The sequence below is a fragment of the Ovis aries genome, chromosome 1 (genome assembly GCF_016772045.2).
Source record: "Ovis aries strain OAR_USU_Benz2616 breed Rambouillet chromosome 1, ARS-UI_Ramb_v3.0, whole genome shotgun sequence".
Lineage (NCBI taxonomy): Eukaryota > Metazoa > Chordata > Mammalia > Artiodactyla > Bovidae > Ovis > Ovis aries.
The window spans coordinates 68196932-68463945 of NC_056054.1; the positions used below are offsets into that span (position 1 = coordinate 68196932).

Sequence of the window (267014 nt, forward strand, 5' to 3'; positions counted from 1 at the left end):
ATGTCTTCTGCTCTGGGGTGGATGGCAGTGTTCCTGGCAAAGTCTTATGGGTTAGAAAGGACTCCTGGGTACACAAGCATGGAGTGGGAAATAGCCCAACTGTAGTAGTGACAGCCCTGTCCTCCTGGACAAGAGAAGGAGCAAATATCACATTTATTTCTTCCACAGAAAATCAGTTGGTGAGGTTTATTACTTCATTTTATGAAAACCTAGAAATTCAATGCAAAATGAGTTTCAAACTCCCAAAAATCAGGAAGTACAATTTTCTAAATTGAGTGTAAAATATGCCTCATATACTGCTTGTGCCAGGATTTCCTTGTGACAAGCAAATTCACTGAGGATCTGCAAGTGTATCACATGCAATGTGGAAATCACGCATGTAACTTCCCTTTTAATCTTAATTGCAATACTATAGTAAATCTGATTTCAGAGCAGGCAAAGTATGATCAATTTGTAGATCTTTTATATAGCCTATGACTGTCTATATGCAACCCAACCTAAAAGAGTCTGTTTCTAAAATTAAGGAGAAATTTGAGAAGAAAACCTTTTGACAGTGGATTTTCCATTTTCCTTTGGCCATAGGTTTGGGGTAAGCTGTTTTTCTACTGTCCTGTCATTTGTTTCCAAACCTCACCAGGATGAGGAAATTAACACGAGTTGGATTTAAGATGCTAAGAGACTTTCTCCTTGGGATCAGCCTGAAAACAACATTTCCCACTTTGAAACTAATACCCACACACTACTGCTGCAGTGAGAGAAGTAGGCATTTCAGAGAGCAAAAATTTCTATGGAACATGAGATAAGGGGTAAGATATACAGAAGAGACAGAGCTTTTCTCCCATTATCCCCAGGGGGAAAAGGTCAGTAACAATACATAGCTGTGAAGAGTAAAGAACCAGTTTAAGATTAATGTGCTAACTGGTCCTGGTCTCAATGTATAGAGAGAACATCCCCTCCACATCAACTTCTCATTCTCAATACTGGACTTGTAGAAAACAGGTCTCTATTGAGACCTGCTCTACACCTATTTTCTAGAGAGCTCAAAGACTGAAGACATAGACATCATTTAGATTCAGGTATCCTACAACTAACATCAGTCTTTCGCAAAACAGGAGGTTCTCTCTGAATTCTGGAAACAATAATTAGATTCCTGAGCAGGCAGTTGCAACTTCAGGACAGAGAGCTGGAGGAAATGCTTCCAAATTTTGCCAAAGACTAGGAGTATCTGCATCTGGAAAAATAATAATAATAATAATAATAAAGAAAAGTTGGGGGTGGGGCAGTACTCTTGGGCTCTGAGTGGAGAATACCTGTATGAATGTATGTATGTGAGTAGGCAAGATAGTGGTTAGGGCCTGATTGTACCTTCAGACTGTAACCTATACAGGTGGGATTGATTACCAAGAACACTTGGGTGGGCAGGGGGAGGCAGGGGAGGAAGGGGAGGAGCATTTCTGGTGGTTTTGGCAATCTTGTGGTGTCTTCTTCATGGCTTTGGAATTTCAAAGGCCAGCAATCTGCCCACCTTCCGAGGTCACCCTTTTCTATGGGAGAAGAGAATCTCCCAAGGAGGAAGTCAACTGTTCAAGTACACGAACAATCCTCATCCCCTGTAGGCCTGAAGAGAAATTCAGCAGGGTGGCACTTTCCTGCTTTCTGAACACATCACCCACCAACTTACCCAGGGTGCTTGCTTCAGTGAGGGCAGGCAAATAGCAGGTAAGGGAAAGGAGATACAACCTTAAAACAGAAATAAACAAGTAAGTATTAGTCTAGCCTCTCCTCCTTACCCTGATCCTTCCCTCCCTGCCTCTGAGAATAAGCCACCAGAGTCCTCTAGAAGACTCTGAGTTTCTGCTCTTAAACGGCTCCTTTTCCAAGGAGGAACAAGGTCTGTTTTCTGTTGTGGGGCCCCAGATGCTCTTTTATTGCAACTTAACTTTGTCATTGCTTCTTTTCAAAGATTATTTGGAATGAATTGTTTCTTTTGTTTACTATCCAACAAACGACCTCTGCTAATCTTATATTTTATCTCTCTAACATATGGAAAAGCTATTTATTCTAGCCAATCACAATAAAGTGAAGAAAACCCCATTTTATGGAAAAGTATATATCACTAGTCTGTTGATCATTAAAGATATGATTACCAGTGAAAACCCTCTGAAGGTGGCACATTTATGCTTCCAGGAACAGATGGGGACACGCATTTTCCTTGCAAATACTTTTGAAATTGCTCTACTGGTAGCAGTATAAAAATGATATACAGATGCCAGGGCCGGTATGGCCAGGATGAGTGCGCCAGATTTACACAGTAAAGCCTTCACACGCGGGCTGTCAGTTTTGATTGATCTCTACTATACCTCAGGAACTTGTTGACTAGGTAGGGAAACAGTGCAAATAATTCACTGCAGCAAGTCAGATAATTCACACAACCAATCGGTCTGCTTCACTTTCTGGCTGTGACATATGAGCCTTCTCTACGAAGATGCATCATTTTCCAGCTTGAGCAATATTCAATGTCAGGGAAGAAAAGGTATTAAAGCCACACAAAAGGTGGAAGACTATAGCAGGACCAGAAGTTGTTTTAGTAATGGAGGCCAGATCCTGGTCTACTCTAAGTCCTACCAGAGCATTCAGGCCCAATTGTCATTATCATATTGATTAAAAAAAAAAAAAGTTCATCATAGTGCAATTTTAGGTTTAACGCCAACGGATCGGGAAAGAGCAAAGAATTATCCCACAAAAGCACAACATTCTTACCGCAGGGACGTTTCCCTGTTCCAGTTCATTGATGGAGTTGATTAAGTTTAAATGAAGCAGACACTGGATAAAAGTAAGGGTATTGACCACTGGGCACTGCGATCCCTGCTTGAAAGGACCTGATACATGCAGAAAAGCAAGATTTGCTAAATGCTCTAATCTTCAATCAAATCTTACATCAATACAGACAAAGTTTGGTAATGAGAGATTCAATGAAGCATGTGGGAGAAAGAATTAATCCTCTTGGTCTAAACTGGCTTCAACTTTGAAGCTTGCTCCGAAGGAAAGATAGTTATCTAAATGCTAAATAAGAAACTTATTGTACTTTTCATGGCATGCTAATCTTTTGTCTATTTCATCTCTATTATGTGTATGCTCCTAGATTGCAGTTGTCATGGTGATTATATCAAGCTACGCTCAGGGGATGGTGGTGAGAAGCCAAGCACGGATGTGGAGAAGACCCCCACAAAATTCACATTTTGGAAAAACAGAGCGGGAAGAAGTAGGCAGGCACCTAATACCTCCCCGGCTCCTTCCCCCTTCCTGTCAGGCCCCGGCCAATCCATCAAAGGGCAAGGGGCCTGGGGCCTTCCTGCACCATTTCAGGCAAGGTCCCCTCAGCCAGGCGAGCAGCATTTGGTGACAATGGTGGTGGGGAGGGGGTCAGGCATCCTTCCTACCCCAAACTCCTTTCTCCGTAGAGGTTCTCAGCTTTTCGTCCAGAGGCTCCTCCCCCTCCTCACCACCTCCCCTTTGTCCGGTCACGTGGAGAGGCTGACTGCAGAGGGAACCGAGAGTGGTAAGGGCTGGGGACACTCGCTGGCCCTACCTGCAGGCTGTGCCTCCGGGCGAGAAGTTGAGTCAGACTCTAAGTGCAAGAGAGGAAAGAAAACCAGATCCAGAGAAGAGGCCCACGAAGCCCTGGCGGGGGTGAAAGCTAGAGGGTCACGCAGGGCTCTGGCAACCAAAGGTGACCCTGGGCCCTTTATGTGTTTTACAAAAGTTGCCAAATTAAGATGGGATTATAACTGCTCGAGTCCTTGTCAGGGCTGAAAGGTTGGGAGCCTCAAATATGCCCCAGCAGTGTTGATGAAAAGCTTAAAAAGTAATAAAAGGGAGAAAAGAGCGAGGAAAGTAACATGTATAACTCTTATTAAAGAGAAGAGCCACAGAGAGGTTGTGAACTTGAATCACTGTTTGAACTTTAATTTGTTCATTAACAGGATTTGCCCCTCACTGCGAATGTTATTACTTCCTTTGCCGCTCAGCAACAACTCCAGGCGTAATGAAAGAGTCTGGCAAAAAGTTAAATGCCTGGTAATTAATTCATTTAATTGAAAAAAGAGGGAAGAGGGAGAAAGAGAGGTCCCACTGCAGGAGCAGAAGACAGAGGGGTTGGAGGAGGGGGCAAGACTGAAATTTGCATGGAGGCCCTCTCCAAGGCCCAATGCCTGCCACTCATGAAGGAGGGGAGACTGGGTCTCTTGTGAGGCTCTTTTCAGCAAAATTAATGCCAGGAGCACCCTGAAGACCCCCTGCCCAAGGCCACCTGCCCCTGATCTGAAGCTCCTAGCCAGGGTTTCAGCCAGGAGCTTCTCTGGATGGTCTATTTAGGGTAAAATGGACACCAGAAATCCCAAATTAATATATACTCAAAAACTTTTTCATTAAAAAGTAGGAAGATGTCTTTTGCTTTCTCCCCTTTCTTCTCTTGGAACAGGTTTCTTATATAGCCTTCTCTTTCCAGGATAGAGTGCAAAGGAGTGTCAAGAGCTGGATATAATCTGCATGTTGGCATCTTAATAACCTTATAGCATCATGCTTTCTTTCTACCCCCTGCTATCACAGCAGATCTCAGTAAACTCAGGAGATGAGAAATGAAATACACTCCATGCCTCTACTGAGAACATCAGGACAGCTTGCTCTGCCTCTGACCTCACAAGGCCTGCCTTTCCCTACCAACCACTGCACTCAGTCCCCTCACATGTGCACCTTCCTTCCGGTGGAAGCAGTGCATAGTCATAGTTAACTGTTGTGACACCCCAGATGCCCCAGAGTTATAAGCAGCAGGTTGCCCTTACAGCCAAATGAGAGAACAGCAAAATTCCGGAAACCAGCAGAGGCCAGTCAGCCTTTCCTACATAAAATGTTTAAGGTCTACCACTGAACAGTTTCAATTTCCTCACATTTTAAAAAAGGGCTCCATATAATCAGTGTGACTTCCTTTAGAAATACAAATATCCACCATATATTCTCCCATTACAAAACTAGTAGGGACAGAAAAGAGTGGTGAGAGAGACAACAGAAGAGAATTCCCTAGTATCCAAAACCATTTCCTAGGTTTTTAATTAAATCACTTCTAAACCCCAGGGAGAAGACAGTATTTTCTCATCCAAGTCACACTGTCACCAAATAAATAAAGTCATCAAATTACCACTCTGCTGCAGCCTCCTCCCCATTCAACCCAATGCTACTTAGTACTCAACCCTAACCTCAGACTCTAGGCAATTATAAATGATCTACACCATGTTTTCCTGAAAACCAATGATAGGCACACACTTACGTGCATTAACAGGAAAGGAAAGTTTCTTTAAAAACGACTATTTCATAAGTTGAAGCAAGTTCTAACATTTATTTAGCACGAAAGTTACTTCCCACCTTCTACAGTCTCTGGATATTGATTGAGTTGTATTTTCCAAAGCTGTGGACCTATACTGATTTTATTCTGGAAAACTGCTGAACTCTAATCTCCTTTTACAAAAGAAACTTAAAAGAGACCACATCAACCTGGTCTAATAACTTTTGTTATTGTTAAGTCATGTCCGACTCTTTTGTGACCCTATGGACTGTAGCCTGTCAGGCTCCTCTGTCCATGGGATTTCCCAGGCAGGAATACTGGAGCGGGAAGCCATTCCTTCTCCAGGGGATCTTTCCCACCCAGAGATTGAACCTGAGTCTTCTACACTGGTAGGCGAATTCTTTACCACTGAGCCTTCAGGGAAGCCACTAATAACCTTACCACCATCCTAATCTAGACCCTTACTACTTTACACACGTGTGAGTTTCTTCCTTCCTCCAAAACAGCCTTCAGAGTGCCCTGAGACTAATTTCTCCTAAACCCCCACTGCACTCAAAAGCCTCAAGAGCAGTGGCAGTATATAACAACCCCACCCAGCTCCTTAAATCGGCCTTTAAGCCTCCTCTCCACTCTGCCCTTAGGCACTAACTGGCCTTTTCTGACTTGTTTTCCACTACTAGCCTACACCAGCAAGACAGCTCTTCAGGAAGACAGATCCCCTGCTGTCCCCTGAAAACACCACATGAATTATCTTCATTTTACTGAATACTTCAGAGGTGGCAAGCACATGTTAGGCCTTACAAACATTATCTCATTTCCCTTCAATTTAATGAAGTATGATTATGAAATTAAGGTACTTGTCCAACGAAGATCTCAGCAGAGACAGGATTCTTACGCTTCTCTGTCTGGCTTAAAAACTGGTTTACTTTCCATTTGACATACTCTCACTCCTCTGTGTTCTCCTCGCCATCTGGGACGCCTTCTCAACTCCAGTATACATATCTGAATCCCACCCAGCCTACAAATCCCAGAGAGAAATTTCCACCTCTATCTTGAAATCTTTCACTATCATCCTAGTCCTTGGCAGCCTGCTGAACCCTTCATTATCTGCAGCTTTTACTTGGCACTCCTATTCTCTGCCCTGTTCTGTCAGTTTCCATTTACGCAGTCCCTTCCAACCATACTGTAAGCTCCCTGAAGAGGGGAATTTACCTTATATCTCTTTATCTTCCTCACTCTCCAGAGCCTAATGATATAGCTTCCATTTGTTGAGCACCTTCATGTACAATAATCCTAAAAAGTAGACAGTTATTATTATCCTTTTGCACATAAACTGGTGCTCAGGGCTCAGAGAGATTAAGAATCTTGCCCAAGCCACTCAGCAAGAAGTAGCAGATCTGATATTCAAACTCAGCCATCTGAATCAAATATTCCTTTTCCTTAACATTAACAATGAACATCGTAGTGGCTCAAACACATTTTGTTTCACATAACGTGTATTAATGAAGTGTCGATGTGTGGAGGATACTCAATAAACCTCTAGAAAATACCCTCTAACTATGTCTTAAGGTAAGGGCACTGTTTTCCTCTTTAGTAGGGTAGACTCTGAAACTCAACCGAAGAATGAGTGTATCCACCCCTCCTATTCTCCCCTTCTCTCTAGGAACCATCACCCCCAACTCCCTGCTGCCAGTTGGTGGGAGCCAGGGACACCACTGTCTGTATCTGTATTGGTGTTTCGCTGAGATGTGTGTGCGCGCTCAGTCACGTCCAACTCTTTGCGATCCCATGAGGCAGACTACCCTGTCCCAAGCAAGCTTTCTACCTTTGAAAGACACAGGAGAAAATCAGAGAGAATCTAATGGCCTGCTGCTGTGGGAAGAGTAACAATTGCAAAAAATATTCAGAGCTGACCAATACATGGCACTCCATCTAGTTTCTTGCATGCTTTCTTCTGAGACATGTAGGTGGCAACAGGGATTCATAAACTCTCTAAGAAAAGAACTTCTGAGAGTACAAGAATCAAGGCCTGGACACTTGGCTACTTCTCCCAACATGGAGACTGCAGCTTCGCTGCCAGTGCTGAAGATGTGGACTTGATAGTATCAGGCAAGCTAACAGGTTTCTTTATTTCCAACAGGGCCAACAAAACAAACAAACAAAAACCTCTTACAGAGGCAACAGGGTACTTCCTATAAATTTGAGAAAAGGGGGAATAATGACTATGATTTCGGGACGACAGAGGATAAGTCGGCTGGATGGCATCACTGAGTCGATGGACGTGAGTGAGTGAACTCTGGGAGCTGGTGATGGACAGGGAGGCCTGGCGTGCTGCGATTCATGGGGTCGCAAAGAGTCGGACACGACTGAGTGACTGAACTGAACAGAACTGAGTATTCATGTGAAAACTAGTCTGTTCTCCTAAATTCCCAAAGACAGGTTTTAAGTATCTGGACAGCTCAACAGCTACAACCCTTACCTTGACCTACAAAACCCATGTTGTGGCACACAAAAGTTTGCACACGCACAGCATTTAATAACCCCAGACCTTCCATTTATTTCATCTCAGATAAGGCTCAAAACCACCCTTGAAATAAATGTACTATATACATTTTGCCTATGAGAAAATGAAAATTTGCCTCAAGTAACACAACTGGTACATGATAAACCTAGTCCATATTCCTAGTCCAGGATACTTTTTACAATATGGTATTTCCCAATTCTCAGGGCGATTTCCTGTTGTTTCTATATTCTTGATCCACGTGAATTCTACAACTCTAAAACCAGTAACCTCTGTATCTGAAAGAGATGGGCCTCAAGCTATACTAACCAGACTTTAAAAAAAAATAACTACCTGGCCATACAAAGAGTTCTCCACCCCAATCCTGAAACTATAAACACTATATACAAAATTTAACATTTAGAGTCAAATTAAGAAATATCTGAATGGTTCTTTAAATCTATAGAATATGCTGAGGATTTGCTGGGTACCTGACACTTCTTGGTACTTGTAACATAAAACATAGGAAGCTGTTTTGTCTACTAGTAGACAGTCTTTTCCCCAGAAAAAAATCCAGAACTGGATCTCTCCACCTTGTTTACTGACCTTTTAGTTGGGTATATCTCTGATATCCAGAGCCCAGCAGGTCCCCTTCCCTAATTTCTAAGCAATAACCAAACTCATCAAAGCAGACAAAACTCAAAGTTCCAGATCTTATAAATGGCTGAAATAAGGATATTCTTTTTGTCTCAGCTCAAGCTTGGTTAATCCCCATATCCAATCAACTCTGGGGTGAAAGAGAGGAACATATTTGACAATTTGGCACTGTTGCCCTATTTCTTTGTCTGCTGGTTGACCTTCTCTCTGTAAGTTGCATCAGCATTTGCAACATTCAGTTTAAGCAGGAGGACTCTTTCATCTTTGTCCTCTGGTCTTGATCTCTCCTGATCATTACAGTCTGGATCCCTGCTAATCACTAATGATCCTGTGGCCCTCTATATAATACTAAAGATATTAGGTCTGAATTCTTAGAAAAATTCCTACTCACCTAATTACATTCTCTCTGCTTTTCTTGGTTCTCCATACAGTCTCAGCTGGTGTTGAATTTGAATTATTTCCTCAGATTTTAAATTATTTGCCAGCGGTTTTTGGAAAGCACATCTCTTAAGTGAATTCAACTGATTATGATTCAAAAGTCCCATGACCCACTTTTTCCCATCTCCCCCTCTCTTTTCCTTGAGTGTCTTTCTACCCCATCTCCCATATTCTGGTCTTGGCTATCATAAGAATTTAAATTCAGAGTAAGGAGTGTCATGATTCTGTATTTTGCACAGCACATAGCATATTGTTAGCTTACAGCAGCACACAGGGGTTCCTCTATATATATATGTGTGTGTGTGTGTGTGTGTGTGTGTGTGTGTGTGTGTGTACATACTTTGGGTCTCTATTCACCACCATCCACTTAAAAATGACAAATATTTCAACCTACAATTTAGACTTCATCTACAGCTGAAGGGTCACTGAGGTTTGGTTTTGTTTTGGATTGTGGTAAATGCCTTGCTCACTAAATAGAATACAGGTTAAGTTTGATTCCTTAACTGAGTGTGATTCCTGTATTTCAAGGAATGTGGGGCGCCTAATCTAGAGAAGTATATGCATGTGTGTAATGCTAAGTTGCTTCAGTCATGTCTGACTTTGTGCAACTCTATGGACTGTAGCCTGCCAGGTTCCTCTATCCATGGGATCCTCCAGGCAAGAATACTGGAGTGGGTTGCCATTTCCTACTCCAGGGGATTTTCCCAACCCAGGGATCAAACCCATGTCTCTTATATCTGCACTGGCAGGCAGGTTCTTTACCACTAGCATCACCTGAGAAGCCCAGAGAAGTATATAGGGTAATTCTGATTTTAGCCCATCTTGGATTTTTCCTACCGAATCCCATATTCCAGAATTTAACAGCTTCTATAATCATAGCAACAAAACTGAACTCTTATAAAATCTAGATCAAATTCTTAACAATAAAGCTTTCTGAAATAAGGTGTCTCTATACTGCATTCCAATGGATTTCCCTGTAGTTCAGATAGTTAAGAATCTGCCTGCAATGCAGGAGAGCTGGGTTCGCTTCCTGGGTTGGGAAGATCCTCTGGAGAAGGGAATGGCAAACTACTCCAGTATTCTTGTCTGGAGGATCCCATGGACAGAGAAACCTGGTAGGCTACAGTCTGTGGGATTGCAAAGTAAGACATGACCGAGTGCCTAACGTTACTACCACTCATACTACATTCTCTATACTAGAGATGTATATGATTGTTAGATTAATAAGTCATTGATAATCAAAGAGATGCTATAGGCTCCAAATGGACAGTTTTCTCAGAGCTTTCCCTTGGCAGCTACTTTTATTCCAGTGGTGCTACCAATGTTCAAACTACGTTTATATTATGACTTTAGAACTAGTTAAAAAAACTACTCAAGAAAGACATCTAACAGTCTTTCCAATTGTTTTGACCTCCAATTATGTTCACTGACTTGATCACCCAACTCTTCAGGGCACAGAAAGGCTTTAAAGGACGACGACTTCCCACTTCCAAAACTTTTAACAAGATGTGCTGTGGGTTCTGAAGAGTGCCCAAATGAAGAGCTTCAGAATGAAGTGTCAACAGTGGCAACAATGGAAGCATCATTTCAGTAAGTGACAGACTTCCAAGATGGCTAGTTGGATAAGGACACTAAAATGTATGTGCAAGTTCTGATACAGTGGACTGAACTAGTTTACAGTCATATCTTTTACTCAGTTTCATCCCTACAGCACAATATTAGCATTAAGGATAAAATTATCCTTAACATTTTTCACTATTCCACTTAATAAAATTTTACAGTCTTTAGGTGCATCTTACAAATGTCACACAAAAATATCTTCGATATTCAAGGATCTCATATTGTTTGGGATGAAACTACAAATAATTGAGATAAACACATTGGATGTTTTTCCATTTTTATCAAACCAAAGAAAATGAACTTTAAACAGGTGTAAACACTTGGCCTGTGTTTCTTTGCTTGAAGTGAAGTGAAGAAGTGAAGTTGCTCAGCCATCTCCGACTCTGCAACCCCATAGCCTGTAGCCCACCAGGCTCCTCCATCCATGGGATTCTCCAGGCAAGAATACTGGAGTGGGTTGCCATTTCCTTCTCCAGGGGATCTTCTCGACCCAGGGATGGAACCCAGGTCTCCCACATTGCAGGCAGATGCTTTAACCTCTGTGCAGGTAATTCTTACTTCAGGTTATGCAGGGCAACAGGATATGCAGTTTTGATTTTAACTAAAAAGAGTGCTTCACTCACATAGCATGAGCCAGTTCAGCATATCATCACAAAAATTAAGCCTTTTTAAGGAAAGTTACATATTCTAAAATTATTAAAAGAACATCATAAACCCATTCAATCATGCAGGTCCTTTAAACTTTGTTTTGAAAATCAAAGGAGAAAAAAAATATGGCACTGTGATTAGGGCACAGACTGGAGAAAACTTTCTGATTTCTAATTTTTCTTCTTTTAATTTACTACTTGAGAGTAGTCAATACAATTTTTCATATGAATGAAAGGCCACAGGTTTTTAACTTTTATAGTAATATTCCTTGAGTCTGAAGAAGATATACATACTTTCCACATTTCAGTTACATTTCAACAATTATGCATTAAATGCCTATAGGGATCATGTTCAATGGCAAAGTGAAGCTGACAGGTTATAGGTATAATGAATAGTTACTGAATTAATGAATTGAAAAGAAAACTGTATCTTGGGTGAACACAGGCAGAGTTCATTATAAAACTAACTCCCATTGGATTTGGTCCATGTAAATAAAGTTGCTATTACATAATATCAAACCTAAAGCATCTGCTTAGATTTGGATCACTTTAGATTTCAGAATTCATTCATTAGGACCCAGTCATACTTTTGAAGTAATAATTAAGACTGGGTTTTACAGAAAATTTACCTGATTTCCATACCTGAGATAAATGGATCATTTCACACAGCACTTGTGCTAAAAGCATAAGGTTTCTCATTTAAGCTAGCAGACAATTATCTTTCACAACAGAGATATAAACATAACCAGTTTCTTCCCTTTTCCATTATTCTAGTTTTAGAAGATGCTTGGTCTCATAAATACAGCTCTGTCACTGGCTTATAAGGACCATTTATTGGGTAGGACACATAACATCTCTGTTCCTTGGTTTATGTGATAGAACAGGACCAAGACAAAACCCTCCTTCCTATGGGGGCTTTTGTGAGTACATTGATAAATACCTACAAAATGATAAATGCTACTTTCAGCATTTTGAAAGATGTCAACCAAACACAAAATATTTTTGGTGTGTGAATTAAAATGCCTCTTACTGATGGTCTCAGATGTTTCCTTGTAAGATAAGCGTGTCAAGAACTGACATATATTATCCGTCCTCCAAACTGACATCACACTTCATAATAGCTTGGTATGATGACTGCTGTCAAAATCGCCTGTATGGAACCATCCGCGCCCTAGATTGACAAAATTTATTAGCGTGACAGAAGACTAAGAAACGAAGAGACTTTGAGCGCACGAATTCGGGGGTAGGGGGTAGTGGGTGGAGTCTGCTACATGTGAGCAAAGGGCCACAGTCTTTCTTACGGACTAACTTAATTTAGGAAGAAAATGAAAGTTGCCCGGAGGTCTCGTGGGCGGGGGAGGGGAAGGTCAGACTGGCAAGTGCCTGCGACAGAAATAGGAAAATACTCTTTTTTCAAAGCCGAATCCTATGTAGGAATAGGAGTTCCCTTCTCCAAGACCACCACGCGACGGCACACACTTTGCGGGAAACGAAATGGAAACGAGGGCGCGGCGGCCTGCAGGGCGGACTGGAGAAGCTGATCCGACGGAGTGGGGTCCAGGGCCGGTCGGCTAGGAGTGGCCTCCGCGTCCGGGGCAGAGTTTCAAGCCGCGCTCTGGCCGCCTTCCACCGCGAGTGACCCGCCGCTCTCGCGACCTCGGCAGCACCTCCCGGCGCAGACCCGCCAGTCCCCTCCTCGCCCTCTTCTGCGGGTGCCGGTGGGCGAAGCTCCCTCCGCGGCCGAGACGCTCCGGACGCGCCCCTCCCCAACTGCGGCGTGAGAACCAGAGCTACAGAAGCCGTGGGCCCCGACTACACACAAAGCCCCCGACGGCGCCGCGGCGCCTCTCCGCCTCGCTACTCCCGTTCCGTGAGCCCAGAGAGCGGCGGTCCACGTTACCGCGTCCGCTCCCGCGGGGAACCCCGCCGACAGGAAGCCTCCAGCGGGAGGTGAGATGCCGCTCACGCGAGCACCCCGGCCCCTCTGCCCGACGGAGACTCTCACTTCAGAAGAACGGGCGCTGCCGCCTGCGGAAGGGGAGCGCGTGGGGAATACTCACACTGGGCCTGGCCGGGCCGTGCCGTGCCGTGTAGGGACCTCACCGGGAAAGACGCGCGGGCTCGCGCCGGGGTGCCGAGCGCCAGCAGGTAGCATCCGCGCCGCCGCCTCAGAAGGGAGGCCTCTACCGTCCGGCCGCGGACCTGCAGCCTCCGCGTGCGCGCCGCCGTCGGCCCCACCCATCTCCCCGCCCCGTCCCGCCGGGCCCGCCCATCGGGCCCTTAGGCCCCGCCCCATCCCGCTCGCCCCACCCCACCCCGCCACTCCTTTCCCGGGCCGGTTCCCTCCCCTCCTCTCTAGCAATCGGCTCTCTGACTAACGCGAGGCGACGTGGAAATCCTTCCACCAAAATGAGCTGTGATATCCTTTTGAAGGCTATAATTTATTCCAAATCGTCCCTGGACTGAAACGATCAATTAGCAGCCCGAAACGTACTGTGAAGTAAATTGTCACACTCTCTATTACAGGATGGTTATCGTATATTTATAAGGTGTGTTTTCTGCAATCAGAACCAACAAGGTGTTGAACGCGCTTCTTCAAAAAGAGCGGGAAAGAAGCCCCAACATTGAGGGATGGAGGGGGCCGTCCTTTTGACAATTACCTCTCCCATCATCCTACAAGGGTGATGTTTCCTCCTGGCATCTGGAAAGTGCAGTGAGGGCGAGAGCTCAGCGCCAGTTCTGGCTGCTCCTGTGACCGGGGAGGAGCGTCCCTGTGAGCAACAGGGAGACTCGAAGCCCCAGGAGGGGATGGTTTCTTATTGTGAAATGCAGTTCAAGCATGAGGATCGCACACTCCGTTTTCCCCGTTTTCAGTACCATCCTGGAAAATAATGTCTTACTCTTTCCTTCTAAATTTCTAGCAAAATGTCCTCATTCTATACTTGTCTCTTTTCCCCCTCAAATCTCAGGGTGTTGCCCTCCTCTCTCTGTTATTTGGGTGTTATATACTGTAGAGATTATGCCAGGGTGATACAAACATTACCCACGGAGAGAACTCTGCATTCTGAATCGGAATCTCGGCCAGAACGCTTCCATCATTCGTAAAATGAGATGGCACTAATTTCGGAGAAAGTCTTAAGAAATTCTCACTCGGTCTGGCAGGCTGTCTTGACTGGATCAAGCCATGGAGACATTGATATTTTCCTCCTGGTCATCCTCAGTGATGTATATGAATATATGAATACATTCAGAACTTCCAAGTTTCCCCTAACTTTCATCACAGTGTCATCCACCAACCACCTATCAATCATTTTTAAGAAGGATTCTGGTTTGTATCCAGTTAATTGTTCTCTTGCCTGAAAAACAGCTCTAGAGCCCAGCCTACTGATGGTTGTGAGCAAAATTTAGACGCTAGAAGAGCTAGAAGTGTTTCTAGTATGTCTCTGTGGGCAATAAGGTGACATGGAGAGTGAGTCACAGGCAGGGTAGGATGCAGAGTTTACTCTGCATTTTTTTTTTAAAGTTAACTGCCACCATGATTTCTGCATGGAGATACTTGTCTGCAATTCCAACCTCTGAAGAATGGAGAGAAAAGAAGTCTGGTTAGGTATTTGAGTTGTAGGTGCAACTGTTACCATTGGGTCTCCCAGAGCATATACATGGGGCACTGCATCCTTCTCTCAGAAAGCAAGGGGGCTGGGGACCTTTGCCTCATTTGAGTACCAGCACAGCAAAGAGCCAGACCCAGAACTTTCTTCTACAAACCACCTTATACCTTCCAAAGTCATTAATTTAAGAGCTAATATTTATTAAACACTTATTTTATGTCAGGCACTGTGCTTTAATATAATACCTCAAACATTTAAGATTTTTATTTAAGATTTCCCACCAAAAAGGTTGTGGTGGAGCTGATGATTAAATGAGAGTGGTGAATTCTGGGAGAAGAATGAAGTGGCAGCTCCGTGCAAAGGAAGGACACTATAGATACACTAGACCTAGGTAGGTACCCTTTCTCTGTTCTACACTCACTGCATTCCACGATTTTTCAGACTTACCACCTGCCATCTGGTGTCTAGCCAAAGAGACCTTACCCAAGGTCAGTGATGACTGCCAAGTTTGGGTGGAGGTGGAGGGGTAGGGTAGATGCAATAGACCCCAGGGAAAACAGAGCTCCCTGGAGAGAAGCCTTAAGTAGGAGCCATAGCTGGCCAGGGGCCCTTGTCCCAGACCTCAGGCTCTGAGACTGAAATGTTGCTTCCTAATAGACTTTAAATTACCAACATCGCTAAACTCTCCCTTAATAGACTTGTAAAGATCTGCTTGCTACCTTTTTCCCCCTTCATGTAGAATTTGTAATCAAGAGCCCAATTTTGTCATTTGGAAATACTAATTATCTAATCACGCCATGCTGTATAACGTACTTGTCTGCCCAATTAGCTAGGACAATTATTAAAATTCAGAGGCCTAATTATGTCTCAATTTAATGCTGGCAAACTTGCATACAGAGCAGTAATTAAAATCCTCTCTTTCCCTCTGCCTTTAGGGCAGGGGATGATTAGGCCCTGTCAGGGGGTGTAGTGAACTAAACCAGTGAAGCGTATTGTGCAACCTGACCCTGCATTGTTAAGTGTGTCAACATATTAACCTGAATTCCCTTCAGCCCCCACATAATCACATTTCGTGGAGGAATAAAGGAGCTAAAACATGAAGCATTTTATTAAAAAAACATAAATTCTTTTTAATTAATGCTATGAGAGTTCTGATGAATTTCATGCTTCCAAGTGCTGGAAGACATAAGACTGGTTCATCTAATTATGAGCAAATTTGCTCTTGTTAAAACTACTTTTTTTTAATTCATTTAAAGAAAATGATTTTTTTTGGTGGTGTAATAAAAAAAAAGGAAAGGAAAAAAACCCTAGCTGGTTGGCTTCCAGTAACACAGTTGATTATCAGTTTTGTTTGATGATGGAACACAAGTGAACGTTGATTTCCAAAAGAATCAAACCCAAGACCGGAGGCATTTTTTTTAAAAGGCTAGAATTGAATACTTGAAAGATATTAATAAAAGTGAAACATTAAAAATCATAATATTGAAACAAATTAAAAATATTTATCATTTGAGCTCATAAGTTTGATGTCTGAAACAAAACTAGGGTGAGATCCACAGCTTCATGTTGCTTTGGAAGCCTCTCGGCCTGCAGGAACCCAGACAGTGTGTGTCTATTCTGCTAACATCTCAACCCTCTTCTCCACCAACTAGAGAGTCACAAAATCCATTAAGACCTTCAGAGCTGTCCTCTGACTTCTGACTTTTTCTCATGATGGATTAGTCATGGGCTCTTCTAAAGAACCTAGGCTTCCCTGGTGGCTCGGACAGTAAAAAATTCACCTTCAATGCGGGAGACCCGGGTTTGCTTCCTAGGTTGGGAAGATCCCCTGGAGAAGGGAATGGCTACCCACTCCTTTGTCTCCCTTGTCTGGAGAATTCCATGGACAGAGGAACCTGGCAGGCTGCAATCCATAGGGTCTGGACAGTCCATGCAGTCACAAAGAGTCGGACACGACTGAGAGACTTTCATTTCTAAAGAAGGAAAGCATTCAATCTAGTCCAAAAATGAATTATTCTGGAAAAAGAAGGACTTCTTTCAGTTGCTTCTGAACACATGTGTGTGGATAGCTTACACACACACACACACACACACACACACACACACAGAGTCACTTACTTGGGCAGAGCTTACTCTCAACTGATCTTGTTTTGGATTCTCCTGACAACCTTGGGACATAGTAGGTAAGGCAAGCATGTCTCCATTTCATTAATGTGGGGCAGTTCATATACTTATCAGAGCTGACCATTTTGTCCCAACACTTCCTATTATGGGCAGGGCGACACTAGAACTCGGCTCCCCTTGCTGCCCACTGCATCAGAGTGGCTGTAGATGAGACACCAATGACAGAGACGCTTGGTTTAGTAAAATATCTCAAGATGAGATCAAAGTATAGATGATGTTACAAATAATGAGGCAACAAGGGAATAGCCTATATACCAACACCAGGGCATCTTCCATCCTTCAGTCAATATTCATTTGCAATACATTTAGTCATTAGTCATATTTGTTCATATTTGGTGCCTTTGGCCATTTACTTCCTCTTTAGGTTTTTATATTCCTTAGTATACACACACACACACACACACACACACACACACACACACACACACACACAGAGTTACATCTGAGTCAGTGGTAGTGAAAGTAGAGTTCCTTCCTTCCACTCTTGCTCTGGGTACAATATGGGGTAAAAGATGGTGTTTAGGGACAATCCTGGCTGGTCCATGCCCTCTGACTAACAAAGGCAGTGACTAGATAGTCTCTACAGGAGATATTGACTGGAGCAAGGACTGGCCCTTAGGCACTTGTACTATAAAACCAAGGCAGGGAGCCCCTCCCCTAGGCCTCCCATGGAGTGTGCCCTGCGTCTTGAAAATGGCCTTGCTCTGAGTCTCTTTGGATGGCAAACTGAAGTGCAAATCTGTGTTCTGACTTGTTCCCGTGGCTGTCAGCATGTTTTCCTCTTGTCAGCAGCAATTGACTGGTCAGACTCACCCCTGTACAGCAATTGTAACAGCTCATTGACAGACTAGTGACCCAGCTGGACCTGATAATGGAAAACTATTGATTTTTGTGGGCTCCACGAATCTAAAATGAACGACCGATGTAATGTCATCAATTGTCTCGGACTCTGATAACCCAGGGGAAAAAAGTTTCAGGGATTGGTTGTATTTCCTGACAATGGTGTTTCAAAATCACACTGAGTATATGTAAGAAGCAGCCCATTTCTAGGCTGTTTTCTTTAAATAACCCCAAATAGGCGATCAGTGCTTCAATAATATCTAGCCTTGCATGTTAAATAAACTGGGAGTTAGCACTGCCGATTAACCAATTGGGACCTGATATACCATTTAGGAAAGATACTTGAGGAGGACCACTTTGGAAAGAAAGTGTTTTAAATGTTGATGTATTATTACAAAACAAGTTCACAGAAAAGAAAAAAAAAACTTGGGATTAAATCAAAACAGACTGACTTTCAAAAAGTCCTGTCAAATTTTGACAGAACAAATAATATTCTATTGCTTCTGTTTACCTGTGTTGATCTGTTTTGTGAAAAGTGTTAGTCGCTCAGTCGTGTCTGACTCTTTGTGACCCCATGGTCTATAGCCCGCCAGACTCCCTGTCTTTGTCCATGGAATTCTCTAGGCAAGAATACTGGAGTGGGTAACCATTTCCTTCTCCAGGGGGTCTTCCCAAGCCAGTAGTCGAACCTGGGGCTACTGCATTATAGGCAGATTCTTTATCATCTGAGCCACCAGGGAAGCCCTGTTTTGTAGTAGAATGAAAAGCTTGAACATAATGTAGAGGTGCCTTTGGGTGTGTGTTAGACGAAATCACTATTTAGTTTTGTTTAAGTGCTCGTCCCCTTAGCCGATCCTTTCAAAACTCTCAAACATGGCTCAGCATTTGCTTTAGAAACAAGAGCGGTTTCTTCTGAAGCCAAATTAGCAAGGGGTTGAAGCTAATTTTGCCCACTAGACAAGTTCAGCAAATGCTGTATGAGGACTCTGTGTGGAGTTATGGATAAAATGTCTGCTAATGGCCTCTGCTAAAGGAAACTTGGCTTAAAAAAAAAAAGAAAAAGAAAAAAAAGAGGGAAGGCTATTGATCTCTGCAGCCAACTTGATACATTTAGTTCACAGTCCACTTGTAGTGAGAACATAATCATGTTATGGTCCTGATCAAATTCAGATGTCCTTAGAAGAGAGTTCTGAGGGTTAGATGAATCATAAAGCACAGAAATAACAGGAGTGCTTCCCCAGCCATTTAGCTCAAAGAGCGCTAAAGAGAGGTCTCTGTGAGGAGCTGGAAGAATGGACAGAAGATGAGAGTCCATGAGTGGCTGGGCTCCCATTCACAGGATGGTGCGGTCTTCACACTCTCCTGTAATGGTCCCTTTATAGCCTTTGATTAGCTTCACTGCTTACAACACTACATTTCTGGCTTCCTAGAGCTATCAAAACCCACACTGCTAACTGTTCGACTGCCTAGTAAAGACATACAAGTTGGAGACTTGAAAGAAATTAAGCTAGAACTAAAAAGAAAAGAAAGTCTACTGGCATTTAGACTTTAATAAATATAAAACAGTTGGTGCAGAGAACACACGGATCACCTGGTTCTGTGACACATCTTGCGGCCAAGGCATCAGCAGCTAAATGTCAGGGGCTAGGTCTTACACATTTTGAGGCTCTCCATGGTGACTGCCGTGAGATCTTGCATGTCATAGACACAGTAAATAGTCACTGAATGAAGAAGCACAAGAGCTAATTTTAAGTGTAGAAGGATGAAGTAAACATTTTCCAGTCTATAATAAATCTGGGAGAAAATAATTGAAATCAATGGTTTCTACATGTCTGCAGGCTCATGCCAATCCACAAAGAAGTTTTAGCTGGTCTGTGACAAATACATGAACAAAATTAAATTAATGTGATTTTACAAAGCAAAATGTAATCTTTTAGAAATCTAAGATTATATCCTTTTGGTGAGTTAAATGACATTTTTAAAAATAAATAATGATGACAGCAGGTGAAAGATGCTTTTAATTAATATCCTTACTTGACAGGACAACATGAAAAGTGAGCAAAATCATGCTTTGGCCCCAATATCTTAAGCATTTCTCTTCCATAAAAGTCAAAAAAAGTGAGTGAATCTAAACAGGCTTTTTATGAAACTTATTCAAATTAAAACAGTTACGGTCATATGACTGTCAATAAACATATATCTATGATTAAGACACAGCACTAGTTGTGATAAACATGACTGCGCTCTACTAAGATCTAGTCATTTGGAGCTTCTTTTAGGTTTTTCTTCTGAATCCTATCTTTATAAACAGTTATGGATCTTAAAAAATTATTTATTAATAAATGACTTCCTCATTTATTTTAAAATATTTTCTACCTTGTTGCACATGTCTATGAAGACACTGAAAGTGAAGTCACTCAGTTCTGTCAGACTCTTTGCGACCCCATGGACTGTAGCCTACTAGGCTCCTCCATGGGATTTTCAAGGCAAGAGTACTGGAGTGGGTTGCCATTTCCTACTCCAGGCAGTTATCGATTTTTAAACCCAAATCTTTGATTTGATTGAAATGCTGAAAGATGTGCTCTTAGTCACTGTGATTTTAACTTCAAGATAATCTTTTCTGACATGATTTTTACCCCCAGCTCTGTGCAATGGTGGTTCTGTTGCTGGCACCAGTTCCATAGTAATGGTCCCATTTGGAGGAAAAAAAGTAATTTTATTTCTTTGGCTTTTGATTTATAAGGTACAGGTTTAAATTCATACTGTGTGTTTTGCTATTTTGTAACTTGAAGTGTGGATTTAAATGTATTAAACATCTCTCCAATAACCTACCATAAAATTATACTATTTAATAGAAGGTTAATAACTCTGGGTCCCATTTCATTTCTATTTTAACCTCGTCCTCATATACTTCAGAATGTTTTAGGCTGCAAATACAATTTATTTTACAAAATAGAAGGGCAAAATCTAAAAGAAAAAAAAATTTCACGGTTCTCCCATTTGTGACAACACGGATAGTCCTTAAAGGCATCATGCTAAGTGAAATAAGCCAGAGAGAAAGACAAATGCAGTATGATAATCTCACTTCTATGTGGAACCTAAAATAACTGAACTCACAGAAACAGAGAACAGTCTGATGGTTGCCTAAGATGGTGGGAGGGGCTGGGAGAAGTAGGGGAAGGTGGTCAAAAGGTATACACTTCTAGTTATAAGAAAAAATAAGTTCTGGGGATACTGTGTATAGCATGGTGTTTGTAATTAACAATATTGTATTGTATATGTGAAAATTGCTAAGTTAGTAAAAATTAAAAGTTCTCATCACAAGGAAAATATGTTTGTAACTATATGAGGTGACCAGTGTTAATCTTATTGCAGTAATAATTTCATAAGATATACATATAACAAGGGCTTCCCAAGTGGCTCAGTGATAAAGAACCCACCTGCAATGCAGAAGACATGGGTTTGATCCTTGAGTTGGGAAGATTCCCTGAAAAAGGAAATGGCAACTGCAACCCACTCCGGTATTCTTGCCTGGGAAATCCCATGGACAGAGGAATCTGGCAGGCTACAGTCTATGGCGTCATGAAAGAGTAGATAGATATGACTTAGTGACTAAATAATAACACATATAACAAATCATTATGTTGTATGCTTTAAGTGGATACAATGTTATATGTCAATTGTATCTCAATAAAACTCGGGGGGGGGGTGAATATTGTGGTTCCAAGGTTGATTGATGTAGTACCTCAGTACTAAAGACCCAGATTTTTTTCTTTATTTATCTTAGGACATCACAAGATGTTTGGCCTGTCCTTTTATGTCCTTCCTTCATGGAGGAAAGATGAGTAGGCAATTCCAGGTTTCATATGCAAATAATAATATCCAGCATTAGAAAAAAGGGACATTCCTTTGTTGTGTCTCTTTTTGAGACCTGAGGAACACTTTAGAGGCCCATCTACTGATTTTACCTTAAACCTCATTCAGAATTGTGTCACAGGTCTATTTCTAAACTAGTCCCAGGCAAGAGGAACAGAGTTATCATGACTAGGTTATTAAACATCTATTTCCATCCTCTGGGAATAGAGATGGGCACAGCCTCCCCTAAAGGATACCAAGGCTGAAAATAAATTACCTGAACAAATATTGTTTCTGTTAACAAGGAAGAAAAAGGTACACATGAACTTAAAATAACCAGTTTGATGACATTACCTCTTAGAAGCCAGCTATCATGTAAAAAGCTGAAAGACCCTGAGGACACCAAACCATGATAAGCCTAAACTAGCCTTTTGGACAAAGACAAGTTTCAAGTGAGTGAAACTTCTTGGATCTTCCAGCTCAGTTCAAAGGGATGCGGCCAAGTGAAGAACTTGGAGCCAACACAAAAGAGCAGAACTGCACAGCCAAGTCCTGCCCAAACAATCCTGAGAAATAAAATGGTTAGTATGTAAGCATCTAAGATTTGTAGTAGTTTGCTACAAAGCAATAGATAAGTGGAACATACTGCAATATAGTATGTAGAACAGAGGTGTCATTCAAATAAAAGATACTGATTGGTTGAAATTATAAAATAGAAAAAATATACCAGGAAAATAGTAAGCACACGAAAACTGGAATTACTGCATTAATATTGCACAAAGACTTCAAGACAAGAAATATTGCCAGAGATGGTAAGTAACATTTCACCATGATAAAAGGATTAGTTCATCAGAAAGACATTACAATTAAGTGTACATATCTGAATAAGAGTTTCAAAATACATTAAACAAACACTGATAGAATAAAGAGAAAAGTAGATAATCCAGAATTATAAAGATTTTAATGCCCCTCAACAACTAGAACCCCCAAATCATTAAGAATATAGAAAATCTGAACAACACAACCAACCACTTTGACATACTTGGCATTTATGAGACATTATACCCAACAACCACAGGCCATACATTACTTTCAAGGGCACATAAAATGTTCATTTAGATAGACTATATGCTAGCCCATAAAATATGTTTCAGTAAAGTCTGAATTAACTAAATCATACAAAGTGCGTTTTCTGACCACAAAATAATGAAATTAGAAATCAACAATAATAAGATATTTTTAAAATCCCTCAAATATTTGGAAACTATTAACAAATAACACACTTCTAATAACCCATGGGTCAAAGAAGAAATCACAAGGAAAATTAGAAAATATTTTGAACTGATGAAAATAAGGTCTAAAATCAGTTACCTAAATTTCTTCATTAAGAAACTGGGAAAAGATATTAAATCTAGAACTGTTGTTGTGTAGTTGCTAAATTGTGTCTGACTCTTTTGCAACCCCATGGACTATAGCCTACCAGGCTCCTCGGTCCATGATATTTCTCAGGCAAAAGAACAATAGAATGGTTTGCCATTTCCTCCTCCAGGGGATCTTCTCCACCCAGGAACTGAACCCATGTCTTCCACACTGGCAGGTGGATTCTTTACCACTAAGCCACCAGAGAAGCCCCTAAATCTAGAGTAAGTATTTTTATTTAGAAAATAATAAAGAAATAATTAGATAAAAGCAGAGATCAACCACATAGAAAAATTAAATAAATTAACACAGCCAACATGTGGCTCTTTGAAAAGATCGATAAAACTGATAAACCTCTAGCTAGGCTGATCAAGAAAAAAGAAAACACAAATTTAAAATGTGAGGAATGAAAGAGATGATATCACCTCAAATGCTACAGACATCAAAGTGATAATAAGGAAATATTATGGACAACCTTTAAGTCTATTTTTGACAACATAGGCAAATTTCTTTTTTCAACTTTTTAAAAGTGGAAGTATACTTGATTTATAACATTGTGCTAGTTTCAGGTATATGGCAAAGTGATTCAGTCATTTATATATGTGTATATATATAATTATGTATTATATTATATAATTATTATATATATGTAATTTTCAGATTCTTTTCCCTTATTACAAAACACTGAGTACAATTCCCTGTGCTATACAGTAGGTCCTTCTTGGTTATTTTATACAGAGAGACAAATTCCTTTAAAAAAAATAAAACTTATCAAAACTGATGTGTAACATGAGAATACCTGAATAAGCCCATATATATCCAAGGAATTGAATTCATCATTAAAATAATTAAACTGTAGTCTCTGTTGGTATCATGAAGTTCCATCACATCTTAAAAGTAGCAATGATATCAATCATAAAATAGAAAGGAAACCATTTCAAACTCCTTTTATGAGACCAGCATAACTCTGATACCAAAACCTTAAAAGTCATTAGAAAAAAATAAAAGTGCAAGCTAGATATTCCTTAGACTGGGAAGCCTGGTGTACTGCATGCAGTTAATGGGGTTGCAAAGAGTCAGATGCAACTAAGTGACTGAACAACAACAGATGCACAGCTCAGTAACAAAGTAGTAACATTAAATTCAGTAATACGTACTAGGGATGCAAGCGGTCATAATCAAGTGAAGCTTACCCCAGGAATTCAAAGTTAGTCTGTCACCTGAAAATCACTGTAATTTAGCACATTAACAAAAATAAATGAGAAAAACCCTTTGAACATCTCAATAAACAGAAAAATCATTTGATAAAATTCAACACCCATCCATAATCAAAATTGCCAGCAAACTAAACTATGTTAGCTGATACTGTGCTATATTGAGAAGTATATATTTTGGGTTTTGTCTGTGGTTCCTGGCACAGAACACTTGTAATTTCCTAAGTGATAAGAGCTCTAAGACCATGTTTTGTTACAATACTTAGCTTTTGTTCTCAGTTTCTGAAATAGCTCCAGAGCATAAAGGTGAAATGAGTGTATTTTGTTATTCATACACGCTCCTTTCAACCACATCTGAGTTCATGTTAAGAAGGCGATTTTGCAAAGTCCTTAGTTCACCCTAAGATGGGGACTGATTGCCAGGGGAACCAACTATGTAATTAGAGGATTGGAACTTTCCTCTGTCTCCCACACCTCTCTAACCCCCTCAAGGAAGAAAAGGGGACTGGAGATTCAATTAATCACCAATGGCCAATAACTTAATCAATCATGCCTATTTAATGAAAATTCCAAAAAAAAAATGAAAATTCCATAAAAATTCTGAAGTACAGTGGTTAGCATGTGTGTGTCGGGAGGAGGAGTTGTTCAGAGAGCTTTATGGAGTTCACTGGGTTGGTAACACATGGAGATGCTAGAAGATGGGTGTTTTGCACCCCTCTCCAATATCTTTCCCTATGTGTCTCTTCCATCTGGCTATTCCTGAGCTATATCCTTTTACAATAAACCGGTAGTCTGGTAAGTCAGTATTTTCCTGAAGCTCTGATTTACAGCTGGTCGGTCAGATGCACACACGATAACCTGGACTTGCATCTGAAGTGGGGGCAGTCTTGAGGAACTGCGAGCCCTTTGCCAATGGGACCTGATTCTATCTCCAGGTAGACAGTGTGAGAATTGAGTTAAATTGCAGGACACCCAGGCTGAGTCTGGAGAATCAGAGAATGTTTAGTGTGAAGAAAAACCCATGTACATTTTGTGAAGTACACAGAAGTGTCAGAACTGAAGTATCAAAAAGACTATTCTGTGAGAAGACAGAATATGAAAGTTTCTTTTTTCTTTTTTTTTCTGTATAGCATCTATGGAAAAGAAACAGCTAATATCATACATGGGCTTCCCTTGTGGCTCAGCCGATAAAGAATCCACCTGAAGTGCAGGATCCCTGGGTTCGATCCCTGGGTTGGGAAGATCCCCTAGAGAAGGGAAAAGGCTACCCACTCGAGTATTCTGGCCTGGAGAATTCCATGGACAGTACAGTCCCGGGGGTTGCAGAGTCAGACTTGGCTGAGCGAATTTCACTTTCAGTATCACACATAGCGATAGTATATCCTGAGATTAGGAACAAGGCAACAATGTCCACTCTTCTTACTATGTGGCACTGGAGTTTCTAGCCAGGACAATAATGCAAGAAAAAAAAAAAAAGGCATAAGGTTTCAAAAGGAAGGGATATAAATATCTTTGTCATAGTTATTTGTAGATAAACCTAATTAGTAAGTTAATTTAACAAGTTGTTGTTCAGTCGATAAGTCATGTCTGACTTTTTGCAACCCCATGGACGGCAGCATGCCAGGCTCCTCTGTTACAGGAGACGCAGGAGATGTGGGTTCAATCCCTGGGTAGGAAATTTACCTAGAAACTGCAATTCACTCCAGTATTCTTGCCTCGGAAATTCCATGGACAGAGGAGCCTGGTGGGCTATAGTCCACGGGGTCGCAAAGAGTTGGACATAACTGAGTGATGGAGCACTCACAATACTCACTGCTGCTGCTGCTGCTGTCGCTTCAGTTGTGTCCGACTCTGTGCGACCCCACAGACGACAGCCTACCAGGCTCCCTGTCCCTGGGATTCTCCAGGCAAGAACACTGAAGTGGGTTGCCATTTCCTTCTCCAATGCATGAAAGTGAAAAGTGGTAGTGAAGTCAGTCGTATCCGACTCTTAGTGACCCCATGAACTGCAGTTTACCAGCCTCCTCCATTCATGGGATTTGCCAGGCAAGAGTACTGGAGTGGGGTGCCATTGCCTTCTCCGACAATACTCACTACATTTTGTTTATTCATTCATCTGTGGACATTTAAGTTGCATTCACCTCTTGGCTATTGTGAATAATGCTGCTGTGAACATGGGTGTACAAATATCTCTTCAAGACCTTGCTTTCAATTCTTTTGGCTTGATACCAAGAAGTGAAATTGTTGGATCATATGATAATTCTATTTTTAACTTTTTGCAAAACCACCATGCTGTTTTCCATAGCAGCTGTATCATTTTATATTCCCACCAATACTCCACAAGCATTCTAATTTTTCCACATCATCAACACTTGTTACTTTTTTCTTTCTTTCCTTTTTCTTCCCCTTACCTCTGTCTCTCTTTCTCTCTTTTTTTGACAATAGCCATCCTAATGGGTGTGATTGTAGTTTTGGCCCGCATTTCCTTAAGGCTAGTAGTGTTGAGCATTTTTAATGTGCTCCTTGGCTTTCCGTATGTCTTTTTTAGAGATATGTCTAGTCAAGTCTTGTGTCCATTTTTTAAATGATCATATGAACAATCTCCCATTTGTTATTCTCAACAGATATTACAAGTTTAGCTGATAATATTGCCAGTTTCAGATGTTTTTAAAAGCATATTCTGTATATTTTAAGATATAAAGTTATTAAAATATGAAAATTAAACGCAACTATTCTCTAATCCACACTTTATTCAAATTTTGCCAATTGTCCCAGTAATGATTTTATAGCAAAAGAACATCCAAGACTGAATGCATTGCGTCTGGTTGTCACATCACATTAGTCTCCTTAATCTCAAGTTATTGAATCTTGCTTTTCAAGACCTTGATATTTTTTAAGAGTATAGTGCAGTTATTTGTAGAATATCCCTCAATTTGGATTTGTGTGATGTTTTCTCATTTTCAGATTCATGTTATGGACTTTTGGCAGGAGCACCTCAGAGGTGATATGGTGATCTAAAAGTTCTCCTTAAAGGATCACATCAGGAGGTACATGCTGTTGATTAGTCTTGTGACTGGGATTAATTGGCTAAAGTGGTATCTGCCAGGATTCTCCACTGCAAAGTTAGTATTTTACCTTTTGTAATTAGCAAGTCTCTTATGAAGAGCTAAATTGAGACCGTGTAATTATTTTTGTTTTGATAACTGGATGGCATCGCAGATTCAATGGATATGAACTTAGGCAAACTCTGGGAGATGGTGAGGGTCAGGGAGGCCTGGCATGCTGCAGTCCATGGAGTTGCAAAGAGTCAGACACGACTTGGCAACTGAACAATAACAATTATTTTGTTACTCCTTACATTTTCACCCACTGATATTTATATTTATTAATAATTATTGCATGGATCAGATTATGACAAAAGCCAATAACACATTTTTTAAATTTTATTATTCTTTCCACATTTATTATTTGCTTAGATAAAACTGTGAGATTTCTCTTCCATTTCATTCACTATGTGTGTGTGTATATATACATATACAATCACATCTTCTTCATCCACTTATCTGTTGGACACTTAGGTTGCTTCTGTATCTTGGCTATTGTACAGAATGCTGCTATGCATACTGGGTGCATGTATCTTTTCAAATTAATGTTTCATTTTTTGAGATATATATATACCCAGGAGTAGAATTGCTGGATCATATGGTAGTTCTATTTTTAGTTTTTTGCAGAATTTCCATACTGTTTTCTATAATGGTTGTACCAACTCACATTGCTACCAATAGTGTACAAGAGTTACACTTTCTCCACATTCTTGCCAACATTTGTTATTTGTGTTCTTTTTGATGACAGCCATTTTGAAAGGTGTGAGGTGATATTGTGGTTTTGATTTGCACTTCCCTGATTATCAGCAATGTGGAGTGATCTAAGCATTTCCAATTCCCATCACTTCTTACCTCCAGGTCCAGCAGTGACAAGGTCCTGTGGTAACAAGGAAATAAACCAATTTTTATTTAATGTATGTATTTTTTATTCCTGGCATATATTAATGCTAACGAAGTCCTTTTCCCCTGATCCAGAATCCTTTTCCTTCTTTTTTTTTTTTTTTATAATTTTATTCATTTATTTGACTGTGCTGGGTCTTCTTTGCTGCACAGGCTTTTCTCTAGTTGCTGGTAACAGGGGCCAATCTCTAGTTGTTGTGCAAGGGCCTCTCATTGTGGCGGCTTCTCTTGTTGCAGAGCACAGACTCTAGGGTGTTTGGGCTTCAGTAGTTGCAGCACGTGGGCTCGGTAGTTATGGCTCCTGGGCTCTAGAACACAGGCTCTGGTAGTTGGGGCACATGGGCTTAGTTGCCCTGTGGCATGTGGGATCCACCCTACCTGGGGATCAAACCCATGCCTCCTGCACTGGCAGCTGGATTCTTTACCACTGAAGCCCCACCCCTTCTTCTACTCCTGCACCTTGGCTCCCCTTTTCAGGTCACTGTCCTGAAGAACCCTCCCCCCACCCCCGCCCCCGCCTGACTCCCATTTGCTAATCATTTAATTCCAAATCAAGTTTGAGAACTCCTGCCATGGTAATTCTGGACCTTTCTTTCTCCTAAGGAGGAGCTCTCATTTGAGAGTAATTTTTATCTTTGAGAACACTAGTCATTACATTATACAGTTTGGGGGGGGGTTATGAACACTTTAGAAATCATTTATATTAAATATGCACTTAACAACACGAATTTCTTTCTCAGTTGGCCTTAGGTATAAATTTATTCAGTCTCCATGGAAAGTCCAGTCTTCACAGTTTCTCTATTTGATGCCATAAACAACAAAGGATTTCTCTAATTTTTCCACTATACAGGCTTTTTTTTTTTTTTTTTCAGGTTTCCACAGTCCCTGAAGGGTGGTTCTGTTTTTTCTAAAGTATTGGTAACTACTGATCAACTCTTCGGGTTGGGGGTGGTGGGGAGGAGGGATAGGAAGGGGAGGAACTCTGTTGCCAACAACTCTCTGGTTAAGAATATGCTGGACATATTTCTGTCTTCAGAAAGCAGTCCTGGCCAACTTATGCTCTTTCTGTTTGGAATGACTAGCCCAAGTCTCAGCAATCTACGTGGCATGGGAGCTTTGGTCTCCTACTATTGGGCCATGCTGCTGAGAGCACTGGCAACTTCCAGTGCGATTCCCACTTCACTACTAAACAACTACTCTTACTCTTGAAGCTCTCCAAGGCTATGAAAAATGTTGAGGTTCATATGAGTTTTATCAGAGGCATCTCTGAATTTATAGGTAATTTCCAGGTGGCTTCAGTAGTAAAGAATCTGCCTGCAAATGCAGGAGATGCAGGTTTGATTCCTGGGTCGGAAAGATGCCCTGGAGAAGGAAATGACAACCCACTCCAGTATTCTTGCCTAGGAAATCCCATGGACAGAGGAGCCTGGTGGGCTACAGTCCATGGGGTCACAAAAGAGTCAGACACAACTTAGAAACTAAACAACAACAACAAATTGCATTAGTATGAATTTGAGCTCCTACACAGTTAGATGTTAAGCAGAGTCCTAACCTAACATTTTCTTCACAAAGGAAAAAAATAATCAAACAATTATTTTCATATTATTTACTATTTACTTCATAAGAAAAAAGTAAAGTAAGTTGCTTCAGATGTGTCCAACTCTTTGCGACCTTATGGACCTGTAGTCCTTCAAGCTCCTCTGTCCATGGGATTCTCCAGGAAAGAAGACTGGAGTGGGTTGCTATGCCCTTCTCCAGGGCATCTTCCTTACTCAGGGATTGAATGGTGGGCATTCTGCATGGCGGGCAGCCTCTTTACCATCTGAGCCACCAAAACATCTCCCCAAATTGACATATTTTCTTTAAAGCCAGGGAGAAGACCTTGGGATTTTAAATACTGCAGTCAAGGAAGGACTTGCAGGAAAGGCGACATTTGAATTAAGACTTGAAGGAACTGAGAAAAAGAGCCATGTAGAGACGCCAGGGAAAAGCAACCAAAGCCAAAGGAACAGCAGTACACAGGTTTGAGGAAGACTGTCTCTGGTGTGTTCAAAAAGCAATGAAGTAGCCAGAATGGCTGGAGTAAAAGAGGAGGCAGGCAGATGTTGGCGGTGAAGAATGGAGGCAGATTACACAAAGGGTTACTGTAAATTGGTTTACTTTGATATTTGCTTAAAGTAAATTTGGAAGCTACTGGAGTATTGCAATGGCTATGTGATGTTCAGTTCAGTTCAGTCGCTCAGTCGTGTCTGACTCTTTGCGACCCCATGAATCGCAGCACACCAGGCCTCCCCGACCATCACCAACTCCTGGAGTTCACACAAACTCACGTCCATCGAGTCAGTGATGCCATCCAGCCATCTCATCCTCTGTCATCCCCTTTTCCTCCTGCCACCAATCCCTCCCAGCATCAGAGTCTTTTCCAATGAGTCAACTCTTCGCATGAGGTGGCCAAAGTCCTGGAGTTTCAGCTTCAGCATCATTCCTTCCAAAGAAATCCCAGGGCTGATCTCCTTCAGAATGGACTGGTTGGATCTCCTTGCAGTCCAAGGGACTCTCAAGAGTCTTCTCCAACACCACAGTTCAAAAGCATCAGTTCTTCGGCGCTCAGCTTTCTTCACAGTCCAACTCTTACATCCATACATGACCACTGGAAAAACCACAGCCTTGACTAGACGGACCTTTGTTGGCAAAGTAATGTCTCTGCTTTTCCATATGCTATCTAGGTTGGTCATAACTTTTTTTCCAAGGAGTAAGCGTCTTTTAATTTCATGGCTGCAGTCACCATCTGCAATGATTTTGGAGCCCAAAAAGATAAAGTCTGACACTGTTTCCACTGTTTCCCCATCTATTTCCCATGAAGTGATGGGACCGGATGCCATGATCTTCGTTTTCTGAATGTTGAGCTTTAAGCCAACTTTTGTGATGTTACTTGGGTTTTAATAGAATCATCTGAATTCTGTGCAGATAATAGATTGGAAAAGGGCAAGAATAGGGAAAAGTTAGAAGTCTACTGCAATAAGCTAGGTGAAAAATGATGGTGACTTTAATCAAGATTGAAACAGTATAGATGATAAAAAGTATTTGGAGTCTAGATTTATCACTTTTCCTTAACTTTACTGAGATGTAATCTACATACAATAAAACATACTCACAAGTGTGCATTTCTATGTACTTTGACAAATTTGTGTAACCACTGCAATGATCAAGATATAAATATTTCATCACCCCCCAGACTCCTTTGTGTCCCTTTGCAGTCAAAACATCTCACCTCTACTCCATGCAACCACTGATGTGTCACTATACATTAATTTTTCTATAGTTTTGTACAAATAAGAATTATACCTTTTGTTCTTTGTGTCTGGCTTCTTTTGATCAGTTTCTTTTTGAACTTTACTTCTGCTTTTCATGTATCAGTTTGTTGTTGGTGTTTTTGTTTTTTTTTTAAAATTGCTGAGTAGTATTCTACCATTTGGAGAGACCAGTTTATATATTCAATATTGTCAACAGACAGCTGGGTCATTTTCCGCTTTGAATTGCAATGCATGAAGCTATTATCCATACTTGTATAAATTCAAGACTAGTATAACTCTTTGTGCGGATATATGTTTTTATTTTTCTTGAGGAAATGCCTAGGAATGTGATTGTCATGGTAAATATACCATGGGTCACAGTATGTGCGTACTAAGTCACTTCAGTTGTGTCTGACTCTTTGAGACCTATGGACTGTAGCCCGCCAGGCTCCTCTGTCCATGGGATTCTTCAGGCAAGAATACTGAAGTGGGTTCCCATGCCTGGAGGGTAAGCACGTTTAATTTTATAAGAAACTGATGTTTTCCAAAGTGGTTGTGTCATGTCATTTTATAATCTCATCAACAATGTGTGAGAGTTTTGGTTGCTCTGTATCTTCACCAAAATTTGTCAGTCTTTAAAAAAAAAATACTTATTTTTGGTTGTGCTGAGCATGGACTTTCTCTAGTTGCGGAGAGCTGGGGCTACGCTCTAATTGAGGTAGTGGGCTTCTCACTGCAGTGGCTTCTCTCGTTGCAGAGCACAGGCTCTAGGGTGCCCAGGTTTCAGTAGCTGCAACAGGTGGGCTCAGTAGCTGTGGCTCCCAGGCTCCAGAGCACAGGCTTAGTAATTGTGGCACACAGGCTCAGTTGCCCCACGGCATGTGGGATCTTCCCGGACCAGTGACTGAACCAGTGTCCCTTGCATTGCAAGGCTGATTCTTAACCACTACACCACCAGAAAAGCCTGCTGTCAGTTTTTTAAAATTGTAGCCATTCTGATGCATGTGTAGTATGTGTGAGTTGGAAACATTCGCCCAACAAATTATTTGACACTCCTTCCAACAAGAGGTGGAATCTTACTCTCCTTCCCTGGAATGTGTTTGATTTCCTTTTCATTTTCATAATTTGAAAAATTGAGACATAATACACATACATAGAATTCAACATCTTAAAGTGTACAGTTCAGGGGGTTTTATTTTATTCACAATTATGTACAATCATCAATCAAAACTCTTGATTTCATAACATTTTTTTTCACACCAAAAAGAAACCCATTACCTGTTAGTAGTCACTCCCCCTCTCCCCTATTCCATGCCCCTCTCCCAGCTCCCTGGCAACCATCAATCTACTTTCTGTTTCTGCGGATTTGCCTACTCTGGAAATTTCATACATGGACTCATGCAGTAATTTGGCTGTTTGTGTCTGGCTCCTTTCACTTAGCATGTTTTCAAGATGCACCCATGCTTTACCATGTGAGTACTTCATTCATTCTGACGGATGTTGTTTCATTGTACAAACACACCCGTTTAGTTTATCCATTCATCAACTGATGGATATTTGGGTTGTTTCCACTTTTTGGCTATTAGAAATAATATTAAGAAAATTTATGTGCAAATTATTTTGTAAATGTGTTTTCTTCTTTTTCAAGGAACTGCCAAATTGTTTTACAAAATGGCTGCACCATTTTACAATCGTACCAGCAATATACAAAGGTTCCAATTTCTCCACATCCTTGCCAACACATTTTATTGCCTTTTTTTTTTTTTTAATTAGAGTATCCTCAACCAGTCCATTCTAAAGGAGATCAGTCCTGGGTGTTCATTGGAAGGACTGATGCTGAAGCTGAAACTCCAATACTTTGGCCACCTCATGCGAACAGTTGACTCATTGGAAAAGACTCTGATGCTGGGAGGGATTGGGGGCAGGAGGAGAAGGGGACGACAGAGGATGAGATGGCTGGATGGTATCACCGACTTGATGGACATGAGTTTGGGTGAACTCCGCAAGTTGGTGAAGGACAGGGAGGCCTGGTGTGCTGCGATTCATGGGGTCACAAAGAGTTGGACACAACTGAGCGACTGAATTGACTGACTGACTGGGTATAAAGTGGCATCTCTTGGGTTTGGTTTGCATTTCCCTAACTTAATGCAAAAAAAAAAAAAAGGTGTTGAGCACCTTTCTGTGCGCTTATTGGCCATTTGTCAATCTTCTTTGGAGAAATGTCTATTTGATTTCCTTATTTTCAAATTGGGTTATTTGTTATTCAAGTGCAAGGGTTCTTCATATATTCTGTATATTAGATCCTTATCAGGTATATGATTTGCAAACACTTTTCTACTATTCTGCGGGTAGTCTTTCACTTTCTTGATAATGTTCTCTGATAACAAAAGCTTTTAATTTCAGTGAAGCCCAATTTGTTTTTTGTTGTTGTTTTTATGTTTTGACATATCAAAGAATCTGTTTCCTAATCCAAATTCACAAAGATTTACACATTTCCTTTCAAGAGTTTTTAAAGTTTTACAACATTTAGATTGTTGATCCATTTGAGTTAAATGGTATGTGGCAGTGGCCCAGTATGAAGACAGCTATTTGTATCATCACCATTTGTTGAGAAGACTATTCTTTCCCCACTGAATGGCCTTGGCACCCTGTCAAGAGTTTTAGGATATTCTATATATGTAAATTCATGTCACAAGAGATCATTTTACTTCATTTTTCCCAATCTGAGTGCCTTTTTCTTTACTAACTGATCTTTCTAAAATCTCCAGTACAAATAAAAGTGGTGAGACCAGACATACCTGTCTTGTTCCTGATTATTAGGGGCAAAGCTTTCACTCTTTTTCCAATAAGTATGATGTTATCTGTGTCTTTTTCATAGAGGCCCTTTATCAGATTGAGGAAGTTCCCTTATATTTCTTGTTTGTCGAGTGTTCAATCATGAAAGAATGTTATTTTTTCAGCTTTATTGAGGTACAGTCAGCACAAAGGAAATGTACATATTTGTACAATGATACCACAATCAAGCTAATTAATGTATCCATTACCTCATATGGTTGCCATTTGTGTGTGGGTATGGAAAATGAAAACACAAGATTTACCCTCTTGGCAAATTTCAAGTATACAACACAGTATTGCTAACTGTAATAACTGTAGTCACCATGCTGTACATTAGAACTCTAGAACTCAATTTATCTGACATAACTGAAATTTTCCACCCTTTGACCAATATTTCCTATTTCCCCCACCTCCACTACTGTTCTACCCTCTGGTAACCATGATTCTAATCTCTTCTATGAGTTTGAGTTTTAGATTCCACACGAGTGAGATCATGCTGCAATTCTTTCCCTGTCTGGCTTATTTCACATAGCATAATGCCCTGCACTTTCATCCATGCTGCTGCAAATGGAAGGATTTCCTCCTTTTTAAAGGCTGAATATTACTACTGTGCTCTGTGTGACATTTTCTTTATGCATTCATCTCAAAGACATTTATGTTTCCATATCTTAGATACAGTGAATAATGCTGCAATGAACATGAAGTACAGATGTCTCTTTTGTGATAGTGATTTCATTCTCATTGGCCATATACCCAGAAGAGGGATTGCTGGATCACACAGTAGTTCCATTTTTAAAAATTAAAATAAAACTATTTTCCATAATGGCTGTACCAACTTACATTTGTACCAACAGTACACAAGGGTTCCTTCCCTTCTCCTCACAGCCTTCTTAACATTTGTTATCTCTTGTCTTTTGGTAACAGCCATTCTAACAGGTATGCACTTTCTGATGATTAGTGATGATGAGTACATTTTCATGTACTTTTGGCCATCTGTATATTTGTATGTCTTCTTTTGAGAAATGTCTATTTGGGTCCTTTGCCTACTTAAGAAAAAATTGCTGTTCATTTGCCATTGAGATGTATAATCTCCTTATATATTTTGGATATTAACCCCTTGTCAGATACATGGGTTGCAAATATTTTCTATTCCATAGGTTGCTTTTTCACTCCGTTGTTTCCTTTGCTCCACAGCAGCTTTTTAGTTTGATGCAATCTCACTTTTCTATTTTTGTTTCTGTTGCCAGTACTTTTGGTATTTTGTAGCCAAGATCAATGTTAAGCATTTTTGCCTATGTTTTCTTCTAATAGTTTCATAATTTCGGGTCTTAAAGTATTTAACCCATTTGAATTGATTTTCGTATTTGATATGAGATGTCCAATTTCATTCTTCTGCATGTGGATATTCATTATTCTCCACACCACTTACTAAAGAGATTATCATTTCTGCATTGTGTATACTCGGCACATTTGTTGAAGATTAACTGACCATAAATGTGTGTACTTATTGCTGGGCTCTTTATCCTTTTCTGTTGGTTTACATGTCTGTTTTTATGCCAACACTGTTTTGATTACTGTAGTTTCATAATATATTTTTAAAGCAAGCAGTGTGATACCTCTGGCTTTTTTCTTCTTGCTTCTTCTGCATCTATTGAGATGATAGTGTGGTTTTCACCTTTTATTCTATTAATGTGTTTTATCACATTTATTGATTTTCATTAAGTGGAAACATCCTTATATTCCAGGGATAAATCCTATTTGATCATGGTATATAATCCTTCTAATGTGATGTTGAATTCTGTTTGCTAGTATTTTGTCAAGGATTTTGCATCTATATTCATCAGGGATATTGGTTTATAATTTTCTTTTCTTGTGACATTTTTGTCTGACTTTGGTATCATGATGCTGGCTTCATAAAATTAGTTTGGTAGTGTTTCCTCTTCTTTAATTTTTGGAAGAGTTTAGGAAGGACTGGTTATTAATTCTTTGAAAGTTGGCAAAATTCACCTATGAAACCATCTGTCCTGTGGTTTTTTTTGATGACTGATTCAATCTTTTTATTTGTTATTGGTCCAGTCTTGATAGGTTTACGTTTCTAGGAATTTATCCATTTCCCCTAGGTTACCCCATTTATTGACATATGATGGCTCATAACAATCTCTTTATTTTTGAGACATCCACTATGATGTCTCTCTTTCACTTCTGATTTTGAGTAGTCTTTTCTCTTAGTCTACCTAAGGGTTTGTCAGTTTTACCTTTTCAAAAAGTTAATTCTTAGTTTTGTTGATTTTTTCCTACTCTTTTAAAAAATTCCTGCTGTAATACTTATTTTCTTTCTCCTGCTAACAATGGGCTTAATTTGTTCAAGTTCGAGGCATAAACCTGGGTCGAGATTTTTTCCTTATTTAATGTAAGTGTTCATTGCTATAAACATCTTAGTGCTGCTTTTCTGCACTTTGTAAGTTTTGGTATGTTTTCATTTTTGTTTATCTCGGGTATTTTAAAGAATTCCCTTTTGACTGCATCTCACCATAGGTTCTTCAAGAATGTATTGTTTAGTTTTCATGTACTTCTGAATTTTCTTGTAGTTTTATTCCATTGTGCTTGGAAATGATACTTGGTATGATTTTAATCTTTTTAAGTTTGTTAAAACGTTTTTGTGATCTTTTTGGGCCATCTATCTAGGAGAATGTTCCATGTGTACTTAAGAAAAACATATATTCTTTTACCATTGTCAGAAAAGTTATGTATATACATCCTGTTAGGTTCATTTTTTCTGCAGTACTGTTCAGTTTCTGTTTTTTAATTGATTTTCTGTCTGGATGTTCTATCCATTATAGAAAGTGGGGTATTGAAGTCTCTTACAGCTATTGTATTGCTCTCAATTTCTCCATTTAGATCTGTCAATATTATATTTATTTGGGTGTCCCGATATATTTAAAATTGTTGTATCTTCCTTTGAATTGACCCTTTTATCATTATATAATGACAATCTTTGTCTCTAGAGATAGATTTTGACTTAAAAGTATTATTCTGTCTGATATAAGTACAGTCACTTATGCTTTCTTTTGGTTAGCACTTGCATGGGATGTCTTTTTCCATCTCTTCACTTTCACTTATTTGTGCCCTCGAATTCAAAGTAAATTTCTTGTAAACAACATATGGTTGGATCTAGTTTTTTAAGAAATCCATTCAGCCACTCTATTTCTTCTGATTGGGGAGTTTAATCCATTTACATTTTAAGTAATTATAGATAGGAAAGGACTTACTTTTTGACATCTGTTGTCTTATAATTATTTTATCATTTTTTTCTCTTGCTGTCTTCTATTTCATTTTGTGTGTTTTGCATTTCATAGGCTTTGGTTCCTTTTTCTTTTGAGTAACTTCTACAGGTTATTTTGTGGTTACCATGGGGTTTACATAAAATATACAGTCTATTTTAAGCTGATAACTTCAATTGCATGCCAAAACCCTACATTTTTGCCTTTCTCTCTGCACTGTATGCTCTCGATATCACATCTTACACCTAGTTACCTTATGTAGAAGAATTCTGCCAAATGCTCTTTCTGCATCCATTAAGATGAACATGTGTTTATCCTCCTTTATTCTATTAATATTGTGCAATACACAATTTTCACATTTTGATTCAACTTTCCATTCCTAGCAGAAATGCCACTTAGTCGTGATGTATAATTCTTTTATATGCTGCTGGGTGAGGTTAGGAAGTATTTTGTTGAGGATTTTCACATCTAGAAGAAACCTGTTCTTTAATTTTTTCTTATCATGTCTTTGGCCTTGCTATTAGGATACTTCTGGCCTCATAGAATGTGTTATGAAGTATTTCCTCTTTTTCTTTCTTTGGAAGAGTTTGAAAATAGATGCAAATTCTTCTGTAGACATGTGGAAGAATTCAACAGAGGCCATCTAGTCTTGGGCTTTTCTTTGTTGCATTTTTTTTATTACAGACTCTATCTCTTTACTTTTTACAGGTCTATTCAGGATTTCTATTTCTTCCAGAATCAGTTTTGGTTGCTAGGAACTTATCCATTTCATCTAGCTACCTAATTTGTTGGCATGCCTATAGTATTCCCCTATACCCTCTTTACTTCTGTAAGGTATGTAGTAATGCTTTCTTTTTCGTTTTGCCTTTAGTAATGTCTTGTTTTTCTCGACTTATCTGGAGTTTTATCAATTTTGTTGGTTTCCTTCAAAGAAACAACTTTTAGTTATGCTGATTTTACCTACAGTATTTCTATTACTTATTTCATTAATTCTCCCTCTAATTTCCATTATTTCCTTCTGTATGCCTACTTTGGGTTTTCTTTTTCTAGTTCCTTAAGACAGAGGTTAGGTTACTGATTTGATATCTTTCTTCATTTTTTAACACAGACATGTATAGTTACACTTTACTTTTTACTGCTTATGCTTTTGTTGCATTCCATCACATTTGTATTTTGTGGTTTCATTTCTGCATATCTCAAAGTATTTTATAATTTCCCTGTGATTTTTGTCTTTGACCCATTGGTTCTTTGTGTGTGTGCGCTCAGTTACTCAGTTGTGTCTGAGTCTTTGCAAACCCATGGACTGTAACCTACCAGGCTCTTCTGTCCATGGAATTTTTCAGACAAGAATACTAGAGTGGGTTGCCATTATTCCTACTCCAGAGGATCTTCCCAGCATAGGGATTGAACCCATGTCTCTTGTGTCTCCTGTATTGGGATATGAATTCTTTGCCACTGTGCCACCAGAGCAGCTTCAGTTCATTCAGTTCAGTCGCTCAGTCGTGTCTGACTCTTTGCAACCATGAATCACAGCACGCCAGGCCTCCCTGTCCATCACCAACTCTTGGAGTTCACTCAGACTCACGTCCATCGAGTCCGTGATGCCATCCAGCCATCTCATCCTCTGTCGTCCCCTTCTCCTCCTGCCCCCAATCCCTCCCAGCATCAGAGTCTTTTCCAATGAGTCAACTCTTCGCATGAGGTGGCCAAAGTCCTGGAGTTTCAGCTTCAGCATCATTCCTTCCAAAGAAATCCCAGGGCTGATCTCCTTCAGAATGGACTGGTTGGATCTCCTTGCAGTCCAAGGGATTCTCAAGTCTTCTCCAACACCACAGTTCAAAAGCATCAATTCTTCGGCGCTCAGCCTATTTCACAGTCCAACTCTTACATCCATACATGACCACTGGAAAAACCACAGCCTTGACTAGATGGACCTTAGTCAGCAAAGTAATGTCTCTGCTTTCGAATATGCTATCTAGGTTGGTCACAACTTTTCTTCCAAGGAGTAAGCGTCTTTTAATTTAATGGCTGCAGTCACCATCCACAGTGATTTTGGAGCCCCCCCCCAAATAAAGTGTGACACTGTTTCCACTGTTTCCCCATCTATTTCCCATGAAGTGATGGGACTGGATACCATGATCTTCATTTTCTGAATGTTGAGCTTTAAGCCAACTTTTTCACTCTCCACTTCCACTTTCATCAAGAGGCTTTTTAGTTCCTCTTCACTTTCTGCCATAAGGGGGGTATAATCTGCATATCTGAGGTTATTGATATTTCTCCTGGCAGTCTTAATTAGAAATGTTAATTTTCATATATTTGTAAACTTCTCAGTTTCTTCCTATTAATGATATCTACTGAATCCTATTCATTCTTCTAGCTGAATGTTGTTGAGCCATTCCACTAAAATTTTGTTATTGCACCCTTCAACTGCAGAATTAGTTTTTAATAATTTCTATTAATACCCTTCATTTTTGAGACATCATTTTCACACTTTTCTTTAGTTCTTTAAATGTAGTTTTTTGAACACATTTTTAAAAGCTGATTTGATGTTTCTGTTGAGAAAGTTCAATATCTGGGCTTCTTCTGGACACTTTCTATTGATTACTGTTCTTCCTGAGCAGTTAGTTATACTTTATTTCCTAACATGCCTCATCATTTGTTTTTTTGAAAACTGGCAGTGTTGTATATTATAATGTAGCAAGTCTGGTAATCAGATTCTATCTCTTTCATTAGGGTGTTATTTTTTGCTTAGTGACTTGTCTGAACTAATCTAGTAAAGCTGTATTTTCTGTTGTGTGATGCCACTGATACTGTTTGGTTGGTTTAGTGGTCAGATGATAACTGCACTCAGATTTCCTTAAATGCCTGCAACCACAAAGTATTGGTCTTTCCTGAGAGGCTCTGTGTGTTGAGGATAACTTCAGCACTCAATCAAGCAGTTTACAACTCTGCCTTAGCCTTCACTTTCTGCTTGTGCAGTTTCCAGATCAGCCAGAAGTGATAGCCTAGGGTCTTCTTAGGTGTTCCTGAGCATGCACACAGCCCTATGCATGTGTGACCTTCTAGATTTCCAGAAATATGTCAATAGCTTTCAAAAGCCCTTCTGGACATGGCATTCCCCAGCCTTTTCTTCCAAGCTTTTTCATTAATACATTGTTTGTCTCAACTGTTATCACCACTGTCTGAATCAACTAAAAGCTTTGCCTATACATATTTCATATGCAGTTCACTGCAATATTGATGTATCTTTATAATACCAACACAAGTCATGATTATTACTTGACAATGTTGAAATAAAGACAGTGGTAACCTAGAAACGTTGGAGAAGGCAATGGCACCCCACTCCAGTACTCTTGCCTGGAAAATCCCATGGATGGAGGAGCCTGGTGGGCTGCAGTCCATGGGGTTGCTAACAGTCAGACACGACTGAGCGACTTCACTTTCACTTTTCACTTTCATGCACTGGAGAAGGAAATGGCAACCAACTCCAGTGTTCTTGCCTGGAGAATCCCAGGGATGGGGGAGCCTGGTGGACTGCCATCTATGGGGTTGCACAGAGTAGGACACGATGGAAGTGACTTAGTGGCATACGTATTTCAACAAACATCATCAGTGTAGCAGATCTAGCACTGCTCAGGTTCTGAGTCAAGTTAGAAGCTTGTAACTGTTATTCCACTAAGTCACCAGACAGTTCAAATAATGACAGTTCTCTGTGAATGGAGTCTGCTTTTCTTCCTGAGTTACCTGGAATGTGGGCTATTGCTTTCAAGGCTGCTGCTGAGCTGAAGAATGGGGAGATACAGTGATGCAGTTTCCACCAGGCTCCTTCTTGAGACACAAATTCTTGGACTGAGTGATAAATGGTGATAGCCAACATTTTGGAGGAACATCCAGAATACATGGAAGCTACATGATGGTGTTCAAGGCAACCCCAGCCAAAGCCCAAGCTGCTAGCCAGTATTAACCATGAGACATGTGAGTAAATTGAGACTTCAGTAGATTTGCCAATGAGGAGCCCCAGCTAACACTAACTGGAGAAGGGGTGAGTGTTCCCTGACTGAGCCCTGCTCAAAGTAACATTTCAAGGCTAAAAACCATGCTTTATTATACATTTATTTAATAAAAATGATATATGTTTAAGGTGTACAACTTGGTGTTTTGAGATACATATACATAATGAAATGGTTACTACAGTCAAGCTAATTAACATGTCCATCTCTTCATATACTTTTTTTCCCCCTGTGGTCAGAGCACCTGAAATCAACTTCTGTGGCAAATTTACAGTATTCAATACAGTAATAACTATAGTCCTCATATGGTCCATTAGCTCTCCAGACTCATTCACCCTTCATCAATGCAACTCTGTAGTCTCTGGCCAACATCTCCCCATTTCCCCCATCTCTACCATTGTTCTTCACTCTGCTTCCATGAATTAAACTTTTTTAGGTTCTATACATAAGTGAGATCATGTGGCATTTTTCTTTCTGTGTCTGACTTATTTCGGTTAGTATAATGTTCTCCTTTCATCCATGCTGTTGCAAACGGCAACATTTTTGTATCACAGTAACATTTATATGTCACAACTTCATTATCCATTCACCCATCAAGGAACACTCATGTTTTGTTTCCATATCTTGGCTGTTGTGAATAATACTGTGATCAAGATGGAAGTGCAGATATCTCTTTATGACATTGATTTTATTTCCTTTTGATATACTGCCCAGAAGATGCACTGCTAAATCATATGGTAGTTCTACTGTTAATTTTTAAAGGAACCTCTATACTGTTTTCCAATGGCATCACCAACTCGATGGACATGAGTTTGAGCAAGCTCAGGAGTGGTGATAGACAGTGAAGCCTGGCATGATGCAGTCCATGGGATCACAAAGAGTCATACACGACTGAGCGACTGAACTGAAATTAACTGATACTGCTTTCTTTAATGGCTGTACCTATTTACATTCGAACCAACAGTGTACAAGGATCCCTTTTCTTTACATCCTTACCAACACTCATGTTGATAATAGTCATCCTATCAGGTGTGAGGTGACAGATATCTCATTGTGATTTTTATTTGCATTTTCCTGACAATAAGGATGGTAAGCACCTTTTCATGTACCTTTTGGCTATTTGTATGTCTTCTTTAGAGAAATATCTATTCATATTCTTTGCCCATTTTAATCAGGTTGTTTGTTGCCATTGAGATATATAATCAGTGTTCTTGTTTTAAACCATTAAATCTTTTAGTAGCTAATACAACTATAGATATTTGGGATCCACCCAGGGACCTAAAAGAGGTGTGCTGCTATAACCAAAAACCTAAATTTTGGTAGTGGCTTTGGGTGGAAATGTTAATAAAAGAAAAAATGGCTTCAAAGATAGTCCTAGGGGAAACCTGATGACCCTCAAGGATGCTGTAGTGAGGAACTAAAACAAAGGGAAAAATGTTATTGGAAAGTAAAGAAAAGGGGATATTTGCTGTATAGTGCTAAACGTTTACTCTCAGTAACACAGAAACTAGGAAACACAAATAATAAACTGGATGTCCTAGCTAAGAAGATTTCAAGGTAAAGTGTTCAAGTTGCTACTTGGGTTCTTGTGGCTGCTTCTAGTAAAATGCAAGAGGAGAGCAAAAAGCTAAAGAATGATTGTAACTATACAGTAACAAAGATGGGCTCACTAAAGGACAGAAATGGTATGGACCTGACAGAGGCAGAAGATATTAAGAAGAGGTGGCAAGAATACACAGAAGAACTGTACAAAAAAGAGCTTCATGACCCAGATAATCACGATGGTATGATCACTCATCTGGAGCCAGACATCCTGGAATGTGAAGTCAAGTGGGCCTTAGGAAGCATCACTATGAACAAAGCTAGTGGAGGTGATGGAACTCCAGTTGATATATTTCAAATCCTAAAAGATGATGCTGTGAAAGTGCTGCACTCAATATGCCAGCAAAAACTCAGCAGTGGCCACAGGTCTGGAAAAGGTCAGTTTTCATTCCAATCCCAAAGAAAGGAAATGCCAAAGAATGCTCAAACTACCGCACAACTGCACTCATCTCACACGCTAGTCAAGTAACGCTCAAAATTCTCCAAGCCAGGCTTCAGCAATAAGTGAACTATGAACTTCCAGATGTTCAAGCAGGTTTTAGAAAAGGCAGAGGAACCAGAGATCAAACTGCCAACATCCAGTGGATCACAGAAAAAGCAAGAGAGTTCAGGGAAAACATCTATTTCTGCTACACTGACTGTGCCAAAGCCTCTGACTGTGTGAATCACAATAAACTGTGGAAAATCCTGAAAGAGATGGGAATACCAGACCACCTGACCTGCCTCTTGAGAAACCTGTATGCAGATCAGGAAGCAACAGTTAGAACTGGACATGGAACAACAGACTGGTTCCAAACTGGGAAAGGCTATATATTGTCACCCTGCTTATTTAACTTATATGCAGAGCACATCATGAGAAATGCTGGGCTGGATGAAGCACAAGCTGGAATCAAGATTGCCGGGAGAAATATCAATAACCTCAGATATGCAGATGACACCACCCTTATGGCAGAAAGTAAAGAACTAAAGAGCCTCTTGATGAAAGTGAAAGAGGAGAGTGAAAAAGTTGGCTTAAAGCTCAACATTCAGAAAACGAAGATCATGGCATCTGGTTCCATCACTTCATGGGAAATATAAAGGGAAACAGCGTCAGACTTTATTTTTGGGGGGCTCCAAAATAACTGTGGATGGTGACTGCAGCCATGAAATAAAAAGATGCTTACTCCTTGGAAGGAACATTATGACCAACCCAGACAGCATATTAAAAACCAGAGACATTATTTTGCTAACAAAGGTCCGTCTAGTCAAGGCTATGGTTTTTCCAGTGGTCATGTATGGATGTGAGAGTTGGACTATAAAGCAAGCTGAGTGCTGAAGAATTGATGCTTTTGAACTGTGGCGTTGGAGAAGACTCTTGAGAGTCCCTTGGACTACAAGGAGATCCAACCAGTCCATCCTAAAGGAAATCAGTCCTGGGTATTCACTGGAAGGACTGAGGCTAAAGCTGAAACTCCAATACTTTGGCCACCTGATGCGAAGAGCTGACTCATTTGAAAAGACCCTGATGCTGGGAAAGATTGAGGGCAGGAGGAGAAGAGGACGGCAGAGGATGAAATGGTTGGATGGCATCACCGACTCAATGGACATGGGTTTGGGTAGGCCTCAGGAGTGTTGGTGATGGACAGGGAGCCCTGGTGTGCTGCAGTTCATGGGGTCACAAAGAGTTGGACATGACTGAGAGACTGTACTGAACTGAATACAGTAACAAGGGCTTGTTGCTAAAAAATAAATCTGCTTATAATTTTTAGATTTTCTAGATGCAAATATTGCTAAAATTAAGAAGTGACTTCTGGGCAGAATTTAAACCTGGGGTGCTGTCAGGAAAATATAATATAAAAATGCAGCTCAGCATATGACTATAAGACTTTTGATAAAACCACAGAAAGGCTTAAATGATGTTTCAAACAGACAACAAAAATCCTTCAAGTAAGAGTGTACCACAATCACAGACCCTCTCTGTTAAAAAATAGATCTTTAAAGGATCTTATAGTCATTGTTCTATGGGAGACTTTTAAGAAGTCCAAGGTAGAAAACAGCTTCTTGTGCCATGATTTTTGAGTGCTGCTTTTGTATAATGGATTGACTCATTACAATTTGAAAGAAAACGGGTGGACCCTTGAACTACTAAGAGCAGGAAGCAGGGCAGGTAATCTACCTAGCTGCATTATGAATCATTTCTTATGTGCAAGAAAGGATTACTCTTAAGTTCAGGAAGATACCCCCCCAAAAAAATGTTCAGTGGGAAAAGCCTAATAACTGTGTAGAATCATTCCCGTGTAGTATGACTAGGCTCTAATCAAGAAAGAACACATGCCCTGCTGGATTTCAGAATGGCTACCAAGCTAACCAAAATGATCACATGGATCACAGCCTTGTGTAACTCAATGAAGCTATGAGCCATGCTGTGCAGGGCCATCCAAGATGGACGCGTAATGGTGGATTCTGACAAAATGTGATACAATGGAGAAGAGAATGGCAAACCACTTCAGTATTCTTGCCTTGAGAACCCCATGAACAGTATGAAAAGGCAAAAGATATGACACCAGACGATGAGTCCCCCAGGTCAGTAGATGTCCAATATACTACTGGGGAAGAGTGGAGAAACAGCTCCAGAAAGAATGAAGAGTTGGGCCAGAGCAGAAACAATGCTCAGTTGTGGATGTGTCTAGTGGCAAAAGTAAAGTCTGATGCTGTAAAGACTAATATTGCATAGGAACCTGGAATGTTAGGTCCATGAATCAAGGTAAATTGGACGTGGTCAAGCAGGAGATGGCAAGAATGAACATCGACATTTTAGGAATCGGTGAACTAAAGTGGACAGGAATGGGCAAATTAAATTCAGATGTCCATTAATCTATTACTGTGGGCAAGAATCCCTTAGAAGAACTGGAGAAGCCCTCACAGTCAACAAAAGAATCCGAAATGCAGTACATGGGGGAAATCTCAATAATGGCAGAATGATCTCGGTTTGTTTCCAAGGCAAACCATTCAACATTACAGTAACCCAAGCCTATGCCCCAACCACTAATGCCAAAGAACCGGAATGGTTCTATGAAGACCTGCAAGACTTTCTAGAACTAACACCAAAAAAGGATGTCTTTTTCATCACAGGGGATTGGAATTCAAAAGTAGGAAGTCAAGAGATACCTGGAGTAACAGGCAATTTAGGCCTTGGAGTACAGAATGAAGCAAGGCAAAAGCTAAGAGTTTTGTCAAGAGAACAATCTTTGTCATAGCAAACATCCTTTTCCAACAACACTGGATGACTCTACACATGGGTATTACCAGATGGTCAACACCGAAATCAGACTGATTATAGTCTTATCAGCCAAAAACAGAGAAGTTCTATACAGTCAGCAAAAACAAGGCCTGATGCTGACTGTGGCTCAGATCATGAACTCCTTATTGCAAAATTCAGGCTTAAATTAAAGAAGTAGAAAAAATCACCAGACCATTCAGGTGTGACCCAAATCTAATCTCTTACGATTATATACTGGGGGTGATGAACAGATTCAAAGGACTAGATTTGGTAAATGCAGTGCCTGAAGAACCATGGAAGGAGGTTTCTAACACTGTACAGGATGCATGACCAAATCCCAAAGAAAAAGAAATGCAAGAAAATAAAATGGTTGTCTGAGGAGGCCTGGCAAATAGCTGAGAAAAAAGAGAGGTAAAAGGTAAAGGAGGAAGGGAAACATACACCCAACTGAATGCATAGTTCTAGAGAATAGCAAGGAGAGGTAAGAAAGCCTTCTTAAGTGAACAATGTAAAGAGATAGAAGAAAACAATAGAATGGGAAGGATCTCTTCAAGAAAATTGGAGATATCATGAGAACATTTCATGCAAAGATGAGCCCAATAAAGACGGTAAGGACCTAACAGAAGCAGAAGAGATTAAGAAGAGGTGGCAAGAATATACAGAAGAACTATACAAAAAAAGGTCTTACTGACTCAGATAACCACGATGGTGTTCTCACTCACCTAGAGCCAGACATCCTGGAGTGAAGTTAAGTGGATCTTGGGAAGTATTACTATGAACAAAGCTAGTGAAGGTGATGGAATTCCAGCGGAGTGATTTCAAATCCTAAAAGATGATGCTGTTAAAGTGCTGCACTCAATATGCCAGCAAATTTGAAAAACTCAGCAGTGGCCATAGGACTGGAAAAGGTCAATTTTCATTCTAATCCCGAAGAAAGGAAATGCCAAAGAATGTTCAAACTACCATACAATTGCGCTCATTTCACATGCTAGAAAGTAATTCTCAAAATCCTTCAAGCTAGGCTTCCACAGTACATAAACCGAAAAATTCCAGATGTACAAGCTGGATTTAGAACCAAAGATTAAACTGCCAACATCTGTTGGATCATAGAAAAAGCAAGGGAATTCCAGAAAAACATCTACTTCTGCGTCATTAACTATGCTAACGCCTTTGACTATGTGGATCACAACAAACTGTGGAAAATTCTTAAAAAGATAGGAATACCAGACCACCTTACTTGTCTCCTGAGAAACCTGTATGCAGGTCAAGAAGCAACAGTCAGAACCAGACATGGAACAATGGACCAGTTCCAAATTGGGAAAGGAGTTCATCAAAACTGTACATTGTTACCCTGTTTATTTTACTTATGTGCAGAGTATACCATGTGAAATGCTGGGCTGGATGTAACACAGGCTGGAATCAAGATTGCTGGAGAAATATCAACCACCTCAGATATGCAGATACCACCTCTCTAATGGCAGAAAGTGAAGAGGAACTAAAGAGCCTCTTGATGAGGGTTAAAGAGGAGAGGTTAAAAAGCTGGCCTAAAGTTCAACATTCAAAAACTAAGATCATGGCATCTGGTCTCATCACTTTGGGGCAAGTAGATGGGGAAAAAGATGGCAGATGGCATCTTTTATCTTCTTGGATGGCAGATTTTATCTTCTTGGGCTCAAAAATCACTAAGGACCATGACTGCAGCCATGAAATAAAAATGTTTGCTCCTTAGAAGAAAACCTATGACAAACCCAGACAACATATTAAAAAGCAAGAGACATCACTTTGCTGACAAAGGTGCATATAGTCAAAGCTATGATTTTTCCAGCAGTCATGTATGGATCTGAGAGTTGGACCATAAAGAAGGGTGAGTGCTGAAGAATTAAAGCTTTCAAACTGTGGTGCTGGAGAAGACTCCTGAAAGTCCATTGGACAAGCAGGGAGATCAAATCAGTCAATCCTAAAGGAAATCAACCTTGAATATTCATTGGAAGGACTGATGCTGAAACTCCAACACTTTGCCAACCTGATGTGAAGAGCCAACTCACTGGAAAAGACCCTCATGCTGGGAAAGATTGAGAGCGAGAAAAGGGGGCGACAGAGGATAAGATGATTGGATGGCATTACTGACTCAATGGACATGAGTTGAGTGAACTCTGGAAGACAGTGAAGGACAGGGAAGCCTGGAGTACTGCGGTTGATGGGGTCGCAAAGAATCGGACACAACTTAGCAACTGAACAACAACAGAACAATAATGTCTGTGTTCCTCCTGTTTTCTCTTTTTGAATGGGAGGGTCTATAGTTATCCTGCCCCATCACTGTAACGATGGGAATGGGAAAGATTACTTTTCAGCTCACAAGTTTTCAGAGCTGTACTTAGGGAACCCCATCCAAAGAGCCTTGTCTGCCTCTGGATCTGACTTAGGTGACAAAATTCTGAACCTGAACCTCATCGTGACATTGTAATAAGATGAAAGGCTTCAGGGAGTTCTAAGGAAAGATGAAGATATTTTACAAGCAGTAGGAATGAAGTAACTTGTGACACACTGTGTAACTCTTCTCCCCTTGAATATGGACCATCTTTAGTGACTCACTTCTAATGAACAGAGTAAGACAGAATGCTGATGTGTGGCTTCGACTTCTGAGGCTAGGTTAGAGAAAATGATACAGTATGTACCTGTTTCTCTTTTGGAATGCTTGCTCTTATAATGTAGCCATATTTTAAGAAACCACAGGTTATAGGGTGAGGCCTTATGCAAGTATTTGGTCAACAGGGTTAGCAATGGTTCCAGCTGATACCTAGTATCAACTGCCAGACAAGTGATTGATAACTTACAGGTATTTAATGGTTTCTACCATTAATGAAGACACTGTAGCAAAGGTATTAATAGAAAGTAAACTGGTGGTGACTGAGGTTAAGAGGAGACAAGAATATTGAACTGAACATATTAAATAGAACTCAATTTCTTTACCTGGAAATGAAGGGCTAACATTATATTTTCTTTTGTTAGTGTGACTGAAGAACTGACTTAAATTTTATTTAATTTTAGCTAATTTAAGCTTCAACTGTCATATGTGGCTGGTGGCCATTATTTTGGACACTGCAGCATTATACAATTATTTTTCTCTGGGTCCAAAAATATTAAATATTAAAAAGCAGAGACATCACTTTGCTGACAAAGGTGCATATAGTCAAAGCTATGATTTTTCCAGCAGTTTGATACTGTCATTATTAACAGGTTTGTGATGTTAGACTTCCTTCATTCACTTTATTAGTTTGGAAGCCCTACAAAGGAATAGTTGGCAGAAGTTTGTACTCCTATGAATGAAATGCCAAGAAAAGTAGTTACCATTTTTTGAGTACCTACAATGATTTAGGCAGTCTCCTACATATTCTTTTTAATCTTCACAATGACTTTCTAAAGGAGAAGTTATCATTAATTACTTTTCAGATGATGAAACTGAAGTAGTTAATCTGAAGATAAGAAATTAAGTTAACAAAAAGAAAACAATACTGAGGTGTGTCTCATTACCAAAGCACAGATTTTTTGCCTTCCATCACATACTAAACTTCAGCAAAACCTGGATTTGAAACTTGTTTGTTTGGCATACTGTTTATGACACTGGAGAAGTTATTAAAGCTCTACGAATATACCTCTATTTGTTACTCTATAAAATTAGGAGAATGACTCCATGTTATAGGAGCACTATAAGGAGGGTTATGTAAACTGTCAAGTAGTTTATAAACACCTATCTTTAACAGAGCTATTCTAAGGAATTAGTGTTTTCATAGTATTTTCTCATATTTTTGAAAAATATAGTTTTTTCCTTGTACCCCATAAAAATGCCATTAAAATACCATTTTGCCTCTCCCTTTATCATCGGATTATCCTTAAATTTTATAGAGAAAAATTATGTACTTCTACTCAATATTCCTTTCAAATGGTAAGCCTACTTTCCTATGTTTACAACCAAAAAGTACTCTTCATTATTTTCTGTGGTCTTTTATGATCTGTTAGCAAACACAAAAGCTAGTCTAAATGATCCAGAAATCATGGATGAAAAATGACAGGAGTCCACATGCCACTTGTGCCCAGGGACGGACCAGGGCAAGGCTGGCACAGCCAAGCCCAACCCTTGGTTGCTTACAGACACCCATGAAACTGTCAGGTGGCAGAGGACCTGTGGATGGCATCACAGGTCAAGGCTACATTGTGGGTGGCAAAGTCCACAGCTAAGGTTTTGCACCATCAGTGCAAAAAGACTAATACTCACCAGTACATGACCATTCTTGATCTATTCTATAGCTAGCTCCCTCCATGTTAAAAATGAAAAACACTGCTTGGTGTTGTATTTCTTTGGGGTTAATACTTGCTTAACTAGAATTGCTTTCTCTCTCTCTCTCAAAAAAAAAAAAAAAAAATCCTCGCAAACTTGCAGTTTTCTTAAATCATCCCTGGGCATAGCATTTTGGATTAGAATTTTCTTCAATTAAGGAATTGACTATAGTGTTTTTAAAAATTTTATTTTGGATTATTGTCTTTCTAGCACCCTACTACTAGTAAGTCATGGAATATTTTAGTGTGTTTTTTACATAGTTTACAAATTTACCCTATGTCCAATAGTTTTTTAAGTTGAACCACGTGCAATGATCATTTTTGCAGGTCACAGATCCTGAGTAGCATAATTTTTGTATGGCTCCACCTGATTACACCATGAATAAGAAGTGATCTTCTCTTCTTAGATAAATGGGTTACATTAGTATTTGGTAGAAACAATTTTCTTCCATATTTCTACCTTCTGATGCTTCCTCCTGGTTCACCCCACTTTAGTATTTAATTTTTATTAGGATCTCTCTGTCTCTTCCCCTTCCTTACCCCATGTAATTTAATTATAAATGGGTTTCTGGTAGTTTCAGAAATGTCATCAAACCACAACACTACAAGCTTACAAAGGTAATTTCCACCACTAAAAGTAAGCAATTATTTTTCCTTTTCCTTCTTGATCACTGGGCTGAGATGTTTAAGAAAGTTCTTAAGAAACCAGGAAGACTTAAACTAGCATCCATCCTGCAGAGGATATAAATGCCCTTTCATTCTCCACACACTGCCATCTGGTGGTTCTATACACAAACCATGCCATTTGCTCTGGCTTCCGTTTGTTAACACAGAAGAGAGAAATTCACAACAGGGGCTCCAGATTTGGTTCTCCCTAGAGACTGGGCTACCCTGGTGGCTAAACGCACTTGCATTTAGCCAGAGAGAGCCTGGTGCGCTACAGTCCATGGGGTCGTGATGGAGACAGATACGACTAAACACATGTTTGAAAATCATGTATCTATACCTACACATCCTAGCAGAGGCCCAAGCCTGACCATGCATCCCAGAAATCAGGGGAAAGGATTTTTCTTGGAAAAACTCTAGTGAGGATATTTTGGGCTGTGAAACCATGACACTGAGCAGATTTCTGGGTACATCTGATTCCTTTAAAGAGCTTTTCACTTCCTAACAACATCCTCTGAAGATCTGGAGAGTACAGATATCCCAGAGGAACACCTAGGTTGTCAGTACATCCCTTGTCCCCAGGGAGAGTCACTGCTTCATCATGTTTCAAAGTTCATTGGTAACACTGTCACTTGAGTCAGGGAGCCCATCATCAGCCCCAGTTAGAAGATTAAGGAGCACTATGGTTTCCTCAATAACTTTTCATTCATATGTGGAGCTTACAACCTGAGATGTCAAAGGTACCTTAGCTATTTTCTAGTACCACAGAGTGGACTGAGCAGGAGGTCAGACTGTAAGATTTACAGAAAGCTTTACTGTGAGGCTTCAAAATAATGTAATTCATGACTCACTTCTACCGTTTATTTTAATATCAGAGGAGAAAAAAATACCTAATGTTACAGCAAATGATTAGGAGGTGCTCTGTAATTTTTTCATTTGGCCCATTTTCCTTGGGCACAGACTGAAATATTGCATTAGAATGTCTTAATGTGTTGACTGAAGTTTGCTTTTCTTTTGCTTCCTCCCTCTCCTTTTCCTAATCCTTTTCTACAATGTCACACTGTCAGTGACATGTGATGTCAGCTATACCAGAATCAATGAATCCAACTCATTATTAACCCACAGCAATGGAGGGGAGCTGTGCTAACTCATAGCAATTAAGATGACTATGTCACACTGTCATTAACTGTTACTGTTGGGGAAAAATTCAGTGAAGAAATAAACCCTGAGTATGACCTTAGACATGTGGTATATCAAATTTGTTGACTTAGGGATGTGTTTATCAACTGGGACTGAGTTATTATATACACTAAAAAACAACCAGCCAAAAACGAAAAACCACCAACCAACCAAATCCAAGAAGAAAAGTCTTATTAGGACCATGGTAATGACTTATTTAAACTTAAATTCTCTCCCAGTGATAAATGAAAGGAGCTAAGAATTTCATAGTCTAAATATGTGTGAGCATTTCCAAATCTTGGCCACTGTGAGTCAAATAACAATAATAATAATAATCTTAATTCATCTTGACAGACTCCATAATGCCTCACCACAGAAAGCACCTATCACCTACTTACTGAATACATACATGTTAATCACTGGTAGGGGCCCTGAGACTGGAAAATGACATTTTATGTTACTAATGTTATTCAGCATTATGTACTGGGAGGTACATACATGCAAAAGTTCATTCATTGTAAGTGGCAATGTGTTATTATGAACATTACCACTAATTTATTAACCGTGTCATGATTGGAACTACTGTGTCCTAAAAATCCATCTGCTTTCTCCCCTAATATTCAGGGGAAGTTTTTGGCAATTTGCCAAATAGTTTCTGCTTTTTAAATACACAGTGCAGAATTTATAAGTAAGTGTGAATATATTTTATGGGTAGGAACCCAAGCCATTTGGACATTTTGGCACTGGGGAAGCTAGTGCCCTTTTGTTTTACAAGAAATCTTTTACAGAGAGATTGAAGATAAGAGATGCATATATCCTGGGGTTACAAAGATATGGACAGTCTGGGAATAAAGATAGGAGGTGGGCCATGAATGGATATTTTAATATAACTGATATTAATAAATATCAATATTAATATTTTAATATAGTTCTACTTTTTCAAAAATAAGCAAATGGAGACTGCTGTCAAATGTTTGTTGCCAGTCAGTTTTTCTATCAAATGGTAAGCAGTGTTTCTCGGTGTGTTATCAGCCTTTTTAACACTCAAAATATTAAAATCCAAAATAAAACATGCCTCAAAACTATTTTTCTGATCTGGAGGAGCACTTACTGCTCCTAAGCATTAGTTCTGTTGACTTGTAAACATTTCATTTTCTGACGATAAAAGCCAGAACATATAAGGAACTGGGTAATATTACTACAAAGAGCATTATGGGGAAATCTTCTGTTAAATATGAAAGTCTTTAGGACTCAAGTCACAGCTCTCATATGGAGGAGAAGCCATATGCTAGGTCTGCTTTTAGGCATTTGTCACAAGGTGGAAGGGGAAAGTTCTACTTGATAATGACAATGATGGCTGTCATTAAATGGCACAAACTGATGCTTCTCAACTTCTGTGCTCTACATGCATTTGACATAGGATCACAGGTCTGATGGAGCAATGAGCAATGATTCTGCACATCTCTTCCCAATTTTGCTGACACTGATGTCAATCTGGTAGCTGGCAATTGGCTATGGTGGGACATTTACATTATAGAAATTGGCAAATGCTACAAATCAGACACCTGTGTACTCCTGCCTTCCCTAGCAACACACACACTCCTTGTGAGGAAAACCGGATATTTTATCTAGCACACCACTGCACAGGGCTAAAACTTTTTGAACACGTTATTCTTATGTTGAATCTGTGATTCTATAGGCACAGGGGGTATATATGATTTTTAATGAGTTGTTTGTTACAAAATTCTGATCTAAAAAACCACAGATATCTTTCTGTATCTATTCCAGCAGAAACAGTTCAATCTCAGTCAGGGCAACCTAGTTCTCAGGATTTTATATGCCCAGGACCCAAGCCCTCAGTGTAATTCACTTGGCATCGGTCTATTGCCCTAGGATTCTGAGTCTTTAAGACAGACAATCTTCTGGAAGTTGAAGACTGTACTATGAATAACACTGACAGTTTGATTAAAAATATTCTGTTGATGCCAAATGTTTGTTTGAAAACTTTCTCTAGAAGGCTGTTCCACAAACTGTATATAGATCATAGTTGCTAATGAGACTCTGACTCAGTTCAAAATTGTGTTAAATGACAAACCTAAAAATGCAAACTCCTATGCTTTCCAAAAGCAGAATGTTTCCAGAGAGCTTAATTAGCTAAATGCTGTTATCATGTATATCTATGAAAATGTTAGTCGCTCAGTCGTGTCCGACTCTGCGACCTCATGGACTGTAGCCCGCCAGGTTTCTTTCCATGAAATTCTCCAGGCAAGAATACTGGAGTGGGTTGCCATTCTCTTTTCCAGGGGATCTTCCCAACCTGGAGATCAAAAACACATCTCTTGTATCCCCTGCATTCCCAAGTGGATTCTTTACCACTAGGGCTACCTGGGAAGTCTATATCTCATTTGTGTGGTTTTTTATTTTTATGCTTTCATCTTACGTTATTTGGTATTTGTGTTGAGAAAGTCTCCAGTTCGGAGACTTCCTACTTCTTGCATTAATTCATCACATCTCTTTCCACCAGGCTACTTACATCACAAACAGTAAGTATTTGGGGATAGACAGCAGATGGTAATAACTTTTTTTTTTTAAGCCAAGTAGTAACTTTTGAAGAGACTTACACAGAAAAAGATTCCTTCAGTACCCCACCTTCGATGATCAATATTCTTTCTTATTCTCTGCCCAAATCCTTCACGCTGAAGCTTATGCTCATCTCTTATTATTTAGAACTCAGGGGAGAAAAAGAGCAGCTAGCTCATCACCATCTTCCCTAGAGTGATCTTTAATATTCAGATGTGGTTTACATTCAAGACAGAAGCTTACAGTCCAGTATCAGACTGTCTGAACAGGTTTCATTCTTTAAAAATGTTAACACTGCTATTACCCAGCCTGGTGCTCTTTTAAATGAGTTTATGAATTAAGGATTATTTTCCCTAGCCTAAGTTCACTGTTTACCAGACTAGGAAGTCTAAGAGACTATAGACATTTGAAATGTAACATTATGAGGCTTTTCTGCCACCTTCAACACCTCACTGCCTTCAGGTCAATTCTTGAAACATGAAACATTATCAGTGCTGTAGCCCTGAAGAGGTCTAGCTTAAGGAGGCTTTCCCAGGATTTTACATTATTTCTTACCTTATTAGTCACATGCTCTATTTCCACAGTAGTTTATAATTAAGTTTACATGAACTTTGTATTAATATTTCTTCTTTCTTACATCATTTAAAATTTTTGCCCCTCATTTATAAAGATAGGCTTTTCTTCCTCCTTTGAATTTCTTGTGTCTAAATAATGCTATTTTATTTCCTGTTATATCTATTAATTACATCTCAGTTCCTAAGTAAAGTTTTCTCATATTATTCCAACAAAGGGTTGTACTGGGGTAGCCAAAAAGTTTATTTGGTTTTTCCTGTAAGATGTTACAGAAAAATCTAAGTGAACTTTTTGGCCAACTCTGTATAGTTTTATATAATTTTGTGAGGAAAAAATGGTTACTTTTAGTTATTTTTAGTTCCAATTTCCCCATAATGCTCTTGCTTTAGCATTTATCTTTGTCAGAGAGGATGCCACATACCATCAAAAAGTCTTCAGTATTAACTAGGGATCCATAGAATTGGGGTGCTTTTTAAATAACAAAAGAGGCTATAATATAGTCTCCTTCCCTCCCAAGAGTCAGTTAAAAAAAAAAAATTTAGCAGTCTGAGGAATGCCAAAGATGTACTTAAAGGAAAAATACTTTCTGTAGGCAAATCATATTGTTTCTCCTGAAATGTGAAATATTTCCAAAGTAATACAGACTAAAAGAAGCCCAGTAAACTCTCAGAGACTGAAAAAACTGGATCTGACTATCTTTATTCTGGAACATGCCTGAAACTGAAGTTGAAAATATAAACTAAAAAGTCAAAAATTTTGAGCAATTTTTCTTGAGTGGTGCTCATTTGGCACACTTCCCAGAAGCTTGTGACAAAGAACAGAAACTCTAAGTTTTGGAACTTTCTGCTCAAACTCTTGTATTGGAGGATCAGATTACCTAGTCACAAACTGATTCTTTTTCACTTGATAGTTTACCATATAGAGAATGAATTTGAAAGACACATCTAATTGGCTTCTCTATTTAAACTGGTTTGTACTTCGTGAAATTGTGGCTTTGACAAAGTAATCAAAATCAGTATATGTTTATAGGCCTACCCAGAAGACTTGGTTTAATAATTTCCACAACATTGTTTACAGAATGCAAAATTAGGGTCATGTCCAGCCTTTGTTATGAGAAGAGGATATGCTCATGTTTAAGTAAATTTGGTGCATCCCACCGGGCTATGTGTCATTCAGTGAAATGTGCTCACTGAGTCAGGGGCCAGATGGTGGATACAGAAGTCTTTTGCTAGACTACATCTCTATAGAAGATAATGTCACATTTGGACTTGGTGACCAGGCTGACACTGAATGCAACTCAGTCACGGTATTTAAATCACATTAAGATTCTCTTTTATTTATGGCTCTCCTTGTGATTTTTGTCTGGCTTTATGTCTAATTGCTAGCCTCCATGTGGCGATATGATATGTTATCAGTTCTGCCTTTTATCTTTGCCAAAATGAACTCTGCAAACCTTTCTGAGGTACAGAGGTTCCGGGGGGTGGGGGGGTGGGAATCATTACATAAACCTATTACAGTTCAGCATAAAGTTAATTAAAAGGACACTATACTCTATAAGCTATTTTTCATATTCTTGATACTGTTCAGGGTATTTAATTAGTGTTAGCATGGATACTTTCTGTTATAACTACAAAATTTTAGAGGTAGAAGGACAAGAGATCATATAGTCCAATCTAGCGACTAAAAACAATATGAATTCAAGGTTTTGTGTTTGCTAAAGCAGTGAACAACTCAGGTCTAAAAATCAAGTTACAATACTTGATTTGTACTTTTTCCACTACTCCCAACTTCCTTCTTCCAACCACTGACTTCAAATATGCCTTCAACATTGTCATCATTGTCATTTCACCATCATCCACTGGCCACAGTGAGAAATACCATCCATTTTCTTTTAGTTAGGCTATAGAGAAAGGCCCTCTGTCTTCACAGTACTGTTCTTTCTTCTGGTTAAGGGAAAACTGTATTTATTCAGTAAAAGTAAACATCAACTGAAGTTATATTTGTCATCTGAGTGTTTCTAATAGTGTTACAGAATCAGAGAATTATGTGAAAATTAGTGGAAATGTGGAGAAACAGAGCTACTCTTGAAACTTAAGTTCTCTTTCTTCTTGCATCAGTTTTAACAGTCTCCCTCCCACCCCCAGAATACCTCTCTTTCCCTCAGTCTGTAAGGAAGCAAAGTTTTGTGTTGTTTTTTTTTTTTTTCTTGTTGGCTCTTTAAGCATATTCACTGGATTGAGTTTGAAACTGCTCTAAACAAAGTCTCCTTCCTTACACTCCCTAATGCTAGTTTTATTCTCTGATCTTCACTTTCAGAAATTAGACTCTGACCTGTTCAGCCTCGTCAAACCTCTTATTATTTTTTTCTATGGATTTTACTCAATCCATAATTCATCTGGAGTATTTCTTAGTATAAATATGATTTTATCCTCATCCACAGTATTGGCATCAACATGAAAGACCTGTTATAAGGATTAGTATTTACATTTAACACACATAAAAGACCTTTCTTATATTAAGAAGTGGCAGCAGCCAACAGAGATACAACTGGAGTCTCATCACAGTTGTATCTATGATCAAGCTGTATCAAGTCAAAGCTTGGGCCAAAACACTTTATTTACTAAAAGTGATTAGGACAAAGCTCTAAGACAGATGTCTAGTATAAAAGATCAACTCACCCCAAAGCATACAGTATTTAACACTTCTAAGTCAAATCTCTATCAAGTTATACATTTTCTTTAGAAACAAAGAGGTAAATGTTTCAGATATTATCCCTAAAGATCAACAGGGTTTGTTCAGTAAGTTTAGGCCAGTGTGGCCAAATTATTCAGCTTTATGTTTTCTAAGAAATAAAACTTCCACAGTGAATAGACATCACTTGGAAAATGACTGCATTTTCTCCCTAGGGACTGTGGCTGACTCTGCAACCTGTATCACCCAGGAAAAAAGGGAAAAGTCAATCATAAGGATGGCTTCCCCTTGCCAGTAACTGTTTAGCAAAGGGCATGTGACTTTGGCCATTTCTGTCAAGGAGAATGACGTTAGTCAACCAGAGTGTTTCTGATGTTCCTTTGCTCTTAACTTAAAAACTTAACTGGTTTTGAGGCTTTAGTATTTAAAAATTTCTAAATCAGTAGTTATTTACAAAATACCCATACTAAATGTTTACCTAAATTCTTCCCTCTCAAAGATGACATAAGACGTAACAAATAAATAATGGATTACAAGGGATTATCTGAGCATGAAGTTCTGCAGAGAGGACAACTCAAACAAAGAAATCAGGATCAGAAAGTCTTTTCTACAGCTCCCTTTCTCTGAACCAACTCTGGTTCCTGTCTGGCATACTGTGAACTTCTACCAGAGAGAGGCAGCCTTGAGCCCTTTATCAACAAACTTGGGTGCAGTGTAAAAGAGAAATGCAAAGCAAAAAGAAATTTTAAAAAGGGTTAAAGCCTCAAAATCACAAGAGAGTGAGAGTCCTCAGCCTAAAAACAATTAACTTTAAACTTAAGGTTACATGAAAAACTCTACCTTAAAACACCACAGCCCAACACCACTCAAGAAGAATGAAGACTCAGGTGGGTTGTAGTCATTCTTGGAAACTGGAGTATGATGCTAACGTGTCTGACAACTGGGATTTAGAATATACTTTGGTTTGGCCTTAATAGTTAAAGAACACAGGCTCTGATGCCAGACTGCCTGGAACTCAATTCTAGCTTCACTACTTGCCAGCTGTTGGGAAAGGAAGCTCTTCATGCTTTCTTTTCATTGTAAAAGATGATATTCTCTACTTCATTTTCTACTTTACTATGACAATAAAATAAGATTAAAATATGTAAAATATTTGGAACACTGCCTGGCACATAGCAAGTGCATGATAAATGTTATCTATTATTATAAATGTTATCATGATTATTATATCTGGCTCTGACAAGGAGTTTTGCTTTGAAGGGAAAAGTAGAAATGGCTAGTAGCCAAAAGAGGGTTTTTTTAAAGATAGGGAGAAAAAAACATGAAGTGTGGAAAGTTGGTTTAATTAGGGTTGGGATTTTGCCAAGAGAATATACAAAATAAGAGAGGGACAAGGGATGAGTGATTGTAAGAGTGATCTTGATTGAGGAATAAAATTTGGGTAAGCAGTAAGGGGTAACAAGAGGGGTAGTAGATGGAGACTGAGAATCAAATAAAAAGGTGGTAACATCAGATTTTAGGCCCTGGTGGGGCTGAGGTATTACAGAGTCAGAGTTCATGAGAGAATAAAATTGGAAGGCAAGAAATGGTAATTCAGAGAGTAGGAATACTGATACCAATTGCAGGCAGTTGGTAAAGAATCCGCCTGCAATGCAGGAGACCCCAGTTCGATTCCTGGGTTGGGAAGATACACTGGAGAAGGGATAGGCTATCCACTCCAGTATTCTTGGGCTTCCCCTGTGGCTCAGGTGGTAAAGAATCAGCCTGCAATGTGGGAGACCTGGGTTCAATCCCTGGGTTGAGAAGATCCCCTGGAGAAGGGAAAGGCTACCCACTCTAGTATTCCGGCCTAGAGAATTCCATGGACTGTATAGTCCATGGGGTCACAAAGAGTCAGACACAACTGAAAGACTTTCACTTCACTTTCAGGAATACTGAAATAGGAAAAAAACAGGGCTGCTGTTACGGACATAGAAAAGTTTACGGCATGATCATGCAAATGTGAGACTGAAATAGCAAAGGATAACCCGTTACATAGATCTTATGATCTTACATGCCTAATTGTGGCACAGAAGGGTCCTACATGACCCCAAATCTCCATTATTTCTCTAACGTTATCTCCTACTTCCCACGTGCTTTTGTCCAAGTATAACTGGCCTTCCTGTGTTCCTGCAGCACACTGAACGTGCTCTCATTCAGTCTTTGCACCTGTTTCTCCCTCAGTCCATACACTTTCCCTACCTCCCTCATCTTCTTCAGCAATCTGCTCTAATGTCACCTTCTCATGGACAGTGAGAGTGTTGCAGAGACTGACCTGCAGCTAAAAGCCTTCAAGACTATGGCATACTGGGGGATTGGTAACTGCGACAGGGAGGAGGAGTGAGTAGTACAGTCTGATAGCGTGAGCTTCACAGCTAGGGATTTTTGAGAGAGAGAGAAAAGTCTAGAAGTAGCAATGAAGAACAAAGAGGATCAGACCTTTCCTTCCTCTGAAGAGTTGGATAAAATATGAAATTTATTGGAAGATCTTTTATAAGGTGAGCCCTGACTGAATCTATTCATTTCTTTAGTATATACTGCATTTTGTTTATGCTTTTTAATTCAGTAGACCATCCAGAAAATGGGTCATGAGGATAAAATAAAACTTACTGTTGTGCCAATATTACCATTTAGAGCCCTTTGATTTTACCAGGAACGACATGAGGCACTCATTTGTGTACTCTCTGTCACGTAGCAGACTGTGCACTCTACTAGAGCTCCTAACTACCAATTCACACAGCCATGTTGGCTTTAGGCCCATGGAGAAAGCATCGCCTGTTGTGTGAGAAGAGGAATACAACAGTACCTGATGTCTAATAGAGAAAATATATGTTCAGAATTACATATGCAAGAACATAAGTTTTTCCCATCTTCTCAGTAAATAGCCTTAATTCCTTTTTGTATTGGCCTTCTGGGTGTGAAGTGGTCTCATGATCTATGATCTTCCAAAGGTCTTGGAAATACTATGTAAAATAACAGCACAGGTCTTGAAAAACCATGTCCACAGAATATCTTTCACCTTTGGTAAATAATGCTCCAGTTCTGAAATGGCCCCAACAGGTATTTCAAATACCCCAACAGCTTGGTCACTTTGAGCAAAGAGAAATGAATAACAATAAATGTCACCCCCTTATAACAATCAAATAAAAAATTAAAAAGCAGAATATAAAATGTTAACCACACATAAAAAATTTACTCATTTTAATCATCTATGTCTTAAATTAACTTCTAAAAAATGTTTTCATTCCTTATCTATTTCCATTTATCTTCATGAAGTATATATATATATCTAGTGACTGCAGTGAATAGAAAGCACTGTTCCCCTTTTCTGGGAGAACTGACTTACTCATTATACACAGAAGAGAAAGATTTGAGGGAGCTAAAAAGAACAGTTTTCTGAAGGAGAAGTACCACGTCTTGTAACATGATTTCATTAGGGAAGTAACATTCCAGTCCAATTTACATGAACTCTTCCATCAATCAAAAAAAGATTTTCATGTAGAACTCTCTCTTCCAAACTGTATTATACTGAAAAGTTTACCAGTGATAAAAAATTACTGGAGAAGAGATCTAGGGGAATCAAGAAAGCTATATATGCAATAATTTATGGATTAACTTCTGAAGTTTGGATCAAATATATATCACAGTATCCTCTATTTCCTAAAAACTGACATAATGAAAAAATTTAAAGTACTGGAAAAGAAGAAAGTATATTTTGATTAATTGTAAATTATGTGTAATTCCTGGAAAAAATACCAGAAGGTAAATGGAATCTGACTGAAGGAGGAAATCTTAAGCCAGACTATGCATGGGAAGACAGTTACAAAAGGTGGCAAGGACTCCAGATGTTGGGATCCTTTTAAGGGAGAGGCAAGATATTGCTCTACAATACCAAAAAAGAAACAAAGTTTACACTTCTAGAAGACTTGATACTGGTCATAGTCTTTATCTATAGATCACTAGAAACAGGCTGAATTTATAGACATTTGCTGAAAGACTAACAAGAAACGTGAAATGTAAGTGAGCAAACAAGCAAAGAATTACTAAATATCTGAGGGAAACCAACACCACAAAAGGGCATCAAATTCAACAGACAGAACTAAACCCCTAAGAAAACAATCAATAGGGCAAAAAGTCTTAAAAACGTGTACAATTAATATCCTTAGAAGGCAAAGGGGAAATCACAACCATGAGACAAATAGGCCTTTAAGAATAAATAGAGATCTTAGAAAAAATAAGCATAAAAACAAACACACAAAGACACCAAACCTTAAAACAACTCAACAGATAGGCCAAGTAGCAGAATGAACATAGCTTTATAGCCAGTGTATTGGAAGAAGGAGCTAAGGAATTCTCCCAGGGCACAGTGTAAAAAAACAAGAGGATGAAAAATGTAAAAGAAAAAGTAAGAGACACGCAAGACAGATTTTGAAGTTGTAATATCTGCCCTAAAGTAGTTAAATCATGATAAAAATATATATGTAAAAAATTCTGTACCCCAAAGGCCAGGTATTATATACATTATTTTCAGACACAAGAGAAACTGGTTAAAAAGAAAATCAAAGTTTAAATGTACAATAATAAACAACAGGGATAACTTTATATACAGAGAAATACAGAGATAGGTAGATAGATAAAAAACCTTCGGCAAGTCTAATTAAAGAAAAACGATAAAGTAGAAGTAAACACTGGAAATTCCCTGGAGGTCCAGTGTTAGGACTTGGTGCTTTCACTGCTGTGGCCTTGTTTCATTTACTAGTCAGTGAACTAAGATCTCACAAGCTATACTACATAGCACAAAAGAAGAGCAAATGTTAGGAATATGAGTAAATGATGACAGATATGGGGACTAAATAAAATTACTTGTAAGAAATGTTGTTGTTGTTGTTTAGTTGCTAAGTTGTGTCCGACTCTTCATGACCCCATGAACTATAGCCCACCAGGCTCCTCTGTCTATGAGATCTTCTAGGCAACAATACTGGAGTGGATTGCTATTTCCTTCTGTAATGTATTTTCCTGATGCAAGGATCGAACTTGCTTTTCCTGCATTGGCAGACAAATTCTTTACTGCTGAGCCACCAGGGAAGCTCTGCAAGAAATATACTATGTACAAACTATTCCAAATTTTTAGAAAATCTGTAAGAAATATATACTCCTCTAAGAAAAACATAACTAAAATTGGCTCAAAGGGAGAGAAAAAACCTAACAACCTTTGATTATACACAAAACAGTAAAAGGAGTCAAAATATCTCTCTCTCAAAAGTTAACAGCTCATATGAGTTTATGAATAAGTACTATCAAATTCTTAAGAAATCAATATTGTCTGTTATTAAAACTCTTTCAGAGCATAGGCAAATTTAAACTTTTTTAAACTTCCCAACTCATTTTATGAGGTTAACGTAACTTGGATATCAAATCCAGAAAAATACAGCAGAAGAAAAGTAAAGGCTAATATCACTAATACACACACAAAAATTCTTCAATGACATAAAAGCAAATCAAGTTCCTAGTATTAAGCAACATGTCATGACTAAGGAGAAATTTAAGGATGTTCCAATGTTTAAAAGCCTATTGATAAATTTTATTGACATCAATAAATTAAAGAAAAAAAAATCACATGATTTTCTACATCTCAACAAAGAAGAAACAATTTGTCAAGAACAAAAGTCCATTTTTTATAAAATAAAAAACACAGACACACAGGAATTCCCTGGTGGTCCAGTGAATATGACTCAGTTGCTTTCATTGCCTTGGCCTGGGTTGAATCCCTGATCAGGGAACTAAGACCCCACAAGTCATGTGGCACAGCCAAAAACACAAACAACGCCATATAAAAACTCTTATCCAATAATAAACAAATTGTTTTTAACTCAATAAACTGTGTCTACAAGAAACTTCCAGGAAAATTATATTTACCGATAAAAGAAAAGTACTCCAGTTACAATCAAGAATATGAGAGAATGCCAGCTATCACCATTCATGCATTGTACTGGAAATCCTTGACAAAGGATAAATATTTGAAAGCAAGAGACAAATGTCACAATTTGCAGATATTACAACTAGCAACTTAGAAATTTCAAGAGAACTAATTAAAAAGAATTAGAGATATGTAACAGAGTTGAGTAATATGGAAAGATATAAATAAGACTGCCATACACAGAATCAATAATTTCCCTTTACATCAGCAATTTCAATAAGAAAAATGTGAGAAAAATCCATTCACAGTAGCAACAAAAACAAATATATAGAAATAAAATCTTTAACATACAATTCTTTACGAAGAAATGGTAAGACTACTGTAAGACATAAAAAAATGAAGATAACTGGGAAAATATACCATGTTCTTAAAAAGGAAGTCTCATATTTTCCCATTTCCACAAATTCTTTCTACAAGGGGGAAAGGAGGGGAGAAGGATAAACTGAGAGACTGCAATTAACATATACACCCTACTATATATAAAATAGATAACTAATAAAAACCTATTGTACAGCACAGGGAACTCTACTCAGTACTCTGTAATGACCTATATGTGAATAGAATCTAAAAATGAGTAGATATATGTATATGTATAACTGATTCATTTTGTTGTACAGCAGAAACACAACATTGTAAATCAACTATACTCTAATAAAAATTAATTAAAAATAAACTCAATGCAGTTCTAGGTAAAATCTCAGGGTTCAAATAGAATTTGATGAACTAATTCTAAAATACATCTGGAAAAGAAAAACTCTTAAGAATAGCCAAATTTTAAGAGGAAAAAAGGGGAAATGTACCCCTTAAGAAATGTCAATTTTCTTTAAAATAATAGCTTACTCACTTAATGAATATTGACTGGATGCATAATATGTATCAGGATTCTTCTAAAAAAGCAGAAGTGAACAAAACCTATAAAATACCTGCACTCAAAATGTATTTATATTCTGATTCCTATAATGGTAGACTAAATAATCGGGATAAATTCTCTCTCACTGGTGTCAACTAAAAAAGTTAAATTTAAAAAAAAAATCATATAAGCATTAAAGAAGTGTCGAGATAAAAAAGAATTACCAAGCCAAACTCAAAGAGGAGACAAGAAAAGTCAAAGAGTATTACCCAATAATGAAACTTTTTATTCCTGCCCTGAAGACACGTCCTATATGGAAGAGAGAGTTATGAAAATAAGTCACACATTCAATGGCCTTGGGCTAGGAAAATAAAACTATATTCACAGGGTAAAAGGTAAAACCAGCAGTATGCAAACCTTTCTATAACCTTCCCATGACACAGCTCTTACAATCTGACTTTGGGTCATCTGGGTAGACCAGAGAAATCCAAACCTTGAACCTGGACTAAGGTGTTCTAAGCTGGCAGTATCTCAAGGCACCTGACAGAAGTAAATGAAAACTCTATGAGGGACAATACCAGACTTCAACATAGTTCTATAATAGTTTCCAAATATAATGTTTACCATGTCGTTAAACATAAAGGCACACAAGAAAACAAGACACCATGAACAAGAAATAGAAAAGGCAACTATCAATAAACTTGGATCCATAATTATTTTATATTCTGGAATTATCAGAGGCAGGATATAAAAGCAATCATGTAGACCATATTCAAAGATAAAATATCCAAGTAGGATACTAGAAACAATAGAAAAGCACATTTGAAAAAAACCAACAGAAATTCTGAAAAAAAATCATAACCAAAATTAAGATCTCAGTGGATGAGATTTAACAGTAACTGAGAAAATCAGTAAGCTGGAAGATAAGTTAAAAGAAATGATCTAGAATATAACACCAAAATATAAAGATAGAAAATAGGGAAGAGAAGATAAAAAATCCAGAGGATGCAGTGAGAAGGATTTAACACACATTAACTGGAGTTCCAGAAGAACAAGGGAGCTAGAAAGTGAGGCAGGAAAAATAAGTTTATAGACAAGGTCTAGGATATTTCCAGAAGCCCAGCGGAGTTCCCAAACTTGACAATAACAAAAGGCATTCCCAACAGGACATTTCATAGTAAAAACTTTAGAACACTAAAGATAAAGATCTTGAAAGCAGCTAAAAAAATATAGGACAGGTTATTTTAAAATGAGTAACAGATGAACTTGCAAGAATGAGGCAGAAAATAGTGGATGATAACTTCAATATGCAGGGGGAAAATAACTGCCACTTCAGATAGAATTCTATAGCCAATAAAAATATCCTTCAAGAATTAAGAGAACATAGGCATCTTTAGATAAACAGGAACATTCAAAAGGATGTATCTAATTATAAGAACTGCTCACCAACAGTCACTATAATTGCAAGTGGAAAAACAGACTGACAAAGTAGAAGATACCTACACCACCTAATAACCTAAGAATTAATGGAATTCCTAAGTATCAATATGAAACAATACAGATACTCCAACAGAAAAAAATGGGCAATTTGTCAATTTATTTCTCAAAAGAGGAAAAATAAACAAACATAAAAAAGGTTATTATTCAATCTGATAGAAATTAGGGGAACGTAAATTAAATTCACAATGAAACATCATTAACACTCACCAACTGGCAAAAATTTAAGTCTGACAATTGTATCATTGAAGACAGGGAGGAATGAGAACTCTTACGAATTCCACATGAAGAGTATATATGTGTACAGTCATCTTGGAAAACAGTCCAGCTTTGTCTAAGAGGCATATACTCTATGATCGAAAAACTCTACTCTTTGGCATATACCACCCTAGAGAAACTTGCAGATGTTTAAAAGACAGACAAGAATGTTCATAGCTTCACAGCTTTTAAAAGTTAAAAAACATGCAAAGACAACCTTAATGTTTATCAATAATAAAATGAATAATTAAATGGTGTCATATATAGATATGTAATAATATACAACAACAAAATGAATAAACTACAGCTATGGGAAAAATAAAGATGAATTCCAAAGATAACATTAACCAAAGGGAACGAGTCACAAAAGAATACATATGGTATTAATTCCACTTCTGTAAAAGAAAAAAAACATGCAAAACTAAACTATATGTATTCCTAGAAGATCAACTTGTATATTAGAAAGGTCAGAAAAACGGGAATGGGAGGGGGTGAATTTAATTGGGGCTGAGAATTGGGAGTGCTGGCAATGTTCTACATTCTGTTCTTGTAGTGATTAAAATGGCTTTCCAGGTGGCTCTGTGGTAAAGAATCTGTATTTCTTTAAATGGTCATATGCTTAGAACTTTACATCAAAAAGTAATCTGGCAAGACATGTCAATGTATAGCAATACCACTACAATATTGTAAAGTAATTAGCCTCCAATTAAAATAAATAAATTTATATTAAAAAAAAGAAAACCTGGCCTATTAGATTTATAGTTCAACTTTCCAAATTTTACTTTGTGTAGTTGAGTAGTCAACTTTGACTTGCAAGTCATACGAGGCATTGAAATATTCAAGAGAATTTAAGGTTCTGCATATTTATTAAGTTTATTGTATTTATAAAATATATTTATGTACTTAAGAAAGTTTTAAATCAGGTACCAAGATTCTCAAAACAGAACCAATATACTGACTTTATAAATGAAATTTAAAAAATTTTTAAAGTTTTAAGTTATAAATGGGACTAAACATTATCTTAAAGCTCCTTACTGAAAGTATTTGCTGAAATCTGCCAATCAATAGAAAAATAAAATTTCAGAGGATGACCTTAATAGTTTAAGAAAGAACTAATTCTCTAGATGTATATCTTTAAGAAATCAAATACTAGTTTTAAAAAACAAATAATTATCTGTTTTACCAATTTGTTCAGAAGAGGCAAAACTTCACACTATCTCTTCTTTCTACCATATTAAAAAAAATCTATGTCAGAAGATTTTTGGGAATTTGCCTCAATTGTAATAAAAATATAAACCACCTGACAGTTGATATGGCAACACATGATACTTTCAAAGTAGCTATTCCTTACTTCTGGAGGTGGGGTGAGGGGGGGGTGGTGGTGGCTGTGGTGGTCATGGCCCAATTTGAGTCTCTGAGAAGTGCTGTGGAACTCACAGAGGAACGCATATTGATACACAAACAAGTTTTTGGAATAAATAATAATCAAAGATCTCTTCAAAGACTATGGAGTATAAGGGTGCTTATACTCCCTATTATACCACTGGTCTATTATAAAATCAGAGTTGAAGTAATTTTAAACACATCATCTAGTAGATCATATTCACATGTATTCTTATTTTAAATCAGAAAGTTAATGCCTTTGTGATAAAAAAATTCACTTCGTTTTCATTTGTCACTTAAAGATGAACAAGATACTACTTTTTACCAAAATAAGCAAAGTTTTAAAGACTACAATGGCAAGGACAAGAGGAATTGTAAGCCATACTCATAAGCTGCACGTAGGAGCATAAAGTTATATGGCCCTTCTGTACAACAATTTGGAACATTCATATATAAACCTCAAATGTGTGAGCCATATCCAACTCTTTAATCTACCAATTCTACTACTAGAAATTCATCATAAAAATAATTTTGGATCTGTATAGTGTACAATGCACTATAGGAATGTTGATCAGAAGCACTCTTTATAATACCCAAATCCTAGAGACAACACAAATGATCAACAATGGAGGTGCAATAATATGTGGTACGATGGTACATTACACAAAAATTTAAAGCATACTTAGGAATAATACTTAGTGGTATGAAAATGCTTATGGATCTACAGCTAAGAGAATAAATAAATGGTTAATTTCTACACAGCATGACAATGAGTTCGTGTTTTTTTAAAAAGGAATAGTCTATAAAACAGAAAAATTAGAATAGAAATGACAAACTTTTAATGTGGAGAATGTATAAAACTTTGTCTAAAACTTTAATAACATTTAAAAACTCTGTAACATTAGAGTATAACCACTCTGTTCATCTTGACTTTTGATTTAAGAATGAGGTATCAATTAACTTTTACTTATTACTGTTGTCTACCTAAGCAATTAAAAATATTCAATTATTTGTCATCAAAGTAATCAAGAAAGAACAATGTTGTACCTATATCTATAATATAGGCTGAAGAACCAAGAAATCAGTTATGAGCTATTGACTAAACATCAGTAACTGGCCCTCAAAAAAAGAAACCACCAAATTCCCATTGTTGAAATAAATTGGATAGCTACCTTCCATACCAGGAGTGAATGCTAATTATAGTTCATGGTTTGAAATATTATTGATGTTGACTAGTTTTTGTCTCCTAGAAGTGTTACATCTAGTGTGATATAAAAATAAATATTTGGTCTTTGTCCCTGGTTCCTGGCACATATCTCCTAAAACTCTCAAGATCTCCAGGGTGATCAAAGTGTCTTTTAAATGGTAATGACATGAGAGGTGGCTGGGGGCCCCCAGATATCTTCAGAATGGGTGTGGGTCACCAGAAAGACCAAGGCATGATGATTAGAGGGTTGGAGTTTTCTGTCCCACCACCTCCCGAAACCATCAGGGAGAGGAAAGGAGCTAGAGAGTAAGTTAATCACCAATGGCCAATTATTTAATCAATAAAGCCTAACAATGAAACCTCCATAATAACCCCCTAAGGGATGAGCTACTGGGTTGGTGAACACATCAAGGTGCTGGAAGGGTGGTACACCCAGAAAGTGCAGAGATAGATGCTCCATGCCACCTTCCTTCCTAGCATACCTTGCCCTATGCATCTCTTCCATTTCACTGTTCCTGAGTTATGTTCTTTATAATAAACTGGTAATGTCAAGTCTTTTTTGAGTTCTGTGAGCCATTCTAGCAAATTATCAAACCTGAAGAGTCAGTCATGGCAATCTTTGATTTATAGCCAGTCATCTCAAGTATAGGTGACCTGATATTTGTGACTGGCATCTGAAGTGTGAGCAGTCTTTTGGGACTGACCCCTTTAACCCATGGAGTCTGACATTAACTCCAGGTAATTAATGTCAGAATTGATTTAAACTGTTGGACACCCAACTATTGTCTGGAGAATCAAAGAACTGGTTGTTGGTGGTAGAAAAGTCTCAAGATCAAGTATCAAAGATTAGTCTATAACAATGCAGCACTTATATTTCAAATAAACTTGGGAAAATGGGATACTGAGGGGAATACATTATAATAATTACATTTATAACTACACTGAAACAATAAGACAAGAGAAAGAAACATTAACAAGCTGTTAAAAGTATCAGATCGGCCAAAAAGTTTGTTCTGGCTTTCTGTAAAATCTTATGGAAAAATCCAAATGATCTTTTTGGTCAACCCAATACATGTGTTTGAGTAGTAGTACCACAAGTGATTTTACCCATTTTTAATTTTTTCATTTTCTAAATATTTCTAAAATGAGCAAATATTACACTTTCTTAGTGAAGAAAAAAAAATCAAAGCTATATTTTGGATCAGTATGTTTTAACTGTACAGTCCCTGAGAGGTTATAGGTATGTCCTTAAAAAAATCTAATTAAATTGAAATCTAAAATAGAGATAATAGCTATGCCATGGTTCTAATCTATTCTAAAGAAGCATAGCGGAAAATACTAATTTGAAGAGGTTAACTTTTTTTGTTTTAATGCTATTAAATAAATCAATACTATTTAAAAAAGAAAAAGAAGCTCAAATATCTTAGGCAATGATAAAATAACTGTAAAAGACAATTGGCAATACTGAATACTGAAATAGGACATGTTTTAACATGAAAGTCAATCATATAATTTAAAACAACATTTTATAATTTTTTAGTGAAAGCCAAATGAAAATATATCATTAACTTTCTAGTTGCCAAATGAAAGATGAACTGTGCTCCCCAAGAAATTAAAAAAATTTTTATAACCCAAGTATCTTTATTATGAGAAATGTTCTTTGTTTAATTTACTTTTCAGGAATCCCTCTGGCTTACTGTTTCCAATTTGAATTACTATATTTGATAATTTATTTCTTTCTTACATCCTGAAGAAACATTGTTTTAAAAATAGTTTAATGTAAAAAATTTAAGTTTGCTTATGAAATCTGTGGTCAAACACCTATTCTACTTGTATTCCTACAACTTGACAGCTGGTTTAATAATAAAATCAAACAGAAGAACTATAAAAATTAGAGTTGAAAGGAGCTCTGGTGATTGCTAGTCTTCCTGCCAGGATTCTTTTTTTACCACTTAATTTCTGAACACTACTTATTATGCAGTAGTATGACTTCCAATTTTAAAAATATATTCTATTTGAATATAGAATATGTTTATATCAATGAAACCTAATATAAGAATACTGGTAAACACAGACTTGGTATATTTTCAGTCAAAAGTTAAGAAATTTGATGTTTTAGTTAGACTCATCATTATAGAGACACACACAGTTTCTATTACATCTTTGGCAAAATGAAAATAATTTTATACAAATACTTTTTCCTATCTACTATATACTCCAGGGATCAGGAGACCATTGGTTGGGAATGATTCATTTAGTTCAATTTCCTAATTTTACATATCAAGTATGTGAATAAAGTAACCAGCTATGTATAAACAACATAAATCAAATGAAACACAAACTCAAGTGGACAATTTCTACCAGTGATAAAAGTAAGAATGTTTCACACTATAGACATTATAATTTTCTTAAGTCTTTTTTTATTTAGAGATTTTTCTGGTAAGGAGATATATCATAGGAAAGCAATTTCACTGGCAGTGAGGTATGTATATATACTCTACCAAAATACTCCTTATTTTAACTGCTTTTAACTTTATTTACATACGAAGAAAAGTATCAATGCATATCCTTGTTTCAACTATAGTATTAGCCATACTACATGAAATAAAATGAAATGGTGCTTGCATACAAAAACTGTTATTTGTAAAGGAATCTGATTTCAGATTAAAAGAACTAATCTGTTTTTGGAAGGAATTTAAAAGGAGAATCACAATTTATCATGACCAAGACATCTGCACCATATTTTCCATTCCTCACAGCACATTTATTTCAGTAATTCCATTATGTCGGTTCTTAGCATGAGCATAGTGTTACACGATTTTCGTACATATAATCACATCCAAAACAAGTTCTAAAATTTAAATTGTAAACATTCTCATCATATGTAGAAATATTTCAATTGGTGTATTAAGTTTTGTTAACTGATCAAATTTGGAAGAGACTATAAATGAGAAAGCCTATTCTAAACCGTGTAGTGAGCATTGTTTATTAATTACATTTCTACAACGTTAAATAAAGAGGCAAACCTGTCCTGTAAGCATGTCAAATTTTAGGTAAAACATTAAAAAGAAACAAATCTGTTAACAAAAGGATGTCTTGCAATAAAGAATATTAGATTTTTTTAAAATCTATTATGATACAAAAATGTAAAGGGTAAATAGCATCTTTGTTGACAAAGTAGGAGGTAGCATGGATGCACCACTTTATTGTCTGAGAAATGCAACTGGAGTAAAGAATATTTCCTTACCACAAATAATTTCCAGGACTATGTACATATTTCTTTTAGAAATACTTGTTTAAACAAATCTCCCTCCACTTTTTAGTATAAAAAAAAAAAAAACCGTTCCATGTGATTTAAAAAAAACACTTACACGTCTAGATAGAATAGTACTCTGCCCTATTTGAGTGAACAGTCTCAAACTATGAAGTACATGATATTTAATGCCCTAAGTTGAGTAAATTTAGTTAGCAGTTCCTGGTATTATACAAAACACTAAATATATACAAACAAAATATAATATCTTATTTTTCAATGCAAGTCTTGTGGGGAATAAACAGAACCTTGATTCTGGTAACACTGCAGAAAACATAATTTTCCAATTAGTCTGTCTTTAAGTATCCATGTGCAACAGTTTATTAATAACTGCTTACATGTACTGGTCTTTCATTGAGTGAACACAGTTAACTGACTAAATGTAGTAAACCTTAGAAACACTTCTTCCATCCTATATAAAATATAGAGACTACTTACTGTTTGAAGTACTCAATTTGCTCTGATGTCACTCTCATTCACTTTTCCCCATTTTCCTGCTTTACTATTTATAAATGGATAATTTAATGTGGCTTTGAAAAAAAAAGACAAAGAATTTCAAATTTACATCCAATTCAAATTTGCTATTTAAACGGTTTTCTTGTTCTATGAAGCTGCTTCTGCCATTAGTAGAGAAAATGAAGTTTCTGTAATGGAGGCAGGCTTTTTGAGTAGTGATGTGACTTCCACCATGCCAGCTCCAGTCCGTGGAAGATTAGCGTTTACAATGTGTCGTTGTAAGTGCTTAATCCAGTCTTCCTGAACAGACAATGGTCCACGAAAGACCAGGCCACAAAACCTATAGAAGAAGTTGATAACAGTTCTTTTAACATGACCAATTCCCTTTATTTAACAGTTCTCTTAACATAATCGATTCCCTTTATTTAAAACCAATTCCCCCCTTCCAAAAAACCCAATTCCCATAAAATTCATGAACACAAAGGGCAAACTTTATACTGAAGATAGTACTAGACAGCTTCTAAGTACCTGTGAGGTCAAAATGATTAAATGTAATATCAAAACTGCCAATTCATACTAACTCTAGTAATACCTGCAGAGATGGGAACATTGCTATGAAAATTAATTAAAAGGTCTTAACACCTACACATCTTAATTTCAAAATGCACTATTTCTTTTTTTCAAAAATGCACTCTTCAATTTAGAATTCCTTAAATTGCATGAGGATGAGTATGGAAGGAAGTGTGAATGAGTCTGTATATCTACACTCAGAAGTACGAGTGGAGAGAAAATATACTTCTAATAAGCAGGAAGTCAAGATAATGTGAAAAACATCAAATTAAAGGAAACAAAGAACACGAATAAAACACAACAACAAAAAAAGCCACTTTTACAAATCACAATATCATAGAGGCCCTTCGCTAATATAAAAAACTTGATTAGCTGCTGAAGTACAGCATATTATGAGCCATATAAGGTTTTAAGTCTGTCTCTGAAAGTTCATTTGTAACTTGATTTTTGAGACTGTACCTTCAGTCAAAAATTAAAAATCTCAAACAAAATAACTAGTACGTCTCAAAGCAAAATCTGAAGAAACTGAGCAGATTAGGTAATACAGACATATACCTGCATCGGAGAATGTAAACCTCGTCAGCACCATGAGGTAATGATAAAAGTTTCTTCTTGCTTCCGGATCTTGACCTTGATTTCTTTTGCTTACAATCTAAGGCTAAAAAGGGGAAGAAAAAGACTTAACATTTCTTACATATTCTAAGTACACATACATACAGATACTTCTTGGGAGGTTAGACCATCTAAATCAAGTTAGAAAATGTCTGCATTCATTCGTATTCCCTGAAGCATGCACTAACTTGCAGCTGGTTCTCTAATAGCAGTAATACTATCAGCATATACTCTTCTTGTACTCATTTTTCAAACAATGCTTAACCATACCAAATCAGAACTGAGAAGATAAAACTAAAACAACTTGAAATTACGAAAGTGGTCAATTACCACAGCAATGGCAATCTTTTCTCTTACAATCGTATATACATTATTTTAACATCTGGTTAAATCTTACTTCCAGGAAAACTATAATGTCTTATATAAGATCATCAAGTTTGCATTTGATTACTTCTCCATTAATCAGATTTCACATACTTTGAAAACTTAGTAAAAAGTTCAATGCAATTCATCTTGAATTTTACAATAATAAATAGCTCTTAAAATTATAAGCTAGCCCTACGTTTGAAAGGACAAAGAATGCTCAACTTTCACTTTTAAACTGAATCTGTATTGTATACACAAGCATATGTTCTATTTTACTAGAAAAATAGATCCAGATTATCTCACATAAGTTAACAAATGGACCACAAATTAAATGATGACTATTTGTTACATTATTTTCTATTTTAAAAAAGTGATTAAAAAGGGAAAAAAAAGATTTTTACGTTAAAGTGCATCAAAATTCTAGTGCTAACTGTTCTTGAAATTTGTTACTTGACTTCTCCTTTAATCATTTATTTAAAAAAATCTAATTTAATAAAGAAAAGAGATTTTTTTCATAGGTAGGAACAGATGGGACATAACATTTTATTCTTTAAATACAACTACACCATTCCTTTGGACAAAGTGATGATAGTATTCCAGGGTGCTGCTGGTCAATTAGCAGGAAGAGATGGTAAGAATTTATCTCTAGGGGCCCAAGGGGGAAGGGAAACAAATGTAACAGAAGAGTTGTCCAAATGAATTTTCTTCTGTTAACCTGTCATGTGAAATGCCCTGGAAAAATTCTAGGGAAGAGAGAATAGGAATTGGCTATTCAATGATTGTGTGAAATGAGTTTTCAAAGTCCAGGTTCCAAAAGAACAGATGCTAATATTAAAAAACCAGTAAACAGACTACTGTTTCTTACAGTAGTCAAGTGGCAATGATAACAGAAATGTCATATAGAAAATTAAAAACCATGAGAAGCCTAAATCTCATTGAAGCCACTGTCTTTTGCTTCCTATCACTTGCCTCTTTAAAAGTCTTTCTCTGTTTATCCTCAGAAGAAGAATCTAATAAGTAAAGAACTACAGGAATTCAAGTTATGTATTTAAGAATGGCTGCTTCAAAGCTAAACAACCAAAATCTGGAACAGAAAAATCTTACAAGGTTCTCATTAGTTAGCTCATACAAGAGCCTGGCACATGGTAGGAACTCAATGAATACTTCTGCAACGAAAAATAAAGAAAAACCCAGTAATTTAATCTTTGACATTTAAACAGCGTATGAATAGAAATTTGTTCTGCCACTGTGTAATATATACTGTAGTTCCTGCAGAACACTTCTGCATCATTTGGTTAAGTGAACATGTTGCTAGCAGTCACACTTTTCTTCACTTGCCAGTCTAGCTTGTATGTAGAAACTAGGTTCTTCACAACCAGTAGAAAGAATGAGGTAACACATACTCTCTAACCAGCACATTCTTCTTTCTAGTTGCCTCGGTGAGCAATTTGAATTTAGGTGAATTTCAAAGAAATTCATACACTACAAGAGTTTAAGGAACTCAAAAAGGATTAAGTGCTACTGGATGTCAGCTCCTCTTTTCTTATCTATAAGGTAAACCACACGCAATCCCTGTCTCTGTTACATGGAATAAGGGAACCATTTGGTGTATCATGAGATTACAGACAGAATCTTTGATGAGATTACACACAGAATCTTTGATGAGCTTCCTGGGTTGTCAAAATTGCCACATTGTATTCAAATTTCTTCTAAAATGTAAATAAATTACTATAGGATACAAATAAAATATATTGTAACCATCCTTTAAATATTTGTTCACAGAGTGCCATAACGTTAGGTGTGTAAAGCAAATTGAGGGAGAGGGACAGAGGGTGATGGGCAAGTCTGTAAAAGAATGATATACCAGTCAGTTATAAAACATTTAAATCACATTTAGATGCTGTGATACTTTAAAAAAAAATGGAACTGGAAATATTTACTCAGAGGTGTAGAAATGTTTTTTACTTTAACAGAGGGAAACAAGAGTTTTTCTGACTTTTGATATTATATGAATTCTAGAAACTCTGAAGTTTAAGCTGTCTTATGAATGATCAGATCTAAATTTTAAATGAAAATACCATACTTTTGTTGTAATTAATATTTGAAGGTATTATGAGTTTGGAAAGTAGGACAACTCTGTCAGCATATGATTGAGAATCTCTAGTACTTAAGAGTTTTCTAAGTAAGTTTAGGGAATAACAAGTATTGAGAATCCTTGGAAACTTTTCCATAAAGTTAAAATGTTAAAAACCAGGGGCCTCTGGTAATTACACCTAAATATCTCTATTATCTTAATATCTCCATCATCACTTTGAAATTTCTTATCCCCTGAAATGCCATTTATGTTAGAACATAAACTATGAATATATTTAACAGGAATATTTTTTTTCTAATAACAACATCCAACTGTCACCCCTACAATACTGCCCAAAATTTTAGAAAAATGTGTAAGAATATTTAACATATTATAAATATGCACACAAAAGGGAACATCTATATGGTAATCTCTACATTAAAAAGATGATTAACACAAAATGTTCCACTAAATGAAAAAGATGATGTACAAACAAGACAATTACACAAATGTTCTGAAAACAGATTTTATTACCTCAAGGGAAAAGCCATTTCATTCTGGACTGTACCAGAAATCATTAGAACATTAAAAACAACATCACTAACAGAAGTCAGTTTTAGCATAATGGGGCTCATCAATATTTCTGACAAACTTAAAGTTTATTTAAGTTATTTATATGAATAATCTGCCAAATAGATAATGTTATATTAATAAAAGGCTTTCTTTACAATTTTATTTGCCCTTATTTGTTACTGTCAAAAACCAAACCAGACATATACCGTTTTTCTGTTTCAAAGTATTTTAAATCTAGCATTGTTTGCATACTTGAAATTTACAAAATTAGTTAAATTAAATTAAATTAGTTTTGGAAATTCTTAATTTCTTTCTCCTTGAATATAACTGCTTCTTCAGAAATGAATAAACCCAATCACTCAAATCTTCCTATTTAGGGTGGCAGATAATGTTTGAAGTGATCAATTTTAACCATTAGACTGTAAAAAAAAACCTTTGCAGTTATCTGATTTATAAAGGATCCACATTGCTACTGGTAGTAATATTTTACTTGTAAGAAGAATAAATTGAGTTGAGCTGCAAGGTCATATAAATATTTTTTAGAATACACCTTTCAGTAAAACAGCTAGCTGTTTTGATAGATAGGAATGAGACAGAAATACAACAGACTATGAGCCCTCAAACAGAACATCCAACTGCTATACTACAAAATACAACAGTTGTGTCTAAAGAACTGAACCGGATCAGTGGAAAGCAAATCAATAAATAATATGATAAATTCAAGCCTGCTTTCTGAGACATTAGCTTTATACACAGAAGAAAAGTAATTTACTTTGGGTTCTAATGTAAGCCCTTTTGCCACTTCCACCTTTCTGCCCATTATATACATAATTGCTTCAGTGAATTTCATTTTCTTTTTAATTCACTACACAAATGACCTCAAAAGAATGAAGTTTTTTTCTTAGAAACATCTGAAGCTTCTATGGTAAAGAACTAACATTGTAACTGAATTAAATTATTAATCACCGAAATATTGTTATCTGCTATCATCCGTCCCTACCCATTTAGTCAAAAGCCCTATTTCATCTGTTTTGTTCCTACCTGATTGTTGCCATATTGAGGGTAAAGTCAAACCTAATACAAGGGCCACGTTACACACATCCAGAATAAGAGGCATTCTAGAGTGTGTGTGTACACACACACACACACATATATGAATATATACATTCCTTCTAGAGAAAATTTCTTCTCCATCTAGTTGACCTATATAAGGTAGCTATGAGCTCATTCAGGATAACAGCAGGGATTAAAATGACATGAACAGATAAGTCAACATTCCTAGCACCATTAACAAGCTGATGATGAAGGTAATGCCAGTGGTGATGTGGGAAGAAGATACTTATGTTCCAAGAGGTGCAGAGGAGTGAGACAGAAAAACAAACTCAATTCTAGTTGCTGCCATTATCCTTCAAGGCCCATAAGCCCCAAGCACACAAAAGACTGCAAACAGCATTTTCTTCCCCTCGGCCCCAACTAAGGGGATGAAGAGAAACGTGTTAGCTTGTATAAAATAGGGATGTGGGTTTGGGGAAATAATTTGTTGAGAACCTAAATTCTTTTTTCTTCAGTGTATACTTTTCTCTTTGCAAAAAGTACTTACAAGACAGACTTCATGGGTGTACAACTTGTGCAGTCACACAGCATCCCACATGGTTTAATGTTCTGTTGTTACAGTCTGGATATTCCTAATAATTTCTGAACATGAGGTACTATAATTTCATTTTTCACTGTATCTTGCAAATTATGTAGCCAGTTCTAGATCCTGAGTAGCAACTACCCCAAATGAGAAAGGCTGACCTCAGTTCCACCTCTTGATCTCTTGGCCCATAAAAAAAAAAAAAAAAAAACCTATTAAGAGAAAAACTGTTAAACCCTACTCTCTGTAGCCCATTAAAAATGGAAAGGACTTCCCTACTGCCAATACCAACTCTTTGGTCCTACCTACCAAAAACAAACCATAACTAAACCAGTGCCATAAACAAACCAGTCATTATTCCCAAAATGTACATATAAAGAAGTTCATTGTTATGAAAGCAATGCTCCCCTTCCAATTGGAATTAAACATATATAATTCACAACTAGCAACCTCAGAAGTATATTTTCACCATTATTTTCCCTTGATATTTTCACTCTAAAACTGGATTTATTTTTAGTGCCCTAAGTTACTTTCATTAATTTTTAAAGTTTCTATTCTCAATAATGAAAAACAGTAACTAACCTAGGATCACAGAGCAATTATGGCAAAGTTAATTCGGTACTACATGATTTAACATTTTACTTGGAAGAGGATGAAGGGAAAAATATTTGAAAAACAGATTTCCTTTCCTTCAAGTTTATGGCTTAGTATCAGTCTAGAGGATTCAGGTGGCTTGAGTTTGCCCTACAAAGTAGGAGGCTGTATTAATATTAATGGTAGCAACAGCCTTATGTGCTTGGTTCAGAGAAGTTATCTACTTGGGACTAGAAAAAGTATATATATTCAGTATCTAAAAACCTCTGCTATTTCAAAGTAGAGGGAATGACTAGTAAAATAATATTTGAGTATTATTAGTGCAAAGGGGAAAGCTAAACATAAATATGAAACTTTATCACACATTTTTATAGACAGAAATTACAGGCAGACTAGTCTTTCTAGGTTGCAAAAAGCTAAAAGCTAATAATACCCTAGGTACAAATTGTTTATTGTTTAGTTAAGAGTAAACAGGAAAGCAAATCTATTTTACCTCTCTGTGGTAAAAGATAAGAAAAAAACCTTAAAATTACTCCTTAAGGTAGGTTGGATTTGCATGCTGTTTTACTAAACACAATAGGCACTAAATATCCATCTCTTATCTAAGACTAAGACATACCTAAAATTGGAATAAACATTAAAATACATAATTACAAATCTGTTCTAAATCACGTTTAGAATCACTTGAATACAATCCCATTCCCTGGTCTCTAAAAGTGTCAGTATTTCCAAATTATCATTTCATATTTATTGGAAGTAATTAAGTGATTGTTCCTGTAAAAATTAGTTAAGTAAGGAAATGACCTTATTGAAAACTTTGTTAAATTATTTTTACTATAATCATGTTCAACATAGAGTTCAGAATCATTATAATAGTAAATTGAAATGTCACAAATCCACAATCTCAATAGATCTTTTAGCTTTTTATCATTTTGAAGTATTTTTTACACTCCAGCCAAAATCTAAACTATTATCAAACAGTGTTGACTAGGTAATTTCTGGTTTAGCTAACTTTTAGCCAAGGCCACAATTAAACACACTTTAAGTGCTGGACAGCAAGAATTAACCTTATTCCTCAAACTCTAGACACAGCAAAGAAACAGTAAATCTCACTTTTCCACTTTTTACTTTAGTGAGGGACCACCAGTCTCAACAAGCCATCCTCTTGCTCTAACCTCCAAAAGAGAAACTCTGTGTATTATTTTACTATTTCCACAAAGCCACTTAAAGTAGATTTATCTACAGTTTAGGTCTGGCCAGGAACATACAGTGTTACTATAAAATCTACTACATTTTAACTCATATTCATATTATAAACAGCATTCAAGAGATTTATGTTAGAATAGAAATCATAGCAAACATAACATGAGCACTGAGGTTATAAAGATATCAGACAAGTTAAAAAATTCAAACACAAAAACTGTCAGATCCAGATTAAGTCAACTGTTAAGAAAAATCAAAACTCAGAAAATGAGTAAGCCACAGAACTGATAGGAATGTTAGGAGACTAGTTAGGACTTTTACGAAAAACAAGATATTAGTCAAAAAAGATTATCAATCAAACAGAATTCCTAAACTGTATAACCTATGACCAGTAAAAAAGCAGGCATCATAAAATAGAAATATTTTATGCTGCTGCTAAGTTGCCTCAGTCGTGTGTGATTCTGTGCAACCCCATAGACGGCAGCCCACCAGGCTCCCATTTTATGCTATAATAATACAAAACTCTTAGGCTCCATTCTCCTAAAAACAAATGTACTGATTCAGTTAAGTGTGATTGTTTGCTTTGTTAACAGTAGACAGCTAGATAATGAGGTGTTGCTAGATAAATGATGGCCAGAGGAGTAATGAAGGTTATCCTTCTCTTACCACACACCACAGTAGCAGATTCATTAACTGTATGCTGGTATAACCATCTTCTCAATAACAAAGCTCAAAACTCTGAGCCATCTCCATCTTTCCCCTTATTCTTCTACCTCTAAATAATCTGCCAAATTCTACTTAATTAAATTCCACAATCTTATTTTTATTTTTATTCCTCCTTTATATTCCAACTGCCATTATCCTGAATCAGGACTCTTGAATGAACTCATCTACAATTTCTCCACTTCCCCACCAAATCCTTTAATTTTTATTTAAAAAGGAGTTTCAAAAGTTTCACACAAATTCATTTTAAAAAGTCTTTACTGGCTGCTCAACAAAACTAATTTCAACACTATGGGTTAGCATTCTATTAATAGTATTCTATGTCCTTTACCTGTCCAACTCTATTCCCTTTTCTCCTGCTTCTCAGTATTTTCAATAAACGTCTCACACAGTTCCAAGTTGCTTCTTCGCAGGTATGCTCCTTCCCTTCCCCGACTCCCATTACCATTTCAATTAACAGTCTTTCAAGGTCCAAATCAGATGCTATTTCCAAAAGCCTTGCTTGGCCCTAGTCTGGTTGAAAGAACTTCTTCATCTGAACCTCCTCAAGTATTTCATGTACACTTATAACTTGGCACTTAAGATGTGTTTTGCTTATATCATACTGTAACATCCAATTTCTCTCTTTAGTACTTAGCATAGTACACAAACCACCTTGAAGAAAATGTGAATTGAATTAGCGAATAAATCAGCCAATCACCTTTTCGTATTGTGGGCAAATAGCCCAACTTTTGCTGGCATATGGAACAATTAGCATTCGTTAAGGTGACTCTAAATACTTAAATAATTAAATTATACCCAGGCCAAAATAAGAATAACAGTTTAAAAACACTACCATCGCAAAGTGGTTAGGATGAAATCAACTTTGACATTAGTCTTCCATTACCTAGAAAATTTACTCAACTTGAACAATTTACTATGTAGCTAATCCTAAATAAATCATACATTACTGTACAGACAAATATACAGATATATACCCTTAATGAAGAGTAGTACTACAGAGATAAATTATAGCCAGGAAATTACAGAAACCCTTTCAATGTCATGAGGAACACCTTTTTAAAACATAAATTGGTACATGTCATTTCCTTATTTAAAATATCCTTCAGTGACTTCTTAACATTTTTAGCAAGCACTCAAAGTATCAAACTCCACCTTTCTGGCATTATCATCTTCCCAAACACCTATAACTAATTCTCTCAAAAGGAAAACTCCTGAATTCCAAATTCCATCCCTTTATCCCATACTATGTTGTTCGCTCTACCTGGAATGTCCTACACTTCATCTCTTCTTTCTCAAGCTACTCAGCCTTCACACTCAGGGTCTAGCTGAAACCTTACAAGGCCTTCTGTAACAGTGTTATTTGTCCTCCTCCTACCAGATCACTATCATTAAGTTTCTGCAGCTGGAGTGCAAGTTCTTTATAGCTTCAGAGTTAGCACAGTCCTGGTACAACAGTCAATGACTAAAATTTTTCCTGAATGAATATGACTGCTGATTTTATTTTTCTTACCCATATTAAACATTATAAGAAATATACCAGCATGAGCTATCTTTTCTTTTTCTTTCTTTTTGAGGCTCTATCTAACAATGAAACAATTAGTAAAGCCAGCAAGGAAAAGCAAACCCAACTTAATTCCCAGCTCCCCTTGAAAGGAGGCCTAGACTAGAGAACTTGAACTCCTACAGAACATAAAGTAACATATGATCCACTGGTTTGCTTAAACGTGGATGGCATGAAAAATAAAAGTGACTTTACTAAAAAAGAATGTAGATACATTACATTAGTGGTATTGACTGAAAGGACTGAGTACAAATTCAAGTTATTTTTTCTCATTGGAAAAGTGATTCTTTAATTATAATGATGAGTCTGTTGTTGTAGAAAAGCAACAATTATGCTTTATTTTCAAAATGTTATCATGGGAAGTATTCTGAAGATAATGAAATGAAGCTTTCCTCCCAAATATCTGCATATGTAAAACTATTTTTCTTGCATTAATTTTAAGTATCTAGAAATTCCCAATTTATTAATACTTTAAATGCTAAAGTGAGAAGATTTAAAAACATGACCTACAGATACACATTTGAATATGAGTAAAGAAAATTCACTTGCTGCCACAAGTGAGTGTTATGATTTCCAAACTATTATTATTGTTGATTCTCATCAGTATTAGTTTCCAAACAAGACACTTAAGGGAAGTGTTTTCAGTCTGTGGGTAGTGGCTTCTCACCGGGTAGAAATCAATTCACTGGGTCATGACCAGTATTAATTTTTAATGCGAAAGAATACAACAGAAAATATCAGAGTACATCATACTCAATCCAGATGAGTGAATCAGTGAACAAGTGTATATATGTATAAATATACAGGGTCAAGATGTAAAATGGAATTCCAATAAAAATACTGAATACCACTGTTATGTTTTCTTCTTTTTAGGAGATGACAGATTGCTGTTACCACAGAAAAGCATCATACAAACATGCATTCATCTTAGGTATATTTCCTTTCACAACATTCTCTCTACATTAACTCCAATTATTTTCCTTTATTTATCTGTCAAAAATTCACTTTTACTTTGACCTCAAAAATTTTTATTTCTAAATTAAGTTGACACAATTCACTTTATCTTGAATAATTTCAAATATTAAAAAATTTTAATAACCAGAGTGACCCTATAATTTATTGTGCAATCCAGTACACTTATGAGAGTGAAAGAGGCACTATTACTCAGTCACTCTGTTAGTAGCTTAGTAAATATACTGTTTCAAATACTGCCAGTATAAAAAATACCATTTAACTAATTATAAGAATATTAAACACAAAAGCCAATAAAGTAAAAGTCCAAAACCATTTAAAGTAAACTGCATGAAATTTCTAATCTTTAATGAAAATTAATAATGTTCTTATTAGACTATACAAAGAATCAACCAGGAAAAAAATCTGTACGGACATGTAAAACAATCTATAGAGAACAAAACCTGAAAAAGAAGTCTACCAATAATAGTATAGTCTAATTAACTGTAAAAAAATTCTTAAATAAGAAGTACATCTTGAATTTACAGTAATGTAGGATATAAAGTAACCCTTTAGAAATAGCCTCTTTAGACAAAAATCCACTAAAAAACAGTAAAACAGCTTCATGGATGATTATCCACAACTGAAGGCACATGGAAATCATTAACAATTTATTTGAACCTGCCCAGTGGATGATAAACTAGGTCAGTTCTGGGCAAAATTTAAATCTGTGAAGTTTACTCTTTTTTGACAACTGAACTCCTCTGTTCCAAGTATGCCTATCTCTTTCATGTCCTTAATTTCCAAACTTTCCTACCTTCTTCATTATTTCCTTTTACTTAAATTAGGATTTATATCTGTGATCATTGAAAAGAGTTGATGTTGCATAATTCTGGCATCTTGTAACTGTTATACACACACACACACACACACACACATACACACAAAGATTTCTTAGGGCTCCAGATTTCCCCAGTTCTGTATTCTTTCCACTTCATTTTTAGTTGGCATCTCCTCTTTCTTAGCTTTTACCAGAGGAAGTGCCCATGGATGAAAACCTTCAATGGTTATCATCTATATATAAAGCCTACATATAGAAAATATTTTATCTATGGATGATAAAGTACATGTTTCTGGGATGGGGGTCATAGTGAAGTTTCAAAAATGTCAATAACCACCTCCCCAAAAGAATAGAGAACTATCACATCAGAAGTATCTGAGTCATCAGTAAATAAATATTTGAGAACAGAGGAGCATCCTTTTCATTCTCTTCAGGATAGCTGGAATATTTCTCTCTCTCAAAAAGCCACCAGTTCCCAGAGACAAGGCCAGGAGCTGGTGGCTTCTAAGAAGCCTTGGGAGTTTATTCTACTATAGGAATCAAAGCATGCCTTGATCATCTCATCAAGGATCTACAGTTTTTCTTCCAAAGTAGGCCACATAATTAAAAATACACATCAATCAAATCTGCTTGGACTAGGAGAATAGAGATTTAAGTTCTACTTATTTTCCCTTTACATTGTTTCAGTTTTGTGATACACATGAATTAAGGTAAATTTAAAAAAAAAAGATTCTGTAGTTTATTCCTCAAAACAGCATCTACGTATTCTTAAAAAATAATGCCTTTTACTCATACGAATTGAGGAATGCCTTACAATAACTCAGTGGAACCCTCCAGGATAATAGGCTGGGACCATTATTTTATACCAGTGAAAATGATATGGAAGAAGAGAATAGGTATGTGGAGTTTATAAATGTAATACAGAATTCTCCACTTAGAAAACAAAAAACATTAATAAAGCTGATAAAAACTTCTTACTGGCATGAGTAAGCAGCAAAAACATCTTCCATGTAGCTCTACTGGTCACGATTTTTAAAAGCAGGGGAAATGTTTCAGAACTTCCAAGGTACCATGCGATTTTTATATTTCTTAAAAGTGGATGGGGGCTGTGGAAAATACCACCTTTTCTTCATCTTTTCATTTCCCTTCTCTTTGGCCTAGGACTGCCTAATACACACTTTTATATTTTTAACACTTCTGATAGATATTTTGGTTAGTATTTAATAACATTTCAACATAGCATCCCCTTTCTTGATGCCCACAAAAATATATCCCCATTCATCTTGTATTACTTTTTTCCCAACTAATGAAATTTTTCAGATGATAAAGTGTTCATGAGAATGCACCCTTGGTCAATGGAAGGTTATGATCAGTTATTTATTAGCAATTAATACTATATTCTGAAGGATTTTCAGATGAGATAAAGGCATTTTTTAATGGACTACAAAATCTAGACAGGAGAGATCCCTTCCCCCCCCTCAAGTGGATATTTGGTAATGTGCCCAAATAGAATGGAACAGTTTCTAAAGTCTTCTGAAATCTAATGCAGGCCTAACTCATTTCTTGGGCTAGGCCTGAATTAGACTGCATGTTCTCTCTTTCTTTCTTTTTTTCCTTTACTTCATGATCACACCATGCAGCTTGCAGGATCTCAATTCTTCAACCAAGAACTGAACCTGAGTCATGGCTGTGAAGCCCAGACTCCTAACCACTAGGCCATCAGGGAACTACTTTCCTTGCTCTTTCTAAGTAGAATCTTCACCAGAACGGTCCTCACCTTGAACCCAACTTCGCTTTTAGGATTTTCCATTGCTGTCACTCTGTATGTGATAAGTAACAGTGATTAAAAACAAAGGCCTCGGGATAACACAGCCTTGATTGAAATTTCAAGTCTGCTATTAGCTGTGTAAGTTTTGGACAACTTGCTTAAGTTCTCTAAAGCTCTAGTTTCCTATAAAATACAGATTATAACACGTACAACTAAAATGGTGGTTGTGGAGATTAAATGTTATGCAGGTAAGTTGCATGCAGCATAGTGTCTAATGCATAGAAGTGTTCAATATAAATTAGTGGCTATGATAACAATAATGATTTCCTGCTTCTACAGCCTCTTATTTTCACTATCCCCTGCCTCTAATGTCTGCAATCACCTTTCAAGACTGATGAAGCTAGAAGTAACTAAAATGTCACAGTAGAACTAATCCAGTAAAGTAAAGCTCACTCTACTTCCCTCCTTTTAATATAAATGGTCAGTAGTCACCCCAAGTCAGTGATATATTAAGTCAGGATAAAGCAAAGAAGCAGAAGAAAGACACTAATGTGACTACAAGTGCTTCTTTGGTGGCAAGAACATACTGAATGTAAGCCATAGGAAGACATGAGGAAGAATAAAAAAGCTGGATAAACAACTAGAAGAAAGCAGAAGGCAGTGATCTAAAAGAGCAAGAGAAACAGACTGGAAAGAGATTTTTAGGCAAAAGGATTTATGCAGATCTATTTAGAAAAGAGAGTATTTTAAGATATCAGAGAGATGGAGTTTGCTAAAGCAAGGTTGCTTGAAAGGCTACAAACAAAATGAGCAAGGCATTCCATAGGATTTAAGAAGCAGTATTACATATGAGTAAGCTAATAAAATTTTCACAAGCTAGCCATATGAAAAGGTATCTGCAAGGTTGGGCTAACCAACCAAAAATAACACAGAAATGTGCATAGTAACATTTATGTGCATAGCTATATTTATTAATGCTAAATATAGCTTAGGGGCATTAAATGAAAAATCTATTCAGTCATAAACACAGGCCACTATTAAGGCTAGCCCCTTCAAAAAGTTGATCTATAGACTAATGAAGACTTGTTCATTTGCTTATTTTTCTAATTTAGCTACATATCTGAAATTTCACTATAATTTCCTTGCCAAATAAAGCATTTCCCTAAGCTAGAATCCTTTTTTACCAAAGAGAGGTGTCTTACTATAATCTACTAACAAAAATAAACGTAAAAATAGTATAATTTAAAAATCAATAAAAATAATGTAGACTCAAAAGTTTCCACACCTCTATTGGGTTACTTTTTCCTCAAATCAAGGCAATAAGAGCTAAATGAAAAAGAATAACTTAATTAAAATTATATCCAATAGTTTACAAGTTGCTGAAATTTAATGTGTGTTCAGACTCAACTGCTGCTTACAAAAGAAAGCTATAAATATCATCTGAACTAGCACCAGTCTGGTGAGGAAAAAAAAAGTGTATTGTATCAAACAGACTTGCTGTGTTATCTGTTCAAACATACCTGTACCAGTCAAAAGTCCAGCACTCTTCTTTCGTGCATAAGCGCGTAAGTGGTTGGACAGGCTAACAGCACTTGTAAACGTCGTATTGCAATGCACACATGTTCTAAGCTTCACAGGCATACCTATCATTCAAAAGAAAACTATAATCCAGTTCTCACTTCAAAAAGTGAAATTTTCTTAGGTAAAAGCGTGAAGAAAAGTACCACAATAAAGATGGTTTTAAAAAACGTTCATTGAATTAGCTTAAGATATGGAGGGGAAATTAAGTTAACTATTATTAGTTTGTAGTTAGTATTTAGAGGCAACCCATGCTCTTTTGGAAAGGGAGAAGAGGAGTTGTCTTGAACCCTTGAGTATCTTTGGATTTAATACCTATTATCACTTTCTTGCAGATTTCTGTGTTACGCAGATCATTTCCTAAACCTAAAATACAATCCTGTGATTTGAATAGCACAGTTCTGTTGAGAAGTTTCAAAGTTTACAACATTATCAATAAAAAAAAATTAAGAAGTCTAGTTGACAAAGTGGTAATTAAAGTGTTTTACCCACAAAACCGTAAAAGGCTCAATACTAAATTAGGCTTTCTGATGAAGTCTGGGAGAAAAGGTGGTAAAACACACCACTGAACAGCTGTTAGACACAACATTTTATTCAGGGCATTTTATGTTCATTACTCTGAATGCGCAATCAATAATGAAAGTTAATGATCTGAAGTTTTTTCCTAAAATCTTTGTGCTAAATAAATGATCAACATGCTAACATCTCAGTCATCAGAGTAAAGAAAACATGTTGAAACAATAAGAAACTCCTATCTTCTCAGACAGCCCTCACGCCCCCAACACATTTCAACTGTTTTTTTTCAACATTATTGTGATAGCCACAGATACACTTTCCCCTCTCTGAAGTGTACTACACCTTGGCCAACATAACTGCCACATCTTGCTTACATTTTATCCCTCTGAAAAATGTTGAAATATTAGCTTTGAAAGACTCTCTTTGTACAAAAGAAAGATCCCTATTAACCAGAAGCCCATACAAGATAAATTGTTTTTCAGACCACTTACAATACAAGACAATCTTTCCTCAAATCAAATCTGCATTACAAATATTTAGAATATCCCAATGTCTGCCCAAAGTAAACAAACCAACAGTACAGTAATTTTATTCATTATTAATTCACTGACGAGTTACTTTTACCTTCAACCTAGGGCTAAAATTATGGTATCATCTAAACTATTCTTCAGCATTCTTAACATCCAAAAGAAACCTATACAGACACAACATTTCTCTAGTCTAAAACCAGACTTAGCAATACCAAATAAAGCTTGGCAACTTTATCTGCCACATCATTTGCCAACTCATACAAAATATTTCTTTGAAAAGGAAAAACTATGGGTGCACAACCATTAGGTTAAACCATCTGTTCTGTTCAAATAGAACATGTTGTAAAATCTGAAATCCCAAATAAATGTTTTATACTCACAACAGTCCTCCAAAACCAAACTATCTCACAATACAATGAGGAATTAGAGGGAGGAAGTTTCTTTGGGTTAATGGCAACACACGACAAACACCAATCCATTCTGTTTGTTTGACCTACACAGGAGGAAAACCTAGACAACTACAATCTTGAAAACAAATTCACTCTGGAGCACTGGCAAAAATATGACAGCCTTTTCAGTAACACTATGCTTCTGAACAATGTCAACCTCCCATCCAAAGAACCATCACCCATCCATGACAAATTTTATTTTTATAGATCAGTTTTTTGTGTGTTTTTGCTTTTGTTCTCACCTTGCACTGTGACCAAGAAATGAGGCACAGAGACTCCAATGCTGATGAACATCAACTGATGATGTATACAGAAATAACAGTGTAACCAATCTTTGTTCTGCAAAAAAGCAGCTTAAATAAAGGATTCTGAAAAAGTATTTTCTATACATGTTCCACTAAGGTAAACATAATTGTGTTTAAATTATGTAAGATAGTCATAAATGTCCTCTTACCTGAGTGCATAGTGAAGTCCATTTTTTGTGGTTGATACATCAATGGACTATCTTCATTTAGTGGAAGAACACATTTCTGAACAAACCTCTTTCTTGCAGTTTGATTATGGATCTTTTGAGGAGAAACAGAAGAATTCTTTTCTTCTCCCATCCTTTTATTTTTAAGCAGTTCTATCAGTGTAAGAGACTGATTCTTTTTTCCACTGGGCAGTTCTGGTTTAGTTTCATCATATTCATTTAAGAAACTCAGCCCTTCTTCCTCTGATGCAGACACTGATAAAGCTTCAGTCTTTAGGCCATTACGGTATGCTTCAAGAGGTATAACATTTTGAGATAGAAAGTCATCACTTGATGCAAGTTTCTGAGCTACAAATGGTCGAGGAATAATACGACGACTGTTCAATGCCTTTAAGATTTTCTCATATTTTTCTTCATTTTGCATCATCTCATTCAGAACACAGATTGGAGATTTGTGAGCATCCCACTTGGTCTTTCCAAGTCTTTTCAGGTGGCCTCTAACATGATTTGATAATCCAATTTTAGTATCAAACCAACCACCACAGAGCTGACAAGTGTGTTCAGAAGTGGTTTCAGACTTCTCTATAGCTAAAAAAAATTTTTTAAGAGTAATATCAGAATTTTTTTAGTAAATTGAACTCCTCAAAACAAATTAACTCTGAAATATGAAATTATGTGATTCTAATGAAGGCCAAATTTGTGCAAAACGTTCAAATCCTTTGAATTCGAATATGGACATACTAGCCCAAATTATCCACGTGAAAACTTACCTTTTCTAACTCGCTTCACAGGTGTTCCTGTGCCAGTTCTTTTGAAATGTTGCATTTTGTCACTTGTGGCTATTTGTTCTGGTGATACAACATGGCGGGCTTCATAGCTTAATCCTGCTCTGTGAAGATGTCCCCTGACATGATTTGACAACCCAACACCTGTTTCAAATGTTGCTGGGCAGTAAGGACACGATTTCTTCTCGAGAGACAAATCAGTCCAGTGAAAAACAGAACTATGCTTTGACAATGCAGTTTCTGCATTTTCTAAATGCTGAGAATCATGAATCTCATGCAAAAAGTTATTAGTTCCACCATCTTCATAATATTCAAAATAAAAGCCATCATTCTGATCGTAACTAAGTGAAGCATTTTCTCCAGACTGTTGACCTTCCACCTTGCTTTTAAATAGAGGGAATAAGTTTACATGTTCTTGATTAATATCATGATAAGTTTCATCTTCTATAGTCTGTGTAGTGTAGTCACCTAGCTCAACATTGTCCCAGGAACTTTCATCTTCTGTTTCATAGCTATCTTTCTTTTCAGTAGAATTAAGTTTTTGCAAAACAACAACGGTCATCTTATGCAAGAAATCTGGATAGCTATCCAAGTCTTCTCCTCCAACGGAACTTTCCTTCTTAGATTCCTTAACTACTCTCTTTACAGCTACACGCCTGTGGTCTTTGAAGCTTTCTGGCCTTTTGGTGTCAGAGTTATGAGGGTCTGAAATAAAACTATTGTTGTGAGAATTACTTGATGAAAACAAACGTAAAGAATTTAATGAACTAGCTTCCTCTTTTTTGAAATGCAGAGGATATGATTCACCTGATTTTTTGATCATTCTGTAGTTTTCATATTTATGTCTGTATAAATAGTTGCTATTTGCCTTGGCATTAGATTTTTCTTTTGCTGTTTGATGGAAATACTTAGGTTTTTGGTCAATGCTGCTTTTAATCATAACAGTCTTGTGAGGAGAACTGTTTTGATTGCACACATTTACACCTGACTGGGCGATGCTTTTCCGAGCCTTTTGTATTCTGTGTGGCTGTTTATGGAATTTTGAAAAATTACTTGATTGTGAGGATGATCCAAATGTTCGCTTTACATCTTGTTTTAAAGCAGAGTTCTTTGGAAATGTTGTTGACTGTTGTTTAGTTAATGGTTTAGGACTATCAGTGTCTATAGGTTCTTCAATTATGTCACTTTTTCTTTTATCAAGCCCAAGAGGACTGCCAAATGAATCAATGCATGATGATGAATGCAAGTACTCCATGTGTTTTTTAAAAATACTCCTGACTGAAGTAGTAAAAGGACACATCTTACATATATAGGTAGCCGATTTTTTGGATGATCCTATAATGGGGTCTTTCATGAATGTTTTTTTGTGTGTTTTTCTCTGGACTACATCAGAACTGACAATAGGGCATTTTACCACTGCTCCATGGGCAATTCCTCGATGGCATTCCAGCTCATTTTCTGTCACTGCCATAAAGTTACACTCTTCACAGCAGTAGTACCTTTTATCTTTTTCATGGGTTTTAGCATGCTGCACAAATGTTTTAGGGCAATTGGTACCAAACACACACTGAGGGCATTGTAATCGTGCACTTCTTCCTTCATCCTGAAGTTCTTTCAATTCACGTATTTCCTCCATCAATTTCTGTCTTCTTTCTTGGTGAATAATCATATGCTTTAGCAGTGAGTTACGATCTCGAAATGTCCGTCCACATTCTCTACAAGCATATGGCCTTGGGACATTAAGATGACGAAAGTGGCTATTCCCATCTAAATGATACATCATATGCCTGTGGAGATGCTTTTTCTCCCGAAAATTCACATTGCACTTTGTACAGGGGTAGAATGATGGCTCTTCGGTGCTGAAAGGAACAGGTGACTCAGAATCACTTTCTTCACATTTCTTTTTTAAGGTATTTGAAAGAAAAGTGCTAGTATGAACAGGTGAACTGTCTTCTCCACACTTATCTGAATTAAAAATTAGATGTTGAAAAGTATCCACAGATTCCAAGTCTTCATCAGCTGATTCAGGTTTCACTTGTGATAATGCATATGTCCGTGAGTCTATTGCTTGCACGTCTTCATTCTGTTCCATAAAGTCTACTTCTAGCATTTTTGACTTATTGGGTACACAGTTAGAATCACTAAAGCAATCTTCGGTATAACGAGTTATCTTGCTTACATCCATTTTTCGCTTTCTCTTTTTTTCCAGACCTACTTTAGAGTGAACTGGAGCTTTATCTACTGTGTCATCATTAGTTATAAGAAACTGAATGAACTCTTTTTGGGGATCCCAGTTTGTATCATTGTCTGACCTAAATTCATCTGTACCTGAGGAAATTCCTGTTAATGTACTGACACAATCATTTTTTACCAATAAATCTTCACTATCCTCACCCACCTCTACTTGATTTATTAAAGTGCTATCTGACTTTATACCACTCCCTACTGAATTCTGAATGTCACAACCAATTGAAGCAGAGGTAGGTAGTTTTTTAATGGAATGGGTTGGATTCTTAGCATGTGCTACATCTGATAATAAAAATAAAACTTGATGTTGACTTGCTTTCTGTGGTGTAGACAGCTGAAGATCGGTTGCCACCTTCAAACCTGAACAAGATTCTGTTGTGGGCTGATCCACAGGCTGTCCAGTGGTTAATGAAACACTGCCTTTATTCATATTGGAAGTCTTAGTTAAGGAGGAGTGTGAAACTGGTCCATTAACAGCAGCTCCCTTAGGCAAGATAAAGTTTTCACTAGAAACAGTAGGAGCACCAGCATGTATAAACAGAGTAGACTGGCCTCCACTTAAGGCTTTTTCAGATTTGTCCTTTGACAGTTCTTCAGGCAAAGTGAATGTATTGTTTTTCTGAAATGATGCTTGACAATCTTTTGGTTTATGAACTCCACTCTCTTTGTCTGATATAAAACTGCTGTCATCTAGGAGTTCTTCTTTAGCACCAGTAACATCGGTGTTTATCTTCAAATCATCCATATTGTTGGTAAGCCCATTTAACACATTTAGTCTAGAAAATGGAAAAAAAAATTTTAGATTTGCATGAAAGAAAGATTATCCTTAGAACGCATGGAGAGTTGAAAGTATACATTTTTATTAGCTTAATTCTACCCATTATATTAAGACCATAATAATTTTTCAAGAATGAAGAAACACTTTAAGAAACTGAAAGATTTTTAGTGTTGCAGAGGTTAATTTTTCCTTTGTATTAGGCAAAAACACCCCCCAAACTGTATATATACAAAATGTGTAGAGCAAAGCAACATAAACACACACACAGACATACACAATATAAATGAATATGCTACAGACTGAAAAAAATCTAAAATCTTATACATGAGATTGTTAATAAAAAGAAAATTATCTTAAGTAAATTTATTGTGGATGGACGCTCTACACTAGAGAATAATGTAAAGTGTTACATATTACACAAAAGTAAAACTTCTGTCACTTAAAATTCCATTTCCAGAGGAAGGTAACAAAACACCAATCAGTAAAGAAGCTTACTTGAATGTACTTATGTGCTATCAACAACAATGACTAATCTATGAAACTGTATTTTTGAATTTAAAATAAGACTATTCTGCTCTCAGTATTTCACATTCTCCTAAAATTTTGGTAATTTAAAAAACACTTCATTCACTGGGTTTCATTCTATCCTTATGTAAATTATCCTTCATTCTAAATTTATAAAGTTAAAATCAAGACGTTTTATGTTTCTTTAAACTTTCATAACTTGAGTCCCCAAATTCAAGGCATTCCCTAACAGGAAGTTATCCCATTTTATGATCTGACAGTCTACTGCAATGATCTAAACGTTTTTACTCTAATCTGAAAACATGAAGTGAAATGAAGTCGCTCAGTCATGCCCGATTCTTTGCGACCCCATGGATAGTAGCCTGCACCAAGCTCCTCCGTCTATGGGATTTTCAAGGCAAGAGTACTAGAGTGGGTTGCCATTTCCTTCTCCAGAAAACATCATAAATGTATGGTAAATTCTTCAGTTTATTTCATATAAAATTTAGATAAAATATTTTCTAGGCATTAAAAAATTTTTTTTCTAATCGAAGGATAATTGCTTTACAGAATTTTGTGGTTTTCTGTCATACATCAGCAAGAATCAGCCACAGGTACTAAACATTTTTGATAATATATTTAACTGTTATGAGAGGACAGCCGAATATTTTGAAAGAAGACTTATGAAAGTTTGGAAGACAAACATTCCATGGCTATAAATACTGGCCCTACTATTAAGAATTTCCTTGTACTCTGTTCTTATTTTGCTCTTAGAAATGGCCACACTATATAGGCATTACCTTGGAAGAATGTAAGCTCTTTGAGGGTAGGGATAGTGAACTCTTAGAACCTAACAAGATACTTGGCATAGGTGCTCAGGAATATTTGTTGAATAAAGCACTAATATGGTAAATGAATAAAAACACAACTGCAAAATCAAAAGTTTCTGAAAACTAGTTTTCTTCCTATGAAATTTGGGTATCTCATCCAAATATTGGAAATTCCATCAAGTTTCTGATTTCTTAACTCAGCAGTTATAGCAAGGCTTTCAAAACATCTAATAATCAAGTGCAATTTACAAACCTGCTATTTGGCAACCTCACATATTTAATTATTTGAAGTACTGGCATAATATTCCATATTTCTTTTCCTTTTGTACCTAGTATTAAGTATAATTTATTAATGCTACAAATATTTATTGAGCCCCTACTATGTGCCACACACTGCTCTAGTAATAGGGGTTCAGTTCCTGCTCTCACATAAAGAATAAAGTCTATCATTTTTCTTTTATAGTATTCTTATTTGTATAATGAGTAATTTTATTTACAACAGCAGGAGCTTTAACTGCTATTTAGAAATGAAAACATTTTCAATGAAGTTTATTATTTCTAATTTATTTTATGGTACCAAGTATATATTTTGTAAAACATTAAATCTAGTTAAAGGATAAAAGAACTACTTCTAAGTATTTTCTTATTTCACAACTTAAAGCACCTCTTATAAATACGACCTTACACTTTCCACAAGATATGTTCTTTAATACAACAAATACTACAAATATCTTTCTTTGGCATTATCACTTATACCAACAATTATTTTTCTGACCTTCATAGGTCTTAGCATTCTGTTCTGAGATTGGCAGACTTCCACAGTAATAAAAACAGACTTCAAATAAGATCATATTCAATGATATCACTCCAAAATGGTGCTAATGCAGCACCCAGCAGGAGTTTCTACATCACATACACAGAAGTTAAAAATGGGCAGCACATAAACATGTGTTAGGAAGGAGTGTGCAAATGTCAATGAAAAGGAAAGCAAATCATGATGTTATACTACTACTCATTAATGATGTTTCTTATTATTAAGTAGAAAAAGTAAAACACCCAAATAGGAACAACCACATAAATCAGAAATGGACAACAAATTTAAAAAAAAAATTAGCCTGTAAGACACTTACTTTCTATTCCAACTTATTATAATCACAGAGGTAGACAAATATATGCTCAGTCAATCTGAAAGCCTATATTAGCTTTTCTCAACAGGAAGCAACGTTGCTAACAAAGTGGTAAATTCAGTGTTAATGAGTGGCTTCACTGTTACCACCTCAGAGGTAAAACCTTCCATGTTCCATGTTCCACCCATCTGTTCTGGTGTTAGAGGTTCAGAGATGGAACAGACGCTTCCCATTTAAGGCAACTTCATTGGTACCCCCTGAACAGCAGGGTGACAAACTATGAGAATATCATGTCGGCTTGGAGATTGCATTCTCATTACTAGAATGGCTTTATAAGAGCTTCCATAAATTGGAAGATATCAAAGTGTTTTGCTCAAAAACAGAGTATATATGTATAATAAATTTTTTAACATACAAAATACATGTAGTAAAAGAAAAGATAAAATTAAATATTGTGAAAATATAAAATGAGGTCTTTAACAATCAAAGTTTTCCTTTACATAGTGAAATGCACCTTACTTGTCTCCAATAGACTATCTCTGCTCAAAAACAGAGGAGTCATTCTTTTTCAGAAAAAAATTTTATTAGTATATTAATATTAAAAATCTAAAAATCAGTCTAAAAATATGCTATAAGAAACTGAATAAGTAAGCTAGTATTTTAGCAGCCATAAAAAATTTTCCTGGCTTAACTCTCAGAATATATTTCTAGAAATGAAAAGATACATTCAAGACACATTTTTTCTTAACAGCATTCAAGACTCAAAGCTATTGCATTGAGATACAAAAAAGAATAATGAATCATCAATATGTGTTGCACTGATCCAGAATTTTGACATCATAAATTATTTCCCTACATTCAGGACATTCATGGAGGAGAATCCAGGCAAGAAAACATTTTTTGACCTATAAACTAATTTCACACACTCTCAAACAGATTTTTCAACAATCTCTATATAGTTAAATACATATAACAGAGTTACAAATACCAGCTTATGTCAACATAACAAAAGAAGGGACATATCTGAAGGTAGGCATTATTCATTAAGTTTAAGAAAGAGAAACTACTAAATTAAAATAAATAAATTAATGTTATATTGTTTGGCCTCTCTAAATTTCAATGAAATTGCTGTATCAATTAGAATCTTTTAATTAAATGTTTAAATACTATCACTGTGTCCTCCTCCATGTAATCATACAACTACAGAATTTTTCTTTTAACTGAATTGTAAACTGCTATTTAAAAAATTCACACACTTAATGAAAAGCTGCAAATGGAATTTAAAATCTACATAAAACACATTTCAGGTTCTAGGAAATCATAATGAGTTCTACAGCTATAACTGCCTGTAGTTATATACTACTAAGAGCATTAGAAAAAAAAAGTACAAAGGTCAGATCTGTCTTCAAGATGACAGATCATCACTTATATGCCTCAAGCTAGACTTATTGTCTCAGAAATCTCAAACATCAGTATTTTTGCAAACTATCAGCACTTGCTATAACACCCTCACTACACTACATCTTGAGGTTACTACAGAAGAAATGAGGTGATAATTGCATATTAACATAATTATTCTGTAATCCCTCTGAGCAAGCTTCCTAGGTCACTCAGTAATTCAGATTAGATACAACCTTCCTGTCATCAAATCTATGCTGTCCACTTTCTGTTCATGAATAATTCTTTTTTTGATAGAAAATTAGTTTAATTTCATTCTTTTATGTACATTATTAATTGTATTTATTGTAAGTAGGTTAATATTTTGTGGGTACTTATTACATAATGCCAACCTTTGTCATGAAGTATGATTTCTCACAAAATACAGTACAGTTTGCCCTCATTTCTACATTAGTTCATTAATAACTATATTGCATAACTATAAATAAATTGTAATGTTGCCCACTAGCTGAGTTACAGTTAGGATCTGTCAGGTTTTTACAAATCCCATGTTCACTGAAATTATCCTTGAGAACACATGACAACTTCAATTAGACATACATGAGGTTGGGTCAACTGTCATTCTAACTGCAAAACAAATCTCAAGTTAACTGAAACATTAGACCTAAAATTACTTCAGTATTTAAGCCTAGATATACTATACACTATATATATACATATATATACACCTGTCTCACCTAGTGTACAATCAAGTGAAGACAGAGTGTACTATATATAACCATATCATCCAGGTAGTATCCTAAGCGGGATGTCACACTGACAGGAAACTCTTAAAAAAATAGTGAACAATAAGGGTATCTAGCATATAACATAATGAATGAAGAGAAAACTTGGTATGTTTAACCAGTTTGCCAATACAATTAACAATCTTCAAGTGTTTTAAGGTTTGGCATATAGAAGGAATAATATATAATCAATACGCTTGAATCATAAAGATGTGGTTTTATCTCAAGATTAAGAAGTAGAAACAGGAACCATTCAGCATTTCAAAGGGCTGTTAAGAGTGAATTGAGTGACTCAGCAGGCTGGACTATTTGTCAGAACACTGTAGAAGGAAATATGGCATTGGAGATTGGACAAGATGTTTCCTACGGTCCTTTCTTATATGTACTATGTTTAATGTTTGGTTATTACACTATTAACACTTTACATTATTTGAATAATGAGCTAAAAATAAAAGTTAAATATATACTGCTGCTGCTAAGTCACTTCAATTACGTCCAACTCTGTGTGACCCCATAGACAGCAGCCCACCAGGCTCCCCTGTCCCTGGGATTCTCCAGGTAAGAACACTGGAGTGGGTTGCCATCTCCTTCTCCAATGCAGGGAAGTGAAAACTGAAAGTGAAGTCGCTCAGTTGTGTCCAACTCTTTGTGACCCCAGGGACTGCAGCCTACCAGGCTCTCCGTCCATGGGATTTTCCAGGCAAGAGTACTAGAGTGGGGTGCCCTTGCCTTCTCCTACTGAACTTTAAAAATATTCTCTAAACTCAAAATTACCTGAAATAAGTTAACTTGCAATATGTTGATAAGCTGATTCTTCAACAATGAATTATGGCATTAAATGACTAGCACATTGAGGTCACAGAGCTATATGCATCATGAAAACTCCACTTACAGAGGCATTTTCTACTGACCCCACCAAAAATAAAAAATACTGGATACATAATGCTTTCTTGACAACAGCATGTGGCACTGCCATGACAAACTAATGATCTAATTCTACCACCTAACACAAAATTACACTGAACTTATTGAGGAGTTATGTTCCTGATACCATGTATTATCCTCATTATTTAATAGGAAGATGTTACAAATAGTAAGGTACTAAGCCATAAACACCTAATAATACAAACCAATTCCTAAAGCAAAGTACACTAAATATTATGTATAGTTTGACACATCTCAAGAAGCTGCTATATGGCAAACTAAAGCAGGTTTATGCAAGGAGGATAAAAGAAGAGGGCCCACAAAGGTGTAACTTTAACAACCTGGTAAAATCATATAATAATGAGAAGCAACAGTAGTAGAAAAAAATGCACATTCACAAATAAAAGATTAATTCTGTAAGAGGAATTCTGCAACTGGAAGAGGCAAGGTAATAAACTGCAGCTACAACCAAAGGAGAGCATTAAGTCATATTCAGCACAAAATGACTGACCGCCATGTTGTTTGGGCTTTCATATATAGTTAGAACAAGGTAAGTGATCATCTCAGTTTTGACAGGGTAAAGGACACACGTATTCATATAGCTCCAACAAAGAACAAGTCATGTCTTTTTAAAAATTAAAATGAGTAAGTTCCTTCATATGACTTTCAAACCAATCAAACTTCTGACCACAGTTTTATATTAATAGTTAACAGGAGTCAAAAATGCATCAATGCCACACTACTAGTTAATGTGTCAACTCTATCCTCCACCAAAAGAGTGTTAAACTGCCATAAATCATTTTACTTTGGGTCCTTCAGTATTCTTCAGTCTATGATGAACTTCCTATTTCTGCTTAACTTTGAGATATTTTATAAACCCACCATATCCAATAAGTACAAAAGAAGTACAAGTGTTAGAAATCCTAGGAAGACAGATATACAATTATAAGAAGTGAAAATACAGATAATAAAAAATTACCCAAAGTGGTAAGATTAGTATTATAGATGCATATGGAATGCTTCAGAAAAGAATTCAAGGGCAAAGAGAAATTTACCATTAAAAAATTACTGTGCCTACACATTTGACAACAATCAGCAAGACACAAGGAATATGAGAAAGAAAAATTTTGAGGACAGCATCATAATCAATGTCAGATGTCTTTTTGTTTAGTGGTTATTAGAAAAAGCTAGGAATTTGTTCAAAAACTCAAAAATTAAGAATCTTCTGGACTTCCATGGTGATACAACGGATAGGAAACCACCTACCAGTGCAGGGGACATGGGTTCAATCCCTGGTCCAAGAAGATCCACATGATGCAGAACAAGTAGGCCCGTGCACCACAACTACTTAGGCCGTGCTCTAGAGCCCCAAACCCACAACCTACTGAGCCTGCATGCCAAAACTCTGAAGTCTGTGCACTCTAGTGCTCCAGAACTACTGAGCCTGCATGCTGCAACTACTAAACTCCTGAGCCTAGAGCCTGTGCTCTGCAACAAGAAGCCACTGCAATGAGAACCCTCCACACTGCAACTAAGAGGAGCCCCACTCACTGACGCTAGAGGAAAGTCTGCATGCAGCAACGAAGACCCAGTGCAACCAAAAAAAATAAGAATAACGACACAAATAAAAAAGAATGTTCTAAGGGCTGCTGTTGAAACTTCTACTCCAGCCACATACGATTCTACAGGATTAATGTCCACTGAAGTAAGCACAACAAAGTTAGTGACATGACTGCAAATGCAAACAACTGTGGCTTTGAAAGAATTCCTTACAACAGTTGAAGAAATAATCTGTACCTTAAAATACTGCCTGGAACACAAAAAATGTTACGTTAGTTTATTTCTAATGCTCAAACTGGAGAAGGAAATGGCAACCCACTCCAGTATTCCTGCCTGGAGAATCCTTTGGACAGAGGAGCCTGGTGGGCTACAGTCCATAGGATCGCAAAAAGTTGGACATGACTAAAGCAACTTAGTAATATTCAAACAATTTTGATAACTCTTTCAAATTCAAAGCTTCACATACATACTCAACTGTATGTATATTAAATTGTATATAATTTAAATTGTATATTAATTGTAGATTTTAATGGTTAAAGTAAAACTCTCATGATAAAAGTTCCATTAATTCATTTGGCAGTAATATATTAATTAATCACATTTAAGAAGCACAAAATTATTTAAGGTCTAATGGGAAGTAAACAGGAACATTTGCACATCTGGAGAATAAATTGTTTCCCTGAGTTACAATTTAATTTTTATTGAAAGGGAAGTTCAGACCATAAAACAATTCTGCAATAAGTACTTAACCTTTCACCTATATTGTAATACATTTAAACTCTATTAAATAAATTCAAATTTACATATATTTAGATGGGGGAAGTATCATACTTTCATTGAGAACTAGAAAAATGAAACAAAACTAGAAGTTTTATTTTCTGTAAAATTATATTTTTATTAGACATGAATTACTGAATTTACGATTTACTCAACATCGTTTTTCTTTCCTCTGAAATCAGCCTCAAGGGACTTCTCTGGTGGTCCAGTAGTTAAGAATGTGCCTTTCAATGCAGGGGACACAGGTTTGATCCCTGATCCAGGAAGATTCCACATGCCATAGGGCAATTAGGTCAGTGCGCCACAACTACTGAAGCCCAGGCGCCCTAGAGCCTATGCTCCGCAGCAAGAGAAGTGAAGTGAAGTGAAGTGGCTCAGTCGTGTCCAACTCTTTGTGACCCCATGGACTGTAGCTTATCAGGCTCCTCCGTCCATGGGATTTTCCAGGCAAGAGTGCTGGAGTGGATTGCCATTTCCTTCTCCAGGGGATCTTCCCGACCCAGGAATCAAACCTGGGTCTCCCGCATGGTAGACAGACGCTTTACTGTCTGAGCCACCAGGGAAGCCTGCCGCAGCATGAGAAGCCACCACAATAAGAAGCTCATACAAAGCATCTAGAGAGTAGCCCTCCCTCACCACAATTACAGAAAGCCTACACACAGCAATGAAGACCCAGTACAGCCAAAGGCAAATAAATAAAACAAAATCAGCCTTCAAGATTCCAATTATCTTCTGAGAAAAAGATTCCAAGGTAACCACTACTCTATAATTATCTTCATTCAGGATGGTAAAAAATCCAAATATAAGAAATTTGCTTTCCTTAAAACAAGGTATGCACCTCTATTTTCTTCAAATATTTTAAAAATTATTTTAATTGGAGGATAATTACTTCACAATATTGTGATGGTTTCTGCCATACATCAACAGGAATCAGCTACAGGTATACATGTGTCTCCCCCATCCTAAACCCCCTCCCACCCACCCCCATCCTATCCCTCTGGGCTGTCTTGTCCCAAAGCACTAGCTTTGAGTGCCCAGCTTCATGCTTTAAACTTGCCCTGGTCTCTCTTATATCACTATCTTTAAAAAAGAAAAGAAAAGAATGTATTTTTGTGAAGGCTGCTGCTGCTGCTGCTAAGTCGCTGCAGTCGTGTCCAACTCTGTGCGACCCGATAGACGGCAGCCCACCAGGATCCCCCGTCCCTGGGATTCTCCAGGCAAGAACACTGGAGTGAATTGCCATTTCCTTCTCCAATGCATGAAAGTGAAAAGTGGAAGTGAAGTCACTCAGTCATGTCTGACTCAGCAACCCCCATGGACTGTAGCCTACCAGGCTCCTCCATCCATGGGATTTTCCAGGCAAGAGTACTGGAGTGGGGGGCCATTTTGTGAAGGCAAATATACACAAACCAGCCAGAGTATGTTTTTACTGATTCTATATCTGAGTTGCTAACAAGTTCTTGCTTATTATATATTCAATTCTGGAGTTTTCATTATAATACCAGAAGCATTTATTTACTATGAATTTAAGTTAACTATAAAATTTCACCAAAATGTTACAGAAAACACTACATTATATTTAGAAAATGTAAGGCTTATTAATGACCAAACATAGAAATATTTTCAAACAATTATGATTTAAAAGAAATTCCTGGGAATTTCCTGGTGGGCTAGTGGTTAGGACTTGGCACCTTCACTGCCGTGGCCAGATTCAGTTCCTGGTGAAGACTGAATCAGGTTTATTCATATGGAAAAAGACTTAAGTCATGGTCAGGGTAGTAATTTTGAACCATCAGAGACAGAATGCATAATTTCCAATTTATCAAACCATTAAACCAAAATATTATCAATAGTACACTACTGTTTTATGAAAGGTGACTGAAACAGATTTTGAGGTATTTCAGGGAAAATTCTATTTATTCCTTACACTAACTAATCAAAACTATCAGTATTGCTGATAGTTGTTTTTTTTTTAACTGCACTGTTATTTGAGGAAGATTATATGGAACACATACATATAAAAAACTGTTTCTATCAATAAACAGCAATACATTATTTCCCCAGTGCATAATTTGATTATACAGTCTACAGTTCAAAGGAAGTAGAAGGTTCTATAAAATAGCATGGCTAAGAAAAGTCTCACAGAAAAGAGAGGGTTTTAGCTAAATTTTATACTGTGGTGCTGAGACAATCACTCTTTTGAGGCAGATCTGCCTCAGTTTGAAAACCAGCTTTACAGTGTTTAGCCTTCAGACAAAATTACTCCACTTTCCTTCAACTTCATGTTGCTTTATCAATAAAATGAGTGAAACCTTCTGTAGGATTGTGAGGATTAAGTAAGACTATGTACATAAATTATGGCGGAAAATGAAGAACTAAAGAGCCTCTTGATGAAAGTGAAAAAGTTGGCTTAAAGCTCAACATTCAGAAAACTGAGATCATAGCATCAGGTCCTATCACTTTATGGCAAACAGATGGGGAAACAGTGGAAACAGTGGCTGACTTTTATTTTGGGGGCTCCAAAATCACTGCAGACAGTGATTGTAGCCATGGAATTAAAAGATGCTGACTCCTTGGAAGGAAACTTATGACCAACCTAGACAGCATATTCAGAGAAGGCAATGGCACCCCACTCCAGTACTCTTGCCTGGAAAATCCCATGGACAGAGGAACCTGATGGGCTGCAGTCCATGAGGTTGCTAAGAGTCGGACACGACTGAGCGACTTCACTTTCTGTTTTCACTTTCATGCACTGGAGAAGGAAATGGCAAGCCACTCCAGTGTTCTTTCCTTGAGAATCCCAGGGACGGGGGAGCCTGGTGGGCTACTGTCTGTGGGGTTGCGCAGAGTCAGACACGGCTGAAGCGACTTAGCAGCAGCAGCAGCAGGCAGCATATTAAAAAGCAGAGATATTACTTTGCCAACAAAGGTCCGTCTAGTCAAGGCTATGGTTTTTCCAGTGGTCATGTATGGATATGAGAGTTGGACTGTGAAGAAAGCTGAGTGCTGAAGAACTGATGCTTTTGCACTGTGGTGTTGGAGAAGGCTCTTGAGAATCCCTTGGACTGCAAGGAGGTCCAACCAGTCCATCCTAAAGGAGATCAGTCCTGGGTGTTCATTGGAAGGACTGATGCTGAAGCTGAAACTCCAATACTTTGGCCACCTCATGCGAACAGTTGACTCATTGGAAAAGACCCTGATGCTGGGAGGGATTGGGGGCAGGAGGAGAAGGGGACGACAGAGGATGAGATGGCTGGATGGTATCACCCACTCAATGGACATGAGTTTGAGTAGACTCCAGGGGTTGGTGATGGACAGGGAGGCCTGGCATGCTGCGATTCATGGGTTCGCAGAATCAGACACGACTGAGCGACTCAACTGAACTGAACTAATGAGATTTAATCAGTAATCAACTTCCCCAAAAGAAAAAGTCTAAGATTAAATACTTTCACTGGTAACTTCTATCATTTAGAGAATTAACATCAATATTTCACGAACTTTTACAAAAATAGAAGAGCGAATATCTCTACCTACTAACACATTCTATGAGGCTGGCTTTATCCGAAAACCAAAACCAGACAAAAATATCTAGCAAAAATGACAGACCCTTATGAAGACAGATGCAAGAAATCCACAACAAAATACTACCAAGCTGAATCCAACAGCACATTAAAACGATTATAGAAGACATTTGCTCATTTCCTCTGCAAGAGTACAAAACAGCAACTAGCTGTTGAACAATTATCAAAAGGAGGATGATTGAAATCCACCAAAAAAAGACACCCTACATCCAAAGACAAGGAGAAGCTGCAACGAGATGGTAAAAGGGGCACAATCATGATAAAATGAAACCTATACCTGCTGGGTGGGAGACCCACAAACTGGAGAACAATAGTACCAAAGAAGTTCTCCCACTGTTGTGAAGCTTCTGAGCCCACGTCAGGCTTCCCTGTCTGGGGATCTGGCAAAGTGACTAGGCATCCCCAGGAAATCTGACTTTGACGAGCAGCGGGATTTGATTGCAGGACTTACACAGGACAGGGGGAAACAGACACTTCACTCTAGGAGGGCACAAACAAAATCTTCTGTGCACCAGGATCCAAGGTTAAAGAGCAGTGTCTCCACAGAAGACTGAAACAGATCTACCTGCTAGTGTTGCAGGATCTAATGCAGAGGCATGAATTGGCAGTGGTTTGCCATGGGGATGGGAGCACTGACAGTAACAGTCCTGGGAGGTGCCCCTTGGCGTGAGCCCACCTGGAAGTCACCATTAGCCCTACCGTGGATCCTGTAGACTCCAGGGCTGGGTCACATCAGGCCAAACAATTAATAAGGAGGTGGTGCAGTCTAGTTTTTCCAGTAGTCATGTATGGATGTGAGAGCTGGACTATAAAGAAAGCTGAATGCCAAAGAATTGATGCTTTGGAATTGTGGTGTTAGAGAAGACTCTTGAGAGTCCCTTGGACAGCAAGGAGATCAAACCAGTCCATCCCAAAGGAAATCAGTCCTGAATATTCACCGGAAGGACTGATGCTGAAGCTGAAACTCCAGTATTTTGGCCACCTGATACGAAGAACCAACTCATTGGAAAAAAACTCTGATGCTGGGAAAGATTGAAGGCAGGAGGAGAAGGGGACAACAGAGGATGAGATGGTTGGATGGCATCACCAACACGATGGACAGGAGTTTGTGTAGGCTCCAGGAACTGGTGATGGACAAGGAAGCCTGGTGTGCTGCAGTCTCAGAGAGTTGGACATGACTGAGAGACTGAACTGAACTGCAGTTCCTCTCCTCAGCAGACAACTGGATTAAAGTCTTACTAAGCATGGCCCTACCCACCAGAGCAAGACCCAGTTTTTCCCATGCTAGTCCCTCCCATCAGGAAGCTTGCACAAGCTTTATCCACCGGAGTGCAGACAGAAGAAACAAGAATTACAATCCTGCAGTCTCCAGAACAAATACCACAATCATAGAAAATTAATCAGAATGCAAAGGCAGAGGATTATATCTCTGAAGGAAGAAGATAAAATCCCAGAAAAACCACGAAGATGACTGTATATCATAATTGAGTGGAATTACTCCACGAATGCAAAGGTGGTTCAATATAAGTGAAGTGATCAATGTTATATATTAATAGAAGAAAGGAATAAAACTAAACAATCAGCTCAACAGATGCAGAAAGATCACTTGACAAAATCCAACACTGTTTCACTGTTTCACACTCAGCAAACTAGACTAGAACTCTATTTCCTTAAAATGGTAAAAGGTATCCATGAAAAACTCACAGCTAACCTACTCATCAATGGTGAAAGACAGAGTTTTCCTCCTAAGACAAGGCTGCCTGCTTTTACCTTAGCTATTCAACATTGTACTAGAAGTTCTAGGCATAGCAATTATGCAAGTAAAACAAGTAAAAGGCATCCTAATTGGAAAGAAGTAAAACACCTATCTGCAGATGACATGATTCTACACACAGGAATGCCCTGGAGATGTTTGGTGTTCAGTTCCAGACCACTGCTTAAAAGGGAATATTATAACAGAGAGAGACAAATATTTGGTTTCCCAGTAAATATAAAAGTTATCATTACACTATATAGCTGACCCCTGAACAACATGGGTTTGAACTGCACAGATTTCACCTGCATGCAAATTTTTTTCAATAGTTAATACTACTATTTACTAGTAAATGCCACAATACTACATAATTCAAGGTTGGTTGAATCTGTAGAAAAGGAACCTTGGCTATGGAGGTCCAACTATAAGTTAAACTTGGATTTTCAACTGTGCAGATGATCAGCATACCAATCCCCTGGCTTTTCAAGAGTCAATTACAGTCAATTAAATGTAACACAGTATTATGTATCAAAGAAAGCAATGAAATATACCTTAATTAAATAACATTATTACTAAAAAAAAAAAAGGTAACCATCATCTCAGCCTTTAGCAAACTGTAACCTTTTTCCTGGTAGACGGTCTTTACCTCAGTATTGATTGGGGCTGACTGATCAGAGAGGTGGCTGCTAAAGGCTGAGGTAGCTTCAGCCTTTCATGAACCATTTCTCTGTAGCATGTAATGCTGTTGGATAGTTAGAAATATTCCAAAAATTACCAAAATGTAACAGAGGCATCAAATGAGCAAATGCTCTTGGTAAACTGGTGGCAACAGACTTGCTCAACACAAGGTTGCCACAAACCTTCAATTCGTAAAAAATACACAGTATCTGTAAACACAATAAAGCAAAATGTAATAAAACAAGTTATGCCTGTATAGACAATCCAGATTACACAGGCACACACACAAACTTACTAGAGTTAACATATTACAGAAATTCAGCAAACTTGTAGGTATAAGATAAACAAATATAAATCAACTGTGTTTCCCTATGCCAGCAATGTATGATCTAAAAAGGAAATTAAGAAAACAATACTATTTACAAAAGCATTCAAAGTAAAATATCTAGGAATAAATGTAACCAAGAAGGTGAAAGTCTCAATACATTGAAAAATTACAAAGTATTGCTGAAAGAAATTAAAGAAGGCCTAAATAAATGGAAAGCCATCCTATGTTCATGGATTAGGAAATAAAACATTGTTAATATGGCAATACTTTCCAAAGTGATCTACAGACTTAATGCAATCTCTATAAAAATTCTAATGGTTTTTCAAAATAGAAATAGATAAGCTCATCTTAAAATTCATATTAAACTGTGAAGGGCCCTAAAGAGCAAAAACAATACTGAAAAAGAAATAAAGTAAGAGGACTCACAATAATTTTAAAATTTATTAACACAGCTAAAGTAATCAGCGTGGCACCGGAATAAGGGTGGACATAACACACCAATGGAATACATTTGAGAATCCAGAAATAAGCCCAAACATCTGTGGCCAATCGATTCTTAACAAAGGTGGAAAGATCACACAGGGAGAAAGAATAGTCTTTCAACATTTGGTCCTGGGAAAACTGGATGATCAGTTTTCATCAAAAAAAAAGAAGACGCTGAACCACTGCCTCATTTTGTAAACAAAAACTAAATCAAAACAGAACAACTATATAAACATAAGAACTAAAACTATTATGTTCTTAGAATAAGGCATAAGGTATGGATCTTCATGATGTTGTATTTGGCAATGAATTCTTAGATGTGACACCAAAAGCACGATGAACACGTGGAAAAAATAATAGGTAATTTGGACTTCACCAAAACTTTTTTTGTGCACTGCATATTATCAAGATATATTTGATAAGGGTTTAACGTCCAGAGTATACAAACAGCTCAACAACAAAGAGAAAAAAAACAATTTTTAAAATGGGCACAGGACGTTATACAGACATTCGTCAAATGAAGACAAACAAATGGCTTACAAGACTAAGATGTTCACCATCTTGGTCATGAAGAAAACAAAAATGAAAACCACAGTAAGATACTACTTTACACCCATAGGGCTTTCCTTGTAGCTCAGATGGTAAAGAATCTGCCTGCAATGCAGGAGACCCGGGTCCAATCACTGGGTCAGGAAGATCCCCTGGAAAAGGAAATGGCAACTTACACCAGTATTCTTGCCTGGAGAATCCCCTGGACAGACTATGGGGTTGCAAAGAGTTGGACACGACTGAGAGACACACATATCAGAATAGACAGCTTAATTTAAAAAAAAAAAAAAACTAGAAAACAACAAGTGTTGATGTGACTGTGGAGAAACAGAGACCTTATACACTGCTGGTGAGAAATGACACAGTGCACCTGTTGTAGAAAACCATCTGGGTTCTTAAAAAAAGGTTAACACAGAATCACCACATAACCCAGCTATTCAACTCCAAGATATATATCCAGGAGAAGTGAAATTTACATACACAAAGAAAACTGTACATGCACGTTTATAGCATCACTATTCATAACAGTCAAAAAAAGAAATAGTGCATACTACAACTTGGATGAACCCTGAAAATATGCTAAGTGAAATAAGCCAGACATCAAGAATCATTCTGCGATTCCTTTCATTTCAAATAGTGAGAATAGGCAAATCCATAGAGACAGAAAGTAAAAAGTACGTAGTGATACTGGAAGGAGGAAATTGGAAATGATTACTTTACGAGTACAGGGTGTTGAAACACCTTTAAAATGAGAGAGCTGGTGATTGCATAACACTGTGAATATACTAAATACCACTGAATTGTGCACTTAAAATGATTAATTGTATATTATGTAAATTTCACCTGAATTTTTAAAAAGATAGCAGTCATAATCGGAGAAGGCAACGGCAACCCACTCCAGTACTCTTGCCTGGAAAATCTCATGGATGGAGGAGCCTGGTAGGCTGCAGTCCATGGGGTCGCAAAGAGTTGGACACGACTGAAGCAACTTAGCAGCAGCAGCAGTCATAATATGTGCCCATGTTCTGACAAGATCTAATTTAGAGCAAACTTCTATCTCCTTAGATCTTCTCTATAATTACCCAACCAAAGTCCAATCCTATAATAGTTTCTTATACCCTCTTAAAAAGACAGCCCCAAATTCCCTTTAGTATGAGGAATATCTCACTTCAACAAACAAAAACCATGTTCAACTACAGGTTTTCTTTGCTGGTCCTTTTGGTTGGAAGGTATTGATGAGACTAGCAACTAATTTCTCCATAGAAATAACAGAAACCATAACACAAAGGGATAATAGCCTAGTTAAAAGAAAATAATTACCAACCTAGTATTCTGCTGCTGCTGCTGCTGCTGCTAAGTCATTTCAGTCGTGTCCAACTCTGTGAGACCCCATAGACAGTAGCCCACCAGGCTCCTCCGTCCCTGGGATTCTCCAAGCAAGAACACTGGAGTGGGTTGCCATTTCCTTCTCCAATGCATGAAAGTGAAAAGTGAAAGTGAAGTTGCTCAGTCGCATCCAACTCTTCGCCACCCCATGGACTGCAGCCCACCAGGCTCCTCCGTCCATGGGATTTTCCAGGCAAGAGTACTGGAGTGGGGTGCCACTGCCTTCTCTGAACCTAGCATTCTAACCAGTAAAGAAAAAAAAATTATCATTCAAAAGTGAAAGTGAAATACAGAATATGACCAGAAAACAAAAATGAGAATTTCCCAGCACAAGTATCAAAGTATATACTAAAGGGAGTGTTCAAAAAAGGGAAATGACTGCAGACAGGTAAATCTAAACTAGATTTAAAAGCTAAAATCTAAAATGATACAGTCTCATGTGCTTAAAATATATATGCAGTTGAACACAGATGAATATCATAGCAAATAAGAGCAAGAGGTGACAGGGTGAGTAATGGAATTCCTCACATTATCCGGAAAGATATAAGGTAATTTAATTAGACTCTTAGGTCAAGGATGCATGTTGCAATCTCTAGGGCAGCAGCTCCCAAAAGCATGCTCTGTGGACCCCTGAGTATTTCTATCAGGAGATTCTCAAAATCATAACTATTTTCATAATACTAAAGACGTTACTTTACTTTTTCACTCTCATTCTCTCATGGGTGTACAACAGTTTTCCAGAGTCTATATATAACAGACTTCTGATAACCCAACAGATTAAAGCAGAAGCACGTATGAAAATCCACTGTCTTTGATTAAGCTAGACAAGAAAGCAATTTGAAATTAAAAAATGTACCTTTCTCACTAAATTTTATTTTAGAATGTGTATTTTTCACAAAATTGTATTATTTATGTTAGCATTTAAAGGGACATTCTTGCTCTCCAAAACAAACCCATTACCTGGCCCTAAATGTTAACTGTGCCGAAGCTGAGAAACACTGATACAATCACATTAAACAATTTTTTTAGAGTTTAAACGGATCTTAAGAACACCGGGTTTGAAACTCAATGACCTAATAAATGAAAGAATTATATGACATTCATGGATTGGAAGATTTAGTAACATAAAGATGCCAACTCTTTTTCAATTCAATTTCTGTAAAACTGATTATTATTATTTCTGTAAAACTGACAGCAAAAATGTATATGGAACTCCAAAGTGCCACGAAGAACAAGGTAGGAAAACTTGTCTTACTGAACATAAAGACTTGTTATAATGCTATGCAAATTCAAACAGCATAGCTTTGGTGCAAGGGTAGATAAAGTAGACCAAATGAAAATGAAAAAAGAGCCCAGAAACAGACTCATACATATATGGTCATTTGATCCACGAGAAAGGTAGGATTGCAGAGCAGCTGGGAAACAGTCTTTTCAACAAATGGTGCTGCATAAAATATATATCCATACGAAAAAAAGAAAAGATGACCTCTATACCTCAGATAATACTCAGAATGAATTCCAGGTATCAGATAAATCTAAGTGCATCATAAACAATATACAAAATAATATACAATAATCAGTTCTAGGTAGTGGTAGGAAGCAAAATAATAAAGCCTCTAGGACAATGTCCCTCAACCTCGGGACTACAGACACTGGGGCTAAGTTAACTGTGTAGAATATATAGTATTCTGTGGATTGCAGAATGTTTAGTTGCCAACCCACTAGATGCCTGGAATACTCCACCCACTCAGCTGTGAAAACTAAAGTATCTAAACACAGCCAAATATCCTACCCAGGGCATGGAAGGTGTGGGATCAGGGTGGGGGGAATTGTCTCTACTGAGAACCAGTTCTAGAAGATAATATAAGATAATATCTTCATATTCTTGGAGCACAGAAAGTCATCTTAATTAGACACAAGGAACAGTGACTATACATGAAGACAATGATAAAGTGGACTATATTAAAATTAAGACCTTCCTTTCATTAAAGGAAAGGGCTTCCCTGGGGGCTCAGAGGTTAAAGCGTCTGCCTGGAATGCAGGAGACCCAGGTTCGATCCCTGGGTCAGGAAGATCCCCTGGAGAAGGAAATGGCAACCCACTCCAATACTCTTGCCTGGAGAATCCCATGGAGGGAGGAGCCTGGCAGGCTACAGTCCACGGGGTCACAAAGAGTCGGACACAACTGAGTGACTTCACTGTCACTTTTCATTAAAAGGTAACATTAAGAGGGTGAAAATCAGGAAAATGGATATATCTTTCTAACAAAGGATTTGTATCTATCTAGCATATATAAAAAAGAAAACCTCCTAAAAACAGAAGGAAAAGAACAGAAACTCCAACAGGAAAAAGAGGCACTCATAGTCATAGAATATGTAATTCATATAAATCAGTAATATAGAGAACTCAATAGTAACAATAATAAAAAGGAAGATGTCCAAGCAGCCAATAAATTTAAGAAAAAAGTACTCAATCTCATTTAGAATCACAGAAATGCATCCTACAAAAGAACTAAAATTAAAGAGGCTATTAATGCTAAGTGTTGATGAGACTACAGAGAAATAGGAACGTTCATATTCTGTTGATGGGATAGGTAGGAACAATGACTCTGAAAACAATCCTTATATTATCTTCTAAATTTGAACATATACACACAAATGACCCAGCTATTCTACTGGTATATACTACTGGTACATACCCCACATAAATGTTGCACATGTACCTCAAGAAACATTTGTAAGAATGTTCATGACAGCATTATCTAATCCAAATGTCCAACAGCAAAAAAGATGGTGATTGGACAGTATGAGGGAGCTACAGCCATATATATCTGATAACATACATGAATCTCCCAAACATAACAGAAACAACATAATTACTATATAATTTTATTTTTATAAAACTCCAAAAACAGGTTTTTAAAAAGTTTTATTTTTTGAAGCCAGGTAGTGGTTACTCCAAGGAATAGGAAAGGGAGAGTGCTTGGGAAAGGAAGCATAGGAGGCTGCAGGCAGTATTCAATTTCTTGAATCTATAGTGGTCATAGTGTTTATTTTGTGATGATTCATTCAGCTGTAAACTTTGTACAGTTTCCTTTATGTATCACATTTCAATTTTTAAAAAGACATGGAGGGTGGGGAGGAATTCCCTGGCAGTCCAGTGGTTAAGACCTGCCACTTTCACTGAGAGGAGCAGGGGTTTGATCCCTAGTCAGGGAACTAAGATCTAGCAAGACGCACATGTGGCCAAAATATAAAAGACGTGGGGCTTTATCTTTTATATGCTGCACATGCAACCCACAAAACAATAATTACACAAATATTTTAGCTATTACAGTACTACATATCAATTATTTAAGAGTAAAAATCATGTCTGGAGACATCATAACCTTCCGTCTCTTACACATCAAGATCCTTTGCCTAATTAAATAAAACAAATAAAATACATTAAAAAGGACTGCATGAGTTTTTAGTATGTTGAAGGGAGACAAAATATATGTAAGTTTGTTTTCCTGTATGTATCATTTATTTTGATCACCTAAAAAAATCTAATTTCTTAGCTTTACATATGACAAAATAAAATACATGTCTTAGAAAATATTAATATTAAAGGAAAGTTGAAGATGTTTGTTTTTTTAATATTAAAATATATATTTTTATAACATTTAAATACATAGAGGTTTAGGGCAGAATATAAATAATGCCTGAGCTAAAGGAGGTTTCTATCAAAACTTTGCATGCTTCCCTCACCATCAAACTAAGACTTGGGTTGTTTTTATATCCATACAACATTTTAATAAAATGTAGTTTTACAACACCAATTATTATTTTATTTACAAAATAAGAATTAAACATTCATAATATTAAGTTGCTTAGTATCAAATAGAGCCCCTCTGAATTTAATCATTTAAGTGAAACTGCATACAGCACACAATCTGATTCAATTTTAAGCCAAGTAGTGCCACCAAGTGGTAGCCAATTCTTTTTTCAAAACACCACTGTGAAGCAATAGAAAATGTTATACTGGAATATAATACTGGTATGGAAAAATCAATCTTAATAAAGTAAATAAGACTGTGAAATACCTTAATATTAAAGTTTAAAAACAAAACAGGTCAATCTTTTAAGAAAAAAGTTGTATGTATTACTGCAATGGTCTTACACTTTCAAACTTGTATTTTTCACAGAAAGTAAGGAACTGCGAATATAGGGCTGCAGACTTCCCTTGTTGTTGCTTCTTAAAAATTTTTATTGGAGTAGAGTTGATTTACAATGTTGTGTTAGTTTCAGGTGTATGTTGCTTGTTTTTTAATTCCATATTTTCTTAAGAGACTTATATTGCTCTAGAAACTAACAAAAACGCACCCAGTAAAAGACCTGAAGGTTTCATAATCTGCTACCCTGTGACTCTGGACTTTAAGTACAAACTCCCTCGCCTCCAGGTAAGGGAGTCGGGGCTGAAAGATGGATCCAAAATAACAGTGAATGATTTAATCAATCATGCCTATGTGATGCAGATTCCGTAAATATCCAAAAGGATGAGGTAAAGAGAGCTTCCGGGCTGTTGCACACATGGAGGTGCTGAGAGCGCAGCAGCTAAAGCATGGAAGCTCTGTGCCCCTTTCCCACATACCTTCCTCTATGCATCTTTTCCATCTGGTTATTTCTGACTTGTATTCTTTTATAATAATCTAGTAATCTAGAGAGTAAATAGATTTCCTAAATTCTGTGAGCCACTCTATAACAAATTAACTGAAACCGAAAGAGGGGGTCCTGAGAAGCTCTGATTTAGAGCCAGTTGGCCAGGAGAACAGGTAAAACCTGGACTTGCAACTAGCACCTGAAGTCCAAGGACAGAATCGGGATAACCTCCAACCTGTAACCAAACAGTCCGCAGCGGAGATGACAACCTGGGCTTGCAGCTGGCCTCTGAAGTGTGTGTGTGTGTGTGTACTGGGCAGAGGGAGAGTAGTCCTGTAGGACTAAACTCTTACTGTAGAATCTGATGCTATCTCTGGGTAGCTGGTGTCAGGACTGAATTGAATTGTACAACAATAACTGGTGTCTGGAGAAATGCTCGGTGGTATGGGGAAATCCCCTCCCCACACACTGGAATTAAGTCCAGAATTTTAATAATACTATTTTAATTTCACGAACTATTACTAGCAAAAGAAATAACTAAATTTTAGTATAAAGTTAATGTTTAAAATATCAAAGTGATAAGTGTTTACATAGTTTTTGTCCAACCCAATAATAATGCACTTAGTCCTAGACCACATCTCCCAAACACTTCATTTTCTCACTGTACCTCACCTACACTGGCCTTTTTATTATTCCCTGACCGGCCCAACATACTCTGCACTTAGCACTTAATGTTCTCTGCCTGAAGTTCTTCCTCCAAATCTATGTGTAAATCCATTTCTTCAGTTCCAGTCATCTCCTTCTCAGTTCTTCTTAGATCATCCTTAATAATACAGCACTCTTAGTCACTCTTTATCCCCTTATCTAATTTTACTTTTCTTCACAATACTTAGGGCTTTCCTGATAGATCAGTTGGTAAAGAATCTGCCTGAAATGCAGGAGACCCCGGTTTGATTCCTGGGCTGCCCGTTTCAGTATTCTTGGGCTTCCCTTGTGTCTCGTAAAGAATCCGACTGCAATGTGGGAGAACTGGGTTTGATCCCTGGGTTGGAAAGATCCCCTGGAGAAGGGAAAGGCTACCCACTCTAGCATTCTGGCCTGGAGAATTCCAGGTATTGTCTATGGGGTCACACAGTCGGCCATGACTGAACGACTTTCACTTTATACTTCTTCATACGTACATCACCATACTTACAAATACCTGAAAAATTATATAGTTATTTGACTATCTGTTTCCTCTTCCCCACTGAGGGTAGAGGCTAATGTTCCCTGGCATCTAAAACAGTCCTTGAAGTGACCACTTTGTGGTCTACCATAAGCAGAATTTTACAAAATTAATGCATCTGTGCCTTCTAATTGGACTTGTTGGTTCATTTCCAACTAATTCTTCACACATATAGGCAAAATGATCTTTTCAAGCTTATTACTCTTCTGTGGAACATGACATTTTCCCCTCTACCAGGACATAGTCCCAAATCAGCTAAAATGGCTACACTGGGTCCTGCCTGTTTCCAGTTCTGTCACACACTCTCCTCCTAACAGTTCTTCGGGATTCAACCACACTGGCCCTCTCAAATTTCCCAGTATCTCCCATCTCATCACAGGACCTCTGCAGATGCAGTTTCTTTGGTCTTGAATTCTCTGCTCTCCCTCACCAAGCACATAAATTTAATTAACCTTAGCTCATAATCTTCTTTCAGATCAAAGCTCTAAATATCACTTGCTCTAGGAAGTTTTCCTCAAACACTCTATGTCAAGTTCCTTTATCATATGCTTTTGAAGAACTGATCCTTTCAGAGCACTAATGTCTTTCAAATATTCTATTGATTATGGTATAGCCCCCACTGAACTGAGGCAAGAGAATGTGCATCACGTCTTCTGTTATATATGCTGTGTTTTTAAACGAGAAGGTGCGTGAATACTAATAAAGGGATACAGACAAAGCAAGCTAACTGTACGTGAACAATAAAGTTTCAGCAATCAATTTTGGAAGTTAAAGCAAATTTTCTTTTTATTAACTTCAATTGTCTTCTCTAGTCATATTGCATGTTTCTAGGTAGACTCTCCCTGGCCATCATTGTGTACACAAAAGATAAAACCCTTACTGAATATTTCTACTAACAATTCTACCGTTTCAACTAAACATGAATAATATAAATCTCCACAACATATACTGCCCTATCATTAGCTTTCAGGGCCTCAGTTCAGTTCAGTTGCTCAGTCGTGTCTGACTCTTTGTAACCCCATGAATCGTAGCACGCCAGGCCTCCCTGTCCATCACCAGCTCCCGGAGTTCACTCAGACTCACGTCCATCAAGTCAGTGATGCCATCCAGCGATCTCATCCTCTGTTGTCCCCTTCTCCTCCTGCCCCCAATCCCTCCCAGCATCAGGGTCTTTTCCAGTGAGTCAACTCTTAGCATGAGGTGGCCAAAGTACTGGCGTTTCAGCTTTAGCATCATTCCTTCCAAAGAAATCCCAGGGCTGATCTCCTTTAGGATGGACTGGTTGGATCTCCTTGCAGTCCAAGGGACTCTCAAGAGTCTTCTCCATCACCACAGTTCAAAAGCATCAATTCTTTGGCGCTCAGCCATCTTCACACTCCAACTCTCACATCCATACATGACCACAGGAAAAACCATAGCCTTGACTAGACGGATCTTAGTCAGCAAAGTAATGCCTAAATAGTAACTATCTCTGGATTGAATTGTATAAATCTGGCATATAGTACAAATATTTACTGTTTCCTTATGACAATATCATAAATGGTAATAGGTCAAAATGCATTTTTAAAACAAATTTATATCATAAATGATATAAAAGACTACAACTCTCTCGCAGATTAAAGTACTTTGTTCTAAGTCCTTTAATATACCTCTCAGATGACACAGATGCATACCTATCTACCAGAGATAACTGCAAGGTACATATCTGACTTGATGCCTTACATCTTGTTATTACACTCTAGAAGAATGGTTAAAAATTCGTTTAAAAAATCCAAGTAATTTCACTTAACTCTTTAATTCAGTTATAAAACAGAACATTTGGAACTTACTGTTATAGACTAAATTATGTCTCCACCCCACCTTCCTCCATCATATACTGAAGCCTTAAGCCCCAATATCTCAGAATTTAGCTGTACTTGGAGACAAGACTTTTAAAGAGGTAAGTAAGTTTAAAAGAGGTAACAAGGGTGACTCCTAATTTACTCTGGTGGTGTCTTTATGAAGAAAGATTAGGACGCACAGAGAGACATCAAAAATGTACTGCGCACAGGAAAACAAAAAGGAATCCCTAAAAAACTGTACTTATGTAAACCATAAGGCAAGAAAAGAAAGAACAACTTGAGAAAACATATCAAAAATTACTTCACATGTAAATAATCTAAATATATCAGCCAAAAGAAAGAAGATGACAGATTAAAAGAACCACAACCCTACTATATGCAGCTTACAAGAAACTCATTTGAAATTCAATGACATAAGTAGGCTGAAAATAAAAGAATGGAAAAAGATATGCCATGCAAACATTAATAGCTGGTAAAATATTATCAGAACAAAGAAAATTACCAGTGATCAAGAAAACACTAAATAATAATAAAATGATCAACCCACCAGGAAGACAATGATCCTAAATGTGTATATACCAAACAACAGAACCTTGAAATACACTAAACAAAAACTGATAGACAGGAAAGAGACAATCCATAATGGTTGTAGAGACTTTAACACTCTTTGCCCACAACTGATACAACCACTAAAAAGAAAATCAGCAAGAATAAAAAACTCTGAACACAATCAACCAGTAGGATCTAACTGACATACTTAAAACACTACCAAGCAACAGAGAAATACATATTTTATCCAATTGGCTATGAAACATTTATGAAAATAGACAATATCTTCAGCAATAAAATAAACCTCAACAAACTTAAAAGACTGGTAATTAAACTAGAAACTAGTTCCAGAAAAATAAAAGGGAAAATCCCAAATAACTGAAAACTAAACAAAATACTTCTAAATAATCCATGGCTCAAAAATTCTCAAAAAAAAACTTAAAAAGAACTTAATGAAAATAGAACTTGCCAAAATATGAGATGCAGCTAAAGCAATGCTGACAGAGATATTTAAATTTATACCATGAACTGCTAAATTTTAAAAGAAAAAGGACAGAAATATAAATCCAAAGCAAGCAAAAAGAAGGAAATAATAAATATAACAGCAGAAATAAATAAAACTGAAAATAGAAAAATCACTGAAACAAAAAGCTAGTTATACGAAAAAAATCAATAAAATTAACAAACTTCCAGCAAGAATGATAAAGATTTTTAAAAGACAAAAATGATCAATTTAATAATGAAACAGGAGATAACACCATATACCCTACAGACACTATAGCAATTAATAAGGGCATACCAGCATATTAAAAAGCAGAGACATTGCTTTGTCAACAAAGGTCCGTCTAGTCAAGGCTATGGTTTTTCCAGTTGTCATGTATGGATGTGAGAATTGGACTATAAAGAGGGCTGAGCGCAGAAGAATTGGTGCTTTTGAACTGTGGTGATGAAGAAGACTCTTGAGAGTCCCTTGGTCTGCAAGGAGATCCATCCAGTCCATCCGAAAGGAGATCAGTCCTGGGTGTTCATTGAAAGGACTGATGTTGAAGCTGAAACTGCAATACTTTGGCCACATCATGCGAAGAGCTGACTCATTGGAAAAGACTCTGATGCTGGGAGGGATTGGGGGCAGGAGGAGAAGGGGACGACAGAGGATGAGATGGCTGGATGGCATCACCGACTCAATGGACATGGGTTTGGGTGGACTCTGGGAGTTGGTGACGGACAGGGAGGCCTGGAGTGCTGCAGTTCATGGGGTCACAAAGAGTCAAACACGACTGAATGACTGAACTGAACTGATGAAGAACTTTACAAAACTAACTTTAACAATTTGATGAAATAAGTCCAATATCTTGAAAAACCAACATACCATAACTCATTCAATATGAAATTAATTTAAAATAGCCCAACAGCTATTATGGGCATTGCATTTAAATTGTAAAATTCCCCAAAAAGAAACCTCTAGGCCAAGAAGATTTCACTGGAGACTTCCAAACTGGAAAATTAGTTTAAATAACACTGGAGACTTCCAAATTGGAAATTTATTTTAAATAACATGAGTATATCAACTGAAAACCTGACACTCATTCATGGTAAGAATTTTCAGCATGTGGAATAAAGGGAAACTACTTCAATTTGAAAAAGAGCATCAAAGAACACCTACAGCTAACATATACTTAATGGTACAAAGCCTAAAGGCTTTCCTTCTAAAATCTTCTAAACCAAAAATGTCCAATCTCACCACTCTAATTCTACATATCTACTGGAGTTCTAACCACTGCAAAAAGGCAAGAAAAGGAAAAAAAGCATATACATTGGCACATAACACCTCAATGCCTACACAAAAAATTCCAAGAAGTAGACAAAAAAAAACTTGTGGATCTAAGAAGTGAGAATAGTGAGGTCACAGAATACAAGATAAAACACACACAAATCAATTGCAGGATGTTAGTTAAAATGGAGTGATGGCTAATTCTATGTCAACTTGGCTGGGCCACAGTGTCCAAATATGTGGTCAAACATCATTCAGGAAATTTCAGTGAACGTTTTATATATGAAATTCATATTTAAATTGCTATACTCTGAACAGATTGTCTTTCATAATATGAGTGGGTCTGACGGGGGAGCCTGGTGGCCTGCCGTCTATGGGGTCGCACAGAGTCAGACACGACTGAAGTGACTTGGCAACAGCAGCAGCATCTAATCAGGTCAAGGCCTGGATAGAATGAAAAACTGACTTCCCTTGAGCACTAGGGAATTCTATAGCACATGGCCTTTAGACTTGAGCTCCAATATCTGCTCTTTCCCGAGTCTTTAGCCTGAAAGTCTTCAGATTTGAATCGTAATATTAGCGCTTCCCTAGGTGTCCAGTCTGCTAGCCTACCTTATAGACTCTGGACTTCCAGCCTCATTTTCAAATGAGCTAATTTCTTGAAATAAATCTCTTTCCATATACACACACACATTCTCTCTCTCTCTCTCTACTGGTTCTGTTTCTCTGGAGAATTCTGATGAATACAGTAAGGAAATTCAACTCTGACAAATACAGTAAAGAAATTCAAGGGCCTGTCCTTTCAAAGAAAGATCAGAAGGATAAAAAATAAAATAAAAAACCTAAACTGTCAGAAACAATTTTTTCCAAACTCTGGAAAACAATAAATGGATTGAAGCAATAAAGTGAATGCTGAATCAAGAAAAACCAATTTTAAAATGGTAGGAGATGGAGAACGAAATGGCAAACCACTCCAGTATTCTTCCCTGGAAAATCCCATGGACAGAGGAGCCTGGTGGGTTACAGTCCATGGGGTCGCAGAGTCGGACACAACTGAGCTCACAAGCACAGATGGAGCATATCTGATACTGTAAGTTAGCTCTATGAACTTGCAGTACATCCTCTTCTAGCTCAGAGACATATCCAGAATTCTATTACATTAAAAAAAAAAATGCTCCCAAATATCTATCTTTAGGATGACAAAGATAAAATAATGGCTCCTCAAACTCATGATATTTATTTCTTGTGAGTCAGTTCAACTGATCAACTGATTTTTAAATTAGGATTTTAATTTAAAATTAAAATCAATTATAAATTTAAAATTTAGAATAAAAATGACTTTAAAAAAATGGTAGGAGAGCTTTGTGACATTTAAACATAGCTTAGCTCCAACCTCTTGCACAGCAAAAGTCAAAAAGACATTACTCAGCATTACTGTTCTGAGGACTTGGTTCTCCAAAGAATAGAGCAGACATTGTTCCAAAAGAGGATGTATAATTTGCTTTGGCCAGCCTAAGGGTTGGATAAAAAACTAAAGAAATGTCTATCTTTGTTTCATCTAACTCAAAAATGCCTCAAAACAGAAAAGCAGCAAATCAGAGGATGTTAAAAGACTGGGAGGAAAAGCTGAAAAGAAATACATTGGTGAAGAGAGCTGTGAAAAGTCTGTGGATAAAACTGGGAATCCAGAAACTCATGCCAATGCCTAGAGAAGAATGCTAGTTCAGAAAAGACATGAAAAACCCCTAAGCTTCCACCTCTAGCTAGTTTTCAAGCTCAATGGGAACAGGAAGTGAAGGCTAATGCAGAGTTATAAGTAACCTGGCAAAGAATTGGAGAAGTATCTAAATATAAAGTCAATCTGCAATGACTTGAAAAAGTTTTATCTTCTTACATTTTGTTTCTCTATTTTATTTTTTTCCCTTTTCTTGGTTCCAGGCATTTTAAGGAAATTTTTGTTGGACCAGCAGGTGACCGCAAACTAAAGGAACAGTGACTTCAGAGACACATGACAAAAATACAGTTGAAAATTTTAGAGAAATGATATACACCAAATTAAATCACAGCAAGAAGCCATGAGAGAAAGGAACCTGATTTCTAGAGCTACCACATTATGTTATTTTAAAAGTCTAACTTTCAAGAAAAAAATTACAAGGCATGTTAAAGAAACAAGAAAGTATGTCCCATTCAGAGCGAAAAAAATCCATAGAAATTGTTTATGAAGGAACTTATTGGACAAAGTTTTTAAATTGGCAGTTGTAAACATGCTCAAAAAGATCAAAGAAATCATGGTGAAAGAACTAAAGGAAACCAGGAGAACAGTGTGTCAATATAGAGCATGTCAATAAAGGGAAATAAATAGAATAAATACTTATAAAAAGGAACTAAACAGGAAGTGCACTCGGCAGTCCTGTGGATCTGTCTCATTTCAACAGTGCTTGGACAGAGAGACCCAGGGATGCTCCTGTGCTCCAGCCTCTGACCACCCTCTAACTGTTTTTCCATGTGTAACCTTCAGAAGCTGTCTGTGATCACCATGACCAGCCACCACTTTTTGAGCTTAACTCATTACCCATCAACCATGAGTTCCCAGATTCATCAGAATTATTACACTGAGATGGAGTCTGCCTTCAACTGCCTGGTCAACATGCATCTGTGAGCCTCCTACAATTACTTCTCTCTGGGCTTCTATTTCGACTGAGAAGATATGGCTCTGAAGGGTGTGGGCCACATTTTTCACAAATTGGCCAAGGAGAAGCGGGAGTGCATGGAGCATCTCTTGAAAAGGTAAAACCAGCATGGCAGTTGCACCCTCTTTCTCGACTTGCAGAAGCCATCTCAAGATAAGTGGGGTAAAACCCAGGACGCTATGGAAGCTGCCCTTCTCATAGAAAAGAACCTGAACTAGGCCCTCTTGTATCTGTGTGGCCTGGGTTCTGCCCGTGCAAACCCCCACATCTGTGACTTCCTGGAGAACCACTTCCTAGAAGAGGAGGTGAAACTCATCAAGAAGATGGGTGACCCCTTGACCAACCTCTGCAGGCTGGCTGGTCCCCAGGCTGGGTTGGGTGACTATCTCTTCGAAAGGCTCACCCTCAAGCATGACTAGAAGCCTCTACAGCCCAGTGGCCTCTGAGGAGCTTCCCTCATATCAGGGCTGCTTGAAGGCCCTCTCTGCAGCCAGTAGGCAACATTTTAACACCCTGGAGCCCTCTCCAGCCTTGGACCAAATAGAAACAATAAAGTTCTTTGCAGCAAAAAAAAAAAAAAAAAGAAATATAAACCAAAATTCTAGGGCTGAACAATAATTAAATTGAAAAATTCACTAGTGGGCTTTCACAAGTAGATTTGAGCAAGCAGAAGAAACATACAGTGAATGTGAAAGTAGGTCAACTGAAATTATGCAGTCTGAGAAGTAGAAAAAAGAATAAAGAGAAATGAACTGCGTTTGAGAGACCCATGGACATTACCAAGTGTATCAACACATTTATAATGAGAGACAGAAGTAAATGAGACAAGAGGCAAAAAAGAATATTTCAAAAATTAATGGCCATAAACATACAAAACCTGAGAAGCAATGAATTTAATCAAACAAGAAACTCAACAAAATCCAAACAGGATAAATACAGAGATCAAGAGAAAGTCATAGTAATATAATACTGTCAAAATCCAAAGACAAGGAATGAATAATAAAAGCAGCATGGAGGGGCAGCGGTCATATACAAGAGGGTCTATATTAAAATTAGAAGGTAATTCCTCATCAGAAACTATGGAGGCCAGAAAGCAATGACACGATATTTATGAAGTGGTGAAAGAAAATACTTGTCAATCAAGAATGCTATCCCTAGAAAAATTATACTTCAAAATTGAAAGAGGAGGTAAGACAGTTCAAGATTAAAAGCTGAGAAAGTTTATCACTGTTAGATCTACCCTATGAGATATGTTAAAGGGAGTCTTCCTTAACGTCTGGACTAAGAATTTTACATACAAACACTAGTTGATTATTCAGCAAACATTTATTGAGTTCCTCTGTGCTAAGAGCTGCTCCAGACGGTGAGTATACAATGGTGAATGAAGTAGGCAAAGTTCTACTGTGACATATACCTTTTTTCTTAACAATTTGCTGAATCACAATTAACCTAAAGACTTCATGACCATTTTAACCTAAACTGTTACACAGGCAGGAAAATACTTACATTATCAAATATCAGAATTCACATTTATGTATTAGACACTATTAATGGAAACCCAAGATTCAACATGTTTAATATATCCTTAGGCTGTTCAAGTATCTTTGGTAAGACTACTGCAATCAACAGTATGATTAACTGTTCATTAATGATATTAAATCTTGTTTAATTAAGAATAAGCACAGACCAGAATCTCTAATAAAAATACCAGCTCATAAATTTATACAGAGCAAGTCATTTTCAAAAAATTTTAGGTCAACTGAATTATTTCACATACAAAGATGCTTTGCAGAGCTATCTTACAAAGAGATATCAAAATAAAAAGTTAATTTGTGAGATATTATGAAAACTTAATGCTGATGACTCTCAGATCTCTTTAAGTTACAGGCCACTTGTAACTAACTGCTACATGACATTTCCACTCACATGTCTCGAGCTACTTAGTGCTCTTCAAGCTCAATATAGCTAAAATTTCACTCTTATTCTCTATAAACCTGCTTTGTCTCCACAGTTCCTATCTGTGAATATTGTACTACTGCCAGGCGAGAAACATAAGATAATATCCTCAACTCTTTCCTTACTCTCCTAGCACCAAAATTTCATTACAACTAAACACCAAAGTTGACTTATTTTCTCATCTAAATCTCTCTCAAAATCTATTCCATTACCACCACTCTAACAGGAGAGCAGCCTCCCCCTACAAACTAGTCATTGTGATTCCAATCTAGTTTCTCACTAATTTGTTCTCTATTTTAATTCTTCACATTTCAAAAACCCAGATCTGACCACAGCCCTTCCTCATACCTCATACTTAAAACTCCTTGAAAGGAGTCTGATAATCCAAATTCCTTAAAGTGATTTGTAAGACCCTCAATAAAATAGCTCATGTAACACATATATGAAAAAATGTCCACGAGGTATCAGTAAACAGTCAGAAAACAATGCAGAATACATACCAGCCATTTATGGGGAGTATGGTGCTGAGTGAGAGGAGAGTTTAACTCCTTCTTTTAAGCATTTCTGTACTATCTGCTCACACATATAAGCAAATATGGTTTTTAGATACAAAATAAAGCTCTGAAAATACTAAATGTTACTTAGCAATTTATCTGGAAAAGGTCTGATGTATATTGTGCAATCTTATTTAGAATGAGAAACAATTTTATTAACTAAAAAGTTTTCTTTTTCACAGTACAACACTGGGAAGCATATCTACAGTGCTACTAAAGAAAGGAAGCACAGAAAGGTTAGTTACAGAAATAAAGCTAATATAAGACATTCATAAAGAACTTTAAATCTCTGGATTCAAGAATTATGCAAAATGAAAAAGCTTAGCACTATCTGACTGTGTTAAATATTGAAGTACAAAATGAAAAGGAAGAGTCTGAACCTGAGGGATATCTATCAGCCTCTGAGAAGAAAAGCTGGTCTAAAACCTCTAGAGACACATACATCAAGCAATCTCAAGAGTAAACTTTTATCAATAACAAAACTAAACATACTTCACATTCAGGGTGAAATAAAAGAAACAGTCAAGGTTCTATATTCAATAAGAATCTATGTCTAAGAAAAATCCTTACAGGTAAGAAGACTGAGGAACAGCATGAGATGGGGTATTGACCCAACCCTGTGTTCAAGCTTAATGGCAGAAGCTGCAGAAAGAGAAAGCAACAAATTGATCCCAGTGGGGGAGAACCTCTCCTTCCTTTGGACTTGCTAGAAGGCAATAAAACTTCAGGCATAATAACCCCCCAGGTGACTATGATAGCCAACCCAACTAGCCCAATTTCAAACCTCAATTAAGAAAACTAATGCAAAATGCTTTAAATTTTTTTAAAGTTTTATTTAACAAAGTAAAATGTTTATATAAATTACCAAATATAATGATAAGACAAAATCTTTAAAAATACTTCTCAGCAAATAACAAGCTTCCTAAGCCACAGGAATCAATAATGTTATTACAATTCCAGACTATGATTCAATTTTTTTCCTCCTCTCCAGTAGCTTTTTACCCTCAGGAACATGAGGAAAACTTTTCTTCACTTCTTAAAGATGTGATCCGGATTTCTAATCTTCTTTTTGTATTAGTCTATCTAGTAGAAACTTACAAAGAAAATATTAGTAGAAAACACTCCAATTTCCATAACATGTATTAATGCCTTTATTTGGAAAGAAATGAACAATGACACTCAATATTCCTTAACATCTCCACTAAGAACATTATTAGCCATTTTATTCCAACTGAACTGAAAGAAGACTAGGAGGATATTTCACTTCTCTTTCCAAAATGCCTATCTTCAGATTGCCTTCATTGACTCCTTCTTACAGTCTAACAGCAACTGAAGTGCAATGCCTTCATCCCATTCCAGCCAGTACTCTGAACCCTTATTTGTTAGAGAGAGAAATCTACTGGCTGTTCTGTGTGTAACAAATCACTAAGTTCACACAGCATTCTGACACTGTGCTACTAAGATAAATAAAATATAGATGGTTCAATTCAGTTCAGTTCAGTCGCTCAGTCGTGTCCGACTCTATGTGACCCCATGAATCACAGCACGCCAGGCCTCCCTGTCCATCACCAACTCCCAGAGTCTACCCAAATCCATGTCCATTGAGTCGGTGATGCCATCCAGCCATCTCATCCTCTGTCATCCCCTTCTCCTCTGCCCCCAATCCCTCCCAGCATCAGAGCCTTTTCCAATGAGTCAACTCTTCACATGAGGTGGCCAAACTATTGGAGTTTCAGCTTTAGCATCATTCCTTCCAAAGAACACCCAGGGCTGGTCTCCTTTAGAATGGACTGGTTGGATCTCCTTGCAGTCCAAGGGACTCTCGAGTCTTCTCCAGCACCACAGTTCAAAAGCATCAATTCTTCAGCGCTCAGCTTTCTTCACAGTCCAACTCTCACATCCATACATGACCACTGGAAAAACTATAGCCTTGACTAGATGGACCTTTGTTGGCAAAGTAATGTCTCTGCTTTTCAATATGCTGTCTAGGTTGGTCATAACTCTCCTTCCAAGGAGTAAGCGTCTTTTAATTTCATGGCTGCAGTCACCATCTGCAGTGATTTTGGAGCCCGAAAAGATAGTCTGACACTGTTTCCACTGTTTCCCATCTATTTCCCATGAAGGGATGGGACCAGATGCCATGATCTTAGTTTTCTGAATGTTGAGCTTTAAGCCAACTTTTCACTCTCTTCTTTCACTTTCAAGAGGCTCTTTAGTTCCTCTTCACTTTCTGCCATAAGGGTGGTTATCATCTGCATATCTGAGGTTATTGGTATTTCTCCTGGCAATCTTGATTCCACCTTGTGCTTCCTCCAGCCCAGCGTTTCTCATGATGTACTCTGCATATAAGTTAAATAATCAGGGTGACAGTATACAGCCTTGACGTACTCCTTTTCCTATTTGGAACTAGTCTATTGTTCCATGTCCAGTTCTAACTGTTGCTTCCTGACCTGCATATAGGTTTCTCTAGAGGCAGGTTAGGTGGTCTGTATTCCCATCTCTTTCAGAATTTTCCACAGTTTACTGTGATTCACACAATCAAAGGCTTTGGCATAGCCAATAAAGCAGAAATAGATGTTTTTCTTTACCTCTCTTGCTTTTTTGATTATCCAGTGGATGTTGGCAATTTGATCTCTGGCTCCTCTGCCTTTTCTAAATCCACCTTGAACATTTGGAAGCTCATGGTTCACATATTGCTGAAGCCTGGCTTGGAAAATTTTGAACATTAATTTACCATCGTGTGAGATGAGTGCAATTGTGTGGTAGTTTGAGCATTCTTTGGCATTGCCTTTCTTTGGGACTGGAATGAAAACTGAACTTTTCCAGTCTTGTGGCCACTGCTGAGTTTTCCAAATTTGCTGGCATATTGAGTGCAGCACTTTCACAGCATCATCTTTCAGGATTTGAAACAACTCAACTGGAATTCCATCACCTCCACTAGCTTTGTTCGTAGTGATGCTTTCTAAGGCCCATTTGACTTCACATTCCAGGATGTCTGGCTCTAGGTGAGTGATCACACCATCGTGATTATCTGGGTCATGAAGCTCTTTTTTGTACAGTTCTTCTGTGTATTCTTGCCACCTCTTTTTAGTATCTTCTGTTTGTTAGGTCCATACCATTTCTGTCCTTTATTAAGCCCATATTTGCATGAAATGTTCCCTTGGTATCTCTAATTTTCTTGAAGAGATCTCTAGTCTTTCCCATTCTGTTGTTTGCCTCTATTTCTTTGCATTGATTGCTGAGGAAGGCTTTCTTATCTCTCCTTGCTATTCTTTGGAACTCTGCATTCAGATGCTTATATCTTTTCTTTTCTCCTTTGCTTTTCACTTCTCTTTTCACAGCTATTTGTAAGGCCTCCTCAGACAGTCATTTTCCTTTTTTGCATTTCTTTTCCATGGGGATGGTCTTGACCCTCAAAGAAGTCACAGTCTAGTAAAGAAAACAGAGTACTGTGGAATGGACAGGTCTGGCTCAAATGACAAGATGATGCGATGCTTGAGATGAACTATTTCAAGAGATAAGCTGACAACCAGGAGAAAATATATTGACAGTTGGGGAGACAAGAGGGTGGGGGAACAATGACAACATATACATGGAACTAAAACTAAGAATACAAACATCATGCTTAGAATTCAGATAATTCTAGAATAGCTGCAATGAGATAATTATATAACATGTTATGAGTTTACATTTTACTGTGCAGGTGATAGGGGACAAAGGAGGAGACAACTAGTGGAAAGAAAGCAATGTAGAAGTTGGCAAGTGAGGTCAGAAACATGGAGAATACAAGAAACAAAATTATAGAGAAAACCTAAATTTATGTTAACACAATAGAATATTACTTAGCAATAAAAAATAATAAACTACTAACACAACAACATGGATGAAACATTTGTGTTGAATGAAAACAGCCAGATATAGGAGTATATATTATATAATTCTATGTACATAAAGTTCAAAAACAGGCAAAATTAGGCTATACTGACAGAATTTAGAAATATGCTCACCTTGGGGGAAAGGCTACTGGACTGGAAAGGAAAGAGCATGAGGAACTTTATGAGACAATAACAGTGTTCTACATCTGAAATTACACAGTGTTTATACATGTAAAAAATGTATTTAGCTCTACACTTTAAATTTTCCACATTTTACCATACATAATCTAAAATGTAATTTAGATTATAATTAAATTTTAAAATGTAAATTTTAAAATAATTTTAAAATGTAAATTATACCTTAACAAAAAAGAAAATGCATATGTAATTGTGCTGGAATAAAATGGTGGTGCAGTAGTAAAGAATCTGCGTGCCAATATAGGAGACACAGGAGACCTGGATTCAGTGCCTGCGTGAGGAAGATCCTCTGGAGGAGGAAATGGCAACCTACTCCAATAATCTTGCTGGAAAATTCCATGGACAGAGGAGCCTGATGGGCTACAGTCCATGGAACCACAAAGAGTCAACATGACTGAGCAACTGAGCACACACAAAACCAGAGTTAGTTAAAACCAGTGTCATCCCATAAGCAATATCTAACTTGTAAGAAATCAGAATAAACACCCTAATAGACACTGTATTCAACTAGCTTCAGAAAGATATATAGGCAAGTGTTCCTTATAATAAATGCTGTGAAAATAGTTTCTTAAAAAAAAAAAGGAAATAGTTCACTATTAACCAAAAAGAAAAACTTTCTAGACATCAGTATCTACCTTTAAGATGTACTGTAAAGACTAATAAGGCATGAGAAGCACTTAATATAGTAAGTATTTTCCAAATTACCACTATTATTACATCATAATACTAATAAAATGGAAACGTCCCTTCAAATTATGACTAAACCACTAATTGAGAATACACTATTTAACTGCACATTAGTCAACTACAGCACTTCTCATCCTAGGCTTTTTTTTAAAACCACTGAGATCAGCAAGGTTTTGACAGCTGGAACATCTAGTTAGATTCAGAAAGACCTGAGTTAATTTTAATGTAATCAAAGTATTCTTTTTCATCTGTTTATATACTGAAGCCATGTTCACTTACCAACAGATTAGTAAATGTATCCTTTTAACATCTTAATTTATATTATTAAAAAAGCAATCTTTCACATATCAGACCCAAAGTACCTGATCACAATTCAATTTTCTAAAGTCAACAGTCTTAAAAAATTAAAATAAATATGAATGCTAAATAAGTCATTCAGTAGAAATACAAAAAATATTAAAACAATCATTTATAACTCTGAACATTACATTAATGTAAAAAGTCATAATCTGACAAATTTAAATAACTGTGGAAGTGTTCTGTTAATGGAAATAAGAAAGTAAATTTTACAAAAGCAAAGATGACTCACGAAGTTTAAGAAGGGAACACTGAAGAAATCTAAGCAAATCTCTTATTGAGCTGGATTCCAAGTAGCTAAACCAAATATCAACTTGATTTTTGAACATGTTTAAGGGTCACTGGAAACCACATACTTCAGTTAATCACAACATAAAAAGAGGAAAATTAAGAATGTAGTTCCACTATTTGACAGCTGTTTTTGACTGTTTTTACTTCCATCAAATCAAATGGACCAAGTGCATCAAAACGCTGTTTCTTTGTATTTCAAAATTTTATTTAAAGACTCATTGCCTTGGATTTGGAGGTTATGCTTTTTAAACATAAATTTTTGTATTATTCCTATTTTGATTTGTAATATTTAACAAAGTCATCTTCTACTTACCTAGATTTTGTCTTATTAACATCTCGCTGCAAGAACACTCTCATTCGAAATTAAATCAAACCTGAAAGAATACATGTAAAGGCAATCATTTAGTTTTTCTGCTTCAGGTATGAATAATTTTATCTATGATATACTATTTTTTAAATTAAAAACCATAAATAATTACAGTAACTTTCAAGAAACTATTGCCAGCTACCTTTACTTGAGGAATAATTATCTATTCAAATGAGAAACAATCCTCTTAGTGCTCTTGTTTCTATTATTAATAGTATGGCAAATAATAATTAAAATATTTCTGAATAAAACACACATTTCTATGTCAATGCTTATCTAATATTACATACATGCCAAAAATACACCAAAAAGTTTAAAAAACAGTGGTCATAAAAGTATATATTAATAGTAGCCATAATAATGGCTAATATTGATTAAACATTTACTAAATGCCAGGGAAGATTATTGTAGAAAATAGTGAATATTGATACTCTCTTGCTTCCTCAATTTAACCTTCAATCCAGTATAATGTGACCTTTAGTCTAACACTCCACTGAAAATTTACTTGTCAAAAATCTACCTACCCCTAATTTTATCACACTCCACAAATTCTAAAACTCCTACTCTGAATTCCACACTTCAGCTTTTGCCCTTCTTGAAAATCAGCTTGTTACTCTTCTGAATTTTTATTCTGTCATCACGACAGAATACTAGATTACTCACCTAGATTACTGTAACTGTTGTATTTCTAGACTCACTATGCACTCAATTTATCCTTCCCAAATGCTATGAGTAATCATTTTCCAATGGCTACCCTGAAGAACCACATCTATGGCTCAAGTTCTTATCAGTTACCTCAGTCTCATCTCTCTCTCTAATCTTTACTCTCTTCCTCACTTCATGTTTCTACAAAGCCCCTTCACCTCCCAGAAGAGCCCCTAAGCTCTCTCAGCCTTTCGCATGGTGAACTATACTTACTTTTTATTTTTCCTTAACCTTGCTAACACCCTTATACTAGTTTCTCAATATTTAGTTTAGTCACCCTGGCAGATCCTTCTTTAATTTCTTCAACTATGTAAAGCTGTGTTTCTCAATTACAACTAGTGATTTCTCAAATAGCAACTAGTGATACCTCTATATAAACTGTTTACTTGTGGGTTTTCTGAGCTACACTGTGGACACATTGACCAAAATAATTAATTTATCTCACTTCAGCACTTTCACTGGATAGCACATAATAAAAGCCTAACAATGTAGTGCAGGCAAAATGGAAGATTAGAAATTTTACATTGTATCCCCACATGTACATAGGATACAGAAGGTAGGAAAATAAAATTCAGTCTAATGAATTTAATTCACATGTTTAAAGACAAGAGAAAAAATTCCTATCATTTCTGGATGTCAGTAACATTACTTTATAAAATGACTACATCTAAGTAAACATACAACCGACAAGAATGAGCCTGGTGCAACCTTTTACTGAGTAAATGAATTAATTTCACTGAGGAACAGTACTAAGATTTGGTACTACATGTTTCTATCTCTACAGAAAACAGTTTGTGGATGATAATGCTAAACTAATTTAAGTGTTACCATTAAGCAGAAAAAACATTGGAGAGGAAGGTGAATATGGTTTTAACATTAATAATGTCTACAGTCTAGAAAAGTGGTTCTCAAACTTAAATGTACATGGGAATCACCCAGAAGGCTTATTATGCAAACATGGCTAGGCTCTACTCTCAGAGTTCCTGATTTAGCAAGTCTAAGATTGTGAAAGTGAAAATCACTCAGTCCTGTCCGACCAACTCTTTGTGACCCCATAGACCCTATACAGTCCAAGGAACTCTCCAGGCCAGAATACTGGAGTGGGTAGCCTTTCCCTTCTCAAGGGGAATCTTCCCAAAACAGGAATTGAACCCTGCATTGCAGGCAGATTCTTTACCAGCTGAGCCACAAGGGAAGTCCAGCTGACCATTTTGGATTTCTGAAGTTCCTAAGGTCATGCTGATGCTGATACTTCTTGGACCACCCACTGAGAACACAGACCTCCAGTTTCTCACATAATGTTTAGAAGAGATGAAAATATTCTGCCACCACTGCCACCAGCCTTCACCCACCCAAAACTGTATAGAGACCTATTACAAACTAAACCATAAATCAAACTGAACATCAGAAGTCTACTATGAGATGCTCAGTATGATAGGCTAAAAAATGGTTCTACAAAAGATATCCACGTCCTACTCCCTCAAGTCTGTGAAGTTTATTTTATATGGCAAGAGGCAAAAAAAAGTCTTTGTAGGTGTGATTTACATTACAGATTTTGAGATGGAGAGACTATCCTGGATTATCTACATGGGCCCTAAATGCAATCACTTATAACATACGAGACATGGGAAAATTTTACAACACACAGAGACGGTGAAGTCAGAGCAGAGAGATCAGAAAACACTGGCCTTGATGACTGCAGCCACAGCCAGGAATTGGGACAAGGAAAGGAACAGATTCTCCTACACAGAGAACATCACTGATGACACCTTGACTTCTGCCCATTTCAGACTTCCGGCTTTCAGAACTGTGACAGAATTAAATTTCTGTTATTTCAAGCAATATAGTTTGTGGTGATTTTTGAGAGCAGCCTAGAAAATAAACTTACCGAAGATGGCAAGTTCTCTGGGAGATAAAATCAGAAGCACTATATAAAACTTGTTACAGACTGGACTATGTCCCTATAAAATTTGTAGGTTGAAGCTCTAACTCCTAATATAATTTATATTTGGAGACAGGGCCTGTAAGGAGATAATAAAGGTTAAATAGGGTCATAAGGATGGGGCCCTAACCCAGTATGACTGTTGTTCTTACATTAATTAACAAGAGAGAGATACCAGGGATATAGGCCCAGAGGAAAGGCCCTGTGAAGACATAGTGAGAAGACTGACATCTGCAAGGAGAGAGGCCTCAGGGGAAACCAAACCTAACGATCAAATCTTGGACTTTCAGCCTCTAGAGTTGTGAGACAATAAACTTCTGAAGTTTAAGCCACCTAGTCTGTGGTCTTTTATTACAGTAGCCCTAGCCAACTAACACAAAAAGATATGCATGTTTTCACAAAAGGATATATAAATATTACACACAATAACTAATTTTTTGAATTTGTGTGCTAGTCACTCAGTCGTGTCTGACACTTTCCAACCCCATGGACTGTAGCCCACCAGGATCCTCTGTCCATGGGATTATCCAGGCAAGAATACTGGAATGGATAGTCATTCCCTTCTCCAAGGGGATCTTTCCAACCCAGGGATTGAACCCAGGTCTCTTACATTGGCAGGCTGATTCTTTAACAGTTTAACAGTTTAATTTCTTTATCTTGCTCTGTTCACAGTCATATTTCAAAGTCTGGGAAAAACTCACTTTTAATTGTATTTGTTCCTCAAAGAGACAAACCCAGCCATTATAAACACTATCTTGTTTAAAGGGAGTATCTTATAAGGAAGTTTGATAGGAAGTAGGCTTCCCTGGTGGTTCAAATGGTAAAGAATCTGCATGCAATGCAGGAAACCTGCATATGATCCCTGGGTTGGGAAGATCCCCTAGACAAGGTCATGGCAACCCACTCCAGTATTCTTGCCTGGAGAATTCCATGGACGGGGAGCCGGTGGGCTATAGTCCATGAGGTCACAAAGAGTCAGACAGGGATGAGTGACTAATACTAGACAGAAAGTTCCCTTTAAATCCATACCTAAAGTATAATATAATTAGGATATTCTTTAGGTGAATACTGGAAGGAGATACAGAAAAAACACTTAAGTAACTGATAGAGCTGGTTTTATCTCATAAAGTACATTTTAAGAGAAAGCTGCAAACTAAAATGTCAAATATATCCTCCCTAAAACCCACAATCCCACTCTAATCATGACAAAAACATCAGACAAATTCTGATAGCAGAAAATCCTATAATATACCTAACCAATATTCCTCAAAACTGTCAAAGTCATCAAAAATACAGTCTTAAAAAGTCTAATGAGAAATGACAACTAAATGTAATGCAGTATCCTGAATGGGATCCTGGAAGAGAAAAATAACATTAGGTAAGAACTAAGAAAATCTAAATAAACTATGATCTCTAGTTAATAATGATGTAACAATATTGGTTCACTAATTGTAACAATTATACCATATTAAGATAAGTTGTTAATAATAACGATTGTACCATATTAAGGTAAGTTGTTAACAATACAGAAAACAAAGTGTCCACAGGGGAGGAAAGGTCGAGTGAGAGAGAACTCTATACTTTCTATTCAAATTTTCTATAAATCTAAAATTTCTAATAAGTAATGTCTTCATTTCTCAAGTATTTTCAGTGTACAGAAACATGAACATATTTCAGAAAATTAAACACTGACAAATTAGAAACAGCTTCAGAATGAAACCCCAAATGCAAATAACAGCAAAAATATATGTAAAGTAGGCCACAAAACAAGTCTTACCAAATTTTAGACTAAATTCATGCCAACTATCTTCTCTCACCACAATGGAATGAAACTAAAAATCAACAGCAAAAGGAAAATAAGAAGATCCATAAATACAGCAAATGCAACAACTAACTCTTAAACAACCAATGGGTTGAAGAATAAATCACAAGGGAATTTAGAAAATATTCTGAAAACACAACATACCAAAACTAATGGGATACAGTGACAGCAGTACTAAGAGGAGAGTTTATATGCTCACATTAAAAAAAGAAGATCTTACATCATTGGCTTAACTTTATACTTAAATAAGAGAAGGAAAAGTTAGTAAAAAATGAGGTTTTTTTAATCAACAAAACTGACAATTCTTATTTAGACTAAGAAAATAAGAGAGATTATTCAAACAAAATCATAAATAAAAGAGGGGACATTACAACGAATGCCGAAGAATTATCAGATTACTATGAACAATTATATACCAATAAACATACAATCTATGATGACCAAATCATGAAGCACTAAAAAACCTGAACAGATCTATAACTAGGTAAGGAGACTGAAGCAATAATCAAAACCCTCTCAATAAAGAACCATATGATTTCACTGAGTAATTCTACCAACTATTTAAGCAAGAATTCTCCTCAAACTCTTCTAAAAAACTGAACACAAAAGAACATATGCAAACTCATTCTCATTAAGAGTAATGAGATCAGCAGTATGCTGATACCAAAGACAAAGACACAACAAGAAAACTACAGACATATACGAGTATTTGCAAAACTCAACAAAACACCAGCAAACTGAATGATATTCACCATGACCAAATTGGATTTACTCCTGGAAGGCAAGGATGGTTCAAGAGACAAAAATCAATGATAAAATGCATCACATTAATAGAAGGAAGGACAGAAACCATGTGACCATCTCAACTGATAGAAAAAACCATTTAACAAAACTCAAAATCATTTCATGTAGGAACACATAATAAACTATTAACAGAAGGAAACCACTTCAACATAGTAAAAGTCACATGAGAAAAGTCCACTGTTAACATCATACTCTAACGAAAGATTCAAAGCTTTTTCTTTGAGAGCAAAAAGGTGGTAAGGATGCCTACACTTGCTGCTGCTGCTGCTAAGTCACTTCAGTCATGTCTGACTCTGTGTGACCCCAAAGACGGCAGCCCACCAGGCTCCACCGTCCCTGGGACTCTCCAGGCAAGAATACTGGAGTGGGTTGCCATTTCCTTCTCCAATGCATGAAAGTGAAAAGTGAAAGGGAAGTCACTCAGTCGTGTCCTACTCTTCACGACCCCATGGACCGCAGCCTACCAGGCTCCTCTCTCCATGGGATTTTCCAGGCAAGAGTACTGGAGTGGGGACTTCTATTCAACACAGTACTGGAGGTACAAACCAGAGCAATTAGACAGGAAAAAATTAAAATAAAAGGCACACAAGTTAGAAATAAGGAAGTAAATTCACCCATTTGCTGATGACATGATCTTATTCATAGAAAATCCTAAAGATTATTTAAAAATGTTAAAGCTAGTAAATGGTCTCAGCAACTTTGCAGGATATAAAAACAACACACAAATATCAGTTGTGTTTCTACATATTAAGTCTAACACTTCCTCATTTCAAAACATATTACAAAGCAACAGTAAGCAAGACAGTGTGGGACTGACATAAAGTCAGACATACAAACCAAAGAAAGAGAAGAGTGAGTCCAGAAATAAACCCATGCATCTGTGGAAAAATGATTTTTGATAATGATGTTAACAGTACACAACAGGGAAAGGACGTCTCTTCAACAAATAATGCTGGGAAATTGGATCAAAACATGTAAAAGAATGAAGTTGGATCTTTACCTAACACAACATTAAAAAATAAACTTAGAACAAAGACCTAAACATGACAGCTAAAATCCTGAGAAGAAAAAGGCCAAAAGTTTCATGACACTGAGTTTGATTTCTTGAATATGACACCAAAAGCAGAGACAACAAAAGCAAAAATAGACAAGGCAGACTACCTCAAAATTAAAAATTCCTCTTCATCAAAGGAATCAACCAACACAGTAAACAGGCAATCTACAGAATGAGAAAAAGTTTTTACAAATCATATTTTTGGTAAGGGGTTAAATATCCAAAATACGTAAGTAACATTTACAACTCAACAGAAATACAAAAACAATCCTATTTAAAAACAGGTAAAAGATCTGATGATGCTGTGAAAGTGCTGCACTCAATATGCCAGCACATTTGGAAAACTCGGCAATGACCACAGGACTGGAAAAGGTCAGTTTTCATTCCAATCCCAAAGAAAGGAAATGCCAAAGAATGCTCAAACTACCGCAATTGCACTCATCTCACACGCTAACAAAGTAATGCTCAAAATTTTCCAAGCCAGGCTTCAGCAATACGTGAACCATGAACTTCCAGATGTTCAAGCTGGTTTTAGTAAAGGCAGAGGAACCAGAGATCAAATTGCCAACATCCGCTGGATCATTGAAAAGGCAAGAGAGGTAAAGAAAAACATCTACTTCTGCTTTATTGACTATGCCAAAGCCTTTGACTGTGTGGATCACAAGAAACTGTGGAAAATTTTTCAAGAGATCAAAATACCAGACCACCTGACCTGCCTCTTGAGAAACCTGTATGCAGGTCAGGAAGCAACAGTTAGAACTGGACATGGGACAACAGACTGGTTCCAAATAGGAAAAGGAGTACGTCAAGGCTGTATACTGTCACCCTGATTATTTAACTTATATGAAGAGTATATCATGAGAAATGCTGGACCGGAAGAAGCACAAGCCGGAATCAACATGCCGGGAGAAATATCAATAACCTCAGATATGCAGATGACACCACCCTTATGGCAGAAAGTGAAGAGAACTGAAAAGCCTCTTGATGAAAGTGAAAGAAGAGAGTGAAAAGTTGGCTTAAAGCTCAACATTCAGAAAACTAAGATCATGGCATCTGGTCCCATCCCTTCATGGGAAATAGATGGGAAACAGTGGAAACAGTGTCAGACTATCTTTTCGGGCTCCAAAATCACTGCAGCTGGTGACTGCAGCCATGAAATTAAAAGATGCTTACTCCTTGGAAGGAAAGTTATGACCAATCTAGACAGCATATTCAAAAGCAGAGACATTACTTTGCAAACTAAGGTCTGTCTAGTCAAGGCTATGGTTTTTCCAGTGGTCATGTATGGATGTGAGAATTGGACTGTGAAGAAAGCTGAGCGCCAAAGAATTGATGCTTTTGAACTGTGGTGATGGAGAAGACTCTTGAGAGTCCCTTGGACTGCAAGGAGATCCAATCAGTCCATTCTAAAGATCAGCCCTATGTGTTCTTTGGAAGGAATGACGCTAAAGCTGAAACTCCAGTACTTTGGCCACCTCATGCGAAGAGTTGACTCATTTGAAAAGACCCTGATGCTGGGAGGGATTGGGGGCAGGAGGAGAAGGGGATGACAGAGGATGAGATGGCTGGATGGCATCACGGACTCGATGGACATGAGTCTGAGTGAACTCCAGGAGTTGGTGATGGACAGGGAGGCCTGGCGTGCTGCGATTCATGGGGTCGCAAAGAGTCAGACACGACTGAGCAACTGAACTGAACTGAAACAATCTGAGTAGACAAATATACAAGTGTCCAAAGAATATATGAAAAGATGTTCAACGCTGCTAAGCGTAAGGAAAATGTAAATTAAAACCACGATGAGATATTTCATATCTCAATAAAATGGCCACTACCAAAAGAACAGAAAATAGTAATAGCTGGAAAGGATACAGAGAACTGCAACTCTTGTCTAATGTAGGGGGGAATGTAAAATGGTACAATTATAGAAAATAGTAAAGCAGTATCTCAAAAAATTAAAAACAGAATTAGCATACGACCCAGTAATCTTAGTTTTGGGTATATACCAAAATAACTCAAAGTACAACAGGATCTCAAAGAGATATTTATATACTCATGTGTCCTGTAGCATTATTCAAGAGATAGATGCAAACTCAATGCTCAGCAGCAGATGAATGAATAAAGGAAATGTGGTATACACATACAATGCAATATTAAGTAGTCTTTAAAATGAAGAAAATCTTGTTACATGCCACATAATTGGATGAATTGAGGACATTATGCTAAGTGAAATAAGCCAATTACAAAATAAATATTGTATGATTTCACTCATATGAGGTATTTAACATAGTCAAGGTAACAGAACAAAAGAGCAGAAAGGTGGCGGCCAAGGGTTAAGGATTGGGGGAGGGGATAAAAAATTGTGTTTTAATGGTAGAGTTTCAGTTTCACAATACAAAATTCTACAGATCTAGATCATACCCAAAAGGGGGATGCAGCTGAATAGATAAAGAATTACGAAGTGGCAAGAGGAAACTTTGGGGATAAATATATTCATTATCTTGGTTGTAGTGATGACTTCCTGAGTGTATGTTATGTGTGTGTGTATATAAACTTATTATACTATACACTTTAAATGTGTCAATTATATCCACCAATAAACAAATCTGTTTTTAAAACCTCAATTATAACAAAAACACAACTAAATTATAAAACAGGCAGAAGATCTGAAGCAGCACTTCATCAAAGACACACGAATGAAAAATAAGTACATGAAAACATGCTTAGTGTCATTTGTCAATACGGAAATGTAAGTTAAAACCACGAGTTATCACTACACAACTGAAATGCTAGTACATACATGCAGGAAGATAAAATGGTACAATCACTTTGTAAAAACAGTATCACCATATCTTAAAATATCAAACATTTAGTAGGTGTTTACCCAAAGAAACAAAGCATATGCTCACACAAAGGCTTACACACAAATGATCATCTTTATTTATAACAGCCAAAAGCTGAGGGGAAAATATCCAACAACATATAAAGCCTTAAGTTATATACAATGAACAAAGTAGAATTTAACTAATGACATATGCAACACAGATGTATGTGAAAATAATCATGCTGAGTCGAAAAAAGCAACAAAAAGATCTCACAATGCACAGCTTCATCCACATAAAATTCTAGAAAATTCAGACCAATGTATCAAGTGACAGAAAGCAGATCAGTCATTGTGCATTAGGGAAGAAGCAATAAATAGCAAAAGATTACAAAGGAGCACAAGGAAACTTCAAAAGATAAAGGATATGTTTATTATCTTGTGATGACTTCATGGGTATATACAGATATCAAATCTATTCAAAGTGCACACTTTAAACCTGTGTGATTTAGTATATATCAATTGTACTTCAATAAATCTGTTTAAAATATCACAATATGCAAAGAATAATATGCAGGGCAAAATAAAGTCAAATTAAGGTTAGAATAATAATAATAAACACAAGAAACTGTCATTTATAATTAAAAGAGTAACAGTATAATCATTTAAGTATTAATACTTACAACTGGTACTACAACAGGCATTTCAATTACCTGCAACTGATAACTCAATCCATGAACATGCTTACAAAAGCCCATCAGACACATTCCATGAAACAAGTATAAGTCATCTTGACTACTGGACAGATCAATGTGCTTAATTTACACTTGTCACAACTTCTACTCTTAAACACAATTCTTACTGAAATATAACGGGGAGCAATCTAGAACAAAGTAACATCAAAAATTCTACAGCATGAATCAAACGTCTGTCTGCAAAAATAACCCCAATTCTGTACCATCCCATTCATTATTCATGAAGTACATGAATAATGCACTTGGCAATGAGACTCTGCCGTTTCCCCTACCAAGAGATGGGTTTCCTTGGTCACTCAGACTGCCTGTAAAGAATCTGTCTGCAGTGCAGAAGACTTGGGTTCAATCCCTGGGTCAGGAAAATCCCCTGGAGAAGGGAATGGATACCCACTCCAATATTCTTGCCTGGAGAATTCTATGGAGAGAGGAGCCTGGTGGACTACAGTCCATGGGGTCACAAAGAGAGTCAGACATGACTGAGCAACTAACACTACCAAGAGATCTTTTCATAGCCCTGTTTACTCCAGGCTTGACCTTTTAAGGAAGATCAACAGAATGTAGCAAATGTCACAGTTTGCCAGTTCTGAGCTAGGCTTCAAGAGGCCATGTATGTCACTGCTCTCTTGCAATCCTGCCACTACCATGAGAACAAACCCACTCTAACCTGCTAGAGGACAAGAGGAAAGCCCAGATGTCCCACAACAGTCCATCCTAGAGAACCCCCATCCAACAGAGGCAGAATCGTTCTCCTGACCTGATTCTGAACGCAGACTTAAACGAGCCCTACCAAGATGAGAAATACTGCCTGATTCATAGACTTACTCTAACAATAAATGTTTGTTTTATGTCAAGTTCTAGAGTAATTTATTACACAGCAATAGCCAACTGATACAGCAACCCTATTTTAAAGATACCATATTATTCTTATCCCTAGAAGGAGTCACTGCAGATTAACAACTGATGTAGGTCTCTCAACTTTTGAAAACAATGGGAAAAGAAGGCATAAAAGTCTTTTATTCTTTTACTAACAGTGACTCTAGAAAATATCTGTCACAGTTTGTCAGTCTCAGAGATACACAACTGAGCAAAATAATTTTAACAAGTTATCAGTCAACTACAATCTCTCATGAAATTGTGTCGCAAGGTAGTTTTACTGGATCCAAAAATACAATCAAATCTTTCAGGATATGCTATAAATCTATAAAAACTGTTACGGAACAATCTGCTTCTTTGTCCAACATTCTTTTTCCTATTTATGCTAATGGTATCTTCCTCTTAAGCTCCTGGATCAAGGGAGGAACAAATGATACCTAGACTGATCAGAGTGCCTTTTGCTCCTAGCCACCATTATTATATCATGGATGGCAACGTAGCCAGAATGGGAAATTTGGAATCCTTCTTATGATACCTGCAAGGACAACTGGGAAAGGTATACTCTTCAGTGGAAATAATGGCTATGACAATGATGTAGATTACAGCAGGTAGTGCCCATCTTTGTCACCTCATGGAGGTAACACACTTAGGAATGAATTCACCACAGGAAAAAATCAAAGCCAAGGGATGGAGACATTATCCTATCATTTACATCCACTGATTCAAACATGTCAATTCAAATAGTTGCAATAACAGCAGAATAGGTACTATTTATCAATTGACTCACTGACACCTACTAGAAAAAAACAGCAAAATATTAAAAACTGACAGTTTGGTGGCATCAAAAAGCTAATACAACAGTAAAGAATGATCAGGCCAAGATCCAAGACAAGATGCAGACCTAGAGATACACACCTGGCACCTAAGGATGCTTTTAACTTGGGCTTATTTGCTAGTCAGGTGATGCAGTTGAGAAACTGATCACTATTTCTGACATTGCTCTAGGGCTAGTGGGATCAAACGGAGATCACAAGGTTCGGAACTGGTTAAAACCAAACTAAATGTTGCCCACTCTGTGAGTTGAGTTCCTAAAGGATTATACTCTAGTGAACCAGAAGTAAAAAAAAATGTTCTTGCATACACTGCAGTCTCACCTGAAGACATCTAAGTAGCCAGATTAAGAAAAAAAAAAAAACAACCTCAATCCTTAACACGTAATTAAGGTAATCCCAGAATGTTAGAGACTCCAGAAGTAGCATGAGCAAATAAAAATTATCTCTGGAGAAAGATAACATCATCTCAGGGCTCAGAATTGAGGCATGGAAAAGCAACTGGAAATTTAAATGGAGAAAGCATGGCAGTGAGAGAACCAAAAGAGAAATGTAACAAAAATTATCAGGATAAACTTTGCCTAAATCACTGAATGACTGATAAAACTATGTATGCACAGAGGAAAACTGAAGAAGTTGAGGGGGAAAAGTTGTCAGAGGCTGGAGAGAAAGCTTACACTTGAACAGAGCTTTACTGTGAGTATAATGTTTTTTCAACAGGGTACATGCCACTGTGCACAGTTTTGGCAGCAGAAGCTGAAGCCCTACAAGGTTGAAATGTCAGAGGACAGAATCCAAGTCCAGCAGAACAGTTGGGAATCTCTAGAAATATGTAAACCATAGCAAGCTTCAAAATCTGTCTATAAACTTCACCCAAGAATTCTAAGAACATTAAGAGTCCAGTCACTAAAACATAATTATAAAGTTCAGTTTTCAGGCAAAAACTACATGATTTGCAAAGAAACAGGAAACAGTGATCCATATTCAGGAAAAAGGGGGTGTTAAGAGATACAATTCTGAGTACTCTGAATATAGAATCTAAGTCTTAGCATATAAAGAACTCCAAGCAGCTATTTTAAGTATGAGAATTAAAAGAACACACATTCAAAGAGTTGACATTGATTGATTTGCGGATATTGAAGAATCCTTGCATCCCTGGGATAAAGCCCACTTGGTCATGGTGTATGATCTTTTTAATGTGTTGTTGGATTCTGATTGCTAGAATTTTGTTGAGGATTTTTGCATCTATGTTCATCAGAGATATTGGCCTGTAGTTTTCCTTTTTTGTGACATCTTTGTCAGGTTTTGGTATTAGGGTGATGGTGGCCTCATAGAATGAGTTTGGAAGTTTACCTTCCTCTGCAATTTTCTGGAAGAGTTTGAGGAGGATAGGTGTTAGCTCTTCTCGAAATTTTTGGTAGAATTCAGCTGTGAAGCCATCTGGACCTGGGCTTTTGTTTGCTGGAAGATTTCTGATTACAGTATCAATTTCCGTGCTTGTGATGGGTCTGTTAAGATTTTCTATTTCTTCCTGGTTCAGTTTTGGAAAATTGTACTTTTCTAAGAATTTGTCCATTTCTTCCACGTTGTCCATTTTATTGGCATACAACTGCTGATAGTAGTCTCTTATGATCCTTTGTATTTCTGTGTTGTCTGTTGTGATCTCTCCATTTTCATTTCTAATTTTATTGATTTGATTTTTCTCTCTTTGCTTCTTGATGAGTCTGGCTAATGGTTTGTCAATTTTATTTATCCTTTCAAAGAACCAGCTTTTGGCTTTGTTGATTTTTGCTATGGTCTCTTTTGTTTCTTTTGCATTTATTTCTGCCCTAATTTTTAAGATTTCTTTCCTTCTACTAACTCTGGGGTTCTCCAACTCTTCCTTTTCTAGTTGCTTTAGTTGTAGAGTTAGGTTATTTATTTGACTTTTTTCTTGTTTCTTGAGGTATGCCTGTATTGCTATGAACTTTCCTCTTAGCACTGCTTTTATAGTGTCCCACAGGTTTTGAGTTGTTGTGTTTTCATTTTCATTAGTTTCTATGCATATTTTGATTTCTTTTTGATTTCTTCTGTGATTTGTTGGTTATTCAGAAGTGTGTTGTTCAACCTCCATATGTTGGAATTTTTAATAGTTTTTCTGAATTCACCACATTAACAAATTGAAAAATAAAAACCATATGATTATCTCAATAGATGCAGAGAAGGCCTTTGACAAAATTCAACATCCATTTATGATAAAAACTCTCCAGAAAGCAGGAATAGAAGGAACATACCTCAACATAATAAAAGCTATCTATGACAAACCCACAGCAAACATTATCCTCAATGGTGAAAAATTGAAAGCATTTCCCCTAAAGTCAGGAACAAGACAAGGGTGCCCACTTTCACCGCTACTATTCAACATAGTTCTGGAAGTTTTAGCCACAGCAATCAGAGCAGAAAAAGAAATAAAAGGAATCCAAATTGGAAAAGAAGAAGTAAAACTCTCACTGTTTGCAGATGACATGATCCTCTACATGGAAAACCCTAAAGACTCCACCAGAAAATTACTAGAGCTAATCAATGAATATAGTAAAGTTGCAGGATATAAAATCAACACACAGAAATCCCTTGCATTCCTATACACGAATAATGAGAAAGTAGAAAAAGAAATTAAGGAAACAATTCCATTCACCATTGCAACGAAAAGAATAAAATACTTAGGAATATATCTACCTAAAGAAACTAAAGACCTGTATATAGAAAACTATAAAACACTGATGAAAGAAATCAAAGAGGACACTAATAGATGGAGAAATATACCATGTTCATGGATTGGAAGAATCAATATAGTGAAAATGAGTATACTACCCAAAGCAATTTACAAATTCAATGCAATCCCTATCAAGCTACCAGCCACATTTTTCACAGAACTAGAACAAATAATTTCAAGATTTGTATGGAAATACAAAAACCTCGAATAGCCAAAGCAATCTTGAGAAAGAAGAATGGAACTGGAGGAATCAACTTGCCTGACTTCAGGCTCTACTACAAAGCCACAGTCATCAAGACAGTATGGTACTGGCACAAAGACAGACATATAGATCAATGGAACAAAATAGAAAGCCCAGAGATAAATCCACACACATATGGACACCTTATCTTTGACAAAGGAGGCAAGAATATACAATGGAGTAAAGACAATCTCTTTAACAAGTGGTGCTGGGAAAACTGGTCAACCACTTGTAAAAGAATGAAACTAGATCACTTTCTAACACCGCACACAAAAATAAACTCAAAATGGATTAAAGATCTAAATGTAAGATCAGAAACTATAAAACTCCTAGAGGAGAACATAGGCAAAACACTCTCAGACATAAATCACAGCAGGATCCTCTATGATCCACCTCCCAGAATTCTGGAAATAAAAGCAAAAATAAACAAATGGGATCTAATTAAAATTAAAAGCTTCTGCACAACAAAGGAAACTATAAGCAAGGTGAAAAGACAGCCTTCTGAATGGGAGAAAATAATAGCAAATGAAGCAACTGACAAACAACTAATCTCAAAAATATACAAGCAACTTATGCAGCTCAATTCCAGAAAAATAAACGACCCAATCAAAAAATGGGCCAAAGAACTAAATCGACATTTCTCCAAAGGAGACATATGGATGGCTAACAAACACATGAAAAGATGCTCAACATCACTCATTATTAGAGAAATGCAAATCAAAACCACAATGAGGTACCACTTCACACCAGTCAGAATGGCTGCGATCCAAAAATCTGCAAGCAATAAATGCTGGAGAGGGTGTGGAGAAAAGGGAACCCTCCTACACTGTTGGTGGGAATGCAAACTAGTACAGCCACTATGGAGAACGGTGTGGAGATTCCTTAAAAATTGCAAATAGAACTACCTTATGACCCAGCAATCCCACTTCTGGGCATACACACCGAGGAAACCAGAATTGAAAGAGACACATGTACCCCAATGTTCATCGCAGCACTGTTTATCATAGCCAGGACATGGAAACAACCTAGATGTCCATCAGCAGATGAATGGATAAGAAAGCTGTGGTACATATACACAATGGAGTATTACTCAGCCGTTAAAAAGAATTCATTTGAATCAGTTCTGATGAGATGGATGAAACTGGAGCCGATTATACAGAGTGAAGTCAGCCAGAAAGAAAAACACCAATACAGTATACTAACACATATATATGGAATTTAGGAAGATGGCAATGACGACCCTGTATGCAAGACAGGGAAAGAGACACAGTTGTGTATAACGGACTTTTGGACTCAGAGGGAGAGGGAGAGGGTGGGATGATTTGGGAGAATGACATTCTAACATGTATACTATCATGTGAATTGAATCGCCAGTCTATGTCTGACGCAGGATGCAGCATGCTTGGGGCTGGTGCATGGGGATGACCCAGAAAGTTGTTATGGGGAGGGAGGTGGGAGGGGGGTTCATGTTTGGGAATGCATGTAAGAATTAAAGATTTTAAAATTTAAAAAATAAAAAACTAAAATTAAAAAAAAAAAAAAAGAGTTGACAGAGACTATAAGAAAGAAAAAGCTGATAAAAAAGATAACTAAAATAAAAATTCACCATAAGGAGGTGATTAGAGATGGAAGAAGAAAGAATTGATGAGCTTGAAGATAGACCAATGAAACTATTCAATCCAAAAAACACAGAGTTAAAACTACTGAAGAAAAATTAAGAGTCTCAGAGACCAGTAGGATACTATCAGGCAGTTCAAAACAGATGAAACTCAATTCAACATGTATGTACAATAAGATGTAACAGAAAGAGAGCAAGAAGAGTAAAAAAGGTACACAATAATTTTTCCTAAAGAAATAATGAACAAAAACATCTCAAATTTGGCATAAAATATTACCTTGTAGATCCAAGAATTTCAACAAACCCAAGTATGATGAATATAAAGAATCACTTCTACATATATATCATACATAGTCAATCTACTAAAGGCCAAAAAAATACCTTGAGTGCAGCCAGAAAAAAGTGACTGGTTATATATGAGAAATGACAATGTAATTAATGGCTGACTTATCACCAGAAAAAAAGTGGATACTGGAACATCTTCATGTTCAGTGATGCTATTCTTCAAAAATGAAAAACAGGTATTTTCCAATAAACAAAAATTAGATTTGTGGCTAGCAGACAAAATAGTTTTAAAAAAAAATGGGGAAAGGAACAAGTAATAAAAATAGTGAACAAAAAAAAGACAGCATTCTTGAGAAAAATAATACAACAGTCACAATAAATAGAAAGCACATAATAAGATAATTTAAATCCTAATAACCATTAATTTATGAAATATGAATGAATTCTTATGTTATAATTAAAAGACTAAGTGTTAGATGGGACTGAAAGTAAAACAACAATGATATGGTGTATACATAAAACAGCTGTAAAACATAAAGGGGCAGAAAAATTTTAAATAAATGGTTGCAGGGAGAAAACAAACCACACAAACATTAACTATAAGAAAGTTTGTGTAGCTATGTTATTAGCAATAAAAGTAGGCTTCAAAGCAAAAAGTATCTCCAAAGATAGTAAGAATCAACAATGGTAAAAGTTTTAACTCATCAGAAACATGAAACAATTCTAGATTTATGTTCCCCAATACAGACTCCAATATATAAACCAAAAATGGACAGCAAAGCAAATCCATAACCACAGTAGAAGATTTTAACATTTCTCTCTAATAGACCCATTATGCAGAAATTAACCTGGTAGGGATGTAAAAGTTTTGAACAACATGATTAACAAAATGACTTAACAAACACATAAATACTGCACTCAAAAAACTGAAGATTACACATTCTTTTGAAATACACACAAAGTAATTATGAAATCTTATCAGAAACATATTAAAAAGGTATTCAATCACATTTGCAATCAGGGAAATAGAAAGTAAAACCACTAAGAGACAGTGCACCATACCCTCTAGTATGACTAATATTAAATATTAACAATATAATATGCTACAGAAGATACAGTACAAAAGGAACTCTGCTGATGATTAGAAACTGCTACAAACACTTTAGAAAAAAAATGGTGAATAGCTTCTGAAACAGAACGTAAATATACGCTGTGTGCTTAGTCACTTCAGTCATGTCTGACTCTTCGTGACTCTATGGACTACAGCCCACCAGGCTCCTTTGTCCATAGGGTTCTCCACTCTAAAACCAAGCTATTCAATTCCTAGATATTTACTAAACATACAGGTGTGCATGTGTGTACTAGGAGACATGTACAAGTAAATGCATAGCATTATTTACAACTGTCTAAAAATGGAAACAAGTCAAATTTCCACCAAAAACAGAATGAACTATGGAGTATTAGTATACTGTACAGCAATGAAAATTAATCAGCTACAGTCATATGCAACAATAGGACTAAAACTCATAAAGCTGGAAAAGCCAGAATCTGCTTGTACAAATTTCATTAACAGAAAAAAATGTCAAAAATGTGTTTTTTGATGGCAAAAACGTGAGGCAAAAAAGTTAGTATCAGAAAACATAGGAAGGTAGTTCCCCAGCAGAGAAGGAAAGTAGAGGATCTGGCAATGTTTTAATTTTTGACAGGGGTGATTAAGCACACATGTACTTTTGAATACTTAAGTTGGACCTTTTTTCCATGTACCATTCTGAGCATTCTTTTCACAGTAAAAAATGTTTCAAAACTGAAAATATAGACATTTAAGGCTTTGGACATTCCCCTAAGTAAGGTGTTAGCATTATCCTCCAGTATTTTGTTTTTATTTTAATCAAATATATACAAATACATATTTTAAAAATCAAATAAAGCATGTTATGAAAAACAGAACCAGTGAAATCCCACCCCAATTTCTAAATACATTCATATCTTGATTTTTCATTTTGGATCTTATTATTTTCCTATATAAGAAAATGATTTTTATCTTCTTATATCCATCCCTCTGTAACCTCCTCCAAATTATACCACAGTCCTACTTGAAGATGGCTAACTGATTTCTTGACAAAACTGCAATAGTGATTCAATAAGAAAAAAAGTCTTTACAACAAATGGTGCTGGAACAACTGGATATATGTGGAAAGGAAAAAAAAAAACACTGACTCAAATCTGACACTCTATATCAGTGTTTATTTCAAAGCAGATTATAGGTTTACACGTAAAATATAATAGTGTTAATCTTGAAGACAGAAAAAAATCATCAGGCTCTAAAGATAGAAAAGTGTTCTTAGAAATAACAAATGCATGATCCTTAGAATTAAAATCTGATAAATTAGACTTCATCAAAACAAAATCTTTTAGTTGGTGAGAGATTCTATGCAGAGGATTAAAAAGCTAGTGACAGATTTGGAGAAAATGTGTACAAATCACCTACCTGACAAAACACTCATATCTAAAATATAAAAGTACCTTGAAAATTCTGCAGTAAGACATCAGTAAAAATATCAAAATAAGGACATTCAAAAATCATCTCCATAACACGAAAAAGAAAACTGACAAAAACAGTCAACATTTTCCTAACACTAGAAATTAACCAAAGGCTTGCAGCAATCTGGGAAGAGCTTATTCAAGAAAGATGGCTAATCTTGATGAGACCAGCAAACTCAGCAGCACTGATTCTGCCCTATTCCCATCCTCCCAACACAGTAGACTTGAAACCCAACAGTCCTCAAGTCTGGTGAAAGCCAGCAGCCTGGTAGTCACCCAAGAGGGGCAGAAAAGGGCAACAGTTCCTTGACTACTGCATCCTCAGAGAACTGTTCATTATTTGACATGTCTGGTGGTTTCCTGGAAGACCCCACTCCCAAAGCTATCCAAAAAGTGTACTCAGTGCAAAAAAAAAAGCCTTTTCCCCAAAGCCATTTGCAAAAACAACTGCAAGCAATTGTACCATGTTATAGCTGACTGAGGCACAGGATAACAGATGAGACCAACAATAGACTAACCAAGAAGTTTAAAAAGAAAAAATGGGGGTTAGAAAAGCTCTAAAATATTCCTGACAATCTACATGGTCAAATGTATGCCCAGAGCCACATACAAGCTGCAGGTTGCGCACATAATCAGGAAGGGCCTGAGAAAGCCCTAAGTGCACACCAATGGCTAACCTAGAAGCTCTGCACAATCAGGAAACAAAGGGTAAAGCTAAGTAATAAATTTCCTGGTTAACTGCTAAAGCTGTGCCCCAACAAACATACACACAGAGCCTCTAAACAAAACTGGAAAACGTACTCATCTCAGGCACTGTCCAATTATCAGCTGACCACTAAGCTAACTGAGTAGAGACATTTCAGTAGCCACACAAGGCAAAGAATATATATTTTACAGAATTAGTTCTGAAAAATCACTAAACTAGCTAACAGCAACAAACAGTAACAAAAACAAATGCTGGGAAAGAAAGAGTATCTAATCATCACAGCTGCCATATTATTTAAAATGTAGCCTTCAACAGCAACAAAAAAATGACATTTTAAAAATGTATGGCTCATAGACATGAAAAAAAGGCAAGTGAAACTGTCTCTGAGGAAACGCAGACATTGGACTTAGTGAACAAAGCTATAAATCAGCCATTTTAAACATGTTCTAAGAACTACTAAAGGAAATCTATGTCAAAAGAACTAAAGCAAAATATAAGATGGATGTCTCACAAGCAGAAAATATGAATAGGGAGATAGAAATCATGAAAAAGAACAAAATAAAAGCCGAAAAATACAATCATGAAAATGAAAAATTCACTACAAGGTTTCAGCAGCAGATGTGTTGTACAAGAAATACTAAAGAGTATACTTCAGGCTAGAATCAAAGGACAATGGTGAGTAACTTGAATACACATGAAGAATTAATGAGCATGGTACCCAATGTTCACTGCAGCATTATTCACAATAGCTAGGGCATGGAAGCAACCTAGATGTCCATCAATAGATGAATGGATAAAGAAGCTGGTTTATATACATATATATATATATATGTATACACACACACACAAAACGGACTATGCTGCTGCTGCTGCTAAGTTGCTTCAGTCGTGTCTGACTCTGCGACCCCATAGACAGAACCCCACCAGGCTCCCCCATCCCTGAAATTCTCCAGACAAGAACACTGGAGTGGGTTGCCATTTCCTTCTCCAATGCATGAAAGTGAAAAGTGAAAGTGAAGTCGCTCAGTCATGTCCGTGAAAGTGAAGTTGCTCAGTTGTGTCCGACTCTTAGCAACTCCATGGAGTGCAGCCTACCAGGCTCCTCCGTCCATGGGATTTTCCAGGCAAGAGTACTGGAGTGGGGTGCCAATGGACTATAACTCACCCATAAAAAGGAATGCATCTGAGTCAGTGCTAATGAGGTGGATAAACTTAGAGCCTATTATACAGAGTTAAGTAAGTCAGAAAGAGAAAAACAAGTATCATATACTAATACATATATATGGAACCTAGAAAGATGGTACTGATGAACCTATTTACAGCGCAGCAATGGAGATCCAGACATAGAGAACAGACTTATGGACATGGGGGGCAGGGAAGGAGAGAATGGGACAAATGGAGAGAGTAGCATGGAAATATATATACTACCATATGTAAAATAGATAACCAGTGGGAATTTGCTATATGACTCAGGGAACTCAAACCAAGGCTCTGTGACAACTTAGAGGGGTGGGATGGGGTGGCAGGTAGGAGAGAAGTTCACAAGAGAGGGGACATATGTATACCTATGGCTGATTCATGTTGATGTATGACAGAAACCAACACAATATTGTAAAGCAATTATCCTTCAAATAAAAACAAATTTTAAAAAAAGCATGGTAAAGATAACTTGATAATATAAAAGTCTAATTTTAAAAATTGTGACTTTTTTCTCCTGTTGGAGTTAAAAGCCATGGAAAAACAATTTGCATGGCACAATGAAAAGCAACAATAGAAGAAAGCCAGGAGAAAATTTGAAGACATATAGAAAACAAATAGCAAAATGGAAGATATAAATTCTACATTATTGGAATTAAATGTAAATTAATTGGGTATTCCAACCAAAAAGCAGACATTTGGTAGAATGGGTAAAAGAACACAATCCAACTATATGCTGCTTACAAGGGACATATTTTAGGAACTTCCTTGGTGGTACAGTGGATAAGAATCCACCTGCCAATGCAGACCGCACAGTTCAATCCCTGGGCCAGGAAGATTCCATATGTTGTGGAGCAACTAAGCCCAGTGCCACAACTAATAGAGCCCGGCAGCTGCAACTACCAAGCCTGCACACCACAACTACTGAAGCCCCTGTGCCCTGAGCCTGCATACCACAACTATTGAGCCCATATGCAGCAACTACTGAAGCCCGTGAGCCGAGAGCCTGTGTTCCACAAGAGAAGCCACCACAATGAGAAGCCCTTGCAACACAACAAAGAGCAGTCCCCACTCACCACAAATAAAGAAAGCCCACACAAAGGAAGGAAGACCCAGTAAAGCCAAAAGTAAATTAATTTTTAAAAGGAGACAAGATTCAAAGAATTTAAAAGTGAAAGGACAGAAAAAGATATCCAGTGCAAACAGTAACCAAAAGACAGCTACTCTAGTAGTTATATTCTTTTCAGACACAAGACAGGAAGGGGAAAAAATCATTACTAAAGACAAAGAACATTTTATAAGAAAAAAGGTTCATCAAAAATTATGGATAAACTGTAAATATATATACTCCTAACAAAGCCACAAAATATATGAAGAAGAAACTTACAGAATTGAAAGGAGAACTAGACAACAGACTAAAACAAAAACAGAGAGACTTCTGTGCCTCACTTTCAGCAACAGAAAGAACCAGATAGGAGACCAATAAGAAAACGGGACTTAAACACTATAAACTAACCAGATCTAACAGGTAACTACAGAATACTCAAAGAAAGCAGAAAACACTTTTTTCTCAAGCATACATGGAACATTCTCCAGTATACAGACCGTATGTTAAGCCATAAAACAACACATTTAAAAGGAATCAGATCATACACAGTATATTCTCCAACCACAACGGAATGAAACTAGACATCAGTAACAGAAGAAAATTTGGAAAATTAACAAATACATGGAAATTAAGCAATAGATTCCTAAATATTCCTTAGATCAAAGAAATCACATGAGAAACTATAAAATATGTTGAGATGAAAACAAAAACACAACACACTAAAACTGATGAGATGAAGTAGCAGCAGTGATTAAAGGGAAATTTATAGCTATATACATCTACTTTAAAAGGAGATATCAATAATCTAACCATCCATCTGAAGAAACCAGAAAAAGAGCAAATTAAACCCAAAGCAAACAGAAGAAAGGAAATAATAAAGATTACAGCAGAAATGAAAGAGAATTTTTAAAAATAAAAACAATGAAATCAAAAGTTGGATTTTTAAAAATACCAACGAAATTGACAAACCTTCAGGTAGGGCTTGATCAAAAAAAAAAAAAAAAAGACAAATTAAACAAGCTAAACCACCATCACCACACCCTATTTTATTGCGCTTCACAGCTACTGCCTTTTTTTTTTTTAACAAGCTGAAGGTTTATAGTGACCCTGCATGAAACAAGTCTATCAGCACCATTTTTCCAACAGCGTTTGCTTACTTTGTGTCTCTGTGTCACACTTTGTAATTCTTGCAATATTTCAAACTTTTTCTACTATTATTTTTTGCTATCTTTGATCAGTCATCTTTAATGTTACTATCATAATTGTCTGGGGGCACCAGAAACCATGCTCATGTAAGACAGTGAACTTAATACTGTGTATTCTGGTGGCTCCACTGACTGTTCTCGTATCTCTCTCCCCTCAGGTTTTCCCATTCCCTGAGACACAACAATATTGAAATTAGGCCAGTTAATAATCCTAAAATGGCCTCTAAGTGTTCAAGTGAAAGGAAGAGTCAATCAATGCGGCAAGCTTCACTGTTATTTTAAGAACTTCCACAACCACTCCAGCCTTCAGCTACCAACCTCCCTGATCAAACTGAAGCAAGACCATCAACACTGAGGCAAGACACTCAACTGGCAGAAAGGCTGCGACTTGATGAATGATAATGGTTAATAGTAAAGTTTTTTAAAGTATGTATACTGTTTCTATGGAGAAGGCAATGGCACCCCACTCCTGTACTCTTGCCTGGGAAATCCCATGGACGGAGGAGCCTGGTAGGCTGCAGTCCACTGGGTTACTAAGAGTCGGACATGACTGAGTGACTTCACTTTCACTTTTCACTTTCATGCATTGGAGAAGGAAATGGCAACCCACTCCAGTGTTCTTGCCTGGAGAATCCCAGGGACGGGGGAGCCTGGTGGGCTGCCATCTATGGGGTCACACAGAGTCGGACATGACTGAAGCGACTTAGCAGCCAGCGGCAGCATACTGTTTCTAAGATATAATGCTGTCACACACTTAATTCACTTCAGTAGAAACATAACTTGTATATGCACTGTGAAACCAAAAAATTCATGTTACTTGCTTTATTGTGGTGATCTGGAACCAAACCTAACCATCTCAAAGTATGCCTGTATTACAATAAAGAATGAAAGGCCAGTTTTAATACTGGCTTTATAACAAGAAATACAAAGGATTGTAAGGGAAGGGTACAAAGAACTGAATGGGAAGGCATAAAGTAACCCACATGAAATGGATGAATTTCTGGGGGTAAAAAAAGCTAACTGCCAGAACTGATTCAAGAAGACACTGGACATCCCAAATAACAAGAGATTAAGTGATGAAAAAACTTCCCACTAAGAAAGCAAGGACCAGATGGCTTCTCTGGTGACAGCTACCTTTAAACCAAACATTCAAAGAATTGACACCGATCCTTCTCAAACACAGGAAAACAAAATTACAAATAAATATCCCTTACAAATAAACTCACAAAAATCTTTTTTCTTGTGTGTGTTTCTTGAAGATATATCATCTAGATCCTTTTGTCCTCCTGATGAACTAATTCTTCTTCAGACCTGCTGCACAGCCACCTTCCTTGCATCTCCCTGCACTATCATCATTTTCCTGTGCTAAATCTTATTTCCTGGATCCCTCCTCTTTTTGATTCACCGAATCATTCTGATAGAGCCCGGGTCCTCTAGTAAATTACTGAGAGAGAGATGCATTTGAAGTAAATATTCTAACAACCTCATATGTTCTATGTATTTACTCCCACATTTGACAGCTTTGGGAAGGTACAGTATTAGTAGTTTGGAAATAACTTTTCCTTTACAACTCTGAGGCATTATTTCATTATTATTTTTCCAAAGATACTGAGTCCTAATCTCTTTTATATTGTCCATAAACAAAAGCTTTTAGGAATTTCCCTTTGTTTCTGATGCCTGAAATTCTATCATGGTTTTTTTTTTTTTTTCCCCAAGTCACTATGCTGTGCATGCTATGAATCCTTTTAATGTGGAAACTCAAGACTTTTGTGGAATTATTCTTAAATAACTTCCTCCATCCATTTCCTCCCATTCTATAATTCTGATTTTTCATACGTTGAACTTGCCAAGAGTGATCCTCTAGCTTTATTTTCTCTTACAACTCGCAACTCTTTTGTCCTGCTTTGTGAAAGCTCTTCTCAATTTTACCTTCCAACCTTCTACTAGAAATTTAACATCCTAAATTTCTAACTCTTCTGTTAAGTATTTCATATTCTAAATGTCTAAAAGCTTGTTTTCTAAGGATTGACTCTTCATAATATCGTTTCTCATTTCAAAGATATAATTATCCCCTTATTTTCAAAATTATCAGTAACTTTTTAAAGACGTTTTCTTTTAAAACTTAAGTTTTAAAACTATTATAATAAAGTTTCTACCTACTTCCTCTTTTTAGTCATCCTTAATCTCATATTTTAAAATGAAAAAAGGTCTAAAATAAAAAACCTAAAAGTTGTCTAGTCAATGAACCCAGAGATTATCATACTATTATAAATGAAGTCTGACACAGAAAGATTGATACCATCACTTATATGTGTAATCTAAAATACGATACAAATGAACTCGCTTATAAAATAGAAACAGTCCCAGAAACATTAAAAGAAAAAAAAATTTACAGGTTGCAGCAGGGAAAGGAGGAATAGGTTGAGTTTGGGGTTGGCAGAGGCAGGCTACTATGTATGGAGTACATCAATAGGGTCCTATATACTATGTAGCACACAGAACTATAGCCAATATCCTGTGGTAAACTAGAATGGAAAAGGTTTTTTTTTTTAAGTTGCCTTGAAATTCTCTGTTAATAGGTAGTGTCAATGTGAGATGATCAGTCTGATGATTTCCCTGGTGGATCCCCATCTGTTATTATCTGTTGGTCTCTTTTCCTCATCAGTTTGCTATAGTAGAATGACTCTTCCAATCTTACCTTTGGGGCAGAAGCTTGATGTCTAGTATTTTCAGAACCAGGAGGAAAGAGGCTCGATGATTCCTAGTTTAACGTGTAAAATTCTTCTCAATTCTGTTTCTGAGTATGACACTCTTAACCTGAGCTTGCCTACTGTTCAAGAACGGAGTATCAGAGAGGAAACTTTGATAAAGGTAAGAAATATCTTCTTGGCACCATGAGGGTTGTTAATTTGTTATTAACTCTTAGACAATTCTTTTAAGGTACCTGCAGCTACTAATTCCTGAAGCACCACAGGGTTCAACAGCACTATTCTAGACCATTCTAGGCCTTTCCCACCAAAAGTAGAAAGTTGAGTTTTGTTAGTGGTATAAAGTTGCTGCTTTCCAGCTTCCAGAGTTTTACTTCTGTGACCAACTTTCCAGTTTTTTCCTTAATACCCTATGCTTTAAAAAAAATTATTATAATTCTACAAGGGGGTTGATTTCAAAATAAATGTTTAATCCACCATGTTTTAAAAGATTCATCTCACCAGTTTTGATGTGGCATGTCTTCTTCACTGTTGCTCCTTTTTAAATAGTATGAAATTTAGGCTCAAGTTTGAATAGGATACAGTTTTAATCACCCAAATAGTTGAAATCATTTTAGCTTTAACAACTAGCTTTTCTATAATGTAGTCAAAATATATTGACTTATACAATTTCTCCTATTTAAAATTTCAAATTCTCTTTGAAGCCCAATACATTAAAAAAAAAATTTAATTCACATAAATTGGAAAAAATGTGTATTTACTGGGAACAAAGTTTGACATATACCTGTTAGATAAAGCATATTGCTATCCAAATCTTCATAGCCTTAATTTTTGTTTACTTGATCTATTAAATTCTGAGAGGTAAATTAAGATCTCCTGAAAAAGACTCATGTTACCAATTTCTCTAAAAACACTTCATGTTTCAATGCTATTTGAGTTTATCACACAAATGCTCAAGCCTACTATTGTTTAGTGGTCTAATTTTTAATTAATTAAAAAAAATTCTCTTTTTCTCATTCAAAGGTTATGGACTAGAAAAGTTTTAGCCTTTGCTTGATACGAATGTCTAGTATTATTTTTGCCATTTATTTCAAACATTTGCTATTTTTACTTAGATAAAACTCTTATAAAACCACATAAATATTTTTAATTCAATTTATAAAGGGGAGGAGAGTGGGAAAGAAATCTATTCCAATTAAATTAAGAAAAAGCTGTTAGAAGGGTACTGGGTAACCAAACTTAACAGAAAGCTGGGAAATAAGGTGTGGAAAAGGAGATAAGCCAGGAGATAGTCAGGCAAGCAATATCACACCAAAGGACATCTACTTAGGATACCATTTGTATCACTCTAATGGCAATGCCACCATTAAGACATTCACTGCCGTAGTGTAAGTCTGTGATTCCACCACAGCCAGACAGATACCTCTATCTCCATTTCTACCTCCCTCCTGTATGAGCTGTTTCAGTAGGATCAATATATATGGAATAATCAATTTGGTTTCCTAGTTTCCATCCTGTTTAAACTGCTGGCTCTCCTTGTTTATGTTGTAATTTTTCACTGCTTATGAGCATGCAGAGGCCTATGGCAGAGAACACAGGTAAGGATGGGTCTATTTCCAGTAAGTTTGCAGCCACAAAGAGTATAAATAGGGAACTATTCAAGAATGAGGTTCAGGGCAAGGTTTTCAGGCAAGTTTCCTATTCCCAAACCACTAGATCATCCAATATTCATGGAACAGTAGACAGTTCTCCTGTCATCCTTTACCACTCTGTCTACATAGAAACTCCAATCTCAGCGATACAGATAAAAATGCTTTCTCGCACTGACAGTAGGGGACAAACTATTGTCCTTTGCTTTAGCTGATTTGTCTCAACAGGTAACTTGGATGAAGTCAAATGTACCTCCCTACTTTACCATGGTGCCAGAAACCACAGTAACTTCTTTACTAACTAAAGTTAAGCTTATATTAACTATGAGAATGGTTAAAATATAAACTTGTTATAAGACTAACATACTATCTTAAAACTCCAAGACTCTATTAACTCTATAAACTCTGTTCTATTTACTAACTCTAAAAGAGGCAGAAATATACTTTTTAAACTATATTATTTTATATTTTTCATATTTTCTAATTCTATTTTTCATATTTTCTAATTCATATTTTCTAATAATCATACTCATTGTAAGACAATGCAAGCATGTTCAATTGTGTCCAACTCTTTCCAACCCCCTGGACAGTAGCACGCCAGACTTCTCTGACAATGGAATTTTCTAGGCAATAATACTGGAGTGGGTTGCCATGCCCTCCTCCAGAAGATCTTTCCCACCTAGGGATCAAACCCACGTCTCTTGCATCTCCTACACTGGCAGGCGGATACTTTACCACTGAGCCACTGGGGATGCCCCTTCTAAAACAACAGTATACGTTCAATTCAAGAACTCTTAAAAACTCCAGCAAAGACAAACATCTCACATCTTAAATACCAGAAACTACTATTGCCCAGCGGGAACTACATTTTAAGGATTCCCGCAATAGGAGCAGTGCATTCACAACTGCTTCCAAATTTTAAAACAATATCTATTTCTAAAAAATGTAAACATTGGTAGTCCAGATTATTAATTTTTATTATCTTCTGTTTTCACACCAACTCCTATTCCAATTAGAATATCTCTTAAGGCATGCCTTAAAGGTACTATTATAACTCAAAACTCAACAATACAATTACAATCTCTTACTATTCATCTCAAATATTTCTACAGTTGACAGTACTAACAATTAAAAAAAAATACCACTATAGCATAACTATCTTGGTCTTAGCTGTCAAAGTTTTTTTTTCAAAGCTCGTAAGTTGAAAAAAAAAAAAAACTCCTAAGTTTTTTAATATAAAGCGAATTTTATCTTATAGCTTATAAGCTTATACCTTATAAGCTTTACTTTTTATCACATTCATTTAAAACAGTCTCTACGTCAAACAAGGAAAATACTTGCATTCCACAATTCCCATCTCTGTGCTTTTTAACAAATCTTCACCCTAGCTGATACACCCTTCCTTCTCCACCAATCTATAAATATCACTTATTCAAAATCTAGGTTAAAAAGTACTTTTCCCAGGAAGCTTTCACAGTCTTACTACAAAGTGTTGATATCAGCATGTGTAAATCCAGTAATTCAAATATTTCATTATTAAGCACTCTTCAAGTTGTATCTTAGATAATGACCTCTCTGGAGCAGGAACCACATCATTTGCTTTATATATCTGCATTCTTATCCTAGCGTGATACTAAATGAATTTTATACAATAATTAACCCAGTTAAAACAAGAGAAGGCTGGGAGAAATACAACCACAGTTAAAATGTTTTTCTGAACACAAAAAAATTACATCTCCCAAAACCAAATTCAAATATAATATTCATTTTTTCAAAACACAAACACAGAACTTTCCCTTAAATATTGTTTTTCTACACACAGAAAGTCAGGTTTTAAAGCTATAATAGCATGCTAATTATTTTGTTTGTAATATTCTAAATCTAGCCCCCAAAAGCTATTATATAAATTCTTAGTATTTTAAAGATAATATATTTTTCAATGTCTAATCAATTTTGACCTCTGTACTTCACAAATACAAAACCTACATAATAAAAGTTCACAGATGAGTTTTATTTCTTCAAGATAACAAAATTCTTCGAGCAAGAAATTATTAAGCAAACTTGGTACAAATTCCAAACAACAAAACTTCATAGAAATACTTTCATTCATAACCTCAAAAACAATCATAATCCAAACATTAATGAGGAAGTATTTTCATGTCCACATCTGCACAATTTACAAAATACATCTATTCCTCAAAACTCAGCATACTAGAATGTGAAGATACATATTTTCATTGTTATGTACTTTTTATAACTTTATTATAAGAATACATGTTTCAGAAAAAAATCTTTCTCCCAAAAGCACCAATTGTTACACTACAATAAGGTTTACAGTGCTCAACAGTCATGAAAATCAATGCTGTAACCATTAATCCCATTCAAAAAAATTATTGAAGCACAAGTAAAAACCATGATCAATAATTCCATTGCAGATCAATTTACAAAGTGTCCTTCATAGATTTTAACATTCAAACTTTTGTGCAACTCTCTTAAGGTAGCATTCTCATTCTTTACACTTAAATGGTAAAATCTTTCTGGTTGAGATTGGATACTTGCCTGTAAATGAAAGTACAAAAATTTATTTCTACCCCTATAATCACAATCAGAAATATCTTACTAAGCAACCTGAAATGCCTGAAAGCTAACTTACATAATGCCTAGAAGCTACTAATAAAGAGGTTCCAAAAAACAGCTATATAAGGAGGCAATCCAAGACCTCTTCTACCTACTTCTTGGCTGTATGCCTAGAGGCTACTGTAATGAACGCAAGCCAGACAACTATGTTACCTATGGAGGTAATTCAAATCTCTGCATTCTAAACAAATTTTGTTATAAAACCTCTCAAGGGTTACTATTAATGAAAACTAAAAAACATCTCTGATGTTGATATATATCACACTGGGAAAAAAAAGGCCTACAGTACAAACTACCTATCATCTAATTTATCTCCAAATTCATCCAACAATGCCAATAATAGTAAAGAAACAGATTCAGGCATCAACTCTCACTACACTGGGAAAGGACGAATATGCCATTAGCAAGTTTGAAAACAAGCCAAACCTATTTCTGATGATGGCGGTCAGAAAAGTAGTTACTTCTTCGAGGGAGAATTAATAGGAAGGGCACAAGGCACCTTTTTCAGTGCAGAAAATGTTCTGTACCTTGATCTAGGTTGAAGTTACTGGGTGTATTTATTTGTGGAATTTCATTTACTTGTATTCATAAGATTTGTGCACTTAAATATATGTAAATTGTATATAAGTAAAACATTTAAAAACAAGTCACCAGTAATGGTAAAATCTAAAAACCTTTTCTCAGTTCTCATCTTTTCTCCATATTTCTAATTGCAGAACACAAATAGTCCCTAAACGCAACTCTTTCCCACTATAAGACCCACAAGGCTTTGTTAGTATTCTGCCAGCACTTTTCTTAAACTCTGCTTCATATTAATTCACTTAAATAATAATTCAATATTCATTAACTGCTCCTGTGCAAAACATGGGATTAGGCAACCTCCAACATTTATCTAACACACAGAGAAACCAAATTCCCTAAGCTGGATTCAAGCCACCCTATTATCTGGTTTCTAATAATGTCTCCTCTTTTAATTCCCATCACTTCTTTACAGGAATGTTCTTTCCCCAACATACTCTTTTCTCAACTATCCGTAATACACAGTTCAGTTTGTACTTTATCCTTTCTCGGTACTTGTATAGAACTTACTATCTATATCTGCACTGTCCAAAACACGACTAATGAGCACTTGATTCTGGTTGGTCTGAACTGGGACGTCCTTTTAGTAGGTAACACACTGGATTTTGAAGACTTGGTGTGAAAAAAAAGAATGTAAAGTATCTCAATAATGTGTACATGTTGAAATGACAGTATTTGGATATATGGGGTTAAATAAAATGAGTCCAAAATGTTAATTTTACTTATTTTTTAATCTTTTAATGTGGCTATAAAAAATTTAAATCACACTGTGGCTCAACATATTTCTAACTGCCAGTACTGACCTATACAACCTATTTATAGATTATAGATTTATTTGGCATCCACCCAGTGAGTGCAAGAATTCAATATTAAGCCCATTCTCTTTTTATATACTAAAGATTATATATACTAAATATTATATACATATTATATACTAAAATCAACTAGCATTCTGTTGATTTAAGTGCCTATTTAATTTTAATATCAATTTTAAAGATTTTTAACAAGGAAGCTTAAGACACTTCAGAGTATAAAAATAATTTAAAAGTTCTGTTTTCATTTGGCTATAAACTGTTAAAATGTTACTTACATTTTATACATATCCATTTTGTGTTAAATGTCTCACCAGACAGACAGTACTATTAAACTCACAGAATTTCTAATCCCAGAGTATTAGTTCTAATTAAGCTAGATTATTTTTCATCTTAGTCACTCACTAAAGAAAAAAGCAGCTTCCATTTTGACCGATATCACTGTATCAACGTCCAGCACCCAAGACAAAGAATCTTTATTTGGGGGTATGAATAAACAATGTGAGCAATAAGACACCAACTGAAATGAGGGTAGGCAGAAAAATGCTTTCATAATGTTAAGTTTCATAAGTAGGAAACAAAGCTTACAAATTATATAATAGGGTAAAATGGCAGATATACAGAATGAAAGGATAGGAAGGCAGAACAGAAAGGTCTCATTTGTAGCCAAAATATACCTACATTCAAACTTGGCTGCTCCACTGTTTACTGTCTATATGTCCTAAATCTGAGTTTGTTTCCCTCCATATGAAATGGGAATATATAATATAAATATATATATCATAAAGTAGCATTATTACAAGGAATAATAATAGATGCTTAACTAATGTCAGTCTCATCTTCCTTTAATACAAATGATTATGTAGTGGTGACAAGATTATGGGTGACTTCCCCTGTCTTCCTTTTCCAAACTGTTGAAAGTATTTTTTAAATACTAAATTTCTAATATTTCATACTCACACCTCTCCTCATGTGAACTTAAAAAGTACTTTTACTAGCTGCCTTTTACAATTTTCTTTAAAGTTTAAAATTTGTATTGGTAGCAGGGGAAGCAGGTGGTATAAGAAAAACTTAAAGATTAGGAAACAAGTTTAAGACTAAACCAGCACAGACACGTATAAAACAAAAAGTGTGGAGAGGAAAACAGCAAAAGGAAATGCTATTTGAGGAAATTCCCCTGACTAAGCCAGACTAAGCAGTGAGAAGGTAACATTCTTCTCAATGCTGCTTCTGCTTAAGCCACTCCTCACTCTCATCTGGGGTTTATACGTACTTTACATACAAATATACATAGCCACTCTCGCCCTTCTCTCTACTAATACTCAACACCATCCTCATGGTCAAAATTTAAAGGGGAGTGAAGAAACTGAGGATGCTGTAACAAAGTAAACCAACACACTGGCTGGGAAGAACTAAAATGCACTCATTCCCAAATGCATTATTTTTTTCATCACTTGATAGTCATAAAAGAAAACAATTTCCTGAAATATTAACGCTGGTTATAGCTTTAGCTGCTAGAACTGACGATGCCACACTTTGGTGACTATATTCCTTTGAGGACATAAGCCTCAAAATGGAACACTAAGAAAAGTATATAGCTTCAGATCACTGACAGGTGAAAATGTGAAGATACTATTGTTTAGTCGCTAAGTTGTGTCCAACTCTTTTACCACTCTATGGACTGCAGCCCGCCAGGTTCCTCTGTCCAAGGGATTTGCTAGGCAAGAATACTGGAGTGGGTTGCCATTTCCTTCTCCAGTCAAGTTACTGTAGCGAAAACAATTAAACAATGGTGATAATAACTATTATTATTTCAATAATTAATATTTAGCATTCATTGCATACCAGAAAGCTAAGGGTTTTACTACATGAATATGTAACATAAACCCAAACCTCTATGAAGATATTATTATTCAATCTACTCGCCTAGTGCTCACAGAGCTAGATCTTAACCCCACCAGTTTTACACCAATACTTTCTCTTTTTAAACCTTATCCTGCCATCCTGCACAAACTATTCAACAATAATTAGGATTCATCTCCCTCTCCAATAATTGTGGTGTTTTGAAAGTACTAGTTATGTTTAACATCTTCCTCAAGAAACTGATGAAAAAAAATTATGCTTTCAAGTAAAAGGGTAAATACTCTGGAAAAAAAAGGGTAAAATTTTTCATCTTTTATAAATATTAGAAAAATAATTGATATAAAACAGGTAAACACACTTTAAAAATGGTGCTTTAATCACAACACTTTATTAGGCACTTTAAAATTTTAAATTATCCTTTTGACTCGTAACATATTTAGTTTCCTGACTTTGTACAAAGTCTTTTAAAAGCTGTACTTTCTCATAGATACAGAGAATAGAATGATTGTCAGAGTGGGGAAGGGCAAGGGCAAAACAGGTGAAGGAAATTAAAAGGCATAAGCTTCTAGTTATAAAATAAGTAAGTCATAGGGAAGTAGTATACAGCATAAGAAATGTGGTCAATAATATTATAATAACTTTGTATGCAGTCTGATAGTTACTAGACTTATTGTGGTGATCATTCCATAAATGTTGACCACTATGTTGTACACCTGAAACTAAAATAATATGGTACATCAACTACATTTCAATTTAAAAAAATAAATAAAACTGTATTTTCAACCTCAATGAATGACATACATACTAAAAAGGCTAGTATCTAAAACCTTATATTCATTACTCTAACCAACTTCACTTATACCACAATAGGAATCAAATTTCAAGGAAAAAATCACTCACCTATACTTTTCACAAAGTTACTCACAAAATCAGAGTTCCAAGAATTCCAAATGAAATGGGAAGGTTACAGCTTACAGACAGGTAGGGCTAAAGACTGGCAGAGGAAGAATGCAAGGGCAATTGCTTTGAAACAGTAATCTCAATAGTCTCACCTTCCCTCATCTAAGAGAAGTATGCACTGCTGCTGCTGCCTAGAATTCTTCTTCTCTTCCTCTTGAAATCCTCTTGGAAATTCCTCCTGGACTTTTCTCCTGGAAAGTTATCTCACAGGACTGCTAACATTTCTCAGTAGTCTACCTTTTATTTTTAACTGAACGGAACAAAAACACACTAACTCCTTCTAAGCACATAAGAGTTCCTAGTAAATTCAAAGAAAATAGTAACTTAGCAGTTTAGCTTCAGCAGATCTAAGAAAAAAATTAAACAGTACAGCAAGTGAGGCCCTAGAGAGAAGAATACACTTTCTTCATGTAGACTCCATCTATCTGAAGACCACGAATTGAATTTAGTGCTCTGGCTTTGAGATTTCAAGGGATCTTTATCTTGGTATTTCATTTTGTTTTACGAGGGGGAAAAAGAGAAATACTTTAGTCAACCAGCAGGGTGAGCTAGTGCTAGAATCAGTTTGATTATTCTCAATTTGATTACTCTCAGTTCTCTCAAAATTCAATGGTGCAAATGGCACTACCAAAAGCAGCTATTCCCACCTAATAAACCTAATTAAAAGACTTTACTTCTAGAACTGCTTCAGTCAGTGCTACATAATTTTAATATTTACAAAGCAGACTATACCAGAGAGATTAATAACAAAAGTTAAGAAAGAGCTTATTTGAATATCTAAAATATTATAGTATCCATCCTTTATTATTATGTTTTATAAACTACAAATTAAAAACTTAAAAAAAAACCTGCTAAAACTAGTGTTCTATAAAATTAGGGCTAGGTAATTCAACATTCCAATTTCTGGATTCAGCTTGCTACAGCTAGCTGCCTTAAAATACGCCTGAAAAGCAGTCATGAGGAAAGCACCTCCACAAGAATGAGATCCCCTGCTTTCCCTTAGAATCCCATTCTGAGAAGAGCCTAAATAAGTCACCCTATATACTAGCAATGCATTTGGGGTAAAAGAAAGATGAACCTGATCTCTTCTAACGACAAATTTCTTTAAACTGTTTAAATGACAAGTAACTCCACCACTTCAAGTAATTGTCCTTGAGTCTGTATTTTCCCCTCCTGTTACCCAGTACAGTCTCAACTCAACTACAATAAAAGTCTCCCTTTCTTATAACTCAAATGACAAATTAAACCTGCAAAAAGTTTGATGTTTGTGGGCAACAGACTCACTTCATAATTACAAATAATCCAGAAGTATCCCTAATTATCACAAGACCAAAGTATATTTAAATCCACTTACATAGTGTTGCAAATTAATATATCATTTCCTAGAAGAATCAATAATTTAAATGAGCCTTAAATGATCCATAAAAGCTTTAAAACCTAAAGACAATGTACCTGTTGTTGTTAAACATGATATCCAAAGATGTTAAAGGTAACTGTGGGACCCCATCATAAATGATTTTACTACTTGTTGAATTTCCTAACAGATCTTACAGATTCACTATTCAACAGTACACTAGTTAGTCTTAAGCTGCTTTTAACGTGGTCAAAGTGGCATGTCCATTTATCCAACTAAAATGCTATTAGAAAATGAAGGGCATTAGCATCTACCTCATTTCTTATGTAATAACTGGTAGTAACTGCAATTACTTCAAACTTTCCAGAAGTTTATCAAGTTACCTGTTTTGTTAAGTTTCTAAGTCAAGATTATTTTGAAAACCTCAAAATTCAAAAGCAACATTGCTTTGAAATTATCTGATATGCCTGTAATTTTGTATCTGAATTTGTTTCAGTTTGGAAGTCACTTTAAAACGTCACCATATCAACTTAAATACACATTTTCAATTACCATCACAGAATTTCTCATCAGTATAACAGTATCTAAATAACAAGTGCTCTCAAACATACTCCCTTGTTTTGTTTTATAACCATGATTAGTTGCAGATGGTCACCTCCTTATCCCAGCAATGTGACCAATGAAAAGACCAATAAGTTGGAAGTCGAGAGACAGTTTTCCATTATGCCCTTAATGCAATCATCTTTGGCCCTCAAAATATCGTGAGAGGGTAATACTAGTTGTTCTCTAAGATTCCTTCTAAGCTAAAACTATATAATTCAATAATAATTTTGCTGATAATAATGTATCTCTCATTAATACAAGATTGTTCTCTATTAGGAGAAAAGTTAAAAGAGGGGGCAACATAAAACAAGGAAAATCAAAGTTTTAAGAAATGCTGAAAAGTTCAAATTTCAATTCAAACAGATCTAAAGTTAGTTATATAAGTATGTTTAACTATCCCTTCAATAAAGTAATTTAACTTGTTAATGTGACCTGGCCAAAACATTAGGTGTTTCCAAATTTTGTATTTAGAATATTACAAATATACAAAGTATGCTGTAGATGTAGGTGCTGTATAATTTTAAATTGTTAGAAATTAAAAACTCACCACCACCACGACTGTGAAAGCAATGTAAATATATACTAGCAATGTACATTAATACTAGTCAAGGCTTCATGCTTTACCTATTTAAATATCTAAACTAAATTGTAACTTCTTTATAAACACTAATTTTTCCTTACAAATATCTATGGATGTAAATATTGGTGCCATCAAGTTTCCTGGATACTTACATATATGAATGAAGGCAAACAGCACGTTTCCTTTCTTTGAGAAATTTGAGTTGTCTATTTTTTGAAATTCTCTTTTTCTTGTGGGACCAAAACTATGTAACTAAACTACTGCAGAGAGGCAATATACTATTAAGGCAAATCTAATCTATCATCCGGATGCAACAAGCCTGGCATTAGTTAGGACTGGCCAGAATAGATGATGGTGTTTTGGTTATTTCTGCCGACGATATTATTAACTTGTATAAGAAACAGGACCATCATGGACCTCAACTGTGTTTCTCTCGTTGAGTACTTCTCAAGGACCACACAAAATCTTAACTCTAGACATGAAAGTTCTGTAACAACTAAATTTGTATCAATGTTACTTAAACAGTTCAAGAAAAGTTTTCCACTAATGTTGCTAAACCATGGATGGATCCCAACACGAGAGTCGTCTGTGGAAGTCTCGTAACAAGAAACCGTTAGTTCCACCACCTAAGTTTCCAATCACTGAGAAGGGTCTGGGACAACTCATCTTCAGGTTCACGGGAGAAGTGGAGCACACCTGCTTTCCTCTGGCAGAGATTAAGCTCCCAGGGACACAAAGGCCAGGGAATCAGACCTGGAGAAGCAAAAAGCTTTAGCTGGACACCCACCAAGCCCCTGGCAACCCACTTTGAGCGATTTACCTCTTGCTGTTACTTCCCAGGCACCTAGCGGCATAAGATCTTGCAGAACACGGGGAGGGGAGGGCTATGCGGTCCTGGTCCCACGTTAGGGGAGGGGTGTGTACAGTTAACGCCAGAGCCTACGCTTCTGGCCGAGACGGGGCAGCCCCGAGGAGAGGGGGTTGGTGACTGCTCTCGGACCGCCCCGTTACTCAGTGCATTGCAATGGCGACCGCCAGGCTCCCCAAGCCGCCTGATCTCGGCCCCCTTCCCCCTACTGCTCACTGGCTGCTCGGCTTCATGTGACTAAACAAAACCCCCAAGTCTAGTGCCCAGCTCAACCCCTTTGTGTCCGCTACCGGATCCTCCGACGCCGCCGTGGTAAAGTGCCCCCTCCCCACCTCCACCGAGTCCCGCCCCGCGGCGGCGACCGCCGCTCACCTCAGGTTCCGCCGCCCCCCGCGGCCGCCGCCTCCCCGAACCCGGGGCCCGGGCTCCTTGTGTAGCACCAACTCCGCCTCCTCGGCCGCCGCCGCCATCTTAGCCTGTGCGGCAAAATGCGTCCTTTTGGATGGTTGGGACCCAGCCTAGGGCGTAGCTCCCCGGGCCCGAGCGCCGAAGGCCGGGTCCCCCAAGTTCTTCCGCCACCCCCAGTCCCGCGCCGCCACAGCCCAGAGGCCCCAAACCCACACGGGTCCGGGCGATTCCGACCAAATAACCCCTGAAACTCACAGTTTGGTGCCGTGTGCGTCAAACCGGGGCGACGTTGGGAGCGCGCGGCGTCCCCGCGTCACACGCCGCTCTGTACGCTACTCGGCTCCAACGGCCCCCCTCCGCTCCCCGCTTTTCGCCTGGGGCCCCGGTTCCCACGGCGCAGGCGCGCTGCTTTCCCGCCTCTTACCGACCTACGGGCCGCGGGGGCGGCCAGCGAGGAGCTCCTGGGCGGCCTCGCGCTGGTGGAGCGTCTGGGCCAATTACACCAACGCGGGCAGCAGAAACAGTGCACTACTGTTCTCGGGTGCCAGAAACCCAACAAGGTCACCTCCCCCAGCGCTGACCTAATCACTCTCAAGGAGGTTCCCGCCCCAAAGTAGGCACGCTCCAAATATGGTGGTGCCCAAACTCTGCAAGACCCAAACACTTAGGCAAGCCTAGGCCCTTTAAGGTGGAACAGACCCATGTTTGAGTTCCACGATCACGAGAGTGGCACAATTCCTTTTCTCTTCCTCCTGTTGAGGAAAACAGCTAAAGATCCCAAGATTGCCGGTCACAACCGTAGAGTCATGGCAGAAGTTTTCTAGATCTTAAGGGGACCAATTGTTGGGAGATGCTTGATGAACAAGCAGACCATCAAACGTAGCATCACAGTTAGGGTAGGAAGGCCTGCCCTAAAAGGTGCCCTGGCTTTGGTCCAATTTGATTCTGTGAGGATCCTTTCTCCCTGCATTACTGAACGTGCTGTGAGTCTCCAAATTAAAGTTACATAAGAAACACCTGATACACTGGTTACCCTTCAAACAATTAGTAGCCTAGGGAGTTCTAAAAAGCTTTAAACAAGTAGCCACCTCAAGAGTTTGAGGACAGCCTCATAAACCACACTTTGAGAAACACTGATGAGGAGTTAGTCTCTGCTTTTAAACTGAGCCAACAAAAAGTTGCTAACATGTTTGACACGAATCAAAAGTCCCTGAGGAATCTACTAGTCCTGCCTTACTAAGTTCTTTGGCTGTTCCGAATCTCTGGGTTCTCACTTGAAAAAAAAAAAAAAAAGAAAGAAAAGCTTTCATTAGATGTTACTGGCATTCAGAGGAATACACTGTAATTGCAAATATTTGACGAGAATGAGAAACATGCTCTTTCCTATAGGATGGTGACTTCATCATCATTATCAGCAAACATTCCAAATAACAGGTATTTATACTTGCTGAATTAGTTAATAATAATAGCTAATACTTTGGAGTGCTTACTGTTGACCAAGCATTGTTCTAACTCATTTAATTTCATTAAAACCTAATGAAGCAAAGAGATGTTAGGTAATTTTCTCAGCGTCACACAGTCTTGGACTGGACTCTTTCAAAATACAAATTTTTATTCTTCATTTACACAAATAGGTAAGCAATGAAATGTGTATTTTTGACCAATTTGGGGGAGTTGCCTTGTGAGTTATTTTATTTGCAGAATCCATTAAAATTGGCCATTCTCAGTTTACTATTGGACTTACAATAAATAAAATTATAATGTACTATGGAAATTCTTATGACATTTATCACTACCAAAGCAGTTACCAACAACAACAATAAAACTCTGTTGTGAATGTACACCCCTGACTGACTGATGGGCATCAGATCACACTACCAGCAAATAGAGTCACTTAGAACTCAACCATGATCAGAAACTTGTCTCACTAATGAAACTTTTTGTTTATACTAGAATTAAGCAACTAAACTGTAATACTATAGAAATAATATTAGTAGCATAAGTAATAATAATAATTGTAATAGTAAAAGTAGTAATGGTTGATGAAATTCTTAATAAACAAAATAGATGTCAAAAAACTTTCTATTAGAGAAACCTTGAAAAGGGCAAACATTTTGAATAAGGTATTGCAAAAAAGAAAAGAAAATTGCAAGTCGCAAAATCCAAGGATCAGTTATGTGGCTCTAAGCCAAAATATTTAAAGACATTTTAAAAAATTGCAGTCGAGAATGAAATCAAGATGTGGAAAACATCTCGGGAGAAAATTCACAAAGCACAGATGAATACACCTGGTGCAGAATCCTTGAAAACAAGGAAGAAAGGAAAAGCAAAATTGGCTCTTGGTAATTAGTGTTAAAACCTGACAGTATCAGCACAATATATGAATGTATTATTCCAGTGAATGGAATTACCCAATAAAAGATACAAAGTAAAGATACATATGGTCTCAAATGACCTAAGCAAAAAGAAAATGCAGTTTCATGGTAGATAAAAACAGTTAATTCTCCACATTCCAATACTTCTGAAATGTAGGCAGAAAGAAAAAAGAATGAAACATCAATTAGTCTACTATTTATAGCAGAAATTAACACAACATTGTAAACCAACTTACTTTAATATAAAAAAAAGTATCCTAGTAATAAAATCAAGTCAAAGTTTGGATTTATCTTAGGGCCTCACTCTAAGAGAACCTACCTCTTAGTACCAAAATTGTGAGGCAGTCTCATTTCTGGAACTGCAAATGTTAGGAAACATTTGCTAATTGGGGTGGAAGTAGGAGGATGTTTGACATAGAGAGAGATGAAGAGAGTAAACAGAGATCAAGCCATCTATTTATTTTTGTCTCACACTAGCCCCAGCAAAGAGATTTTACATAGCAAGTATGCAATAAATGTGTGTGCATACTTAGCTGCTCAGTTGTGTCCGACTCTTTGTGACCCTCATGGACTGTAGCTCGCCAGTAATTCATGCGGATTCTCCAAGCAAGAGTACTGGAGTGGGTTGCCATGTCCTTCTCCAGGGTATTTTTGCAAACCCAGGGATCGAACCCAGGTCTTCCTCATTGCCAGCAGATTCTTTACCGTCTGAGCCACGAAGGAAGCCCATGCAATAAATAATTTTATTCAATTCAGTCAACATTCACCAATTGCCTGCACCATGCAAGGCACTGTACTAGGTGCTGTCAGCAAGAGAGGAATAAGACAGTTCCTTGCATATACTCAATAAATAAGAGTTAAGTAGATTAAGAGCTTTTATAGTCCAATAAAAGAACTAGAAAAAAGATAGGATAAACTTTCAATTTATCACATAATGGGGGAGATGAGGAAATAGATAATAAAGATTTCAAAATCATTAAAACAAAACTTCATAAAATGATACAAAATAGATTTAGTATACACATATTTAGTAAAAATTATATCTAATATTTGGGAACATGTTTACTACTCTAACTCACTAGCATATCAGAAGTGAACCAGAAAAGTATGTGGACTTGTTCACAGAACATATGTAGAGGAAGAAAACAGTGGGCTACGGAAATGCAGATTAAAAAAATATTTAAAGAATGAGTAGAGCAGTCCAAGAAAATAAGAAATGAAGGGATAAAGGGATATGAGATTTAGGCAAGGGTGTAGCATCACAGAAGCCAAGGAAGTATTGGTAACAGCTTACTACTATGATAATCTCAAATCTCAATGGCTTAACACAGTAAAGTTTCATTTCTTATTTTCATCACACTCCACTAAAGTTATTAGGAAGGGGAGGGCAAGCCTCAAAGCAGCTATTTAAATACCTAGGTTCATTCTGTCATCTGGCTTTGCCCTCCTCTAAGGTCTTAGCATCTTCTACCAGATCCCCTGGAAAGATAGAGAACACACATGGAGAACAATGAGTGTAGAAAGTTGAAGGGCCAAGCCCAGAATTGGCACACATCACTTCTCACTTTCCACTAGTCAGCATCTAGTCACGTGGCCCCACTTAACTGCAGGCAGCGGCTGAGAAGTGTAGTTGAGCTGTATGCCCTGGAGGAAATGAGACTGGTAAGCACAAAGCAGGGTCTGCACGTCCTGAGTAAATGCAGCAGAGACGTTACATAAGTAAGCGGAATTTATTGGGTGTCCAAGATCGTTGGTGACCTTGGTAAAAGCAAGGTCGGTGGAGTGGCTCAGTCCACTGTAGTGGGCTCAGGAACAAATGAAAAGGAAAAAGAGGAAATAGCAAGTCTGATCAGCTCTGGAAACCTGACAAGATGAAGTGATTAGACTAATCTCAAGCTATAGATACCACCACTTAAGGATTCTTGACAACTAACTTGCCAGAGTTCTCCTGGTAAGAAGGCTCTCTCTACATCGAACTTTCACACACATTAAGCATTGAGAAATGCTTTTATTGTTTATTTTTTCTGGAGTGAGAGATTCCAGATGTTTCAGAATATTTGGTTGAGATCCATCCAAGCAGAAAGGGCATCCATAATTTCAGACATCTCATGTGTTTTACTAAAGAAAATGAACATAAAATAAAAAACACAAAGTATTGTGTTTTATGTGTTGATTTCCTTTGTAATCAATAACTGGGAGATGTAATTATACAAATGTGTTTCTTTAGCTACACGGTAATAAATAGAAATTGGGCTTTGATATTGCTAGTCAACTGTGAAAGTGAAAGTGAAGTCGCTCAGTCGTGTCCGACTCTTTGTGACCCCATGGACTGTAGCCTAGCAGGCTCCTCTGTCCCTGGGATTTTCCAGGCAATAGTACAGGAGTGGATTGCCATTTCTTCTCCAGGGGATCTTCCCAACCGAGGGATCAAACCCGGGTAAATGAACATTATAATCTCTATCATGTATCATTTACTTAAATTTTCTAAACATGTAAGAAGGAAAAGAATGATCGTTGCAACCTTTAAAAAATAGATTTATGAAACAAAAGCCTTTGACTGTGTGGATCACAATAAACTGGAAAATTCTGAGAGATATGGGAATACCAGACCACCTGACCTGCCTCTTGAGAAATCTGTATGCAGGTCAGGAAGCAACAGTTAGAACTGGACATGGAACAACAGACTGGTTCCAAATAGGAAAAGGAGTACGTCAAGGCTGTATATTGTCACCCTGCTTATTTAACTTCTATGCAGAGTACATCATGAGAAATGCTGGAACGGAAAAAACACAAGCTGGAATCAAGATTGCCGGGAGGAATATCAATAACCTCAGATATGCAGATGATAACCACCCTTATGGCAAAAAGTGAAGAGAAACTAAAAGCCTCTTGATGAAAGTGAAAGTGGAGAGTGAAAAAGTTGGCCTAAAGCTCAACATTCAGAAAACGAAGATCATGGCATCCGGTCCCATCACTTCATGGGAAATAGATGGGGAAACAGTGCAAACAGTGTCAGACTTTATTTTGGGGGGCTCCAAAATCACTGCAGATGGTGATTACAGCCATGAAATTAAAAGACACTTACTCCTTGGGAGAAAAGTTATGACCAACCTAGATAGTATATTCAAAAGCAGAGACATTACTTTGCTGACTAAGGTCCATCTAGTCAAGGCTATGGTTTTTCCTGTGGTCATGTATGGATGTGAGAGTTGGACTGTGAAGAAAGCAGAGCGCTGAAGAATTGATGCTTTTGAACTGTGGTGTTGGAGAAGACTCTTGAGAGTCCCTTGAACTGCAAGGAGATCCAACCAGTCCATTCTGAAGGAGATCAGCCCTGGGATTTCTTTGGAAGGAATGATGCTAAAGCTCCAGTACTTTGGCCACCTCATGTGAAGAGTTGACTCATTGGAAAAGACCCTGATGCTGGGACGGATTGGGGGCAGGAGGAGAAAGGGACGACAGAGGATGAGATGGCTGGATGGTATCACTGACTCGATGGACGTGAGTGAGTGAATTCCGGGAGTTGGTGATGGACAGGGAGGCCTGGCGCGCTGCGATTCATGGGGTCGCAAAGAGTCGGACACAACTGAGCGACTAAACTGAACTGAAAGTTCAAATTAGAAATGCAGGTCTGAAAATAGAACATGATAGTGCTGTGCTCAGTCGCTCAGTCATGTCCAACTTTTTGCAACTTCGTGAACTGGATTCTGCCAGGCTCCTCTGTTCATGAGATTTCCCAAGAATACTGGAGTGGGTTGCCATTTCCTTCTCCAGGGGATCTTACCAACCCAGAGATCAAACTTGTATCACCTGCAGTACAAGCAGATTCTTTACCGCTGAGCCTCCTGCAAAGTCCCCATAACATGATAATGTCATCTTCATTTTTTTCTTCACTTTTTTATTCCAAGACATTAAAACCTCTTGTAATTTCATATTCAGGTTCATTTCTGAATGCCATACATCACCGTCAATGTAGAATGACTGTGGCCGGCCTCCAGGCATACCTGAGAGATGCCCTGAAATGTAGAGCCATCTCTCTTCTAATATCCATGTGGTACCTTCAGTTTCTGGGCATTATACTGGGCCTTGTGGAAGATGTGAAGGTAAATAGAACACACTCAGCTCTCAAATATCTTCTGGTCAAATAAATCAGAAGTCATATGCTCAAAGAGCTATTTGTGTTTTAAAGTTGACAAAGAAAGAGCTTCAACTAGTGCCTCACATGGTGATAATGCTGTGGAGTCATTTTCTCTAGAGTTTAGCTCTTAGCTTTGCAGGTTGAGAATCAGCTAGAATAGAATTGACTGAGCTCAGATGCATGAAACTTATGAAAACTAATGTATAAATCACATGGTGATATATTAATTTACAGTAAAAGTTGTGACTGCCAAGTGTAATGGAATACTCCAGCAGATTGGTCAACATAGTCTTTCCCCAGTAGAGAAGGGTTCCAGGAATGCCAAATTACTTGTTCAATGAGCATATGAAAATGATCTTAACAGGTGGTATCATGAAACTTTGATAGCAAACTGTACTCTGCTATGAAGATGTACCTGTCAAGGGAACTTGAACCATTACTTTGCTCTCGCAGGGAAATAATTTATGTTTTCCTTAAAGATATATAGCAGTGTATTAGAAGCACAAAAATGTGCTTTTATAATCTATATTTCATCAGTTTGTAACATTTTTTTAAAATTATTATAACATTTCTGAAATCAAGATATGTTTTAAAAATCATAGTTTGTATTGGCATTTTTTCCTTGCTTAAAAATAATGGCACACTTTTCAGTGAGTGATATCTTAGAACAATTACCTGACTTTTTTCTAGAAATTCCCCTGTCTTTTTTGGTAAATCAACTTTCACAAATTTAGTTGTTGTTGCAGTATATTCTAGCTTACTGTCTAAGTTCAAATCTGTATCAAAGTTTAGTCTCCTCAATTCACTCTCTGAACAGGCTGTTATAATTGAGCTAAGTTCCCAAGAGATATAGAACATTTGGAGGACAGTTTATACACAATTGCATTCTATCCTTCTAAAGTAACCCAGAAGAAACCTTCACTGGCCTTGTCACACTTTTTACTGCAGGACCCTAAAACCTCTGCAAATTTTCTTGAAAATTTCTCATGTAAACTAGGAACAGGTCCTACCATCTACTTCATTACTCCTTGATATGACAAACCATCTTCAACGGCTACTGGTGAGCCTTCTGCTGGACATGACTGCCTCCCATGTAACACAGCCATTTTTTGCCATAGTCATTAGCTGATAATACACATCTGGAATATACAATGGTACTAAGGCAGTACTAGGGGCCCTAATCTAAGCTTTTATTCTTATGGGCTGCTTTTTAATATTTACCTGTTGTGTGTCACGCCCTTTACCAGTCATTGCTGAGAATGTAGTGAAAAAATCCATGGTCACTGTGTGCAGTTGTGGAGTTTCCGCCCTGCACAAAAATTCTTAGCCAAGGTGCATAGAAGCTAAATTCCAGCCTGTTCTCCACTCACCAGTTCTTGTCCCTTAGAACAGGGCTAAATTGCTCTTCAGGAAAGGATGCCATTTTCTTCCCACGAAGGGCCTTTCCTTGTGAAGCAATTCTTACACATGTGGGCCTGCATCAGCCTATGCCTAATTCTTCTGCACAGAGTATTAACTTTTCCGATCCCTTTGCTCAGATAAGATCTTTGTTGAACCGCTCTTTCCTATTTCATACAAGGGGAATTTATAAGCAACTAGGTCCTAGTGCCTTGAGAACCCCATGAACAGTATGAAAAGACAAAAAGGTAGGACACTGAAAGATGAACTCCCCAGGTCAGTAGGTGCCCAATATGCTACTGGAGATCAGTGGAAAAATAACTCCAGAAAGAATGAAGGGATGGAGCCAAAGCAAAAACAACACCCAGTTGTGGATATGACTGGTGATAGAAGCAAGGTCCGATGCTATAAAGAGCAATATTGCATAAGAATCTGGAATGGTAGGTCCATGAATCAAGGCAAATTGGAAGTGGTCAAACAGGAGATGGCAAGAGTGAACATCAACATTCTAGGAATCAGCGAATTAAAAAGGACTGGAATGCGTGAATTTAACTCAGATAACCATTATATCTACTACTGTGGGCAAGAATCCCTTAGAAGAAATGGAGTAGCCATCATAGTCAACAAGAGAGTCAGAAATGCAGTACTTGGATGCAATCTCAAAAACAACAGAATGATCTCCATTTGTCTCCAAGGCAAACCATTCAATATCACAAAAATCCAAGTCTATGCCCAGACCAGTAATGCTGAAGAAGCTGAAGTTGAACTGTTCTATGAAGACCTACAAGACCTTTTAGAACTAACACCAAAAAAGATGTCCTTTTCATTATAGGGGACTGGAATGCAAAAGTAGGAAGTCAAGAAACACCTGGAGTAACAGGCAAATTTGGCCTCTGAGTACAGAATGAAGCAGGGCAGTTTTGCCAAGAGAATGCACTGGTCATAGTAAACACCCTCTTCCAACAACACAAGAGAAGACTCTACACATGGACATCACCAGATGGCCAACACCAAAATCAGATTGATTATATTCTTTGCAGCCAAAGATGGAGAAGCTCTATACAGTCAGCAAAAACAAGACCAGGAGAAAACTGTGGCTCAGATCATGAACTCCTTACTGCCAAATTCGGACTTAACTTGAAGAAAGTGGGGAAAAACACTAGACCATTCAGGTATGACCTAAATCAAATCCCTTACGATTATACAGTAGAAGTGAGAAATGGATTTAAGGGACTAGATCTGATAGACAGAGTGCCTGATGAACCATGGACAGAGGTTCATGACGTTGTACAGGAGGCAAGGATCAAGACCATCCCCCCAAAAAAAGAAATGCAAAAAAGCAAAATGGCTGTCTGAGGAGGCCTTACAAATAGCTATGAAAAGAAAAGAAGTGAAAAGCATGGGAGAAAAGGAAAGATATACCCATTTGAATGCAGAGTACCAAGTAATAGCGTGGAGAGATAAGAAAGCCTTCCTTAGTGATCAATGCAAAAAAAAATAGAGGAAAACAGCAGAATGGGAAACACTAGAGATCTCTTCAAGAAAATCAGAGATACCAAGAGAACATTTCATGCAAAGACGGGCTCAATAAAGGACGAAATGGTATAGACCTAACAGAAGCAGAAAATATTAAGAAGAGGTGGCAAGAATACACAGAAGAACTGTACAAAAAAGATCTTCACGACCCAGATAATCATGATGATGTGATCACTCACGTAGAGCCAGATATCCTGGAATATGAAGTCAAGAGGGCCTTAGGAAGCACCAGTTGAGCTATTTCAAATCATAAAAGATGGTGCTGTGCAAGTGCTGACACTCAATATCCCAGCAAATCTGTAAAACTCAGCAGTGGCCACAAGACTGGAAAAGAAAGGTCAGTCTTCACTCCAATCCCAAAGAAAGGCAATGCCAAAGAATGCTCAAACTACAGCACAATTGCACTCATCTCACACGCTAGTAAAGGCTTAAAATTCTCCAAGCCAGGCTTCAGCAATACGAGGACCGTGAACTTCCAGATGTTCAAGCTGGTTTTAGAAAAGGCAGAGGAACCAGAGATCAAATTGCCAACATCTGCTGGATCATGGAAAAAGCAAGAGAGTTCCAGAAAAACATCTATTTCTGTTTTACTGACTATGCCAAAGCCTTTGACTGTGTGGATCACAAGAAACTGTGGAAAATTCTGAAAGAGATGGGAATACCAGACCACCTGACCTGTCTCTTGAGAAACCTATATGCAGGTCAGGAAGCAACAGTTAGAACTGGACATGGAACAACAGACTGGTTCCAAATAGGAAAAGGAGTCCATCAAGGCTGTATATTGTCACCCTGCTTATTTAACTTCTATGCAGAGTACATCATGAGAAATGCTGGGCTGGAGGAAGCACAAGCTGGAATCAAGATTGCTGGGAGAAATATCAATAACCTCAGATATGCAGATAACACCACCCTTATGGCAGAAAGTGAAGAAGAACTAAAGAGCTTCTTGATGAAAGTGAAAGAGGAGAGTGAAAAAGTTGGCTTAAAGCTCAACATTCAGAAAACGAAGATCATGGCATCCGGTCCCATCACTTCATGGCCAATAGATAGGGAAACAGTGCTAACAGCAGCTGACTTTATTTTGGGGAGCTCCAAAATCACTGCAGATGGTGACTGCAGCCATGAAATTAAAAGATGCTTACTCCTTGGACAAAAAGCTATGACAAACCTAGACAGCATATTTAAAAACAGAGACATTACTTTGCCAACAAATGTCCATCTAATCAAAACTATGGTTTTTCCAGTAGTCATGTATAGATGTGAGAGCTGGACTATAAAGAAAGCTGAGCCCCAAAGAACCGATGCTTTTGAACTGTGGTGTTGGAGAATACTCTTGAGAGTCCCTTTGACTGCAAGGAGATCCAACCAGTCCATCCTTAAGGAAATCAGTCCTGAATATTCGTTGGAAGAACTGATGCTGAAGCTGAAACTCCAATACTTTGGCCACCTGATGCAAAGAACTGACTCATTGGAAAAGACCCTGATGGTGGGAAAAGTTGAGGGCAGGAGAAAGGGACGACAGAGGATGAGATGGTTGGATGTCATGACCGACTTGATAGACATGAGTTTTTAAGTAAGCTCCAAGAGTTGGTAATGGATAGGGAAGCCTGGCGTGCTTCAGTCCTTGGGGTTGCAAAGAGTCAGACATGACTGAGCAACTGAACTGAACTGAAAGAAAAAGACATTGTTATATGTTTGATAAGTGTTAGGTAGTAGAAGCACCAGGAGGGCCTTAGAAACACGGAGGAGGAGCATCTAAGTTAGTGTAGAGGACATAGGAAGGCTTCCTGGACAAGTCTTTCTCTGCTGAGGGCCATCTTCCTACTCCACCTGGGTTAACTCCTACTCATTCTTCAAGTTTCAGTTAAATATCCCTCTGAGAGGCTTTCCCTCACTCCCTTACCTCACACCACATCTAGCACACATGCTCTCCTTTTGTTATGCTAGTCTTATGTGTATAGTAAAACCCACTAAAACTAAACAAATAGGGCCCCAAAATTCAATTTCACAGATTATAAGGTCATATTATTATGAGGTTAATGAAATGACAGAAGTAAGCCTATCTAGTTGCTGGCTAGAATTCCAGGTGTCTGGCTGTGTGGTCAATATCTATCCTGGTCTCAGAGTTTGGAGCAAACTACTGATGCTTAACTGTTTCAGTTTAAATATACTGGGAATGATTCCAGGTTCAGTGACAAGCTGGGAATTCTAGGATCACACCACTGATTCCAGTTACTTGGCAGCCACTTGAGCTGACTAATCCAGGAAGATTGGGTTGGGAGAATAATGAAGAATTATTCTGGGAATGCAGCATTGTACTTCTTCCCTTTTACCTTGCCTCTTTCCATCCCAAGGCAAGAACTTTAGCCCACCACATTGGAAAATGGACATGGGGCAGAGGACAGGATGAATGGCCAGAATTATGATAGTGGTTTTGCATTATCAGGAATATGATTTTACTACATGCTATTTTCTTCATCACTATAGATTTAGATTCAACTATAATTATTGCTTAATGTCACCTCCTTCTTTAGACTATGTACAATATGAGGGTGTATTAGATGTTCATATTATATTCCTTATTCATAACAGAGTTCTTAACTCATATAAGTTACTTAATAAATATTTATTGAACTAAATTGATGCTATATCTAAACTGAGATCTAAAAGACTTATAAAAGCTAGCTGGGGAGAAAGACTTGAGAGAAAGTATACTATGCGGAGGAAGCAACATGAAAAAAGTCTAAGAGTAAGAGAGTATGGCATATCTGAAGACCTGTAAGTAATTCACATGGCAAGCACATAGCACACAAGTGTAAAGTGGAAAGTAGTAAGTATTGAAACTGGGAAGGGAAGCAGAGTTGGATTGCAAGGGACAAGCACTTGGACTTTATCCTAAAGACAATGGGAAACCATCGATGGATTTTTCAAATCAAATCGTATGATCAGATTTATATTTTAGAAAGATCTACAGTATTAGAAATTTATTAAAAGGAGTAAAACTGGATGTAGAGAGAGAATGGAATGTTTGCAGGATAGACTCTGGTGCCTGTATAAGCATGATATATGTTAAAGAAAACTTTCCTGCTCTCAGCTATGTGGAGAGGTGGTCCTTAGCAGCCCTGCTTTGTACTTTGCAAGCCAACTCCCTCTAACATTCAACTGTAGCTGACTGGATCATGGATGGGAACCTGATACAAAGAAAACAAATTTGTAAGCTGGCAAGTAGTCTATGACATAACTGTCATGGAAAATAATACTCAAGACACTGTGGCATTATGATAGACAAATAGATTAATGGAAAAGAATAGAGGACCCAAGATATACATCCGTGAATGTATGGTCAGTTGAATTTTGGCAAAGGTGAAAGACAATTCAGCAGAGAAAGAATATTATTTTCAACAACTGATACTGAAGAACTGATTATCCATAAGCAAAAATCAAACTTTGATCAGTATATAAAAATTAACTCAAAATGAATCACAAAAATATTATAAAATATAAACTGAAAAACTTTTAGGAGAAAAACATACGAGCTACAGTTAGGCAAAGTTTTCTGGAATATGACACCAAAAGCATGATTCATAAAAGAAAAAATCTGATAAAATAGACTTTATCAAAATTAGAATTCTTTTTCATTCTTCAAAAGACCGTTAAGAGAATGAAAAGACAACCCACAGACTGGGATAAACTACTTGAAAATAATTTAATTGATAAAGAACTTATATCTGTAATATATAAAGAATGATCAAAATTCAACCATTAAACAAATGACCTAGTGAAAATTGGGCAAAATAATTAACAGGTAATTCACTGCAGATAAAGTGAAAGTATTAGTCACTCAGTTGTGTTCAACTCTTTGTGATTTCATGGACTCTAGCCTATCAGGCTGCTCTGTCCATGGGGATTCTTCAGGCAAGATTACTGGAGTGGGTTGCCATTCCCTTCTCCAGGGGATCTTCCTAATCCCTGGATCAAACCCAGGTCTCATGCATAGTAGGCAGATTCTTTACCATCTGAGCCACCAGGGAGGCCTAAAGAAGATACACCGATGTCAAATAAGCACCAGAAAATATCATTAGCCACCAGGGAAATGCAAATTAAAACCACAGTGAGCTATCAATACACACCTGTAAGAATGGCTAAAATTAACAAGACTGACCATGCCAAGTACTGGCCAGGTTGTATAGAAATTGAAACTCTAATACACTGCTTATGGAAGTGTAAAATGATACAACAACCTTGAAAAAAACTTGGCCATTTCTTTAAAATGTTAAAGAATATGATTTATCCCTTTCACTTCCGGGTATTTACCCAAGATAAAAAATATACACCCACACAAAGACTTGTACAAAAATGTTTATAGTAGCTTTATTTATAAAAGCCTAAAACTGGAAACAATCCAAATATCCATCTGTTCAGTTCAGTTCAGTCACTCAGTCATGTCCAACTCTTTGCCATCCCGTGGACTGCAGCACGTCAGCTCCCTGTCCATCACCAACTCCTGGAGTTTACTCAAACTCAAGTCCATTGAGTCAGTGATGCCATCCAACCATCTCATCCTCTGTTGCCCCCTTCTCCTCCCACCTTCAACCTTTCCCAGCATCAAGGTCTTCTCCAATGAGTCAGTTCTTTGGATTAGATGGTCAAAATATTGGAGTTTCAGCTTCAGCATTAGTCCTTCCAATGAATATTCCGGACTGATTTCCTTTAGGATGGACTGGTTGGATCTCCTTGCAGTCCAAGGGACTCTCAAGAGTCTTCTCCAACACCACAGTTTAAAAGCATCAATTCTTCGGGGCTCAGCTTTCCTTATAGTCCAACTCTCACATCCATACACGACTACTGGAAAAACCATCCATCAATAAGTGAATGTATAAGGCCAACCCCCAAGAGGAATATTTACTGTATGACTCTTTTTATATGAAACTCTAGAAAATACAAATTAATCTACAGTGGCAAATAACCAAACAGATTAGTTTGGTGGTTGCCTGTTGTGGAGGAAAAAGAAAACAGGCGTGGAGGTGGGGATTAGAGAGGGGCACACAGATATGTTTGGGGTGATGGATATATTCATTATCTTGAAATGATGTCTTCAAAGTCATAGATATAGGTAAAAACTCCTCAAACTGTACACTTTAAATATTGAGTTGTCCAAAATGTTCATTCAGTTTTTCCATAAGATGACTTCATTTGAAACAATTCTGTTAGATTGTATTGTGACAGCTGTCATATCAGTGTGCATTTTAAAAGTACTTATCAAAACTGGTGAATTTTTGTGTAGCCATTTTAACATTGAAGATGGAAGAATAAAGTAACATTTTGGCATATTATGCTTTATTATTTCAAGAAAGATAAAAGTGAAACTGAAATGCAAAAAAAAAAAAAAAGGATTTATGCATTGAGAAGGTGCTGTGACTGATTGAATGTGTCAGAAGTAGTTTGTGAAGTTTCATGCTGGAGACTTCTTGCTGGATGATGCTCCACAGTCGGGTAGACAAGCTGAGACTGATAGTGATCAAATCGAGATATTAACTGAAAAAATGTTATACCATGCAGGAGATAGCCAACAAGCTCAAAATATCTAAATCTAGCACTGTATTTGCACCAGCTTGGTTATGTTAATCATTTGGATGTTTTCATTCCACGTAAATTGAGCAAAAAACCTTTTTGGCTATATTTCCTCATGTAATTCTCTACTTAAATGTAAAGAAAATGTGCTGTGTTTAAAACAAATCATGCCAGGTGATGAAAAGTGGATACTGTATAATAGTATGGAATAGAAGAGATCTTGGGGCAAGCTAAATGAACCACCAGCAATCGCACCAAAGGCCAGTCTTCATCCAAAGAAGGATATGTGGTGGGATTGGAAGCTCCTTCTGGAAAATCGAATGATTAACTCCAACAAGTACTGCTCCCAGTTAGATCAGCTAAAGGCATCACTAGATGAAAAGCATCTGGAATTAGTCAACAGAAAGTGCATTATCTTCCATCAGTAGAATTTAAGATCGCATGGTTCTCTGATGACCAGGCAAAAACAGCTTGGCTGGGAAGTTCTGGTTGACCCACCATTCACCAGACATTGTACCTTCAAGTGTCCATTTATTTTAGTCTTTATAAAATTCTCTTAATAGAGAAAATTTTGATTCCCTGGAAAACTGTAAAAGGTACTTTGGAACTGTTCTTTGCTCAAAAAGATAAAAAGTTTTGGGAAGATGAACTTATGAATTTGACTGAAAAATGGCAGAAAGTAGTGGACCAAAACAGTGAATTGTTTTGTTCAATAATGTTGAACAAATGAAATTGTTCAATAACATTTTTTCTAAAAAACAAAAAACGTGTCTTTTATTTTTACTTTAAAAATGGAAGGATTTTTCTTGCTTGGTTTTAGTTAATTAATTATCTGGCTGCATCAGGACTTAATTGTGGCATGCAGACTTTCTAGCTGCAGTGCAAGGGCCCAGCTGCTCTGCGGCCTGCAGAATGTTAGTTCCCTGACTAAGGATTGAACCTGCGTCCTCTGCATTGACAGGCAGACTCCCAAGCACTGGACCATCAGGGAAGTTTTCCAAAGAAACTTTTTGGCCAACCCAATACACACAGTTTATGGTTCCAAAAAAAGGGTTTCAATAAGACTCATTTTAAAATTTTTAAAAGAGAACAATAATGGAAATAGTGAGCCCCTTGAAGGGGTAGAATGGAGTGTACTCGAGTTAGGCTCGGACAGGGAGAAATAAAATTTCTATCTGACACGTTTCTACTTGTGAAGTCAAGCAGATGAAATTATTTCTTTTGCTTAGGTGCTATCCATTTTCTCTCTAAAACTGGCAGCATTCTTTCTGTATAAATTGATCTGAACGAGGTAAACAGAAGGCTTGCGGATAGTGGAGCAATTATGAAGCAGCTGCTGTGAAAGGTGGATCATCCAGACCCTTTGCATTTGGGCAGTATTGGGGTTTTTTCTTGATATTGGAAACCAAGACTCTGTAGTGACACCACTTCTGTATCATTATGTAATTTTCTCCAGCACATGTCAGCAGTACAAATGAAGGAAGAGTCAGTCCTCTCACTTCTTTGAACACGTCTTATGTTCCAGAAGCTCTTTAATCTTTTGAGCACTCAGATTTCTACAGCATCTGCTTCACCATTTTGCCATACACGCCAAGACTTTTTTTTAATTTATTCATTCATTCATCCAATAAATATCTCTTGAGCCCCTTTGACTCAGGTGTGAGATGCTAAGACACTGAACACACAGTAGTCTAAATATATATGGTCCTTGTTTTCAGGCTTCCATGCCTAAATAAGCAACTTGTTCTTCCAAACTCCACCCTGTAGACATCAGGGCACCAGACTCTTCCTAATTATAGATCACTCCTGGAACTTATACAGATCATTTGGCCACCTATCATCAAGATGGCTCCACTGAATGTTTCATTTTCATACTGGACACATGCTATGTTCCTCCTTTTGAGAATGTATTGTGAGCTGAGAAAGCTCACTGAATTCCTAGGATTTATAACTAGGATCTATAGGACCCATGCTATGTTCCTTCTTTTGAGAATGTATTGTGGGCTGTTAAAGCCAACACTGAATTTCTAGGATCTATAACTAGAGACCCAAGGGCCAAACCCAAGGAAATGCACACAGACAGCACCTAGTACTTGGCTTCCCAGGTGGCACCTGTGGTAAGGAAACTGCCTGCCAATGCAGGAGATAGAAGAGATGAGGGTTCAATCCCTGGGTTGGAAAGATCCCCAGGAGGCAGGCATGGCAATCCACTCCAGCATTCTTGCCTGGAGAATCCCAGGGACAGCAGAGCCTGGTGGGCTATGGCTCACAGACTGAAGTGATTTAGCAGCAGCAGCATGAGATATTTATGTTCACACCTATTATTCTTTTCCCTGGTGGTAACGAATCTGCCTGCAATGCAGGAGACTCAGGTTTGATCCCTGGGTTGGGAAGATCCTCTGGAGAAGGGAATGGCAACCCACTCCAGTATTCTTCCCTGGAGAATTCCATGGACAGAAGAGCCTGGTGGGCTCCAGTCCATGGAGTTACAAAGAGTCAAACGTGACTGAGTGACTAACACACACAAGAAATCTTTACGTATTAAAGAATGTAGCACTACTGCATCAAATGGAAGTAACGTTTATTTAACCTCTTAAAAGAGAGCTACCAGATGCAAAACAGTTAAATACACATATGTGTATTTATATGTAAGGAGTGTTGAGTTAGGAATCACATAATATATGCTTTAAGGAGAGACAGAAAAGTAAGAGGTTTTTTTCCTACTTTTGTAAGTCTGTTTTGAATAGTAAGAAATTCCATATGAGATTACAATTTGGGGCCAGAAGCCAGTATACACTGTCAAAAGATGATTGTCAGTATTCAGTCAGTGAGGACACTACCGGGAGAGACAGCTAAACAGTAATAGTAAGGGGGAGAAGAGGGTATAAAAAAGATATATGTGTGTTCTTTCCTCTACTGTTGTTGTGATCCAAAAATTTGAAATAAAAAATATGCACAAATGCGTAATGGATGTTTCTTTTAGTGAAAAGGGGAAAAACATATCCCTAAGGGTTGGGAATTGAAATTGATGAGCTTGGCAGTAGGCTTTGGAAAAGAGCAGTGATAGCCAACCTGACTAATAAGAAAAAAATGTTGCAAATAAGCACTAGTACCAAAAAAGCAACAAATTTTGAATTGTGCAGAAAAACAAAATGGTCTCGTAATAGCCCCTGAGGGAAGATTTCTTGTGACAATGAAATTTTTGAAAGTAACATAATGGAAAAAGGGGACTCTGCCTGCAAGATCCATCAAGAGATAAAGTATTAATCTCTCTATTCCATGGGAAATAATGGATTTTTTTATAGGAAAACTAATCATGTGCAATATATTTCCACAAATCACAGGTCAATGCATTTTATTCTCCAAGCAGTCATCTGTGATAAAGAATCTGACTGGCGATTCCAGAATGGTCAGTCTTCATAATGAAGGGTAAAGGTAACATCTAGCTAATTATTAATATTTTGCCTGCAAGCATCTTGCCAGAAGAAACTGCTGAAATGCGCACTGAAAATAAGAGAAGACCCATGAATTTATTGTAATTTGATCAAGCCCCTTCCCTGCAATGAAGAAGATTTGTTTTGGAATTCATAATTTCCCCCAGCTTTTTGGAGTCCTAACAGTTAAGACAGGAAATTCTTAGAGCTTATTACTTACTATGTGTGCTCTCCCTCATGATTACTTAGATAAATAATCAGAGAATACTTATATAAATAACTTTAATTCATTCTTAAAACAGATTACTTTGTGAATTTTCTGTGGTGACTTGTGAAGAATTTCCCCTCCTCCCAAAGCCAACTCACTCTGTCTCCCCTCACGGATTCCTTTTGTATCTAAAAGCATTGACCAGCAGAGCCTTCAGGCAGATCTTCATGAAAACGGTTTTTCTCAGTTGAGCTTTTGATAGTTACTTGGCATCCATGAGTTTGTGATTTTACCCTCTGTAAAGCACCAGACCACAGCATGTCTATCTTGCTGTGAAAGCCAAGTTTGGGACTACACCACCATCAGACTGATTCAGCCAACTTTTATCTATCATGTTCCCACTGGATGCTGGAAATCACACTTGTTCATGACACTGGGCACAATTCTATGAACAAGATTGACAAGGTCCCTGCCCTCATAAAGCTCACATTCCAGTATGTTGACTACAGTCCAAAACTAGGAGTTGCTATGTAGGAAACCACTCTGGCCACTTCAAGCTAAGGATTCTTAGATATTCCTATGAATCAAGTAGAATAAGAACTGTAAGGAAGGGGAAAAAAGAAGCAGGGTATTGATCCCAAGAGAGACCTCCTGCTTAGGAAGCCAGGGTTTAATCAAGCAGGCAGCCTTAGGTGAGGGAATGAAAGAAAATCTTACTGGTTTTCAGGTAGGGAGGGCGACTCAGTAGGGGCTCAAAATAAAGCATTCTTGGAACAAGAGCAGGCTGTTGATTATGTGCTATGATTTGAGATGAACTGGGAAAGCTGCCAGTTGAAAATGTCTCCTCCACAGATGTCTGTAAAATGTGAATGTTTACTTCTCTAGGGAGAGATGGCAGTTAAAAGAATGGACTTTGGAATCGGGCAGGCTTGTTTGTGAATTGCAGCTTGGCAACTTAAGAACTATGTGACTTTGAAGAAGTTACTTCTCTCTCTTACCCTCAGTTTTGTCATCTACGAAATGGGGATAATCATGCACCTTCATGGGGTTTTTGTAAGGCTTAAAATAGTTATTATAAATCAAGCAATAGCACAAGTGTCCAGAAATAGTAAATATTCAATAAGTGATAGAAATCCTTAATATTATCTATATGATTGATTCAGTCATTCATTCATTCAACTAACATTCACTGAACTCCCACTGTGTGCCAGGTATTGTGCTGGTCATGATGAAACAAAGAAGGAATTGACTAGTAAATTGTGAAAGGTACCCTAAGAAATAATAAGAAAAAAAAAGTTTAAAAAAACACACAACTTTTTTTTCTTTTTCTAAAAGCAGAAAAAGAACATTCTAGGAAGATGGAACAAAAAAGCCTCAGTGTATGAAAATATTTTAGATCTGTTTCTTTCTAGAAACTGAGATGTAGATGGTAGAAATTGGACCATTAGTATAAGAGGGTACTTCATCTTAAAAACAGAGTTCCCTTGACTTCTGTGGCACTGCACACTTCTGGTTTTTCTGCAGTGTCTCTGATAGGTCCATCTCAGTGTCCTTTGTGGGGTCTTTCTCCTTTACCACTGTTTGCTGGAGTTCCTCAAGATTGTCTAAGATGCTTTTAATTCATCTGCTCCCCTTAAGCATCTCATTCATCATCAATAATTTTATTGAGGTTTAAATTGCTATCTAAATTATAGCTCCTCAATTTTTATATCCATGTCAGCTCTCTCTTGCACACTCCTCTCATTTCCAACTTCTTCATATTTGCAGTTATTTAGTGAATATCTTCACTTGGTTGTCTTAAGAACACCTCAAAATTAGAATGTCCAAAACCAGCTTGTCTCCTTTCCAAAGCCCCTTCCAGTGCTCCCTTTCCCAGTAAATGTACTCTCATCCTCTCAAGTGCTCTACAAGTGAAAAACCTGGCCGTCATTCCTGACTCTACCCTCTCCCTCAATCATCGCATCACCAAGTCTGTTCTCTCTGCCTCTTGGATATAGATAGACAGCTGTTTGTTTCACTGTCCTCATCGACACCACCATAAAGCATGACTTTCATAGTGTCTCCCCACATTTCATCTATTGCTTTCCCACCTAATCCAGTATCCACACAGCAGCCAGAAAATGCAAATCCACCTATGTCATTACCTTATTTAAAGCCCTTCAAAGCCTTCCCACTGCCCTTGGGAAAAATTCCAAACTCTTTACCAAGCTGTCTGCTTATCACTCTCCTATTTCCAGTCATTCTGAAACTTTCTTTTGCCAGTGCACTCTATCCAGGCTATTGCTTACCTTTCACATTTTCCTATTTGTTGTTCCGTGGGCCTGCAGTGCTTTGCTCCCTGTTTTTTTCATCTAACTATACTCAGTCATTCTTATGGTCTCATTTAGAAGTCACATCCTCATTGAAATCTTTCTCAACCCCCTACTCTAGGTCCAAAAACCATGGATAAGAGGGAAAGGAGAAAGGATGGGAAGAAAAAAATATGATCAGATTTGCCTCGTGAAAATAACTTTGGGTGATGTGTGGAGAACAGACAGGAAAGAGGTGAGAACAGTTGTTTCCAGTAGTTAAAATGGTAAGAAGGCTATTGCAGAGATCTAGCTGAGAGATATTAGCTTGAATCAGGGAGGTGGTAATAGGAATGGAGAGAAGGTAATGCTGTCAGAGATATTTTGGACATGAAATCAATAGGCTTTGATATTGCAAAGCCTATGAGGAGAGTGATGTCTGAGGAGAGTGATGCCTCCCTACTCCTCTGGTTTCCACGAAGAGGTATTTTCCTTAAAATTTCCTGGCTTCTTCTTGCCTTATCTCATACTCCTTTCACATGATTGATGAGCTTGGATGAGTAACTGGGCTTGCAAGTTTCAGCCTTTCCTCTTTTTTCTTTAAGCCTGGACTGCCTGCAGGGAGCACGGGCTCTTGGTCTGGAGAAGGGCAAGTTTTTTTAATAAAGAACCTGTCCTTCTAAGGGGAAGGCTCCAGGGGTCTGGTGCTATCAGGGACAGGATTGGTAAATCTTCCTAAAGCTGGGGTTTGGAAACTCATTTTTGCCACACTCTTACACCACATTCTTCAGTCTGGCCTTCATCAGTAGGGAAGCTGACACATTGAATTCTATTTTCCTCACTCTTATTTCTTAATTTATTCCGAGCTCAGATGGGAGTTGGAGGAGAGTGAACCAGATTATTAGATTTCCAGGTTATACAACTGCATGGGTTATAGTGTTATTCTTTCCTTCCTTCTGTTTTTCTCCTTTTTCAGATGGGGCAGTAAGAACTCACACATTCAGAATCTGGAGGGAGCAAAGTTTGAGATATCTTTAAGAAGAGATATGGAAATGTCAAGTCGACAGTTGTACATACAGATCTGGGGCTCAAGGATACAGCCTGGGCTGGAGATAGACATTTGAGAGCCATCAGCAAGAAGATCACTATTATAGTGAGTTTGAGGAAGATGAATCCAGTTTCACAGTACCTGCCACCTATTTCAAGGCCCTGGTTTGGGCAGCAGATCTGATGCAGGATATAGACAAACCAGCATTAATGGCAGGATGGATACCTTTCTAGAATCAGTCTGTTTCCAAGAAGATCTGTCCATCAGGGATGAAAATGATATTCCTTGGAATGTAAGCAGACGCATCACCAGTTTGTGTTTCTGTGACTGGTAAAGCGGTCAAGGAGCAGCCACCAAAAGCATCATTCATTTCAGCTGCTCTCTAGCAGACTGGAGTACAGGTAGAAGACATCACCAGGCTTATAGTGGGTCAGGAGAACAGCAGAGACATCGATGATAAGCAACAGCCTGTTTGGATAAGTCATCATAAGTGATCAAAGCATGTTTGCCATGATCGCTAAAATATTCTCCCATGAGACATCCAAAATAAGAAACCAGGTACTGAAGTGGGCAGCATCTGCAGCAGTAGCTGACACCACAATGGTGTACTTCATGGTATATGCATCTGTAAGTGTCTTTATTAATTGGGCAACAGTGGATCTCTTTTGACCAATGGCAATGTAGATGCAGTATAGCTTCTTCTTGTCATTATTTCCATTGTTGAATCATTTCTAGTTAATGATTGTGTCAATAGCAATAACGTTTTGCCAGTCTGTCGGTCACCAATAATCAGGTCATGCTGACAGCAACCATTCAGCACCAAGCTGTCCACAGCCTTAATGCCAGTTTGCATTGGTTCCTACACAGAGACCTAAGGAATGATCCTAGGGGCTTTCAGGCCAATTTGCCTTTGGACCTTGGAACCCACTGGACCCCTTCCATCAGTGGCATTACCAAGGGCATCTACTGCAGGATCCAACAGCTTCTCACCAACTGGAACATCTACAGTAGCTCCAGTTCTCATCACAGTATCTCCTTCCTTAATTAGCTTATCATTTCCAAACACAACAACACCAATATTATCAGCTTCCAAGTTCAGAGACATACCCTTTAACCTGAATAAAACCCTACCATTTCTTTTGCTTGAACATTTCTTAGTCCATGTACATGGGCAGTATCATCACAAATATGTAAGATATGCCCAGTCTCTTCAAGATCAGCAGAGGCATCAGCTGCAAGAATATGCTCTTCAAGAAGAGAGGACACCTCAGCAGTGCCAGTCATCTGAAGATGAGAATGAGAGGCATGAAGGCTCCTTGCAACAAAGAAGGATCATCCCAGAGCATTTTTTACCAACTCGGTCTGCCAAGGGAGGGTAAGTCCCACCGCTGCTGTGATCCACACAGACGACATCCTTGGCTGCTCCTTCTCAAGTGCTTCCTCTGCACTTGTGGCCCAGAGACCAACTATACGGTAACTTTAAAGAAACTGCTAAATTGTTCCAAAGTAGTGTGTGATGGCTCCAATTTTTTCAAATCCTTTTCAACAGTTGGTATTGTCAGTTTTCTACTTTAGCCATTCTAGTGAGTGTGTAGCAGTGTATCATTGTGATATTAATTTGCACTTATCTAATATGACTAATCAGAGAAGGAAATGGCACCCCACTCCAGTACTCTTGCCTGGAAAATCCCATGGACCGAGGAGTCTGGTGGGTTGCAGTCCATGGGGTCGCTAAACGTCAGACACAACTGAACGACTTCACTTTCAATTTTCACTTTCATGCATTGGAGAAGGAAATGGCAACCCACTCCAGTGTTCTTGCCTGGAGAATCCCAGGGACGGAAGAGCCTGTTGGGCTGCCGTCTGTGGGGTCGCACAGAGTCAGACACAACTGAAGCGACTTAGCAGCAGCAGCAGCAATATGACTAATGGTTCTGGGCATCTTTTCATATGTTTATTCAGTCTGTACATCTTGAGTGAAGTGATTATTCAAATCTTTTGCCCATGTTTTTTTGAATTATCTTTGCTGTCGAGTTATAAGAGTTCTTTATGTATTTTGGATACAACTCCTTTATGGAGCATATGTCTTACAAATAATTTCTCTCAGTCTATGGCTTGTCTTTTTAATTTTTAAATGGTGCCCTGAGAAAAGCAAAAATGTTTAACTTGGATTACTTGAAATTTATCCATTTTAAAATTTTATTATTTGTGCTTTTTGTGTCATATCTAAGAAATTATTGCTTACCCAAGGTTACAAATTTTTTCCCACGTTTTCTTCTAAAAATTTCAAAGTTTTAGCTCTTATATTTAGGTCTATTATATATTATAGACTGATATATTTTGAGTTAAGTTTTGTGTATGAGTGAGGTAAGAATCAAAATTTTGTTTTATTTGCATAAAGATGTCCAATTATACTAGAACCATTATTTGAAAAAAAATTTTTTTCTTTCCTAATGATTTAGTTCAGCACCTTTGTAAAAAAAAGTTAACCTATGTCTAATTGTGACTTTCTATTTTGTTGCATTGATCTGTATGACTATCCTTATGCTGAAACCATATTGTTATGATTACTATAGCTTCAATAGTATCATCCTGAAATAAGGTGTGAAGGTCTTCTGTGTTTTTTATTTTTCAAAATTGTTTTAGCTATTCTAGTTTCTTTGCATTTTCACATAAATTTAGGGTCAGCTTCAATTTCTACTAAAAAAGAAATGCCTCCTGAGATTTTGTTAAGGATTGCTTTGCATTGAATCTATAGATCAGTTTGGAGAGAATTGCCATCTCAACAATATTTAGTCTTCCAATTCTTGAACATAGTATTTAGATATCTATGAACACCATTTTTATTATCAAAAAATAATCAACACTTTCCCCCTTTTCTCAAATAGTGTACTATTTATTAGTACTATAATCTTAAAGGAAAATGGATTTCTCCTATAGCTACTAGTTACAGGTGAATAAAGCTGTCATAGGCAGGTGAGGGGCTGCTCTCAAGGAAATGCTCTGAGCTATTCAGAATGTGCTGACACTGGTAGTTTACTACGGGAGAAAGAGATTTAGAGAGAGTGCTGTGAGTAGGCTGCAGAGGTGAATGGGTCAAAATCATTCTCAGCTGTCCTTTTCTGCTTGTTTAGGATACTTATAAGAAAGGGTCATTTAATTTGTCCATCATCATCAGTACTACATATATAATCTTACAGAAAATAAGTGCTCAAGTGCTGAATAGTTTTAGTTATTGAAAGATCATTAGAAAATTCTGGAAAAATTATTTATGATAGCATTTTAATACATGAAGAATAACAGGTGAACATTTGCTGTTTTTATAGATCATTGTTTAAGTCTTTTCTTGCTGAATTTTATTGCTAAAGTAAATTATCATGAAATGAATATAATTATCCAAACCAGATAGTTTACATAAATTAATGAATGTCACTCAAATACCAAATACTGGAAGATTTTAAGAAATACTGCTGTCTGTTAATATATTGAAAAATACTGGATGGAAAAGGCAGCTTTAATAAATGAAACAGCAACAACAGTGAATCTTCCTTATGAAGAGTGAAAAACAGTTTTTCTTTAAAATTTTTCTATTTGAGGAAGCAAAACCCATTTTCACTAAGGTACACTAAAGAAAAAGAGCAAGCAGCAGCCTGCAGAAAATAAAATGTAACACTCTGCAGCTCCAATTACAGAACTGCAGAATGAGAAAGAAATAAATGAGACACAACAAATATAAACACTTTATATCTGTTATATTCATGTTATCAGCTTCATTTACAAAGAAAACATGAAGAGTTCACTGTAAATAAAAAGAAAAAGATATAAAGCTAACCCAACTACATTCATAAATCTATAACACTTCTTAAAATATAAATGGACACATTTCAAAAAAATCAACTATGATAATGCTACTTAGAGTAGAATTTATTAGGATTAAATTATTTTTCATATTTAATAATTTATTCAACATTAAAGAGAATTTAATAATAGCCCAATGATAATTAACATTTATAGTAAAAAGAAATTTTACATATAGAAAGGATAGAGATAAATGGATAGATATAAACAAATATAATACATGTTCTAGGTATATTTTTCCATTGTATTTTGCCTCTCTGAAGGGAACTACAGATTTTTCAGTGGTCACATAGAAAGTTTTTGAATGGATGAATGAATTCACCTGCTATGATTTCTTCATTTTATAGATGGACAGATTAGTGGTCCAAAGAGGTTAAATGACATTCAGTTATTCATTAATGTATGCCTGTATATATTTACCAAAAAAATTATTTTTGAGCATCTACTATGTGCTGAGCCCTCAGCTAAGAACTGGGAATTCAAGAATAAACCAAAATCAAAGAAGTACCTAGTCATGGGACTTATGGTTTAATGGGAGGAGACAGACTAATTACACAATAACAACTGAGAATAAGTGCCCCAAAGAGGTATATTTGGAGCTAATCAGAGGTAGAAGAAAAGGGGAAGTAACTTACCCCAGGTACACAGATGTAACTATCAGAGACAGAATAACCCAGAGCCATTATCTTTCCAAAATACATTTAGTTAAATGGTTGAAAGTACTTAGTACTAACATTAGAGGATATCTCACAAAAAAATTAGAACATAATCAAAAACTGTTAGTATATCATCCCATTGAATAAATTAGATATACATATACAAACCTTTAAAAAGAACTTAATTCTTAAAAATCAAATAAACTGTTTGATAAATGGTGCTAGGTAAATTGTTCTTTTGGCAAAGTAGATTTTTCACTTACATTTCATAGAAAAATCAATTCCATTTGACTTAAATATCTAAATATATTTTAACAAAACCAAAAAGTATTATAAGAAAATATAAAATCTAAAAAGTATGGGGACAGAATGAACTTCTTAAATAAGAAACAAAATTCAGAAGCTATAAAGGAAAAGAGTAACTAAATGAAAGTTAAATAGCTAGTCATAGAAGAAATTATTCTGTCTACACACACATACACACATACACCACTATCACTACCACCACTATGCAATTATATCTATAGAATATAAAGAACTCTAGCCATTATATCAGAGAAGGCAATGACACCCCACTCCAGTACTCTTGCCTGGAAAATCCCATGGATGGAGGAGCCTGGTGGGCTGCAGTCCATTGGGTCGCAAAGAGTCGGGCGCAACTGAGTGACTTCACTTTCGTTTTTCACTTTCCTGCATTGGAGAAGGAAATGGCAACCCACTCCAGTGTTCTTGCCTGGAGAATCCCAGGGACAGGGGAGCCTGATGGGCTGCCATCTGTGGGGTCACACAGAGTCGGACACAACTGAAGCGATTTAGCAGCAGCAGCAGCCATTATATTGAAAAAAAAAAAAAAAAGAACTCTAGCCAATCAATAAACAAAAGACACATAGCCCTACTGAAAAATGGGCAAAAAATATGTGGTGTATGCACGCTCAGTTGTCCAACTCTTTGCAGCCTCATGGACTATAGCCCTATAGGCTCCTCTGTCCATGGAATTTGCCAGGCAAAAATACCAAAGAGGATTGCCACTTCCCCCTCTAGAATGGTCTACAATAATCTTTGTCTCCGGATACTCACACCCCTTGTGTAATCTCTTACACATGCCAGGATCCAATAAAATACAACAATGATGTTGGGAAATCACTTCTGTGATTAGGTTGCACAAGGCGGTGACCTCTGTCTTGCTAGCTGTCTATTGCTTCTCAGTTCACACACTGATGAACTGAGTTGCCATGTTAGAAAGGCCCGCATAGTAAGGAAGTGAGAGTGGTTTCTGACCAACAGAAGTCAAGGAACTGAGACCCTCACTTGAACAGTTCCTGAGGAATGGAATTCGGCCAACAACCACAGGAGCTTGGAAGTGGATCCTTCCTTAGTTAAACTTTCAGATGAAACCATAGTCTTGTAAAGAGACTTGAAGCAAAGGACTCAGTTAAGCTGTGCCAGACCCTGACCCACAGAACTATGAGATGATAAACGTGCGTTGTTCAAGCCATTAAATTTGCAGTAATATAATGTAGCAATAGATAACTAACAAAGGTTATGAATAGGCAATTTATAGCAAAAAAAAAAAAATACAAATGATCAACAGATATACTTTAAAAATGCTTAATCTTGGGTGTCCCTGGTGGCTCAGTGGTGAAGAAGTGCTCAATCTCTGGTCCGGGAAGATCCCGCATGCAAGGAGCAACTAAGCCTCTGTGCCACAACTATTGAGCCTGTGCTCTAGAGCCCAGGAGCCACAATTACTCAGTCCATATGCTGCAATTACTGAAGCCCGTGTGCCCTAGAGCCCAGGCTCCACAACAGAGAAGTCACCTCAATGTGAAACCTGCGCACCACAACTAGAGGGTAGCCCCTGCTCCCTGCAACTAGGGAAAGCCCATGTGCAGCAACCAAGACCCAGCACAGCCAAAATTAAATAAAAATTTTTAAAAATGCTTAATCTCACTAGTGGTTAGGAAAATAATACAGAAAAATTACGGTGAGATATCAATTTGTACCTGTCAGGCTAGGAAATATGCTAAAGATTGATAGTCTCTAATAAAAGCAACAGTAGAGGGGAAAAGAGTACTTTCCTACAACTTGGAGAGAAGTTTAAACTGATACAGTTTCCTCCATGGAGAGCAATTTTGGTAGCACCTTTGAAAAGTTTAAGCAATATAGACTGTTGATTGCATTAAATCCCCCTCTGGAATAGAAAGAAATACAGAAAGAATAGAGAGGTATCTCAGTGTTCATTGCAGTGTTTGCTGTTGCAGCAAAATATTGGAAATTTTCTAAGTCTCCTTCAGTGGGGAGTGGCAAGATAAATTATGACACATTCATAAAATTGTAGTCAATAAAGGTAGATTTGCACATACCAACCTGGAAATGTGTTCACTGTTTATTAATGGGTTAAATTCAGGTTTATACTGATCTTTTTAGTATGACCTAATTTCCGGTAATACAGACATATACATACATACTTTCATATGTGCACATATGTATATGTATAGGAAAAAGTCTGAAAGGATTCACATTCACACCAACTGCTGCTAAGTCACTTCAGTCATGTTCGACTCTGTGCAACCCCGTAGATGGCAGCCCACCAGGCTCCCCCATCCCTGAGATTCTCCAAGCAAGAACACTGGAGCGGGCTGCCATTTCCTTCTCCAATGCATGAAAGTGAAAAGTGAAAGTGAAGTCGCTCAGTCATATCCGATGCTTAGCGACCCTATGGACTGCAGCCCGCCAGGCTCCTCCATCCATGGGATTTTCCAGGCAAGAGTACTGGAGTGGGGTGCCATTGCCTTCTCCATTCATACCAACTAGGAAGTAGGAATAAAGCAGATGAAAGGGGGCCTTTCACTTTGTGCTTCCTATTGTTTAAATTTTTTCAGGGAGCAGATCATCCTTTTTGTACAATATTTGTCATTCTTAGACCAATGAAAATAAATAGAAGGAAATAAAATATAAAACTAAAGCATTCTTTCCTTGCTGAAGGAGGAGAACTTTGATATACTAGTTCATCTTGTAACCAAAGGACACTGAAAACAGAAACAGATGTCCCTCATTCAAGCATAGAGAAGGGAGCAAAAACTGGAGAGCTGTTCAGGAAAGAAAGGTTTTAAAACAAAAGTAATCTCTTAGAATTTAATCTACACGAACACATATGGCTTATATCTAAAAAATTATTTTATAATATGAAAGAGAAACAGAAAAAAACTTGTTCATTTCACTGCTAAGAACAAAAACTACATTTAATAGCCACGAACATTTCACCAAATAGAAAATGTCCAAGGACAGATAGATAATACAAACAAAACAATGGAAAGAATTTCTCAAATAGACCAAAATTGTATATGATTAAACGAGGAAACTTTTAGGTTGAACAATATGCAGTTGCCATTGTTATAAATCAAAAATGATGAATAAGCAGTGATTTTATATTGTTCTATCATATATGCAGAAGAGTTTCTACATTATACAGCCATTGAGACAATAACAAAAGTAAAGAGATTTTAAAATTTCAAGTTTTGTTTGCCTTTTTTTTTTTTTAATATCCCACAAAGCTTCATGGGACAAACCTGAGATCCTACTTTGGTTTCCAGGCAGAGATATTCATTTATTCATAATAGATTACAAGTATAAAGGTTAATATGTGAGGCAATAATTCAGTTGTCTTTTGTGCCTAATTAGTGTTCAAAGCAGAAAAGAAGAAAACAGTTTCAAAAAATTACCTTTTATGAAAATCAAAATGAAGAGATAAAAATTAGAGAAAGCTTTTCCTCTGACAGCTAAACTTTGAAATAATCTCTAGATATAAAGAAAGCATCAAAATTCAGCTTTTTCAAATCTAAATTCATTTTTTAAGAGCAAAGGAAAACGAAAATCCACTTAACTATAAAGAAATGGGTTTTTTTTTCAACATCATAACCTGTAGATAATGAGTTCAGAGTATGGTATTAGAAGACAAAAAATAAAAGTAGCAAAAAGAATTTCCCTATAAATTAGTATCCTTACTTTATCCCTCAAATGTGCAATTTTACTTAGAAATCATTGTAAAATAGTTTTACCCTTCCAATATGGATTAATTTATCATTAAGTGTAAGATACAAGAAATTTCTGTTTTGAAGCATAAATCCACAACCACTGTCCCTGTTCTAATACCAGAATAGAGTCCACCAGTAAAGAGTCTACTCTGTCATAATAAAGAATATTTTTAGCTGAAGCAAGAAAAAGAGAAAAGGAAGGAAAAATATGAGAGAGAGAAGAACATGGAGAGAGTCGTAGGCTATAGGACTATTTCAAGAAACAGAGGGCTACAATATGCCATTGCACTTCATGAAGAACAGCACCTGGAAACAGCCCAGAACCACCTACTCTGTCTGTTTCTTTCTCTGTGAACCATACGTTCTCTCATTTCTTTCTCTGTACTCTGTAGACCTCTTTCTCTGCTTTCTCATGTGTGTGCCAAGGGACTGCTGCCTAAGTTAGGTGCTAGCCAAGATTGATTATAAATCATCTCTAAATACAAAATTCCAAATTTCATGAAAGAAAGAATCTGATTGGCTCAGGCTGACGCGTCTATTCCTCATCCAATCAACTGTGGATGAAATCCTGTAGACTAAATATGGCTCTAGGGTTTGCACCTGTGAAGGGATATTTGCGTATGTTTGGCAAAGAATGGGAGGGGACATAGTCTAATATAAATCCTGGTTCTAAAATTCTGTCTGTATTTTCAGGCTCATGATTTTCAAAATATTCTGAAATGTCCATTTGATCCAGTCTTGCACTTTTACTGTTTGTGATGTTTATATTACTATTTGTTCATACCCTAAATACATGTACCAAGAAAAAAAAAGTTAAATAAAGAATATTTAAAAGTAAGAACATTGTAGACTTTCAGAATTAATTAACCAAGCCTATAAGTTAAATTCTTACACCGAAAAATCAATTTAGCAGGCTGAACAAAGACATCAAATTTCTAATGCCCCGAACCTATGAGTATTACATAGGATTGTGCAGATATGATTAAGTTAAGGATTTTGAGATGGGGACATTAACCTAGATTATCCCAGTGGACCCTAAATATAATAATCATAAGTGTCATAATAATTGTAAGAGGAGGAAAGAGGAATATTTTACTACACAGAGAAGCCAATGTGATTCTAAAAGCAGAGATTGGAGATGCCCTTGGAAGATGGAGAAAGAGGCCACAAGCCAAGGAATATAGGGGGCCACTAGAAGCCAAAAAAAGGTAAAGCAACCCCAATACTTTGGCCACCTAATGCAAAGAACTGACTCATTTGAAAAGACCTTGATCCTGGGAAAGATTGAAGGCAGGAGAAGTGGACGACAGAGATGGATGAGATGGTTGGATGGCATCACCAACTCAATAGACATAAGTTTGAGTAAGCGTCAGGAGTTGGTGATGGACAAGGAGGCCTAGTGTGCTGCAGTCCATGGGGCTGCAAACAGTCGGACACGACTGAGTGACTGAACTGAAGTGAACAGAATGGATCCTCTACTAGAGCCTCCGGAAGGAAGTTAGCTCTGCCAACACCTTGATTTTGACTCAGTGAAACTGACTGTGGACTTTGGACCTCTAAAACTGTAAGAGAACTATGTGTGTTGATTTAGGCCAAGGAGGTGGGGTGTGTAAGGTATGGTACAGAAGAATGAAGTAATGACCAGATCTGTGTTGAGTTGGAGGTATTAAAAAAAGTCCAGATCTCTCTCTCTCTTTTTTAATTCTCAAAGGTAGCATTTCTTGTTGCTCTTTTAAAAATATTTATTCATTTGGCTGCATCAGATCTTAGTTGTAGCATGCGGGATCTTTCATTGCAGGATGTAGGCTCAGGAGTTATAGCACTCAAGAGGGACAGGGGCTCCAGGGTGTGGGGGCTGAGTAGCTGCAGAGTACGGGGTTAGCTGCCCCATGACTTGTGGGATCTTAGTTCCCTGTCCAGGGATCGAACCCTTGCTCCATGCACTGGAAGGCCAATTCTTAAACCCTGGACCACCAAAGAAGTCCCAAGTCCTGATCCTTGAACTGAGTCTTAAACAAAGTGTAGACTTTGGTCAGGCGAATGAGGGAGGGGAAGGATGCTCTCAGGAGAGGGAGAATTGTGGCGCTGCAGGGCTGTGATAAAGTCATCACTGACCAGTGTGCAGGGACTAGCTGTATGTGCCTATGAGCTTTCTATCAGAAATATTTGGTCATGAAAATCTTCAAACATAAAGCAAAACTGAAAGAACATTACCATGAATACCCATATATACACTTCTCAAATCCTACCATTAATATTTCTATGCTATGTTGTCACATATCTATCCACATGAATTTCCAGATACTAAGAGGAGAAATTGAAAAGCAGAGACATTACTTTGCCAACAAAGGTCTGTCTAGTCAAGGCTATGGTTTTTCCAGTGGTCATATATAGATGTGAGTTGGACTGTGAAGAAAGCTGAGCACCGAAAAATTGATGCTTTTGAACTGTGGTGTTGGAGAAGACTCTTGAGAGTCCCTTGGACTGCAAGGAGATCCAACCAGTCCATCCTAAAGGAGATCAGTCCTGGTGTTCATTGGAAGGACTGATGCTGAAGCTGAAATTCCAATACTTTGGCCACCTCATGTGAAGAGTTGACTCATTGGAAAAGACCCTGATGCTGGGACGGATTGGGGGCAGGAGGAGAAAGGGACGACAGAGGATGAGATGGCTGGATGGCATCACTGACTCAATGGACATGAGTTTGAGTGAACTCCGGGAGTTGGTGACAGACAGGGAGGCCTGGCGTGCTGCGATTCATGGGGTTGCAAAGAGCTGGACACGACTGAGCGACTGAACTAAACTGAACTGTTGAGGAGAAAAAACACGTGCGGATAAAGATGCTGTGTTGAGCTTAGTCGCTCCATCATGTCCGACTCTTCATGACCCCATGGACTATAGCCCACCAGGCTCTTTTGTCCATGGGGATTCTCCAGGCAAGAACACTGGAGTAGGTTGCCATGCCCTCCTCCAGGAGATCTTCCTAACCCAGGGATCAAATTCAGGTCTCCCACATTGCAGGCAGATTCTTTACCATCTGAGCCACCAGGGAAACCCAAGAATAACAGAGTGGGTAGCCTATCTCTTCTCCAGGAGAACTTCCCAAATCAGGAATCAAACTGGGGTCTCCTGCATTGCAGAAATCCTCAAATAGGATACTTTTATAATAAATTACCATTTTTTGTAGTTCTTTCCAAAGTCTGACTTCCATGGGAATCAGAGGTTATATAAACATAAATTCTTGGATAAGACATCAAATAAAGAAATTAAGGTTTTAATTGTGGCATTAAATAAACAAGGAAAAACACTATTACAGAAAAATATAATCCATATACTATATCATTCTTTCATCTATCAAGAAAGCCCCTTTTGTGTTATTTCTGTTTTATTTTTGTTGCAGCTATAAAAGGCTTTATGCTGATTAGGAAGACTAGGTTTGTGATTTAAATGATAGTCGGTGGTCTAAATTCTCCCATCCAACTGACAATTGGATTTCCAGTTTCTAGATTTTTATGAAGGCTATGTTGTCATGCCTTCTTAGGATTTTTAATGTTTTATACACTCCTTATGGTAATTTAAGTATGCTACAAAGAATCTGTTATGAATATGTATTAAAAATATAAAGAAAATGATAAGATGTGCTGAGAAATAATCTTTCTCTTATAAATGAATGCTTTGCTAATGTATATTCCAGGTGAGAAGGTTTTAGAAAAAGAGGCATTTCTGAGAATGTATGAGATGTAATTTAGAACCATGCCTTACTTAGTTCAATGGTTCTAAACTTCAGTGCTCATAAGAATTACCTGCAGAGCTTATAAAATGCAGAGATGAGTTGATCTCCCAGATTCTGATCAGTAGATCTAGAATGGGGTCCAGAATCTGCATTTCTGGCAAAGGATACAGACAGAGCACATTTTCAGAGACACTGTTAAGCAAGCTCCAATTCTGCGGCACTCAGGTTTGACTGACCATGTTTGTAGATCACCTCAGTCCATTTAGACAAGATATCAGTGACCTTTTATTGAGTACTAACATATTAATATTGAAACTAAGAGGATGGGTTATTTGAACTATTCTTCCTGCTAAAAACCACTGAAAATGCTGGATAAAATATGTTTTTAAGTATCTTCTTTAAATCATCCTACCATTAGGTAGGAAATTAGCAGGCCAAAATCCAAGTGGAGGTAGGAATCCTGTGTGTAGCTGAAAACCAAAGATACTTTTGCTCTGAGGGTATTTGCTCAAAGGGGGAAATTAAGACGCACTTTTCATAGTTTCAGCTTATGAGACACCCAAGCTACTCTAAATAGTAAACTCTCTCCTAGTAAAGCTGGTACTCAAAGGGCTAGACCCCAGGGTAGGATGACCCAGAAGCAACTCCCCCAACACTCATCACTAGGGAAGATAAGGAGAGTTGCCCCAGTTCTGAGGGTCTAGGCAGGAGAAGAGAACATTTCTATGAAACTTGTGGTCACAAGCTAGCATTTGTGCTATTTTTAAGCCCAAATTTATATCATCTGAGTGATACAAAACATATTATGTAAGCAGAAAGGGGATGAATGGTCAACCTGGAGGCTCACAGACTGTGAACTTGCCTTGAGATCTCTAGCCTAAACTAAAGGGAAAAGGGTACCTAACATTTGTTCTCTATCCTCCCTTCTGTTAGCCAGATGGTAGTTCAATTGCTCCAGCAAGAAAGAAATCAATGTAGCTCACGTGGCTCTGCTTCCTTGCTCAGTTTCTTAATAACTTGAGGATTAAAAACTTACTTTACATAGAACACCATGTTGAGTTACCTGTGTTACACAGCAACTTCCCATTAGCTATCTATTTTACATATGGTAATATATCTGTTTCAATGCTCCTCTCTCAATCTATCACACCCTCTAATTCCCCAACTGTGTCCAAAGTCTGTTCTCTATGTCTGCATCTCTATTCCTGCCCTGCAGATTGGCTTATCAGTACTGTGTTTATAGATCCCATATATATGCGCTAATACCTAGAGGGTGGAATGGGGTGGGGAGTGGGGTGGTGAGGTTCAAGAAGGAGTAGACATACCTATGCTTATGGTTGATTCACATTGTTGTATGGCAGAAGTCAACACAATACTATAAAGCAATCATCCTCCAATTAAAAATAAATTTTAAAAAACTTACTTTACAAAAATTTTAAAATTTTTCCTAGAGATATTTTCATATTTTCCTAGAGATATTTCATTGATATTTCATAGAGATATTTCATATTTCATAGTGTATGAATATCAGAATTTTGATATTTATATAAATTTTCAGTCTGTTTTATATACCAGTCTTTTGAGTACACTGTTATGAGTCTGTCCCCTAGAAACTGTTGCTGGATACACTGCAAGAATACAGTTTCTCAGACAGCAGGGCTGAAAATAACCTGCTTGTGAAGTGCTTGGCGAGTTATTGACATGCTGGAAAGTCTTCCCTGGAGGCCATCAAGTCTGACTACCAACCCATTGCTCCTGAATAATGATAAGACATTTCTCCCCAAAATTAACACACTCAAAAGAAACATTTAGTTGTTTTCCACAGAATCCCTATAAACTAAGAGCAGATGAGATGAGACAGGCTATCTCTGGAAAGAGCACTGTCCTGGGAGTCAGAAGAAAAGTGAAGTCGCTCAGTCGTGTCCGACTCTCTGCAACCCCATGGTCTCCTCTGTCTGTGGAATTTTCCAGGCAAGAGTACTGGAGTGGGTTGCCATTTCCTTCTCCAGGGGATCTTTCCCACCCAACCCAGGTCTCCCGCATTGTGGGCAGACGCTTTACCGTCTAAGCCACCAGGGAAGCCCTCTGTCAGAAGAAGCAGGTTTAAATTCTGGCTCTGCTACTTACCAGCCCAGGGGTTGTGGGCTGTTTAAACAAATTTATTTTAAAAGAAAAAAAAGTAGGGGAATTCCCTGATGGCCCAGTGGTTAGGACTCGGCTCTTTTCACTGCCGAGGGCCTGGGTTCAGTCCTAGCTGGGGAACTAAATCCCACAGCCATGCAGCACAGCCAATAACAACAAAAAGATAATATTCCTAGTTGGGGAACTAAGATCCCACAAGCCATGTAGCACAGCCAACAACAACAAAAAGATAGTACTGATTTAAAAAAAAAAAAACATAAACAATTCTATCACTTGTAAAATGGTACGGATAATATTTACCTTATAGTATAACTGTAAATATTAAGAAGGATAATATATGTATGAATGTCTAACATAAAGTGAAGTTTGCTCAATCATGTCTGACTCTTGGCAACCCCATGGACTATACAGTCCATGGAATTCTCCAGGCCAGAATACTGGAGTGGGTAGCCAGTGGGATTTCCAGGGGATCTTCCCAACCCAGGGATCGAACCGAGGTCTCCCTCATTGCAGGTGGATTTTTTACCAGCTAAGCCATAAGAGAATACCTATGTCTAACATAATGCTGACATTTAACAATAAATATCAATAAATGTTGGTTTCCATCCTTGGTTCCACTACTTTCTAATAATATAGACACACTTTAGAATTTTTTTTCTCCTCTCATCCAGTTGTGTCTGGAAGGACTGATGGTTGTTTTGCTGCTGATGATAATCACAGTAAGAAGAAGAGTAGTAATACAGAAAAATCACTGCCAGCTTTTATCAAGAAAATTTGTTTTTCTAGATACTTCTCTTACCCCCAAAGAAAGAGGAAAGGAAAGTTCAAAGAAGATTAAGTAGTGGCTGTCGAAGCATAAGGGGAAGTAGTGGAGGGTGATGTCCTAGAGACCAATGGAACAAGGCATTTCAAACAGGGAGTGATTAAAATGTAGAGAGGCAAACCTGTTCAAATGTTAGAGAGAAATCAAGTAAAATAAAGACAGAGAATTTGCTATTTGACTTAGACTTAGACTAGAAGAGTTTGGACGAATGTTTTCAAGTCTGGCTGTGAAGTGAAAGGAAGAGGTAGGTATAGAAGGATGCAAGACTAAGAATGTCTATTTGCTTAGATGGGACAGAGCTATAGGAGATAAAATACTGGAAGAGAGGAGACAACAGAGAAAGGAAAGTACGAGACACAGATGTCAGGAGAAAGAAGAAAAGGAAGCTCCTGGGACCAGGACTCAGATGGGAAAAGAAGCCTTAGAGGAAGGGATGCCTATCTTATTTTAAGAGGAAAAGGCAAGGTGCACACACAGTTAAAGATTTGGAGCCAGGAAATTAAACCAGCATTTCTTGGATGGCTTCTGTTTTCTGTGTGAAGTAGGAATTTAAGTAGTCTTTTGAGAGGAAGGGAAAGGCTACCCACTCCAGTATTTTGGCCTGGAGAATTCCGTGGACTATATAGTCCATGGGGTCACAAAGAGTCAGACATGACTGAGCGACTTTCATTCACTTTGAGAGGAAGGAGGTAGGAGGGGAGGGTTAGATGTTGGAGGGAAGAAGCAGAGAAAGTAAAAAGAAAAAAAAAGTATGGGGCATAGCACGGAAAACCGATCAGAAAACCATAATAAGATTATAGAGCAGCACTGAGGCTCCCATTGAAATGGACCACTGTGAATTTAAACCCATTACAAAATGTAGCGCTCTGTGGTTTTCTTCAGACACTGTAGAGAGAATAGGTGGGTTTTCCCATTGACCTGCATAATGCAGTGCTGGTAAATACATCACAGCTGCTTTCAGAGGGTATGGTAGGAGGAACCCTGATTTGTAGCAGTGGTGTAAATACTTCCACCACGTCAAACTTCAAGCTACCAATGTGATATCATTGATCTCAGACTTGGGAACAGATGCCCAGTGGCACACTGTTATGTAGTATTTCCACCATACAGATATAATAGCTGTAAATAATGTTAATCACATAAAAAATAGTAAAATGTAGTAAAAATAAGAAGTGATGAGTTTTTGTTATTTATTATCTTTGCTTTTATATAATTTTCTTAATTGTAAGTGTATATAATTTTTAATAATAACCATACCTTGCTTGCAAATTTCCTGAAAATTTTACAATCATCTCTCTCAAGGCAGTATGAGCTGGCTCTAGCATGGCACTGGCTGTGGAAAACCAGGTTGAAATGGCTACACGAATAGATTGGGTGGGACTAGGGGCAAGGAGAGATCTGAGATTTAAATGACAAGATTGCTTTACCTGAGGCCAGGACTCTGGGCCTGAGAGAGGAAACCTGAATTCACTAGAAAAGGAGGATAGAAATGATTGAGAAAACCTTGACTCTGGGGAAGGGAAAGGGGGTGTTAGATGTGACATGAAGGAAGGGTCAAAAGATTCAATATTAAAATGGTTACCAAATTTGTATCTATATTGTGACCCTGTGTGTTCTCTCATTGCGCTGCTACTGCTAAGTCGCTTCAGTCGTGTCCAACTCTGTGCGACCCCGTAGACAGCAGCCCACCAGGCTCCCCCGTGCCTGGGATTCTCCAGGCAAGAACACTGGAGTGGGTTGCCATTGCCTTCTTCAACTCATTGCACTATAAATAGCTTATAAATGTCTGATGGAATCGGTTGTCGCAGAGTGGGGGAAGGGTGCCACAGGGGAAGAGCAGGGAAAGAATAAAGTCACCTCTACAGATCCCCCCTGGGAATCTTGCTGTTCACACTTTCCCTGCGCTGTGCTTTATATTGGCAGGGAAACACTTGGGTGATGGAAACTGTTTTTTAGTTCTAAAACTGTACTATAGGAACAAATGGTTTACTTCAGTTACTTCTATCAAATAGTTTACCAAAGAAACTTAAACAAAAATCCCTCTCTGAGAGTACAAGAACAATTTCACCTCAGTTCTGTTCAGTACACTTTTCTGACATTGGAAAGTCACTCTCCACAAAAAAGCTAACACGTTAGTGGCTTCAGCTTGCCCTTTATAACCGTGACTGGGTGTAACTCAGAATCATGTTTGGTGGAGGTACCTCAGTAGGCAGCATTTTCACTCTTTTCAGAGAAAATATTTCAGAGAGTAGCTATATTATCAACATCTCCGTGTTTGCAAAAATCCTGCTTAGCATACAATCTTCCAATCCTACATTGGGAAATATATCCAAAGGAAATGAAAATGAGTTATTGAAAAGATAGCTGCATTCTCTTGTTTATCACAGGAATACAATTGCCAAGATATATGGAAATGACTTAAGTGTCTGTCAGTGGATGAATGGATAAAGAAGATGTGGTGTGTAAATATGTATACAATGGAATATTATTCGGCCACAAGAAAGAAGAAAATTCTGACACTTACAACAACCTGGATGGACCTTGACAGCATTATACTAAGCGAAATAAGTCAGAATGAGAAAAACAAATTCTACATGATCTCACTTATGGGTGGAATCCTAAACAGCCAAACTCACAGAATCAGAGCATAGGCTGGTGGTTACTTGGGGCTGGGGAATTAGAGAATTGGGGAGATGTTGTTTAAGGTTATGAACTTGCAACCAGTAGATAAATAAGTCTGGAGATCTAATGTAACTATGCATACGTGCTAAGTTGCTTCAGTCATGTCTGATTCTTTGCGACTCTATGAACTATAGCCCGCCAGGCTCCTTTGTCCATGGGATTCTCTAGGCAAGAACACTGGAGTGGATTGCCATGCCCTCCTCCAGGGGAACTTCCCGACCCAGGAATTAAACCCATGTCTCCTGCGGCTCCTGCATTGCAGGCGGATTCTTTACCACCGAGCCACCAGGGAAGCCCAATCAATGTAGCTATAGTCAACAGTAACTCTAGTCAACAGTACTGTACCATAAACTTCAAAGTTGCTAAGAGACTAATTGTAATTTTTCTTACAAAAAAAAAGAAATGATAATTATGTGACGTGATAGAATTGTTAGCTAACTACACTACAGTGGTAATCATATTGCAGTATTACAAACATATCAAATCAAATGTCATACACCTTAAAGTTGTGCAGTTATATCTCAATTACATTTCAATTTAAAAAAAAGAAAATAACTGGACCAGGCCTAGGTTCAAATCCTAGCCCTGCCACTTACAAATTGGGGGACTTTGGGCAAGTCATTGAACCTGTCTGAACTTCAGGGTTTTTTTTTTTTTTTTTTCCTTCAAAAGTAGTATAATGATAGGTATTTCTCAGGTAGTCATCACAATTTAATGAGCTAAAATATAAATATACAATAGGACTCAGAGGAGTGCCTACTATTCAATAATTGTGTGCTCTCATCATCTCTTCCCCACAGCTTTCTTTTTAAAATGATTAAGACTGGAGAAGAAAGTAATTTCTTTTTAACTTCCTGAACTTGACTTTATGTTTGGTAACCTCATCCTCTTTAGAAACACTCACACACACGTATATATACTGGTCTCTCTTCCTTGAATACTCTACTCTTTCACTTTCACTCTGGCAAACAAATTACAATTCACTTGCTACTTCTCTGATTAGAAATGTGAACAAGGCAAAGAGGTGGTAGGATCTAGTATACTGAGTGGCTAGGTCATAGCCTTGTCAAATTTCAAGTTTGACAAATTTCAAATGTCTCTTATTTCCTAAACTTTTTAATATATCTTCATGTGCTTGTCCTGTATTCTGGTGGATGTATTAGATTCACTGTGTCTTTGTTCAAGTGGGATAACTGGTTTCACTGGGTATGCGCTAAGCCATCTTCTAGGTAGAGTTTGGAAATTCATGCTGGACCTTGCTGTGTGCAGGTGTTTTAATGTATTTAACAATCAAGAGTGTTCCATTTGTTCTAGGGAATGTGCACCCCAGAGTTGTACAATGATATGAAATGCATGGCCCATGAAAATAAATATCACATGATGTATGTTTTTTAAAATCAAGGTTGTTGCTTAGGCTTAGCCATCTACTAATAATTTCCCCCAAAGAAACTCATTAAGCCTGGGTGTTAGTTTACTGGGCAGTCTTGTATTTCACTGACAATTGAACTGGAGTCCTGAAAGGTCATTAAAATGAAATGAATAACCTAATCTCTTTTGCAAAATCGGCACAGGATTCTAATTTACTCTTATAAAAAAAATCATTTCTATCCAAATTAACCAATCAGTACTATAATGTTAAGGCAATTATATAAGACAATGTTTCCAAGAGATTGAATTACTTCAAATTAATCCCATGTTGGCTTACATCTCCAGGCCAGGTATTTTCTGGGGGCCATGTGCTATGAAAATTTGTGCCACATCTGGGTTTCTCTGGGCTAGAAGGGTATTAATGGTATCAAACGGTATAATCACAATATGTATTACACATATATATACAAGCTACTTTATAATGAAAAGTTTACTAATTTGGAGCAATCAGGAAAGGTTAAAGAGGTTAATACCAGTGTTGAGAAAGGAAGAAATTCAACTTTAAGCTGTAAAACATTAAAAAAAAATTATTTGTAGAACAAGTTATAAAGTGTAAATGAATGAACAAATGAATATATGTAGCAGTCAGCAATGTGTCCAGGATGCTTTTTAAAAGCACATGCTGGGACTTTCCAGGTGGTACGGTGGATAACAATCCACCTGCGAATGCAGGGGACACAGCTTCGATCTCTGGTCCAGAAAGATTCCACGTGCCACGGAGCAGCTAAGCCCATGTGCCACAACTACTATACCCACCCTATAGAGCCTACGTGCTGCAACTTCTGAAGCCTGCACCCTAGAGCCTGTGCTCCAAAACAAGAAAAGGCACTGCAATGAGAAGCCCGTGCACCACAACAAAGAGTAGCCCCCACTCCCCACAACTAGAGAAAGCCCGCCTGGAGCTATGAAGACCCAACAAAGACTAAAATAAATAAATAAATTTAAAACAAAATAAACACATGCTTCTCTAACTCAATAGCTGTCTCCAGCAACATTGCATCACATGCACGCACATAAATCCAAGTCAAAAAATGATTTTTCTCTCACGAGGCACAATTCAATCTATCTATAATTTGGCAACTTGTTAGAAACTGAGAAGATAGCTCAGCCTGCCTAAGGAAAAGGCAGTGAGAAACTGCATGCCATCTTTCTGCTTTTGAGTCAAAAGTTGCTGCTTTAATCATTTCGTGCCAGATGTGTCAGTGGGCATTCCAGACTCTCTGAGCATTGGTGTTCTGAGGCTAGGCACAATGTAATCCTTTTCCAGAAAGGAAAGAAATCCCATTATTTTAGAGCTTAATACAAGCTAGCTTGTTAGCTATATGCTATCTAATGTAATTCCTCTCCAACAGCCCTATGGATGGGGACATATTAGCATCCTGATTTTGCCAGTGAGGAAACTGAAGCCTAGAGCTTCATGGCTAATTTTGGCAGAAACTCAGGCTTCACAAGCCATCCTAGGTCATTTCATACCCCTCACACTGCCACTCCTGTCACAAAACCCATGCTGTGAGAAACTTCTGTCACATGTGATTCCACTGACCTTCAGGTGACCAAACCCAAGTCAACAGGAAATGATTGCTGTCTAGAGGGGCCTCAACATGAAATGCCACTCCAAACAAAAAACGTTCTCTACTTTCAAGGAAGATTTGGGTTTCAATCCAGCAAACATTTATTGAGTACATTCTACGATCAGACTCTGTGCTGTGTACTTTGACCTATCTCTTTTGTCACAACAAATGATTTTATTGATATGCATGAAAGTGAAAGAAGACTCCTATTTAAAAAAAAATAGAGTGTGCCTTGTGATTAAGAAGGACACATTTAGAATTTTCTCTACATCGCCCATTCTTGGGAAGGGATGGATGATTGTCTTAAAAGCAAGCTCCTATGAATGCCCAAACATCAGCTCTACACACTTAGTTTGTTCTTTAATCAAGCTCAGTGTTTTTCAATACTTATTGTGACTAAGAATTATGACTATATACCCATTTGGTTGATAGCGTTTCTCCTTTATCAACAGTTTTATTCAAGCAATAAGCAACTACATTCATAGACATACTTAAAAGACAAGAGGTAATAAGATTTTCAGAAAAAATATAGTGATGTCATACATATCAAAGCGAGGCCACGTTGAAGCTCATTAAATGTGTCTCTTCCTTGCCCTCATGCCCCCCCACTCCCTTAAGAATATTTACTTTTTCTCTAGATTTTTTTTTTTTGTTTCCTTCTGGAGGTTCTCCGGATGAAATCAAAGCAAGATATTACATCAGCTCCAGTGGCTGATCTCCTTCCGGCGTTTTCCCAGGAAAACACACGAGTATGTCATTGACAAGCAGGGAGGCCTACAATCACTGCAAAAACGACTGCCGTCTGCACATGCAGGATCATGGTGCAATGCAGAACATGGCGGTGTTCCAGATGGGGAGCCGGCAGTCTGGGAGGTGCCAGTCTCTATTCTGTCGTACTGTCAATATGGCCACCATGCTAGAAAGGAGACGAGGTGGTTAGGCAAGGGCTGGGTTTGGCGCCAAGACTAGTACAGGAGAGAATGAACACGTCATGGTGATGGGGTGCTTGCTTCTTCCCTTCTCAGGACTGAGTTGATCTTCCTTCCCTAGTGGGAAATCTTAGCTTACGCTAAAGTGCCAGCATTCTCTCTTGGGCTCCACCGAAAAGGCAAAATCCTGGCTTCGAAACGGAAAGGCGGAAGGAATCAGCGCGGCATTCTCCGGTGCCTGCTCAGGTTGTCCATCCAGGGGTGCGGCCGTCTGTCAATCTTATCAGCCTGGCTAAGGATCAGTCTCCGCTGCTCCCTCCAATTTGCCGCTTTCCTACACTCGCTCTGTTCACGGGGCTCCCGGCTGCCACTCCTTCTTTTGATCCCCGCCTCATTAGTTAGTCCTCTTCCTCTTCCTCTTCCCTGATATACCCATTTTAGAAAAATTGCAAGGATGACTTTGACTCATGTAATGTTTCACCTTCAGGCAAACTTCAGTGCCTAGCCCCACTTCAAATATGATTGTTGGATAGACTAGGACTAGAGACAGTAAAAGTGTTAGTCGCTCAGTGGTGTCCGACTCTTTGCGACTCCATGGACTGTAGCCCGCCAGGTGCCTCGGTCCATGGGACTTTCCCGGCAAGAATACTGGAATGGGTTGCCATGACCTTCTCCAGGACTAGAGACTCTGCTGGTAATTCTGATGTCCACATGGGTGATCTCCCCTTCTCTGGGGGAGCCTGCCCTCTTTCCTGCTCTCTAACCCCTGGTCCCAATGACCTTATTTTTCTGTGATTTCATCCCTGACCCCAGAGATTAGCTCATGAGATTGGCACATGACCCAAGTTGAAACATCACAACTCTTTCTCAGGATTTTCCAAAGTGAAGCTACAGAGATTCACACACTTTCTCAGTTCTGCCTGAGGCTCTCTGAGAGTGTGAGCCTGCAGCCACCAGTACCTCCCCTGAAGAAACAAAGAGGACTCTGATGGTCAAGAGACAGGGAGACAACTCTGATGGTGCTGGAGCCTTGGATCCAGTCTTTCCTCAGGCCAGCTCTACCCCACCCTCGCACTTCTTACAATTAGCCATGTGAGTCAATAGATTATGTTTTCCTAGGCAAAAATCAAGATTTTTGTTTCATGCCTCCAAAGCCCTCTGACTAAATATATCAATGAAATACTTTTTGTATACTTACCTGAGAGTATACTGGAAGAGAAGGCATGCTGGACTTATAATAATAGAAAGAACTTTAAATTTTGTGAGGTATCAAGTAGCTCTTACTGACCTGTGCTGTTGGGGTAGAATGTGAGAGGGATTTGGCTCAGGACCTAATGGTTCATTCAGCCCAGTTCAGGGATTGGTCAACCTGCTCCTGGGACCCAAAATGCAGCAGAATTATTTTCATAACCACATTAAGATGATCTGCTTCACACATTCCCCATCAAGTTGTGGGGCTCATCTTCTGTCAACCTTAGGCCCACAGACATGGCTGATCCCTTCCTAGCACTGAATTAATCCTGAACACAAATGTGGTAAGTACCAATCCTAAACACTGGCTGCAGATACCATTGCTCCCAGGAACCACTAAATCATTGAGCTGCAGTAGCAGGAAGGAAGAGTGGGGACGTGTAAAGGCCCACAGAACTAGCTTTTAATTTAACTCTGCTGCTTACTGACTCTATGAATTCTTGAGTGCCTGATTTTTCTCAAAAGTGGGGATAATAATACTTTAACCTTTAGTGCCTTTATGAGAATTAAATTAAGTAACTATGGAAAAGCATATGGGATACCACCTGCACATCATTGGTACTTAGTGTGTGGTAGTTGTGTTCATGATGATGGTGCGCAATGATAATGATGGTAACATTTTGACTGTGAAGTATTCTCATTCTTCCCAATAGAGAAATGCAGTGTGAGAAAGTGGTTCTTTTTCTTTAAAGCCACATGATGAGTTAGGGTTTCAAATAACTGACTCATTTGAGGAATTCGTGTCTTCTTATGAGCCAGAGTACTCAAATGATAAAAGTGCTTAGCTAGTTTCATGCAAAAGTATGAATATCTATTATCTTGCTTCTGATTTGTTTCTATATTTCAGTTTACAAAACAATATTTAATGGAAGTATACTTTAAAACGTCTTAGACCCTAATTTGGGCTTCCCAGGTGACGCAGTGGTAAAGAATCAGCCTGCCAATGCAGTAGACGTGGGTTTGATTCCTGGATTGGGAAGATTCCCCTGAAGGCGGGCACAGCAATCCACTTCAGTATTCTTGCCCGGAAAATTCCGTAGACAGAGGAGCCTGGTGGGCTACAGTCCATGGGGTTGCAAAGAGGTGGACAGGGCTGAGCATGCATGCACGCACAGACCCTAATTTGGGGTGGTACTTTCTCTTCTATTACACTAGAAGCATACTTCTAAATTCTTTCCTTCTTGGTTCTGATTTTTTTCAAAATTTTAAAGTTTCCTTCACAGTTTTCAAAGGTGAGGCACTTTTTCTATTTTAACAAAAAGAAAACTATTGCATCTCCCCAAAGATATGTCTTAAGGAAAAGCAGATCCCTGAGAGGATATTATTAACTGTCTGCTTCTTATAATTGAGGTCTTTTCTCAGAAAACTCTGATGTTTAATCTCAGCTCTCACCAATAACCCTTTCCTCTTTTTGATCAAGTGTTTAATTTCCCTGAAAGATTTTCTCATATTTTGACTATCACTGAGAGGATTTTCATTTTACCCTCAAACCCTTTAATGGCTAAATCTTGCATATCCATTGTTTCAAAAAAGGGTATTTCTGTTCATCTAAGTAAATAGTTCAAGGATTTGATCTTTTCTCACCTATTACGGCTGAAATGAGAAATTATTTGAAAACTTCTTTTGCTAAGTAACTATCTTATAAAAATCAGGTGAAATTAAACATTTTCAAAAACCCATCTTGGACAATTCTCAATTATCTATAGCAATATAGACTAAAGCATAGATTACTAAAAAAAGAGATACTTCTGAACCTGATTTTGGCCATTCTTTTACTTTCTTCAAAGTGAAATGTATGTGTTTAACCTTCAGTTCAAGTTTTTCTTTCAAACCCTTGAAAACCTTCTAATTTTAGGAAAGCATGAAATATTCATAAGGAGGTAACTGGAGAAAGAAGAAACAGGTGGCCAGGATAACACAAAAGCCTAGGGGTAAAAATTATTGCCATTAATATTTAAATATGTGAGGATATAACTTATATATATGTATATACATATAATCCAGTATGGATTTTGACAGATTTTTCATAGACTTCAATAAGACTTCAACTTATCTCAGTCCTAACCATAAACCCTGCTGCTGCTGCTAAGCCGCTTCAGTCGTGTTCGATTCTGTAAGACCTCATACACGGCAGCCCACCAGGCTCCCCCGTCCCTGGGATTCTCCAGGCAAGAACATTGGAGTGGTTGCCATTTCCTTCTCCAGTGCATGAAAGTGAAAAGTGAAAGTGAAGTCACTCAGTCATGTCTGACTCCTAGCAACCCCATGGACTGCAGCCTACCAGGCTCCTCTGTCCATGGGATTTTCCAGGCAAGAGTACTGGAGTGGGTTGCCATTGCCTTCTCCTAACCATAAACCCTAGCTGACTCCTAAATCTGGGTTGCTGCTGCTGCTGCTGCTGCTAAGTCGCTTCAGTCGTGTCCAACTCTGTAAGACCCCACAGACGGCAGCCCACCAGGCTCCCCTGTCCCCGGCATGCTCCAGGCAAGAACACTGGAGTGGGTTGCCATTTTCTTCTCCAATGCAGGAAAGTGAAAAGTGAAAGTGAAGTCGCTCAGTCGTGCCCGACTCTTAGCAACCCCATGGACTGCAGCCTACCAGGCTCCTCCGTCCATGGGATTTTCCAGGCAAGGTACTGGAGTGGGGTGCCATTGCCTTCTCCGAAAATCTAGGTTAGGTCCTGTGTATTAAGAATTTGGTTTTATGCAAAGAAAAAGTCTAGCCTTTGCCTTCAGCTTCTGGGGGATACTCTGTCTGTGTTTGTGTAGGGCAAGAGCTGGCCACACTAGGCTTTAGGGTAAGGTAGGCCATATCTAACAACCTTAGGGTAAGGTCTTGTCACAGGAGAAGCATGTGACTTAGGAGTCACAACCATGTGACATAGGGTGAGGAGTTCAGATCATGCAGTATCATTGAGACTGAGTTCACCCACATGGTGATCCATCAGTCGGTCAAGCATGCCTATGTAATGAAGCTCAGATGAAAACTCTGGACACTGAAACTCAGATGAGCTTCTCTGGTTGGCAGTACTCCACATGCATTGCACATTGATGCATCTTGACAACATGGAGAGTGGGCAGTGAAAACTTTACATTTGAAATCCTGTCAGGCTCAGACCTATGTTTCTCTTCTTTTGGTTGATTTTATCTATATCCTTTCCCTGTAATTAAACTTTAACTATGAGAGTAAGAGCTTTCTGTGAGTTCTGAGTCATTCTAATGAATTCTAGAACCTGAGGGTGATTTAGAAAACTTGCAGCTTTCGAGGCCAGTCTTGGGGACTGCACCCTCAAACTTTGAAGTTTGCCTAACTGGGTGGTTCAGTTCGGCTCAGTCGCTCAGTCATGTCTGACTCTTTTTGACTCCGTAGACTGCAGCAAGCCAGGTTTCCCTGTCCATCACCAACTCCTGGAGCTTGCTCAAACTCATGTGCATCAAGTCAGTGATGCCATCCAACCACCTCATCCTCTCTCATTCCCTTCTCCTCCTGCCTTCAACTTTTCCCAGCATCAAGGTCTTTTCCAATAAGTCAATTCTTTGCATAACATGGCCAAAATATTGTCGTTTCAGTTTCAGCATCAGTCCTGCCAATGAATATTCAGGACTGGTTTCCTTCAGGATTGACTGCTTTGATCTCCTTGAAGTTCAACAGACTCTCAAGGTGCTCCTTTCCAGTTCTCCCACTCTGTAACTGCCTCTGTTATAGCACCTAATACATTGCTGTTTTTTGTTTGTTTTCCAATATTTAATTATGTAATGGCAAAAAAGGCTCAAAGAATAGAAAAGGCTTTGTATTGTGCGGTGGTTTTATTAGCATTAGTCTATTCTAGTCTGAAAGAGATGGGAATACCAGACCACCTGACCTGCCTCTTGAGAAACCTGTATGCAGGTCAGGAAGCAACAGTTAGAACTGGACATGGAACAGACTGGTTCCAAATGGGAGAAGGAGTATGTCAAGACTGTATAATGTCACCCTGCTTATTTAACTTATATCCAGAGTACATCATGAGAAATGCTGAGCTAGATGAAGCACAAGCTGGAATCAAGATTGCTGGGAGAAATATCAATAACCTCAGATATGCAGATGACATAACCCTTAAGAAGAACTAAAGAGCCTCTTGAGGACAGTGAAAGAGGAGAGTAAAAAAGTTGGCTTAAAGTTTGACATTCAGAAAAATAAGATTATGGCATCTGGTCCCATCACTTCATGGCAAATAGATGGGGAAACTGGAAACAGTGTCAGATTTTATTTTGGGGGGGCTCCAAAATCACTGCAGATGGTGATTCCAGCCATGAAAGTAAAAGATGCTTACTGCTTGGAAGAAAAGTTATGACCAACCTAGACAGCATACTTAGCAGCAGTGGCAGACAGCATATTAAAAAGCAGAGACATTTGTCAAGATAGGTCCATCTAGTGAAGGCTATGGTTTTTTCAGTGGTCATGTATGGATGTGAGAGTTGGACTGTGAAGAAAGCTGAGCACCGAAAAATTGATGCTTTTGAACTGTGGTGTTGGAGACCTCTTGAGAGTCCCTTGGACTGCAAGGAGATCCAACCAGTCCATCCTAAAGGAGACCAGTCCTGGGTGTTCATTGGAAGGACTGATGCTGAAGCTGAAACTCCAATAGTTTGGCCACCTCATGTGAAGAGCTGACTCATTGGAAAAGACTCTGATGCTGGGAGGGATTGAGGGCAGGAGGAGAAGGGGACGACAGAGGATGAGATGGCTGGATGGCATCACCGAGTCAATGGACATGAGTTTGGGTAAACTCCGGCAGATGGTGATGGACAGGGAGGCCTGGGATGCTGTGGTTCACGGGGTCGCAGAGTCGGACACGACTGAGCAACTGAACTGAACTGAGTCTAGTCTAGTGTTAGTCGCTCAGTCATGTCCGACTCTGCAACTCTAGGAACTGTAGCCCGCCAGGCTCCTCTGTCCATGGGGTTTTCCAGGCAAGAATACTGGAGTGGGTTGCCATTTCCTTCTCCAGGGATCTTCCTGACCCAGGAATCGAACCTGGGTCTCCTGTATTGCAGGCAGATTCTTTACCAACTAGCTACGAGGGAAGCCCCTCATCCCTTTACCTGTTGATGAATATTTGGGTAGGTTTCCAATTTAGACTAATTATGAATGAAGTTGCCATAAACATTCAAGTTCTTATCTTTGATGATCAGAGCTTCCCTGGTAGCTCAGTGGTAAAGAACCTGCCTGCCAATGCAGAAGATGCAGGAGACTCGAGTTCGATCACTGGGTCGGGGAGATCCCCTGGAGGAGGAAATGGCAACCCACTCCAGTGTTCTTGCATGGGAAATCCCATGGACAGAGGAGTCAGGTGGGTTACAGTCCATGGAGGTCACAAAGAGTCAGACATGACTGAGCACGCTGGATAATTAATTTCTCATGGGTAGATATCCAGGAAGCAGAATTACTGGCTCATAGGGTTGGTGTATGTTAACTTTTCAAGAAACTGGTGAATGGTTTTTCCAAATGGTTGCACCATTTTATACTCCTGCCAGTAGTGCATGTGTGTTCCCATTGTTTTACATTCTTGCAGACACATGCTGTTGCCAGTCTTTATCTTTTAAATTTGTTTTTTAGTTTTTTAAACAGTTTTATTATTGAATAAGCTTTTTTTTTTTTTTCTTGCCCACTCAGCATGTAGGGTCTGAGTTCATAGGGGGATCGAACCTGTGTCCCCCTGCACTGGAAGTGCTGGGTTTTAACCACTGGATCACCAGGGTGGTCCTTCTAGTCTTTTAAATGTTAGCCATTTTTAAACAGCTTAATTGAGGTATAATTTGACTACCAAAAATATTCAACCACTGTAAGCATACAGTTTAATGATTTTTAGTAGCCTTGTATAGCTTTTCCTGGGGTCTTCTCTGGTGGCTCAGATGGTAAAGAATCTGCCTGCAATGCAGGAGACCCAGGTTTGATCCCTGAGTTGGGAAGATCCCCTGGAGAAGAGTATGGCCACCCACTCCAGTATTCTTGCCTAAAGAATTCCTTAGACAGAGGAGCCTGGAGGGCTAACAGTCCATGGGGTCGCAGAGTTGGACATGATTGAGTGACTAACACTAACACTTCATAGCTATTACTACAAACCAGTTTTAGAATATTTCTATCATTTCCCCAAAGTTTCTTCATGTTTATTATGATCAGTCTTTTCTCTCACTCTCTGCCCAAGGGAACCACTGATTTGCTTTCTTTCTCTATGAATTTAGCTTCTTTGGCTATTTCATGTAATGGAATCAAATGGTAGTCTTCTGCATCTGGCTTCTTGGGCTTCCCTGATGGCTAAGACAATAAAGAATCTGCCTACAATGCAGGAGACCTGTGTTTGATCCCTGAGTTGGTAAAATCCCCCAGAGAAGGGCATGGCTACCCACTCCATTATTCTTGCCTGGAATATTCCGTGGACAGAGGAGCCTGGGGGGCTATAGTCCATGGAGTCAGAAAGAGTCAGACATGACTGAGTGATTAACACTTTTAATTATTTTTTTTGCTTATCACAATATTTTTAAAGTTCATCCATGTTGTAGTTTGTATGTCAATAGCTATGGAAAGTCATAATTTCCCCTGATTGCGAGCTAAGCTGTTAATGTGCCACAGTTTCATGGTAACTAACTGAAGACATGTGCCTCCTGGGTCAGGAAGAAAGGACTTCATTACTCATGGAATGAAGGCACAGGAGCTTCAGGTTTGTGCCAATTCCCTGTGCCCCTCCAGTCCCACAGGGGTGATGCAAGTGGGCCTAAGTGTGTGCTGCACAGGCACAGGGTCTGTGTTAAAACTGAGGAATCCTGAGCTTAGGAAGCCCTAGTTTTTTGTAATGAGCTGTAAGTGAACCTACTCAACTTTTGTCCTGGAGAGATGTTCTTTTTTTAAACTTTTATTGGAGTATAGTTGCTTTACAATGTTCTGTTGGGGTCTGCTGTACAACAAAATGAATCAGTTATACATATATCCACTCTTTTTCAGATTTTCTCCCAAAATTCTCCCAAATTAGATTTAGGTCACCAAAGAGCATTGAGTAGAGTTCCCTGTGCAATATAATGGGTTCTCATTAACTGTCTATTTTATATATAATAGTGTGTAAATGTCAGTCCCAATCTCACAATTCATCCCATCTCCTCTTCACTCCTTGATGTACATATTTGTTCTCTACATCTGTGACTCTATTTCTGTTTTTCAAATAAGTTCATCTGTACCATTCTTTTAGATTCCATATGTAAGTGATATTTTATGATATTTGTCTTTTTCTTTCTGACTTACTTCACTCTGTATGACAGTCTCTAGGTCTATCCACATCATTGCAAATGGCATTATTTGAGACATTGTGTTTATTAAACTGGACATCAAGCAAATAATTCTTCTGCTCCAAGTTAAGGCACTATCTCAATCTTTCAGTTGTTTGCTAAACAGTCATCCTTGAAGAGATGGTCTGGAACAAAGGCCATCAGCCTGAGCTCATGAAAAATTGTCTCCAAACAATATGAGTAGCTTTTTTAGTAGTTTCTTCCTTCTTTCCTATGCCTTCCATCTTTCCATCCCCACCCTTCATTTATTTGTCTTTCTTCTTTCCTACCTTTCCTAAATAACATTCATATAAATATTTCTTATATTAAGAAAGAAAAAATATTTTGTATTTTACCACATTTGTTTATCCTTCATCAGCTGATATTTGGATTATTTCCAGTTTGGTACTATGATAAAGCTGCTATGATTAACAAGGATGCTTTTGTGTAAATGTATGTGTTCATTTCTTTACATTCTTAGGAGAAAATTACTGGACTCTAGGATAACTTTATATCAAACTTTTAAAGAAACCGCCAAACTGTTTCTAAATTGGCTGTATCATTTTACATTCTCTTCAGCAAGTCTGAGTGTTCTGATTTCTATGTATCTTTCACAACATTGAATATAATCATTTTGATACTAGCCATCCTAATAGATGGCCTAATACTTAATGAGATTAAGTATCTCATTGTAGTTTTAATTTGCATTTCCCGAAAAGGCAGAGGAACCAGAGATCAAATTGCCAACATCTGCTGGATCATCAAAAAAGCAAGAGAGTTCCAGAAAAACATCTATTTCTGCTTTATTGACTATGCCAAAGCCTTTGACTGTGTGGATCACCATAAACTGTGGAAAATTCTGAGAGAGATGGAAATACCAGACCACCTAACCTGCCTCTTGAGAAATTTGTATGCAGGTTAGGAAGCAACACTTAGAACTGGACATGGAACAACACAAGGCTGTATACTGTCACCCTGCTTATTTAACTTATATGCAGAGTACATCATGAGAAACGCTGGACTGGAAGAAACACAAGCTGGAATCAAGATTGCCGGGAGGAATATCAATAACCTCAGATATGCAGATGACACCACCCTTATGGCAGAAAGTGAAGAGGAACTAAAGAGCCTCTTGATGAAAGTGAAAGAGGAGAGTGAAAAAGTTGGCTTAAAGCTCAACGTTCAGAAAACGAAGATCATGGCATCTGGTCCCATCACTCCATGGGAAATAGATGAAGAAACAGTGGAAACAGTGTCAGACTTTATTTTTGGGGGCTCCAAAATGACTGCAGATGGTGATTGCAGCCATGAAATTAAAAGACGCTTACTCCTTGGAAGAAAAGTTATGACCCACCTAAATCAGTTCAGTTCAGTTCAGTCGCTCAGTCGTGTCCGACTCTTTGCAACCCCATGAATTGCAGCACTCCAGGCCTCCCTGTTCCTCACCATCTCCCGGAGTTCACTCAGACTCACGTCCATCGAGTCTGTGATGCCATCCAGCCATCTCATCCTCTGTCGACCCCTTCTCCTTCTGCCCCCAATCCCTCCCAGCATCAGAGTTTTTTCCAACAAGTCAACTCTTCTCATGAGGTGGCCGAAGTACTGGAGTTTCAGCTTTAGCATCATTCCTTCCAAAGAAATCCCAGGGCTGATCTCCTTCAGAATGGACTGGTTGGATCTCCTTGCAGTCCAAGGGACTCTCAAGAGTCTTCTCCAACACCACAGTTCAAAAGCATAAATTTTTTGGCGCTCAGCCTTCTTCACAGTCCAACTCTAGATGACACCACCCTTATGGCAGAAAGTGAAGAGGAGCTAAAAAGCCTCTTGATGAAAGTGAAAGAGGAGAGTGAAAAAAGTTGACCCACCTAGAAGCATATTCAAAATCAGAGACATTACTTTGCCGACTAAGGTCCGTCTAGTCAAGGCTATGGTTTTTCCAGTGGTCATGTATGGTTGTGAGAGTTGGACTGTGAAGAAGGCTGAGCACCAAAAAATTTATGCTTTTGAACTGTGGTGTTGGAGAAGACTCTTGAGAGTCCCTTGGACTGCAAGGAGATCCAACCAGTCCATTCTGTAGGAGATCAGCCCTGGGATTTCTTTGGAAGGAATGATGCTAAAGCTGAAACTCCAGTACTTTGGCCACCTCATGCAATGAGTTGACTCATTGGAAAAGACTCTGATACTGGGAGGAATTGGGGGAAGAAGGAGAAGGGGACGACTGAGGATGAGATGGCTGGATGGCATCACTGACTCGATGGACGTGAGTCTGAGTGAACTCTGTGAGTTGGTAATGGACAGGGAGGCCTGGCGTGCTGCAATTCATGGGGTCGCAAGAGTCGGACACGACTGAGCGACTGAACTGAACTGAACTGAATGACTAATCCTGTTGAGCATCTTTTCACATGCTTTTTAGCAATTTGTCTGTTTTCCTTTATGAAATGTCTACTTAAATCTTTTCCCTGTTTTATAATTGGGTCATTTGTCTTTTCATTATTGAGTTATAAATGCTCTCTATATATTCTGGATAGAAGTTCTTTACCATATATGTGATTTGCAAATATTTTCTCCCAGCTTGTCTCATCTTTTCATTTTCTTAACAGTGTCTGCTATTGTTGCTATTATTAGTTTTTAAAAAAATGTTATTGAGACATAATTTATGCACCATAAAGTTCACCTGTCTAAAGTGTATACTTCAATAGCTTTTAGTATGCTTGTATATATGTGCAATATCACCATACTCTTATTTTAAAACATTTTCATCATCCTCAAAAGAAACATCATTAGGGCTCCCCTGGCTGTCCAGTGGTTAAGATTCCACGATTCCACTTCAGGGGATACAGGTTAGAAAAAAAATTATACCCATTAGTGGTCATTCTTCACTTTGCCCTCAGCCTCCCTCCTGGCAATTGGAAATCTACTTTCTGTCTCTAGGGAATTACCTATTCTGGACATGTCATATAAATGAGTCATACACTATGTGGTCTTTTGTGACTGACTTCTTTCACCTAGTGTAATGTTTTAGACGCTCATCCATATTGTAACATATATCAGTGCTTCATTCTTTTCTTACTGATGGTAATATTCTGTTATATATCTATATCACATTTTGCTTATCCATTCATCAGTTGAGGATGTGGGTTGTTTCTACTTTTTTGGCTATTTTGAAACATTTATATACAAGATTTTGTGTAGATATTTATTTTCATTTATCCTCGGTAGATATCTAAGAGTGGAATTGCTGAGTCAATATGATAACTATATTTGACATTTCGAAGAACTGCCAAATAGTTTTCCAAAGTGATGACACCATTTTACATCCCCATTGGCAGTATAAGTGGCTTCCAGCTGTTCTATTTTCTCACCAACATTTGCTATTATCTTTTTTATTTTAGTCATTCTAGCAGATGTAAATTTGGTATTTTCTTGTGGTTTCAATTTGCATTTTCCTAATGACTAGTGATGTTGAGTGGGGCTTCCCAGGTGGCTTCAGAGATAAAGAATTCTCCTTTCAATGCAGGAGACACAGGTTCAATCACTGGGTCAGAAAAATCCCCTGGAGAAAGAAATGGCAACTCACTCCATGGACAAAGAATCACATGGACAGAGGAGCCCAGTGGGCTATAGTCCATAGGGTCACGAAGAGACAGACGCTGCTGAAACAGCTTAGCATGCACACACCCAGTATGTTGAGTAGCTCTTTATGTGTATATTCACACATTTGTATATCTGTGGGAAAGTATCCATTGAAATTCCCTGCCTTTTTTCTAAAGTCATTATTTGTTTTAAATTTTTAATTTATTTTATTATCATTTTCTTGGCTTTACCACACATTTTCATGGTTTTTCTTGTGAAATCTTAGCTCCCCAGTCAAGGATGGAATCAGCCCCCTGTGTGGGTTGCATGCAGTTCCAATCACTGATCCATCAGGGAAGTGTCTCACTATTTGTTTTATTGTTGAATTACAAGAGTTGTTTTATATTCTAGATACAAGTACCTTAGCAGATTAACAGCACTTTTAAATTTTTTGACATTGCAAAGTTTTTCATTTGGGTGAAGTGCAATGTATTGGTATTTTTAAAAATGAGCTTGCTTTTGGCGTTGTATCTAAGAAATCTGCCTTATTCAAAGTCACAAAGATTTTATCTTATATTTTCTTCTGAAACTTTATAATCTTAGCTATTATATGGTCTGTGATCTTATATTGAGGTCTTTCAGATAATTTTCTTTTTTGTATTTTGTGAAGTAATTTCACTTTTCTGCATCCAATTCCAGTACTTATTTGTTCGAAAGGCTATAGTTGGCCTATTGAATTGTGTTTGCACCTTTGTTAAAAAACAAATCGCTTTAAATGTGAGGTTTATTTCTGGACTCTCGATCCCATTCTATTGATTTGTGTGGAAATTCTCGCACCAATACTACACTGTCTTAACTACTGTGACTTTATAGTACATTTTGATATTGAGTGGTATAAGTCTTCTACCTTTGTTCTTTTTAAAAAATGTGTTTTGACTATTCTAGTTCCTTTGCATTTTCATATAAACTTTGGGATCAATTTGTCAATATATGCAAAAAAGGTTGCTGGGATTTTGATAGAAGTGTTGAATTTATAAATCAATTTGTGAGAGAATTGTGATGAACAGGGAAGCCTGGCATGCTGCAGGCCATGAGGTCGCAGAGTCAGATGCAACTGAGGGACTGAACTGAACTGAACAAAGTTGAGTCTTCCTATTCATGGACTTGGAATGGCTTTCCTTTTCTTTAGATCTTCTTTAATGTATTTTGTCTATGTTTGTCTTTCACCTCTTTTATCAACTTTATTTTCCTACATGTGAATGGAATTTTTTACTTAATTTTATTTTTGGATTGTTTGATGTTAATATATAAAAATATAATTGGTTTTGGTGCGTGGTTCTTGTATTTTGTGGCTTAACTCAAACTGTTTATTAGTTCTGATGGTGTGTTGTAGATTCTTTGAGATCTTCTGTATGCCATATTGTGAATGAAGATAATTTTACCTATTCCTCTCCAACATGAATGCATTTATTTATTTATTTAAGTGGTAAAAGGAGAACTTGCCTTCTTCCTGATCTAAGGGGGAATGGATTTCCTCTTTCACCATTAAGTGTAATTGTCCCTCTAATTGGCTTAAACGAACCCCAAGTACAATATTAGGCCCAAATATTTTGTAAGTTGGGAAACATCAGAGACTGGAAGGAGAGATAGAGAAGCAGAGGTAGAAAGAACGGAGAGGGAGAAAAAGAGAAAAGGATGGAGGAAGATACAGGTATAGAAGGAAAAGGTGAGTGATTCTTCTGAATGGCATCAGCAAAGCTGATTCTGTCAATGGATTGTAACCAAGAGGGCATGGAGGGCTTGGACAGGAAATGATAAAATCCAAGACAATGCCCAGTGGCATTCCATCAGCATACAAAAAAAAACTTTATCTCAAGATAAGAATAAGTGCGATCTTAAATTGAGAGCTGGGGAAAAGAGGTTCCCTGAACTGACATTATCTGTGTGGAAAATGCTGTTGGAAGGACTCGGACAGAATGTAGACATGCATTAAGGGAGAGCAAATCCCTTCAGTATGAAAGTAGAGCTTGAAATATTACATTAGCCAAGCATACCAGCTGCCCTGCCCATTAAATATTCATGCTAAAATCCCTGTCAGTCAACAGTTACAACCTTGTCCTTCTCAGACTTACTAAAGTGTTGTGTAGGTTATTCAGCAAATTTTAAGGGGAAAGAGACTTGGCTTTTTTTTGTCCATGATGATGCCAAAGATGCATTTAGAATTGAAAATTGAACTGCTCCTTTCCCTGCCTGTCCTTTGACGAAAATGTGTCTGGAAGGGTAGGGGGTATGGTTGGTTGGTTCTCAAATGTGGCCACCGTGGGAATCAACCGTGGACCTAATTGAAATGCAAGCTCCTGGGCTGCCACGGTTCCCACCCACCACCATCTGATTCAGTAGGTTACCGTGGGGTGTGGGGGTGCGAGGGAGGTAGTGGACACATTTTGATGTATGTGGTCTGCAGGCCATTTCTTGTGAAACACTGGGGTGGTGAAGGATGCTGGCTTCTCAGACAGCCGACATGGTTGCATGACCTTGGAAGCGTTACCTGACTTGTAAGGACCCAAATTTTCTCAAACCTGAAGGATGAGGATAATAATAACACCTCCATCCTCAAAGGGCCATGGTAAGAACAGAATGAGATAATGTGGGTGAAGCACCGATATGAAACACTCAGCAAATGGTAGCTGTTGTCATCCTGAATTCAAGCAGAAATGAATCCTCCAATTCATAATGACTACAAGTGCATCAGCAGGAATGTTAGGCTCCACTGCACCTTACAACCCCGAGGTAAATTGAGATGTAGCAAAGAGTTAAATATCCCCAAAGGTCTCTGGCTTGGCTCAGTGGCTGATACAGGAAGCCATGCTTCCCACAGAGAGGTAGTGGCCTGACCCGTGGGGCCAGGATGCAGTGATCTATTGGCTAAGTCGGCTTTACAAAACCCTGACGGGGGGGGGGGGGGGGGGGGGGGGGGGTCTGTGTGACCCTAGTCTCCTTTCTCTGCCTCTGTGGTGAAGAGCCTGCAGGGAATGTTAGCGGTTCAGGAAGCTGTGCTGTGTGGAGGAAGGCACACTGACCCAGTTTCCTGTCCTGCCTCTCTCACTTGAAAGACTGTGCACATGTCAGGCCATTTCTGTCAATGTTCGTTTCCTTATCTCCTAAATTAAGGGCAGGCCAGATACTTGTATGTGGGCGCTGTGGTTTAGCACTCTGACACACAGCCTCCCTTTTGATTTCCACAGGGCTGTGGATTCCACAAAGCAGGAATTCTCTCCTGATTCACCTGTGAGCAGACTGAGCCCACAAAGGTGAAAGGACTTGTTAGAAATCACAGAGCGAACCCTCAAGTCAGCCTGATTCTCCTAGTCCTCCCCATTATATTACTCTGCCCTCGCTGCCTACCTTCAGGGGCAGCAACAAGGAATAAAGAAGCTTATGGATGTGAACATTCGTGGCCCACTTTGTGTTCTGAAAGTGCTGTGACAGATCCTGATCAGCTGGAGTCTATTCATAGAGAGCTTTGGACTGACAGGCCAGTGTATTTTAGAGAAAGTAATATCAATATGATAAGTGCTTAGTGTATTGAGAATTTTTCAGAATTCTCTGCCAAGTTTTACATGGCAAATGTATGCTTTTCTCATCAGTGTCATCTTCCTCACTACTAACAATATCATTTATAACATTACACTGGCATACAGTGTCCTGGGGCCTTTTCTATCGTGCTTTACATGGAACATCATGTTTATTTCCACTAATGTCAAGTGAGCATTAAAAACCATCTATGAGGAAAGTACCGTTATTACATACTCATTGTATAGAAGCAGCTGAGGAACAGAGTTTGAATATTTGGCAATGGTTTATGTGCAACAATATATGAGCTGAGATATATTTAAGTAGTTGACACAAAGTTAAATTTTGCAGCCGTTTAAAGATGGTAAAGAATCTGCCTGCAATGTGGGAGACCTGGGTTCAATCCCTGGTTCCCAGGTGGGAAGATCCCTGGAGAAGGGAATGGCAACCCACTGGAGTATTCTTGCCTGGAGAATTCCATGGACAGAGGAGCCTGGCAAGCTACAGTCCATGGGAGGGGTGGGGGGCGGGGGAGGTGGTCGCAAAGAGTTGAACACAACTGAGTGACGAACACTTTTATTTTCTTTTCAAACATTTATTCGTTTGAATTTTGCCAATTTTCTTTTCCTATTTTACAGTCGGTTTTTTTTTTTTTTTTCAGAGCTGAAACATTTTTCTAGGTCCTTAGGAATTGTGCCTATAATGTCTTGTTAATGTCTTTGCATAAGAAAACTCTGTGAGCACGGACATGGGCTTTACATAACAATGAGAGAAGGCCTGGAGACCGGGCAGATGGCACGCTGGCTCACTCTCATGCAAAACAGGATGCCACTGATGGAGAAGCTCCCAAACTGAATCCTTGGGGAAGCTTTAAAAAATACATATTCTTAGGCCGAAATTCTCCCTATGTTGCAGACTCCATCCCCTACCCCACCTCTCTTCTACTGGACTGGCTCGTTTTCCCAAGTCTCTGTCTTAGCAATCGCTATGCTTTGCCCCTCTTTTCAGGGAAGGCTCAGGAGCAGAAGCTTCAGCCACTCTCTTCCCTTAAACTCCATCATTCCTGCTTTCATTATCTTTATTGGATCTCGTTGACGTTATTGCCCCATTTTTATACTGCCAAATGACAAAACAAAAACAACTTAGTTACAAATGTGATGCCCTTCATTCAAGGGAAAACAATCCATGAACTGCAGGCGTACAGTGCCTTATAAGCAGTGGAACAATCTTCCCAAGGGATTCTGGGCAAGAACAGGTAGAAGCAGCAACTAGGAAAGAGGGCATGATTGACTAGGAGGTCAGAGATTTCCTTACAAGGCTAGCAAGTCTATTTTCTAGGGCAAGGTAAGCTAGCTAAGGAAAGCCCTGGTGCTCAGCAGTAAAGAATCTGCTTGTAGTTCAGGAGATGTGGGTTCAACCCCTGGGTCAGCAGGATCCCCTGGAGGAAGAAATGGCAACCCACTCCAGTATTCTTGCTTGGGAAATCCCATGGATAGAGGAGCCTGGGGGGCTGCAGTCCATGGTGTCGCAAGAGTCCCACACGACTTAGCAACTAAACAGCAACAATAACAACAAGCTAGCTAAAGTGGAGCTGGAGGACTGTGATTGGTGTTTCCTGTAAATGCAGGGTGACTTCGGTTTAGATTTGTGGAGTGAGCTGGGCCACTGGGGCAGCCTCCATTTAGTGAGTCTCAAGTGTGAGTTAACTTTATTAATACATACTGCTATGTAAGCACAGCCTCAAACCACCCTTCTGACAAGGTTGCTGCTCTCAAGCCCCTGCAACAGAACTCCTGGGGATGTCTTTAGAGTCACTCCTCCCTTGACTTTACTCTGCCCCTAAAATCCACATGTCCTTCCTGTGGGCTCACCCTCTGTCTTGGGTTTTTTGTCTAACTCCTCTGGGGTCCACACTCTCCCCATTGCCTCTTTGGCTTCTCTCTCTTGTCTGGCTTTCCATCCTCTGACTACAGACTTGGTGGGGACCCACCTTCTCTTGTTTCTAGCAGGATGTAGACCAGGACTGTGAGGCAGGTTCTCTGGTGGTGAAATACTTTAGATCAGGTGTAAATTATGGTCCCCACCTGGAACAGCTGCCCTCGGAGCTTACAAGTTTTGCCAAATTATTTGGTAAGGAAATTCCTTGATGTTAGCAGGTTTCTTCAAACTATCCCTCTATGACATTCTGAAATAAATTCCTGAGGCCTGTAGGCACAGCAGCAGTGATGTTTTGGTTCAGCTAAGTATTTGTGGGTAGGTGGGAGGAAGGCAGAGGGAGCAGGGCAAGAAAAATAATATTTACTGAGCTGTTATATAAGCAAAGAAGGAGATTTTAGGGTATTAAAAGTACCATAACCTTGCAAGAGACATGTTATTCGTGTTATGTAAAAATCCTGAGATTTAAAGAACTTGAATACTTTGTCCCAGGTCAAACTATGCATGAGTAACTGGACCAGAACTAAAACGCACACTTTGGAACTGGCTCCAGATTCCTCGCTCTTTCCACGGGATCACAATTCCTGAGAATACTATGTATGATCTTTCCAGCCTTCTCAGGTTATCCCATATGTCTGGAATCCCCAAGATGAAGTTTTAGGAGTTAAAACTTTCCCTATGCTAGGCTTCAGTTTAAAATTCCCTTTCCTTCTGGCTCCAGAAACCCCCAAAAGAGATCTTTCCTTTTGAAATACAGCTTCTCCCTCAGGTGATTTGTGATGTTTGAGACAAAGCATAGCATTTGCCTGGTTCGCAAGCAGGAGTCACTGAGTTCTGCAGAGATCACCTGGGATGGAATAGCTTGGCATTTCCTGCTAAGGCCTGGATTGGAGCCCTTGTTCTGCCACTGGCCGGCTCTCCTGACCCTCCACAGCTCGGTGCTTTAGGCCACTGCAGTTGGCTGCAGAGTCTGTTATGGATCTGCTTTTAAATGCTTCTGATTGGGATTTGGGATTTTATAACGGCTGAATCTGGCAGTTCCTGTTCTTTAGAGAAGATTGGTTGTTTCGAACCTTCCATAGATCAGAAAACTTTTTCACACTCCAGATTTGTCCATCATTAACCAAGTGAAAATCATGAAAGAGGCTCAAGATTTTAAATGAAAGGAAAGAAAGGGCAAGTCAGAGAGTAATATTAGATTGGGCTCTTGCTTTTAGCAGATAATTCCCAGTAATCACATAAAACAAGAATAAGATGCCACAGTTATTAAATGCCCTGAGGGTCTTGCTTTTAATTCCCCTTTCCTTAAAAAGTTATCTGTTCCATATGCACAAACCACTTCCCACCATCCCCCACTCCCTCCATCACCACCCCCTCCCCAGTGCTAGAGAGATTCATTTATTCAAGGATTTATTTAGTGTCAATCAACAGCCCATCTGCCTTGTACCAAGAAAAAAATTTAAAAAGCAAAATATGGTCCCTTTCTGTTCTTTCGACACAGGAATGAACACCCTTCCCCCACACTCTTCACTCACAGCCTCCTTTTTCAATTATTTCTGTGTGTAAAGCAAAGAAATTCTTTGCTTCACCTATCTTTACTAAGCTCATCAAATCTAGGTTTTATTTCTAGGATTTCTAGGCCCCTAAAATTCACTTTTCCAGAAACTCAAGTCTTTGAGGAGCAAGGTTGCGTCCTAGCTGGCATTTTTAAAATCAATCTCTTTGAGAGCTTTTTCCAACATGTGAACTGTTTTCAAAAGTCTTTATGACTCTGGATCAACACCAGAATGCTGTCTGCCAGAGGGGGCCCCCAGGAAAGGTTCTTTTCCTTTTGGGGGGTCTATTTGCATGAATATTGGTCAAGAGTTTTGCAAATTAAAATGACAGCCACACTAAGCAGTGATTAAAACCAGAAAATGGATTAACAAAGGCTAAAGGTGAAGTCCATGAAATAAGTGATTTTTGATAAAACAAAAGAGCTAGTTTCCACATTAGTGTCTCTGCTTTTTCTCAACTGACCAGAGTAGAAGCGTCTCGGAGCCACATTTTCCTTCCTGTGGCTTTTGGATACCTGGGGTACTGAATTCAGAGTTCTGATTGTGAGTGAGCTGGTGAGAAACACCTGTTGTAAGAAATAACGCCCTTGTTTCTCACGCAGCATCAGTGGCACAGAGAAGCATTTACCTTTCACTAGATGTGTGTTGGAAATAGCGACAGAGAAGGTAGAAGGCGTACCGCTCTGTTTCAGGACCTCAAGATACTCAAAATTCCTATATGGCCAAGACCTGGAATAAGACCTCACTTTGGTTCAGAAGAACTTACCATCCAGAACCATCAGAGCCTTTTCATTACTAAGGTTGCAAGGGAAACCTGAGAGGAGCACAAATGGGAAAACAGGTGTAGTATCAGAACAGACACTGGAAAAGATGGAGGCTAGGGGCAGGGCGGAAAAGGCAATGGCACCCACTCCAGGACTCTTGCCTGGAAAATCCCATGGACGGAGGAGCCTGGTGGGCTGCAGTCCATGGGGTCGCTATGAGTCAGGCACGACTGAGCGACTTCACTTTCACTTTTCACTTTCCTGCATTGGAGAAGGAAATGGCAACCCACTCCAGTGTTCTTGCCTGGAGAATCCCAGGGACGGGGGAGCCTGGTGGGCTGCCGTCTATGGGGTCGCACAGAGTCGGACACGACTGAAGCGACTTAGCAGCAGCGGCAGCAGCAGGGGCAGGGCAGCCTGTGGATATACAGGAGAGAGCAGAACGATCAGTATTTGTGTTTGCAAGGTCTGGCTGGCCTGAGGACTACCTGCATCAGCAGTTTCCAGAAGACTTGTTTAAAATGTAGATACCCCAAAAGAACTGACTCAGAGTCTTGGTGGGTAGGCCCTAGATTCCAGAGTTTATCTTTTCAGGCATTTGTGATGCACCTTGAAGTTTGAAAATCATTCCTTTAGAACTGGTGGAGCCAGCCTTACCTGTTACAAATTAGAAAGAGATGATCATTCATTGGTTCTAGCAAGAGAATTCATTGGTTCTAGCAAGGTCAGTTCCAGGACCCCTCCACAGATACCAGATCTGTGTGTGCTCAAGCCCCTTATACAATATGACATAGTATTTGCATATAATCTATACACATCCTCAGGTATACTTTAAATCATCTCTAGATTACTTATAAACACCTGATACAGTGTAAATGGTATGTTAATAGTTGCACCTGCTGGCAAATCCAAGTTTTGTTTTTTAGAACTTTCTGAGTTTTTTTCAAATATTTTCAGTCTGTGGTTGATTGAATCCGTGATGCAGAACCCACAGATACAGAAGGCCAAATGTACTCTTAACTATAGACAGTCTTACGTGGGTGCCTGGTTAGCAACCTAGACAGAATTATTCGGGCCCCAATCTAATCAGCAAATGGTGGCCACATGGAGAATCCAAATTCTGACCAGCCCCTCTTACATCTTTCCTTCTCCATCTCCTTTATCTCTTTTCTTTCTATTGTATACTGTAAGTAGTTCCAAGATCTTTTTTTGTTTTTTTACCAACCAGTAAAATAGGAAAACAAATAGACAAAACCAAAAACATTTTGGTGATCAACACAGGGCTGCCTACTTTTAATTTTGCCAAGGAAAGGCATTGAAAAATAACAACTATCATATATCTTTATCATGCTTATAGACATTTTTAAAAAAATTAGCACTAATTTCAAAAAGGAGAAAGGATATGTAAATTAGTTTATGAAATTCACTGTGTTATCATTCCTTTTCTCTATGTTTCCATTTTCTAGGAATTACTGGTATCTTTTAACTGTTTTATCCAAGAGCAATGCACTTCACTCATCAGAGTGGATAGAATGAGGGGACAATTAACTAAGAAGAGAATTGCTTTTTTTGCCTAGAAAAGGGAAGAACATTTGAGGAGGTGTTTTCAAGCTGTTACTGAGTGCTAGGAAGAGTCATTTTCCAGAGATGAGATAGTGGGACTGTGTGCATGGGAGTTGGGAATGCAAAGTGTGTTGGAAGATAGGAAAGCTGGTGGGTTTCTCAGACTTAGACTGGAGAAAGAGAGAAGTTGAATACAAAAAAAGATCTTACCAGTTATATTGATTGATCACTCTGTGCTGGGATACCAAACTCAATTATGTCCCATTTAATTTTCACAGCAGTCCTACAATATGGAGTTCTACCTGACAAAAAGGTAAACTGAAGCACAGAGAGATTAAACTACTTGCCTAGGATCACAATTGCATGGGCCTGAAAAACATTTCTACATCTTCATCTGAAGTCCATAATCTTTCTTTGTACCAACTTTTCCTCTTGGCCTTGAATGACAGGATACTATGGTTGGCGCTTGCATGCAGCACTTCCTATGTGCTGAGACCTGCACAGAACACCTTACATCCATCCATTTACTCTTTAGAATCAGCCAGTGAGGTGGGTACACCTGTTACCATGTACAGATAAGAAACTCAGCCTAGAGAAGTTCATCAGTTTACAGAGCTAGATTTAAACCTAGGACTGTGATCCTGGAGCCCAGGCTCTTGACCACTCCATGGCCTTGAGCTAGGGTTACACAGTCCAGGTACCACATACAGTAATATTTTTCCCGAATGAAGTCAGTAGCAGATCAAAGAATTCTTTGTTTCTTAGCTCTTTTATCTGTCACATCTGTCCCTCACTTCTCCCCACCCTAAATATACAACTGTAGTACATTTGCTTGATAGACAATATATACCGGAACTCTTTTAGCTCAAACAACTAGCTGTGTTTCCTGGCCAGGAGTAGTGAAGGAGACCTGAGTAGGATCCCTAAGTCAGCAGGGGCAGATTAGGGCTGTGGTGAAGTTGGTGGGGATGGAGCCAAGGAGAGGAAGATGAAAGTTTCATTGACAGGAACTAAAGATAGTTCTTGCAGTGCTGATACTGGGCAGGGAGTCTCAAATGCAGTAGCCAATCGTTATGTTTTTTAAAACACCTCATACTAATCCTTCCTTAATTTTGAAGGGACTTCGGTTCTATCAGGGCTATCTATACACAAATGGGAAAAGCATTCAATGCAAGTCAACCGTTTTCAGGACAAGTTTTTAACGTTTGTTGAGCACTTATCACATATCAGAGGGAATACTGAAGGATTTGGGGGATATTTCCCCCGCCTAGGGTGACCAACCAGATCCTGCTGCTGCTGCTGCTGCTGCTAAGTCGCTTCAGTCGTGTCCGACTCTGTGAGACCCCATAGATGGCAGCGCAACAGGCTCCTCTGTCCCTGGGATTCTCCAGGCAAGAACACTGGAGTGGGTTGCCATTTCCTTCTCCAATGCATGAAAGTGGAAAGTGAAAATTGAAAGTGAAGTCACTCAGTCGTGTCAGACCCTCAGGGACCCCATGGACTGCAGCCTTCCAGGCTCCTCCATCCATGGGATTTTCCAGGCAAGAGTACTGGGGTGGGTTGCCACTGCCTTCTCCAATTGTCCTCTAATTTTAGCCCTGGAAGTCCCATGGCCCAGAAACCCCTCACTCCTGGGCATACTAGGTTGACTGGCCACTCCAACAGATGGTTAACACAAGGTCTCTGTTCTTAAGGAGCTCACAGTTCAGAGATGATGGGAGAAAATACATAAAACAATCATGACAGTCCAAAGGTTTCGGTACGGTGTTTCATTCAAGAGGAAATGGCAGCTTGACATCTTTTCTGTGCCCACTAATGCTATAATAGTCAGTGATTTTCATTCGTTATAAACTCTGAGCATTAGCTCACTTGGTGGATCGTACTGTGAAATGGAAATCATGGCAGAATTGATATTTAAGCAAAATTTTGTTTTTATCTAAAATACACTATCTTTTTTCCCCCTGGAGTAAATTCTTTCACTCTGTGAGTGATCCAATCTTTATGATTTTTTGCTTCATTAGTCTGCTGAGTATGTACAGGCATTGGCTACACTGTAGTGGAAATAAAAGGCAAACCATGTGTGCAATATAAAGTTTTCTAGTAGCCACATTTAAAAAAAGGAAGAAGGAATAGGTGCAGTTAATTTTAATAATATATTTAATATCCTTAATTAATACATTAAATATTATTTTAATACATGATCAATGTTAAAATTGAGATTTTTTTTGTGTGTACTAAGCTTTCAAAATTCAGTCTGGCCACATTTGAAGTGCTCAGTTGTCCTAAGTGACTAGTAGTTAGTTTTGGATGCCATAGGTCTATACAAAGTCATGTATAGAATACAATTAGTTTGATAATTAAAGTAAAAACTCTTTGCCTAAATTAATGGACTATTTTGAAGGAAAATGCTTACTTCTGCCTAGGTTTTGGACTCCTTGATAATATGGACCATCCTGCCACTGATCCCTACGTTCCTACTGAATTGAACATGAATTCTAAGCACAGGAGCAGAAGCACATCTAAAGAAGACCTGTAAGCAGGGAACTGCGTATTCTTTCTTAACTGAGGGAGCCCTGCTGAACACATTGCGAAGACACCATTCTTAGGTCTGATTTTGAAACAGCCCCAGGTGTTTCCAGTTACGTCCAAGTCCACGGGGTATCATGAAGTTTGCAAAACTAATATAATTTACATTCCTGGATTTATAAAAAGCAGTTATTGTACGTGCCTCATGGTACACTCTTGATGGGAAGGGGGAAGAATTGTGAAACCCAGCACACAATGAGCCGATGTTGTAATTCCCCAAAGGCTGCAAAACACAAACAAAAACAATGCAAGAGAGATGATAAAAACACTATGAGAAAACACTGAGTTGGTGTTTAGAGAGCCCAGTCCTGTCTCTGCGTGCTTTGTCCAATGACATATCTACTCAATGCCAAATGAACACTCCACTTTTCCTTGGATTGAAACATTTTTTGACACTCTCCTTGTTGGCCATAAGCATTTCTGCTACTTTTGCTCATTGAACCTCAAAATGACTGCACTCACACTCCATTTTTTCATTATTCATTCATTTTGCAAACATTTACTGAGGCTTCCTATGTTTCCAGCATTGAGCCAGGCACTGGGGTTGAGGGAGGAATTACAAAAATGCTCAGCATCTAGTGGGGTGAGACCAAGAAGCAAAGAGTTGCAGGGTGTGTGTTTGTGGAAGCAAGTTCTCACAACGCATTAAGTGAACCCAGCTAGAGAGCTATGAGGTCAGTTCTCGATCTGGTTGGGTAAAGGATTAGCCTAGGCGGGGAGAGCTGTGTGGAGCAGGATTACTTGATCTAGTTGGAAGGGTGGGGAGGAAGTGGAATAAGCCTCTTAAAGCAAATAGCCTGAGCCAGGGGAAGGCAATGGCAGCGCACTCCAGTACTCTTGCCTGGGAAATCCCCTGGATGGAGGAGCCTGGTAGGCTGCAGTCCATGGGGTTGCTAAGAGTCGGACCCGATTGAGCGACTTCACTTTCACTTTTCACTTTCACAATTGGAGAAGGAAATGGCAACCCACTCCAGTGTTCTTACCTGGAGAATCCCAGGGATGGGGGAGCCTGGTGAGCTGCCATCTATGGGGTCGCACAGAGTTGGACACGACTGAAGTGACTTAGCAGGGGAAAAAATGTGTTGAAGTTCTACCAGTTAACAATGTTGTTGCCAGTCAATGTCTCAGCAGCCTGTGGTTGGACTGGGACTCTCAAAGGTACCAGAAGCAGACAGGGCAGGGATGATCCTGCATGAGAAACAACTTTGATTGACTTCGACATATTTTCTCCTCAGTTGGCCTTGACCTATCATTCAAAGTAATCTCAGTGAAACTTTGGCACCATTCCTCCCTTCCTTTTATTTAGGAAGAAATCATTCATCCGATGATTTTGAACTCTTACTAGATACCAGGTGTAGACTGGGACTGCTGCTGCTGCTGCTTGGTCACTCATTCCTGTCTGACTCTTTGTGACCCCATGGACCATAGCCCTCCAGGCTCGTCTGTTCATGGGATTTTCCTAGCAAAAAAACCAGAGTGGGTTGCCATTTCCTCCTCCAGGGTATCTTCCCAACTCAGGGATCAAACCCACGTCTCCTGCTCTGCAGGTAGTTTCTTAACCACTAAGCCACCAGGGAAGCCCAGACTGGGACCAGACATAGGAAAATATGACATAATCATTTGCCCTGGAGCTAAGGGGTGGGGGAGGTCACTTTTTAGGCACACATATTCGGACATGGTATCAGATATATTCAGGAGGCACTTCCATGGTGATTCAAATGGTAAAGAATCCACCTGCAATGCAGGAGACCCCAGTTCAATTCCTGGGTCAGGAAGTTCCCCTGGAGAAGGGATAGGCTACCCACTCCAGTATTCTTGGGCTTCCCTGGTGGCTCAGACGGTAAAGAATTCACCTGCAATTTGGGAGACCTGAGTTTGATCCCTGAGTCAGGAAGATCCCCTGGAGAAAGGAATGGCAACCCACTCCAGTATTCTTGCCTAGAGAATCCCATGGACAGAGGAGCCTGGCTGGCTAAATACATGGTCTTGCAAAGAGTTGGACATGACTGAATGACTAACACTTCAACTTCCACAGCTCCTGGGAATTGGGGCATAACATGTATGGCAGACACTATAAAATTTTGCTTGGATTTTGAGGGCCAAGAAGACCCCCCCACCACCACTGTCATTCAGTAATAGTGGGGTAAAATGCATGACTGGAAGCCGATGACCTGTGTTCTCACTCTGCAGCAATGATGTGTGTGTGTGTGTGTGTGTGTGTGTGTGTGTGTGTCTCTGTCTGTGTCTGTGTGTGAAAGAGAAAGAGAGAGCCAGTCAAGTACACGTCAGAGTGATGGGAAGGGTCCATATGGCAGTGCCTGTTCTCTGATCCCGAATCAGACCTTCTTTTGGAACTGGAGTGTCCTTAGACATCCCTTTATCTTTTTTCACAATTCCTCCCTCAATGACTAAACAGTCTGAGCTCCAGACGTGCATATTGATGTGTCATCGAGTGCTGTGAGCTTATCCCGTGTTTCCCTGGCCCCCTGTGTCCTTCTTTCTATCATGCTGCCTTCTGACCAGCTCTGTGAACAAGCGGACAGCATGGCTCTAGACACAGGAAGACCTTATCGGAGTTCACTTTGAGCAAGTTCAGCATCACAGGCCAAGCCCTCTGCTTTGTTGGAATGCCCTGTGTCCTCACTTATGGCCCCACCTCCTCTGTCTAGAGAGTCCCCTCAGTCTTCCTCACCAGGGCAGTATCCCAGCACTGGCAGTTAGGGGTCGCGCTGTTACTGTTGACTGACTGAGCGGCGGAGATGTGACTCCATCCAACTCCAGTCATGCAAACCCAGACTGAGGTCGCCAGAAGCTCTTGGCAGCAGCTGCAATAGTGGCAGTAATGCCTTGTATTTGGATGGCTCTTTGCTATTTCCACATCCATTAGCCTGCTTGGCCACATTCAATCTCAGGTACCCCTACAGGATGAACATTAGCCTGAGAGTAAAGGAAACCTGAAAAATTCTGGACTTCTCTCTGGCAGTTTCATTCAGGCCCACAATGCCTGAAATACCAGTAAGTTGCTGTATGTTATATAAGCTCTGAGGGAATGGCATCATTAACCTCAGAATAAGAGTGATTCTTAGATACATAACATTAAAGGGGCTGTCTTTCCCACTTTTGTCTGTGGAACTGTAATTTATTTAATTGGAGTTTTTCCTGGATACTCAGCCCAAAATGTAGGGGGTATTTGGTGAGTAAATGCAACTTTTTTACAAGCCTCGTAGTCTGAGAATGGAACAGAAGGTGGGGTTTATACCTTCCTCACATCTGACTTCCTCAGAGAGGCTACTTCCTCACGGCTGAGCGGAAGGACCACATCTGTGCTAATCAATTCTGCAATCCCAGGACCAAGCATTTTCAGTGGATGAACAGATGAATGGAAGGATGCATGGACTGATGAAACGTCCAAGAATTTGCCCACATTAGAGAAGCTTTGAGTTCTCCTTCTCTGTCGTTCCCGTTGATTACTTCATGTGTGTGTGCATGCTCAGTCGTGTCCAGCTCTTTGTGACCCCATGGATTGTAGCCCACCAGGTTCCTCTGTCCATGGAGGTTTCCAGCAAGAATACTGTAGTGGGTTGCCATTTCCTACTCCAGGGCATCTTCCCGACCCAGGGATTGAACCCACATCTCTTGGGTCTCCTGCATTGGCAGGTGGATTATTTACCACTGAGCCACCCAGTAAGTCTGTTTTCTTCATAGAGGAGCATTATAATGAGCAGGCAAAAAAAGACTGAATTCATGGATACAGAGAGCGGCTTAAAAGGCCAGAGAGCAGGGAATTTCTCCACACATACAACAAAGAATCTAGAGGAAAATAAATTTTGAAAATACACATGCATTTTTTTTTTTCAGAACCAGGTACTTCATCTTACTTTATTCTCATAAAAGCATCCTGATAGGAAGAGCAAAAATTAAGTGGCTATTTCCCTGCATAGTTTATTTTACTGAGGACATTCCGTGCACCATCTCATTTAAAATTCAGGCCAACACTATTAGTATCTCCATTTTACAGATGAAGAAACTGAAACTTCAAGAGATGAAACAAGACGTGACAGTTACAGGAACCGAACCTAATTCCAGAGAATATGTTCTGCACTCTATGATTTACGTACGGAGGTTAATTTGATTTTCTTTTAGAGAGATGAAGAAACTGAGCCTTATGAACTTGAGAATCCTACTCAAGCCAGTAAATAGTAGAACCAGGACTCAAACTTAAGTTGGCTTTACTTTAAATCCTGTCCTCTTTTCAGCTCTCCAAACTCTCTTCTTTGATATGCTCAGTGGCTTCAAGGCAGACCACCAAAAGCAACTTTAGATGGATACAGAAAGAATATTTTTGACCTGAAACTTGGAGATGGTATCTGATATACATTAAAAGAAAAAAAAAACCCAACCAAAAAAACACCAAGATTTCCCTAACAGAAAATAGAATCAGATCCCTGTCAGATGATTTTAATTAAAAATTATTTAAAATTTTTTAAAAAACACTTATTTTATTGAACAAGCATTTCATGCTCTTGGTATAAAGCTATATGAAAGGATGTATAGTGAAAAATAGCTCTTCTCTCCCTCCGTTACCCAGTTGCCCTCCCATGGAACTGCTCACAACCCCGACACTAGTGGTATATGTGTGGGGTACAAACCTGACTTCTCTCCACCCCCAATCCACACACACTGCCTAAGAGCAGGGGGAAGGGAGAGAGAGAAGGAGAGGATGAAGGCAATGGAATGAATGGCATTTGCCCCTACTGGCCACCACGGAGACAGGAAGTTAGAGGCCAGTGTAACTATTGGAAGGATACTGGGTCCTTCTCCCTGTCCCTCCCTCTCCTCCCCTTCCCCAACTGCTGCAATAGAGCCCATCTAGGTAACTGGAAAATCCCATGGATGGAGGAGCCTGGTGGGCTGCAGTCCATGGGGTCGCTAAGAGACAGACACGATTGAGCGACTTCCCTTTCACTTTTCACTTTTCATGCATTGGAGAAGGAAACGGCAACCCACTCCAGTGTTCTTGCCTGGAGAATCCCAGGGACGGGGGAGCCTGGTGGGCTGCCGTCTCTGGGGTCACACAGAGTCAGACACGACTGAAGCGACTTAGCAGCAGCAGCAGCAGCAGCAGGTTTGTTCCAGTGCTGAACTTAGGAGCATCCAGAGGCCATGTCCCTGGGAACTGGGAACGTTGGCATGCTCCTGATTGACTGTGAGTCACCTAGAGGCCCAAGCCCGTGGGACACAGAGGAATAAGAAGGCTGAGGCTCTGTGATAATAGTAGCTCACCAATTCGGTGGGAAACAAGTCCCTTCTGGGGACATTTTGGGGCTGTGAGCTTAAGTCACACTTTTAAATGAGTGGAGGTGATCAAGCAGTAGACATAGGCCTGTGATAACATTACCACTCAGTGAGTGCTTGTTGTAGGATGCTATGCACTGCTGACTATGTGAAGCATCACCATTTCCTCATTTCAGCCAGGTGTGTTGTTATTGTTCAGTTGCTAGGTCATGTCCGACTCTTTGCAACCCCATGGTCTGAAGCCCACCAGGCTCCTTTGTCTTGGCTCGTTTCCAGATTGTGTGTATCCTGAGAGCAGGAATGCTTGATCCCTATAGTTGCAGTAGAAAATATCCTGTCAGCGTCACTGGTTGCTGCTGTTGTTTTTGTTTGCCAGCCTTGAAGAAGCCAAGACAATTTTATCCAAATCCTTGGCATTCACAGGTGGAGAAACTGCAGGTGGACTGAGGGTGCAGTGACATGCCCAAGGTCACACAGTCAGTACCAGCATCACCCAGCCAAAAAGTCCTACTGGAGACCCATCCGGCTGGCCAGTGGATGGTGTGCACCCATACTTTGTCACAGGCTAACCAGAGTGTTCGTTAGTGCTTGCCAGCATGTTCATTGCCTCTGAGGTCTATGGCTGGAAAATCAGGTTTTTCAGGTCTAAAAACACTACAACCATTCTTCATTTCCCCAGCAGTGCCTCAGAGGCCTCAGGAAATTGATCTATGATAGCCAAACTCTATGAGGTTGATTTGTAATCAAGGAAGCTAATAATTTACAAGGGGGATGCAGTCTACTCCAGAATCTCTTTACCTGGTAGTAGGCCTCTTTGTGGAAAAAAAAAATTAATAATAATAATAGGAAAATTGCTTGATACAGCAGGAAGAACAGGCCTACTAAAATTTACTCAATATTGGGCCTTGGAAAATCTACTGTTATCTTTCTGGCCTTCTTTTCATGGAAAGAGTTACACCTTGGGTTTGAATTTTAGCTCTGACATTACTCATTGTGTGACTTTGTCTAACTGTCTGACCCTTCTGAGACTTCATCTCTCCACAGGTTCAAAGGGGTTACCTACTAACTATACCATCTACTTCTCTTGGATGGTATTGGATACTCTGAGATTTGGGTTCTGAAATACTGTTAAGTGGATGATTATTTTCACCTTTCCTTGTCTCAGTTCAGTTCAGTAGCTCAGTCATGTCTGACTCTTTGTGACCCCATGAACCGCAGCACGCCGGGCCTCCCTGTCCATCACCAACTCCCGGAGTCCACCCAAACCCGTGTCCATTGAGTCAGTGATGCCATCCAACCATCTCATCCTCTGTCATCCCCTTCTCCTCCTGCCCTCAATCTTTCCCAGCATCAGGGTCTTTTCAAATGAGTCAGCTCTTCGTATCAGGTGGCCAAAATATTGGAGTTTTAGCTTCAACATCAGTCCTCCCAATGAACATCCAGGACTGATCTCCTTTAGGATGGACTGGTTGGATCTCCTTGCAGTCCAAGGGACTCTCAAGAGTCTTCTCCAACACCACAGTTCAAAAGCATCAGTTCTTCGGTGCTCTACCTTCTTCACAGTCCAATTCTCACATCCATACATGACCACTGGAAAAACCATAACCTTGACTAGACAGACCTTTGTTGACAAAGTAATGTCTCTGCTTTTTAATATGCTGTCTAGGTTGGTCATAAAAACATATAATGCAGTGAGTTTTCATCATGCCAAATTCACTGAAACATGTGATGTTAAAATGTGCTTTATTTCACCAAATGGTGGTGATAAGAGACCATCTTTTTAAAGATGTTCTTACTTAGCTGTAGAAGAAGCTGGGCTCTCAGTCTAGTCACAGAAAAATAACGTGGTATATACCCTGTTTTGCTTTCAGGTCTTCTGCTTGGTTACTGATTTCAGTGAATATAGGGATAAAAACTGAAATTCCTAAAACAGAAAATTTTAAATTCCTGCTATTCAGTCTCAAACTTCTAATTTGTCTCAAGAGAGTATGTTTGCATTTGGCAGTACACAGTTTTCTGCGGCATTTTCTTCGTTATGTGCCTACCACATCTACCTTTGTTTGCCTTTATATGACTACTCCAGTGTCTGGTGATCTGGGTTTTATGTGAGACTGTTAATGGAGATTCTTTTACCGTCTGATCCATCCCTGGTGGTTCAGACAGTGAAGAATCTACCTGCAATGCTGGAGACCTGGGCTCAATCCCTGGGTTGGGAAGATCCCTTGGAGAAGGGAATGGCAACCCACTCCAGTATTCTTTGCCTGGAGAATTCCATGGTAGAAGCTGTGGTCAATGTGGCTGCAAAGAGTCAGACACAACTGAGCAACTAACACCTACCACTTATTTATTAATGGAGATGCCAATATTATGGCTGAACTTGGTTGGAGTCCCTCATTTCTGCTGGGAGTTTTGTCCTAGAGGTTTGTCCAAGAGAAAAGAACTTTGGAGACAGCACAGCAAAGTTTCAGTCTGCTCATGGGTCAGTAACTTCCAGAACCATAGGGGGTGTGTTGGGGTGGGGTGTGGGGTGAAGCTACTGAGAAAGGCTTCAGCCTGTGGCTTTATGTGAAGAGAAAAAAGACAGTGAGAGGAAGGAAGGGAGAGCGGAGGGGATAATTATTTGAGTGAGGCAGGCTCTTGAAATAAAAAATCCATATGGCTCTCCAGAAAAAAAAAAAAAAAAACAGTTAAAATTTGAGAGCTAGATTGTGAGCGACACCTGTTGTGATTAGAGGCAGAGTTAATTTAAGTACCAGCACCCTGGACTCCATTTCCGGTGCATACAAGCTGTTATTCTGTTCTGGAAACTTGAGCAGAGAGGAAGGGAGAAGGAAAAAACAGTCTGGGTGAGCTAACTAAACCCAAGCTTGGATAGAGGAGGGGGCAGGCCTGGCTGCTGCTGCAAGCCTCAGATAACTGGTAACTTCCGTGAGATCGCCCTGGGTTGGGACCCTCATTCCATTCTTCATCCTTGTAAGACAGGCATCTGGTTGGTTCCCTTCAGTGTTGTTTGTTGTCATTATTATTGTTTAGTCCCTAAGTCATGTCCAACTCTTTTGCAACCCCATGGACAGTAGCCTGCCAGGCTCTTCTGCCCATGGAATTTCCCAGGCAGGAATACTGGAGTGGGTTGCCATTTCCTTCTCCAGGGTATCTTCCTGACCCAGGGATTGAACCCAAGTCTCTTGCATTGCAGGCAGATTTTTTCCTGCTGAGCCAGTAAACTGGTTTTCACCCTGTTCACAAGCTTACAAAAGCTTTTTTGTAACCTATAGTTATAGACTGTAACTGTTTTGATTCTTGCAAATCATTTCATGTAAATCAAGGGAGGCTGAAAACACAAGCAGGGCCCTTCTGGCAGCTTTCTGAGCTGTCCTGTCCTTGCAACAGCTGCGAAGGAAGGCTATGCCAGAAATCTGAGGGTGTTTGCAAGCCTGGTTTGGGAAGATTCATAAAGAATATAGGTCTGTCGTAGTGATAGCTGGAAAGTCTTGGTGATATTTTGTGGTGGAGGTGGTGGTGAAGGCAGGTTTCCATCACTGATGCGCATAGGAGGTGAGGTTAGTTCCAGCCGCGTGCTCAGAGGAAAGGAAAGTTTAGAGTGCCATCACCTTTCATCTGCACCAGCCTCCTAACTAGCTTTCTTGCCTTGGTGGCACCAAACCCACTCTGCTGGCTCACAAAGTTGATTGTGTGTGTCTCATCCTAACTCTCTGTTTGGCACATCAAATTGATAAGCTTGAAACTGGCCTTGGTGGGGGAATTTACTCTACAGAAATTGTCAAGTACCAGAAATCAAGGCTTTTGTTTTTCCCTAAAGATCCAGTTCATCAGCATAGCACCGTGCTGCTTCCATTCCTGTCCCCCTATATCCGTTTCCTTCCATCACTATAATGTTTCATCAACAGATAGAGCTGATTATTGTCACCTGTGGTTTAAAACATCCACCTCAGGAAATTCCCTGGCAGTCCAATGGTTAGGACCCCACACTTCACTAGTGAGAGTACAGCTTCAATACCTGGTTGGGGAACTTTGTGAGCTGTGTGGCACAGCCAAAAAAATTGCTAAATAAATGAAATAAAACACCCAGAGTCTTCTGGTTGCTCTGAAAGGCCCACAGTCTTTATCTCAGCTTATGAGGCCAGTCTGCACAGGCTGGCCCCTACTGGTGTCTCCTGCCTTTTCTTGCGCTAGATTTCACCTTACTTTATGTGCTCCATCAGTTCTTCCAACAGAGCTTCTCATTACAAGTTCTAAGCGCAAGCTCTTTTTATTGCAGTGTTAAGAGCTATTTGCTGTTCACTAGATATTCACAAACTTCCTGACATTTCCCAGCCCACTTGCAGTTGGGTGGGGCCATGTGACCAGTTCTGCTGAGTTAGCTGTGAGTTGAAGTGACACGTAGCAGAAGAGTTAGGAGCTGACGTGCCATCATCCAGCTTTCTCTTCTACAGCTGCAGTCATGGAGGCCGTATGTTGAGACAGCAGAACCACAGGCTGGAGGAACCTGGCTGCTGAGTCAGCACACGGAGAACAGCTGTCTTCAGAGAGCTGCCTGGTTGTCTCTGCCTGTCAGGGAAATAAACATTTGTTCTGTTTAGCCACTGAGATTCAAGACAGTTTCATTACCGCAAGATAATTTAGTCCAGCAGTTCTTAAACATTTGAGTCTCAGGACCGCTTTAAAGTCTTAAAAATTACTGATAATTGTAAAGAGCTTTTACTTCCTTGGATAACATCCTGTAATATTTCCATATCAGATATTAAAACTGAGACTTTGAAAAAAAAGTTTTTAATATGTACATATTAATTCCTTTTAAAATAATGATAATAAAACCATTATTTAACATAAGTAACAAGTTTTATGAGAAATAGCTAGCTTTCAAAGGAAATTAGGAAGAATGATCCTATTTTACTTTTTTACAAATCTATGAATTAATTGAAGAAGACTGGATTCTCATATCACTCCTGCATTCAATCAGTTGCCATCCATTCTGTTATGTTGAGGTACAAGAAGAAAATCTGGCTGCACACAGATAATGCAGTTTCAAACAGGTGTATTTTAATAGTCTTTTCTGATTATTGTGAATATTCTTTTTGGATACTACATCAAAATTTGACAAGTGGTAGTTTTTAAAAAGCTAGTCATAACATGGACTCTGCAACAATATCAATGAACTTTTCATACTCAGTTAGCATTAAAATCCAGTATAGTATCTTGTACTTTGAATGAATCATTCAGCCATGCATGATTTGGTGACCTTATGCACTAGTTACTTGGGAAAAATTGGTTCATTGACTTATATAGATATTCCAAATGTTGACATACTTCATTATATAATACATTTTAAAATCATATTAATTAGTATCATCATTTATCACACCAGAGTCTTTAAGTATTAGGAAACTGTCAAGCTCATAACAGTGGCTGCAAGTTTTCTAAAATTCTAATTTTTGTTTGAAAGCTTGAATTTTATCTTTGGCAACAAACACTGTCAGTTATTTTCCTTGAAGTGACAGATTCACTTTATTCATTCTCAAAAAAAAAAAAAAAAAAAAAAACCTGCCAAGAACCCAAGATGGAATAACCATAGTTTGTCAGTAGTTCTTTTTCAAGTAAAAACTGTGTTCCATGATAAAAGCAGCCAGTTCCATTTACAACTCAAAGAATCAAACAAGTGCTTTTCCTCCGAACAGCCATGGGATTTTTGTATGCAGGTAGGAGTGCTTTGTGCGTACCCCCCATTTGTCACAGTGACTATTGAAAAGATGCGTACTCAAGGATAGTGATTTAATAAAAGAAATCACGTTTACTGCTTAATTAAAGGCATTTCTAAATAAAGCTGACTCGTCTCATCCCCACAAGTGCATGGAAAAAGAATGCAGTGGCTATGAGTATAGTCTGACGCCACTGCCTCAGTGTGTGCTAAGGGCTCAGCCTCCAGTGCATTTATATCATCACTGCAAATGTCAATCCAGCTGAAAAGGGTCAGTAACATCTTCATATAATTATAAATTATTATGTTGGCCTTGAGGAACCTCTGGAAGGATCTCTGGTACCCACAGTAGAATGAAGACTGCACTTTGAGAACCAGCAATCCAGCCCATCCTCAGTAATTCACTCCTACTTTTCCTTCTGGCTAGAATATACTTCCTCCCCCACCTCATTACCAGGCCATCACATTGTAGATATGATGCCCAGGTTCATGACCAAACTCTCAGGGATCCTTCTTTGACTTCCTAGGTCTGTTTCCCTTTTAACATTCTCACATACCTCATATACACCTCCACTTGCGCTGTGCTGTGTCACTCAAAGTCGTGTCCAGCTCTTTGCCACCTCACGGACTGCAGCCCGCCAGGTTCCTCTGTCCATAGGAATTCTCCAGGCAAGAATACTGGAGTGGGTTGCCATGCCCTCCTCCAAGGGATCTTCCCAACTCAGAGATCGAACTCAGGTTTCCCACTCTGCAGGCGGATTCTTTACTGACTGAGCCACCAGGAAACCCATACACCTTCACTTACCGCAATAGTCATTTTACATTGACATCCGTCTTCCTTGCTAGATTTTAAGCACTGATAGAGTACGGATGGGCTTTAGAGACTCATTATTATATTTTCAGTGTCTGGTGTGGTGTCTGGTACATTCAGTTCAGTTCAGTTCAGTTCAGTCGCTCAATCGTGCCCGACTCTTTGTGACCTCATGAATCACAGCACGCCAGGCCTCCCTGTCCATCACCAACTCCCGGAGTTCACTCAGACTCACGTCCATCGAGTCAGTGATGCCATCCAGCCATCTCATCCTCTGTTGTCCCCTTCTCTTCCTGCCCCCAATCCCTCCCAGCATCAGAGTCTTTTCCAATGAGTCAGCTCTTCGCATGCTGCTGCTGCTGCTAAGTCGCCTCAGCCGGGTCCAACTCTGTGCGACCCCATAGACGGCAGCCCACCAGGCTCCCCCATCCCTGGGATTCTCTAGGCAAGAATACTGGAGTGGGTTGCCATTTCCTTCTCCAATGCATCGAAGTGAAAAGTCAAAGTGAAGTCGATCAGTCGCGTCCAACTCTTCGCGACCCCACGGACTGCAGACTACCAGGCTCTTCAGTCCATGGGATTTTCCAGGCAAGAGTACTGGAGTGGAGTGCCATTGCTGTCTCCAAACTCTTCGCATACTAGGACTCAAATCTTAGTTGATTGAATAAATGTTTTGAAAAAAATCATGTGAAAAGGCCTAGTGGAGGTTCCTGTCCATTTGGGACTAACTTGAATGACTCTGGGACCTTGACTAAACTTTCGCTCACCCAGGTTTTCCCACAAACAGATTCCATATTAAGAAAATAGCAGGCCTGTGACTGGTACCTAAAATATCTATGATCAGCTATTTCCTGTTTCTAAAAAAGTCCTCTGTGTGTGTGTGTGTACACATGTAAATACACTAATAATATTTCACAATATTATGTAGTTCTATGTTTTTATCTCATCCCATGAAACCTTTAATAAGAGTTGCTAATAATTAAAAGCTGATTTCAGTACTAATGCATTTGCTTCCCTGGTTAAGACTGGTAAATTTTGTGAGGATAATGATCATTTCTTTCTCCTCCTATCTCTCTACAGTGTCCAGCCCAGCACCTGGCATACAGAGAACATTCAGTAAATGTTCATTAAATTGTCATATGGCGAGAAGTAAAGCAGTGTGGCAGAAATAAGCAAAGGCAAAGGACTTGGGTTGGGAGCTGCCCGAGGATTATTCAACCCCACCATCTTCCCTGTCCAGGAGGACGTTTAGGTACAGCCTAAACATCTGCTGTTGTGGCTGCTGTTGGCCACAGTTGGCAGCTCTTAGACCCATCTCCTTTCTATTCTGTATTCAAGATGTCTAGGGCCAAACCACCCCCACCCTGCTGGAGACGGGTAGGGGCCACTCCCATGGTTCTCAGCCTGTGCTGTACATTAGGTCCTCCCAGCAAGCTTGTGGAAAAATACCATCTCTCTAGGGAGGGCCCCAGGTATCAGTATTCTGAGCAACTACCCTTGTGATTCTGATATGTAGCCAGGATACAGACCCATAGAGCCAGACAAGAAGGACACTCAAGTGCTCATGGGGCTCCCCCTACTTTCATGGGAATAATTTGAAAACCAGGTAATGAGTCCCTGAGAAATTAGCATATGGCTGTGGGCCGCCATGATGGCTGTCACCACTGGAGAAGAGTGCAGGGGACTGGAAACAGCTCCACGCCTGACTCCTGAGCCATGGGACCGCCTCTGAGTGGTCTCAGGCTCGTGCTGCTTAAGACCCCCTTGTGCAATCAAATCCATTTTTAAAGCACTGTGGTCTCAAAATCTGTTCTTCACACCTTCCAGCTACTTGAGCCAGAGGCAAGTGGAGTGGCATGACGCCCTAGAAAGACAGGTGTGTGATTAAGTTCCGCTTATAGAGAAGTTCCCAAGGGAAGTCGCGTGCTAACAGTACTGGGAGCAGGACTTATAATAAGCTCTTGTTTATAGTTCAGTTAGAGTTCAATAGCTCAACAACCCCCTTCTCTCACTTCTGCTCCCCACCCTCCCACTCAATGGTTTCCCCTAATAGGGTTCTTTAAATGATTCTCTAAAGGTGAGGCAAGTCCACCACCCAGGTCCAGTTATAGTTTTAATGGTGTTTACACAGAGTAGCTCAGCTTGTTAGACCATCAAGCCTCAAGGACCGGCAGAGCATCTGCTCAGGGCTCTGTTAAATTAACCTTTAGTCAGTTTGCCCTAATTGACCCAGTGCTTCACTCCCAGGGCATTCTAAGTATTTAAAAGCATGTAATGAAAGATCTGACTAGCCTGTAACCATGGTGGTTTAAGAGAGCTGCTACAGTATTCCTTTTGAAATATCCCACTGAATTAAAAATTATTTAGGAGATTTGAGGGGGTGAACAAAAATGAATTAATTTGGGAAGAGATTAATCTTAAAAATTTTGTGGACCAAAATGTATGAACATGAAAGCACGTGTTTGGTACTCAAAGGAAGGCTTCCTGCAACACTGACAAGCCCTTCCCTGGTCAGTATGTTAGCAGAAGCCTGTACACCTCCGCAGCTTTCATCAATAGAGGGACACACGGTGGCCTCAATGTGTCAACAGCTGTCACCTCGCACAGCAGAGGTGTATGGATGTCAGGGAACCATCCCAGGGTTGGATTGGGCTCCAGCTTTGGCCAGTTTGCCAGCCAGAGCTGAATGGAGTACACGGCATAGCATCTGGAGTGGCAGTGTGTGTTTGTGTGTGCGTGTCTTTGTGCTCCGTTGTGTCCCACTCTTTGTGACCCCCTGGACCATAGCCTGCCAGGTTCCTCTGTCCATGGAAGTTTTCAGGCAAGAATACTGGAGTGGTTTGTCATTTCCTACTCCAGGGGATCTTCCTGACCCTTTCGCATCTCCTGTATTGGCAGACGATTCTTTACCACTGCGCAACCTGGAGACCTGGGTTAGAATCTCAACTCTCACACCTACAGTTTTATGACCTGGGTCAGTCTCATAACTCGGTTAAGCTTCCATGGTCACGTGTAAAATGGGCAGGATACTGGTACTCACCTCCCAGGGATGCTATGAGGATTAACAGAGATAACACATGTACAGCATTTGGCATGCAGTAAATTTACAATTGATGTCAGCAAAACAAACAAACAAAAGACAAAGCAAAACATATCAAAACCCAGTCAATCAACAACCAAAATACGACAAGAAGACAACCAGACAACCAGAATACGACAGAAATTTTTTTAGCTACTTGAAACTGCCACTAACCCCTTCCACCCCAACCCTGTCTATGAGCATGCTAATTGCAGTGACCTCAAAGAAAAGTATACTTAGTACATTAGAGTATATAATATGTTATAGGGACCTAAAATTCTAGTGCCTGTGGTAAATTCAGGACAAAACTGCAAAATGAGAACTGGCCCCTGGATAGCTGCTGCTCTTAGAGGAGACTTCTACAACCCACAAGTGTCAATAAGTGCCCTGTGTTTTTAATTTTCTTGGCCAGTACCACACAACATATAGGATCCTACATTTCCCAGCCTCCCGTGCAGTTAGCTGTGGCCACCTGATTGAATTCTGGACAATGAAAGCAAGGTGGGCCCCTTCCAGGCCTGGCCTGCTAAACCCTCCCAGGTGCAAGATTTGCTCTCTTTTCATTTGCTGGCTGAATGGAGAGAACGTCAAGGACGACAAGAGCCACAAAAGAGGGCCAGCCCAGGGGGAAGGCCCACCTCCTGCCTACATTGGATTGCGACACAAATGAGAAAAATTCTTATTGCATCAAGCAATGGTACTTGTGGTGTGGTCATAACAGCTTGCCTTTCTTGGTGGGTACAATGAGCTTTTCTAATCTTTAGCTGATCTCTTCAGGGTGGGTAAAGCCTCAGATAAGCAGTGAGGAGAGCCATTCTGGGTCTTGGCCCTTCCCACCCACTTCCTAAGGGACCTAAATGGTCTCAGAGAGCTGAGAGTCTGAAAAGGAGGTCAATGATTCCTTCCTCTCCGACAGTGACACAATTACCTCTGTGCCTGAGTAGAGACTTGGATGGGAAAGGTGCTTTGCTAAGCCCTTAAAGAGAGATGCCTGCTGCCCTTTCCCTTCTTTTCCTGGAGTTTGACATATGCTCCGCTCTGCAGCTCAGCACTCTGCAAAAACTATTTTGATTCAGTCCCTTAAACTAGTTCAGTGACTTTGACCAAGTCTCTTAACTACTTCAGACCTCAGTTTCCTTATCTGTACAGTGGGAATAATGATTCACTTACCAAAGAGAGTTCTTATAATAATTAGAAATAATCATAGTGCCTGGAGCTGGTGGTCATACAACAACAGGCTGTTACTTTTAAAGATGTGTGCTGGAAACTTAGTACAGTCCACGAATATTTGTTGAACTCTCCATGTGGAATGCAGAGGCTTGTGAGTAGATAGAGCTCTCCCCTCAATGCACCTAAGCTCCAGTCCTGACACCGCTGACTTCTCCCCACCACTCCCTCATCCTCAAACATACACCTGGGCATGACTTGGCAGTATGAAGTAGAAAACAAAGAAATGAAAAAAATTATGCACAGTGGGTAAAATGCAAATTTTGTGTGTATATGTATATATAGTTTTATATATATATAAATTGGGTGGGTGCAGAATTTTACTTTTTATAGTTCTATTGTATTTGATTTTGTTTTGTTATGATACAGTTGTTTTACCTTTATAATTAAAAGGAAAAAAATATGTTTTACTTGCTGCAAAAAAAACCAGAAAACAAATAAATGAATTTTCAAAGGGACAAATTCAAAGGGTATCTGGGGCTAGACTTCTGCTCTTTCCCCGGGTTGTTACATGGAGTCAGGCATTCCTTCCTTAAGGAATTTCTCCCTAGTCCAAAGGTTGGCAGAATTCCTTGGTTAGACCCTCGGCAGAGAGAGTCCAACTCCAGAGAGCTTTCAGTCAGTAGAAAAACTAAGACTTCAGTTACAGTTTAAGCCTGACTCCGCTGATCTAAAGGAACCTGGGGAGAAAAGAGAGGTCAAAATTCAGAATCATTACTCTGTTTCCTAAGTGTGAGGGGTGAGGGAAATTGGGAACCTTGCAGAGTAAGAGAGGGACAAATAATTATATGTTAATACCAGCAAAGACATGCTGAGGAAAAGGAGGCTAAGAAATGATCACATCAGCTCCACATTCAGATTTCACAGGGAAGCGGAGAGTCAATCAGCCCACAGCCATTGCCCTAGGGAACCGAAATTGAGCCTTAAAATGTTATTTTAAATTGTAGATGATGCCATTTTTCTTTTCAACTTTCAGTATTCCAATCACAGAATGGCACCTTGGAATACTTTCCTACTTAAGGTTCCCAGGGCTTGAAGGAAAGACGTGTAAGGAATATTTTCATATTGTCTTTCACACTTAAATTCAAATGTTCATGTCTAATGAACCAGAGGCTGCTGCTCTAAGCCAGAAAGCATTCACTGTTCAACAACCAGAATGAAGTCAACATCATGTGATACCCACGGAATCTCTTTGGCCACTCTATTGAAGTGATAGGATGTTGGTCCTTTACAAAGCGTGGCGTGAAAGGCTTGGCTAAGAAGTTGCAGTTAAAATAATAATAATAGTTTTTCTTTATTTTGTACTTAGTAAACTGAGTCTTTGTGTAATATGATGAAGTTCTCATCTTATGGTGCAATAAGAATGATTTTAAAACAAAGTTTGTAAATTTTAAGGGGTCTGGTCCTAAAAATCTTAGTTTCATAAACTTTAAATTTACTCTCTCAAAGGTAATATACTCAACAGCTTGATTCCCTGACTGTTGTCCCTATAGTGAAAATCAGTAGTTACAATTTCTAACAATTGCTATTTACAGATGTTTTCAGTGCTGCATGTAAGCTGGTACAAACTTTCTGAAAAACTATTTGATGATATGTATCAGAAGCCTTATATGTGATCACAGGCTTTGACTCAGAAATTCCACCTCTGGGAATAGTATCCCAGTCAGGTATGTTTATTACAGCATTATTTGTATTAGATTCAAAGCAAAACTACTGAAAGATTCAATTGTAGGGAACTTAGCAAATAAATTATGCTAGAGCCAAATGATGAATTATTAAAAGTCAGAAAAAATGTTTTCAAAAGGCATTTAATTCATGAAAAATTACTCATAATATAACCTTATTTGAGAAAAAGACACACACATGCACTATATATATATATATAATGTTTTCCATATGTATTTATATACATTTTTAAATGACAAAAGGAAACTTGGAAGAAAATATTCCAAATCAAATGTGCAATAATCAAATGTTAATAGCATTTGTCTTCGGTGGTTAGGTTTACCAATGCATTAATATTTCTGTTCTTATTAATTTTCTTAATTCATAAATGTATATATGCTACTAATATAGTATGAAAAAATTTTATTTAAACCACACACACAATTATCTTTTGACAAGTCATTAGCTGAAAAGATGATTACAGTCAAAAAAACCAAACAGAGGCCAAATCTTTTACTACCCCCAACCTACTGACACAGTTACAGGGAATAAACTGGTGACCTGATTTATGTCTCTCTTTTCCAGCTTACTTCTTGGTGAGCTGATGAAGCCAAGCCAGATTCACTGTGACCTCCCAGGCCTGTCATCGTCATTGTCATCATTGTTGCTAACAGTTATTGGGCATGTGCCAGGTGCCAGATATAGTTGGAAGGGTTTTTCATATATTGTCAATTAACCCTTACAACAATACTTTGGAGTACGTACTATTATTGCTTGTGTTTTACTGATGAAGAAACCAAGCCACAGAGAAGCTTGTTCAAGGTCACACAATTAGTAAGGGCAACCCACTCCAGTACCCTTGCCTGGAAAATCCGATGGACGGAGAAGCCTGGTAGGCTACAGTCCATGGGGTCACAAACAGTCAGACATGGCTGAGCGACTTCACTTTCACTTTCAAAACCGGATTCAGACTCCAGGAGTCTGAAAAACTGTAGTGCAAGGCCCTGTGCTTCACTACCTGTCAGACATCAACAGACAATGTTGGAATTTTTGGAACTAGAGGAGATCACAAAGTTTTGCTTTTTTTTAAAACAAAGGGAGTTTTTTCAAATCAGACTCTGTATGTGATTTCAATATTGAAAAGAAATTTAGTCGAGTTGAGGCAGAAGCTGGGGTCCTTTATTGTGCCTTTTCCTCATTTCCACTGAGGTCACTGTAGTGCCTTAGCTTTGTGCAAGTCTTCTGAGAAACTCCCATCCCGTTCCAACTTCTTCTACTTAGAGGTCAGAATCCTGGGCCTAGAGCTTCTAAAAGATCTGCCCTAGGGCCCCCAGTTAATATGTGCATAAGCCAGCGCTTCACTAGTATCACTCTGGAGTACACACGTGTCTCACTCAGGACTCTTTCTTTATAAGGAAGAGAAATGCAACTCAAACTTACTTATACGTAAGTGGGAATTTGTTAGCTCAAATAATTAGGCAGTCCAAGGAGATGCTGGCTTCAGGTATAGCTAGATCCAGGAGCCCAATATCACATAGGAGGTTCTGTCCCTCCCTTTAGCCTTAGCTCTGCATCCTGTGAATTAAATTTCCATTCTCAGGAAGGCTCTCCACATTGTACACTTACACCCTAACAGCTGTAAAATGGGCAGGATTCCTGTTTGGTAAACTGGATAGTCACTATCATCTGTGTATCCTTCCAGTTAAGATTGTGTATACATGTGTGTGTTAGTAGCTCATTCGTGTCTGACTCATTGCAACCCCATGGACCATAGCACACCAGGCTCCTCTGTCCATGGAATTCTCCAGGCAAGAATACTGGAGTGGGTAGCCATTCCCTTCTCTAATTTGTTGATCTTTATTCTGTTGGTCGTATAAAGATTAGGTTCCTCATTCCCCACTTAAAAGAGAGAAAAGAAATGAACAGAGTACTCAGTGGTCTTTAGCACGTATCTCCAGCCCCTGTAGGGGTGGTGGTAATGAGCTCCTGGTAGCCAGGCACTCTGGATCATTGATCTCTGGGTGGATCTGTTCACCAGTACCATCCATCTTGATTACTATAGCACTATAGAAAGTCTTGAGCTCATGTATAGTATCATTCCTACTTGGTGATGGTGGTAACGGTGGGCAGTGGTGTTATTGCCATCCTCTTCCTCATTTACTTCCTCCCCACCCACCTCACCTTCTTCTTCTGTTGGATTTATTGATGTATAATTTAAATATAATAAAACAGACCAATTCTAACTGTGTGATTTGATAACTTCTCACAGTATATGTGTATATAGGCACTTCCATGGTGGTTTCCCTGGTAAAGAATACACCTGTAATGCTAGAGACATGAATTCCATTCCTGGATTGGGAAGATCCCCTAGAGGAGGGAATGGCAACCCACTCCAGTATTCTTTCTTGGAGAATCCCATGGACAGAGGAGCCTGGTGGGCTACAGTCCATAGGGTTGCCAAGAGTTGGACATGACTGAGCTACTAACACACACACACACACAGAGTCCTATAATTACCACAATCATGGTAAAGAAGAGTTTCATCACTACCCAAAGTTTCTTTCTTTGTGCCCCTTCGCAGCTAATACTTAGTTCCCACTCTCTTGTTCCTGCCAACAGCTTTCGATCAGGTTTTCCCTTTCCACAATTTCATATAATTGGAATTATACATATGTTGTCAATTGTGTTTGATTTCTTTCACACACATAATGCCTTTGATGTCTGGTCCTGTTTTTGCATTTATGAGTAACTTATTCCTTATTGCTAAATAGTACTCCCATATAGGAATATACTACAATTTGTATGGACCTAACAGAAGCAGATGATATTAAGAAGAGGTGGCAGGAATACACAGAAGAACTATATAAGAAAAGAGCTTCATGACCCAGATAATCACGATAGTGTGATCACTCACCTAGAGCCAGACACCTTGGAATGTGAAGTCCAGTGGGCCTTAGAAAGCATCGCTATGAACAAAGCTGGTGGAGGTGATGGAATTCCAGTTGAGCTATTTCAAATCCTGAAAGATGATGTTGTGAATGTGCTGCACTCAATATGCCAGCACATTTGGAAAACTTAGCAGTGGCCACAAAACTGGAAAAGGTCAGTTTTCATTCCAATCCCTAAGAAAGGCAATGCCAAAGAATGCTCAAACTACTGCACAATTGCACTCATCTCATATGCTAGTAAAGTAATGCTCAAAATTCTCCAAGCCAGGCATCAGCAATATGTGAACCATGAACTTCCAGATGTTCAAGCTGGTTTTAGAAAAGGCAGAGGAACCAGAGATCAAATTGCCAACATCCCCTGGATCATTGAAAGAGCAAGAGAGTTCCAGAAAAACATCTATTTCTGCTTTCTTGACTATGCCAAAGCCTTTGACTGTGTGGATCACAATAAACCATGGAAAATTCTTAAAGAGATGGGAATAGTCAGACCACCTGACCTGCCTCTTGAGAAACCTGTACGCAGGTCAGGAAGCAACAGTTAGAACTGGACATGGAACAACAGACTGGTTCCAAATAGGAAAAGGAGTATGTCAAAGCTGTATATTGTCTCCCTGCTTATTTAACTCCTATGCAGAGTACATCATGAGAAACACTGGGCTGGAAGAAACACAAGCTGGAATCAAGATTGTCCGGAGAAATATCAACAACCTCAGATATGCAGATGACACCACCCTTATGGCAGAAAGTGAAGAGGAACTAAAAAGCCTCTTGATGAAAGTGAAAGAGGAGAGTGAAAAAGTTGACTTAAAGCTCAACATTCAGAAAACGAAGATCATGGCATCCGGTCCCATCACTTCATGGGAAATAGTGTCAGACTATTTTTTTGGGCTCCAAATCACTGCAGATGGTGACTGCAGCCATGAAATTAAACGACACTTACTCCTTGGAAGAAAAGTTATGACCAACCTAGATAGCATATTCAAAAGCAGAGACATTACTTTGCCAACAAAGGTCTGTCTAGTCAAGGCTATGGTTTTTCCAGTGGTCATGTATGGATGTGAGAGATTGACTATAAAGAAAGCTGAGTGCCAAAGAATTGATGCTTTTGAACTGTGGTGTTGGAGAAGACTCTTGAGAGTCCCTTGGACTGCAAGGAGATCCAACCAGTCCATCCTAAAGGAGATCAGTCCTGGGTGTTCCTTGGAAGGAATGATGCTGAAGCTGAAGCTCCAGTACTTTGGCCACCTCATGTGAAGAGTTGACTCATTTGAAAAGACCCTGATGCTGGGAGGGACTGGGGGCAGGAGGAGAAGGGGACGACAGAGGATGAGACGGCTGGATGGCATTACCTACTTGATGGACATGAGTTTGAGTGAACTCCGGGATTTGGTGATGGACAGGGGGGCCTGGTATGCTGCAATTCATGGGGTCGCAAAGAGTCGGACAGGACTGAGTGACTGAACTGAACTGAACAATTTGTTTATCCATTCACAAGTTCATGGACATTTAATTGTTTCTACTTTTTTGGCCATTGTGAATAATGCTACAATGACAATTCATGTACCAGTCTTTGGATGGACATATTACATCAAGGCTGTATATTGTCACCCTGCTTATTTAACTTATAAGCAGAGTACATCATGAGAAATGCTGGGCTGGAAGAAACACAAGCTGGAATCAAGATTGCCAGGAGAAATATCAATAACCTCAGATATGCAGATGACACCACCCTTATGACAGAAACTGAAGAGGAACTCAAAAGCCTCTTGGTGAAAGTGAAAGAGGAGAGTGAAAAAGTTGACTTAAGCCAACTTTAAAGCTCAACATTCAGAAAATGAAGATCATGGCATCCGGTCCCATCACTTCATGGGAAATAGATGGGGAAACAATGGAAACAGTGTCAGACTTTGTTTTTCTGGGCTCCAAAATCACTGCAGATGGTGACTGCAGCCATGAAATTAAAAGATGCTTACTCCTTGGAAGGAAAGTTATGACCAACCTAGATAGCATATTCAAAAGCAGAGACATTACTTTGCCGACTAAGGTCCATCTAGTCAAGGTTATGGTTTTTCCAGTGGTCATGTATGGATGTGAGAGTTGGACTGTGAAGAAGGCTGAGCGCCAAAGAATTGATGCTTTTGAACTGTGGTGTTGGAGAAGACTCTTGAGAGTCCCTTGGACTGCAAGGAGATCCAACCAGTCCATTCTGAAGGAGATCAGCCCTGGGATTTCTTTAGAATGAATGATGCTAAAGCTGAAACTCCAATACTTTGGCCACCTCATGCAAAGAGTTGACTCATTGGAAAAGACCCTGATGCTGGGAGGGATTGGGGGCAGGAGGAGAAGGGGATGACAGAGGATGAGATGGCTGGATGGCATCACTGACTCGATGGACGTGAGTCTGAGTGAACTCCAGGAGTTGGTGATGGACAGGGAGGCCTGGCGTGCTGCGATTCATGGGGTCGCAGAGTCAGACATGACTGAGCGACTGAACTGAACTGAACTGATTCTTTCATTTCTCTTTGTAAATATCTAGAATTGCAATTGCTGGTCCATATGGTAAATTGTTGCTTAATTTTTAGAACAAGTGCCAAATTGTTTTCCAAATTGGCTCTGCCATTTTATATTCCCTATATCCTCATAGGAATACATGAGGATTCCAGTCTTTCAACATCCTTCCCAAACTTGATATTATCTATCTTCTTTATTGTAGCCATTCTAGTGAGTGTCTAGTTGTGTTTTATCTTGGTTTTAGTGACTGTTAGCAACCCCATGGACTGCAGCCTACCAGGCTCCTCTGTCCATGGGATTTTCCAGGCAAGAGTACTGGAGTGGGGTGCCATTGCTTTCTCCATCCTGTATCTAATGATGTAGAACATATTTTCATGCACTCATTTGCCATCTGTATTATCTTCTTGGTGGGGTGACTGTTCAAATCTTTCTCCCCATTTTTTATGATTTAAATATGAAATATAATATTTTAATTCTTAGGAGAAATCTTAGATTAATATCTTACATCATTGGACTAGAGAATTTAAAATTATAAATATAAGAATGGGAAATCATAAGGAAAAACATTAACATGTTGGATTATATTAAGGACTGTGTTTCACCAAAAGTTATTATACTGCTGAAAAGACAAGCTGTATAATAGAAGAAGATATTTTCAAGGTGTATAAATAACAAGAATTAGCATCCAAAGATATAAAGAGCATCTACAAATCAATAACAAAAAGAAAAGCAACATGTTCCATTAAAAGCATTAGAAAAGAAAATAGGAATGGGGAGTGAACACTAGAATATATTCTCAAAATCGTTGGTAGTTCTGCATGCAAATTGAAATCACAATGGGACACCATGTCTCCCCACTTTTAATTGGATTGTTTGTTTTCCTACTTAATGTGGACTGACTGTATCCTATTCCACACCAGTTCATATATTGACAACCAAACCCCCAGTGTGATGGTACTTGGATGTGGGGCCTTTGGGAGGTTGTTAGGTTTAGATGAAGCCATGAAGATGGGGCCCTTGTGATGGGATTAGTCCCTTATAAAAGTACACCAGAGAGCTGGGTCTCTTTTTATCTGCCATGTGAGGACATGGTGAGAAGGGAGCCCTCTGCAAGCCAGGAAGAGATTTCTCACCAAAACTCAACATGCTGGCACCTTAACCTTAGACTTCTAGCATCTAGTGTAGTGAGAAAATAAGGTTTTGTGTTTAAGCCACCCAGTCTGTGAAATTTTGTTATGGTAGACAAGTAGATTAAGACACCACTGTAGACATTCTTTGTGTATAACATGATTTATAAATACTTCTCTCTCTATGACTTGCCTTTTTATTTTCTTAACAATGCCTTTTGAAGAGAAAGCACTTTAAATTTGGGTGAAGTCCAATAATGATATTTTTTCCCATCTGTTTCTCCTATTTTGTGTTCTTTGAGTAACATTTAAAAAATATCTTCCAGGGGAGAACAAGATGGCAGAGGAGTAGGTGGACGTGGAGTACATCTCTCTCCACGGATACACCAGGGATACACCTTCAGACATGGAAGTGCATGCAGAACACCAGCTGGGAGCAGACAGGAGGACCTGACCAGTGAAAAGAATATATAGAACCACAGAAAACTAGGTAGGACGAAGGAACTAGGGGGAAAAGCAGGAGTGTTAGTAGGATTGGACCTGCCCTTGGTGGGTGGGGGAGCTGAAGCAGGGGTCCGATCCTCACAGTGGGGCGATTGTCTGAGTCAGAGAAGAAACATTTAAGGCTGAGAGTGAAACAGCCAATCTGTGGCAGCATAAATAGAATGAGAATCAGACAATCCTTGCCACAGCCATACATATGCCAGGCAGGAACGCGGGTCTCCTGGAAGGGGCAGCGGCTGGGAGCTGGAATTTAGAGATTGTGGAGCAATCCCAGGGTGAGGGCTGCTGTTGACTGTGGAGAGACAGATTGAGGGGATGTGAGGGAGGAGACCGTGGTGGGAAATGCCCATGGAGGAAAGCCAGGCAGCCATGGAAGCCAGGCAATACTGCTGAGTCATGTGTATGGGGTGGTCGTCACCATAGCCTCTCTCTCTCTACAGGCCAGTATCAGCAGCTGAACAATAGTGTGGCTGTCCCATCAAAGTGCATCAGGCGTTTGCACTGAGTAGGACCTCACCCAGGGTGCCCCTTTAAGTGTCTGATGTGCCAGTCTACAGAGTAGGACCCAAGCAAGGGGGGGCCCCTCTACATGCCTGATGCATAAAACCACAGAGAAGGACCCCAGGCAAGGGATCCCTCTAAGTGCCTGAACCAGCAGAGCTACAGGAAAGACTGGCCAAAGAGGCCTTCTGATCGCCAGCTACAAGAGGCTCAAAAAAAGACTGATAGGGCCATAAAGTCCTGCCGTGGAGGCAGTCTGTGTCCCTGCGTACTTGGCCACCAGGGTCCCCACAAGCCAAGCAGCCACACCACCTTCACACTTATCTCTCAATGGGGCAGAGCTGCCACAGGCAAAAAAAAAAAAAAAAAGTCTTGTGTTTACGCATTCAGGGTCACTTCAGTCCTGTCCGACTCTTTGTGACCCTGTAGACTGTGGCCTGCCAGGCTTCTCTGTCAGAAAGGGGGTTCTCTGGGCAAGAATACTGGAGCGTATTGGCCAGTACTGGTTGCCATACCCTTCTAGAGCACTATATTTCCTACTACCCTAGCCACCAACCCCCTGAGTACCTGGTGCTGCCAGAACCCCTGCGACCCAAGCAGCTGCACCACCTCCACACCTGGCCCTCACAGGGGGCAAACCCAAGTCCTCCAGGGCAGCCTGGAAGCTAAACCCTAGTGGATAGCCCACATGCAGAGGTGGAAATAAAACCACAATTGAAACCCAGGGGCAGTGTGGCTAAGGAAGAAGACCCAAAACCTTCCCACCAGCTGTACAAGCTGCAGATTAAATCCACATGATCCACTAGGCAGACTCTGCGTCTATGGAATATATAAAAGGACATTGAGAGCTCCCACAAAAGAAAACACACTAGCCCTGATAGCTGTGGACTTTGGAGGCAAGAACACACAGGAGTAGGATGAGATTAGAATCTGAGCTGCCCCCACAGCAGGTCCAGAAATCAGCACAGTGTTGGAGGGCATCCTAGGGAAAGATCAAACCCTGAGCCTTTGGAGTGTGAGCACTGACTCCAAGACCATAGACTATCAGAGAACTAACCCTCAGTTCAGTTCAGTTCAGTCGCTCAGGCATATCTGACTCTTTGCGACCCCATGAATGCAGCACGCCAGGCCTCCCTGTCCATCACCAACTCACAGAGTTCACTCAGACTCACGTCCATTGAGTCAATGGTGCCATCCAGCCATCTCATCCTCTGTTGTCCCCTTCTCCTCCTGCCCTCAATCCCTCCCAGCATCAGAGTCTTTTCCAATGAGTCAACTCTTCACATGAGGTGGCCAAAGTACTGCAGTTTCAGCTTTAGCATCATTCCTTCCAAAGAAATCCCAGGGCTGATCTCCTTCAGAATGGACTGGTTGGATCTCCTTGCAGTCCAAGGGACTCTCAAGAGTCTTCTCCAACACCACAGTTCAAAAGCATCAATTCTTCGGCGATCAGCCTTCTTCACAGTCCAACTCTCACATCCATACATGACCACAGGAAAAACCATAGCCTTGACTAGACGGACCTTAGTCGGCAAAGTAACGTCTCTGCTTTTGAATATGCTATCTAGGTTGGTCATAACTTTCCTTCCAAGGAGTAAGCATCTTTTAATTTCATGGCTGTAGTCACCATCTGCAGTCATTTTGGAGCCCCCAAAAATAAAGTCGGACACTGTTTCCCCATCTATTTCCCATGAAGTGATGGGACCGGATGCCATTATCTTCATTTTCTGAATGTTGAGCTTTAAGCCAACTTTTCCACTCTCTTCTTTCACTTTCATCAAGAGGCTTTTGAGTTCCTCTTCACTTTCTGCCATAAGGGTGGTGTCATCTGCATATCTGAGGTGATTGAGATTTCTCCTGGCATTTCTGTTCTTTATTGAGCCCATCTTTGCATGAAATGTTCCCTTGGTATCTCGAATTTTCTTGAAGAGATCTCTAGTCTTTCCCATTCTGTTCTTTTCCTCTATTTCTTTGCATTGATCTCTGAAGAAGGCTTTCTTATCTCTTCTTGCTATTCTTTGGAACTCTGCATTCAGATGCTTATATCTTTCCTTTTCTCCTTTGCTTTTTGCTTCTCGTCTTTTCACAGCTATTTGTAAGTCCTCCCCAGACAGCCATTTTGCTTTTTTGCATTTCTTTTCCATGGGGATGATCTTGATCCCTGTCTCCTGTACAATGTCACGAACCTCATTCCATAGTTCATAAGGCACTCTATCTATCAGATCTAGGCCCTTAAACCTATTTCTCACTTCCACTGTATAATCATAGGGATTTGATTTAGGTCATACCTGAATGGTCTAGCGGTTTTCCCTACTTTCTTCAATTTAAGTCTGAATTTGGTAATAAGGAGTTCATAATCTGAACTATAGTCAGCTCCTGGTCCTGTTTTTGCTGACTGTATAGAGCTTCTCCATCTTTGGCTGCAAAGAATATAATCAATCTGATTTCAGTGTTGACCATCTGGTCATGTCCATGTGTAGAGTATTCTCTTGTGTTGTTGGAAGAGGGTGTTTGCTATGACCAGTGCATTTTCTTGGCAAAACTCTATTAGTTGTTGCCCTGCTTCATTCCGCATTCCAAGGCCAAATTTGCCTGTTACTCCAGGTGTTTCTTGACTTCCTACTTTTGCATTCCAGTCCCTTCATTACTCAGCCATGAAAAGGAACATATTTGAGTCTATTCTAATGAGGTGGATGAACCTAGAACCTATTATATAGAGTGAAGTGAGTCAGAAAGAGAAAAATAAATACTGTGTTCTAACACATATATATGGAATCTAGAGAAATGGCACTGAAGAGTTTATTTACAGAGCAACAGTGGAGAAACAGACATAGGGAATAGACTTACAGACGTGGGGACAGGGGAGGAGGGGGGAGATGAATGGAAAGAGTAACATGGAAACTTACATTACCATGTGTAAAATAGATAGCCAAGGGAAATTTGCTATATGGCTCAGGAAATTCCTAGGGGGGAGGGATAGGGAGGGAGATGGGAGGGAGTTTTAAAAGGGAGGGGATATATGTACACCTATGGCTGATTTATGTTGAGGTTTGGTAGAAAACAGCAAAATTCAATAAAGCAATTATCCTTCAATAAAAAATAAATTTAAAAAAAGAATAGCTTCTAGATATATATACATATATATATTTATCTTCCAAATCCTAGGTCATTCAGCTTTCATCCTGTGCTTTTTTCCCAGAATTTTAATAGTGTTATTTCTTACATTTAGGTCTATTATCCACTTCAATTTTTTTTTTAAATATTGTATGGTATATTGGTCAAAATCTTTTCCTTTCTTCC

General features: G+C 38.4%; 1 protein-coding gene and 2 pseudogenes across 42 annotated transcripts; 1 reads left to right on the forward strand and 2 right to left on the reverse strand.

The window, feature by feature from the left end:
- Positions 1–72239: 72239 nt before the first annotated feature.
- ZNF644 (zinc finger protein 644) lies at positions 72240–170936 on the reverse strand. 42 transcript variants are annotated; one of them, XM_042250805.1, is made up of 9 exons: positions 170808–170936; positions 170344–170447; positions 169256–169856; positions 132049–132109; positions 91399–94436; positions 90611–91216; positions 88604–88726; positions 74734–74836; positions 72240–73948 (listed from the first exon to the last, which is right to left on the reverse strand). In XM_042250805.1, the coding sequence occupies exons 4-9, from the start codon at positions 132090–132092 to the stop codon at positions 73756–73758; spliced, it is 4107 nt and encodes a 1368-aa protein (XP_042106739.1). In that variant the 5' UTR covers positions 132093–132109; positions 169256–169856; positions 170344–170447; positions 170808–170936; the 3' UTR covers positions 72240–73755. The 42 variants fall into 42 exon arrangements, with proteins under 42 accessions (XP_042106739.1, XP_042106741.1, XP_042106740.1 ...); XM_042250807.1 differs by having other exon boundaries at positions 170804–170936; XM_042250806.1 differs by lacking the exon at positions 170808–170936 and adding an exon at positions 170635–170680.
- Positions 123709–124236, forward strand: LOC121819717 (ferritin light chain-like; annotated as a pseudogene).
- Positions 170937–192475: 21539 nt separating the features above from the next.
- Positions 192476–193788, reverse strand: LOC101115594 (ATP synthase subunit alpha, mitochondrial-like; annotated as a pseudogene).
- Between the last annotated feature and the right edge of the window lie 73226 nt (positions 193789–267014).

What these genes read in the sequence shown, in the direction of transcription:
- ZNF644 (XM_042250810.1), bottom strand. Translation starts at nt 132,092, where the DNA reads ATGAGAGTGTTCTTGCAGCGAGATGTTAATAAGACAAAATCTAG. An exon ending in GTTAATAAGACAAAATCTAG is followed by an intron (nt 94,437 to 132,048) that starts GTAAGTAGAAGA and finishes TCCATTTTCTAG; the next exon opens with ACTAAATGTGTTAAATGGGC. An exon ending in TGGACTTTTGACTGGTACAG is followed by an intron (nt 74,837 to 88,603) that starts GTATGTTTGAAC and finishes TCCCCTTTTTAG; the next exon opens with CCTTAGATTGTAAGCAAAAG.